This window comes from Homo sapiens, chromosome 2, assembly GCF_000001405.40.
Source record: "Homo sapiens chromosome 2, GRCh38.p14 Primary Assembly".
In the NCBI taxonomy this organism is placed as follows: domain Eukaryota; kingdom Metazoa; phylum Chordata; class Mammalia; order Primates; family Hominidae; genus Homo; species Homo sapiens.
The window spans coordinates 22961162-23249519 of NC_000002.12; the positions used below are offsets into that span (position 1 = coordinate 22961162).

Genomic DNA, 288358 nt, shown 5'->3' on the forward strand with positions numbered 1-288358 from the left:
AAAAACTAGAATGTGATATATAGCTACTAAAAATAACAAAGAAGAATTATAATTATTGATATAAAAAGTCAATGGCATCAAATTAAAATGAAACTTGCACAGTATTTATGGGGTGCTTTTTGTCAAAAGAATGAAAGAAAAGAAAAATCAAAAAATATCTTAAATATATATTCCAATGTATTTTTAGTTATTATCTTTAATTATGGGAAAGGGGGTAATCTTTACTTTCTTTTCTGAATGTTCTGAATTATACACATGCATACATATATACATTTCATAATCAGAATGAAGTTATACAGTTATTTAAAAATAACTCTTAGCTCAGATCCCAGCTCCTCTGAGAGGCGCTCCTTGGCTCTCCAGGCAGTGTTCAGTGATACAGCTCTTCTGTGCTCTAATTCCCTGTGCATATAACTTCTCTTGCATTTATCTCTCTGCATTATAGTTTTCCTTTTATATATCAGTCTCATCAACAAAAACATGTGAATTTGAGGGCAGAATCTTTGTCTCATTCACCTTTGATTTTCCCTTATATAGCACTTGACTTATAGTTTATGCTCAATAAATGTTTGCTGAATGAATAGCGGAGTAAATAAATGGGCCTCCCAGAGCTTTCATTAAAAGGCTCTTCTGTTGTGAATTAAATAAGTCTGCAGAGTCTAGTAAAATAGTAAGAATAGAGGTGATGCTCAACTAGCTCTTCATGATCTGGTTGTATTACCTGAGACACATAGACTGGGATCCCCTGAACAGGTGCCCCCAAGTACACAGAAAATGCTCAATATTTGTTTTGTTAACAAAAACAGTAAGGATTAAATGGATGACAATGAGCAGAAGAGATTATAAGGAGACCAGCTCCATCCTAAGCAGAGGATTTACTAACGGCTAGTACCAAGGCCTGAGAATTGCTCTGGTATCAGAAAACAGAGATGCAAGGAAGACTTAGAGATCACATAATCTACATTCCTCGTTTCACAGGTGAGAAGTCTATGGCCCAATGAGAGAGATAGTTTACCAAAAACATGGGGCAAGTTAGCAGCAAAATCTAGGTTACAACCCAGAGCTCTTCACTACCCAGCCTGGGGATGCTTTTTGCGAAGATGCCCCTTGCCTGAACCACAGCCTGAGGTTTCCGTTATTTCAGCATGCTCTGGTTTTCTAGTTGGATAAATAGAAGGTGAAATCAGGATGTTCCTATTCATCTCTGTTTGCCTTTTTTTTCCTTATTCCTTCCACTCTATATGCTGTTTGAACTGGACCCCTTCCCAGAGCAACTGCCCCTCTGTCAGCAATCTGCATGTGTCTAGAGACCTCGCTGCCCTGGGTGTTGAATCTCACCTACCAGGGTTTTGTTCTGTTAAATAAAAGCAAATCCTGCATCAGGCAACAAATACTTTCCAATTCTTGAATAATTGAAAGACTGGGCCCCAAGCCGCAGCAGGCTAAGAATTGATTAGAAATGGAGAAGTGGGGAGGCTAGGAATTGATTAGAAATGGAGAAGTGGGGAGCCAGCAGCCTGTATCACCCCTGTGGGTGTGGGGCACTCTACAGGGAAACCTCCTCCCTCAGGGACTGGGCATGGGCTCATGCTTATTTGTGGGACAGCAGCAAGAATTTTGCAAGGATTAGCTGCTCTATACCTTCATAGCAAGCATGTGTTTCTGCTACCAAATTAATCTATATGGTAAAAGCAATGAAAATGCAGATTGCTTATTCTCCATCCCCAAGCCTGTGATAACCGACCAAGGGAACAGAGTGTGACTCAAACAAAGAGCTTCTAATTTTCTCAGATGGAAAATTAGTGAGAAGTAGGCCCATTTCTCACCTTAAACATGAGGACCAAGAAAATACAAAGTTCATTTTGATGCTCTCCTTTTCCAGGTCAGATAAAGAATACAAAATGCATGTCACATTGACAGCATTTCCCATCCTGCTATGGACTCTCCAGTCTCCTTTATTTCTTGTAACAACTCCACGAGGCAGACAGGATAGAGGCCTCCTTCATCGGTGGGAAATTGGGGAGCAGGGCAGGAATTGGACCCAGGACTCTGGCCTCCCAACCAGACTTGTGTGATCCTCTGGGGTCAGCTGCTTCTAGTCAATACTGCAGCCACACCCATCCTTGCAAACTTCAAATAGGGTCATCTCACTTCTCTGTTTAAATCTATCTTTTGTCAGTTATTTCCCATTATCCTTGGCATACAGACCAAAATCCTGACGGGGTTTCTCCACAATCCAGTCTATCCTCTATTTGTCCTGTAGTGGTCTCCCCAGCGATTGTCATGGCCCCAACAACAGCAGCTTAGGTGTTCATTCTTGGTAGAAGTACCAAGTTCTGTAGCTCTGGTCTTTTCATGTGTGTCCACCAGGCCTGGAACATTTCTAGTGAGCACCTTCTCATCACTCAAGGTTCTAGTAGATGCAACTTCCTCTAGGAAGTTCTCTAATCCCCAAGGAGATGAGCACCCCATGATGCACACTGCGATGGCATGCTCTACTCCCCATTTATCTCCCTCATAATCGCTGCTCCAGCAACTCCTTCCCATCAGCCTGTGAGCTCCATTCTAGCCGGATCATGACTGTCAAGTTCATGTCTGTAAACCAGCACCTATTACAGTGTCTGGCTACCAGGAGGGCTTAGTAAAATGAACCATGGAATAAAAACCAAAAACAGAAACAGAATCAAAATTGTGCCACTAAAAGTGCTTACTATTTTTTCATTTGTGTTTTTGTTCCAATAAATATTCATTTCTTTTGTCCACTATGTGCCAGGAACTGCTCTAGGCACAGAAGATACAACGGTGAAAAATACCAGGCAAAAATCTTTGCACTCATAGAGGGCTTATGTTCTAGTTAAAGGAGACAGACAATGAAGAAAATTATCAAACAAAATGTACAGTTAGTTACATGGTGCCTGACATCATCGTAGGGGTGGTATAGGGAGGAACTAGGAGATGTTTAAACATAGGTGCTGACCACAGGTAGCTAGAATTAATTCTCATGCTACCTTAGAGGTCCCTGCTGTCTATATTCCACTAAATTTCTTTTTTACCCAAGTCCCCTAATGGTGTACATTTAATTAGCTTTCTATTTTAATGCTACTTTAGCTCATTCTGGGATGATATATGGGTCAGGCATCATTTTGTTCCCATCAAATTATTTCCTTTGGATAAATTCTCAAATGGAGAATTATTTAATCAAAATGTACCTTTTGTAAGATCTCACAATGTACTTCCATTTTGTTATCCCAACTAATTTTAGGAATTTATAAGGCCATTTAAGCAAAAATGGGTGCACTATTTTTATATATCATCAGCGGGACTGAAAACAAGTGTTGTTTGTTTGCTGTTATTATTTTAGTAGATTTGAAAAAAAGGTACTTCAAGGTTGCTTTCATTTTGACTTCTTTGATTCTCTCATTTTTATTTTTAAAATCTGATTGCCTGAATACAAAACACTGCTTTTTTACCTTCTGGAAGGCATAACTTTATTTATTAAACCTGAGGTTCTTTGTATTTTCAACCAGAGAACAGAGACTGCATCAAAGACCAAGACAGGGAAGTAAATTACACAAAACAACAAGGTTTTTCCATTTGGACAACTGAATCATGAAAGCTACCTACAGTTGAAATATGAAAAAGACTGATGGAGTCTGCAAGGCAAAACTGCCATGTTGGCACCTTATTAAATACTGGATTATAAAATACTTAAGGTAAATAAGCAATATTCACATGCAATACTAAGGCCTAGAGTTGACATGATTCCCAAGGGTTCAGAGAATATCAATAATTTTTGACCAATTGAAGAGTGGCCCTAAGGTAATTTTTTTAATCCTTTATTTGCTTTTGCTGAGTAAAAATTTTGAGGTTTACATTCTGAAGGCTTGATTATTCAGATTATTTCTATATAGCTAAATAAATTTGTAAGTAAAGGCTTTCTCAGTACATTATTTCATGTTAAAAATGATAATAGCTATTTAGACCACTTATGACTCTATTTTATTGCTATGATTAGCTTTAATATATAGCTTTTAAAATTGAATATGGGCTCTATCCCAACCGTCTTCAAATTTTTACTTTCAGAAATAGTGCTTGGAAATTTCAATTACTAATTTAATTCTACTATCAAATATGAGATGCTCTGCACAATTTATGTTTTTCTTATTGTCTGGAAATTTTATATCAATTAGGTATCATGCCTTTTAGTTTCAACTAGATTTTATGTACCTGTATTATTTTTAAAAAATGAAGCACAATTTACATATAACATCAACCATTTTTGAAGTGCATTTCTATGAGTTTGAAAATAAGATCATAAATAATGTACCAGCTTCCAGAATCAAGATGTAGAACAGTTTCATTACCTTCAAACATATTCCCATACTCCTTTATAGTCAACCTCTCCCCATCTTCAGCCCCTATCAACTACTGATCTGTTTTGGCCTTTTCTAGAATATCACAGAAATGAAATTATGCAGTATACAGCCTTTTGAGTCAGCCTCTTTCAATTAGCAGAATGCATTTGAGTTTCATACAGGGTGTTCCTTTATTTTGCTAAATATTGGTAAATAGTATTCCTTTGCATGTATATACCACAATTTGTCTATTTATTTTACTTTAAGTACATTTGCATCATCTTCAGGTCAGACCAATCATGGATAAAGTTGCTATATACATTCATGTACAAGTTTTTATCTCTTGTGGACAAATAAAACTGACAAATTGCTTTCCAAAATGGCTGAACATGTTTTATTTTCATCCTATTGCAATCCATGAGCATTCCAGTTGCTCTACATTCTCATCAGCACTTGGCATTGTCTGCTGTTTTTATTTTAGCCTATTTATTTGGTGTGTATCCCATTGTGATTTTAATCTGCATTTTTTATGACTAATTAAGCTGAGTAAACTTTCATGGGCTTATTGGCCATCCATATTTTTTGATGAAGTGCCTGTTCAAATATTTTTTCATAGTTAATTGGATTAGTTGTTTTCTTATTATTGAGTTTTGAGTTGAGTTTATATATTCCAAATACAAGTCCTTAATATTTTGCCAATGTTTTCTTTCAGTCTGTGGCTTGTCTTTTCATTTTCTTAACAGTACTTTTTTGCAAAACAGAAGTTTTCAATTGTGAAAAATTCTAATTTATAATCATTTTTAACAGTATGCATTTTTGTGTTTTTGTTTTTTGCCCCTATCTTTTTTTTACTCCTAGTGACACCTCAACTGACCATGTTCAGCAGGAATGGTTTGGTCTGTTTCACTAGCACATCCAGTGGCTACTGAATCTCTTTAACATGAAGGAAGCAAATAAGAAGACATGGAAAGAACATCAAACTGAGAGTCAAGATGTCTAGATTCTTGTTTTGCCTTTAACCTTCAGCTAATGATTTAAATTCAGCTAATGATTTAAATTCACTAGACTTCCATTCCTTAACCTACATTTTATTTTTATTTATTTATTTATTTAAAGATAGGGTTTCTCTCTGTTGCCCATGCTGGAGTGCAATAGTGTGATCATAACTCACTGCATCCTTGACCTGAGATCAAGAGATCCTCCTGCCTCAGCCTCTGAAGTAGCTGGGAATGCAGGCATGAGCCACCACACCCAGCTCTTATCTACACTTTATAAATAAAACCTGCTTTACCCATCTCAGGAATAATGAGGATAACATTAAATAAAAGATTCAAAAGTACTTGCAAAGTACTGGAAGGATTATACTTGCATAGAACATCACTAAAGAAACATTTTCTGCTTCTAATAGCCTCCCATCAACTTTGATGAACTTACTTGGACCCCACATTACAAAGGTATTTCTGTAACTACAAACACAAAAACTCTTATATGTTAAGTACTCGGTGCATTCCTATTTTTCTCTAGAATATTCTTTAGCAACTTCAAACTTGCTTTTCATTCTATCAAATTTCTTTTTTAAAATTCCATATATATAACACTGGATAGTACTAGGATTTTATTTCAAAAACTTATATATTTTTTAAATTTTTTCAAAAAGAAATGCCCTAACCAGCAACGTAATTGAGATTCCTTCCTTTGGACATTTGGCAGAAACGTCTTCTTTCATGAAATAGTGGTGTTATTTAATAATGAAGCATGATTTTTCCCCCTCTCTCTCTCAAAAGTGAAAATTGAAGTATAGCAGAAGATTCAACATTCTCGAGGATATACATGTGTGCTTTTTCTAGTAAAACTAGATTTTAAAAAACAATATTTCTGTGAACAGGAATATTTGTGGTTAAGCATTTTATCTATGTGGTTCTAAATATTGAAACTAATAAAGGAATACTTTTAAAGAAAAAAGGTTTAGTCTGTATAAGCACAGAGAGTGGATAATATGCCACTATCACAAAGTTTTTAATACATTTGCTTAATATTTTTAAGTAAACTCTTTTTAATGTTAAAAAGTCTTTTTTCTAAGTTGTGTAGCTAATTATGGCAAAATTGCTATTAGCTTATTTTGGGAAATAGGTAAATCTCACATTGAACTCTTGTGATAATGAGTCAGCACAAACCTACAATAATTATTTTTAAATGAAAATCAAATTGTGTCACCCCTCTAGTCAATGGCTTTGCCATCTCGCTCGGAGTGAAAGCCACAGTCCTCCCAAGGGCCCAATCTCAACGCCCCCTGCCACGTCCTCTCCCATCACTCTGTTCTCTTGCCTGCCCACTCCAGTTGACTGGTCCCCTTCCTCTTTCTTGTTCATTTCAGGCCTTATGCTCTTACTAGTGTCTTCCGCCTGGAATGCTTTTCCCTGGATAACACATTCCTGGCCCAGGACCAGCTACATAATGTTTCATGCTCAGTGTAAAATGAAAAATGCTTTTCACTACAAATTGGTAAGAATCACAAGATGGCAACAGCAGAGCATTAAACCAAGTGTGGGGTCCTGTGCAATTGCATGAGTGGTGTATTAGTCCATTCTCCCTCTGCTATTAGGACATACCTGAGACTGGGTAATTTATAAAGGAAAGAACTTTAATTGACTCACAGTTCCGCATGGCTAGGGAGGCCTCATGGAACTTACAATCATGGTGAAAGGGAAAGCCAATATGTCCTTCTTCACACGGTGGCAGCAAGGAGAAGTGCAGATTGAACATGGGAAAAAACCCCCCGATAAAACTATCAGATCTCATGAGAACTCACTCACTATCACAAGAACAGCATGGAGGTAACCACCCCCATGATGCAATTACTTCCCAGCAGGTTCCTACCACAATACATGGGGATTACGGGAACTACAATTCAAGATGAGATTTGGGCAGGGACACAGCCAACCACATCAGACGGTGTGCTCAGGGAAGCCTAACTGCCTGGCTTCTTACTTCCCTCATCTTTGTTCCAGTGTCACCATATATTAGAGAAGTCATTCTTCTCACCATTCTATGTGGGATAGTTACTCCTGTGGCACTCTTTGTTTCTTTCCCTTGTTTTGCAGTTCTCCTTAGCACTTGCCACCAGCTAATCTACTCTGCACTAAATCATTTACTTCTTTCTTTGGTGTCTATCTCCTCCTGTGGAAATATAAGGGCCATACATGCTTTATCACCCAGGGTATAGAATATGCCCACCACAGAGTAGCCACTCAAATATTTGCTGATTGAATGAACAAATGAATAGATGACCAGTAGTGAAAAGCGAGGCCATATAAATAAAAAGCAAAGTTTGTTGTTGTTTTTTTTTAAGGATTCAAGAGTCACATCAGAATTTAAAACAGAGAATACAGAAACTCTGTTTTGTATGCATATGGGGGGTCCAAATTTAAGAATGCAAATTGGGGAATGAGGAGAATGGATTTTGCTTCAGCTCTAACACTGTCTGGCTCTGCGACTTTGGAGCAGTCTCTTGACCTCCCTGAATCCCATGTTGTCACCAGTGTAGTGAGAGGCCTTCTAGCATTCTGTGACTTTATGGAACAATCTTACACACTTGTAAGTCCAAGCTCAACATTCTAAGTAAACATTGAAGTAATCTTGTCAGTTGAAGCTATTTTCTGTATGTTTGGGTCAAAACCCAAAACTGCAGACACTCTCTTTGTATTACCAGTCTAGTATGTATACAGTCTTTTTCCTTCAATATGATAGTCTAGTTATGGCCTCAGAAAATCATTTCCCCAAGGAAAAAAATTAGTCTACTTTGAGGAAGAGCTAGAATTATTATAAATGGCTTGTGCATCAGTTTGTGGAACTTGAACCCTTAAATGGGGATATATGGATATGCTTATTCAGACCCATAGGATGTTATATGTTGGTTCCTTAGAAAGAGCTAGAAACCTAAATGTAGAGCCTGCTGACCCTCTATTTCCTTACTGCTGGTTGAGACATTATGGGGTGTCTATTGCTGAATCCATTGTAGAAAACAGAATCCTCATTTAATATGTCAAGCTCCTTTTTTGTATTATTAATTCCAAAAATCATGAAGAAATGTTCTGATCATAAATTCTCTTGGCATAGATGATATGAAAACACAAAACATTAAAATGCCTTCTGGCTCTGTATATGTCTGCGTTGAAAAATATTTGTTTTCCAAACCTCAGCCTCTCTCCTTTGTGGTCAATAATTGTGCACAGTATTTGCTTTGTAGTTTGTTTTTCATGTCCATTTTGCTTAAGATAATGTCCTGTGTCCTTTTTTTATACTTCTAATACATTTTTCCTCTGCTCACTGTGTTATTTGCAAAGAAACAAACAGATTTTTCCCCAGAATTCACATTAATCCTTCCCACTGAAATATTTTTCCATGTGCTTTTATCACTATTTTAAAATAATCTTGTTTCATCTGATGGAATGTGAGCAAGATGGACCTCGATTACATAAAAATGGACAGAGGCAAAATGAACCAAAGTGAGACCCAATGCAAATGCTGAGAGCAAGGTTATAGACTTGGTCAATTGAATAGGGAAAGGCTTAAGAGTTCTATAAATCTCAGTACAAGGTCAGAATAGGAATTAAGAAAGCAGAGCAAGATAGCTGAAGAGAAGCCTCCACCCATCATCCTCCCTTACAAAGACACTTTCACACGCGTCCCTGTGAAGAGACCACCAAACAGGCTTTGTGTGAGCAATAAAAGCTTTTAATCACCTGGGTGCAGGCAGGCTGAGTCCAAAAAGAGTCAGCAAAGGGAGATAGGGGTGGGGCCATTTGATAGGATTTGGGTAGGTAAAGGAAAAAGGGGGGTTGTTCTCTGGCAGGCAGGAGGGGGGGTCACAAGGTGCTCAGTAGGGGAGCTTTTAAGCCAGCATGAGCCAGGAGAAGGAATTTCACAAGACAATGCCATCAGTTAAGTCAGGAACGGGCCATTTTCATTTATTTTGTGGTGGAATGCCAACAGTTAAGGCAGGAACCGGCCATCTGGATGTGTAAATGCAGGTCACAGGGGATATGATGGCTTACTTGGGCTCAGAGGCCTGACAGACACCAGTTTAACAACTATCTACATATATTTTTTTAAAAACACGCTCTTAAGAACCAAAAATCAGGTGAGCACTCACAGTACCTGGTTCTAGCAACTTTGTATTCCTGAAAGAGTTACTCAAGAGGTAGGAAAAGCAGTCTTGAATTGCAAACACCACCCCTCCCCGACCCCGGGTAGCCGCTGCCTGGTGCAGAGAGCATCTCTGTGCACTGGGGGAGGGAGAACACAGCGATGGTGAGGCATTTAACTCAGTGCTGTCCCGTTATAGCAGAAAGAAAAACTGGACCAAATTCAGCTGACTCCTGCCCATGGAGGGAACATTTAAATCAGCCCTAGCCAGAAGGGAATCCTGGATCCCAGAGGTCAGAACTTGAGTTCTGGCAAACCTTGCCACTGGGGTCTAAAGTACTCAGGGGCTCTAAATAAACTTGAAATGTAGTTTAGGCCACAGGATCTGTAACTTCTAGAGGAGTTCTACTGTTGAACTGAGCCCAGAGCCAGTAGACTGTGGGGGGGGTGGGGGGGGGGCAGGGGAATGCAACCTGCTGAAGATACCCGCTGGGACAGCTAAAGGAGTGCTGGCATCACCCCTCCCCTAGCCCCAGGGAGCAAAGCTCACTGCTCCAAAAGAGAGCCCTTCTTTCTGCTTGAGAAGAGCAGAGGAAAGAGTGGGGAGGAGTTTGTCTTGTGTCTTGGATACCAGCTCAGCCACAGCAGGGTAGGGCACTGGTCAGAGTGTTGAGACCCCCATTCCTGGCTCTAGCTCCTGGACATTTCTAGACACACCACGGGCCAGAAGGGAACCCGCTGCCTTGAAGGGAAGGACCCAGTCCTGGCAGCATTAATCACCTGCTAACTAAAGAGCCCTTGGGCCCTGAATAACCAGCAATAATATCCAAGGTACTATGATGAGGGTCTTTCGAATGACTCTGAGACTAGGTATAGGAGGAATATACCTCAACATAATAAAAGCCATATATGACATATCTACACCTAGTATCATACTGAATGGGGAAAAACTGAAATCCTTTCCACTGAGATCTGAAAAATGACAAGGATGCCCATTTTTTTCACCACTGTTATTCAACATAATACTAGAAATTCTAGCTAGAGCAATCAAACAAGAGAAAAAAAAAGGCATCCAAATTTGAAAGGAAGAAGTCAAATTATCCTGTTTGCACATGATATGATCTCATATTTGGAAAAATATGAAGACTCCACAGATAAACTTTTAGAACTGATAAATCCAGTAAAGTTGCAGGATACAAAATCAACATACAAAAATCAGTAGCATTTCTATATGCCAGCAGGGAAAAATCTGAAAAAGAAATCAAAAAAGTAATCCCATTTACAATAGCCACACATAAAATTAAATACCTAGAAATTAACCAAAGAAGTGAACAATCTCTGTAATAAAAACTGTAAGACACTGATGAAAAAGAAATTGAAGAGGACACAAAAAAATATTCCATGTTCATGGATTGGAAGAATCAGTATTGTTAAAATGTCTGTACTACCCAAAGTAGCCGTCTACAGGTTCAATACAATCCCTATCAAAGTACCAATGACATTCTTCACAGAAATAGAAACAATCCTAAAACTTATATGAATTCACAAAAGACCCAGGATAGCCAAAGCTATCCTAAGCAAAAAGAACAAAACTGGACGAATCACATTACCTGACTTCAAATTATACTGCAAAGCAATAGTAACCAAAACAGGATGGTACTGACATAAAAACAGACACACATAGATCAGTGGAATAGAATAGAGAACCCAGAGACAAATTTGCACACCTACAGTGAACTTATTTTTGGCAAAAGTGCCAAGAGCATATATTGGGAAAAAGACATTCTCTTCAATAAATGGTGCTGGGAAAACTGGATATCCACATGCAGAAAAATGAAACTAGACCCCTATCTCTTGCCACGTACAAAAATCAAATCAAAATAGATTAAATATTTAAATCTAAGACCTCAAACTCTGAAACTACTGCAAGAGAACTTTGGGGAAAATCCCCATGATATTGGTCACAGCAAAAATTTCTTAACTAATACCCCACAAGCACAGGCAACCAAAGCAAAAATGAACAAAATTAACATTAAGTTTAAAAGGTCCTGCACAGCAAGGGAAAGTAATCAATTGATAAAGTCAAAAGACAACCCACAGAATGGGAGAAAATATTTTCAAACTACCCATCTGACAAGGCATTATTAAACAGAATATATAAGAAGCTCAAACAACTGTACAGGAAAAAAATCTAGTAATTGATCAAAAAATGGGCAAAAGATTTGAATAAACATTTTTCAAAAGAAGACATACAAATGGCAAACAGGCACATTAAAAGGTGCTCAGTATCACTGATCATCAGAGAAATGCAAATCAAAACTACAATGGGATATAGTGTCATCTCACCCAGTTAAAATGGCTTATATCCAAAAGACAGGCAGTAACAAATGCTGGGGACAAGATGGAGAAAAGCAAACCCTCATATGCTGTGGATGGGAATGTGAATTAGTACAACCACTATGGAGAACAGTTTGGAGGTACCTCAAAAAAACTAAAAGTAGAGTGTGATGGTTAATACTAAGTGTCAACTTGATTGAAGGATGCAACGTATTGATCCTGGGTGTGTCTGTGAAAGTGTTGCCAAAGGAAATTAACATAGGAGTCAGTGGGCTGGGAAAGGCAGACCCATCCTTAATCTGGGTGGGCACAATCTAATCAGCTGCCAGCATGGCTAGAATATAAAGCAGGCAGAAAAACGTGAAAAAAATAAACTGGCCTAGCCTCCCAGCCTACATCTTTCTCCCACGTTGGACCCTTCCTGCCCTTGAACATCAGACTCCAAGTTCTTCAGTTTTAGACTCAGTCTGGCTTTCCTTGCCTCTCGGCTTACAGACGGCCTATTGTGGGACCTTGTGATTGTGTGAGTTAATACTTAATAAACTCCCCTTTATATAAATACGTTAGTTCTGTCCCCCTATTAGTTCTGTTCCTCTAGAGAACCCTGACTAATACATAGAGCTGCCATATGATCCAGGAATCCCACTGCTGGGTATATACCCAAAAGAAAGGAAATCAGTATATCAAAGAGATATTCCGTGTTTGTTGAGGCACTGTTCACAACAGCCAAAATTTGGAAGCAACCTAAATATCCATCAACAGATGAATTGATAAAGAAAATTTGGTATTTATACACAATGAGTATTATTCAGCCATAAAAAGAATGAGATACTGTCATTTGCAACAACATGGATGGAAGTGGAGATTATTATGTTAAGTGAAATAAGCCAGACACAGAAAGACAAATGTCACATGTCCTCATTTTTGGGATCTAAAAATAGAAACAGTTGGATTCATGGACATACAGAGTAGAAGGATGGTTACCAGAGGCTGGGAAGTGTGGCAGTAGGGGATGGGGAAAAGGAGCATGATTAAAGGGTACAAAGAAATGTTACAAAGAATAAGACCTGCTATTTGACAGCACAACAGAATGACTATAATCAATAACTTAATTGTACATTTTAAAATAACTAAAATATATAATTGGATTGTAACACAAAGGATAAATGCTTGAGGGGAATGAATGTCCTGTTCTCCATGATGTGATTATTACACACTGCATGCCTATATCAAAACATCTCATATGTGCCATAAATATATACACCTACTATGTACCCACAAAAATTAAAAATTTTTTAAAAAGTAGGACTTAATACTGGACTCCATTCATGTCGATTCCTTGTTATCCCCTCAATTAGAAACTCTATTTCTAGAGACTAGGAATATAGGTCCTTACTGGTTATAGTTAGGAAGATGTGGATGCAGGAGACTTGCTTGTTCATCAGAAAGACAGGTTTGGCAGAGCTTGACTTTAGTGCATTAAAGATAAGTCATAATTGAGCACCTTGTCCCTCAGTGAGGACAAATAAGCAGAAAAAGTGCTATATTTATATAGTATGCCTACGTGTGTTACCAGCATATCAAGAGCATCAGAGAAGCATGCCAACCCAGAACAACTCTTGGGATACACACAACTTACTTAGGGCAGGAAGCCTACTGAGAAAGCTACTCGGCCGCAAACATTGGCTATTTCTTTTGTGAATGAAAAGATGACCCACAGGGTAGAACCAAGAGCCCAAAGAGCAGAGATAGAAACCATGGAGAATCGTTCCCATAGCAGAAGAAGAGGCCTAACTAAGAAGTGACAACATATGCTCAATTGTATTTCAGCACTGGCTGGATTTCTGAATTGGCCTGGACCTGTGACTGCTAAGTGTCTCCTACTATCACCTTTTTAAGTGGGAATGTCTATTATGTTTGTCCCATCCATGCATCACCATTGTATTTTGGCTGTGTAGGAGGAAGATAACATGTCTCTTTATTTTATATATCTTCAGACCAAGAGGAACCATACTCAAAGAATCATACCTGGGGAGCCTCTTTAGCTTACATGCTTAGATTAACAGAAACTGGGGGCCTTAGTTTAAGCTTAATGCTAGAATAGGATTAGAATTTTGAGTCTTGAAAGGCAGTGAATGTATGTGTGTGTGGAAGAAATATAAAGTTTGTGGCCAAAAGGTGGACTGTGATGGGTGAAAGATGGTCACAATTCCTGTGGCACTGCTTCCCTGGAAAGGAGGAGCCCAATATACTCCTCCCCTCTAATCGGAGTTGGCCTTGTGAACTTGTATGACCAATGAAACGCAATGGAATTGACATTCTGGGACTTTTAAGATGCTTTCACCTGGGCCTCTGGAAACATTTTCCAGGAGCGTGAGCCACTATGCAGGAGGACTCCAGTCGACAGTTTCAGCATAGCTCAGCCCTCCAGCTGCCCACATCAAGGGTCAGACACGGTACGAAGCTCTCTTGAACCCTCTCTCTGAACCAGCCCACCCACCTGTCAAATATTAAAAGTGACCTCAACCAATGCCATGTACAGTAGAATTGCCCAGGTAGGCCCTGCCTGAATCTCACCCCCATAAAATTGTGAGAATATTAAAGTAACTTTTTTATGTAAGCCACTAAGTATTTGGGAAAATTTGTGATGCAGCAGTAAATAACCAGAATGAGGTCTCTTCCTCCTTCTGGGTCTCAGTTTCCTCACTGACAAAATGTGAGATTTGAATCAGACCCCTGAGTTTTCTTCCAATTTTAACAAAATTGGCAAAACAACACTTTGCAATTGCCACAATCTTTCTTATAAAATCATCTAAAGGTAGTAAGCATTACAAAATTAAGTCACTTCTAACTTAAACACCTGAACCAGAGTTAAAAAGCTGGGGAACTGTTGCCAGTACATACAAACCACCATTCTGGCTGAAGATAAGCTAACAAGGTTAATGTTTTTATAGAGAGACAAGGTGATTTCTCCTCAATGACTCCAGAAGGGTTAGTGAAATCCACCCAAGTTACCTTAAATCTAAAATATCTCAGTCCTTCAAACAAAAATTTCCATTGAACAAGACATATGAAAATTGGTCTAGAAGATTAATTCCTATCTGCAAACAAGTTGGTGACTATGTATATACAAGAGCAAATGCATGGACTTCTGTCTATTCATTTGGCATAGAAGTTCTTAGCTTGCAGTTTATGTACTCTCAAGGGGTCCATGGATAAAATTCAGGGGTCCATGTACTTTCATGGGAATACAATTATTTATTTTTTAATGTTTAATTGAATTTAGAATTTCAATTATAAATACAGACAAAAAACCCAAAAACTATTAACGGTACCTGTGATTTTTGCCACCACTAGAAATCAACAATGTGTTCGTATAACAGCTGTTGCAAACATCTCAAATTATTATTTATGCTCATCACAATGCTAAAATTAGGTTTATTAATCCCACTGATGCAGCTGCTATATAGTACATTAATAAAAAACATATTTATGTGTACATACACATATATATATCCTACTATAAAACAAATTTGCTTTTCATATGTTGATAACCATATTTTACTATAATTGTTTTGCTTTTTAATGCTATGTGTTTTAGTTTAAATGTTTAAAAACATTATTCTGAGAAAGTATTCATAGGCTGCTTGGACAACCAAGGGGGTCCATGACACCAAAAAAGTGAAAAATCCTTGATGTTCATCCCATTGTACAGCTCTAGCTCACCTGACTTTCCTGCCAGTCAGTACATGTTGAGCACCTGCCATGTGTCCAAGTGGTCTCAGAGGTCAGCTGGCAGATACATTAGTTTTCTCCCATTTTGCTTCCCTTTCCCAATTCCTGTAGTTGCTCTGAATATCAGCCTGTGTCTTCAGACCCTCTTCCCACTCATGGCCCCCTCATTCTTCACAGACGTTTCTGCTCCATACTTCATTATAGAAAAGGTAAAACTTCCTCGTTTTAATCATGCCCAATATTTCTATTGTTACATGTGTGCCACTATCTCTCTAATATATATTTCCAAACCCATCTCTTCTGAGCTTAACAATCTAAATTTCCAGCTGCCTACTAATCTTGAATATCGTTCACATACTTCAAATTAAGTGGGATCATTCATGAAAGGTTCCTGCCATCATAAATGCTGACTCACACTGACCCCTAGGTACATATGGCCACAGCAATTCTGCACGTGAGGCCCTTTGGTGTCACATCTGGATTTAACCTCCTCTCCCTCACCCCCATATATTTCTGAAATCCACTTCTCTTGACTCAGACTCTGCTCAGCTCTTGCACTGACCATTTGACTGGCCTTTTAAAGAATCTCCCAACTTCTAGTATCTCATTTTTTTCCAATCCGACTAGAATTATCTTTCTAGAACTCAAATTTGACCATTTCACTTTTCACCGTAAAAGTTGCACTGCATAAACTGTTAGGTCTCACCTGGGTGATTCATTAAAACACAAACTGCTTGGCCCCAACCCCAGAGTATCTGATTCAGTACATCTGCTGTGGGGCCTGAAATTTTGCATTTCTAACCAGTTTCCAGGTTAGAAACTGATGCTGCTGGTCAGGAAACCACACTTGAGAATTCCTGGCCTAGAACATCGTCCTTAAATCTGTTTGATTTGCAGTTCTTCCAGGAAAAATTGTTTCAGACCTCCGTTATAGGTATGCCTAATTATTTATAAATTACTTACAGGTTCTAATGCATTAACATGGCAGGTACATTATGAAACACATTACAAATAATCATTTTAAAAGATAAAACAAAAAAGGAATAGAAAATTTAAGAATATTCTTTCTGTACCCACATGAATGTTATACACCTCACATCAGAATATTCTGGGAGGGACAGAGATTAAGAATGAGCCTTGGGCTGAGATATTAAGTCCTATACTCTTTGTCATTCTAGTCAATCATAGTCAGTCTGTTTGCTTTCTAATCCTGGCTCCAGGCTATAGAAAGTTACAACCTTAGGGAAGATCCTTCACCTCTGTAAGCCTCTATGTCTTCCTCTGTAAAATGGAGATAATATTCAGTAACAACCTTATAGGATTGTTTTTAAGATTAAATAAATTAATATGCATAAATGGCTTAACAAATTCTTGGCATATAATAAATGCTCGATTAATGCTGACTATTATGATTGCTCCCAGTTAGTACCTTATGCTATAACCATGCCGCTCAGTTCTCTATTTCCTGAGTAAATATCCATAACTCAGTGTCTTTACTTGTGTTGTAGCCTCTGCCTGGAATATCTTTCCTTTATCTCAACTTGGGAATATCCTTCTCGTCTTTCACAATCAAGCTGAAAATGTTACGTCCGTTATGACAGTAACTTACCTGAACATCCTGGCATAATTAATTGCTCTCTCCTCTTTGTTCTCACAGTACTGTTACAAATCTCTAAATATTCCTTCCCACAATGTATTATGTACAGTTGCTTATATGCCATTTCTTCCAATATTGTGAGCTCCTTGATATGGAGTTCATGGTGACCTATATATCCATCACATCACTGGAGAAAATGCTTGGCACGTAGGAGTTGCTAGATATTGATTGTGAAAGAGAGTGAAGACATGAGGGAGCTGGAGATAGAGGAAAAAGATGTAGGAAAAGAAAGAAAAAGAGAGAGAAGGAAGAAAAATGAAGGGGAAAGAAAGGAAAGGTTGGTCACCAGCTCTTCTCAAGTTCATGCTAGTATTTGGAAAAGCGTGACAATTTAGTCCCAGCCCTATAGCCTAACCCCAATGCAGATAATGTCTTTCCCATGTGACTCCCCTCTTCAGCCTCACTTTCTCTGGTCCCTTGGACAAGAAGCCTGAGATATGATTTAAAAAAAAATTGTGTGTGCTCCTGGATTCTAAAACCCTTGGAATCTTCAGAATGATGAGTATCTTTTGTATACCAGTAGGATGATTGGTGACTGGGGGCACCTATATAGCTTCAGGATGGGAATTGGACCCCCAAAAAACCAAGTCTTGACTAGAATCTTAGAACTTCCTGCTCTACACCCCAGCTTTTGGGAAGGGGAGAGGGACTGGAAATTGAGTTCAATCACCAATGGCCAATAATTTAACCAATCATGTCTATGTAATAAACCTTCACAAAAATCCCTAAACAATGGGGTGAAGAGAGCTTCCAGATTGATGAACACATCCACGCGTTGGGAGTGCAGTACATCCCAACTTCACCTGACAGAAGCTCTTACACCCAGGACCCTTCCAGCCTTCACCCTAAGTATCTCTTCATTTGCCTGTTCATTGGTATCTCCATAACTGAAGTGTTTCCCTGAGTTCTGTGAGCTATTTTGGCAAATTAGAAGGGTGCTATGGGAACTCCTAATTCATGATTGGTCAGAAGTACAGATGGCAATCTGAGACTTGCAACTGGCATGTGAAGTGGGAGCAGTCTCATGGGACTGAGCCCGTGGGCTCTGCCTGAACTCTGCGTAGTCTAGAATTGAATTGAATTGTGGGACACCCAGTTGGTGTCCAGAAAGTTGGAGAATTGGTTAGTGCAGATAAAAACCACACACACATTTGGTGTCAGAAGTGTCTGGAGTAAAAACAGTTCAGAGAGGCCAATCAGGGTACCAATGGAGTCTGCAGCTGTCTTATAAAAATATGCTAGCTAAACCAACAGGCACCACACCCTGAACTATTCTCTCATGGCCCCACATCCCGTTCACCTCAATGGAAAGTCCATGCAAGGGTGACACAGCCACTAGAACTGATACCTCAGTTCTCCTCTCTGGTTTCTATAATTTCATGGCCTTAGGATATCAAAAATAAATGCCTGTTCTCAGTCTGAAAATTCTCCCAAACCCCATTAATAACATTGCTTAAGCTCACAGGCCCTGAAGGCCTCTAATTATGTTTCCTTGAGTCAATCTTTAAGTCCTTTGTTATAGTACGTTCCAGTACACATCCACATCCATTTGAACCCTGAGTACAATGTCTCAGAGTTCACACTCCCTGCACTATCAACAAGATTCCTGGCTGGGTATGGTGGCTCACGCCTGTAATTCCAGCACTTTGGGAGGCCAAGGCAGGTGGATCACGAGGTCAGGAGATTGAGACCATCCTGGCTAACACAGTGAAACTCCGTCTCTACTAAAAATACAAAAAATTAGCCGGGTGTGGTCGTGGGTGCCTGTAGTCCCAGCTACTCAGGAGGCTGAGGCAGGAAAATGGCGTGAACCTAGGAGGTGGAGCTTGCAGTGAGCCAAGATAGCACCACTGCACTCCAGCCTGGGCAAAGGAGCAAGACTCCATCTCAAAAAATAAAAATAAAAATAAATAAAAAATATTCCTGTGTTGTCTTCAGGACTCGACAGTTCTTGCAGAGTTACTACTCGATTGTCTGAGTAGGCCTGCTCTGTAAATCCTTATTGCTTGCTTACTGTGTGAAAGGAAAAGTAGAATCAAATTACACTGCCATTTAATAAGCCCATCAAGGCCCTCTACCACCTGCTAACAAGGTTCACATTGTCCCCCTACCTCTGCCCAGATTCCCCCTTCAATGGAGCTCTGTTTGCATGTGCTCATGATTACTAGGCTATATTACTTTGAAAGAAAAGCTGGCTTCATGTTATATAAAGTACATTCCTAATCTGTGGCACACAGCATAAGGGAGCTGGATATACCCTTGTCAGCCCTAATGAAAGAAGAATATTAGACCCATTAAAAGGCTAAAGTCCAATCACCCTTCAGTGATTTTTCTTCTCATCAGCAAAAATGCTCATTAATTCTAATATCTTTGCTTTCAGGCATGAACTATGAGATCTGAACAAAAATTTCATTTGTAATGAATACATTCTGTCAGAAGTAGAATTATGATGATTCTACTCGTGATAATAATAAGCCATATCAAGAGAACAAGAGGATTCTGTGTTCTCAGCTAGCAGGGGGTCTGTGAGACCCTCTGTCCATGACATGGTCTTGTGATGCTCCATAGCATCTATATAAATAATGAGACTACGCAAACAGGAAGTTGATCTTCTAACCAACAGACCATAATGCAGACATCCATAACTGACTGCATCTGATGATAAGGATATGGTCTCTTCTTCTGAATAACCCTGACAGCCTATTTATGAGCCTACATTTACAGGGATGTGTTTTCTGGAATGAAAGTTTACTGTAAGGATACTTCAACAACTAGGTCGATGGCTACAGAGTCACCTTGGAACCCAGAGCTTCTAAGCCTGGGTCATTCTAAACAAAGAGATCATAGCTTTCTATGGTTTAGGAATTGACTCTCATAACCTGGGTCTTCTTGTTTGACTTAGCATGTATATTTTCCATTACAGGAAATCTTGGAGCTCTGTATACATGTACTTAGAAAAACTTATTTGATGAGTAAGTGAAGACGTTCAGCCTTGCCACAATCCAACACTATCCAGTTGCTTTCCTGGTCCTTAAGGAATAAGGCTGTTTATAAGTCTGGACAATTCTGTCATTCTCCCCCAAACCGATCCTAATCCCACCAACATGCTGAAGGCAGGGGAAGACCTCATGGAACTGCCCTATCAGTCCTGGCCTCTTCACCTCCAAAACTATTTAACATGAAAGCATAGCCTACTACATTTTTTAAGCCACTATATTTGAATCTCTGTACTAATGGTCAAGTACAGTTTCTAATTGATAGTGACGTATATTAATGTTCTCATTTAAAAAAAAGCAAACTGGTTAAGCACGCTTAAGACACAGGCACCAAATCACACATCTAGATAGCATGAAGTCAGGCTTTTAAACCTTGGTCCCTGATAGCAAAGCCCTGTTCTTCCTAATGTGCCCATGACTATGGTAGCCATGAATCAATAGAGCAATTAGAATTGTTATGTCTATTGTAATATTGAGTTAGAAAAAGGATTTGGTTTCAATAGATCAAAGAGAAAAGAAATTAGAAAGAGAGCCTGTGGGGAAATGTGTATGTGGAGAGTTGCCAGAAGAGAGGCCAGCCAAAAAGGGATTTAACACAATTGCTTATCAAATGGGCAAAGGACAGGACATGCAATTCACAAGCGAGGACACATAATTAGAAGACAAATGGGGAAAACATATTATGTTTCTAGATATCAAGGAAAGGCAAATTAAAACAACAGTTTTATGCTCTCTAAGACAACAAAGAAAGGAATATCAGCACCCAATGTTTCCAAGGGTGTCATGAAACCCTGCACACAAATGTACCCTGGTGAAAATATAATTTGGAAATCCCATTTAACACAAATTTACCTATAATTATCAAGAGTCATGCAGATGTTTATGCTTTTTATCTTAAAGAAAATATCTGAAATATTTTATACATATAAAGATGCAAACCATGACAATATTCAGAACAGCAAAAGTTTAAAGTTAAGTGTCCCTGAACAAGATGTTTAGGTTATATGGAACGTTAACATGGTAGAATATTATCTAGAGTTAGCTCAGGCACTACCCTCTCTGGTGCGGACCACTGCAATGGACTTGTTTCTTGTCTTCAGCTTTCTCCTCCCAAGTCTAGGCTTCACCCTACCACCAGAGGGGTTTTATGAACATGGTATTCCTCCTACCTGCATGAGAGCGTTCTGGCTCCTAATGCCTCTGTGGGCTCTTCCCTACCTTCCTCTCCAACCTCATTTTTTGCTGTGGCCCCACCTGGAGACCTCTGTTCCTACTGCACTAAACAAATCATAAACACACCCATTTCCTGCATACACATCCATAATTCAATGTCTTCATTTGTCTTGCAGCTTCTATCTAGAATAGTCTTTCTTCATCTCCTCTTGGTAAAATCCTTCTTGTCTTTAAAACTCAGCTAAAAATATTAGCTTGGCTTTGCACATACATCTTCAGAATTAGTGGGGCCTTATCTGTGCAAGAAGTGCCAGTTTGCCTTCAAAATTGAGCCTAATTGTTGCCTATTTGTAAATATTTTCTTGATTTTTTACACGTCTATTTCCAGGTGAAATCTAACAAGCTTTACTCGGGGCCTCCAATGAACCCTGTACAGATATTTATAACAGCTCCTGTCATTTCTTCTTGTGTGTATGTATTGATGTGTATGTATATACATCACCCTTTATTAAACTTCAAGGTCACGGATATGTCATCAAGTCCAGTAATAGCATCTTATTCACCAGAACTACTTAATGATTATCATATGCCAAGCACTATGTTACGCGTTTTGCATTTTATCTCCATAGCGCAATAAAATTTTATAATTCTAATAATGTATGTTATTGTTATTCTCAATTTAACAGATGAGAAAACTGAGGTTCAAATAAGTAACTTGCTCAAAGCCCAAAGTAAGTAAATGGCATAGCCAAGAATTGAAGACTGGTCTATTGATTCCAGCTGTCTGGCCACCATACTGTCTCATTCCCTTTTCTAACACAGTAGCTTGACACATACTAGGTGTTCAATACTTGTTAGAAAAATTAAATATGTGGCAGTAAGAATAAGTATTTATAACAGATGGAACGTTAAGTTGAAAAATCAGAATGTAAAAATGTATCTACATGTTGACTACAACCCGATTGCAATGATAGGCGCATATTTAGCAAAGACTGGATGGGAACCTGGCAACAGCAAAAGTCAATTTGTTAGAGAAAGAGAATTATGGCAATTTTAAAATGTATTTGTCCCTTGCACAGTATTTTTTAGTTGCGTACCAAGACTTTGTTCATGAGAGACTGGCTCAGCACTGTTCCACCATCAGAGCTCCTAAGAACATCAAAATATTGACTGATTAGAGAAACTCAGAAGCCAGAGGTCCTAACTGGCCAGGTATCAGAATGTTTCTGTTAGAAACTCTATACACATCAGCAGGCCAGGCAAATGGATATGCAGAAAGGAATAAAAATGTCAACTGTCTTTTATATTGAATTATCATATATAAAGAGGATTTGCACAAAAAATTCTATATGAAAAAGAAAAACCAGACTCTTTCAGTACCATTTCATAGAAATAAATCCCAGAGATGAATATCTAAGTGAACTCCCCACCTGTTGAAAAGAATGTGTTGAAAGAGCATAAGAGAAAGGAGAAAGAGAAGAGGAAAAAAAGGAAAGAAAAAAAGGGAAAAAAATTTAGATTTGACAACAAAAAAAAAGAGACAAATTAAAACTGAAATAAATCCATCCATTGGTTTTTCTTAAGAATCATTCCCGGGAGGAGCCAAGATGGCCAAATAGGAACAGCTCCGGTCTACAGCTCCCAGCGTGAGCGACGCAGAAGACGGGTGATTTCTGCATTTCCATCTGAGGTACCGGGTTCATCTCCCTAGGGAGTGCCAGACAGTGGGCGCAAGTCAGTGGGTGCACGCACCGTGCGTGAGCCAAAGCAGGGCGAGGCACTGCCTCACTTGGGAAGTGCAAGGGGTCAGGGAGTTCCCTTTCCGAGTCAAAGAAAGAGGTGACGGACGCACCTGGAAAATCGGGTCACTCCCACCCGAATATTGCGCTTTTTGGACCAGCTTAAAAAACGGCGCACCACGAGATTATATCCTGCACCTGGCTCGGAGGGTCCTACGCCCACGGAGTCTCGCTGATTGCTAGCACAGCAGTCTGAGATCAAACTGCAAGGCGGCAGCGAGGCTGGGGGAGGGGCGCCCGCCATTGCCCAGGCTTGCTTAGGTAAACAAAGCAGCCAGGAAGCTCAAACTGGGTGGAGCCCACCACAGCTCAAGGAGGCCTGCCTGCCTCTATAGGCTCCACCTCTGGGGGCAAGGCACAGACAAACAAAAAGACAGCAGTAACCTCTGCAGACTTACATGTCCCTGTCTGACAGCTTTGAAGAGAGCAGTGGTTCTCCCAGCACGCAGCTGGAGATCTGAGAACAGGCAGACTGCCTCCTCAAGTGGGTCCCTGACCCCTGACCCCTGACCCCCGAGCAGCCTATCTGGGAGGCACCCCCCAGCAGGAGCACACTGACACCTCACACGGCAGGGTATTCCAACAGACCTGCAGCTGAGGGTCCTGTCTGTTAGAAGGAAAACTAACAAACAGAAAGGACATCCACACCAAAAACCCATCTGTACATCACCATCAGCAAAGACCAAAAGTAGATAAAACCACAAAGATGGGGAAAAAACAAAACAGAAAAACTGGAAACTCTAAAACGCAGAGCGCCTCTCCTCCTCCAAAGGAACGCAGTTCCTCACCAGCAACGGAACAAAGCTGGATGGAGAATGACTTTGACGAGCTGAGAGAAGAAGGCTTCAGACGATCAAATTACTCTGAGCTACGGGAGGACATTCAAACCAAAGGCAAAGAAGTTGAAAACTTTGAAAAAAATTTAGAAGAATGTATAACTAGAATAAACAATACAGAGAAGTGCTTAAAGGAGCTGATGGAGCTGAAAACCAAGGCTCGAGAACTACGTGAAGAATGCAGAAGCCTCAGGAGACGATGCGATCAACTGGAAGAAAGGGTATCAGCAATGGAAGATGAAATGAATGAAATGAAGCGAGAAGGGAAGTTTAGAGAAAAAAGAATAAAAAGAAATGAGCAAAGCCTCCAAGAAATATGGGACTATGTGAAAAGACCAAATCTACGTCTGATTGGTGTACCTGAAAGTGATGGGGAGAATGGAACCAAGTTGGAAAACACTCTGCAGGATATTATCCAGGAGAACTTCCCCAATCTAGCAAGGCAGGCCAACGTTCAGATACAGGAAATACAGAGAAAGCCACAAAGATACTCCTCGAGAAGAGCAACTCCAAGACACATAATTGTCAGATTCACCAAAGTTGAAATGAAGGAACAAATGTTAAGGGCAGCCAGAGAGAAAGGTTGGGTTACCCTCAAAAGGAAGCCCATCAGACTAACAGCTTATCTCTTGGCAGAAACTCTACAAGCCAGAAGAGAGTGGGGGCCAATATTCAACATTCTTAAAGAAAAGAATTTTCAACCCAGAATTTCATATCCAGCCAAACGAAGCTTCATAAGTGAAGGAGAAATAAAATACTTTACAGACAAGCAAATGCTGAGAGATTTTGTCACCACCAGGCCTGCCCTAAAAGAGCTCCTGAAGGAAGCGCTAAACATGGAAAGGAACAACTGGTACCAGCCACTGCAAAATCATGCCAAAATGTAAAGACCATCGAGACTAGGAAGAAACTGCATCAACTAATGAGCAAAATCACCAGCTAACATCATAATGACAGGATCAAATTCACACATAACAATATTAACTTTAAATGTAAATGGACTAAATTCTCCAATTAAAAGACACAGACTGGCAAGTTGGATAAAGAGTCAAGACCCATCGTTGTGCTGTATTCAGGAAACCCATCTCACATGCAGAGACACATATAGGCTCAGAATAAAAGGATGGAGGAAGATCTACCAAGCAAATGGAAAACAAAAGAAGGCAGGGGTTGCAATCCTAGTCTCTGATAAAACAGACTTTAAACCAACAAAGATCAAAAGAGACAAAGAAGGCCATTACATAATGGTAAAGGGATCAATTCAACAAGAAGAGCTAACTCTCCTAAATATACATGCACCCAATACAGGAGCACCCAGATTCATAAAGCAAGTCCTGAGTGACCTACAAACAGACTTAGACTCCCACACATTAATAATGGGAGACTTTAACACCCCACTGTCAACATTAGACAGATCAACGAGACAGACAGTTAACAAGGATACCCAGGAATTGAACTCAGCTCTGCACCAAGCGGACCTAATAGACATCTACAGAACTCTCCACCCCAAATCAACAGAATATACATTTTTTTCAGCACCACACCACACCTATTCCAAAATTGACCACATAGTTGGAAGTAAAGCACTCCTCAGCAAATGTAAAAGAACAGAAATTATAACAAACTATCTCTCAGACCACAGTGCAATCAAACTAGAACTCAGGATTAAGAATCTCACTCAAAACCACTCAACTACATGGAAACTGAACAACCTGCTCCTGAATGACTACTGGATACATAACGAAATGAAGGCAGAAATAAAGATGTTCTTTGAAACCAATGAGAACAAAGACACAACATACCAGAATCTCTGGGACACATTCAAAGCAGTGTGTAGAGGGAAATTTATAGCACTAAATGCCCACAAGAGAAAGCAGGAAAGATCCAAAATTGACACCCTAACATCACAATTAAAAGAACTAGAAAAGCAAGAGCAAACACATTCAAAAGCTAGCAGAAGGCAAGAAATAACTAAAATCAGAGCAGAACTGAAGGAAATAGAGACACAAAAAACCCTTCAAAAAATTAATGAATCCAGGAGCTGGTTTTTTGAAAGGATCAACAAAATTGATAGACCCCTAGCAAGACTAATAAAGAAAAAAAGAGAGAAGAATCAAATACACACAATAAAAAATGATAAAGGGGATAACACCACCAATCCCACAGAAATACAAACTACCATCAGAGAATACTACAAACACCTCTACACAAATAAACTAGAAAATCTAGAAGAAATGGATACATTCCTCGACACATACACTCTCCCAAGACTAAACCAGGAAGAAGTTGAATCTCTGAATAGACCAATAACAGGAGCTGAAATTGTGGCAATAATCAGTAGTTTACCAACCAAAAAGAGTCCAGGACCAGATTGATTCACAGCCGAATTCTACCACAGATACAAGGAGGAACTGGTACCATTCCTTCTGAAACTATTCCAATCAATAGAAAAAGAGGGAATCCTCCCTAACTCATTTTATGAGGCCAGCATCATTCTGATACCAAAGCCAGGCAGAGACACAACCAAAAAAGAGAATTTTAGACCAATATCCTTGATGAACATTGATGCAAAAATCCTCAATAAAATACTGGCAAAACGAATACAGCAGCACATCAAAAAGCTTATCCACCACAATCAAGTGGGCTTCATCCCTGGGATGCAAGGCGGGTTCAATATACGCAAATCAATAAATGTAATCCAGCATATAAACAGAGCCAAAGACAAAAACCACATGATTATCTCAATAGATGCAGAAAAAGCCTTTGACAAAATTCAACAACCCTTCATGCTAAAAACTCTCAATAAATTAGGTATTGATGGGACGTATCTCAAAATAATAAGAGCTATCTATGACAAACCCACAGCCAATATCATACTGAATGGGCAAAAACTGGAAGCATTCCCTTTGAAAACTGGCACAAGACAGGGATGCCCTCTCTCACCACTCCTATTCAACATAGTGTTGGAAGTTCTGGCCAGGGCAATTAGGCAGGAGAAGGAAATAAAGGGTATTCAATTAGGAAAAGAGGAAGTCAAATTGTCCCTGTTTGCAGACCACATGATTGTACATCTAGAAAACCCCATTGTCTCAGTCCAAAATCTCCTTAAGCTGATAAGCAACTTCAGCAAAGTCTCAGGATACAAAATCAATGTACACAAATCACAAGCATTCTTATACACCAACAACAGACAAACAGAGAGCCAAATCATGAGTGAACTCCCATTCACAATTGCTTCAAAGAGAACAAAATACCTAGGAATCCAACTTACAAGGGATGTGAAGGACCTCTTCAAGGAGAACTACAAACCACTGCTCAAGGAAATAAAAGAGGATACAAACAAATGGAAGAACATTCCATGCTCATGGGTAGGAAGAAGCAATATCATGAAAATGGCCATACTGCCCAAGGTAATTTATAGATTCAATGCCATCCCCATCAAGCTACCAATGACTTTCTTCACAGAATTGGAAAAAACTACTTTAAAGTTCATATGGAACCAAAAAAGAGCCTGCATTGCCAAGGCAATCCTAAGCCAAAAGAACAAAGCTGGAGGCATCACACTACCTGACTTCAAACTATACTACAAGGCCACAGTAACCAAAACAGCATGGTACTGGTACCAAAACAGAGATATAGATCAATGGAACAGAACAGAGCCCTCAGAAATAAGGCCGCATATCTACAACTATCTGATCTTTGACAAACCTGAGAAAAAACAAGCAATGGGGAAAGGATTCCCTGTTTAATAAATGGTGCTGGGAAAACTGGCTAGCCATATGCAGAAAGCTGAAACTGGATCCCTTCCTTACACCTTATACAAAAATCAATTCAAGATGGATTAAAGACTTAAACGTTAGACCTAAAACCATAAAAACCCTAGAAGAAAATCTAGGCATTACCATTCAGGACATAGGCGTGGGCAAGGACTTCATGTCTAAAACACCAAAAGCAATGGCAACAAAAGCCAAAATTGACAAATGGGATCTAATTAAACTAAAGAGCTTCTGCACAGCAAAAGAAACTACCATCAGAGTGAAATTTTCACAACCTACTCATCTGACAAAGGGCTAATATCCAGAATCTACAATGAACTCAAACAAATTTACAAGAAAAAAACAAACAACCCCATCAAAAAGTGGGCAAAGGACATGGACAGACACTTCTCAAAAGAAGACATTTATGCAGCCAAAAAACACATGAAAAAATGCTCATCATCACTGGCCATCAGAGAAATGCAAATCAAAACCACAATGAGATACCATCTCACACCAGTTAGAATGGCAATCATTAAAAAGTCAGGAAACAACAGGTGCTGGAGAGGATGTGGAGAAATAGGAACAGTTTTACACTGTTGATGGGACTGTAAACTAGTTCAACAATTGTGGAAGTCAGTGTGGCGATTCCTCAGGGACCTAGACCTAGAAATACCATTTGACCCAGCCATCCCATTACTGGGTATATACCCAAAGGACTATAAATCATGCTGCTATAAAGACACATGCACACGTATGTTTATTGCGGCATTATTCACAATAGCAAAGACTTGGAACCAACCCAAATGTCCAACAATGATAGACTGGATTAAGAAAATGTGGCACATATACACCATGGAATACTACGCAGCCATAAAAAATGATGAGTTCATGTCCTTTGTAGGGACATGGATGAAATTGGAAATCATCATTCTCAGTAAACCATCGCAAGAACAAAAAACCGAACACCGCATATTCTCACTCATAGGTGGGAATTGAACAATGAGATCACATGGACACAGGAAGGGGAATATCACACTCTGGGGACTGTGGTGGGGTGGGGGGAGTGGGGAGGGATAGCACTGGGAGATATACCTAACGCTAGATGACGAGTTAGTGGGTGCAGTGCACCAGCATGGCACATGTATACATATGTAACTAACCTGCACAATGTGCACATGTACCCTAAAACTTAAAGTATAATTTAAAAAAAAAACAAAACAAAAAAGAAATAAATTTGCCTTGCTGAGGAAAAAAAAAAAAAAAGAATCATTCCCTGAAATTTTGCATTTCAGAGGTTGCTGTTGCTTAAGTTCACCCTAGGAGCAGGAAAAATGAGGGTGCATTTAACAGAAACAGGAAATTAAGGGGAGGAGATTTTTGGCGAAGGAATACAAGCCAGGAAAGGAGACTCAATAAATGCTTACGGATAGACCATTAAATGAAAGAGTCTTATTTGTTGAGTTTCAGTTTCCAACAGGACATTTTTCATGGCCTGCCAAAGTTAGGCACACCTCCTCTCAAGGGGCAAGACTGCATTTCAGTTACTTCCCTAATTCAATGAGATAGAAATTTCAAGTCTGCAAGAAACAGAGACAGGCTATGCAATTTCTTTAGCTTTTTTATTCCCAATCAAATGCAGGGCCAGACAATACCAGGATTTACCTGTGCTGATCTTGCCGTCTGCCTAAGAGTGGCTGATGAGGGTGATTCCTCAATTGTCCAGGTAAACCTGGACTCTCTACTAGTTCAAAACATGTTGGGTTCAGATGAGGAGTTTCCTTGCAACAGAGCTGAGCCAGTCTGAGCAAATTCATGCTACTACCTTATATGAAGGGAGTGTCTGACCACTCCAATTGTTTCCCTCAGAGTAGAAAGGTGAGTGCATTGTGGCACCCAGTGATTGCTTGGGACCCCAAGGTTTAAAATTCTTTATATGTTAAATGAAAAAATATAAACTAAGCATGCATGATTTCTAAACAAAGAAAATTCTTAAGCAGGAAATTTGGAATTGTATAATCCTTGTAGCAAAGGTTCAACTTTGTGAAAGGTATCTCTTATCTCTGGGGAAGGGCACACAGAGCTCTGCATTATTGTTTAGAAACAATAGATGATATTCACATACTATAATCCCATTTGCTTCCATGAGCAGGAAAAACTTGTTTTATGGGAGTATCAGGGTCTCAGCTCATTAGTGCGTTTTTCTCAAAGTAAACGGAAAGACTGAGGAGGCCAGAGCTTGAGAGGTTAGATTGGGTGGGGGTAGATTAAGGATACGTTGAGGATACCCTGTCATTGAAGCCCTGTTGAAAGATGACCATATATGCCCCTCTCCAAGTCTAACCTTTTCTTACAGAGGCTGACTCCCTCCTCCCATTTGCCAGCACAACCACCTAATCTTTTCTCTACTTTTATAAGTCAACAAGAAAAATAACATTCCCTAAATAAGAGATTTCATTTTTCATCAAAACAGAACCTTCTTTTATGTAGCTACACATAAGCTTCCTTACTGAAGCACCAAATTCAAAAGCAGCTGTAAGTAAAAAGAATTTGCTCTTATCATAAATAAAAGATTGTATATGTGAACTTATTTGCAGTAAAGCCTTACAATAAAAATATAATTTATAACCTAGTTTCTCCTGTGTATTTTATGTAATATCCTAGTAAAATATTTCCATTTTACAACATGTACCTATTAAAACCATTCCTTATAAAACTGTCGGCATAAAATAAAATACAAAAATTTGGAAGAAAAAGCAGAGGAAAAGAAAATATATCAAGAAGAGGTGATGAAAGGCCACTGAAATATCCTTGTGGAAATCCTCCCAGTGAGATATAAATAACAGTAATAAAGAGGCAGTGGATGATGCTGATAATTAACAAGGATATTTTAAGGTGAGAAATACTTAAATCCTTCTTAGAATGTCATTTTCCTCTATGCTAAAAAGGAATTCTATCGCAATAAAAATTGGAGACAGGACCCTACTACTGAGGTGGAATGACTTTACAAAGTCAGTCAATTAAAATGTCCTGGAAATGGCAAATATTGTCTGTGAAAATGCTGCCTGACATTTGATTGGCATTTGCTCTCTGGTGTACAGATGCTCCTCCCACCTGTAGGTGGAGTTGTAGCCTGTTAGCCAAGGACCTCTTAAAACCCCTAATTAGATCTGTCATTCTTTATTATGGTCGTAACTATTTTTAAGTGATTTCAAATTTACAGAAAAAAAAAAAAGAATACAAGAAGAACCAAAGGAACTTCAGATACCCTTCTTTCAGATTCGACAACTGTTAATGTTTTACCACATTCCCTCTTTCTCTCTCTCATGTAAGTGTGTGTATGTGTGTGTAAGATAGATAGAATAGATATAGTTATAGATGTATAGGTAGTTTGATCATTTGGGAAGAAGTTGCAAATTTATATAACCCTAAAACTTCAGTGTATATTTTGGGTACTCTTTTTCACAATTAGAATAAAATTATCAAAATCAATATGTATCTAATCTATAGATCTTATCCAAAGGTTGCCAATTGTCCCAATAACAACTTTCATATTAAAAAAAAAAAAAAAAACTAAAGAAAAAAGAAAAAGGAAATTCTTGTCCCAGATCCAATCCAGGATCACACACTGCATTCCATTGTCATGCCTCTTTGACTTCTCATCTGAAACATTACCTGCGTCTCTTTGTTTAGTCTAACCTTTACACTTATTAAAGAGCACAAGTCGGTTATTTTATAGAATGACTTGGTTTTGTCTGATGTTTCTTCAGAATTGCACTCAGATTACACATTCTTGGCAGGAATACACAGAATCAATCTTTCTCAGTGTATTGTATCAGGAAGCACATACTAATTTGTCCTAAAAATCTATTGGTTAAGGTGAGGTGATATTCATCATAAAATTGCTCTTTCCCCTTTTTAATAAGTGGACATATTTTGAGATTAAGCAAATATCCTGTTTCTCGTCAAATTTTTGCCCAAGAGTTTCAACATCTGTTGATGACTCTTACCTACATCAAGTTACTGTGGTGGTAGCTGAATGAGAAGCAACACCTTGCTACATGGAAGGGGTGTACCAGTATCTCTGGGGAATGGGATAGTGTAATTCTGTACTTGAAAAATAAAGCAGTATCTATTTTTACTACAATCTACAGAAAGTAAAGGTCAACAAAATTGTCCTAGTTAATGGGAGTAGCTAGAACATAAATCTATTTCCTGTGCATCAGTAATTCTCAATGGAAGAGTGAGGTTTGTATTGCTATCAACAAGTTCAGAGGTTTAGACTGAGAAACAGTCTACCAGAGACATTTCTTTCAAGAAAAATGAACCTCCAGTTTAGAAAATGAAATGGCTGTTTTTATCCTAGGTAATTGTTCTGTTTTTATGGAAAGACACTTCGAATTATGTAACAACCAAGTATTTTTTTTCTTTTGAGAACACATGCTAGGAAATTTAGAGCCTCCACTGTGTCCAATTCACTGTGGTAGGTCTTCAGAATCTGTGTTCTTGGTCTCATTCCTGGACCATGCTATGTTTCCAGCTAGTTTTTCTTTCTTCTTTTACTCTGACTTACTTATGTATCTTATTTCTGTAGCTAGACTGAAACCTTGTGGAGTAAGGTGGGCATATGAATGAATTAACAAAATGTGCTTTCTTTGTTTCATAATTTGCTCTATCTCAAATCTTCAGATATCTAATTTCTCATCAACTAGAGCTGTCTTATGTTGTCCCACTTGATACGACATTTTGGAGGATGAGAGTGGTAAAAGAACTCACAGGAAGCTTTAAGTCAGTGTTATTGGTAGATTCAGCAACTTCCTGGTTTCTAGGACTCTAAAATGATGATTGAGTTTGGTTATTGTATGTCACATGGAATGGGCTTTCCCAGTACAGGTAAAAGAACACTGGGCCAGGGGTCAGAAGGCTCATGAATGGGACAGTTCTACCTCTGCCATTAACCAGGTATGTGACCTTGAATAAGTTGGTTCAGCTCGCTGGGCTGCAAAATCTTTGTCAGAAAGTGGACATAAAAGCACCTAAGCTGTCCATTTCCCTAAACTGTTGGAAAGTTTAATATCACAGTGCTTCAAGAACTGCAAGATCCAAGGATTCTTTATCTTGCCTTCTGGTAAAAGAATCAAGGAGACATTTAACAAGAGAACAAATGTACAAATAATTTAATTTCAGATAATGGTAATTTCTACAAAAACTGGATAGAATAAAATATTCAAAAATGATTGAGGGGAGTGCCTTATTTTAGATAGGCTGGCCAGTGGAGGCCTCTGTAAGGAGTAGATATTTCATCAGAGACCTGAATAATGGGAAAGAGAAAGCTATGCAATGAGATGAGAGCCTGTGAAGCTGCGACACAAGCCCTGGGGCACGAACCAACTCAAGTAGGAGCCAGAGGTTGTGTGGCTGTCTGCACCTGTGCAGGGTAGAGGTGAGTAGGGAGAGGGCAGGTGTAGCTTTCCGAAGCCAATCCCTCTGTAGCCTGAGTATAGAGAGCACAGACTCTGAACATCTACAAACCTCAGTGCACTTCCTGGTTCTGCTTCTTGCCCACCTTGGTGCAGGTACTTAACCTCTCTGGGTTGCAGTTTTCTAATACATAAAACAGGAGTAATAGTAATGGCAGCTACTTCAAAAAATGGTTGTGAGAATTAAGTGGAATATTGCATAGCACTGTGCCTGGCACAGGTAAGCTCTCAAGAAGCATTAGCTATTATTTTCTGTTCTACTCTGATTTCTCCATCAGTTGAACATCCGTGGCCCTCACAGAATAAACTGCACAACTCAGGGTTCAGGAGTATGCTCTAAAACTTTTCTATGAGGATAAGCAGGAAACTCCCCAAAGGTAGGGACCATGTCTACTTTGGTCCCATGGCACCTGGCACAAAGATGCACATAGTAAGTGTCCAATAAGATACCTAACCTGAGTAATTATTTGTGAAAGGTGGTTTCTGATAGTTGTAACAAGCCAGCCACAAAATGCAGGCAGTAAATCATACTCCCTATGCCTGGCTGTCTATAAAATTCACAATGAGCACAATTTGTTTTTAAACTGAAGCTATGTGAAATGTTTTTAGATCACACTAACATATTCAGATGCATGCTCACCTTAAGTAATGTGTTGTCTCAGGAGTGAGTCCCTGGATCTGCCATAGTAGCTGATTTTTATCAACAATTAGGAAAAGAGGCATTTGTTTGATTATGCGCCCAATTTCTGAACAAGCGGCTCCTCAGCCAACCATTGCAAATACCTCCCCACCACCACCAGCGTTTCCAAGTTCAGACTTCTCATTCTGATCATGTTAGGAATGTAATCAAGGCCCTCTGTGGAGATAAGTTAATTATCTCCTCAGGCAATGAACAAACACACGGGTTTGGTTTCTGACCATGTTGCCTGAAGAGAGGACACCACAGAGGAGCTTAGAGCTTGTCAGCTACCACCCCAAGGCCCTTCGTGGCATCTGGGAGCCATGGCCCAAAGTGATTCTGGCCCCTCTGTCCCAGGTTCTGCACTGCACCTGCTTTTGGTGATACAGAACTTGGCTGGCCCTGTCCTCGTTCTCCCCGAGCCAGCCCAGCCATGCCCTATGTTACTGGGGTTGGGCTCCTGGAGCTCACCTGGCACCTCCTGCAGCCCAGGACATCTCCCAGCACAGGATGCCCCTCTGCAAAGCTGATCTGGCTCCGCTGAGCCTCCCAAGAGAGATAAGGAAAGAAATCAGCTTGTCTGTCCTCCATCACTGGGCTGCCAGGGACAGTGGGACCCAAAGACTCTAACAGAAATCACCTGCCTATCTCCATGTTTTAAACTTCTGCTTTAATCCAGCTCAGAGTGGGATTAGCTGCCTCAGAGACTGCTAATTGCCAGATGGCCGCTGATAGCCAACTGCAGAAGCGTGTGTGTCAGAGCCTGTCATGGGGCCTTAAGAAGTCAGATCTGAAAGGGATGTTAGACAGCCCAGCAAACCCTTCATTTTCTCATTATGACAATGGGTAAACTGAGGCCCAGAGGGGCAAGGTGGCTTGCTCTTGGATACACAGCGAGTTTACAGCATGTGCCTGTGGGTTGCATTTGCATTAGGAAGAGCAAGAAAAGAGCATTGAAAGACCTCAATATACCCCTAGCTGATTATGCCCTGCTGCCCCTATGGAGAGGCAGAAGCAAGAGGAAGGAGAGCTAATTTATTGAGTATCTCTTATATTCCAGACTTGACGGCAGCTGCTTTCATGGGTGATACCCGGGTTCTAGCCCTCAATCTGACAGGGCATGCGATCTTGGGTAAATCACTTCCCCTCTGGGCAGGGGGCTGGGGGGTTCTTAATACCTTATATGCAGATTGAGAAAAGTAAACTGAATCATCTTCAAAACAGTGGCTCTCATTCTTTAATGTGCACCGTAATCTTTTGGAGGACTTGTTAAAATACAGATTGCTGGGGCCCAACCTGTTTCTGATTCAGTAGGTGTAGATTAGGACCTGAGAATTTACATTTCAAATAAGCTTCCAAGAGATGCTGATGCTATCCAGCCATGGGCCCCACTTAAAGCTGTATTGCTGTAAGATGTAGCCCCCAACTCTAAAGTTAAACAGCATGAGTGGGTCCGTGAACAAGAAACACACACAAACATACACAAACAAATACCTTTTTTAAAAGAGTAATCAAAAGAACCCAAACTAGTGAATTAATTCCAATGGATCCAGGCTTTTATGTTTTCTTAAATTCTTCAAAAAAACGCCAACATTAACTTATGGCAACCCAAATATGAACTCAATTTTTTGTCCTGTCCCTCAAGTTTTTTCCTTGGAGAAGAATCAAGTACCATCTTACACTCAAGGAGCCTACAACCCTGAATGAGAGGAGTTCACCCACACAGACCCACTCAGAATGAGACCCTAATGGCATCCCAAGAAAGCATCTGAAGTGCCTTTAGCACCTGGTACATCCAGACATGTGCTATATCCCCCATGAGGACCATAACTAGTGAGTGTACCACTGAGATAAAGGCAGGCCAGAAGCATTTACCGTCATTCCTGCAGTGAGTCCAGAGGTACACACACTGAAATCCCCACCTGGAACATGGCCATCCTGCCAGGACATCTGCAGATTGTTTCCAGGAAACTTCTCAAACATGCATCAACCCAAATAAAGATGGGAGAAAATACATAAATACTGAAAAATCCTGGGAAAATACCTGGAGTTCTTCCAGGAGAGTTTGACTCTTAATAAACTGTACTTGTCTTGCTCCGATTTGAGTGAAATTTTACATACTAGAAATTTCATCCCCAAGTTCATATGTTGATTGGAGATGGAGCCTTTAGGAGATAATTAGGATTAGACAAGGTCATCAGGGTAGGGCCCCCATGATGGGACTGGTGGCTTTATAAGAAGAGGAAGAGAGAACTGAGCTGACATAGGCTCTTACTCTGTGGCCTGGTGATGTCTTTGCTACGTTACAACACAGTAAGAAGTCCCTCAGCAGATGTAGCCCCTTGACCTTGGACTTCCCAGCCTCCAAAACTGTAAACAATATATTTCTTTTTAAAATAAATTAACCAGTCTGTGGTATTCTGTTATAGCAACAGAAAATGGACTAAGACAGTACTTGTGAGACAAATATCCAAGACCAAAACTACCTTGGAAGGGTCTTATGGATCTTGCAAAGAAAAAATGGGCAGTAATGAAGCTAGAGAGATTTGACAGGGCTCTGCCTCTCTGTTAGGATGTGTGGTGACTCAAGCTTAGGAATGGTTGACATTGGTGTCATTTTTAGCCTCTGGCCCTATCAGCAGGTCTGCTATCATTGTAGACAGAGTAAGTCATGTGGCCAAGGATACCACATGTGGGGAGATGAGATAAAAGATAAAAAGACACCTTTCCCAAATCCCTATGAGGCACCCAAGGTGCTTAATCTAGGGCTAGAGCCAAGGTCTCTTGGCTAGAATGTGAACTAATGTTTGTCTGTCTCTCCAGCTCTCTCCTTCCTACCTTTCTAGGTAAGCACTGAAATAATTTACACTAAAAAGTAGTTCTATGTAATTGTTATAAATGTAGTCACAAAACAGAATACAAATGTCATAGATAATCCGTCTGGTAGAATATACATAATGTAAAAAACTCAATTTAACAACATGAAACTTAGTAAAAAGTAATAATTTATCAACATGCACTGCAGAACAGAGATGGGGGATCAAGTGCAGGGAAACAGTGAGAAAGAAAATAACAGGCATCTGAGATGGCAGAGAGTTCATGGATTCTTGGCATTGATAATAAATGATATGTAAGATTTTACTGTAATATAACCATTAATAGAATTTAAAAGGGTTTATATTCCATAGAAATTTTCAGAAATAAAGCCAGAAAATATGGATCACAAAGAAAAATACAGCAAAAGAACCCCCCAAAAAAGGAGCCATAAATAAGATAAAACCAAAAAATAAGACAGAATTAAGACAAAGCATGCTTTCCCTAAAGACAAACCAAAGCCAAGAAAAACAAAATCAAAAGCATTACACAATGCTATGAATATATTTAATACCTCTGAAATGTATGCTTAAAAATTGTTAAGATGACAAAGAGGCAAGACATTTCACCCTGGAGTGATGGGAATGTTTTGCACTTACGTAGAGATGAGATTGCACAACATCGTGGATGTGCTAAATGCCACTAAATTGTTCACTTTAAAATGATCGATTTTATGTTCTGTGAATTTCATCTCAATAAATTATTTTTAAAGAAAACACACACACACACATACACACACATACACACCCAAAAACCACTGCTCTTTTGGTGATGGCACAATGTGGCTTTATAACCTTTCCCTCCTTTTCACCTCCATTCGCCTTCTTATCTTTCTCCTCCACTTTCTCATTCAGGCACACACAGGACTTTTCCTCTGAGTCCTTCCATCATTCTGGGTGGACACAAGATCCTGATCCAATACAGGGACCTTGGTTCCTTCACCTCAACTTCATCTTCATTGACCTTCTCTCTGCCCCAGCCACCCATGGCCATTGTCACTGATTGGACGTGTCATCACTAAAAGTGCCACACCTCCGAGAGTCACTAAGTCAAACTGCACGCCACAGCTCTTGACATTTCAACTGTGAAAGGAGACAGTGCAGATCCAGGAAAAGGCTTTTGTTTGTTTGGGGTTTTTAATAGGAGAGAATGAGATTTTGAAAAAAAAAAAAATCCAGTGGAAAGAATTACAATCAAAAGAAGAGGATGAACACACAGGAAAGAAAAGGGAAATCAATAGTGGCGACTTTTGAAGATGGCAGGAAGAGATGGGGTCAGAAGAAAGGGTGGAGACACTGGCCTTTTGAGTTCATTAAGCCTGCAGTTTATAACTACACATCAGACTTAGAGAATGAGACCAAAGCAGTACTCAGAAAAATTTGGAGACTCGATTTTATTGCTTCAACAAGGGATGAAATACATAAGCTAAGCATCTAGCTCAGGAAATCAGAAAAAGAGCACAGTATTATCAGGAATTTTTTTTTTAAAAAGAAAGATATTACAAATGAATTATTCTTAATAAAATCTCCCCCAGAAATAATTTTAAGAGTTGACTTTTTAACAATATATAGTTGATATAATTAAGAAAAAGTGATTAAATCACATTTAAATCATGTATATTTAAAGTAAATATGAAGCTTATATTTTAGAAATTAAATGAGTATTATTTCTACTCTACGAATAAATTTGATAATTGCCATGAAAGTTTCTAGAAAATCTATAAATTACCACAAATGACTCAAGAATTAACCCAAGTAGCTCATTAATCAGACAACCTGAAAGAGTTGCCACAGAATATACGCCTGTACATACATTTGCATGTGTGTATATATTATATTATGTATACACATATTAGGGTTCTCCAATGAAACACCAATTATATATATTTATAAACATATATATAAGCCTTATTTTATGTAATGACAAATCTTTCTATATATATGTATGTATATAGAATTTAAAAGGATTTATATTCCATAGAAATTTTGGAATGCGTAAAAATGTATATTCCATGTACATACAGATACATAGAAAGATTATGAGGGATTGGCTCATGTGATTATGTAGGCTGAGAAGTCCCATGATCTCTTGTTTCTAAGCTAGAGGCCCAGGAAATCTGGTGGTGTAGTTCCAGTCCAAGCTCAAAGGCCTGAGAACCAGGGAAGCCAATGGTATAAGTCACAGTATGAGTCAGAAGCCCGGATAACTGGGGGACTGATGATGTCCATCCCAGAGCAAATCCAAAGGCCCAAGAGCACCAATATCTGAGGGCAGGAGAAGACGGATGGTCCAGCTCAAGCAGCTCATCCTCTTCTGCCTTTTTTTTCTGTTCAATTCCTCAATGGATTACACGATGCCCACCCACATTGGTGAGGACAATCTGCTGTACTCAGTCTACCTATTCAAATGCTAGTCTCTTCTGGAAACACCTTCACAGATACCTCCAGAAATAAGATTTTACCAGCTATCTGAGCATCCTTAGCTCAGTCAAGTTGATACATAAAATCAACCATCCCAATATGTATTTTATATGTATATGTGTGTATCTATATCTATATATATATATAGATATATATATCTTTTTTTGAGACAGAGTCTCACTCCATCACCCAGGCTGCAGTGCAGTGGCACAATCACAGCTCACTGCAGCCTTGACCTCCCAAGCTCAAGCAATACTCCTACCTTAGCCTCCCAAGTAGTTGGAACCACAGGCAAGTGCCCCCACACCCGATTATGTTTTTTGTTTTTATTGTTGTTGTAGAGATGGGGTCTCCCTATGTTGCTCAGGCCAAATATATCTGTTTTTAAGCAAGCTATACCCAGGTAAAACTTTCATGTTCTCAGGGGAAAGAGAATCCCACTGCCACCCAGACTTGCAGTTCCTTATTTACAATTCTAAAATTTCAAACATTATTTTTTCATAAAACATTTAAAGGCAAAATCTGACTAGAACTCATTTAACAGCAAAATTTGACCTGAATTTATATGAAGCTATGTATATGGTCTTTATTCTATTATTGTTACATATTATACTTTGAAATATTAATGTGCTTTATTACGCACTCTTGTCACAGACCCCACTGGGCAAGATATGTGTTCTATAGTGTGTGTGTGTGTGTGTGTGTGTGTGTGTGTGTGTGTGTGTGTAGTATATGTTTAGTACATGCTATTACCTTCCTGAAAACCCAAATGTTCTGATTTTGGAAACATATCTCAACCCAACGGTTGCAGGACAGGCCTTGTCAGCCTGCATAAACTGTTACAGAGCATAGAAAAGGATGAAAAGTTTGTCAACTACTTTTAAGAAGCTAGCATGACCTTGATCTAAAATTTGGCAAAAGAGTTTATTCCAAAATGAAAACTGCAGTGTGATTTCATTTGACTGTAGAAGCAAAAAGCTTAAATAAGTGGTACTTTTCACTTTCCATCCTGGCAACAAAAAATATGATCACTGTATGGGCTTGTTTCTCCTTAAAATTTCAACAGTGCTAATGCCCAGTACCTCAGGACATGAGTGTATTTGGAGATTGAGTCTTTAAAGAAGTAATTCAGTCATAATGAGGTCATTAGGGTGAGTCCTAATGCAATATGACTGGTGTCCTTATAACAAAAGGAAATGTGGACCTAGGCACAGAGAAAAGGACATGTGACGACATAGCGAGAAGGCAGTTGTATTAGTCCGTTTTCACACTGCTATGAAGAACTGCCAGAGACGGGGTAATTTACAAAGGAAAGAGGTTTCATTGACTTACAGTTCAGCATGGCTGGGGAGGCCTCAGGAAACTTACAATCATGGCGGAAGGCAAAGGGGAAGCAAAGCACCAACTCCGCAAGGCAGCAGGGAGAAATGGCGAGCAAAAGAGGAAGAGCCCCTTATAAAACCATCAGATCTCATGAGAACTCACTCACTATCACGAGAACTGCCCCTATGATTCAATGACCTCCACCTGGTCTCTCCCTGTCACGAGAACTGCCCCTACGATTCAATGACCTCCACCTGGTCTCTCCCTTCACACCTGGGGATTGTGGGGATTACAATTCAAGATGAGCTCGGGGTAGGGACACAGCCTAACCATATTAGCAGTTATCTACAAACCAAAGAGAGAGGGCTCAGAAGAAGCCAATCCTGTCAAAATTTTGATCTCAGACTTCGAGCCTCCAGAGCCATAAGAAAATGCATTTCTGTTGTTTAAGCCACCTGGTCTGCCACTTTGTTACGGCAGCCCCTAGAAAACTAATACAATCACACTTTAACCTTCAAAATTAAAAAAAAAAAAAAGACTATTAGTACCCACCCCATTATCACAAAAACATCTCTTTTCCTTCTCTCTGGGCACTATCTTCATGAAAACTCCAAAAATCCCAAGGACACTCGCTGAGTACAAATAGTGCTGATTACTAGTTTTACAAGAAGAAAAAAGCTAGAAAATCTGATCAGTCCACCAGAGGGCCAAGTGTACTGCTGCTGTTATTCATGGTACACACACAGTGTCTCCACTGAAAGCATGTGACCCAGTATCAGGGGTCATCCTTGTCCTTGGATCAAACCTCATTGGCCCAGACAACAGCACCAGGTAGCCCAGTGTGCAAGCATGGAGTGCTTGAGGCCAGTGCTATACAAGTTATCAGGACACATTATTCAATATCTGAGCCCCCAGTGCTGCTGTTTGACTATTCACCCCTTTCTCCATACACCTGGGCATTTTCCTTAAAACACTTGCATTGTGCCAAAGTGACTGAGCCCAGGAGGTTCCAGCCTCAGGCACACACTCTGACCTAATAACTTGTCCCATTATCTATTTCCTGGCTCCCAGAAGAAAAAGTCCTTCCTTCACTCAGCCCAAAGCCTGCCTATCCTGTCTAGAATTCTTTGCATTATTTTTAGGGAGAAATTTGACCTTGCAGTAGCAAAGTAAAACCTTACCACATAGGATCATGCAAAGCAAAAACAGTATTTATTGCTCCGTAAGTAAGTAAGGATTGTTCTAGGAATGCAAAGAAAGTTCAATATTAGTGGAAAACTTAAAACCTCAACCTTATATCACTAAGTCAAAGGAGACAGTGTAATAAGTTTAAAAAAAAAAAGAAAAGGATGTTCTACCACAAGAAATAAGAAGGTGCAATTATTACCACTTAAGGATGAGACAACTCTAGATAAAAGAATCAATTGATAAATGATTAAAAATATAATATTTTTTAAATAATTAAAATGATTATTTAGAAATTAACGACTTCTTTCTATGCTAGTGTTAGCCAGTTAGAAAGTTGTAATGGGCAAAATGAATGCCATTTACATGTTCACAAAATATGTAATATACATAAGAATGAATTGCACATAAAAAGTAAGACACCTACACAAACAAATGCTTTTAAGTGGCTTCAGCTGTGCCTTTGCCCACAATTTAGAAACGAACCTAAGATGTTCTCTGCAATGAACACTGACCTGCACTCAGGTACATCTTTCACCCACGACTGGGCAGGTCACTACTCTCATCAGACTAACAGTTTTTAGTTTTTAGTGGCTGTTGCCCTAATATCCAGCCTGAGTGACCATTTTCTGAAAGTAACATGTAACCTATAATAAAAGAACGTCAAATTCACTGTTGCTCGGTGTTGAAAATAACACTATTGATGAGGGGAATAGAACAGCATCTTTCCTCCAGAGACCAAAATCTTCCTTTGGGTCAAACCAGACGGTCAGATAATCACGAGGCTGCATTGCATCATTTGTTTCTCCTTGGCGACTGCTTTAAGGGGCTTCACTTTGGTGCTGCAGTGGCCTATGCTGAGGAACATTATAAGGAATGACTTTATACTTGCAGCAGCGTGTACCATTAAATGTCATAGCACACACCGTTCACTGTATCACACTGTCGCCTTTTTTTTTTTTTTTTTGAGATGGAGTTTTGCTCTTGTTGCCCAGGCTGGAGTGCAGGGACACAGTCTCAGCTCACCGCAACCTCCACCTCCTGGGTTCAAGCGATTCTCCTGCCTCAGCCTCCCTAGTAGCTGGGATTACAGGCATGTGCCACCTCGCCCAGCTAATTTTGTATTTTTAGTAGAGACGGGGTTTCTCCATGTTGGTCAGGCAGGCTGGTCTCCAACTCCCGACCTCAGGTGATCCGCCCACCTCAGCCTCCCAAAGTGCTGGGATTACAGGCGTGAGCCCCCGCGCCTGGCCTGTCTCCTTTTCACTTGCCTTCATGAAGAACTTTTGTCTCTGGACTCAAAAGCAGAACTTCATTTGTTCTTCTGAGTAACTTTTGCTTTTGTTGGTTTGGGGGCGGTGCAATTCATGCAATGGAATCTCTTTCCTTCATCATTGGCTGCTACAAAACTTAGGACCAAATACGCCTCACATTTCTGCCAAATATAGTAGAATTTACAGCACAGAAGTTGAGTAAAGACCTTGTCTCTGGACCCATCTTACATTTCGTATCCTTATATTTCTTTCATTTCAATCTTTACTTACTTGTGAAGCATGCTACATCCATCATATTATGCACCGACTTCATGGTTTGTCTTTTCCCCTATCCCTTTAATTTTTGTATGTGGGGCCAGTTCCTCCTCTTTTCCCAGAAGACATTTCTCACTGAGCTTGTAACACTTTTTCAGAGACAAGCACCGTCTCTGCTTCTACACTTCTGCTTTGTCATCTGAACAGACACCACTTCCTTTTAATTACACTTATTTGAAAAATGCAACTCTTATGGCTTTCAATTATGGCCAATAATGCAGATACTGAGAGATATTTTGCCCTATGATTTATCAAGGGCAGTCATGCCTATGCTGAAGTTCAGTAAGGATGTGAAGACATTCCTTAGTCAATAAACCTTGGCTGGCTTTATCTGGATGCTAACGTAATGTCATATAATATAGGAGGGTGTTTGTATATGGTTTCTCTGAGTCCTTAATAGTGCAGTTTTGAGAGACTGGAAAGGCAAGGTAAGGAGACCTGGGTCCATGGTGGAAGTCCACCTCCCTTCTGTTGTGTTTAGAACAGACCTGAGACTTGGGGGCGCTTCCAGGACCCAGTGCCTTTGTGATTTTTTCTTGTCTGCTATTCTGGTCTGAGGTTTGGGACTTTCTTATCTTTCAGATGAAAGAGTGCCTTTGGCCCTTGGGAAAAAAAACACAAAGACCCCATAGAAACCCAGTGGGACAATTTACAAAGGCCCCAACTCTTGGGAACTTTGTGGTGTTTTTCTACTCTAGACATGAAGACAGGAATCACCCAGAACCATTTTTTTCTGGGCAAGGGCCCAGGGAACAGTTGGCTATGGGAAGTTGGGGAGACTGGGGATTCAAGTTCAGAGAGGAGGGGTGTCATTTCCTAAAGCTTAAAGTGATGAAGAAGCATCAGATTTGAATGATGAGAAGTTCTGTTTGGGATCTTTTTCATTTGAGGTGGAACCACCATGTAAAGATGCATTCACAGGCATTCAGACCTGGAATTCTGAAGGGACATGGCAGCCTATAGACACAGGCATTAACAACTATAAACCTCAAATCCAGCAGTATTTGTTGTTTTCCTCTAGCAAGTTACCTAGTTTTCATTTTCAAGAGCACACAGAGAATAAGCTTCAGATGACACACAGGAGGATTTCAGAGTAACAGCACTGAGCCGGTCATACAATGCACGTGACCAGGAACTCCTGAGTGTTACGTATCTTTTCCGTTATTGCACAACAAATTATCTTAAATTCAGTGGCTTTACCCAGCACACATTTATCATCTCAAAATGTCTGTGGGTCTGCTCAGCTGGGTTCTCTTCTCAGGGTCTCATAAGGTGCAATTGAGGTATCTGTCAGGCTGAGATCTCATCTGGAAGCTTAGCTGGGGAAGATTCTGCCTCCAAGCTTGTTCTGGTTGATGGCAGAATCATTTTCCCTAGTGTTTTTGGACTGAGGGCCCCAGATTCTTGTTGGCTAATGGTTTGAGTCTGCCCTCAGTAACTAGAGGCCCTCACCATTCACAGAGCCCTTTGTGGGCTTTTCCAACGTGGCCACTTATTCCATCAAGCCAGCAAGGAGAGTTTCTAGTTAAATCTGCTAGCAAGAGGAGGTCTCCTAAAATCCAATGTAATCCTGGGAGTGACAGCTCAACCCTCTGCCATATTCTGTTGGTTAGAGGCAAGTCACAGGTCCTGCCCACGCTCAAGGGAAGGGACTGTACAGGATGTGAACAGGAGCTGGGGATCATGGAGGGTCACCTCATTGTTTGCCACTTTGTCCATGGATGGGAGAGACATGGAAAAATAGTTGAAAAGCCATCTCCAAGGGACAAGCATGGCAATATGAGGTAAAAGTATATTCAACATATATTCTAGCATGGAAAGCCAGATAAGACATGTAAAAGATTAGGAGTTTTGGCAATGTGATGGGGAAAATAAGTTTTCCAAATGCACCCATTAATCACTTCACTAGTGTTGCTTCTTGGTAAATAATTTCATTGGTATAACTCTGTTGGGATAGTCCCTATCATCTATTTTAGACGTCTTAGGGTGAAATAGGGAGACTCAAATAAGCCAGCCTGACAATAATCCTCAACATGTATTATCTGGGGTATTCTTGAAAGATTTTATTGGCTTTGGATCTGAACATCGAGTGGGCACAGTGATTGGCCAAAGAATATTTTAGTTGATTGATGTCTCCACTTTCAAAAAGAATGGAGTTGGTGAAATTCTGGAAAGGGGAAAGATCTAAAATTACTTACAATTTAATAATCAAAGACCTATATGAAATATCAAATACATGCTAGGTGCTAAAAATCAGATCACAGATATCCAATTCATCAATAGCCTCCACAATAAGATGTCTATCCACTAAACACATAGAGCTTTGGCCTCAGTTGTTCCTCCTGTGGCCTAACTAACCTCCCATCCCAGCATTTCCCCTGCGAGAGCTGCTGGAGACTCTTCAGAGCTGCCCATGCAAGGGGGTTATGCATCTTCATCTCAGTCTTGTCTCCCCACAACACAACCATCTGCTCTGCAACACACACCTTGGGCGCCAGGGACAGGACACTGATTGGGATGTGAAATTGAGTCTGGGGACATTTTCTCTTGACATCTCAGAATTCATCACGCTTCCAAAACAATAAAGACAAACATGCCTATTTATCAGGAGCCCAACTAGCATGGCTGCAAATATTTGTTTCCTTAATTCTGAGACTTCCAATATGTTTGATAGTGACTGAAGCCAGTCTACTTGAGTGACAGCTTCTGCAAAGCCAGATCCCACAAGGTAGGTGATGGTGAGAAGGCCCTGTTGCCCCACCATAGACCAGCAGAGGACATGCTGATTTCTATCTGTCCATAGAAACAAACATGTAAGAAAGCAGGCAGATCCCCTGTCACAAACAAAGGGGACCGAAGCTGCAAGAAAAATCTGTCAAGCCAGCCAGGGTAGAAGAGGTGGAATGTGGAGGACAGATAGATAAACATTTCATTTCAGGCTTTGAAGATGGACCTTTTAGACGTCCTTGACCCTTTTTGGTTTGTTTGTTTGTTAGTTTGTTTTCTGAATGCAGGGGTGTTTGGGGAAACATGGTACCATTTTGCAAAAAGTAAGTATGAGATTTGTGTTAAAAGACAGCCCCAGGTCTAAACGCTAGCTTTGCCAATTATTTGCTGCCCGCCTTTCAAAAAAACCCACTCTTATCCTTTTAAATCTGTTTTCTCATCTGCTTAGAAGGGAAATTTTTAAAAAGTACTTAATCTCCCAGGGTTATTGCAATAGGAGCATGTTGGGATCAGCACAGTGCAGAAGTGTCCTACACTTTGCAGAACTGCAGGACTAAAGCCAGCCTTGGTCCGTCACACACACTTTAACTCTCCCTGTGCCTGGAAATTGAAGTCTGTGATGAGAAAGGGACTGGGCCAAATTCTCTCTACCAGGAAGACTCAGTATGGGTAATGCCTCCTGTCCATACCTGACAGGCAGGGAAGACAGAGCTGAAAAGCACAAATGCCCACAGCCTTGCCTGTGGTTGAGGAGCCTGATAGCTGTGGGTGGGGCTGAAGGGGAGAGGGTCAGGCCTAGAGCAGGTACAGGACTGGCTGGGGCAACTTCACCCTCATTCCCTGAAAGGACCCCCCAGACCCAGCCATTGACAGCTCCAATTTAACCTACAGCCACCCCTAGATGTGTGTGCCACCTCTTGTCCTCTGCTGCTGGGCAGCAGAATGGCCTACTATCTCAGGTGCTCAAACATGTTGCAGAGGAGAGAGATGGCAGTGGAGATGGCCATGGGGCTGGCCAAGGGTGCTCAGCCATTCCCATGCATATCGGGAGGTCTGTGCCTGTGTATTGGTACAGCCCCTCTCTCTGTGCATCCAGAAACTTCATGGACATATTTGTTTACTCCATTTGCCGATATGCAGTTTGCATAATATTGAATCTGGAAAGGACACTGCATCCACTGACAGGAGTTTTCCCAGCTGGAAAAAAGAAAAAAAAGAATGAAAGAATCCAGCTTTACATTTGGGGGTAAAAATAAAGACACCAACAGTATGTGCCAGGCTGTCTGACGGATGGTTCATGGCATGGGGAAGGCCACGTCTACGGTCAGGTCATGCTCCCACATCCAAAGTACTGTTGGATGGCTTTCTCGAAAACACTCTTGGCAGCTCCAGGGATGGCTCTTTTGGTAAAAAGGATGTGCTGGGACAAAACATGGGCCTTCAGCCAAGACGCATTTCTTCCTTTAAAATGGAAAACACGCACATGTCAGGATGCAAAGAGCCAAGCCTCTCCAAGAGTGGAGGTATCCCCCTCCTTAGCATCCCTGGAGGAGGAGAGGACAAGAATGAGCTGGGCTTTGACCTGAGATGCCCATCAGGGAGCAAACAATGCATAGCAGCCCCTCTGCCCCGGGGCAGGCTTTTCCATCAGGTGCCTTTTGCCAGCTTGCTTATATTCTCAGATAGCTTAAATACCTAGCTCAATCACAGGGTACAATGAGGCCCTTCCAAACTTGTAAAAGCAAAGGCACAAAAGCACAATGCCAAGGTCAGTGGAAGGAAGCCCACCAGGGTTATGCTCCACAGGCCCCAGACAGCCATTCTCTTGGATGCTCTCTTCCCACTTAGACCAACAGCGGCCCCTTCTCGTCACAGACCCCTCCTCCTCCCACTGCAGTCGCTGGTGAGCAGTGGGGACTTACGCCTTGTCAAAACATCACTCTATGCATGATCCCCTGGGCCCTTCTTATGCAGTTTGTAGTCCCTGGAGCAACATCAGCATCCCCTGACAGTTGGTTAGACATGCGGTCCCAGGCCTCGCCCCAGACCTGTTGACTCGGGAAGGAACTGCTGGTTCAAAGATGCCTGGGTGACTTGTGTGCTTACTAATGAGATAATAGTGCATGCTCATAATTGGACATGGATGCCTTCTTCAGGGTCCTGCACCTGAGGAGAATGGATAATCAGCAAGGCAAGAAAGAGGAAAGTACCCCCACCCCAGGTCACAGCCCTGAGCTTAGGTAAAATGTACTTTGGACTATAGGCCCCATGAACCCCGGATCCCAGTTATCCCAGCCATCCAATCTCTATAGTAAGGAAGCATCCGCTCACAATCCCGCCCCATCTTAAAACCTTCCCAGAAGAGGGCAGACTGTGGAAGAAAAATCCAGGATGATTTATGACCATGTTTGAAAGTTCAAATGAGGGGGAAAAAATCATATCTGGGATTCTTTATTGTGAATTTCTCAATCTTTAGCCAGAGTTTGGCTTTACCTCCTCCAAGGACAAAAGTTCAGGTCCTGTGCACTCAGGGTTAAGTTTGAAATTAAAGATAGCTGTGTCCATTGGTGGGGACATCCACTGCCCAGGCCACACTGCAGGAGGGCTGGCCCAGAATCAGAGACTCTAGCCGGTACCTTCGCTTGGTTCTTTCAATGCTGTTGCTCTTGTCTGTTCCCTGGAATCTGCAGAATGTATGAGCTCATTCCTGGGCAGATCACCAAGCTCTGCAGATGCCTCAGAGACAAGCGCTCATCAGAAGCAAAGTAGCCCTGCACACTAGCAAGGCTCACAAACCGGAAGCCTCCCTTAACATGTATTGTGATGATGACAGAAGGGCCCATCACGACCCATCAGTGGTCATTAAGCACAACTGTGTGCCCACAGTGTTATTCTGGGAGAAGCATTTCTCCACAGGCTCCCCACCAGGACCTCAGCCATAAATATTACAGCCATCTCACTTTGTATAGTGGGCGTGGCACCTGGAAACGCCTGTTCTGTGATTTTACCTGGTGCTCTTGTGCTTATAACCTTGCAAGAGCAATGGGAACAGAATTGTGTTTACTATAGACATGACATACTTTAGAGTTTGTTTGGCATCGTTCACATAGATTGTAGAATTGCAATTCTGGCCCATCACATGCATTTAACATTCATCATGCTTAGAAACTAAAGCCCAGGATGAGAATTGGACTTGAATAAATACCCAGAAATGGTATTGCTGGATCACATGGTGATTCTATTTTTAATGTTGAGGAACCTCTGTACTGTTTTCCATAATGGCCATACCAATTTGCATTCCCATCGACAGTGTACCAGGTTCCCTTTTCTACACATCCTTGCCAATGCTTATCTTCTTGTTTGTTTTTTTATAACAGCCATCTTCATAGGCATGAGGAGATATCCATTGTGGTTTTTATTTATATTTCCCTGATCACTGATGCATGTCTTTTTTGGAGAAATGGCTGTTGAGGTCCTTTGCCCATTTTTTATTGACTTAACTTATTTTGTTTGGTTGGTTTTTTGCTATTGAGTTGTATGAGTTCCTTATACATTTTGGATATTAACCCCTTATCAGATATATAGTTTGCAAATATTTTCTGCCACTCTGTAGTTTTTTTTCATTTTGCCAATTGTTTCCTTTGCTGTACAGAAGCTTCCTAGTTTGACACAACTCTGCTTATTTTGGCTTTTGTTGCCTGTGTTCATGCTGTTATATCCAAAAATGTATTTCCAAGACCACTGTCACAGAGCTTTTCTCCTGTGTTTTCTTCTAGAGGTTTTATGTTTTCAGGTGTTACATTTAAGTCTTGAGTCCATTTTGAGTTCATTTTTGTGTATGTTATAAGGATCCAATTTCACTCTTTTGCATGTGGAGATCCAGTTTTCCCAACACCATTTATTGAAGAAACTATTCTTTCACCAGTTTGTACTCTTGGTGCTCTTGTTGAAAATCAGTTAACCTTACATGCATAGATTTATTTCTTGGCTCTTTATTTTGTCCCATTGGTCTGTGTGTCTATATTTATACCAGCACTATACAGTTTTGATTACTTTAGCTTTGTAATGTAATTTGAAATCTGGAAATATGAGGCCTCAGCTTTGTTCTTGGTATTTATTCAGAGGAATTTAAATCAGCATTAGAATCTCAAAGACATAACCACGCTCCCATGTTCATTGCAGCATTATTCACAATAGTCAAGAAAGGGACACCATCTGAGTGTCCATTGACGGATAAATGAATACATAAAATGCAGTATATGTATACAATAAAATATTATTCAGCCTTAAAAAAGAAGAAAATCCTGCCATGTGTAATAACATGGAGGGACCTGTAGTACATTGTGTGAAGTGAAATAAGCCAGGCACAGAAAGACAAATAGTGCATGATCTCACTTATATATGGAATCTAAATTAGTCAAACATATAGCAGTAGTAGAAGGGTGGTTGCCAGGAGGTCAGGGGAGAGGAAATGGGAAATGGGGATAGGATGGTCAAAGGGTACAGTTTCTGGAGATCTACTATACCATATACAGCTTATAGCTCACGACACTGTATTGTATTCTTAAAACTTGCTAAGAGGGTAGATCTTATGTTAAGTGTTCTTACCACAAATAATAATAATAATAGCAAAGGGGGCATGGAAGCCTTGGGAGGTGATGGGTATGTCTGTGGCCTTGAGGAGGGAGATGGTTTTATGGATGGACACTTATTCCCAAACTCATCAAGTTGTATACATTAAATATACATATAGTTCCTTACATGTCAACCATGCCTCAATAAAGTAGTTTTGCTGTTGTTGTTGTTGTTGTTGTTGTTGTTTTTTGAGATGGAGTCTTGCTCTGTTGCCCAGGTTGGAGTGCAGTGGCACAATCTCGGCTCACTGCAAGCTCCATCTCCCAGGTTCATGTCATTCTCCTGCCTCAGCCTCCCAAGTAGCTGGGACTACAGGCACCCGCCACCACGCCCGGCTAGGTATTTTTAGTGGAAACGGGGTTTCACTGTGTTAGCCAGGATGGTCTCGATCTCCTGACCTCGTGATCTGCCCGCCTCAGCCTCCCAAAGTGCTGGGATTACAGATATGAGCCACCACACCTGGCCAATAAAGTAGTTTTAAAATAAAAAAGAAGGGGACTTGGACAGGTAAACTGTGCAAGTTTTGTTTTGTTCTTAAGGGCACAACAGTCATAAGGTTACAGCTGTTTTACATTTTCTTTCAGGCAAAAATTATTAGAGCAGATTTCACCGTATAAAGCTGTGTGGCCTTGGTTATCATTGTCCCATGTGTTCAGGTAGATCCAAAATGACTTTCTGAAGAGAATCTTGGCCTTACCCACAGGTACATCCTGGCTTATCTCCAAAAGGAGATAAAAGAGCTTTCTATTCAGGCAGGAGTTCTTGTAAGGTGACACAATTTTGACAAGAGTATGTTAATCTTACTCCCACCTTGGGTGACTGTTAAAACATGAGGTTCTACACCTCCCCACTTCCCTGCAACAGAGAATATTTGCACTCCTGCTAGCTGTCAGGGAACATAACCTTGAACTTGGTGCCACTCAAACCGTTCAATTCCCCTTGATTGAGAGGAATTGTGTTTAGGGAGTATTTCCCAACAGGGAATTGTATTCGTTAAGGTAATGCTAGCTGTTCTAACAGATAAATACTGAATTCCCAGTTGCTTAACATAATGGAAGTTAGTTTCTCATGTACATCACAGTCCAATTAAGGTTTTCCGGCTCCGTATCCTTCCCCCAGGCCTCCAGGAGCCCAGGCTTCTTCTTTCCTGCGACTCCACCCTCCTGTGGGTCCTGATATCCTTTTCCTTCCAGACAGCAGATAGGGAAAAAGGGGTTTTAGAGGGAACACATTTACTTTCCAAACACTTCTGCCCACATTCAGTCTCGAGGCCACACCCAGTTGCAATGAAGGCTGGGAAAAGCACTCATGGTAAGTGTTGAGGAGGGAAAGGAGACAGGCTTTGGTGAACTCACAGTAGTTCTGCACAAAAATGCATTGATCTAAATCATTTAAACTGACCCCAGACTAAGCCAGTTTATCTGAGTGCTGAGTATCTGGGAAGCATTGCATGCTTCACAATAGCTATAGAATAGCTAGAGATAAGCCCTCAGTCTAAACAGGGGCAGGAAAGGAAACTCTGGGTGCATGGAAGGGTAGGGAGGATTTTACATCAGTGTCCTGCTGAGGATAGCATCGAGACTGGATGATGTCTCTTTTCAAGAAGTTCAGATAGCCTTCTCTCAGGCCTCTGAATCTAAAACAGTAGTGTCCCCCACCCCGCTTCTAGCTCCTGCTTGTTTTTGTTTAATTACACTGTGATTCCTGTAACCACTGTGCTTCCCTCTTGGCCTAGGCTGTTGGGAAGCTTAGACTGCAATCAATACAGCCCATCTCTAGCAATTAAGCAAGACCCTAAGGGATGCACTTTTTGAACCCACTTCATACCTGATTCCATTCATCTTTCCTATTCTTACTTCCCCTCTGCCTCATGTTTTGGAGTCTTTTATGTCATCTTGCCATCATCCAACTATCTTTGTAAACTACATCTCATCCATTCAAGGAATAAAATGGAAAACAACAAAATAAATAAATAAATAACAAAAGACTGATACACAGAATATGGGACAGTTAAGATGCAGGAGCCACTAGAGAAAATTGGAGACACTTTCCATTTTCCTTCTCTTCTTGCCACAGTGTTGGCCTTATGGGTGTGGCTTCTTCATTGTGGTGACTCTTAGTGAGCAAGGCTCTTCCTTGGGCTCCAGGCATCTGCTGCACACACAGGGTTGGGGCAGTCTTCAAGAAGACACTTTCCCAGCTCGCAGAATACCCACAAACTGTAGGAGAAGCCTTCTCCAATTTCTCAAGGGGATGGGAATCTTTGGGTTGCTCCCTGATGTACGGGGGTGGTAGTGTCACTGGTATGTTTCCCACTGTGTTTCTCCCTGTGTCTGTGCATCATGGCCACACCTCTGCTACCCAGCAGCTCTTTTAAAAGCCCTACCTTCGAGGTCCTTCTGAGCTCCATGGGCAGTTTAGCCAAGGGGCAGCATAGCCCACTGGTGAAGAGCAAGACTTAAAGAAGCGTTGCTCAGCATGGTGGCTACTAAGCACTTGAAATGACACTAGTCTGAACTGACATGTGCTGTAAGTATGAAATACACACAATTTTGAAGAGTTAATAGGAACGAATATATCACATTAATACTTTTCAATATTGATTACATGTCAAAATGGTAACATTTTAGATTGGTTAAGGAAAATAAGTTATTACAGTTAATTTCCCTGTTTATTTTTAAAATGTTTTTAATGTGACTACTACAAAATTGTAAATTATGTACTGGGCTTGTCATCGGTGCCTTACATCTTATTTGTATTGTGCAGTGTTGTTCTAGAGTCAGACTAACTGGATCTGAATCTTACCTCAGCTATTTGATAGCTGTGTGACTTTGGCCATGTTATGCAATCTCTCTGGGTCTTAGTTTCTTCATTTCTGTTTTTTTAAAAATGGGGAGTATAGTGGTTGTAAGGATTAAATAATTAAATTTGTAAAACAATTGCAACAATGACTAGTGCACATTAAATGCTAGATAAGTGTCAAATAAAATACAAATTAGGAAGTGTCCTTCTTTCAGTCCCCCTTCCCTGGGGCATTCCAGGGCCTGAGATGCTCTCTCCTCCCTGTGTGAGTGCTGAGTGCATCCAGGAGAAAGTGCCTCTGTGGGCTGAGAAGACAGGAAACAGAACTGTGAAAATAAGAGTACACCCATCCCTGGATTGATTACCTGTAGATGCAGAAGTGATCACCCACGGCAATTCCAATCAGAAGCAGGAAATTAATTAACAAGGAGAAGAGGCAGGTCAGGAATGGATAACCAAGTGCCAATACGGTGGAAATTGTGAGTGTGGAAAGTTACCAGAGTTGACCAAGGAAGAAGTCACCTGTGGAAACTTGCCCCTGAATGCTATGGCCCCACACCCCTCACCCTGCCCTTGGCTGAGCTGACCATGGGCCTCATCTGAGTTCCTTCTAGTTCTGTCTCTAGGGCCTGAATTACCAGCCATTCGTCTAGATAAACTTTCCCTCAACTGCCCAAGTTTTACTCACCTGTACACTTATCATGTGGTCGGTGGGAAATAATTACTTTCTCACTGGAGGACACTTACTTATCTGAGGTCACATTTTTTTCAGTGTTTTACAAACAGGTGAAAATGTTGCTGCCCCATCATGCCATGGCCCATTTTCCATCATTATCACTTTTTGGCTTTAAGATGGGTGCTTTATTCTGATCAGACATCCAAAGTGAAAGATAAATAATCACCAGGAGTCACTGCTTCAGACATGATCACCTAACACCTGGGTAGGAATTAAAAAGACTAGAATTAGAGGGGAAGGGACCAGATACCAACAGGCACCAAAGATCATTTTGCATTCATCTTCCTTCTTAGGAGAAGGCCTTCACAGGTTTCCCCCACCGTCTTCAGTTCCACCTTGACCCTCTTCATCAGACATTCAGTGAACACGATGTGCTAGAGATGGACACACTCCAATCCATTTGAAGCAGGCTCTCTTCCCACTCTTACAGAACAAAGGCAGACAAGAGCTCACAGCCTGAGAAATTGGGATCTAAACTCTTATATCAAGATCCCCAGGCACCCACGTGTGATACCTTTTCCATCTTCCTGCCCAAGTTATCGTTTGGCAATGACAATCCTCAGGCAGAGTACAAAGGCATTCGTGTGTCTGGCCTTGTACTCCTTTTGCTCTCAGATGGGAATAATAATTCATGCTATGTCATAGTTTTATCACAAAGTGCTAATAAAACAACACGCATGAAAGTGCTTTGACATAGTGCTTTGACATCAATGAGGTTCAAAGGACAAAGAATAAACCCGCATGTGTCCCTTATGTTTTGAGACTCTGTGTAATTAGCATTTAAGAAAACCCTGCCTGACCTGCTTTTCCATTTCTCCCAGTGAGGCACTGCAATATTCTCTTCATCGTTGGTAATTTTAAATTGTCAACTGGGCCACAGTTCTCAAGGTCACCTTGGTGGCCTTCTTCTGGCACCTCTCATATGGAATTTTCTCAGCCCCCTCCTCTTGCAGTAACCCAGACACTCTCATCTTACCTCCCACATACACTTTGCTTCTTAGTGGTAGCACCTGAATCTGATTTACTCTAACATCTGCCTTCCCTCCTGACCAACAGTGCCTAGTACAGTGCTGTGAATAGAAAACACCAACAAATATTTCCCAGAGAAAAGAGCAATACAGTCTCCAAAGAAAAAATAAGCTCTTCTGCATCTTTGGCTATGGTTTAAAAAGTACAAGGTCAGCTCTTACACACATGCACACACACACACAGACACACTTCATTAGGAAAAACAGGGGCTGTGGGCTCCAGTTTACCTGGAATTGTATCTAATCTCTCACCACAAAGCTTCTGATGGGCACTTGGTCATTAAGGTGTGGCCTGATGTCTTGGAAAAGCCTGAGCTTCGTGTTAAAAGGGAGAAAGTGAGGATTCCATGCCTCTGCCTGCACTCAGCTCTAAGTCTTTGTTAGAGAACAAAGACTTTAGGGAACTGTCTGCCTGTATTGTGTGGGTTCTGTTTTCAAGGACAAAAAAATATTAAGGGGAAAAAGTCATTTTGAGAATTTTCTTTAGTAAAATTAAATCTTACCTAGAGCAACTTTTCTTTCTCAAGCAGAGAAGTTCAATCACCCACCCCCAGCCCTCTGAATAGCAACTAAGAAAGATAAAACCATTTTTCTGCTCTGAGATTATTAGCGATCAAGGGCACTAACGAGGGGGCATATGAGCAGCTGGCTTACAGATGTGTATTTAAGATGCTTGAATCTGCTGCTTAGGAGAAACTGGGAGGGGCTGTCTGGGAAGGAAATGGGCAGTGGGTGAAAATGTTCTGAGTACACATGACGACACCAACACCTCGCTCATGGAGAACACGTGAAAGAGCAAGAACGCACAGTGTCTGACCAGGTGTACCTGACAATCCATATACTTGCAACATCAATCATGGTGTAGCATCCTGGTGAGCTTGAAAGAGGCCCTACCCTGTCCCTACAGCCCAAAGGGGCTCAAGTTCAGGTCTGGTGGTTTTTCTGTTCCAGTAGCCCACCTTCCACCACCTCCTTTACCTTCCAATATGCCCCGCCCCACACGCCTGCACCCTGCCTGTCCCCTAAGGTTCCTCCCTCTCACCATGTGACTTGGCCAATTTATGTCGTAAGCAGCCACACTTTCCCTTCTGGGAGGCATGGGGCATTCAGCGCTCCTGTATCATTCCTTGGCCCCACGCGCAAGCTCTCAGCCTTCTTTCCACACAGCACAGCCCAACAACCTAGTACTTTTTGTCTTGCACCTGCTATACTGGGGGTTCTCACTCCATTCCTATCCTCTTCATCCTCTTTCAATCCCTTAACAACACAGGCCTCAATGACTTCAAGAAACCAACAAAGAGTGGCAAAGACTCCCCAAGTAAATTATAGAAGAATTCAGTAGAAGACACAAAGGTTCAGTTACATTCATAAGGAACCCATTTATTCATCAGCAAAAACTCACCAAAAGATCCATGAAAAGAATTCAGAGGTCCAAGGAACCTTGATGAGAAAAAAAGGCTCTCTTTATTTTCACAACCTTCTCACTGAACTCTAGCATTTCCTTCAATTATGAATGCAGGCAATAAACCACAGTTTCAGCAATATCTATGATTTGCCAAAGTAGAAATCAGATTTTTTAATATATTATGATTGTTAAGGATTTTTTCAAGCATATGACAGTTATTAGACCTCCAAATAGATCTTGCTTTGTAATGACTTAATAAAGAAGCACACATATGACTGTACCACATACTTGTTTTATTTATATTTTTGATAACTGTATTTCAATATAATTAACTTCCTTTGCAATTCTATGTATTTTATTATGTGCATTTAAAAATGTGATTCTGAGAATGAATCCACAGGCCTCACCAGATGCCAAAGGAGTCTGTGGAAAAAAGGAAAGCATTGGTTGAGAACTCATCCTTCCCCAACTCTCTATAACTCCCGTGCATGCCCCCACCCCGAAGATTCCTGTGACAGGGTCTTAAGCTGCACTGTAGGTCTCTGAGCACTTGGACTTGAGTTCTCCTAATGCCTCTAGAAGTGATAAATATCCATGCTCATGTCAAAAGCAGGAAACTCAAAAAGTTTATATGCAGGCCAAGTGCAGTGGCTCATGCCTGTAATCCCAGCATTTTGGGAGGCCAAGGCGTGTGATCACCTGAGGTCAGGAGCTCGAGACCAGCCTGGCCAACATGGTGAGACCCTGTCTCTACTAAAAATACAAAAATTAGCCGAGCATAATGGCATACACCTGTGGTCCTGTAGTCCCTGCTACTGGGGAAGCTGAGGCAGGAGAATCACTTGAACCCGGGAGGCGGAGGTTGCAGTAAGCTGAGATCGCACCACTGCACTCCAGCCTGAGTGACAGAGTGAGACTCCATCTGAAAAAAAAAGAAAAGTTTATATGCAGCACGGGAGTAGGAAGAGAGGAGTGGGAAGGACTGAGGAGCCAGGAGCCCTGGTTTCTGGAAGCCCTCAGAGCTCTGTTTCTCTGGAGCAGGGCTAAGCAGCCTCTGCCCTGGCAGCCAGGTCACCTGTGTCATGCCCACAGGTGGGGAGTCAGAGGGGTCCATAGGAAAAGCCACCTCTTCAAAGTCCCAACCCACCTGAAAATACACCTCCAGCCATGAGGTACCTGCTGATTCCAGACCAATGAGGGCAACGTTCTCTTCCCTTTCAGGAAAAGAAGAAGAAATTCTTTTGTGAACATAATTCTAAACTGGGTGAGAGATATTGTTAGCTACTCAATTCCCTACCCCTCACACTAATTAAACAAGTACTTTGGGTTAATTAATTTGTAGGAAAGGACTATATTGCGGAGTGTACATTTTTTTTCTGGGTTTAAACTGCTCTACTTCTCAAGTTAAAATTACTTTGCTTCAATTTTTCTTTCTTTCTCTCACCTTTAACTTGAAGTCTGTTTGCATGTTTTCTTTTTGCAGTTTGGAAAAAAATTTAGGGGGAATAGAAAGAAGGTTATTTGGTCCTTTGAAGAGAGAAATCCTGCTCATGGATTTTCTGCATTTAATTCATTGGAGAGAAAAGAGTGATTGAGTGAACAGAGTGGGAAAGGGAGGGACGAAGAAAGGCAAAGGGGGCTTTAATCTTCTCCCAGTGGAGGCAGGGCAGCTGCCTTCAAAATCCAGGGCACCTGGGACCCATGAGCCTTTGGAGACCCTTCCACAGCCAGGCCATGCTTGTCTGACCAGAGAACACTGGGCCACAGCTTCCTAAAACGGCCCAGAAGAGGTGAGCATTGGGCTCAGCCAGAAATGCTCCTGCCCTCCCAGTGCTCACTGCCTCAGGCACTTTGATCAGAGGAAGAAAAGCTGAGAACTAAGAAATCATTCAGAGCTCAAGCTGAGAGGGGGAGAGCTGATAAACCCAGGAAATACTCTTTGTAACATGAGCTTGTATTTCTTCCTTCATCTTTAGGCATAAAGAGAGGAGGCAAAATACATGGTCATCAATACTGGGTGATAAATGCTCAGAACTTCTGGGTCAGCTCAAGGGCTCACTCCAGCCTGCAAAAGGGAAAACACCTAACATAGGGCATGCATCGAGCTGAATACACACAGACTCCCACCACTATTTCCCACTGCAGAGCCCTCTGGAAATGTACTCCTGACTTTGGGCAGGACCAAGATGTCAAAGGGCTGGGAGTCCCACAGGTCAGTAATTGGGATTCATTTCAGTTCCGTTTATAAAAATCAGAAACTTTAGTACTTAATAAGTGATAAGCGTTGTGCTATAGAAATCTAGGACCAAAAGATCTATAGCAGACGGGGTGCCCACACACCTGTAAACTGCCTGAACTGGGCCTGGTTAATATCCTTTACAACTCTCCAATTATAACAAATTGATAAATATATTATAACTAATTGATAAATGGTATAAAGACTGTACTCACCAGGTCAAGGATGGCAAAGATAAGTGAGTGATTAACTGGGACCAGTGATGTCCAGGATGACTTCAGGGTAGAGGTGATAAGCTCAGTTTTGATGTATGAAAAGGAGTTCCTTGGTAAAACACAGGGGGAAATGATCCTCTATACAGGAGAAAGAACCAATGCTAACACACGGAGGTGTGAAACATCTTGGTGTGTTCAGTAGTTAGGGTTGACTCAAGTATGATGTCTGGGGAGGTGGGAAGATGAGAGATGAGTCTGGGGTCAGGTCAATAAAGGCCTGTGCCACACCAAGCCTTGTTTTCTGGGGATTTTATCCTGGTGGAGTGGTTTTAAACAGAAAGTCACATGATCAGAAGTGTATGAATGTGAGTGTGCTATGCACACGCATGCTGGCAACAGAATCAGAATGGTATGCAATATAATGATTTTCTTTTTGGACATGCTGATTTTAAAGCACCTCCTAGGGACATGGAGGGAGCAGTGGGATATATGGTCCCACGGCTCAGGAAGGGAATCTGTGCTAGGGATGCAGATTTGGGAGCTGCCGGACTGATGGTGGTGGTGGAAGTCACAACAAGGAAGAAACAGCCATGAAACCGCACCTCTGGACTCTGACTCAGCTGGGTAGCTCACTGCTCTGGAAATTCCTAGAACATCGGGCTTTAAAGAGTCCGTAGAGATTAGCCCTTAACCCTCATTTTGCAGATGCAGGAGCTGAAGACTAGGGGCAGCTCTGGCCCTAGCTTTCTGGTCCCTGACTCCCACCCTGGTCTGAGACCTGACCTGCTGCCCCACTCTATCTAAAATAGGACAAGGGAAGGAAGAGAAAGGGGAGATAAGAAGGACGAGGTGGCAAAGGTTTGATTTAGAGGGAGTCAGTCACAGCCAAAAAGATGAGGTGAAGACAAAGGATATTAACCAGGCCCAGTTCAGGCAGTAGGAGGAAGAGAAGGAAGCTGTAGTCCCCCACTAAATGGAGGAAAGCCTCAACCCCTTTCCTGCACTTAAGAAATCTCACTCAGCTCTGATAAGGGAGCTGCCATCTCTTCCAAGAAGCCTTTCCAACAAGCAGAGACAGAGCCACCTTTCCCTTCCCTAACCTGCATTGGTATTTCTTGCATGGCGGTTTCCATATTTGGTCATGAATTGAAATTATTCATGAGCACGTCTCACGTTGCTCTTGACTGTGGATTGATGGATATCATTGTCTGAGCCCCTAGAACTGAGCGTGGGCAGCCCTGCTACAGAGCGGGGGCTCAGTAGATGAAGCTGGAGGAGTCGAGGCTCACTGGGAAGACACGAGAGGGCAAGGCCGGCAGAACCAGATCCACGGATGAAAAATGTGAGTAGACAGACAAGGAAAACCAGAGCAGAGTTTGAGAAAAACATGGGGTTGCCATCTCCCTGGAGGCCTATCCCAGCTCCCCCTGTTTGAGTCACAGGCTGAAGAAAGCCCAGGTGATTTGACACCCGTCATACCAGCTCTGGCAGAGGCAGGACGGGATGATCTAATAGATATTTTCCAGCCTTCATGTCTATTATCCCCAAACAAAATGACATGTGCTTCTGAGTAGCTCCTCTCTGGTTATGTGCACTATAATTAAGCACATAGTACACACCCACCTAAGTCTGCACAGAGAGGGTGGGAAAGCCAACCCTGGCACAGCAAAACTGCCTCACTGAATCAATGCGAAGTTTCTACATTAGACTGCTGGCTGTCAAACTCATCTGTCCCACGATGGCCTCTGAGAACTCTCAGTTAAGCTCCATTCAAGACCCCAGGGAGTTGGGGAGGGGCACTGGGCTAGGAGGAGTGGTACCAGGACTCCAGCCTCTGTTCTGTCACTAAATGGGGCCCCTTTTCTCATCTTGGAATCTCCATTTGTTCATCTGGTCTACCCACCTGGCTACTCTCCCTACTCATGAGCCCTGGTTGTTCATGGTTGCTGCCCCTGCATGGCTCTGAGATTGGACCCTTAGGCCTCCAGCAGTCCCCAGAGACCCATGACAGCCCCACCCAGGTGTCCAGAGGTTGCTTTGTGGATCCCAGCAGAGGCATTCAGTAGGGCCTGGAATCACAGCATGATTCCTCTCCCAGACCCAGTCCTAGCCCAGGCTGGAATCTATGTCTTTTATCAGGGGCACTAGGTACTGTATTGATTCAGTCTTGTCCACCCAGAAAACCCAAGGGCCTCTGCCAGGCTGCAACAAGCTGAAGAACACTTATTGCAGACCCTCAAAGAGGTCCCTGGTGACCAACCTCCCAAAACAGTCTCTGCTGATTTCAGGCACCCAGACGTGCCCTGGGGCTTCTTCACCAGTGTAACTGGACTCGGGACACCTAATGCCTTCAAAGCTCCTTCCCTGCTAGGTCTTTCAGGAACAGATCATGTGCATCTCCTTTAGCCCTAGGCTGACCCCAACATCTCATGCCAACTGTTCCCCAGAGTCTGTGTGATTTTGACTGGCCAAGTGCAGGCCAGACTTAGGGAAGGAAGATTGTGGAAGGAGAGATTGAGTGGCATCCAGCAGTGGTAGGAAGAGATTTGACATCTGCAGAGTGTCCCTAAGCAATCAGGCCTCCTGTCCCCATCCTGGAAAGTTGTCATATGTGCAAGAGTGAAACAGGAGACCATGGCCCTGCCAAAACCCAGAGAAACACCTTCAGACTGGGGAGCAAAGCTCAATATGGCTGCATAGTGTACCCTAAAACTATAATAATAATAAAACTAAAAAAAAAAAGCTCAATGTTAAGTCCTGTGATTCTTCCTCCCTCTCTGACATCCATCCCCTCTCTCCACCCCTTAGTCACAGCCCTCCAGGCATGAGGATTTCAGGCTCCTTCTTACTCCAGCACAACCCTACTGCAGCAGCCAGAATGACCTTTAAAAAGTGGCCTCTTCACAATGTCAACTAGCTATAAATCACAGGAGCTCCCCATCTTCCCTGGGAGATAAGATCCATGAGCCTCTTCTCCACATCCCCATGGCCACTCCAACACAGCACTTCTACTGTCATCCCTTACTCCTCCCCTCCTGTATTCTGCTCCCAGGCCAGCCCACGAGTTCTACTTGTATCCTTCTTTTGCCATCCCTAAATACCCCATGATGCCACTTCCTCCATGCCCAGCCACACCTTGCCTCCCCCTAGGAAGCCCACCCTGACCTTGCCAGCTCATTCCTCTGCCCAGGACTCTCCCTGGGCCTCTGGGGGACAGTACCTCTTGGCCATCTCTTACATGGTCTTATGAATTACAGCATCCAGCTCTGTCCTCCAACTCTACCTCCTACCCCTTCTCCAGGCTGGAGAGATTGTTCAGCACCCCTCATGTTGCCAGAGTGGGATCACTCATTCTTCCACTGCCCTTACTATCTTGTGAGCATCCCTGCTGGTCTCTGACCAGAGACCTGCCACAGCGGGAACCCTACACAGTCCAGTCTGTTTTTCTCCATTGTCTTTTCTGCCTTCTGACATAGTATTTATTTATTTATTGTGTGTTTAATTTATGTCTCTCTCTTCTTCTCAAAAACATAGCTGCATGAGGAGAAGAATGTTTGTCTGTTTTTGTTCACAGCTGTATCCCATATCTGGCCCAGTACTTGACCCATGGCAGGCACTCTATAAATATCTTTAAACAGGGCCAGGCATGGTGTCTCCTGCCTATAATACCAGCACTTTGGGAGGCAAGGTCACAGATCACTTGACGCCAAGAGTTCAAGATCAGCCTGGGAACATAGCAACAGTGTGTCTTAACAAAAGATACAAAAATTAATCAGGTGGTGGCACGCACCTACGGTGCCAGCTACTTAGGGGGCAAAGGCAGGAAGATCCCTTGAGCCCAGGAGTTTAAGGCTATAATGAGCTATGATTGTGCCACCACACTATCCTGGGTGACAGAGTGACACTTTGTCTCTAAAAAATAAAAAGTCTTTGAACAAATGAATGAATGACTGGATGAATGTAAGTTATCATAAGCAGCAGCCATGCAACATCCCAGTGTAGGTAGATTCTTTCCACGTGAGACCCTGGGAGAAGCTGAGCTGAAAGATTCTTGGCCTAGGTGTCAGGTTCCCTGAGATCTGGGTGAGCAACTTTTTCTGTCTGTGCCCTCAGTTTACCTACCTAAAAAAATCAGGAGCTGACAGGTGCACCACTGCTGAGTCTGTCAAGAGCAACTCCTCATCAGCAGCCCACTCCTGCCCACTCGCTGAGATCCCAAGGCCTCCCCTGTAAACTACCCACAGGCCTTCGCCTAAGTCTCTAATTAGTAGCTAGTCTTATAATCATTCTCTCTGGTCAATACCACATTCATTATGGGCTTTCAGTCATTTTATTTCCCAGACCAAGGCATACACCGAACAGGATACTCAAAGAGAGGAGGCAGCCAGCTGATGAGGCCCAGTGCTTGGGCTGCAAGGCCGCCTGGCTGCCAGAGGGCTGAGGGGCCTTGGGGTCACACCCCCCACCCCTCCTTCCACAGCGACAGTGGATGTCTTGCTCTGGAATGCAGTGGGTGTTCCCTGGTGGTGGTGGTGGTTTCCTGCCCCAGCCCCTCGCACCTTCCACACACACCTCTATACTCATTGGTTTTCCTTCTTGCCTAGACCAGAGTTGCTCTTCCCTTCTTTCTGTGCCCTGTAGGAAGAATTCAAACAAGGCCCAGACTCCAGGGGTGGGCTACCCCTTGCAAAGTTTCAAGGGAAGTGTCAAGAAGGGCACTACTAATGTGTCTGTCCGTCCATGTCTTCCCATGGGACAGAGAGAGCCCACCTATGTGATTCGATTTTTTTTTTTTACATCTAGACTTGAGGTTTATATTGTTATTTCTACTGTGGGGATCCAGTTAACCCACCAGATCAAATTGAAGCTTTTTCCCAGAGAGCACTGCTTTGGGGGTAGCCCTACCCGAAGTCTCCATGAGTGGGTGGAATGGGAGCTGAGGCCTTAAAGGGTGGGAGGCAGGATTTGAGTGCACAAGAGGAGAGAGGTTGGAGGGAATTTCAGCAGGGTAGGGTGAGAGGTTTGAACACGGACATGTAGCAGGCTTTGGGAGGCTCTTTTTGAGTTGGAAGTTTCTTGACACAGACTACAGCTGCCTCCATGAAGCCCATACTGCTGTCTAAAGGGCTACCTACGGGGCCTGGCCCACACATCAGGCATGATGTCAAGGCCAAGAGACAGCTTAGGGAGAAAGTTAGTATGTGCAGAGGTTAGGAACACAGGCTGTAAGCCAGACCACTTAGGTTCAAACCTGGGTGTACCACCACCTACTGGCTAGATAACTAGTCAAGTTTCTTAACCTCTCTCCCCATCTGAGAATGAAAATAATTGAGCACCACCTCACAGGCTTGCTGGGGCAATTAGATAACAAAGTATGAGCAAACCCTTAGGCCCACACCTGGGACAGAAGAAGCGTTCAACAAATGCTAGCTATTAGTATTATTATAATTACATATTCCTTCCCATCACTATTGCCCTTCACCACCACCACCACCAAACATAGCCCAAATGATCACACGTGGAGCCTCAAGACACACCTTGGGCCTCCTCTTCAGCCAGTACACCTCCTGCCACTCCTCTATCGAAATTCTGCAACTCCTCTGAGGGGCCAGGTTCTGGTTCCAAGGCAGCCAAGTCCCCAGGCTCTGGCTGGGGTCCCCACTGTCCTGTCAGTGAGAAATTACAAGGTAGCCTCCTATCAGAAGAAACCAGCCACACGGACGAGGAGATGCTCCCTGAAGGACACTGGGAAAGTTACCAGGCAGCCGCTCTAGGAGGAGACCTGAGGATCTGACTCCCCATTGGGGTTGCAAAGTCCTTCTCTGAACCCCAGGCCTTCCTCTTTGCCATCTCTTCCTTCTCTGGAGAAGCTGCACCCAGAGCAGTCAGCTCTGCTGACCAGCTCTGCTGGTCAGAGCCTTGCACCCAGGAGCTCCAGCAGTCTTTCCAGACCAATCAAGAATCCGCTTCAGATGGGGAAAACCCACTACTACCCATCTCCGGCCTCTAGTCTCAATGATTTCAACTGCCAGAAAAAAAAAATTTATGCAAATCAGGGCCAAATTGAAAATCTGTTCATCACTTCTTCTGGTGCCTGGGGTCCCTTGTTGGGGAATTTTTAAATGGCTCAGCTCATCTGAAGCCAAAGAAGAGAGAGGAGACAGATGGAGTCATGCGTTTTTACAGAGATTCTTAAGAATTGTCCTTGTGGAAACCCCTCTGCCCATCTATGCTGTGGTGGGGAAGTCTCATTACATGACCGGCTCTTACTAAAGATATTTCTCCCTGCACCTGACAGCTCGGGCATGCTTCTGTGGGGACTCGCTTGCGTGGTGGCCTTCAGGAGAGGCATTTCTCATACCACTGGCTCAGAAAAACCCAAGGCTTGCTTATTGAAAAAGCAATCTTTCTGCTGCCCAACAGAATGCAAAGCATCGGTTTTAACTACTCCCCTCCACCACCAAAAAAAAAGTCCACCTGTAAAGGCACTTCTTGTCAATTAAAACTGACTCCACCCAAAAAGTGGAAAATGTGGTGTGAGCCAGGCTGTACCCAAAACATTTATCACGTGTCTGCACAAACAGAAGATCTAATTTAAAGAGCCCTGGGGATTCCCTTTGCATGACGTCTTCTGAGCAGAAAGTCTTATGGGCATTGAATTTGGCTGCAGAATTTGACTCAAGGTCTGGTCTTCAAATATCCTGCAAAAGGAGCGGGCTCTCAGAGGCTGCCCTTGGGACCATGATCACTTAGCAAAGCCCTCCCTTCACTCAGTGTAGTAGTCAGGGCTCTCCAGAGAACCAAAATCAATAGGACATAAATATATACAGAGGGAAAAAGAGAGATTTATTTTAAGGAATTGGCTCATGGGATTGTGAGGGGCTGGCAAGTCCAAAATCTGCAGGGTAAGTCAGCAGCCTGAGAATTCAGGTAAGAGTTATGTTGTAGGCTTGACTCTAAATTCTGCAGGGCAGCAGGCTAGAAATTCAGGCAGAGTTTCTATGTCACAGTCTTGAGGAGAGTCTTCTTTTTCTCTTTGAAAAACCTTTGTCTTTGCTCTTAAAGCCTTCAGTTGATTGGACGAGACCCACTCACATTACGTAAGGTGATCAGCTTTACTCAAAGTCTATGATTTAAATTACACATTTAATAAATACCTTTGAAGCAACATCTAGGCTGATGTTTCACCAAACAACTGAGCACCATAGCCTAGCCAGGATGACACATAAATTAACTGTCACACTTAGCATGTTCCTTCCACACCCTGGCCACACACCTAGCCAGTCTGCCCCACCTGCACCCTGGCAGTGCCTGGCTCCCTCTCCTTGGGCACGCATGCTCACTCACAGCTCTATGCTTTTTCAAGCAGCCTCTCCCTCTCCCACTGTAAGGCACTCCTCCCCCATCCCTTGCCTGTTCAAACCCTCCCTTTACCCTCTAACACCCAACTCCAGCTCCACTTCTCTGATGGAGTCTCCCTCCTGGAATGTCCATAGCCTGCAGCCAGACTTGGATCACACACCTCCGGAACTCCTTTTTCCTCCTCTTGTCTCATTTCTGAATTAAGAGATTGGTACACACACCTCCACCTCCCATCTAGAGGAGGGCTGGGAAGATGAAATGGATGCAATTACTTGACTGGAGAGGATTTTCTCTGCAAGGAAGGAAAGCATAATGATGGTAAATGTTGGATTAAAAAACAAATGAACAAAATCAAAACAGAAAAAGGGAAAGCCATGAAAACCCGGAGGTTGTTCTGACTGAATTGAGCTATAAACACAAGTTGAAGAGAGGTCGGTTAAAGAAGGTGAGTTCGTTGTAGATAAATACATTAAATAGCTCCTATTCAAGCTAATCTGTGAAAATGCAAATTATTCTCTGGCCCTGCAATAGGAGTCACCTCAGAACTGCAGATGGGGCTTCCGGCAGACATGGGGACAACATTAAGGGAGGACAGAGTGAGTCACTCCATGAAGACCTCTCCAAGCAAATGAGTTCAAAGTTCTGCTTTTAATCAATTCAGTGTGGGATATCACTGGGCAGCATTTCCTCTGAAGATAAGGACAGCATTGATTATCAGACAGGGAACCCTGAGGAGCAAGGGGCCTGCGCCAGATCAAAGGGCCAAAACCAGCTTCAAGAGGGGCGTGCTGGCTGCTTTACCAGAATGAGTACAACTCCCACCTCAAACCCCAATCCCTGACAGGCAGGAGAGCCTAGAGCCAGCCCACTGGGAGCCAGTCACCAGCTTGCAGGAAGGAGTGGAAGAGGAGGGAGATCCACAAAGACTAGGGGCATTTCTGAATGACAGAGTATGGCAAGTCTCAATGTTTGCTGTATTCTCAATTAATTATTAATATTGTTGAGCATGAAAAAGTGTTACACGCCCTATGCTAAATGCTGAGGAAATAGCAGACAGCCTGGGATCATGCCTGTAGGAGATGCATTCTATAGCAGGGAATAAAGACATTGGGCAAGTCCAGGTTGAGAATCCCTTATCCAAAATGCTTGGGACCAGAAGTGTTTCAGATTTCAAACTTTTTCAGATTTTGAAATATGTGCATACACGTAGTGAAATATCTTGAGTATTAGATCAAGTTTACACTCAAAATTCATTTATGTTTCATATACCCCTTGTACACAGAGCCTGAAGGCAATTTTTTAATAACTTTGTGCATGAAAGTTTGTGTCAAGTACTTACATGTGGAATTCTCCACTTGCGATGTCATGTTGGCACTCAGAAAATTTCAAATTTTGGAATGTTTTGGATTTCAGATCTTTGGATTAGGTATGCTCAATCTATACTACACATAATTGCCAAGATAAATCAGGTGGAACCACACACAACTTTGTTATTTGTTTCTTGCATTTTGCTTTTTGAGACAGGGTCTCACTTTGTTTCTCAGGCTGGAGCGCAGTGGCGCAGTCACAGCTCACTGCAGTCTCAACCTCCTGGGCTGAAATAATCCTTCTGACTCAGCCTCCCAAAGTGCTGCTGGGATTACAGGCGTGAGCCACCGTGCCCAGCCCGTACACAATTTTTAAAGGGCAAAGTGACATCATGGGAGCAGCAGGCTTGTCCTTGCTGAGGATGTGGAGGGAATTGCAGGAATGGTTACTTCTCTACAAACAGGAGGCTCCCAGCACTGCCTTTGCTCCTTATCCCTCCCTGCTCCCAGTCAGCTTTCAGAGCCTCAGTCCAGCCTGGGGAGGGATGGTGGCAGATCTTAGACTGGATTAGATATCCCTCCTACGTGTTCCTTTTGTGATCTGTGATGTCCCCCACCACCACCATCCTTCCATAGAACTTCCTGTGCTATATTTTAATTGTTTCATTGCCAGTCTCATCCATTGAATAACAAGCTCCTTGCAGGCAGAGGCATGAGAGTCTCATTCAAATTTTACCCCCAGGACCAACAGAGAATGTGAGACTTTGTTAGCCACGACTTCAAGTGCTGCCTGCTTAATGCATGTTTAGAAAAACTTCACTAATAATGATAGCTGCCAGTGTTTGAACAGGCATTGTGTGCCACATGCTGTTAAACACTTGGCAAATATTGGCTCCTCTAGCCTTTGCAATAACCTTTTGAGTCTGGCATTATTATCCCTATCAAGCAATTAAGGGATGCCCCGAAGTTCAGAGAAACTAAGTAATCTGCCCAAGGTCACACAGTGTGAGACTAGATTCAAACTCAGAACTGTCCCTGGACCCCACAAATGCTAGTGTGAGGTCTCCTGGAATGACAGCACAATCTCTGCAGATGCACAAGGAGAGAAAATTCCTTCTTGCCAGATGCAAAAGGAATCCAAGGAGCTTCGAGTGCTCAACAAATGCATCCACATGGAAGGCAGAAGGATTTGCAGTTGTCAAAATTGAAAGCTCCCAGAAATGGGGCTCCTAAGCCTGCAAGATCCTCCGTAAGGAGGTAAAAGCAGGAGCCAGACTCCACTCGTCTTCTCCAGGAGAAAAAGAAAAAACCTAAGCCGGGACATAGGGAGGCAGCCAGCCAAATAAAGTGGAAGGAGGCACAGGTATACGTCATCAATGTCCCTCCAGGTTATCAGCATCCCTCTTAGTCTTATCAGGGCTTCTCTCCAAAACTCAGGGCCAGCAACATGCAGCAAATCCCAGAGCTACTTCCAGACTCAATTGGGTCTGGGGAAGGAAGCAGAGAGAGAAACAGAGCATGTCACAGGTGAGGGTCAGGCACAAACTGACAGGCTAGACGCATGGGCACAAAAGTGGCAAGTGATTTACCTGCTGTCACACTGCAATCCTTAAGTGGAATGTGCTAAAACAATCTAGACTGCTCTTCCTGTGGAGGTATGTGTCTCCCTAAAGAGCCACTTCAGCCTGCTGCTTCTCCCTGTGGAAAACTAAGAGAGGAGTTTGTCATCACGGAAAGAAAGAAAAGAAGCCTGCTCATTTCATCACAAAAACTTCAGCGAGCCTATGGCAAATGGTCTCAATTCTTCCTTCCACCTGATTTATACCAAAGCCACTGTTCACCCTGATGGTGTTCAATATATCACTAGAATGAACACTGTGCATCCTGGCATTTCACCCTCCAAAGCCTTATAGAAAAATGGATGCTAATGAAGAGAACTTCCATGTTTTCCTAAGAAGACTATCAACTCTGATAATATAGAGTGCTTCAGCAGATCAATAAAAGCAATAAATCAATGCAATTTATTAAATACAACAAGCACTTTCCTAGAAAAGTGCTCAGAAATACTCCAGAATAGCATGTCACCAGCACTCAGCATGAGAACAGGTCCCAGTGGCCACTTACTTAGTATGAACAAAAGTTCAACAAATAGTTCATGAACAGATTTATAGCCAGGAACAGTGACCTTTCCAATCACCCCACCCCACCCCAATCCCAAAAGGGGTCTCCCTAGGCAGATTCTCATTGTTGCTCTTCAGACAGAGCCCCACTTACCATCCTTTCCACAGAAACACTCAGGTTGGCCCTTGAGACAGAGCTAGCCAGTGTTAGAGTGAAACAGGGTAAGTTCTATCAGGCAAAGAAAAGCATGGATGAGGTGAGGTCAAACATAGTGAGTCTGGAGAATGTAGGGATTAACCCTCCAGTCTGCCCATTCTCTGCTCAGAGAAGAAGCAGAGAAGGGGTCTTCATCCAGGGGTCTGAAAGCCATTCCAAAGGCAAGCCTGCATCTCAGCCCTGCTCTGGACATTTAGACAGAGCTGCTTTAACAACTCACTGGAGTGTGCCGGCCACTACTTTTCACTTCCTCCGCAAGCAAGAGTTCCTAAAACAGCTGCTAAGCTGAGGAAGATGAGAGGGCACCTCTCTCCCCAGCAATGGCAAACTGGAATTGCCATTTCCTCCCCAGATCCCTTCTGATCTTTCTCTCCAGTAAGGCCACTGAAAAGAGAAGGGTCATGGCAAGGCTCCTGTGAGGTCATGGTGCAGGTTTAGACACCCAGGGCATGACCTGAGAGCAAGCTCCTCCCCAGGCAAAGAGCCTTTGTGAAAACACTTACCTTCCTGTGTCATTCATTCCCACCACCTCCTTCCCTTCCTCCCTCCTTCCATCCATCCATCCATCAATCCATCCACCCATATCTCCCTCCATTCATCTTTCCACTCACCAATCCACCCATCCATCTATCCACCAATCCATACATTCATCTATCCACTCATCTATTCACCAACTCACTTATCCAACAATCCATCCACCCTGCAAACGCTGGGGGCTCCACTACATACAAGGCTCTGTGGGGATGCAGAGTCTCTCAAGGATCTAGGGTGTAAAGCAAGTGATAAAACAGCCTGTTGACCAGCCATATGATGGAATAGGCTGAGCTTGGCAGGCAGTTACCCCTGTGTCCTCATCTCAGCTGTGAGTCCTTGGGTAAGTTATCAAACCTCTCAGTGCCTCCAATGCCATATGTGGAAAAAAGGAATAACAATATACCTACCAAATAGGTTATTTGTGAAGATTACATGAGATAATGAAGTGTTTCCCAAAGGGTGAGAAAACACACCATCAGTGGTACAGGAACATTTTAGTTGGCACAGGGCAAACTGTTATTTAAAATAGGTAGCTATTTTAGAAAAAAAATAACCAAACATCAAACTTATAACTTCACAGATATTACTACTTAAGATAAATCTAAAGTTTAAATTTAGTTTACACAGACTGAGAGTTAATTGCAACACACGTTACCAAGAAAAGGCTTATATCCAGAATATATAAGAATTTCTGCAAATCAACAAAAATATTTTTTTAAAAAAAGAAAGATAAAAGACTTGAACAGACACTCACAAAAGAAAGTATCCAAATGGTCACTGTGAAAATATAACTAATCTCATTAGTAATCGGGGAATGCAAATTAAGAACACAATAGGGTATCACATTCCCAGGATGGCTACATGAAAACAAAGATAAAACTAAGTCTTGGTAAGGATGGAGGGCAATAGAAGCTTGCATACTTGCCTAACACTTGCATAGAACAGGACTGTAAATTGGTACAATAATTGGAAAACCTATTTGGCACTATCTACTAAAGCTAAACATACCCATGTTATAACCCAGCCAATATACTCCTAAGTACATGCTCAGCATAAATGTGCTTTAATAAATATGGAGATGATGCTAATACTACTATTATTTCTAATAGCCAAAACTAGAAATAACTAAAAAGTCCATAAACAGTAGAATAAATAAATAATGTGCTGATACACACAATGGAATACCACACAGCAATGAAAATAAATGAACCACAGCTGTATGCAACAACAGAGGTAGATTTCTCAACTATATTACTGAATTATAGGAGCCAGACTGTCTTAGTCCACCGATGCTGCTATAACAGAATACCAGAAACTGGGTAATTTATCAGAAATTTATTTCTTACAGTTCTGGAGGCTGGGAAGTCCAAGACCAAAGTACCAACAGATTTGGTGTCTGGTGAGGGTTGCTCCCTGTTCCCGAGATTCACCTCCTTGCTATGTCTTCACATGGCAGAAGGGATGAACACTGTGTCCTTACATGGGGGAAGGCAGAAGGGCCAAATGCCTAGCTAGTCCCCTAAAGGCCCCACCTCTTATTACTGCCACAGTGGGCATTAAGTTTCAAAGTGAATTTTGGAAGGGATACAAACATTCAAACCATAGCACAGACACACACAAAAGTAAATAGACTATATGATCCCATATGTACAATGAGCAAACACAGGGCAAAATAAACAATAGTTTGAAGGTTAGGATAGAGTTACCTCTGGAGAAGCAGGAAGAGGACCTCAGAAGTGTTTCCAAGGTCCTGGCCCTGTTTCTTGACTCGAGTATTCATTTCATGATAATTTCTTGATTTCTACATTTATGCTTTTTGTACTTTTTAATATATCTCTTTTATTCATAATTTTGAAAATATTTTACAAGGTATTTAAATATTAACACATGGGTACACGATTATAGCAAAATTGCGAGCATAATAATGATCAAAGACATGTTAGAAAGAAGTAACCTTCACAAGATACAGATCCTGTTCTGTACACTTTACATAAATTGTCTCACTTAATTGTCACAACAATCCTATGAGATACATAATACTATTAGTCCCATTTTATAGATGGGAACGCTAAGGCATGGAGAAGTTATATGACTAAGGACACTCAAGTCATCAGCAGAAAGCCAAGATTCAAACCCAGGCAATTAAGCACTGAAGTCTGTGATCTTGGCCATCACGCCACGCTGCCCTCACATAAAGGACAAGCATATTAACTGGCACAGAAGAGGTCACACTCATCCTGTGATGACTCTTGTTGTTACAAATAATACTCTTTCCTTTTGATTCACTGCGTTCTGCTCAAGAACCTGCCTGTCATTCATCACTCCTCTCTCAATTTGTTTTTTGCTTTGGTTTTGACACTCTTTCCTTCCCCTCAAATGTTGTGTCCCAATTTCAAGAAGTCTAATAAAGCACTGTCCACTTGGGATCTAGAGGATATCAAAGGCATAATAACACAGCACTTTGAAGCATAAAATAGCCAGACTGATATCCATGAGCTATTAACCACAAGCTCAAAAGGTGGGATTTGGCTTCACCTGACAATGGCTGTCTCAGGGAGACCACCAGAAGGTTCTGGCTTAGGAGTGGGGTGCAAGCATGGACTCTGGCTCCTCTGGATCCTGCAGGAATCTGGTGCTAAAGGTAGCAGGATCACAGGGAGAGCCTGCTGTAAACAGTGGGCACCTTCCCTCCTAGGAGAAAGCTGGAGGTGGGTGATGCAAGTGCATTTAGCATGAAGCAGGAAAAAAATGGTTCACAAATATTAGGAAAAGTAAGAAGATGCAGCCGGCATCCCAGGCCTTGAGGATGTTACCTGAACTAAACTCAAGCTGCATCTGCTCCAGGAAAGCGATGCCCTTTAAGACTGTGCGGTCATCCACCAGGGAGACGAACCCCTCCCCTCAGCACCTCCACAACCTGTTGGAAAGCCGGTTGATTTGTCATCAGAAGACCACTATTATGGCTCCGAATATCTGCACAATCCTTTTGGTGCTAAATTTATTTGTAATCATTGCAGTGGCCTGTTTAATATAACTAATGGGCATATTCATACTAAGCAGTATGCCATTGGAAATCCCCTTCCCCCAGCTGAGAATATCCACAAAGATGCAACAAAGATGCTGAGCCAGGAAGCAACTATATCTAAAGAGACCAGGCTTTTGCACTTGAGCCCCTACCTTGGATGGAGAAATTTTACCAAAGAAATGTCCCCACCGGACACCTGTGTGGACAGCTCCTGTACCTTCAGGCTGTGGGGACGGGGTGTCCTATTTGTGAGCTGCCATTTCTGAAAGCTTGATGACAGGGGCAGAGCCCCCCTCTGCAGGCCTCCTGCAGCGGATGTGATTTACCATGCACATTATTAATGAGCTTCATCCTAAAGTTATTCTGGCTGCATGTGGAGCTTAGAGGACTTGGGAGCACAACTTGGCAGGCAAGATAGGCTTTAAAATGCAGAACTTCTCTAGCTTGTTTAAAAAAAAGACCACAATATCAAAGAGAAAATCAGAGTGGGGGGCAGTAGCAAACAAGGGTTGGGAAGAGTAAATGAGGAAACAAAAAACTAAATATACAAATACACACACTATATGGATATCTATATCTATACACACACACACACACACACACACACACACGCACGCACACACAGCTCCATTTCTGTTCTGCTCCATTCCTTCCAGCCTTGGGGCCACTCTCTTGCCAGGACCTCTCATTCTTCTCTATCTTGTCAAAAACTCAAAAACTGCAGGTCCTTCCAGACTACCTGAGTCATCTACAAAATTCTCCCTTGAATTTCCCAGATCTCAGCACTTTTCCTCTTAGACATTCCTTCCTAATAGCCATTTGGCACTTCATTCATTTAATTATTCATCAAAACAGATATGGATGCCTTGCTGTGCAAGTAATTGTGGCAGACGCTAATCCCTGGGTCTTAGATAAGTCAGCTTTCCCAGTGGGTATCTTGTCTTTTTCAAGCAGCTGAGTTCCCAAAAGTAGGAAGCACCACAGGTTCATAGTCATGCTGCTCAAGGCCTGACACAATCCTTGGCACACATCAGACCCTCAGTAATACCTGCAGGATGACCACAGTGGACTCAGCGTGATGGACGGTGACCTTGCTTGCTTTTCCACACTGACCCCTGACCGGATGTTGTCAACAGCATCATTGCCCATCTTCCAGAGGTCAGCTGGAGGCAGAGGACTGGTCCCTCAGGAGGAAGGTTCTCAGATGCTAATTCAGCTTTGCTTGTCTAAGGATCTAACCTCTGAAGAATCAAAGCCCCAAACATCATCCTGTCTCTTTAGGTCTCCTGTCTGGGGACTCTGCCTCCAAAGAACCAGGCCAGAGACACTGACAGTGATGGAGGTGAGGAGGTCAGCCACCGATGGCTAACAACAGGCTGGCTGCTTCCAAAGATGAATGGACATTCATTCAGTGAACAAGTAAGGGCTACAAATGAGTTTGATGAATGGGGACTTCAAGAGATGATGGGAAGGGGCAGAGATTGAGACCTGGGCCCTGCCCTGTCCTCTAAAAGAAAAGACATTAAAGGTATGACATTGGAAGAATAACCAATCCTGACATGACATGAAGTGACATAGCTATCTCAGCCCAAATCCAGGGAAGAGCTCTGAGAGGAGGCACCACCCCACTCCCCGATGGTCACAAAGGAGTCTGGTCACACGAAGGACTTATGCAAAGTGTCCAGATACAGCCTAAATTTTTCACCATCCCAAGGGCCGGTCCAGGCTGTGAGATTCTGAATGATGAAAAATACTGTTTCCTCCAAGCTCTCTGCTACACCCAGATTTCTATCGTAGATCACTTCTGCATTTCAGAAGGAATGGAAATTTCACAGCCAGACACACTGTTCCTATCATAAGAGGTGACAAAACAGCAGTTTGCTGGCCAAGGTAGAAAGAACTGGGGGCCCTTGGACCTTGGGCTTCATTCCTTCCTAGATCACTTCAGGGAACTGTGAGGGAAGTTTTCTTCCACTGGCAGACATCCTACTCCAAATCCCAACAGGAGTTGCTTTCTCCAAAAGAAAACTTTGGCAAACGCATCACTGTATCAGCAAGTGCATCAAAATCAGAGATGACCCAGGGTACATCTGTTTTGAGAGAATCTCCTAGTTACATCTGACAAACATCAACAACTCTGAACCTTTCCCTGCATAAGGCTTAAGTCTAGATTCCTGAATCCGGCAATAACCACGAATCTCCCTTTCCTTTTATGAAAATCTTGATGTGTGCCCAGGACTATGCTTGGTGATAGGAGGGGTCCCCTACCCACTCTGGCCCTGAATGGAGAGACAGCACAACAGCTCATCTTAGAGCGTGCATGGATCTGTCAACTTGTCCTCTTCTTTTCTGGGAAGGTTGCAGCTGGGGTTAAATAACAAATGATTACAAAACCCCTTTCTCTTTGAGATGAGAATTAATATTAATGCAATTATATGCTGATGGCTTCAGTGCTCTGCTGAAATGGATCAACATTTAAACTGTCATTTAACAAAAATAAAACCATCCTGCAATGACTATAACAATATGACAAAAGGCAAAAATGCACAAAGGACTCTACTGGGTGCCATTTTTTGCAAGACTATTCTAAGAATTAGAGTAGAGGAGAAAAAAAATGCAACTCTCCCAGTTGAAAATGTTTATTCCCATAAAAGGTAAAAGTTGGCTTATTTTTGTGAAATATTACAAATATGTTCTTAAAGTCACTGAATTCCTCAACTACCTTACCCGAAATCATTGCTTTATGGAGCTTTTAAGTCCATAAAAATACCACACTGTAGCTAAAATAGGGCCATTCACCAAGCAACAGGATTGTAAACAGGATGGCAGAGAAAGAAAGGACTCTTTCAGAACAGTGGAAAGCCACTGTCCATTTCTTACAATGCAGTTGGTGTGGTCTGGGGACAAGTGAACTGCATAAGACTCCCCACTCACAAACATCTGTGTTCCCACTCTCCAAGCTCCATATTGAGAATCGTCCCTTTGAATCTCCATCAGTTCATTGTCAAAACAAATGGATCACTCAATCCTTAGACCTGTAGTGCTAGAAGGGACCCGGGTTGTCATCCAATTTAATCTGTCCAATGCACAGCTGCAAAATGCAGATCTGGAGACTCAGCCAGAGTCACACAACCAGTCATTAATAGAACTGGGATCCATTCCAAGGCCTCTAGATGCCAAGCCTGGTACGTTGTCCATTACCCAATATTATGGGTTGAATTGTATCCCCTCTAGAAAAAGATATGTTGGAATACTAACTCCTAGTACCACAGAATGTGCCCTTATTTGGAGATGGGGTCTTTACAGAGGTAATCAGTTAAAATGAGATCATTAGGGTAGGCCCTAATCCAGTATGACTGCTGTACTTTTAAAAAAGGAAATTCTGGATACAGAAACAGACACAGAGGGAAGATGTGAGGAGACAGGGAGAAAACAGCCATCTACAAGCCAAGAAGGAAGGCCTTGAACCAGTCCTTCTTTTACAGCCTCAGGAGGAACCAACCCTGCTGAGACAATAAATTTCTATTGTTTAAGGCTCCCGGCTGCAGTACTCTGCTATGGCAGCCCAAGCAAACTTACACACAAATATCAACTGTCCGGAGTGCAATATGTGTCTGTATAGATGTCTACATAGACATGTTGGCTTTATTCCACAGTTCAGATATCTATTAACCTTGACTTCCTTAAAAAATGAAAGAACAAAATTTTTCTAAAAGTATATTTTATAAAGCCTAGCCTTTAAAAGACACAACCTTGGTCCAAACCAAGGATAGGCCAACAGCCCTATGAAGTAGAGATTATTATTAACTCCATTTTTGAGATGAAGACACTTAGACACAAAGAGGTGGCAAAAACTGCCGAAGAAAAACCAATTAGTAAGGGGCAGAGCTGACTGCAAACCTAACTGTGTTTGGTTCCAGAGTAGGAGTTCCTAAGCAGTACGCTACACAAGAGGTCATGAATTGCCCATTGCTAGCAGTATTCAAACAGAAGTTGGAGGCCCACAGTGAGAGATACTTTCTAAGGAATTTCTTCCTTGAAGAACAGGGAAACTAGAGTGACTTTTTTTTGTTTTTTTTTTTTTTTTTGAGATGCAGTTTCACTCTTGTCACCCAGGCTGGCATGAAATGGCACAATCTTGGCTTACTGCAACCTCCACCTCATGGGTTCAAGTGATTCTCCTGCCTCAGCCTCCTGAGTAGCTGGAACTACAGGCACCCACCACTACGCCCAGCTAATTTTTGCATTTTTAATAGAGACAGAGTTTCACCATGTTGACCAGGCTGGTCTCAAACTCCTGACCTCAGGTGATCCACCCGCCTCAGCCTCCCAAAGTGCTGGGATTACGGGCGTGAGCCACTGCGCCCAGCCTGGAGTGATTTTTAAGACCCTTCTAGCCTTGAACTTCCCTGAGTTTGTGATCCTATAATTACTGCTGGTTTGAGTAGTCAAGGGAAATTTCAAAGAGGAAATAAGACAGGAATGAAAGTCAGAATTGGTGTGGACAAAAAGGAAATTAACAATGGGGGTGGCAGATTTCAGTAGACAGGAGGAATAGCAAGGAAAGTGTTAGTAGTTTTGAGTTCTCCAACTTTCCTAGTTAAAAGATGCCCATAGCTTCAGATCCTCCCAGATTTATGCTGAGTGTGGAGTCACTTGAGCCTCACAGTTGAGCCTCCATCCTTTGTGCAGCCTGATTATATTGTGCTGAACACTTTCAACTTCTGAAAGTTACATGTTATTATGGATGAATGTAGGGGCCAATGCTCTGAGCTCTTAATTTAGCATTTTTTGCAGCCCTAAGTTAAACACAGGCACACACATAATGCCTCTACCATGCTATGAGTTAAATTCTGCTAGCATCTGAGTGCCCACGTATCTTATATTATCCTTAATGTGAGCTACTAGCACATGCCGTGGAAAGAAAGTAGGTTTCAGAGCCCTCGGTTCCCAGAGCACCCCCCAAATTTATGCAGAGTCAGAATCATAGTTATTGGAAGGATGGCTTTCTGTCTCTGACACAGTTCAGGCAGCAGACGTGTGTTTCTGATGAGGTAGCTGCAGAACATGAAACTTGCTCATTTTCAAGCTAAGTTTTTATTTTCTCTGGTTTCAACAAGTTGCTGTGCAGAATATCTACTCAGCATGTGGCATTTTCTTAGCATGCTTTAGAATAAGAAAGGTAGACTCCCAAACACCCCAAAAGGGTGTCTAGATCAGCGGGAGAGAAGAGCTACTCAGAAGCCTGGTGCTGGATCCCTAGAGAGGTTCTATGAGGTGGCTGCTTAGGGGACAGGAGGGGATTCCATTCCAGCTGCTTGGCAGTGGGCGGGAGAGCAGGGGATGGGGGAAGGCTCGGTTTCCACATGCACTGGGGGAGAACAGGTGCTCACCAGGGTCTGGGGAGAGGAGCCTGGGAAGGGAGGCTCAGGCTTCACAGCCATCCCTGAAAGAGCCCTCTCCCACTTTCTAAAAAATGCTCTAAGCAAACCTTAAATTTGTCACCCTTCATCAGTTTCTGAGACACATTTGCTCATTTCTGCCAAGGAAAATAGGAATTGCTAAAAGAGAAAACAAACAAAAGCTGGGTGATGAAATTTTGCATCTTTATGGAAGTGCTGTTGATGAGTGGTGTCTTCTAGTACTCTCTGTACCTCTTTCCAAGGTGCCAGCAAGGCCCGGCTCTCCCATTACACAGGGTTCCCTCTGAGCAGCGGATGGGACCCAACCCCCACTGACAGCCAGGAAGGTCAGAGCTCTCCTTTAGTGCTTACTTGGAAAAGCCCTCTTCATCCAAGGTTGGGTATATGTTGTACACCCACCACCACCACTACCACCACCACCACCACCACCACCACCTACCAAATGACATTTGATCATTAATTGCCTTGTTAATGATTCCATTGTGACCACATCTCTTATGGTAACCTGACTCCAAGCCTCTTTGGAAATAAGTCTGTTATAAATAATAAACACCATCAAAAATTGCTTAAGATAAAACACGAGGAGGTAGGCAAACTTGGGGGAAGAACATTCCCAGTGACTATACGAAGAAACTTGGAGCCAGAAGAGAATGTCGAGTTCGGTGGCTCGTTTTTCAGATGGGAAGGCGGATGTCCAGAAAGAGAATGAAACTTGCCCAGGGTCACATAGCCAGTCTGTGGACAAATGGACAGACATGGAGGGCACCCGACCCCAACACCATGCTCTTCCCTCACAACCACTGCATTAGGATCCATTCTGATCCATGGGGCTCCAGCCACCTCCACAGATTCAGTGACAGCCCCACTGCCTGTATCCAAAATAGAGAAAAAAGAGGACTTCTTTTCTCCCTTTTATTCTATCTGCTTTTTCTAAAGCCCTCACGCAGATTGCAATGGGTTTACTTTCTGTTGAAGATTAACATTGAGGAAAGGGGATAGCATCATCAGCCATTGCTGGAGATGTACCTGCCACAAACAAGCTATGACCACAGCATTTTCTACAAAACCATGCAGGATGTAATTAAGCATCCACAAGACCTCCCAATGCCCTGCAGTGACGTGCAAAATATACTGTTTGTCCCCAAAGTCCCACATATCTTGTGTCAAGTTTCCCTTCCTCCCAGTCTGCCAACAGCACTTCAGGGAAAGCACAGATTTCTCTTGAGAATTTGTTGCTCTGCTTGTTCTCAACTTGAAGTGACAACTCCTTGAGTGAAGAGCCTGAGGCTGCCATGAAAACAAAGAGACAGAGACAGTGTGCTCCTAAGGACAAGGAGCAGGGATGGTGAACTCTCAGTGAACTTCAGCATGTCCCTGCCCAGTGCCCTTCGAGCCTCCTCATCCCACACCCTCACAGGGTCAAGTTCAAACACCCTGCCTTGCCCACAAGGTCATTCCTGGCCTGCCCCTGCCTAGCCTGCAGCCACAGCTGGCTGCCCCCTGCCCTTCACCTGGCATTCCAAAGACAATGAACTGCTTGGAGCTACCCAAACACACCAAGCCTGCTCTGCCTCTGGACCTCTGCCCCTGTGGCCTCTGCTGCCTGCCTGCCACCATCCTGATTTCTCCCTTCTCCCGACACTGGGGCCTCGTGAGACCACTTCCCCTTGTCCAGGTAGCTTCAAGTTTTTCTTCTGACAGTATAATATTATTCCAACTACAGCTATTAGAAAGATCTGTTACATTCCAGAACTCTTCAGCTTTCCTTCAAAGTTCAGGGGTCCCAGAAAGCATTCAAAGTGTTGACACTCCTGGCCTCAGCACTCCATCCTCTGTGGTCTCAAGGGAGGTCCCAGGTGGGAAGGGATTAAAAGTCCTACTTCAGCATCAGGGAATTCCACTTCTGGTCCTCTTTTCCCACGGCCACAAAGGCCAAGAAAACACCTTTATTTCTTTGTTCCTGGGAAAATATTTCAGCACCATCAGTGTACACTTCTCTCTTCTACACCCCAGGATGTTTGGAGCCTCTTAAAGTCCCAAGGGTCAGCTGGTTCTGGCAAAACTGAGGCGTGGCTAAAGGGCAGAACTCCAGAGATCTGACGGCTTCTCGAAGCGTTGCCGATGAGTAAACACAAGTGGGCAGGGTAAGACCTAAATGTTTCCATGGACTGAGTCAAAATCTAAGAATTGCACTTTGTTCATAAGACCTCAAACTGAATCATCAGAGACAAATTTATTTTAAAATTATTTGGAATAACTCTTTATACAGTTATAGAATCATAAGCTGCTAGGACTTGTGCAAAATCTTTAATCCACCCACCTTATTCAGATTGGTTGACCAAGGCCAAGCAAGGCAAATTAACTAAATCAAGTTTCCTCACTAAAGCCAGACTCTCTGTCCCCCCAACCCCACCCACCACCTCCTCATGCAGGGATCTGGCCTCCGTTCACACTCCTCTATGTTACACACAGGGAAGGAATCTCTGCTCTTGCCATGAGATCTGGAAACAGCTGCACAAATCCTAACTGGGGATGCTACAGTGAACACGACTAGAAAGACTGCCTGACAACAGCAATAGCAAAATCTTACCTTCTCCCCACTCTCCCAAAGTGATTAAATGACTACAGAAGGGTGTCAGGTCATCTGAAGGCTCTTGTCTCCCTTCCCTCTTCATCCTCCTTCCCATCACCTTGAGCAAGACAAAATAAGGGGCATCTACGGACACATCTTCCAGGCAGATTTTTCTGCCTAGTAGAACCTCTCTTGTAACCAGCATCTTCTGCAGGATTAAAAGTCCCCTAGGGACAGCAACCAGAGGCTTTCAGAGTTCAGCACAACTTCCAAATTGACTTTGCTACTCAGCCTTGGATTCTTGAGCCTCAGTGTGTCTTCCCAAAGACCCAGAATTTTTTTTTTTTTTTTTTTTTTTTTTTGGAGACAGAGTCTTACTGTGTCATCCAGGCTGGAAGGCTGGAGTGCAGTGGCACAATCCTGGCTCACTGCAACCTCCACCTCCTGGGTTCAAGCAATTCTCCTGCCTCAGCCTCGCAAGTAGCTGGGATTATAGTCACCTGCCACCATGCCTGGCTAATTTTTGTATTTTTAGTAGAGATGGGGCCTCACCATGTTGGCCAGGCTGGTCTCAAACTCCTGACCTCAAGTGATCTGCCCACCTCAGCCTCCCAAAGTGCTGGGATTACAGTCATGAGCCACCGTGCCCCGCCCCAGAACTTCTGATTCTATAATTCAGAGACAAAAGAAATACACAAGAGCTCTGTGATACATCAGAGCTTCAGGGTTCAGATTCATTATACCCCAAAGAGAAAGATCTAACTAAGTAGAACCCCAGAGATGACTCTGACATGGGAAGTTTGATAAGTGACTCTGTCCTTATTGAGAAAAAGGCAGCTCATTCCTAAGAAGCAACAGCACTGAGACTTTGGAGGTCCCTACATTCCTACAGGGCAGTCTATATATTCAAGGCATTAGGAAAGACAAAGGTGACTTACTAAATCTAACAGCATTTAAAAAGAAGTAGCCATAGGTCCAGCAGCAGTAGTGTCTAACATTTTTAAGTACCTGTGCTTTGTCTGAGATATCTCATTTTATCTTCAAAATAATCTTATGTAGTCATACAATTGTGGGAGGTAGAATAATGTCCCCCAGCAAAAAAAAAAAAAAAAAATGTCCACAGCCTAATCCCTGGAACCTTTAACAATGTTACCTTATATTGGCAAAAGGGACTTTGCAGATGTGGTTACGTTAATGACCTGAAGATGGGTGGCTGTAATGGATTAGATGGGTGGACCCAATGTCTTTATAAGAGTCTATAAGAGGGAGACAGGAGATTCAGAGTCAGAGAAGGAGAGGGGATGACAGAAGCAGAGGTCATAGTGATGTGGTTGCTGGCTTGAACATGGAAAGGGACCATGAGACACAGAAGGCAGGTGCCCTCTAGAAACTGGAAAACGTAAGGAAACAAATTCTTCCCTAGAGCCCCCAGAAGGAGTGTGGCCTTGTCACATGAGATTTTAACCCAGTAGATCCATTTTGGACTTCTGGCCTCTATAACTGTAAGTAAACCTTTGTTTTGTTTGGTTTTGTTTAACTTTTATTTTAAGTTCAGGGGTACATGTGCAGGTTTGTCATATATGTAAGTTTGTGTCCTGGGGGTTTGTTGTACAGATTATTTCATCACCCAGGTATTAAGCCTAGTACTCATTAGTTATTTTTCCTGATCCTCTCCCTCCTCCCACCCTTCACCTCCCGATAGGCCCCAATGTGTGTTGTTCCCCTTTATGTGTTCATGTGTTCTTGTCATTTTAGCTCCCACTTATACGTGAAGACATGCGGTATTTGGTTTTCTATTCCTGCGTTAGTTTGCTAAGGATGATGCCTCCAGCTCCATGCATGTCCCTGCAAAGGACATGATCTCATTCTTTTTTAGGGCAGCATAGTATTCCGTGGTGTATATGTACCACATTTTCTTTATCCAGCCTATCACTGATGGACACTTAGGTTGATTCCATGTCTTCACTGTTGTGAATAGTGCTGCAATGAACATACATGTGCATGTCTCTTTAGAACAGAATAAATCCGTGTTATTTTAAGCCACTAATACCAAGTTTGTGGTAATGTGTTATAACAGAGATGAGAAACTAATACAACTATCATTATCCTCATTTTACAGATGAAGAGACTAAGGCACAAAGTGGTGAAACAGCTTGTCCCAAATCACACGCCCAGCAAGGCAGATTTAATTCTTGAGCCCAGGTAGTTCCACTCCAGAGCCAGGATTCTTAGCTGCTAAACTACACTGCCAACTACTAATTGAATCCACAAATTAATAAACGAACCAATGATGAAGAAGATGCTGTCTTAGAGGTTGCAGAGCTTAGAGTCGAGCTAAAAGATGATGTGTAAACAATGATAGAAATCCCACAAGGCATATAACATGGGAAAAAATACAATAATTGCCTTTGTAAAAGATTTATGATGAAAGAAAATAATCAAGGTTTGCTGCCGGTTATGTGCAATGGTATAGTCGCTGTGGGAAACATTTTGATGGTTCCTAAAAAGGTACCCAGAAGTTCCACTCCTTAGTACCTACCTACCAGAACTGAAGGAAAAGTACTGAAACAAGTATTTGTACACAATGTTTATAGAAGCAATATTCACAATAGCCAAAAGGTGGAAACAGCCCAAATGTCCATCAACAGATGAATGAATAAATGTATTTTGATATACACAAACAATGGAATATTATTCAGACATAAAAAGGGATGAAGTGCAATACTGATACATGCAACAGGGCAGATGAACCTTGAAAATATCAAGCTAAGTGAAAGAAACCAAGCACAAAAAGACACATATTGCATTATTCTTTTCATGTGAAATATCCAGAATTAGTAAATCCATACTGACAGACATAAATTTTTTGTTGTTGTTGCCAGAGGCTGGGGGAGAGGGGAGAGTGGGGAGCAACTCTTCAGTAGATATGGGTTTTAATCTGGGCAGTGATAAAAATGTTTTTGAATAGGATGAAGGTGGTGGTTACACAACAGTGTCACTAAATTTTTCACTTTAAAATGATTAATTTTGGGTATATACCCAAAGGATTATAAATCATTCTACTATAAAGACACATGCACACATATGTTTATTGCAGCACTATTCACAATAGCAAAGACTTGGAACCAACCCAAATGCCCATCAATGATAGACTGGATAAAGAAAATGTGCCACATATACACCATGGAATACTATGCAGCCATAAGAAAGAATGATTTCATGTCCTTTGCAGGGACATGGATGAAGCTGGAAGCCATCATCCTCAGCAAACTAACATAAGAACAGAAAACCAAACACTGCATGTTCTCACTTATAAGTGGGAGTTGAACAATAAGAAGACATGGATATAGGGAGGGGAACATCACACACCAGGGCCTGTAGGGTGGTGGGGGGCAAGGGGAGGGAGAGCATTAGGACAAATACCTAATTCATGTGGGGCTTAAACCTAGATGATGGATTGATAGGTGCAGCAAATCACCATGGCACATGTATACCGATGTAACAAACCTGCACGTTCTGCACATGTATACCAGAAGTTAGAGTAAAATTTTAAAAAATGATTAATTTTATGGTAGGTGAATTTTGCCTACCTCTCCCCCTTCCCCCAGCCTCTGGCAACAACAACGAAAAATCTATGTCTGTCAGTATGGATTTACTAATTCTGGATATTTCACATAAAAAGAATAATGCAGTATGTGTCTTTTTGTGCTTGGTTTCTTTCACTTAGCTTGATATTTTCAAGGTTCATCTGCCCTATTGCATGTATCAGTATTGCACTTCATCCCTTTTTATGTCTGAATAATATTCCATTGTTGGTATATATCAAAATATGTTTATTCATTCATCTGTTGATGGACATTTGGGCTGTTTCCACCTTTTGGCTATTGTGAATATTGCTTCTATAAACATTGTGTACAAATACTTGTTTCAGTACTTTTCCTTCAGTTCTGGTAGGTAGGTACTAAGGAGTGGAACTTCTGGGTAACTTGGTTATTCTATGTTTACCTTTTTAGGAACCATCAAAATGTTTCCCACAGCGACTATACCATTGCGCATAACTGGCAGCAAACCTTGATTATTTTGCACGTTCTGCACATGTATCCCAGAACTTAAAGTAAAATTTTAAAAAAATGATTAATTTTATGGTAGGTGAATTTATTTTTATAAAAAATAAAGGAATATTGCAAATAAAAACTATCAAGGAGGGCTTTCTAGAAGATGTAGAACTTAATCAGAGCCTCGGATGATGACTAGGATTAGGCAGGCTAGGAAGAAGTGAAATAGTAAGCAAAAATACAGAATAATTCTCCATTAATCCCATACAATAGATATTCTTGCATATCAGCAAGTTCCTGCATAGCCTGCCCCAAGTTCACCTGGCTTTGCCTTCTCCATAACTCTACCCAGCACCCAGTGACTCTATAGGAATTAACAAGAACCGCATTTACAGAAGGTTTTATATAAATGGTGTGAAACAGAGTACTTGCTGGAGAGCAACGTACTAATATCAGAAAAACTGGAGCAAGTTCCAAATAACTGAGAAAGCCCCACAGCTCCCCAAATGTATCTAGGGCTTGCAGGCAGAAAACACGGGTGCTTGTGCACCAGGTGACCCTGCCCAGTCCCTAGAGGCACCCACAGTTCTGCCTTGCTGCCCACCATGACCTGCCTGGCCCTTTTCCTCCCCACCAAGTCACCAAGGATTCCGATCAAAAGCACAGGTCAGAGGTCCCAGCAAAGTGGAAAGGGCCTGGGGAAGGCTATCCCTGGAGAAGATAAAGCTGTTCCGCCTTTCTCTGGGCCACCACCCACACAGCCTTGGGGGCAAAGGAGATGTCAGTGGCCTCTCTGAAGGTAGAAACCCCCGACTATGGTGCTGAGCTAGACTCACCTTTCTTCAGCGAGCAGAAACACGGGAGGGACCCAGGAATAAGCGAGGCCTGCCTTCAGTGCAGCCCCACTAGGGAAGGATCTGATGAGCAGCTCTGAGGAACCCTGAGAACAACCCATGTCTCAACCCAGTTCTCTGACTCTGGGCTCCAAGTCACTTCTGTGGGAGTTTCCCCATGCTGCCATCAGTCACACCAGGGGTCTCTGGCTCCTTCCCACAAGCCTGAGCCATCACTCACAGTGGGATGGAAGGCTGGAGGTGGGGGAAGTCATGAGATAGACTCTGTTCTGTTTACAAATTGCTTTTAGCCCTGCGGAGAGAAGTACTTCCAAATGTGAAGGTGTATGTGACTGATAGCTTTGCCTGAAACCTACCAAGGTTAGTGACAAAGCCATTGCCCCTGCCTGAGTCCCTCATTCCTTAGGCAGAAACAGGGATCCTGGCAATATAGTCCATCTTTTCTCCAGGAAAATGCATCACGCATCCAGGCCTCAGATCTCTCCTCTGAACTCCTTCCACCTTCCATATTTGCCTACTCACTGGGGCTGGTATGTCACAGAGAGCCTTGTTACCTTTTCCCACGTATGTCTTTCCTCTAGCTCCAGCCTGTCAATTCATCCAGGGCTAGAGCTTGTCTTATTCATCCTGAAGTCTCTCATTGAACTTGTCACAGTGCCTGCACACCTACATGCTGGTCGAACAAATGTTGTGCATTTATATTCTTGCTCCTGTGTCAACTGCTGGCTTTTATGACCTCAAGATTTATGTAGACATGCTTTTAAAATATAAGCATTTATTGCATGCCTATTGTGTGCTAGGCACAATGCTGTGTGCTTTATATACACTTTCTCCAACCCTTCTAACTACCCTGCAAAGTGAGTATTCTATCCTCAAGGGAAAAGTTAAGGGCCATGGCCATCTCTACATCCTCTGCTCATTTTCTCTCCAAGCCACACCAACTGATTTCCACTTCCTCCTACCACTCCACAAAAATGGCTTTTTCTGCTGTTGCCTATAACCTCTATGTTATATCTGACCATGCGGACCACCCCCTCCATCTTGAAGATTCTTCTCTTTGTTTTCTTGACATCACACTCCTGGCTTCCTCTGGCTGCTCTCTCTCTCTCTACCTTCTGACTCTCCTGGCTACTCCCCTCCAGGCTCCACAGGGATTAAGGGAAAAAGTTTTGTAGCCAGATTGCTGAGTTCATACCCTGAGCTCCCCCATCTACTAACAGTGACTTCAGCAAATATTTAATCTCTCATGACTCAGTTTACTTCATAGGGTTGCGGTAAAAATAAAAGGATACATGCAGCACAACTAGAACAACGCCCAACACATAGTGAGCCCTCTATTAGAGCTAGCTCCTTTTATTATCACTATTACTACAGTAACCTATTATTACTCTTTCTCTAAGTGGAGAAGTTCCTCGGAGCCTTCTGATCCTCTTCTCATCTTGCTCTCGCCTAAGGCAACCTCATTCATCTCCATGACTTTCAATGTCATCTATATGTTGGCATCTCCAAATTCATATCTCAGACTCAGATCTCATTTAAGCTCCAGACTCATTTATCCAATCGCCTACTTGACACATCCATTTGGATGTCTCACAGGCATCTCAATTGACGTGTCTAAAACAGAACTTCCTTCCCCTGGCCGCTCCTCGGTCTTCTTTATCACAGACAATGGCACCATCATCCGCTGGTGACATAAGTAAGAAGCCAAGGAATCATCCTTGACACTTCTCTTTCTCTTACCGCCCATATCGAATCCATTACCACAAACTTCCCATTTCACCTCCAGGATATCTCTCTTACTTCCATTCTCTTTTCTACATTTCTATCACCATCATGCCAGTCCAGGTTGTAGGTGTCTCTGTGTCATCTCTAAACCCTCCATTCCTTTCCTCACATGCAATCATGAAGAGGTGGTGGTGCTTTTAGTTTTTAAGATAAGTCAAACTATAAAGTCGATCTCTGCTGAAAACCCTCCCATTGCTTCCCATTGTCTATACAAGAAAATCAAATTTTTGCAGTGGCCCTCAAGGCTGTTCAACACCCGGACCTTCCCACGGCTCCAGCCTCACCTTGCCACCTTCTTCCTGGCTGAAGCTACCCCACAATCCCAGGACTGCCATCCTTCCTTTCCTTCAGGGATTCAGCAGGTTGCTCTTCCTACATCCTGCTATCTTAACCCTTTGCATGCTCTGGACTTCTTTGGCCGCCTGGTGAAACCTATGGAACCCTGCTCAGAGTGTTTTTTAATGTGTAAAATAAAATGCATAGGATTATAAAAAATATATCAAAATACAGCTGCATCTGTGAGGTACCACTTTGGTGGAGGATTTTGATAGGAGAGGAAGCCATGCATCTGTAGAGGGCAGGAGATATTTGGGAAATCTCTGTATCTTCTGCTCAATTTTGCGGTGGACCTAAAACTGCTCTAAAAATAGTCTATTAAAAATATATTTGCCATATAGTAACAATATATGTGCTTCTTTATCAGTGCATTTGCTGACAAGATCTTGCAAAGGTGCCAGTAACTACCATAATTTCAGCGAACATGATATGAAAACAGCTGTGATCTCTATTGGTGACCAGCTCACAGCCACCACTAACACTACACTGTGAAATAAAGTGGAATTCCCCTGCAGTTGAGAGCCTTGTTTGTACAAAGAAAACTCTCCTCCAACATTCTTCCCCTGAATAGCTCCTATTCATCCTGCAGCACCAGAATGAGCTTCTTTGACACCCACCCCCTACCCCGCAATTAAGTGAGGAACCTCTTCCCTGTTATCCTCTCTCATCAAATCTAATTTTTACAACTCAATTTGTCTCCAGTTGTAATTACATATGCTTTTGTTTGCATGATTAGGATCTTTCAGTGTCACAAGATTGAAAGCTTCCATGAGGGCTGGAACCATGGTCACCCTGTTTAGTGCAGGAAATGATTTAATGAATGAGTGAATAAATGACTTTGCCTATCACTGGTAAGCAGTGGAGCATGGCTACAAGAAACCCATCTGTCTAACGCCATAGCTTTAATTCTTTTGCTGTGTCATATTGAATGAAACTTATTAAGAGATGATTTCTGCTGCACACGTGTACCTTCTAGTACCATCTTCCACCGATGTCTCTACTTAACAGAAAAGTTGTCTACATAATTTTGTTCGTCTTGGCCCTCAGGAAGGCTACTTTTACAAAAAATGTTTATATTTACAATGGTAGCTTTTGCTGAAAACTGACAGTGAAAAATTGGGTTCACATTTTTAACTTACTTCATTTTTGGAAAATTTTAAATGACTTTAGATATATTCAGGGTTTAAGAAATAGAAAGACAATGATGATGATGGTGATGATGATGAGCAATTATTGAGTGTTCTAAGCACTTTTCATACATTATCTCATTTAATCTTAAATGTGAAGTGTTCCTACTTCATAATTTAGAAAAGTGAGGCATAGATAGATGATGATCTCAAGCAGAAATCTATGCCTTCCACCACCACACATAATGATTTTAAGATTTTCTTCCCCTGCCCCAAGACCCTGGGATTAGATAACTATTTGAAAACTAAGAATTCTTTATGCAAATAGATTCTTAAGGGGTAACACCTTAATCTATTCCCCTCAACTAATACACTACCCAAAATTAGTTGATCATCAAATCAACTAGTCTTCCACCTTAGAAATCACAAAGAAATTATATCAGTTCAAAGTTCAAGACTCAAAACCCTTCCTGGGAGACAGGGGTTATCACATTAAGGAGCCCAGAGTAGCAGACATGGGAGTGGAAGGACAAGTAGAGAAAGAATCATAGATCAAGGTACCAGATCCCAGCTCAGAAGAGCCAGACCTTAAAAATCATTTCTGGGTTGGGTTAGTTTTAAGGCTAGGTCAATATTAGAGTTTGAATCTGTATTGGCAAAACTTAGTAATACTTAATGTAGGGTCAAGGTTAGGGTTAGAATTAGACTGCAGGTTAGGGTGAGAATCTTATTCACAATAAAGCATGGTGCCTAAGTTCCAGTTAGGGCCTGGACTTCTAGATCGACCTTAGGGTTAGGTTATGTTTTAGAAGCTGTTGACATTTGTTTTAGAGCTATTATCAGAGTCCAGGTCAGCATCAGGAAAATGGGTTGGAGATTCAATCGAAAGAACTATTTAGGTCTAAATTCAGATTGTGAGGAATAGAATACTTTCCAGTTGCTGACAAAACCCTGGGTAAGGATCTGTGCTCTGCCTATGGTCTTGGTAGAGATATGACACAGGTCTGAGTGTGTTGGCAAGATGTAGCTGGGAGTCTGGGAGTGTATCTGATAGAGATGTTTCCATCCACCTAGAGAGTAACTGTGGACACAGCGACCACCCAGAGCAGCTTTCGCCCCTGCATCCCTGGTACTGCCTGTGGCTATGAACATGCCAGGGTTTCACACCCTCTACTACCTTGGAGTCCTGTGAACCCAGCCCTTCCACCCTGGCTTACTCACGCTTCCTACACTCCCATCAGCAGCCTTGATCCCTCAGAGAAAGTGAGGGGATGCCCTGCCCTCTAATGAAACCAGCTTATCAGGCCTTAGTCAAAGTCTTAAGAGAAAGGCTTGCTTATTCCACTGATAAAAAAAAAAAAAAAAAAAAAAAAAAAAAAAAAAAAAAAAACAAGAAATTGCTCTGATTCCTTCAAACCCAATGCAAGGAACAGGTCCAGGCCTGGATGGAATCTGTGAGCTCTCTCCTCTATGCCCCAAGACACCACCTCCTCTACACTTCAGTCCCTGCCCCAAACAGCCCCAGTCATCCATCATTCTAGCTAATGGAAAATGCTCAGGACAGTGCTGGCCTCAACCCAGATACCACAGCTCTCGCTCCTCCAGTGGTGGTGGGTGGACATTGTCTAGAGCAAACAGCAAAGGAAGCTCTTGAGTGGAATTCTCAGCAAAGGTGAGATTATAGGGATCTGATATGGTTTGCATTTGTGTCCCCACCCAAATCTCATGTCATATTGGAGGAGGGGCCTGGCTGGGGGTGATTGGATCGTAAGGGCAGATTTCCCCCTTGATGGTCTCATGATAGTGAGTGGGTTCTCACAAGATCTGATGGTTTAAAGTGGGTGGCACTTCCCAATTCGTGCTTTCTCTTTATTTCTCTCTCTGTCTCTCTTTCTCCTGCTCCATCATGGTAAGATGTGCTTCCTTCCCTGTCACCTTCTGCCATGATTATAAGTTTCCTGAGACCTCCCAGTCATGCTTCCAGTCAAGCCTACAGAACTGTGAGTCAATTAAACCTCTTTTCTTCATAAATTACCCAGTCTCAGGTAGTTCTTTATAGCAGTGTGAAAATGGACTTAATACAGAATCCTTGGTCTCTCTTAGGAGACCTCAAGTTTGCATAGGGTCTTATCCTGCTGAGGGAAAACAGGACGTGATTTGCACAAGAAGTACCCACATTTTTTTTCATGAAATTCTCCCAAAACCCAAAATCAAATTATAAATGGAATCACCCTATTCCACTGGGCAAACATTATTACTGGAGATACGTTCCTCACCAAAGCCAGTGCAAAATAAGGGAAAGGGTACAGGGGACCTAGGTTCTAACCTAGAAAATCCCACTAACTGTGCCACCGTGAAAAATCCATTCCTTTAGGACTCATATCAGTATCTGTAAAATGGGAATCACTGGGCTAAGTACACCTCAGAGGAGTACCTGGGCAAAAACGAAAGGGAACGATCACTATGAAAGCCAAAGAGCTGAAACAAACACATCTGCTACCCTCCGAGATCTCACTTGTGAGGTTCTTATGGTGCAGTCACCTAGGGGAAATAGCAGTGTGCAAGCACATCTCCAGTTCACCCCTTACCCTGCAGGCCTGGCTCTGAGGGGTGGTCCTCCCCAGAGGTAAGCTCCTGTGTCTAATTGACTTGCAGTCATAAAATGCGCTCCCCACATGGCCTGCATTTGTCCTTTCCTAATTTGGGGTCATTTCTCCTTGTTGTTCCTACACTGATGACTAAAATTAATCTCTGGCATTTCCCAGCAGCTAAATCATCATAATCAAACTCTGCAGCTGCCAGATTTGCTGACTCAAACCCCCTATGTATTCATATGATATTTGCCGGGTAATTACAGAATAGAGGTAATTATATTCATGACTCCATTACTTTCATAATTCCAGAGACCCAGAAATCACTTAAAATAAAAAAAAACCTCACAAAGCCCAGAGAAGAAATTCCTTCAATAGCTACCCTAAACTACCTCTTATCCTGTTTGCCTTTTCACATCATTCTTGCCTCAAAACTTTCCCATTCAACAGTGGCAGCTCCTGAGCTCCTCAGTGAAGGGGCAAAAGGAGAGAGATGAAACACAGACTAAGATGGGGCCACTCATCTTGGTTAGGACCAAAAAGGCATTGGGTGATTTAAATCAATATGCAGTGGCTACAGTAACACCAGTTACTACTGTAACAATTAAGCCTTAAGTGGACTTAAGGCGCTTACCTCAATGGACTGTCAGGCGCTTACTACAATGAAGATTTGTTTCCTATTCATGCCACAGTACAGTTCAGGTACTTCTTATGACGCACCTGTCATATGCCCATTCAGGAACCCAGGCTCCTTCTGTATTGTGACTGTGCCCACTCTAAGTCCTCAACAGTTTCTCCAATCAGCTAACAAATAGGAAAAGACTTTGGTAACTACCTAGACCCAGACATGACACTCATCAATTCCTCTCATCAATTCCTATTAGCAACAGCTTGGCCCAGGGCCCCGCCTACATGCAAGGTAGCCCTTGCCAGAAAGCAACTTCCTGGCAGCAGCTCTATGCAATGATACAGAACACAAACACACACCTTTGGTGGCTACCTGGCCACTTCTGCCAACAGTGTGATACTAACAGGGCATAGGGAAGCATCCCAGGGCATTTGGGAAATGATAGATCATCATAAGCTGTGTGGCCTGCAGTACAAATTAAAGTGGTAAAACAAATGCAGTTGTCCCTTGGGACAATCCAGTATTGGCTCCAGGACCCCCTGAGAATACCATAATTAGTAGAAGATTGAGTCCTGTAATTGGCCCTGTGGAACCCAAGAAATAACAAAAGAAATTCACCATCTCTATTAAATTACCTTCTATTAATTTAACATCCAAAAAGGATCCCATCACAGTGGCATCCTAGTGTGATCCCTGAGTCATGCCTGGGCAGACTATTTAGTCTCCCTTCCCATCTCTTACTCCCACCCAGCCTTTTTTGTGTGCTGCCCTCAAAATTCTCCCCTTATAACTCCTCCCTAGAGATCTGTTGACTCCTCACTGCCCATAATTTGTGCCATTGCTGTCCCTCTCTGCAGCTCAGCCTGCTGGGGCACTCACAGAGAGAAGGTCATGTATGTCCAGCAATGGTGAGAGATGCCAGCAAAGACTCTGGTCACCAATCAAAGGGGCAGGCAGGGTGACTGCTAAGCCTGATTAAGCAGAGAAGGAGGCCAGTTGTGAAGGCAGAACTCAGGAGTCAGGATGCAGCCAAGTCCCACACCTTGAGGGCTGCCCCTGGGGATGCTTGTCCCAAGATTGGTGGCAGCAGAGGAGACCCAGTAGCAGAGACACTGGAGAGTTTAGCAGGATGACTGGGTCCCTGGGCTTTGGATCCTGCCAAGTCTGAGGAGTGGCACAGAAGCTGCTTGTAGACTTGGAAGGGTTAAGCTGGGACTGAGCCTGAGGCTGAGTGGCATCAGCAGGTGTGCCATGAGGAGTTTAGAGCTGCGGGGAGGGGAGATGCAGAGACGAACTGGGGACTGACAATGAAGCCAAACAAAAGAGAAACTCACATAGTGGTCCTCGTGAAGCATCTCACCCACATCAGAAGAGCCCTGAAGACCGGAGTCCACTGACCATCACCCAACAGATGGGTGGCCCTCACCCATGCAAACATGTGGAGTACACAGGCATTCTTTTCCATTTTTAAAACTCCAACCTAATGGCTCTCCTGTATTTTCCATTCTGAATTTTCCACTTCAGCAGTTTTCTTTTTGTTTGTTCCAGAAAAAGGATAGCATTAAGTTTTACTGTGTGTTTCACACTTGAAAACCTCTACAACAAGATACAGCTTTTCCCCAGAACTGCTTTTGTGGTGGATCATGGCAACCCATGAGCGGGGAAACAAGGGGCAGACTCCCGGCACAGCAATCAAAAGCCCAGGGTGAGCACTTCTCCAAGGCTGAGCTCCCTCCATGGGAATGTGAGGAAGGCAGGTCACAACCTCTTAGGCAAGAATAAGAATTCCCCAGTAGATATGCCATCCTCCAAAGCATGATTCTACCTCGTCCACTTTCTCATCTGGGAAGACCTTGGGATTTCCAAATACTGGTAGAAAAATATTTTTTGTAGTATCACAATTTTTTTCAAAATGCAGTGTTTAGAAACATATATTAATAAACAACAATAAGAGGAAAAGGTCTAGTTTCATTTTTCATTCCCCTTCAAGTAGAAAATAGACCTCTGCCATCCCCTACCCCCTTTTTGGAGCCTCATCATTTGCGTCCTCTTTCTGCAGTTCCATTATATCCCATCTATCCAGAACTCAAGCATCCTCAACCATCCAGAGCAGAGTGGAGAACAAAAAAGGTGCTGCAAGGCAGCTGAGCACCCAGGCTAAAGGTCCCCCTGTCCACCCAGAGACATTGGCAGCCACAAGGAAGCTTCATAGCCTTCTTGTTCCTACATTTTTTTTTTTTTTAGGGAGATACATTTTATTCACGAAAAGCTGCATAACTTCAGCATACGGCTTAGTCATTGGTCAGTTTTCATCAATATTAAAAAATTATCTGGTATATTTGTTAGAAATAGGTGGGCTTAACATGCACACATGCATGCACACACACATACAATCCTGGCTTAAACCCAGAAGAGTTTATTCTCTAACATAAAATAAGTTCAAAAGTAGAAAGTCCAGATCTGATGTCATCAGAGACCCTCTAAGCTTTTGCATTTTCATTTTAATATGTGACTTTGCTCTTCAAAGTCCAAGGACCCTCCCCAGCAAGAGAGAGAAAAGGGAAAAAAACCAGCGGGGCACATTCCCTGGGTAAGTCAGTCACCTTTAAAGAATTTTCCCTGAAGTTCCACACAACAATATCCTTCTCGTTGGCCACTCACGTAGCCATATTGAGCTGCAAGGAAGCTGGGAATCATAATCTTTAGTTGGACACATGCTGCTCCTATTCAAAAGCAGTGCTCTATTAACACATAAGAAAAGGAAAACGATGATTGTGTAGTGTGGGGAAACTAGGCTTAATCTAACCTCACTGAGGAATGTTGAAGAATGTGACTCATGATATGTGATATGTGCTAGGTACACTGTCAGGGATAGCCACAGGAGACACTCAAGAAGTACTGACTACGCTAAAAATTCCCACACAGAAGACACACTATCCCTGGAATTCTGGGTATCAATCTATGAATTTCAGAACTAACACCAAATGTTTGGCCACATGGCCCATGTCTGGGCAGTGTTTGAGCACTTTTAGCTCTGAGAAAAGATATTATCTCACAGACCCATTGACAGTGGTGTAACCCTAGAGTCAGAATTGAGATATTTTCTGTCTGAATATATTAACCAGTCTAGAGACCAGCTCCATCTGTTCAATATCACTTATGGCACAAGTTGTGAGTTGCCTACCATTAGGAAAGAAAGTGAGAGAGAGAAAGAAAGGAGGGCGGGGTTAAGGAAGAAAGGAAGGAAGGAAGGGAGGGAGGGACAGAGAGAGGGAGGGAGGGAGGGAGATACTGAGACCCAACAGCATATGCCAATTCATAAATATAGAACTGGATAATTTTATTTTTAAACCTACATTTTAAACACTAGTGAGTTTGGTTCTCAACCCATGGCATACCTAGGACAGTGCATTGGAACAGGGAGAGGGACCACCGGCAGGTGACAAAGGCTCTGAAAGCACAGTAGGTGAGGCTGCCCATGCCTGAACAAACAATCCAAGGTTTTGCAAGAGACTAGGAGGATTTTGGAGGAAGGGGTCTGACTCAAATGAACCAAAGGGGGCAATCCAGTCTGGCAAAACTCCACAATGAGCTGGCGTTTCTGCTTAGAGGAAAGGCAGAGGAGAGCAAGAATGGAAGGCAAGGTTTGGAAGGCAGGCCAAGCTGGTAGTGGATGATTTGAACAGAGAGGCCATCTGTTGTGTGCGGAATTTGGGTGTGGAAGGTGTTGTGTGCGGAATTTGGATGTGGAAGCCCGTGCACTATGAATACAGTAGCAATGGAGGATGCAGGTGATGTGGGGAGCTTCTGGGAGAGGGGAGGCATGAGCATCCCACAGCAACCAGGAGCACCATGGCTTCTGAGTGAGGATATCATCAAGGGATGAGACCCCGCCTGCCTGAGAATTCCAAGGCTACCAGGCAACTCAGAATGGCAGGGCTGGGAGGAATCTGAGACATCAAAATCCACTTCTAATTTTTCACACACTGCTCTGAGACCTGGCTAAGAGTAGTGGCTGTAGTAGCGGCAGGTCCACACTTTGACAACAGGTGAGCGGGACAGCCACGGCTGCTCCCAGACCCTCGCCTCCCAGCCCAGAAATCTCCCCTGCATTGGGCTGCCTCTCATTCCCTCCCCACCCTCATCCTGTGAAGTGTCCAGCCACTGTCCTGGCCCTGTGTGGGGGTCAGCAGGATTTCTTATGACCCTGTGCCCACCCAGGGAGCTGGCCTCAACCATTTAGCTTTGACTGAAGTGGGTAGCGGGACGCCTGCTGGGCTGGGGAGTTGGGAAGCTTCGTTAATCATGCTTTCAGAGCACTTTGCGATGCAGAGATGAAAGAAGTCTGAGGAGAGCAAAGTACAGCCATTACAATCTCCATCTTCCTAATTGAGGAAAATGAGGTTATTTCCAAATCCTCTGTGATGCGATGGGAAATGTGCTTGATAGGCCCTCACTTACAGCTCTCCCCTACCACGGCTGCTCAGAGCTGAGGTAGCCAGGGTGCTATGTGTGCAGAGCACCCAGGTTACAGCCCCGCCACCCAGACATGCCCCAGCTGCCCTGCGTCACTCCTGATGCATCAGCCCCAAGAAGGGCAACCTCGACAAAACATCAAAGTTGGGCACCTTTGAGCGGCATGGAAGTTCTCCTCCTCTGCACTGAGTAATTGGAACAAAACGACCCAGGCAGTCTTGCTGTAACATCAAAGCTGCATATAATAACCTCACAGATGAATTTAAGAGTGAATACATTCACAGCCACTGCTCAAGTTTGAAGTATGCTGCAATGTTTTTCAGCTTCAGAACCAAGCAAGAAGAAGAAGAAGAAAAAACTCACCTGCTATTGCTTCCTCTATTGACCCTTCTGGGCTGCAGTGGAAGGTGTGCGTTTATCGTCTTCACATAAGAAGTCAGTCTAAGAACAATGACGAGGATAGGAACAACCAAGAATAGGACTGGGGGGGCAGGAGAGAAATCCCAAAGGTAACATATACGTTCATAGAAAGCCCAGGCCACCCACAGGCTCTGTGAGGCACAGGGTGACGCTGACCAAAACACCTGCCAGGGTTCCACCATCAAGGTCAGTAGGGGGGTGCTGGTCACTGACCTTGAATGAATGGCTCCCTTTATTTAGGTTAGAAGACTAAAGGTGAGTATATATTTATGAACATTAGTGCTACCAAAGAAAGGAATTCAGAAATGGTTCACGAGATAGTAGGTTGGTGTGAAAGTATTGTGGTTTTTGCCAAAGTAGTAGAAATTACCTTCGCACCAACCTAATATAGATGGCCCTTCACTGTGGGGCAGCTGAAGTCCTGGGACCTTCTAGGAGCAAGTCACAGGCTCCCGTTTCTAGGAGGGAACTCAGAGTTCACAGCTAAGGGGACCCAGGACAGGACTGTGACATGCACTGTGGCCAGGAAGTGTCTGTAAAATAGCATCCTTTGGAACAACTGAAGGCAAAGATTCAGGACATGTCATTTCTCAGTGCTGACCCGCACAGTAACTGCTCTCCTCCCTACCTGAGCACATCTAGTCAGGTCCACTTCTCTTGTCTTCATAGCCTAATGAAACTCCCTGGGTCTTCTATTTCTAGTTGATCTTAACTCCCTGGCCCCTAGATCTAGACATGCCCTGTGGTCAGTAGATACATTGCTACCCTTTTGTATAGCCACCACGCTGTGGGACTGCATGCCAGGTTAATGCACTATTTAATCAACCCACTTCACAGCTGAGAAAACAAGAGAATAAGGATATAACTTCTCCCTTCAGTGAGAGAACATGTAGGCAGCACATTATTGCTATAACAACTGATATGTGCGTCCCCTTCAAAAATCAAGGGGCCTGTAAATATCACCCTCATACTAACTCTGTGAAGCAGCATTCACCCTGAAACCCTGAAACCATGTTGCAGGGCTACACCCCAGCCTGTTCCTAAAACCCATGCCCTTCCTCATTCACCTATGACCCAGTGGCATCATTGTCCTTCATTATGGGTCAAATTGTGTCCCCCAAAAAGACGTTGGAGTTCTAACCCCCAGTACCTGTGAATGTGACCTAATTTGGAATGATCAAGTTCAGATGTCATTGGGGTGAACCTCTAATCCATTATGACTAGCGTCTTTACAAAAGGGAAGAATTCAAACACAGAGGCTGACATGCTCCAGGGAGAACGCCACATGCAGATGAAGTTGGAGACGCAGGGTGGTTGCATCTACAAGCCAAGGAACACCAAAGACCACCGGCAAAACACCAGAAGCCGGGGGTGCCGGGGAGGCCTGGAATAGATACCTCCTTGGAGCCCTCAGCAGGAGCCAACCCTGGCACAGACAGCTTGATCTCAGACTCCTGGCCTCCAGAACTAAGACCAAACATTTCTTCTGTTTTTTGTAGTTCCACCACTCAGGTTCTGGTATTTTGTTAGGGCAGCCCTAGAAAAGTGAGATACCTCCTTATACTCACTCCAATCTTTTTGTCCTCATTGCTCATACTAAGGCAGCAGGTCTTTCCTTAGACCTCCAACCCACCTCTCCAGCTGGCCTCCCTTGCACTGAAAAAGGTAAGGGTGGGCCGGTTTCTGGGGAGGCTTGCATATGCCCTTTTATTCCAGGTCCTGCCCACCCTACACACACACACACACACACACACACACACACACACACACACACACACATATACACATCACTCCCCTAGAATGGAGAGGCAGGGACCAATGGGACCAGAGGGCCTGGGCCAACCTTGGCACATTGGGTAGAAGTTGGAAAGTCAGGGGAAGACTTCACTGTTTTTGTTTTGAGACAGGATCTCGCTCTGTCACCTAGACTGGAGTGCAGTGACACGATCACAGCTCATTGCAGCCTCGACCTCTGGGATTTAAGCAATCTTCCCACCTCAGCCTCCCAAGTTGCTGAGACTACAGGCACACAGCACCACTCCCAGCTAATTTTTGTATTTTTTGTAGAGACAGGGTTTCATCATGTTGCCCAGGCTGGTCTCGAAATCCTGGACTCAAGTGATTCTCTCACCTCAGCCTCCCAAAGTGCTGAGACTAAGGTGTGAGCCGCCGCGCCCAGCCCCCCTTGTTTCTTGAGGCTTCCCCCTGCCAATATCAGCACCTCCCTTTGTCTCTGGGGTCAGCAGCCAGGCTCCTGAGCCAGCACACTTTTCCATCCCATACACCACATGTCACCCTGGGTAAACCTTTCTCGTCCCATACCTACCTTATCAAGAGGACAAATTGCTCTAGGCTGCTGAGGCTGATCATCTCTCCCTGCCACCTCCCAGCAAGGAGCTTTGGTTTGAGTGTTTGCTATTAGGTGACTCTGGAAGGCACAGACCTCCTTGTCCCTGTGTTCCTCAAACAGCCCAACAGAGCATTTCCTGATGCACTGTCTTCCCCTGGGAACTTTCACTACTTCACATCCCACTGCCGTCACAGAAATTCACTGCTACTTTTCACGGCAACTTTGCCTGGTCCTCATGCCCAAATTTGGAGGCTGTGTGGGAGTGCCTGCCTCTCTCGCTATTGCCCTCTGCTCCAGTTTGGGCATCTTCACTAAGCAAAATAGATGTCCTGTGACATCCTTATAAAGCTCCAAATGAGGCCAACGCTGCCAGTTCACTAGATAAAGAAGGAGTCAGGACAGGAATAGGACAGTCTGCACAGGCACAAGCTTGTAACCCACCAGTCCTTTTCTGCTAACTGGGCCCCTGCGCCTTGAGCTCTTCTCCTCCCCATCCGAGGAGTCCTCTGACATCGTCTGCAGGTCCTCAGGGCCTCAGAGATGGGGAGTTGACTGGCAAGTTCAAACAATGAGAAAAAAAGCATTCCCTTGGATGCAAACAATCAGGCTGAAGAGCTTCTACAAAAGCCCTTGCCATAACATGATTTTTGACCTAGACATTCAGTTTTAAAGTTTTTCTTTTCCCTTAAATTTGGTGCTTTATTGTGACTAGCAAAGCCTTGTTGATTTAACTTTGTGCATTATTTTTCTTACAAAGGGATGATTTTTTAAAAGCTTGTCAGTTAAGTATGATTACATCCTATATAAACCAGAGTTACTTTTCTTCCTACAAATAGATATCTTATTTTAAAATGTGCTTCATAGAAATTCCTGTATAGCCCACTTCTCTCCCATGAAGTGAGGCCTGGAGTTTGATTTACTTTGTGTTCCGTCAGTACCTGGCTCCTGCACATGGGACACCACCACTCACATACACACTGGAATTAAATGAATTAAATGCAGGGGTGGATGATGAAAAAGCTTCTCCAGCAAATGAAGTATTTGGAGATTTATCAACATCTCTAGGGCATTCTGAAACTCTCCAGATTACCTCTGAAATGCACAGGATTTACGAGGGATTAAGAGAAACTTGAAAATCTTGAAAAATGCAAGAAAACAGTGAATGACTTGAAAACAGGACTCCTAAAAAAAAAAAAAGAAAAGAAAATAGGACTCCTTAAGGTGAGTTAGGAATGTGGTCACGTAACAGGAGTCAGTAGAAGAGACAAGAATACTTTAAGGGGCCTTTGAGTCCAGAATAACATCATCTACATCTTATCTTTTCCCACTTTCATCATTAAAACAAAGCAACTACGTCTTCCCCATCAGCCTCTTGCCCCTTGATTTCTACTCAATGGCTCCCATCCCATCTATGTCAACTTAGTGTTCATCACCTCAGTGATGTATGTCTTTGGTAGCTTTTCAGTGGTTCACTGTCTTAATTGTCATGGCACTGTAGAGATGGAAGCATAGGGAGTTCAGTGGAGCAAGATCAGATAACCAAGTAATAACAAACCAGCCATCTACCAGTCACCCCCATTTCTGCCTAATGCCCCCAAAGCACCCAGCATTGTGGCATTGCCTACATCATCCCCAGTGCAGTCAGGCTTTATGTACCACTACCTTATCCCACACCCCATAATATACACCACATCTGTCCCCCTTGTGCTCACTTATACCAAGAAGACCTTTTCCCTTTCCCCAGCCACATAACAACCTCATCCTGTCAGGTCTAGCTCAAGCTTCTAACTATCTGTGGGTCCAACTTCCTTCCAGCCCTCAGGGAGCAATCCTTCCTCTAAGTGCCTGCACCAGGTATGCAACAAATTGTTCCCAAAGCACTTGGACTTGGGTGAAAATTGATATTTTCGTGTGGATGTACTTTATCCTGACAACTCAAGTGTAGCTTCCTGGAAGTCAATGTGCTGAGCACATAATATTCAGTAAGTATTTACTGATGTGAAGGATTGTGGTCAATCAGTCCCTATCAAGAATACAGTAGGGGGAATTGAAATAGGCTGCATGTGGATGAAACATAAGAAAACAATTCTGTGCATTAGTAGTTGTACTACTTCTGCTTGATCATACTTTTCGAGCATTTTGGCAGATATTCCAACACAAGTATCCAGAGAAGCAGTGCAGAAATTATGCTGGCCTCCATACTAAGCTCTTTACCAGGTGCTAGGAGTAGAAAAGTAGTCCAGATCTCACTCTCACTAACGCATTGTGGCTGACCTTCATCTAGTACCTGTAAAGCAGTAAGGCAGGCCCATCTCACCCACTCTTTCTCAATCACGCGTCTCCCAGAGTTGTCCTAGGTCTTAGGCCTTCCCTGTCTGGAGCTACAGGACTTCCACCCATCTGTATCACAGGCTGTCAGCCCTTGCTGTTTGGTTCCCCACTCCTGGAAGCAGTTGTAACTAGTCCAGGTTGGGCCCAGACACTAGTGTTTTTTAAAAGCCCCCACTTGTTTCTAAAGTGCATCCCGACAGAATTCCTGCACCATACGCCGGCCCCACCACCACCACCACAGTCAGGGCAGGGGAGGGCAAGAGCAGCCACATGCCCCTCCCTCTCTGGCCCTTCCCTTTGTTCTACAAAGGCTGGAATTATGGACAGAATCTATGAAATGTTTGTGTGCAACTCTGAGGAATAATAGAGAGGTGGTAAAATGTAAATGAGACACAACACGATTGTACAAAAATACGAAAGAACTAATAAGCTCTTTACAGGAGTTATTCTCACCACCACACCCCAGTTCCTAGCATTGCTTCCCAGAGCTGAGGTCAGCTAACCCCTTCTTCTGAAAGAGAGTCCCTCTTCTGTCCTTCCATTTTTAACATGCCACACACTTTATCCCTGGAGACTGGGCTCAGCCTTTCATCCAACCCTTCTGCTCAACGACAATCCTTGAGACTCCACTCTTCCCATGATTTAACTTATTCTGTCTGGAATAACCTCACTGGTGCCTTGAATCAGCCCAGGACTCCCCATGATCATTTCCCTTTATAAAGTCCTGGGACTCTCCTTTCCTATGAGACACTTGGGCCAAATCTACAAATACTCTTCCCTGACCACCATGAGGATCCTCCATACATCATCACACAAAACAGCTAGAGGGCTTCTCTCCTGCTTCCAGACCACTCCCAGGGGTCTACCAATGCATCCGAAATGACTTGCCAAACAAGTCACCTGCCCTCGAGGGTCACCCTTTTGCACCCAGAAATCCTGAGAACTGTGGTTTATCAGTCCTGGCAGCACATTAGAATCACTTGAGGAGCTTTAAAAAAAATCCACGTCTGACCCATGAGCTAGTAAAGTAGATGAGAAGCCCTGGAGGTGGAGCTCAGGCATGGTTGAGAATCACACTTGCAGATACTTTGAAAGTAAGTTTTCTTACCTTGCAACAGAAATTCATATACAGGACACCTTCCCTTCCATTCTCCATAAACAGAATGGGGGACGGCCGGGCACAGTGGCTCACACCTATAATCCCAGCATTTTGGGAGGCTGAGGCAGGCAGATCACCTGAGGTTGGGAGTTCGAGACCAGCCTGACCAACATGGAGAAACCCCCGTCTCTACTAGAAATACAAAATTAGCCAGGTGTGGCGGCGCATGCCTGTAATCCCAGCTACTCGGGAGGCTGAGGCAAGAGAATCGCTTAAACCAGGGAGGCAGAGGTTGTGGTGAGCCGAGATCACGCCATTGCACTCCAGTCTGGACAACAAGCGCGAAACTCCATCTCAAAAAAAAAACCAGAATGGGGGACAACATGAGCTTTACTTTTTGCCCCTCATGTATTGAGCAAATAACTGGAGGCAGAATAAGTAGATGTGGTATATTTACATTCCCAGTTATACAAACAGGGTTAAGATGCAATCCTGTTATGGGCTGAATTGCCTCTCCCCAAAATTCCTATGTTGAAGTTCTAATCTCAAGTACATCATAATGGGACTGGTTTGGAGATAGGGCCTTTAAAGAGGTGATTAAGGTTAAATGATGTCATTGCACTGAGCCCTAACACTTATAAGAATCAGATATCCTTATAAGAAGAGGAGATGAGGACAGACACACAAAAAGTGAGGACCGTGTGAAGACACGGCAATAAGACAGCCATCTACCAGCCAAGGAGAGAGATCTCAGGAGAAACCAGTCCTGACACACTTGATCTTGGACTTTGGCCCCCAGAACTGTGAGAAAATAAATTTCCATTGTTTAAGCCACCCAGTCTGTTGTACTTCATTTTGGAAGCCCTAGCCAACTACTACAAGCTCCTTCCTATCTTCAAGGAGCTGGCAGCAAGAGTGTAAAGCCCCAAGAAGACTCACAATGAATGAAAGACAAGACTCAAATCTAGCTCCTGACTCCAGGAGGTTGTGGAGTGTCTTTTCCAGAGCTAAGAGCACATAAGTATCTCTTTCTGTCAGGAACACTTTAGTTGGAGTCGCACTAGAGGCATAAAAGAACAAGTCATGTTTCTGAGTCCACAGGTCACCTACATCCCCAGGGGCCTAAGAACGCTAACTCGGTCCCCAAAAGGTCTTCCCATTCCCGCCTAAGCCCTGGCTGTTCCTGGACCTTGATGTGATGGAGGGCTGCATTCTCCGCCCATGGGAGCCGCCCCTCTCACTCTGCAGAGTCTGTTTCCCATTCAGACTGTATTCAGAAGCTCCCCGTGTGGGGTGTGACATGCTTGAATGCTCTCAATGGAGCAGCTTTATCCCAGAGCCTGAAACCGTGACAAAGAGGACATCTTCACCTGTGAATTAGCTTGATTTTTCCAGCTGCTGCTGCTAACTTCTCCATCAGAAGGCTGGCCTCTGTACAAACCACATCTCTGAAAGCTGGAGCAACATTCTCCAGCTAATAGCAGGCTTTTTTTAATTTTAATTTTTATTTTTTTTAACCGTGAAATGTCCTCTTTTAGCGGGTAACTTGAAAAATGCCCTTCCAAAGAATTGAGTTGTCAGTATAAACGTCTAAATGGACCTTTATTAGAACCGTTAAAAAAGGCTACTTAACATGTAATTGGCCCATTCTTCATGCTTAAATACACTGTTAAAATCGTGCCAATAGCTAACTTTGAAACCCATGGTAAAAGGCAAACGTTTTATCTACAGGCTCCATTTTATAGCCTGGTAAGATGAGATCACATCAATCTTTGAGTCTTTCAAAAGATGATAGATAGAAATTGCCAGATACCTTTACACCGTTCACTTTTTCCTCTTGGATTTACTGAAATTAGCTAGTGGACAAGTCACTCTAACAAGATCATCCCATAAATGCTCGCACCAAGCAGACTGGAGATATGAACTCAAGTCCCCCTTACCCCAATGTGGCTCTGCTTCCTTTTCCTTCCTTAATCCTAATGCTCATCATACTGTTTATAATCAACCAGTTTATAGATCTCTAGTTAATATTTGCTCAGGGCTTATGCTGATTTCTCAATACATGCAATTTTCTGGTTTCATCTTTATCTTCAAGGATTAGATTGGATCGAGCTGCCTTGTAGTAATTTAGTTTTTATCTTATGCCTTACAGTTTTATGTTCTTGTAATAGCACTTGCTTTTCCTTTTTTATTTAATTAAATATATCTTATTTCACAACTACAGCATTTTTTTCGAGTTTATTTATTTAACAGCTGGCAGGGTGCTGGTGTTTTGTAGAGGGAACCACGCTGGGTATTTTTAGACATTCAGAAGTTAGGGAATGCTCCAGCTGAGAAGCGGGAAGAAAAATCTGAACTTGAGAGATGAATGCTCAGAGATTAAACTTGGATTGCTTTGGTTGCATGATGGAGCTCCATAGATTAAGTCCTTAAAACAAAAACAGAAACAAAAACAAACAACAACCAAAACAGTATATTTAAAAGTATGTTCAAGAAAGAAGCTGCAAGACTTGATCCTTGGTCTTCTGAAGAACAGCTGGCTCTTCCCATTGGCTCAGCCAGTACAGAAATACCAGGTGTTGCTAACACCTTAGGAACATGCGTGCACATTCTCCACAGAAGGCTCTAGACCTGAAAGACTTTCCAGCCATCTCTGTGCTCAGCTCCATTCAGCAACCCTGTGCATTACAAGGTTTGGATCAATACAAGTTGTGTGCGGGAGTATGGTAGCCTCTGGCTAAACGATGATCTCATCGTTGGTTCTAATAAGGACTGAAATGCCAATGATGGGATTCAATACCAATGCTGGGCTCTGCAGCCCTCCTTTCACCATGCTGACCTCACTAGGCTCCTTCCAGGCTTGAAACAACAGCAACAGCATCACAAAACCTTATAGCCAGGGCGAGTCAAGTGAGGCACCTAGGTGGTAAAATTTAATGAGGAGTTCATACTCAGAGTCAGGCAAAGTTTGCACGACCCTGACAGTGGGTGTCTCTCTCAATTTTATACATTAGACACCCTGCTTAACTCACCCCAGTGCTAGCCCTATGGTACCTTCCTGGAAATATTCCCTCTTCAGGCCACTACCGCACCAAAAAGGCCCAGCTAGAATGCAGCCACTCACCCTAGGTTTCTTGCACCTGCACTTGGGATCATTTGGAACCATCAGCCAGACAACTTTCCTCCATCCTGACCAGGATACCTCTATCCCATGCCCTTCCCTATGAGAAGCACTATCATGCTTCTCATGTTACCAGTGGGAAAAACCTTGCAAGAGTCTCCAATATTTCCCACTCATCCAGCTGGACCATCAAATGTTACTGATCCTTCTTCTGTGGTATCTCCCCTTCTTTCTAGAGTCACAGCTTTAAATCAAGCTGGCATCATCTCACAACTGGATTATTGTACCAATTTCCTAAAGGGCTCCATGTCTCCAGGCCTACCCACCCCCAGGGCATCCTCTACAGAAGAGCAAAGTGTAGTCCTTGAACCAGCAGCATCAACATTACTTGGACGCATCATAGCAATGTAAATTCTCAGGCCCCATCCCAGAACTACTAAATCAGAAATTCTAGAGGTAGAGTTCAGTACCCATGTTTCAGCCTGCCTTCCAGATAATCCTGATGCTCAATAAAGTTTAAGAACCACTGCTCTATGGTATACAATTTAAGCCAAAGTCCATGCTACCTTCTAGCTTAAAAATTCTTCATTGTCCCCCTTACGGTGATTCTCAAACTTGCTAGCCTAGCTCTCCACGTACTTTGCAATATATCCTCATTCTACATCTCTGGTCACATTGCTTACTGCGCCCTGACCCATATCTCAAGCCCAGCCATGCTGCTCTCCAGACTGAACCCCAGAGTGGGGCAGCTTCCTCCTTAGCTACCTCCAGGAATAACATCCATGTGTCCAAGAACTGTATTATTATCCTGTTGAAAGCACACCCACGGCAGAGTTGACCATCCTGAGGATGGATTCACCATGCAGAGGCAGTAGACAAGGCTGGCAGTGGAAGGAGAATTGCCACGTGCTGAGTGCCTGCTACTGGCTGACCCCATAGTGGATCAACTTCCCTACAATGTCTCACTGAATATCTACAAAAAATTTTTAAAAACCTGTGAAGGACTGATGGAAATAAGGAGGTAAGTATACCCAAGCCCAAAAGCAAATGTGAGCAGGAAGACCTTCCTGGAATCAAAAGTAGAATAAGAACAGGTGTAAAAAGACAAAAAAAGCCACTGCCTTTCTTCAGGGCCCCTCTAGGGTCCTGGAGCCCAACAACCAGCCCAGGGTCCATCCTCTGAAAGCCTCAATGCATTTTCTCCCTTTGCTGAAGCAAGGGAGAAAGACAACAAAGAGCTTCTCTCTTTGTTGAAGCAAGAAATCCAAAGGGCACTTGTTGCAAGCCCTCGATCCAAAGACCCAGCAGTTCTGTTTTTGCTGAGTCAGGATAACACAGAACCAGTCACAGAAAGAACATGGGGACATCAGGGCCTGTAAGTGAGCACAGAGTTCAATGCTGGGAGTCCAGGTCTCCCAGCCACAGATCTGTCATTCACCAGGTTGGAGACAACATCCAGCCCCAACGCATGCCCAGATCCCAGGGTCTGGACTTCTTTTGCTGAGTTTACGCATAATGAGGTCACCAAATCAACCTCTCTCTAAAGGCCCATCTGATATATGTGAGCACAGCATACTGGAGAGGCAAATCCCTTCTGTCCCCAGGCATGATAAAGTGGTCACCTGAAGTTTCAGTATCTACAGAGAAATTGCTATTAAACCAATTTCCAAGTCCCAGACGGGGTCCCTGCTAGGGACCACCATCCTTCCCTGCTGGGGTTCAGCATCAACTCCTGCTCTTGGGGCGGTGAGGGGAGAGGGCCGCTTTTGAACTTTTTTTCTGATAGTCTGAGGTTTTCAAGGGTGTTCTGCCTTTCAGATTTATTTCAGCAAGTTGCTGTTAATTGTGTTTTCAATTAGTTATGTTTAAAACATCTTGAGATTTGGGCAACTGAAACTGCAGTGCATCAATAATTATTAAACAGAGGTTCTAATCCATTATTTATTGAATAAATTTTTAATACTAATGCAGAATCCATTGTCACTGACACCATGAGTTTGGCCATTAAGAAAAAAAGCTGACGAAAGGAAACTGAAGCTCCAGGATTCTTAAATGAAGGCCCGTGGAGCAGAGCTTCCTGGAGAACAGATTGGCAGCTGTTTCTCTTTCATGTCTGTTTAATCAAGGCTTTGTTGCCTAGGGGAAGGGAGGGGAGTTCCCACATAGTAGGTACTCAGTAAATGTTTGTACAGGGAGCGAATGAATGCATGAATAAATAAATGAATTTAAGAATAATTAAACCAGGAGAGATTTTTTTTTAAAGATCTAAGCTCCTTTCTATTTTAACCATTAACAAATACTTACAGAGCATTCAGCTTGGTACTGAAGTGTCCGTGATGGATAAGACAGTAATCCCTTCCCTCTCAGTCTGACAGATCATCATAATACACGTTTAAATATAATTATGATAAAATGTGGTAATCCAAGGTGGCACGGAAGCCCACGTGAGGGGGTGACCCTGGCTGGAGCAGTCAGAAAAGACTTTGCTGAGGAAATAATACCAGGTCTCAGAGGCCAAATTTTCCAGATGTAGAAATGAGGAAAGGGTAAGACAGCATATTTGGGGGCACAGGAAAAGACAGCATGACACATAGGCGGCACTTTCAAGATCATCCAGAATTTGCTCGGGGCATGAGGAAGCGAGGCTGGAAAGGCAGATGGGAGCAAGAAGGTGAGGACTTCGTGAGCCATGGTTAGAAGCTTGGTTCTCATTCTATGGACAAATCCACCAGCAGGGGTTAAAGCAAGGGACTGATGAGTGAGATTTTCCTTTCAGGCCAGCACGTCAACTTATATTCTACCTCAGCAACATGCTGGCTAAGCTTCGCCAAAGTGGCAGCAAAGCAGGGGAAGAAAGGGCAGGATTAAGTAATTTCATAGCTAAAAGCGTGAGACAGACCCAAACTCTAGGCAGAGGGTAAGCAAAGTGAAAGAAAGAGCCAGAGATGCCCTAGTGTTTTGGCTATGCTGGTTTTGAGGAAGGAGGGTTAGGCTGATTACATGTGGTGAGGTGGGTGGCAGGGGCGACAGAGATGAAGAAAAGTTTTAGAACAATAAATTTGAAGTGCCTATGGGCTACACAGGTAAATGTCTGGCAAATAATTAGATATACCAGTCCAGAGATCCACAAAAAATACAGATTGAGTTATAGATGGGGAGTAATTCATACAAGGTAGTCACTTCAAGCATTTGTTCAGAATATACTATGCCCAACACTTGGCTAAATAAACCTTACGCTATGGAGAGCCGTTAAAAATGATTTCCAATAGAATTTTAAAAAATAAAATCTAATTAAACACGGGGAGCATCCACTATCTCTATTTAGGGCAAGGAAATGAACACAATGAGAAAGTAAAGCAGTGGAATGTACAAAAGAGACCTTTGGGATTCTCTCCAGTCTTGAACTCAACCCAAAACTCATGCGTTGATCAATCAATATTACAAAGCACCACCTCTAAACCTGGAGGAATCCAGAGACACAAAAGTGACATCATGCAACCCCTCTTAGCCTCAACAACCCTCAGAAGCTTTGAGCTCCAACCTTAACTCTCTGTCCCGCCCTCTTTCCAAAATCTTCTCTAGCCACTGCAGACTGAAGAGTCTCTACTCCTCTGAGCACCTTTAACCTTGCCAAGCTCTTGCCTACATGTGGCCTGGGGATTTTTAACTTGTCCTGTTCACCCAGATATTCCCACACACTACCCCTATGCAGCTTGGACTTCTGGAAGGCCACAGCCCATCCCCACCCCACTCACAGACTCCAGCAAGGCTCAGCACAGAATTAAGCATGTAGCATTTTGCTCTGCTCATTTCTGGTTCCCTGGGAGCCTCCACTCCACCACTGCTGCCCCACCTCCAGCGTGCTCAGCTTGGCCAATACAAAAATGAGTACACATTAGGTGCTCAGTGAAGACCTAGGTATAATGGCCCATTTGATCTATGTCCTAACACTTCCTCTTTCAAGTTCACAACAGTCCTGGGATTCAGAAAGTCTCAAGCATCCCTCCATCACCAGCAGGACTCTGAGCCCTTGGTTCATGCCGCCTTGCCAGCTGGAGAGAGGAGGGGTCAGTGAAATGGGTTAGATCCAGCCTCCCTCTGCCTACGCTCCCAGAGGCCTTCCTGGAAATACTATGGAATCCCTAAGAACAGATACCCAAAGCCTATAAGTCACAGCCTATAAGTCACAGTCTCCGTGCTGGGGAAGGCGTAAATGAGAGCTATAGCATCCAAGACGGGAGGTGGCCACATCCACCTGTAGTTGAGAGGCCTCTGGGCCAGTGGACTCCGAAGTGAGGTCTGTAGGAGTGAGCAAAGCAGGGACACAAAGAAGGATGTGGAGTGGTAAGAAGTGAACCACACCAGGAGGCCGTCTCTGTCCTTCCAGGCAAAACCCACCACTCCCTTTATCTTCTCACACATTTTCTAGCCATCTGCTTGTTTTTCTATCTGCTTCCTAGATGTAAGTTCCTTGAGGCTAAGAACCTGAATTTTTCACCTTTTCATTTTCCATAATGCCTAGCAAAGGGCATGGCACATGGTAAACGCTCAGCGAATTGTTGTTGAATAAACAAATAGATGAACCCTACTTTTGAAGACACTATAACTGCATGATTTTTAAATTGTGCCTGCTCTTTGGGTCAGTGTCTTTCAGGAGAGATCAATAATCCATTAATAACATTTGGATTTTAGGAAAAAATCTGTTTAAAGGAAAATGTTGTACCTTGTAAATATTCTGTGTTCTCAGGGAAAAGAAAGTCAGTGGGGAAAAACTGCAAACAGCCTACTCCAGAACAATTGAATTGAGGCCAGGAAATTAAAATTAGAATGAATTTAGAATTGGTGTTGTTATAACCAATTATCAGGAAGATTCTTTTTACAATTTTTTATGAGATGGAGGGAGGAAGGAGTGGTAGGCTTCATTGAAATTATACCAGCCAATGAATGGCAGGATTAGAATATTCTTTTTTTAGCTGGTGGATGTAGTAACGTCATCCTACAGAGAGGCAGACCATGCCATGTTTGATGTATAAATCTAATGACTTTTTAAATAATAATGACAACAACATAAACAATAAAATATGTAATGTTCTTAAAGATTACATTATCTAATTTGACTTACACACAATCCTGCAAGTACCACTACTATTGTCCCTTTCTAAAGATGACAAGTTGAAGGTCCAAAAGTTAACCAGTATTAGATCTGGGACTCACACATGTGCCTTTGGACTTTGATCCTGTGATTTTCTTCTCTGTGATAACTTTCTGGATAACTTTCTGATAGAAAATTCCCTGGAGGTCTAGGAAATGGTAAAGGTTCTTCCTGCTAGATAAAAGCTTAGAGGACTGAAGTCCCAGCTCACACAGAAAAGCAGAGTTATGGAGGCACTTGGGTCTCATCTATCCACTTGGAATTTGAATCCCATAATTAGCAGACTGAAACACCCGCCTTTTCCCAGGCATGGACTCATGGTGAAGCTGGCCCTACTTAGGAGCCACAGAGGGGTTCAGTCTGGAACAGGGCTTCCAGATGGAGCCATCAGAGTGTGGTTCATAGCCAGGACTCAAGTATCAGAGAGGGAACCTCGCTTCTGAAAGTATGAAACCTACAAGGGGCAATGCCAATGGCTTATCCCTGGATCGCATCTGCAGCCCTGTGACCCCCTGCTCTCCTAGCCTGTGGCTGTACCAGCTTCCTCACTGTAAAGTGGGGAAGGAAAACTGTCACAGCACAGGCTTGTTGTGAGCCCATGCTGGAAAAAAGCAGCATGAACAAGCACTTGTTAGTGCAAGTCACACTGTCCTGGGAAGGCAAGTCTGAAGACTGTCACACCCCTGCCTGTTTCCTCCTTACAGTTGACCTTGAACCCCAGTGACAGCGTGGGAGGGAAGGCAACGATCAGGGACTTGGGATGCTCTCCAGCCTCACATCCAACTTCCATCCTTGCTCTGTTCAACCTGCAAGTGGTTCCTAAGCAGGAAGCAGATCCACCTGCTTGTGCTGCTTGCATTTATGTTGTTCCACTTCTAATTAGGCCCATCCTGCCCTATTACAGACAATAGAAGTGTGTTTTAAATGAAAGCCCATCTCTTTCCCCCTGACTATACTAAGGCTCTTCATTTCTCTTTGCCTCCTCTGCATTTAGTAACTTAAGTCTGCTTGGAGCTAAATGACCCAGTTAATACAGCCTAGATGGCTGACTGTCCTGTGCTCACTTAGGAGTGGCCCTCACAACACAGAGGCTATTACACATTGCATCGTTTTTTATTCTGTTTGTAGTTTACATCACTAGACTGGGAACCCAAGAGGCTGGTGGGTCTGGATCCCCAAGGGGAGCCAGCATCACCTTAAATATGACCTCACTTGTCAAACGATCCACTTCCCCACAGGCTGGGATGGATGAGCAAGAGGTTTATCTTGTTTATTAAAGGAGCAATACTTTATCTTTTGGAAAAACACACTGAAATATTTATAGGTGAAATTACTTGATTTATGGGATTTCCTTTAAAATAATAGGAAAGGAAGGAAGTGTGCACAGGGCGTCGGTGCGTGGATGGGGCAGGCTTGTCTTAGGTAAATCACCATTGAGACTGGGTGATGAGAACAAAGGTGTTCAGTTAAAGATTCTGTCTACCTGCGCATCTGCTTACAATTTCCCACAAGAAAAGGCCACTTTTTAAACAGCAAGGTTTAAATCTGAAAAGCTGAAGTAAATAGTTCTTTAAAAGCACATTTTTAATTAAATAAAATTTCAAGATGTGCTCGGTGTCGCTCTCTATCTTGGACGGTTCTATATTCATTGTTTAACCTGGTTTTTATTTCCAGTCTTAATCAGAGGACTTTCTTCTAATTTATCCTAAATCTTTATTTCAAAAACATTCCCTCCAGAGCAGCCCCCAAATTGCAAGCCAGATTCACATCCAAAGCTGTTTTGGCAGCTTGTCTGCCCCCTTTGTCTAGCCTCACCACGAGCGGATTGTTTTCCTCAAAGGCCAATTTAGATCATGAGTGACCCCACCATTTTCTCTAGTTCATTTTCACCGGGTTGTCCTGCACCTCCCTGCTCAGGAAAAAGCAGAAAAAGAGAAAAGCAGTGATCACAGTCATGCTTGTGACTTTAGTCTCCTCTGGAAAAGGTTTTAATTGACTGGAAAAACATAAGAATCTTCTTCTCCACTGACCCACACCTGTATATAAACTGCTGTTTGGACCCTGGGGCCATTTCTCTGGTACTTCTGTTTACCAGCCCACAATATACCCAAATTATAGGGCTACATCTAAGAGAAAGGAGCATCCTCACAAGCCAAGTATGGCAAACCTGATTCTATTAAATCACAGACAAGGGCTCGCCACCTCTCTCTGCCTTTTTCTTTCTAAACCTAGCTAACTGCTTAATCCCATTCAATCTCTACCCACAGCTACAGTTTTGATATCTTCCTCTTCTGACTCTAGCACTTTCCAGCCATGAGAGTGTCACCTTTCAGATAGCCCATGCCTTTCCAACAAGAATAATCTTTCTAAAACCAATTTGTATACAAATTAACTGAAACTTTGGCCAAAGAAATGCATGCATGTGTAGGCATACAAACTGCATTGCCTTGGAAGACTGTGCCTAGTTTCCACCCACTCACGCTCAGTATCAGCACTGATAACCTTCAGCCCAGCCACTTGGAGCACCATGCCTGATGCCACCCTGAGCATCATGAGCTGGCACAACTCAGGAGCAACTACCATGAAAACAGGCTTCGTTTCTTTGCCCTCTTTCTTCATGTCTCACTGAAGATGACAATTGACTCTCAGAGGTGTTTAATGGGGGAAATCACCCACCCTGTGCCCAGTGTGCTCCAAACCAGGCAAAGCAACGGTGGAGAAGGAATATTTTTGGAACAGAGAAAGCAAGACACAGAGGGCTGTACCCCTCCAGGAATAGTTTCTCCCCTGATAGATCTCTTCTCCTTCTTCTCCCTTGCAAGGTGCCTATTACCTGGTTAGTTGATCAAAGTATCAAGTGGAGAAGCCAGAAATAATTGACAGAAATATGGGGAACCCCTGGCCTTTATTACATCCTCATCCAGGAAAGAAAAACTTCCTGTCCACAGCAGCACCTGAGTGGATCATGGTCAGTACGTCTGTGTGGGAGTACATTCACACATGCTGATTTTCTGAACAGGAAACAGCTTCCTGATATTTCTTCCAAACATATTCTCTATACTACATTCTATATCCACCTGGCACAATGACAGTTTCAGGCAAACAAGAAGAAACATGGCCAATCATGCCTCCATTTGGTCTCTCCCTCAGCCCCCAAGATTCACTCACTCTAACTTAGTAAGAGCCCCTGTCATAGATTCCACGAAACAAATCTTTAGGACGTAAGCCTTGATGTCAGTAAGCAGGGGACAATTAGACTTCTAGTAAATCTAGGTTTCTGCCCAAAAAGTGAATGCATGCTGTTGGCAATATGCTTTGGCAGCTTCAAAGTCCTTCATCCTCACTGAAGGAGTCCGGCCACTTTTCCCAAGCTAAGCTGCAACAGACAAGGTGAGCATTCCCATACCTTTCACTTTTATACTAAACCAACCTCATTTGCAGGACTCACTCCCCTCCAAACAACTGAAGCCACTTCAGTCTGCTGGTCTTTGGGGACAGGGACATGTAAGCAATCTAGTAAGCAAGGCTTCTTACAGAAAGGGAAAGCAAGATGACTACAAAGAACTGCCAACCAGTGTATCCGGGACATAACTTCAGTGACAAATCCCCTGCTCCTAAGAGGGCCCTACCTGGTGAAGGAAGTTGGACTTTTTTTTCATATATATATTTAAAGATGAGGCAACTGAGATTCAAAAAAGTAAATAATTGTAAAGTTTTAAAAATAGATCTCAGCAGAGGGCTTGCAACATAGTAGGCATTCAATAAATGTTTAATTAATTAGCTAATGAAAATAAGACAATCAGAAAGTTCTATCAGCCCTTGCCCTCTTCTTTGCATCTCCTCTTTTTGAAGGGCGCTAACCTCTAAATGTAGGATATGGTCACAGTGAAATTCTTTTTATCATGACTTTATCTGATTTCAAAAGAGATCCTACTTGTTTTGAAAAACCATCTGAAGTATGTTCAGATTCTATCCCAGAAAAGGCTTCTCTATTCTCAACTCTGCTGGTTACAGCCTAGTCCTAACCAGAGCCTTGCACAGGGCCTTTTTAAAATAAGGATCCTAAGTTTCTGGTAGGGATGTGTCCTTTGATGTTCACTTTCTTCCAGCTAAGCACCCAGCCAGCTACAAAGGCAAATTTGCTACATGTTTCTCCCACCTAATGAAAGTGAGCTTAACAGAGAACAGACTGCCAGTACCTGCCATCACTATTGCATTCAGAGAGAGAATCAGATACAGTACCTCATAGGTGTATGCCTAAATTGGAGATTAAAGACAGGTCCCCAAGCTACCGAAATTATTATTAAGTTTGGCACTGATTCCAGTTTAGCCCCAGCCCCCAGCACCACCAAAGCCCTCACTTTTGGGGAGTGTCTCAAGAGAGATGGGAAACCTGGCTGTTTCTGATGTTCAGAACCTGAATGTCACTATTCATATTGAGTGTCTTGGTAAGATAGCTGAAATGTCACCTCATTGCTACATGGTGGCTTTATTTTTTTCAAGGAATACTCCCATTATGTTATCAGACCCTTGTGACCCGCCGTGAGGAGGGTGGGATGGGGATTAGTGGCATCCTAACCGTGTATGTGGCAATCCTGAATCATTCAGCATCATTCTGCAAGTCACCTGCAGTCAAACATGAGTCACTCACAGAGGCATTTCCAAATCCCAGCGTTGCCTCCACCTCTTCCTGCTGAGACCACTCTGTCACTCACTGCCACTGATTCATTCCTCCAGGCCCCCTGTAAACTGAGAGATAAGTAAAATTTGCCTTTATTTCCCTACTTTTCTCTTTTCATTGTGCTCCCAGAAATGGTGTGGAACCCACAGCAATGAGGGCCAGTTCTGCAGCCTGCCACCTGAGCTGCCTGGGGAGAGTACCCTGTAATGCATTCATAGATTAATTTGGGGCAGAATTATGTTCATAATGAGTGACTCACTCATATATACAGTGTGCTTTTTTTAAAGTCTTTTTATATGTCCTTTGATAGAATTTTTCAGTTGTCTTTTATGCATTCTTCATCTGATTTTTATGTATGTTATGCTTTTGTTGATATTGCAAATGACATTTTATATTCTATTAGATCTTCAAGTACATTACATCTAATGTAGAGGGATATTACATGTTTTATGTCTATCTTTTTTCTGGAAATATAAACTGGAATCTTATTGGTTGTTATAGTTTGTTGGTTCAGATACTTTTTCTAAGAAAATGATAGCAATTTTGTGTTTTTCCTTTTGACTTGTGTGTATGTGTGTGTGTGTGTGTACCTTTGTGTGTATGTGCTAATGTATCAGCCAGGACCTCCCTAACTATGTAAACTGTAATGTTGATAGTGGGCATTTTGTCTTATTTGCAATCTTAAAGGGAGTGAGTATAAAAGGAGGCAAATATTGGATGTTTGTTGTAAGTGTTTAGTATAAGACTTTTACCAAATTGAAGAAATTTCTATTTTTTCTACTTTTCCAACAGAGTTGTTATCATAAACAAGTACTGGATTTTAACAAAATGCTTTTTCCTGCATTTTTAAAATAATAATGTGATTCCTTTTTAAAAAAATAATGGGGAAAAATACAGATTTTCTGATGTAATATCTGCTTTTAAATATGCAAGTTAAATATCAGGGGTCCTAGGACATCTGCTTCCAGCTAGGATGCTAGGATAGAGTTGTGTAAGCAGACCAATGTTTCTGCTGAACAGCTAGAAAAGTTAGGAAAAAATACCAAGAAATAAATCAATTTAGGACTTGAGGAGCCAAAATCTCTGAGCAAAGAGAAGCAGACAGAGGTTAGCTGGCCACGTTTCCACTAGGAGAAATAGCCAATTCTTGACACACATACCTGGCAGAGAACCACTGATAAAAAGCACAGAAAACAGCAGACGTTTTGGCAATCTCGCAGGGCTGAGTGGATAAAAATTGAAGAAAGGTAGAAAGTAAATGGGTTGAAAAAGATAAACCCGGAAAATACCAACTAAGAGAAGGCTGATATCCTCTATATCAGATATCAACATCTACTATAAAGCTACAGTAATTAAGACAGACAGTGTAGTATCAGCACAAGGGTAGACAGACCAATGGAACAAAATAGAAAATCCAGAAGCTGACTCACATAGAGTCACTTGGCTTATGACAAAAATACCACTGCAGTGCAGAAGAAAAATACTGATCTTTTAACAAATTGTACTGGATCAATTGTATATCCATATAGAAAAAAGTGAATCCTAAACCCTACCTCATACTACATGCAAAAAAAAAATCAGATGGATTGTAGAACTCGATATGAATTATGAAACAACACTCTTAGAAGAAAACAGGAGAATATATTCATGACCTTGAAACAGACAAAGCTTTTCTAAACAGGACATTTATTTAAGGCTTCTTTAATTTCTTTCAAAATATTTTGTAACCTGCAGAGTATACATTGTGCATTTCATTTGTTAATTTATAATTATTTTCTTTTTGATGCCACTGCAATAAATTGTATATTTCACTTTTGGAGGGTTCATCACTGGAGTATGAAAATACAATTGCTTTTCATATGTATCTTATACTCTGTAAGCTTGCTGAACTCATTTATGGCTTCCAAGAGTTTTTTAGTGGATTCCTTAGGATTTTATATATACAGGATTATGTTGGCTGCTAATAGAGACAGTTTTACTTTTTCCTCTACAATCTGGATGTCTTTTCACTTTCTTGAATAATTGTCCAATCCAGAATTCAACAACGTTGAGTAGAAGTGATCAGAGTGGACATCCTCATTTTGTTCCCGATTTTAGGTAGAAAGCATTTAGTCTTTCACCATTAATTATGATAAGTGCCTATGGATTTTTAATAAATGACCTCTATCAGATTGAGGAATTTCCTTCTATTCCTAGATTATTGAATATTTTATGAAATTGTGCTAATTTTGTCAAATGCTTTTCCTGAAATTATTAAGATAACTACATGGTTTGTCTTTTATTCTATTGATATGGTGTATTATATTAATTGGTTTTCATATGTTGAGCCAACCTTGCATTCTTAGATAAAATCCCATTTGGTCATGGTATATAATCCATTATATATGTTGCCGGACCAGGTCTTTCAGTATTTCAGTGAGGATTTTGCCTCTATATTCATAAGGAATGTTCATTGGTAGTTTTTTTTTTTTTGTGATGTCTTTGTCTGGTTTTGATATCAAGATAATACTGGCCTAATAGGATGACTTGAGAAATGTTCCCTTACCTTTTCTGGAAAAGTTTGTAAAGAATTAGTATGACTTCTTCCTCACCAGTGAAGCAATTTGGGCCAGGACTTTTCTTTGTAGTTTTTTATGTACTATTTCAATCTCTTTACTTGTTAGAAGTCTGTTCACATTTTCTATTTCTTGTTGAGTCAATTTGATAATATGTGTCTAAGAATTTGTCCATTTTATTAAAATTATTTAATATCTAAATTGCTATGCAAACGTGCATAGTGTTCTAATTCTTTTGATTTTTGTAACGTCAGTAGCAATGTCCCCTCCTTCATGCTTGATTTTAATAATTTGAGTCTTTTCTTTTTCTTGGTCAGTTTAGCTAAAGATTTGTCAATTTTCTTGATATTTTCAAAGAAATAGCTTTTGCTTTTGCTTACGTTCTCTATTGTTTTTCTATTCTCTATTTCATTAATTTCTGTTATTTTTATTTTCTTCCTTCTGTCTGCTTTAGGTTTAGTGTGCTCCTTTTTTTCACTGTTTTAAGATGAAAGGTTAGGTTATTGATTTGAGATCTTCTTCTTTAATACAATTTTTTAAAGCTACACATTTTCCTCTAAACACTGCTTTGAGATTTTTTATGTGTGTTTTCCCTTTCCTTCATCTCAAAATATTTTCTAATTTCTCTTTTGATTTCTTTGACCCATTGTTTATTTAGAAGTGGATTGTTCAATTTCTCTATATTTATGATATTTTGCTATTATTATTTCATTCTATTGTGATCACAGATCACACTTTCTATAATTCTAATTCTTTTAAATGTAACAAGTCTTATTCATGGCTTACCATATGGTCTATCCTAGAGAACGTTCTATGTTCATCTGAGAATAATTTGTATTTGCCTCTTTTGAGGTGGAGTGTTCTATAGATCTCTGTTAGGACTACTTGATTTTTAGTATTGTTCAAGTCTTTTCTTGTTAATCTTCTGCCTAGTTGTTCTATCCATTATTGAAAGTAGAATATTAAATCCTCCAACTACTATTTTTTGTATTGCCTATCTTCGCTGCAATTCTGACAGTTTTTGCTTCAAGTACTTGGAGGCACTGTTAGTTGTACATATGGTAATTGTTATATCATCATAATAGATAAACACTCCTCTTATCATTATAAAATGTTCCTGTTTATGTCTATTAACTTGATTTCTGCTTTTTGTCTATTTTGTCTGAAGTTAGTACTGCCACTCCTGGTTTCTTATGTTGATGTTCACGTGATATATCCTTTCCTATCCTTTTCCATTCAGCCTATTTGTATCTTTGAATTTAAAATATTTACTCTGTAGACATCATTTGGTTGAATCATGGTTTTTGTTTTTAGCCCAATTTGACAATCTCTGCCTTTTGACTGGGTTGTTTAATCTGTTTACATTTAATGCTATTATTGTTATACTTGAATTCATGGCTGCCATTATAACTTTTGTTTTCTATATGTCTCTAACTTTTTGTTTCTCTATTCCTCCTTTACTGCTTTCTTTTGCATTAATCAAATACTTTCCACTGTAACATTTTAATTCCTTTAATAATTTTTTACCATATTTTGGAAGTTATTTTCTTTCCTTAAATTGTGTATTTTTAATTTTTGTGGATACATAGGAGCTGTATATATTTATGGGGCACCTGACATATTTTGATACAGTCATGCAATGTGTAATATTCACATCAGGATAAATGGAGTATCCATCACTGCAAGCATTTATCCTTTGTGTTACAAATAATCCAATTATACTCTTTTCGTTATTTTTAAATGCGCCATTAAATTATTATTGACTATTGTCACCCTTTTGTGCTATCAACTACTAGATCTTACTCATTCTTTCTACTTTTTTGTATCCTGGAGTTATTTTCTTAGTGGTTGCTTTAGAGCTTACCATATTCATATCAATTTATCAGAATATACTTCAGACTTATACTAATTTAGTTCCAGTGAGACAAAGCAATATTACTCTACTTCAGACTTACACTAATTTAGTTCCAGTGAGATAAAGCAATATTACTCCTATATAGCCCTATTCATTCATTCCTCCCCCTTTTGTGGTATTCCTGATGTGCATATTACATCCAGATATATAATATACAGTTATTGTATTACATCATTATACAAAAATACATAGTTATAATTACCTTATGTAACTTCGTCTTTTAAAGAAGAGAACAAAGGATAACAAGTATTTATTTATGGAGTGTGTTGTATTAGCCTTCTTTTTTTTTTTTTTTTTTGAGACGGAGTCTCGCTCTGTCGCCCGTATTTGCCATTTCTGGTCCTTTTTTCCTGTGGACTCAAGTTACTCTCTAGTGCCATTTCCTTTTTCCAATACAGCTTTGCTCCCACATATCTGTTTTGTACTTGTATTGTCAAATACATTACCTTTCTATATGTAATAGATCTGATAATACAATTATATGCATAGTTTAACACAACTGCTTCCTAAATCTGTTGAAATATGCTTTTATACTTTACTTTATAGTTGCATAATTATCTTTACTCTTTGTTGTTGTTGTTTCCATGTACATTCAAATTACTGTTTGGGATCACCTGCTTTTACCTGAAGAACTTCCTCAGTATTTCTTGTAAAGCAGGTCTGTTAGCAGCAAATTCTCTCAGCTTTTGTTTATCAGGAAATGTTTTTCTTTTATCTTCATTTTCAAAAGACTGTTGTGTTGGCTATAAGATTGTTGGTTGACAGGTTTATTTCTCTAGCACTTTAACTATGTCATTCCATTCATTGTCTTTGATGGAAGAAAGTTAATTGATAATCTCATCGAGGTCCCCTTGTATGTGATGAGTACTTTTCTCTTGTTGCTGTCAAGATTTTTTTGTGTGTTGTTTGTCTTTCAGTATTTTTACTATGATATGTCTAAGTGTGGATTTCTTTGTGTTTATTATATTTGGAATTTATTGAGGCTCTTAGGTGTATAGATGAATGGCTTTCATCAAATTTCAGAGGTTTTCAGCCATGATTTTTCAAATATTTCTTCTGCTCTCTTTTTTCTCTTTTCTTCCTGGTACTCCAGTTACACATATGTGTCCACTATTTCTCTGAGGCTCTGTTTATTCTTCTTCATTTTTTTCTCTTAATTCTTCAGACTGCGTAATCTTTGTTGATCTTTCTTCAAGTTCTCTGATTCTTTCTTCTGTCAGCTCAAATATACAATTAAGCCCTTCTGGTAAATTTTTAATTTTAGTTACCATACTTTCACCTTCACAATATCTATTTTCTATCATTTCTATCTCTTTGTCATTATTCTCTATTTTATGAAACATCATTATGCCTTCCTTCCTTTGCCACTCTAAGGACAGTTTCCTACAGTTCTTTGAACATGCTTATAATAGTTGCTTTGAAGTATTTGTCTGCTAAGTCTGACATCTAGGCCCTTCACAGTTTCTATGACCTGCCTTTTTTCCATGTATCAGTCACACTCTTCTATTTCTTCTCATCTCATAATTTTTTATTGAAAACTGGACATTTTAGATGATATATTGTAACAATTCTGCATGCTGATCCCTTGCTCTGCAGCTTGATGTTGATGATGTTATTGTTTGCCTGTTTATTTTAGTGACTTGACTAGGTTATTTTAGTGGTCTGTTTCCCCCAAGGATGCAGCCTCTGATGTCACCACTCAGAGGAGGCATCCTTGGGCATGTACACTGTCACCCTGAGATGGCAGTGGTTTTATTAGTGCTGTCTTTGACTGTCTCTTTCCCTTTTATCTCTGTTGTCTGGCTCCATTTATATCATGCCCAGCTATTAGCCCCCACTAATTGCTGGCTAATTGTTCTATTATGTTTTATAGTACCCTGAGGCGTAAATTGCTCCAGAGTCTGATGCAATTAAATTTAGGTCCCTTTGCAGGGGTAATCTTTGAGGCCAGTCTCTGAAGAAACTATCTCTTAGCTGTCTCTTTCCATAATTCCCTCCAGTAAATTTCTAGATGGTCTGAGGTTAAGCTTGTTGCTTTCATGGAGCAACCAGTCCCCTCTTAATTGCATGTCACCAAAATCCCTATTGTTTCTAAGAGCACTCTTAGGTTTGTACTATCTTACATGGTGGTAAAAATAAAGCCCCTAAGCCTTGGGAGAGCTTCAGTGCTTTTTGATCTTGTGCCCTGCCTCTCCCCTTGGGTAATAAATCTGCAGCACTGCTCTAGAACTGAGGGTCAGGGACAGAGAACTACTTCTCTCAGTCACACCTGCTTTGTGAGCTTTATGTGTGTCACCTTGGGGTGGTTTGGCAGCCTCCAGGCTTTGTGGTTTACCTCTCCTTGCATAGAGACTTTTACCCAAGCTAGGGTGAGGTGATGGGGCCCTCTATTCCTGGCTGCCATGCCTGGGGTAGATCTTCTGCCCTATTAGTATGTCATAAGTGGAGGAAGACAGCCCCAGATCTCTCAGCCATTCTTGCCTGGAATAGACCCTCTGATACACAGAGATGTGGTGAGGATGTAAAATGCTGGTGGCCTGTCCCTACCCCTTGGAGACACTGGAGCCCTCAACTGGAAGTTGAGTGAAGAGGGAGTCCTTTATTCTTGGTTGTACCTGCCCAGTGTGGAAATTCCCTCATTGTGAGCTGAGAGAGTAGGAAGGGAGGAAGCAAATTGCGGATCAAATGCCATGTACTCCCGTCCTTACCAAGATGCAGTAAACTTTCTTGAATAAATATTTCTTCATCTGCTGTATGGCCCAAAGACAATGCTCAGCGACTTTAAAAAATTTTAATGTATATAATTTTCACCAGTTGTGGTTGTTTCACTGGGGAGAGGGCCTGTGAACACCTCCATTCCAAAAATGATGTCCCATAAGTCATTCTTAGCTTCCTAGAAATGCATGGCTGACAGGCACTGAGGGCTACTGGTTGCAACCTGAATCCTGGGCCATTGAGAACAGAAACAAGATAAGGAAATGGAGAGGTAAATAGAGGATGTGTGGGAAAGAGAAGAGAGGGTAATGAGGTCTGTCTCACCATGCCTCTGACAATAGAGCAACAATAAATAAAAATTAATCTTGTTTCATCTAAGACAACATTGGACACAATCTTGAGGTGTGCAAACTTAGTCTTTGGCAACCCTGCCTTCCATCTGTGAATGTCTCATACCTGGTATCCTCCAGGTGAGGGTAGTCTCACTCAGGACTTTTATCTCTCTCACCTGTTCCTTTTTCAGCTCTTTGTTTAATTTCTAGAGGAAGTTACCAGCCCTTAATTCACACCAAAATACATGTCATTGGCTGGGAGCTGCTTAATATGAGATCTTGCTAGAGGAATTTGCTTTTCAAAAGGGAAAACCCTATTCATCCTAAAGGCATGATCCCCTAACTGAGGAACTTGAGGCTACATCACTAGGTCAGCCCAGGCTATATGAAGCCAGAGAGAAGGGGGATCTTTTAGAACCTTAACTAAGGCTGCTTCACATATTTCTGAGGCCTCTAGAGCCAAATATTCTGGCTAAAAAAAAATTCTGACATGTCCACAGATCTGAGGAGGCACACTGTCTCAGTAAGCACAGCTGCTCTCCATTTGGTTAATGATAGCCCATCTCAAATTTGGTGTGTGCAAACAAAAGAGCCAGCAGGCCCAGCTCCACCGAGCTTGCCCACAGAGGCCTCTGAGCCGCAGGCTGCCACAGGATCTCTGGTAGAAACAGAACGATCTGTGTTGCATCTGGTGTGATAAGGCTGGTCTGTGTCAGGTGAAGGCCAGGTATAGACTTTGGCTTATACAGTCATGCACTGCACAATGACATTTCAATGTCTGACGGCATGTATGACAGTGGTTCCATGATCTTATAAGACCATGTTTTAACTGTACCTTTTCTACGTGCAGATATGAAAATACCTACCATTGTGTTACAGTTGCCTACAGTATTAAATACAATCACATGCAAGTACAGGTGTTCAGTCTAGGAGCAATGAGCTCTACCGTAAAGCCTAGGTGTGTGGCAGGCTATTCCATCTAGGTCTATGTAAGAACATTCTATGATGTTTCCACAGTGACAAAATTACTCAGTGACGCATTTCTCAGAACATATCCATGTCATTTAGTGACACATGACTGTGGTACAATGTGGCAGGATTTGGTAGCAGACAGGCCAGTGAAGGGATCCTACAAAGATACCAAAGGCTGTGCCAGTAACAATGCAAATGCAGGAGTAAAAAGGAGGAAAAAAGCATTGGAGGAAGATGCAGGCTACAGACCTTCAAGCCTAGGGCAAATCTGTTCAATCTTTGTCATTCTATGTGGTTTTCTTAGGCACCTCTCTGTTATCTCAAAAGTCAGCCCAATTTTCAGTCAATCCAATATTGACTTACTGTTTAATCCCTTATTTGAAAGAAAACTTTTTCTCTCTGAAAGTCCATTAAGTCACTGACCCTGAGAAGCCTTCCTGAATCTTTTTGGCATTTGGTCTTCTCTGTCTTCTTGGCTCCCATTGCCCTCCATATAAACTCAAATGGTCAAGAGCCAACTGAAAAAGCCATCCCACCAGAGATCCACCCCACAGTAGATGCTTCCATCCCTGTCCTCCTGCTTGAATCTGGTCAGCTGGCTATGATCTGGTACTTCAAATCCCTCCCATGAATGGGGTCCGATACACTCCCATCTCTGATCCAAAGCATTTCACTAAAATCTATTTAGAGCGATAAGTAGGGAGCAACCTCTGGAGACCAAGCCACTGAAATGACCATTCTATCTGTTTCACAAGTGACCTCCATGACTGCGGAGGTTTTCATCTACCTTGTTTACTGCTGTCTCCCTAAGGCCCAGCACAATCCTGGTTCACAGTAGGTGCTCAAATAGGAATTGATTGAATAAACAAGGCTGTTCTTGCACAAAGAGGGATGAGTTCTGGGCTGCCACATTTCATACAAAGGACAACTCACATCTGTCTTCAATAGACTCAGCTGCTTAGAGGTACCTGGAGCTGGTTTAATTCCTTGCCAAAGCTCCTCTCCAAATTCAACCACTCTCTGAAGGTGCTTTATACTTACACATTCTAATCATTTCTATACAGTCTGAATATGCCCAGGTCAATGAGACAGCTGAGCTGCCATGATCTATTTTAGGGTCTACCTCACAATCACTACCACCACTCAACTAAACCAGCATGGAAACTACTTTTTATGGTTGAAAGCATAGAAGGGGCTATTGTGTCAGTTATAGGACCAGGGGCTGACAAAGCCAAACACCCAACTGCAGGTCTGTATTAGTCCATTTTCACACTCTTGATAAAGACATACCCAAGACTGTGCAATTTACAAAAGAGAGGAGTTTAATGGACCTATACTTCCACATGGTTGTGGAGGCCTCAAAAACATGACAGAGGGCAAGCAGGAGAAAGTCACATCTTATATGGGTGGCAGCAGGCAAAAAGAGAGAGAGAGAGAGCTTGTGCAGGGAAACTCCCATTTTTAAAACCATCAGATCTCGTGAGACTTATTCACTATCATGAGAACAGCATAGGGAAGACCCACCCTCATGATTTAATTATCTCCCACCGGGTCCCTCCTGCAACACATGAGAATTATGGGAGCTACAAGATTAGATTTGGGTGAGGACTCAGAGCCAAATCATATCATTCCACCCTGACCCTTCCCAAATCTCACGTCTCCACATTTCAAAACCAATCATGCCTTCCCAACAGTCCCCCTAAGCCTTAACTCATTTCAGCATTAACTCAAAAGTCCACAGTCCAAAGTCTCATCTGAAACAAGGCAAGTCCCTTCCATCTATAAGCCTGTAAAATCAAAAGCAAATAAAGTTACTTCCTACATACAATGGGGATAACAGGAATTGCGTAAATACAGCCATTCTGAATGGGAGAAATTGGCTAAAACAGAAGGGCTACAGGCCCCATGCAAGTTCAAAATCCAGTGGGGCAGTCAAATCTTAAAGCTCCAAAATGATCTCCTTTGACTCTATGTCTCGTATCTGGGTCATGCTGATGCAAGAAGTGGGTTCCCATCATCTTGGGCAGCTCTGCCCCTGTGGCTTTGCAGGGCATAGCCTCCCTCCTGGCTGCTTTCACAGGCTAGCATTGAGTGTCTGCAGCTTTTCCAGGCACACGGTGCAAGCTGTCAGTGGATCTACCATTTTGGGGTCTGGAAGATGGTGATGGCCCTCTTCTCATAGCTCTACTAGGCAGTACCCCAGTAGGGACTCTGTGTGGGGGCTCTGATCCCATTGCCCTAGCAGAAGTTCTCCATGAGGGTCCCACCCCTGTGGCAAACTTCTGCCTGGGCATCCAGGAATTTCCATACATCCTCCAAAATCTAGATGGAAGTTCCCAAACCTCAATTCTTGACTTCTGTGCACCTGTGGGCTCAACACCACATGGAAGCTGCCAAGGCTTTGGGCTTACACTCTCCGAAGCCACAGCCCAAGCTGTACCTTGGCCCCTTTTAGTCACAGCCAGAGCAGCTGAGACGCAGGACACCAAGTCCCTAGACTGGACACAGCAGCCCTGGGCCCAGCCCACAAAACCATTTTTTTCTCCTAGGCCTCCAGGTCTGTGATGGGAAGGGCTGCCACAGAGGTCTCTGACATGCCCTGGAGACATTTTTCCCATTGTCTTAATGATTAACATTTGGGTCCTTGTTATACTTATGCAAAGTTCTGCAGCTGGCTTCAATTTCTACTCAGAAAATGTGATTTTCTTTTTTATTGTATTGTCAGGCTGCAAATTTTCTGAACTTTTATGCTCGTTTCCCTTTTAAAACTGAATGCCTTTAATAACATCCAAGTCACCTCTCGAATGCTTTGCTGTCTAGAAATTTCTTACGCCAGATACCTTAAATCATCTCTCTCAAGTTCTAAGTTCCTCAAATCTCTAGGGCAGGGGCAAAATGCTGCCAGTCTTTTTGCTAAAACATAACAAGAGTTCTACTTTTCAACAAGTTCCTCATTTCCATCTGAGTCCACCTCAGCCTGGACCTTATTGTCCATATCATTATCAGCATTTTGGTCAAAACCATTCAACAAGTCTCTAGGAAGTTCAAAACTTTTCTGCATTTTCCTGCCTTCTTCTGAGCTCTCCAAACTGTTCCAGCCTCTGCCTGTTACCCAGTTCCAAAGTCACTTCCACATTTTGGGGTACCTTTTCAGTAGCACTCCACTCCCAGTACCAATTTACTGTATTAGTCCATTTTCACACTGCTGATAAAGACACCCAAGACTGGGCAATTTACAAAAGAGAGGGGTTTAATGGACTTACAGTTCCACATGGTTGGGGAGACCTCACAATCAAGGCAGAAGGCAAGGAGGAGCAAGTCACATCTTACATGGATGGCAGCAGGCAAAGAGAGAGAGAGCTTGTGAAGGGAAACCAGTTTTTAAAACTATCAGATCTCATGAGTCTATTCACTATCACGAGAATAGCAGAGGAAAGACCTGCCCCCATGATTCAGTTATCTCCCTCTGGGTTTCTCCCACAACATGTGGTAATTATGGGAGTTACAAGATGAGATTTGGGTGGGGACACAGAGCCAAACCATATCAAGGTTGAAGCTGACTTTCATATAATCTTGCCTGAGGCTCCATATGATGTGCATATATGCGTCTTGTGTGCAAGTGCATATGCATGTTGAGAGAGGGAGAAGAGTGGAGGGGAAAGAAGAGGAGGAGAGAGGAGGGGAGACATTATGGTTAATATTGAGTGTCAACTTGATTGGATTGAAGGATTCAAACTATTGTTCCTGGGTGTGTCTGTGAGAGTGATGCCAAAGGAGATTAACATTTGAGTCAGTGTACTAGGAGAGGCAGACCCACCCTCAGTCTGGTTGGGCACCATCTAATCAGCTGCCAGTGTGACTAGAATAAAGCATACAGGAGAAGATGGAAGAGCAGACTTGCTGAGTCTTCTGGGCTTCATCTTTCTCCCACACTGAATGCTTTCAGCCCTAAAACATCAGACTCCAAGTTCTTCAGCTTTTGGATTCTTGGACTTATGCCAGTGGTTTGCCAGGGGCTCTCAGGCCTTTGGCCACAAACTGAAGGCTGCATTGTCAGCTTCCGTACTTTTGAGACTTGGACTGGCTTCCTTGCTCCTCAGCTTGCAGGTGGCCTACTGTGGGACTTCACCTTGTGATCCTGTGAGTCAGTACTCCTTAATAAACTCCTTTTCATATATACATCTATCTTATTAGTTCTGTCCCTCTAGAGAACCCTGACTAACACAAAAAGGCAGAGGAGAGGAGAGCAAAGGGGAGGGGAGGAGGAGAGGGGAGGGGAGAAGAGGGGAGGGGAGAGGAAAGAGGAGGAGAGAAAGAGGAAAGAGGAGGGAAAACAGGAAATGGAGTAAAGGATCCCCTCATATCCCACAGAACTTCCCTTAACCTCGTGGCTCCTCAGCCCACTCACCTGCATAGAATCCTGTTTCATCAGCATCAGAAGGTGAAGATTGAAATCATATAGGCTCAATTTCTTTATGTATTCAGTGATAGCAGCTCCCAGAAAAGAAACCTAAACAGAAGTGAAATATTAATTCTCCCACAAGTACAGGTGTCTCTTGGCACAAATTTAGCATGAACACCATCACCAGATGCACCCCCATTGCTGAGGATCCGAGGACTTTGGTCCAGGTTTGGATGCTGGATCCTAGGAAGACATGGCTGAATCTGTAAATAGAAAATCACAAATCAAGAGATTATTATCCAAAATTTGGATGACTAGGTGGGTTCATTTTGTATACCTGGAATTCTCACAGGACAATTTCATTAAAAAGAATAGCAACTATGGTGTTACTGTTGACTACTGTCAATTTTTTTTTATTATAAAAACACATCAAGACCTGATTATTCATCTGGAGTGATAAATAAATAAATAAATAAATAAATAAATAATTAAATAAATAAATAAAACTTTGAATGATACCCCTTCAGTCACACCACAAGGCCCAAAGTCTGCAGCCTGGCACTCAAAGCTACCAAGATAAATCTCTAACCTACCTTCCCAGTCTCATCTCTCAATACTTGTACATAATGTTTCTTCTACTTCAAAGTACTTGGTATTTTTTCATGATCAATCTCCTGTGATTTCCTACTGCCTTGTGGTTCACACCATACCTTTCAGCTAGAGACCCACTTCCTTTCCATTTGTCCATGACCAAGTTATACCCCTGCCTCAAGGCCCATCTCAAATGCAACCTCCTTTCTGAAGATATCTCCTTTCAGCCCCCAACAGAGCAATATCTCACTCCTCCTGTAAACCCCATATGTAGACAGTAATTCATCAAACTTGATAGTATAAATAATAAAAACTTACAGTAAACTCATCTAACAAATATTAAATCCCAATTATTTGCCAGACACAATATTAAATACTTAATATTTATTGATTCACTTAATTAATGATTTTCATATATGTTTTGTGTTCCCCAATGCCTGATGGCAGCCTTTAGTCTAAATCATATTTCTCTGCTATAATCCTTAACATTATGCCTAGATACAGTAAATTATCAATAAATGCTTATTGAGTATAAATTAATTAATGTACAATATGTGAATATATAAATGAATGAATGAAGCAAAAGGATGCCTGTTTAGAGGCACAATTTCCAAGACCATTAGGCAGAGCTTCTGGATTTCTATGCATATTATATGAGTTCTTTTCCATTCTCAATAAGATTCTAGAGTCTCATATAGCAAATCACAACAAGCCTGCAGCTACGATGTGTGGATGGTGAGCCTTTTGCATAGGATCATGAAGAGGACTCCTAGCGTTTAATTCTCTAAATTACACTCACCCCTTCAACAAACCAGAAAACAGTATAGCAATCTTTTATCCTTTCTTTCCTGGCCCACTCTCCCTAGCTCTAGCACCCAGAACTTTTACGTTTTTCTGTCCCACAGTAAGTGACGAACTAATTCAAACATACACAGGTGTACAAGAAAATAAATCCTCTTCCAAGGGTGCTATAAGTCTTTGAGGTCAATGCTTAATGCAAAGGAATGGAGTGATTTCAAACATCAATGAGGAGAAAAGAAAGTATAACCAGAATTATTGCATGGCTAGTCCCTGTCCAACTTTCTACATATATTATCTCATGTAATTTTTACAGTAATTTTATTAATTATAGTGATGATAATGTAGCACTTACTGTATGCCATATACTCTCCTAAGAATTTTTCATGTAATATCCCACTTAAGTCTCCCATCAACATTTTGAATAAAGTACCCCTTTCACCTTCTTAAGAGATGAGAAAACAGCCATAGAAAATTTAAGTAACTTGTCCAAGATCCCAAAGTAAAGAGTAGACCCAGAATGTAAACCCAACTTAGAAGTACACTCTACATCTTCTCAGGGTAGTAGTTTCCCAAACATATCTGTACAGCAGAAGTTGGTTCTCAGAAAGTTTACCAGGCACAAAGTCATGTACCTAGGAAACATAAATACTGGAATTCAAATCTTAATATTTTTATTTCGATGTGAATGCTTTTTAGTAAAACTTATTTCAGCTCAGGTGTTCATTCAGGGCAGCAAAGGTGTCCTGTATAGGGCTTCTCAACTCATAAGACCATTCCTGAGAATAAAAGTAATCATTTTGTGTGCTACTAAAACTTCCCCAGGCAGGGTTTTGCTTCATGCATCCCTGCCCCTAATCTCCTCTATCCATGGTGCTGAATTTAAAGACAGCATAGCTGGCCTAAAGAAAGAACTGACAAAATAATCTGAATCTCTATGGTAAAGGATCTTAAATACGGCTCTGCACCTGGCCATTGAGAACCAGTGAAATCTTTTCCAAACCTCCCGCTTTAAGCCCAGAATCTCTTTTCTGTCTTCCAAGATCATTAAGTTGAAAAGGGTAAAATAAGTGAGGCTTACGATTAACAAGGATTGTTCAAACCAATATCTTTTCAACTTCATAATTACAAAGATTATGTTATCTGAAAATAAATCAATGAAAGGAGAGCAAGAGAAAGTCTATCTCATAAACATCAATGCAGATCTAACAAAAGTTCAAACAAAAAAAGGAATCAGAGACTAGAGACCCTGAAGCAGGTTCGAAGCTACAGCACTGGGCCAATGGAGGGTGTGAGGCTAGTGCTGAGAACAAAGGCTTGAGACAGAGAATGTCTTTATATCTGGTGCTGAATTGATTTTCAAGCCATAAAAATGTTAGTTAAGGTAACACTGACATGAACTAGGGCAGGGTGGGGGGAAAAGAAGTTGGAAAAAGCAACTGCAATTTCAGGCTTATGAGAAATGGAATTAAAGTTAAGAGAAGGAAGGAAATCTATTGTTTGTCCAGTAACTGGCAAACAGAACAGCCACTGCATCATTATAGTGGCAACGACCTGCTGTGTTCATTTGTCTCTGAGCTGTCTGACCTAGGAGCTGGATGATTTATCTACTTTCCACAGCTTCAGCTGGGCCAGGCCAAGAGGATAACTTGGAGAAAAGGGTGGAGGTGTGGGGGTGGTGACACTCAAGCACCAAGCCAATGAACTCCATATGTCTTGTATTAGAGGGCATGCTCATAAATCAGCCAATATCACACATTTATTTCACACCTACTATAAACAAATCTCTGTGCTAGAAGGCCTCTGGTCATACAAAGATTGAAAAGGGCAGAGCCATTGGCCTTGAAGAGCTTACAATCTAGTGGAAAATATTAAGCATGAAGAAAACTAATTAAAAGCGTATGCTAGATGATGGCTAGAGACAGCAAGAACTATCAGAATACAGAGGAGGACTGTTGACTTTCTTTGTCAGGTAAGGCTTCTGAGAGCAGGCAACACCTTAATTGAGCTTAAATAATAGGATATGCAGTCAGAAAAAAATGGGAGTAAGTGTTGCAGGATGATAATTCAATTAACAAAGCCTCAGAGGCAGGAGTGGGTCAATTATGTTTTGGTGGGAGCAATATTGCCTATCCTTCCCAAATTCCTAGATACAAGGTAGATAGTCTCCAGGCTCTCCATATTCAGGGAGAGAGTTGAGGCAGCAGGGAATGCTCAAGGATCTGTACATCACTTTTTCAAAAACTTGAATGACTTCCAATATAAAAAAATAGATTTCTAGATTTCTGGCCACAGTGGTACATGCTTCTAAGGTAAAGAGAAACATCCAGATCAAGCATTCTTTTGCCCTATGAGGCCCTGAAAAAGTTGTCTATCTATACACTTAACCAGGATAGCATTTCTCCATCAAGTGAGCCTACTCCCATCCTGGTAAATAAGAAAATGTGGTAATGAGGATCAACTCTGGCAAGAAAAATTGAGCATTTGTAAGGATTTTTTGAAGTTAGACAAATAACATGTTGTTTACCTGTCCTGGATTCAGTGACCTCATTGCAGAACCTGCCATTCCAACTACACATCACATCCTTATTACAAGTTAGACTACCTCATAGAGCAGCCACTACAACACAACAATTTACAAAGTCAGAAAACAGATAAGAGAGAGGAAAGAAGGCTGAGGAATGCTCAAAGTACAAGGAAGAGAACACCTTATTTCTAATTCTAAACATATTTCCAAAACATATCTAATTTTTAATTCTAGCTTATAGAAGGACTGCAGGGAAGAAAGTCAAGATGAAAATTAAGATGACACATCTCAGAGCCAGTGGTTTTAAAATAACAGTCTTGTTTGCTTTACAACAAAAAGGACTTGGATGTAGGGAGGAGAAGGCAGGAGGGAACAAGTACGTTGGTGTTGCAGACTTGTCTGCTACAGAGGACCCATCCCAAGGAAAGACCAAAGAGTAGTATGTCTTCAGGCAGATAGAACTAAAACAAACAAAAGCAAATAAAAAGATCTCTAGCAATCTGATATTATTCGACTAACAGAAATTCTAGAGAAAAAATACAAACTTCACTCAGAAAAGAGCACATCTGGACATAGACTAAGACCTATCTGATGTGCACCACTGAGAACATGTTCTGGAATCTGCTCAGTGGTCACGCAATTCCAATGGCTGAAGCAGTCACATGTGTGGAGCATTCAGGTAAGTCATCACACCTGAGGACTTCAACTCTAAGATTCCCTGGTCCCTTGACTTCAGCTGGCTGAAGCTCAGATAAGCCAGCAGCTGGGATAACTGCAAACCCCACTGTTGCTCCCAAGAAATGTTTCAGTATGCTGTTTAAGCATGAAGGCTCTGAAGTCATACTTCCTGAGTTCAAATCCCACCTTAGCCAGTATTACTTGCTCTCTGTCCTTAGGCAAATTGCCTCCAATTTCTCAACTATAAAACAGAGAGGTTAATAACATCAACATCATGAGGCTCTTGTGATTTTTACGTAAAACAAGACATAGTTTATCTCAGACCTAAAAAATATGGAAAAAATATTTGGTTTTATTTCACACAGTTATAGGTGGTAACAATAACTCAATTATTCAACAAATATTTAAGAATTGGGAATCCAGTTGCTCCATGAACGCAAATGCAGAGAAACCAAAGCAAAGATCTCAGATTTACTAGAGTCTGGGGTAGAACATAGATAAGTAAATAATAGTAAACTAATACATGCAGTGTGGCAATGAAACATTTCAGAGGCACAATGATGCATCTGAGACTGAAGTACGAGAGGAGAGACTGGGTGAGGGCAGAAGGCAGGGACCAAAAGAGAAGTGTCAATGCCCCTACTCAAAGGACCCATGTAAGGTCTTTGGGAGCTCATTCATGTATATTAACTTCTTTTGTCCTCACAACAGCCTTGAGGTGTTTGGACCCATCTGCTTCATAACTATCCCTGTTTTATAGATATCAAAATTAGGTCCCAGAGAGATATGTGAAAAAGACTGTCACAGAGCTGAACTTGTCCTAATCAAACTATATTAGTGCAAGGGTGAAGATCTTGGTGAAGGAACAACAAAGCTATATCTTTGTATTGGTACTGAATATAGTTTAGCTTTATTGATGCCATGAAGAAGAAAAAATAAATTCCCACTGTAACCTTAAAACATAAAGAAACAGCTAAGCCATATCCCTAAAAAGACAGTTTGGAGGCAAAGAAAAAAATGTATAATTAGAAAAACACAATAAGGATGGTTAAATATGGGCCTACATTGAGTTATGCCAGCAGATAAAAATGAAAACTTGATATGATAAATGCATTGAAGGGGTTGTGGATGTGTGGGTGAATTTAGTGAAATCTGTGTATTCTTCAAAGAAGGAGAAAGGTGAATAGTGAGTCAAAACTACTCCCTTAGTCCTCAAATGTTTTCGGTGGTGATTTAAGCAGCCTCCATACCCCACACATTCTCCTTAAGGATAGCAGGCCTGAGATGAGCTCTTTGAAATGAATCTGCACTAAAGGAAGGCTTCCAAAAAGTCACCAAGTTAGATCAACATCTCACATGGGGACAGGATAGGTGTTTTTACTGTTCTGATACACTCTAGTGATGGGACACTGGGTAAGTTAACTAAATCTGTGTATTTTCAGCTTCACCTCATTTTCCTCCTTATAAGATGGGGCCTTATTTAATGCAAGACTTAAGAGGGCTGCTTCTGACTTGGAGGCTGCAGAATCCTTCAGATACCATCAAGCTCTGTGACCACTCTGAACTTTGCACTGTGCAAATGTACAATAACAGATCAACACTTCCAGGTCTATGCACTCCCCAGAGCAGACAAAGACAGCTGGCAGCACCCAGCACCACCCTCCTTCTTTCCGAAATAAGCAAGCTAAAGTCAGAAGAACCAAGTGATGTCAAGTAAATATATTTAAGCCTGCCACTGGACAGTTCCTACTAAGTTTTCCAGTGATTCATCTGGTGACGGGAGGCATCTGACTCACCCAGCTTGCCCTTGCACACATCCACAGATTTGACAGACAACTTGTCTCAGATCACACTATTTCAGGACAATCTAAGGTATTCTTTCAAGGCATTGGAAACACAACAATTACTCTGCTAAGAAATGATGTGAAACAACAATAACAATTATATTATCTTCTCCAAGACAAGAGCACTGGAAAGATGAAAACCAGTAAAGGGAAGATATGCCAGGAAGAGACATGCTGTTTTTCAAGCCTACTGGGGTAAACACCAAAGCCACCAGACTCCCCCTGGAGTTACTGTCAGTGGGTTGCACATGCCTGTATAGACAGGGAGTGCCCCATTACAGGAAATGTCACTAAGCCAAAGTATCTCAGACAGGACATCAAGTTTTGAGCTAATTCTGAGCAAAGCTAGTGGCCATATCTGGCTGGACTCCAAAAGAGAACATCTGGGAACATGATCTTGCTCCATGGAGCCTCGAGATAGTGAATTGAGGACAGCTTGCCAATCACAATTGAAAAGTTACCATGGATAACCCTATGCCTTGTGATATCTTCCGGTAACATCCCCAATGCTTCTCTTTACTCCCACACAGACTCTGGCACTGTTCAAAGTACTCCGGGCTATTGCATTATTTGATTTCCACTAAGATAATGCTTGTAAGATTATACAAATGTTCTGTGTCCCTTCCTAAATTTTAAGCCTTCAAGGGCAGCAGGAAGCCATTCTCCAATTTCTCTCCTTCTCCAAATCCTTGTCCCAGGCCTAGCTTCAGCCCTAGCCTCAGTCCAGGGCACCACACCCAAGGGCCCCACACTGATGCTGGTGGTGTGACCCAGAGGAGAGGTTCATGTTCGCTTCAACCTCAGAGCACGTGGAACCCCCAGGAGAAAGGCCTCATTTACAACACCGATCAAAGCAACTTTCATGCAACAGTGTTATCACGGTGCTTATTCTTGCACATCAAGCTCCTGCTTATTCAACTGATTTGTTATGTTCATTAGCATGGTATGCAATTTGCCTACTAAAATCTGCAATATCTGTGATGGTTTGCAAGAAATTAGAAACATGGAAAATAGGGAGATGGAATTGGTTTTAGTCAGTGCCAGGTATCAGCGGTGAAAATAATGAGCATAAGAGTGTGATAGATTTCTCTGCACATTTCCCTTCTCACTTCACACTAGTGTTGCTGAATGAAGGAGACTAAGAGACTTTGAGTGGAGAGGCAGAGAGAACTTTTTAAAAATGCAGAACTTCCGCATCCACAATCATACCATAGACAATTACACAGGTTCAGGTTCCAAACTGCAGTCCTAGGTTTTAAAGGCTTAGGAACTTATATGAGTCTAACTGCTGCTACTAATAGGCTTCCAAAATAGTGATATCCACAGGGTAGATGTTAAGGCCTGGGAACACCCCTTTGCACACCACTAAGCAGTCCTGAAAAAGCAACAGACAGACAAGGAGAGAAACAGTACTTTCCTCTCTCCTGTTTTCTCTCTTTTCCAGATATTTTCTCCTTTCCAAACTCCACATAAACATTGATACTCAATGCATACTCAAAAAGAAGAGGTCAAATCTCACCAACCCTGACCTCACTCTTGGATTATTTGCACAAAAGCAATAGAGGGCAAATGAAACCAGAAACTTTGCATGTTAACTACAAAATTCATCCTTTTAGTGAACTATAAAAATTAGTATTATTTTAAAAATTAAAACCAATGCAAAGAAGAAAGTAAAAGCTCACAAGTATGTATGGTATATCAAGATCTCACAAATGGAACAGTCAACATTCTCTCTAACTTCTTTAGCCACAGATTCTGACTTACCATCTGAAAGACTGTGTACGATAGAACATTTCTGGAAACACAGCCAAGACACTGATAACTGTAGTTTCTTCTTAGAATGGAGAAAAACTTTTCATCACCTTTTAAACTATTTGAATTTTTTGCTCTGAGCAATGCATTGCATTTTAATAGCAATGATATAAACAAATTAGACAGTTAATCAATTGATGAATTGTTTAAAATTGTTCCTATTAATAAGGCATCAAAATAAAGTTCCTCAAATTAAAATTCTTTTCTGGTTTAAAAATCTGAAAACAGAGTTTAGTCCCAGCCCTCTCTTTAATTTGTCCCCTGATTTGTGTTTTCAACTCATAAACACAGAGTATCTTTCCAATTATTAATTTTCCTTGATTTTGTTCATCAATATTATAGTTTTCCACATATAGGTCTTGTATGTATTCAGTTACATTTATACATAAGCATTTGACTTCACGTAAATTGATTTTTAAAATTTCAAACTTCAATTGTTCACTGCTGGTGTACAGGACAGCATATGACTTTTGTATATTAGCCTTATGTCCTACGACCTTGCTATACTCACATATTAGTTCCAGGAGTTTTTGTTTTGTTTTCAATTCTTTAGGAATTTCTATATAAACAATCTTGTCATCTGGGAGCAAAGACAGTTGTATTTCTTCCTGCCCAGTATGTATAACTTTATCTTCTTTTCTTCTCTTATTTCATTAGGTAGGACTCTAGTACAAAGATGAATAGAAGTGATGAGGGAAGATATCTTCGACTTGTTTCTGATTTTAGGTAGAAAGCATTCAGTCTCTCACCATTAAATGTCAGCTGTAGGGTTTTTGTAGATATTGTTTATCAAATTGAAGAAGTTCCCCTCTAATCCTAGTTTGCTGAGAGTTTTTATCCTAAATCGTTGTCAGATTTTTCCAAATGCTTTTGCGGCACCAATTTATATTATCATATGACTTTGCTTTTTTATCCGTTAAGATGGTTGATTATATTGATTAATTTTCTAATGTTGAGACAGCCTTGGAATAAATTCTATTTGGTTGTGGTATATAATTCTTTTTATACAATGCTGGATTTAATTTACTAATATCTTGTTCAGGATTGTTGCTTTCATATTAATGTGAACTATTGATCTGCACTTTCACTTTCTTATAATGTCTTTATCTGGTTTTAGTATTAGGATAATCCTGGCCTAATAGAATGATTCAGAAAGTAATCCCTTTGCTCTTATTTTTATGGATGAGATTATGAAAAATTAGCATCATTTCTTCCTTGAATGCTTGGTAGAATCCACAAGTGAAACTATCTGGGCCTGTTGCCTCTTTTTGAGAGGCTATTAACTATTTAATTGTTTAATAGCTATAGGATTGTTCATATTATCTATTTGCCTACCCAACCAACATTATAGTCACATCTTTAAGAAAAAACACTCCCCCAACCGAAGCAAATTCAAAAATGAGAAGTGATTATTGCTCCATATGTGCCTATATCAACATAAAGAAACAAAAAACATGAAAATGCAAGGTAATATGACACCCTCAAAGGCATAGTCATTCATCAGTAGATCCTAGCCAAAAAGAAATCCTCAAAATGTCAGATAAAGAATTCAAAACAGGCCTGGCACAGTGGCTTATGACTGTAATCATAACACTTTGGGAGGCTGAGGCAGGCAGATGGCTTGAGCTCAAGAGTTCAAGATCAGCCTGGGAAACATGCCAAAGCCCTGTCTCTACGAAAAAAATACAAAAACTAGCTCTGTGTGGTGGTGCATGCCTGTATTCCCAGCTACTCAGGAGGCTGAAATGAGAGGATCGCTTGAGCCCAGGAGGTAAATGTTGCAGTGAGCTGTGATCACACCACTGCACTCCAGACTGGGCAACAGGGTGAGACCTTGTCTCAAGAAAAAAAAATAAAAAAAAAAACAAGAATTCCAAATATTTATTTTTAAAACATGTAATAAGATGCAAGAGAAATCCAAAAACCAACACAAAGAAATTAGACAAATCAATTCAGCATATAAATGAGAAATTTACCAAGGAGATATATATCTTACACACACAACAGAAATTTTTGAAAAATTCATTGAAGGAATTACAAAATACATTTGAAAACTTCAGCAATAGACAGGAAGCAGCAGAAGAAAGAATTTCAGACCTTCAAGACGGGTCTTGAAATAATCCAGCCAGACAAAAATAAAAAAGAATGAAAACAGCCTTAGAGACATTTGGGACTGCATAAAGCAAATAAACTCATAACTTATCAGTATTTCTGAGGGGGAATAAAAATTTAAAAAGTTTAGAAAGCCTATTTAATAAAATAAATGATACCAATTTCCCAGGTATAGCAAGAAAGTTAGACATCCAGGTGTAGAATACCCTAAAAGCCCTGACTTCACCGCTATGTGATTAATGCATGTGACCAGATTAAACTTGTTCTCCATAAATTTATACAAATAATACCTAGGCGATGGGTTGACAGGTGCAGCAAACCACCATGGCATACGTTTACCTATGTAACAAACCTGCACATCCTGCATGTGTACCCCGGAACTTAAAAAAATAATAAAAAAACAAAAAGTAAAAATAAAATTAGTCTTCATTTTTGGTATAGTACTTTTGATTTATAGTATTGCCTTTTGATTCTTTCTCAGAGTTTTTATCTCTCTGTTTATAATACCAATCTGTTCTTGCACGATGTTTACTTTTCATATTAGGACCGTTAATATATTAATCATAGGTATTTTAAACTCCCTATCTGATTATTCCAACATATGTTTTATGTCTGAGTCTGGTTAATGCTTACGTTGTTTCTTCAGACTCTTTCTTCTTCCTTTTCAACATACTTTGTGGTGTTTAGGTGAAAGCCAGACATGAGGTATGGGGCAATAGGAACTGAGGTAAATGGGTAAATGTGAAGTTTTATGTTAATCTGGCTTAGAGGTGGGTTGTGTTTAATATGTGCTGTAGCTGTAGATAGCAGAGACTTTAAATTTTTCCAGTGCCCTTGTTTTTGTCTCCTCTGCTGTCTTTGGGCTTCCCTAATAACTCCACCTTAGATGAAGTTTGCATCTTGTAGTTTTTTCAGCTGTAATCCACTGTGATTATACTGGAGCCCTGTTGGTATAATAATAAGATGTGAGGGAAGGGAAGCATTCCATAATCTTGTGATTAAATCTCAGTCTTTCAGTGGTTCTGTGTCCCTGGGTTGTGACTTTCACAAGTGTTTTTAGCTACTCCCCCCTACTTAGGTGAGACAGAAAGTCTAGAGGGGGCTGAAGCCAAGTAAATGTCCTCCCTCCAGGTGAGATAAGTCACTGCTAAAGTCTTTTTCCCTGGAAAGCAGGCTCTTTTTTTGTGGAGGCGCTTTGAATTTATTTCATAATGGTGACTTTTCATCTCTGCCTGCCAGAGCCAAAGAGAGATCTTTCTTGGCTCTTTACTGTGAGACTCTAGTAGGGTTCACAGAGGCAAAACCCAGAAAAGCTTAGGATCCCCGCTAAGACTGTGGACCCCAGGAGTTTTTCATTTTGATACTAGTCCACACTCAGCCTCAAGCAATTCATCACAATTACCATTTAACTGACTTCTCCTCCAGGTAAGCAGATTTCAGCTGTGATTTTGTTTGATATTCACTTGTTTCTCTAGATTTCAAAGTGCTGGTTTGTTCCATGACCTAATTCTCTGATGGGCCCAAGAAAAAGTCATTGATTTTCAGTTTGTTCAGCTTTTTTTCATGTAGGAATGAGAGTGATGACTTCCAAACTGTTTACATGTAAGAGCTGAAACCAGAAGTCCCTTGACTTGTGTTTCAATATTCTCATCTGCAAAATGGAAAATAAATTTGCCCTGGGAGCTTCCAGGGCAATGGCGTCATACAGGGAGAGGGCTTTCAGGAGAATTATGAGTCAGAACATTTTATGTCATCTATCAGCCTCTTTCATTTTATCAATTCTGATCACTTTGTCATCCTACCCATTCAGAATACTACAGACTTATGTAGCTTTGTCAACAAGGTTTTCTAAATCACGCCATTAAAGTACTAGATTATGTATTCCTTTTGGTCTCTATATAACTTTTTAATTTACCCTGCACTCTCATAGGGAAGATTCTACCTAAAATGAAGTAAAGCTCAAGTTGGGAATAACAATGGAGGATGCATGAATCAGATGGGTTATGGGTTATGGTATTAAAAGTACAAAGCTTCAAGATGGCAGGGGCAATAGAAACAGCATATTTAGTCTTGGAACTGAAGTGCAGCATAAGATGAAGAAAGAAGAGCATCAAACGGTCTGCATTCCTCAGTACCCCAGAAATTCTTCTCTTCCCTTGGGATTCCAACTTACCCTCTGGTTAGCCTGCCTTCTTCCCACTCTTTGAAAATTATGACAACCACTATTCCTAGCACTATAAAATATCAAATATGTAAGGAACATAAGAATTCATACAATCCAGTCATCCATCAAAGGTAAGAATCTTCTCAAGCACAGTGACGTTACTAAGACAGCACCTAGTTTTACCCTAAGCCAAATATCATCTTACAATTTCCTAAGCTCATGGTGTAGGACTTCACATTATCAGAGACTCTTTCAGAATCCTCTATTTGAGAATCATCTGAAGCTTTCGTTCACCAGGATAATTTATTCCCCATCCAGCCATGAGCAGGATAAACTGCCACTGCCTTGTCTTTTGCTGCAGTTTTCCAGACACTCCAGATCCATGTGGCAAGGGCCCATATAGCCAAGCTACCTCAGCTTTGAAATAAATGATGTGAACCCTGGTGCCAACTGTGTGAGTAAAGTTCAAAGATTTATGCTATCTTTTAAAATTCAGCCAACTCCTGTGCACAAGAAAAAAAAATCAATTGTTGGACCTCCTTTGTTCTCCAAAAAAATCAATCATGGTTCTTGCCAATGACCCCATTACCCTCTGGATGCCAGGGTCCCTCCTTCACATCCCCATTGCATGTTGACATCAGCCGTATTGCACTGCATTTCCATAAGCCTTCTGTCGTGGTTCAAGATTGAAACCACCTTTTATAGTCTCTTCTCTTGTTAGCATCCTTAGATCCCTATTACTTTTCCCCAAAATAACTGTAAATGTGTGAACTAATTAGCTTAAGAGCACAAGCTCCCTTAATGCCTTCGGAATCCTGCCATCCAACACTGATTTCTCTATGTTCCGAGCTGCAAAATAGCCCCTCACTTGGTTTTGGTTTAATTATTCTTCAAGGTCATCCCTGTGCCACTTCCGTTCATGATTCTTTTCTTCTCTGCTTCTGTTTTTAAGAGGATTTTTAAATAGGTTCGGCAGCTCAGCCGTTTTTGAGTCATTACTAGCTTCAATCCCCTCTCGCACTTATTACTTGGCCTATTTTTTTCTCCAGCCTCGCCTCTTTCTCTGCTATATTTGCAAGAGTGTTTCTGATTCTCTCTAAGCCCTTTGTCAGGTTGGAATTGTTCTGTGTTTAGGAGGCCTGTATCTTTTCCCTTCAGTTTGAACTGATGGTACGTGGCCTGGATTTGATAATTGGTCTTCCCCTCTTTGGTTTACAGCACAGATGGGTTTCTTCCTTCAGCTTCTGATTGCTCCATCAGGACTGAACTGATTGTTCCCTGGATCTTCAGGATGTTCACTGGATAGGCAGGAGCCCCAGGAAGACAAGCTTCCCTGCCTGTGGGTTGTTCAACAGCACCTGGCCTTCAGGAATTCCATGCCATCTACTGATTTATTTCCATGTTCAACTTTGGCAGAAACCAGAATCCTAAGGTGAGGATAATAAAACAAATGCAACAATTATCATAATAATGTTACCTCCCACTGGAGAGCATTGTAGGCCTTTCGAGCACTTTCCTATAAATTATCCAATTTAGAAGACATTGCATAACACACTTTATTTTTTGCTTTCTTCTAATTATTATTCTAATTATTTTCTATTTTCTTCCCAATTATAATTTCTCTTTCCCACTCATTTTGCATTTTTAAGCATTACCTTAAGGAACTATAGGATGCACTTCAGCGATGGATCCACATCAGAGGCTTTTGATCTTTTTGAAGTAACAGCACACAAAGCTCATACTCTAGCCAAGGTCTACATCTTACCAGGCATGTGGAGGGATCCTCAGAATGTCTCCCAAATGAGCACACCCAACGGAAACTGGGGAAATGCTACAACTCAGAGGCATCCAGGAGACCCAAACATTGTGTGGTAATTCCAACACCAGGCTCTGAACAGCACCGCTTCCCAGACATCCCAGTTGGAATGGAAATGGGCTCTTAATTGAGGATAAGGCCTAGACAGGGTTTCAGTTGGAATTGCGTCTGCCGAATATGGGCTCCTGTGGATAAGGGGTCTGAGCAACCAATCAAAATAAAATACCATGCAGAGAGGGAGGAGAAAAAGGACACTCAAGGACACAGCAAGGCAGAAGGCCGAAAGGCCAAGAAAACAGGAGGTCTTCAGAAGTTTACCCCCAGGATAAACCAAGCAGAAGACTCTCCCCTCAAGACTTCCTGGGTTTAAATCTCATCTTCACCATTCACTAGCTATGTGGCCTTGGACAAATTACGTAACAAATCTGTGCAAACCCATTTCTTCATCTATGTCAAATGGGGAGAATAATGGTACCTGCCTCACAGAGTGTCACAAGGATTAAATGACTTAATCCTTGCAATATGCTTAGAAGAGTGTCTGGCACATGATAAAGTGCTATGTAAGTGTTCACTGCTGCTATTATTACTATTATCTAAAGTATCAGGATTTTTCAAGGGTTTCTGGAGAAGGAGAAGAAAATCAATGAGACTATGGCAGACATGTAGAGAGAAACAGATTTTTGGGGCAGAGAGTTTGTGACCTAAAGCTTCTACCAGGCAAATATCGATAGCTAGTTCTAGGAAATAAAGACAGTCCCGGAAGATGGAGTCTTTTTCTTCTCTTTAAGTTACACACATTGTCTGACGTATGAGCTTCCAGGAATTTACAAACATTCCAGCAATAAACATCAAGCACTAGCATCTTCAATAGCAGGAATAAAAAGAACAATAAAGATAAATATCATCAGTGCTTATAAACTGTGGGGCAGATTTTCTACTATCATCATGGTTCAAAACTAGGAGACAGAAAAATTCTGGAGTCCTTTTTTTTATTTCAAATGTTTGATATGAAATTTCTTTATGTTCTTATCTAGTTGCATATAACAAACTATGGATGCCTTTTCTCTTGTGAAGAAGGGCCCCAGGACAGACATGAAATGGGCGGGAGTTAGAGTTCAAGTTGCTGGACAGAGGTGGAGTGAAACTTGTTTTTTAAGCAACGATATCTGTTTTAGACATAAAGTATTTTGGTGTAAAAGAAGTAGATATAAAAATTGCTTGTCTTAGAAAAAAAAAGTAAGCACAGCTTCTGTGATGTGGTAATAACATAGAGGACTAAATATTTGGCCCTTCAAATTCCCTAGTCTTCATTTCAGCCTGGCTAGAAGGGGAGATTGAAGCCACATTCCCAGAACTGTCATATTTATCGGCAGTGATAAATTTGGCAGAGTCTGAAGAATGCTTCTGCACTTACTTTAGCAGCAAAGACTCAGAAAATGGGCAATTGCTTTCCCAACATGAAAAAAGCATCCTGGAGCTGAGCAATTGATTGAAAAAGATGAGACTAGCCTACCAAAGATGAGAACTCTGGGAGATCATTCACGTTCAGAGAAAGAATTCCAGCGTGGCTAAGAAAGGCAAGCTGACTAGTACAATGAAAGGAACTGAGTAGCCTGCATACTGCAAATAGAGGGAGTATGGCTCATGGTGAATTTTTTTTATTTTTTCCATTACTTAGAAGACTGGAATCAAACTGTGTATCTTGGAATTCTACTGGTCTACAAATCCATCTCAGAATCTCTGGGTTTGGTTTTGCTTTTCTAAGGTCCAAGAAAGACCACTCTTGGTTTGAAAAAAGAGATTGTGTCAAACTATTTTAGTCCAATCCACTGAGAAATCAGATTTTCCAAAAATATTTCAATTAGATTTGTATCCCTGTAACCCTTTGACCCTAACAACAAAGTCTAGGAGCTGTAAATTATGAGTCTGCCAAACAGATTAAGGAAGGATCTCTAATAAGAGCAAGAAGGACTGATGGCTTGGTAAGGCAGGTGAGGAAGGAAATGCATATGCTATTCAGTGGGTCAATGAGTTTTTGAGGATGTTTGCCTTCTACAGATGTAAACCACACTGTGAGTGGCTCCATTCCACATCCTGATTGATAGACTACCTGAGCCATCATCCATTTCGACTCTACGCAAACTTGGCTAGGCCACATAGCTAACCCGAGCTCTACAAATGTGAAGTCCTGTTGGCAATACTTTTCTCCCCCTTGTTTATTATTATGTGTTGACATCCAGAGAGATTCTCAGTCAGGTCCTGAAGACTTCAGATTTTCACAATATTACAATTTCAGCAAGCTGAATGTTCAAAAATGGAAATTGGACAGACTTATCAACTTTAATCGACCATTAGAGCATCGGAGCCTGAAGGCACAGTGTTTAACAGTTGGAATGGGGTGGTCAAGTAAAATGCTGTCTCTTTCATTTGGAATCTGGGAATAAAGCCAACCCAGATAAAAAGGGAAAAAAAAGCCATTACTTTGACAGCTGTGGCAGAGCACGAGGATCAGTGTTACAAAGGAGGCCGAGATGCAAATAGTGCAATGCATTTGGGCAAGGTTTGTCTCCTGAATTCTGGCTTTGCAGATTTTGTGCATAATGGAGATAAATAAGCAAAGGAATAAGATACTGACCTACCAGAATGAAGGCTATTATCTGATAACAAAATTGGGGCCTGTGACATCATATTGTATTGCCAGACTTGGCCTCAATATGTCATCACCTTTCTGTGTAGCAATTGCTGCCTTCTCAAAGAGGCAAATAATTTGCTACCTTGGTTCTGCTTCTCTGCTTCAGCCCCTGGGCATGGTACACTGTGAATGCTTTAGAGGAGGATTCTGGAATTAAGGTTTTTAATTACACCTGACATTAGTGAGCTTTCACCTCTTGGCAGCCATCTTGTTAAAATCACCCATGGGAGCAGAAGTTGTTTTACTGGAAGTTAAGGCTCCTTTCCCCTTGATGCCTCTGTTGGCCATGCCACAGATTCCTTCCCGACACCATTTACTCTGCTAATGTGATTTCGTACATTATGAACTTTCAGAATGTTAAACTGAACACAGTTTTTTCCTTTTAAACAAAATATATTGTTTATGTAAAAAGTCTAATGGCCCATAGCAATCCAATTTACATGTAAAGTACAAGATTTCCTATCAAATCAGTTTTATTACTTCACATATGAAAGATATTGAGCAGTGGTAGGTATATTGTATTTGTATCAGGAAAATACAAGAACAGATTTATTGGGCCTGTGCTTAATAATATTAGAATCGATTATCCCAATGAGAGACAGACATCTATTCACTGTGGGGGGAAACATTATTTCCACCACACTACTGATGCCCAGTAAACCTTTTCCCTCTTCACTTGATGAAATCACCATAGTTAAAGGGTTAATAAGGTTTCCTAAAGTGGCAACATTAACTCTCTGTCAGCCACAAGGGAATATTGTTGATACCACTTAAAATTTATTAAGCATGTTTGGTTTGCTGGGCATTATACCAAACCCATAAAACATAAGATATTTTATCATCGGTTGCTTTGTATGCTAATATTTATATGCACTCAGAAACTAGATTTAATCTTTCTTGTATTTTCTACATTATGGAAACCCCAAACCTATTTTTCTTTATATTTCAATTTATCTTTCCTGTTATTCCAATCATTAGATGATCTCTTTGTGAAGTAACCTGTACTCTCATAAATGATCATCTATCTGTAATATTTTAGGAAAGAGCAAATAACTTTTTTATTAACCTGGAAAGCTATTCTATAAGCACTCCTATTAAGAAAGAAGAGCCAACTCTTTTGAATGTTCCTAATAGATTATCTTGATGGCCCCTTTCCTTTTACAATAAATTTCCATTTAATATGATTGAAAACACCAATTTACTTATTTATTTTTATTTTAAGTTCCAGGGTACATGTGTAGGATGTGCAGGTTTGTTATATAGGTAAAGGTGTGCCATGGTGATTTTCTGCACAGATCAACACATCACCAAGGAATTAAGCCCAGTATGCATTAGCTATTTTTCCTGATGCTCTCCCTCCTCTTGCCCCCCTTGACAGGCCTTAGTGTGCATTGTTCCCCTCCCTGGGTCTATGTGTTCACATTGTTCAGCTCCCACTTATAAGTGAGAACATGCTGTGTTTGGTTTTCTGTTCCTATGTTAATTTGCTGAGGATCATGGCTTCCAGCTCCTTCCATGTGCCTGAATAGGACATGATCTCTTTTTATGGCTGCATAGTATTCCATGGTGTATATGTAGCACATTTTCTTTATCCAGTCTATCAATGATGGGCATTTGGGTTGATTCCATGTCTTTGCTATTGCAAATAGTGCTGCAGTGAACATACACATGCATGTATCTTTACAGTAGAATGATTTCTATTCCTTTGGACAGAAGTAGAATGATTTATATACCCAGTAGTGGGATTGCTGGGTCAAATGGTATTTCTTGTTCTAGATCCTTGAGGAATCACCACACTGTCTGCCACAATGGTTAAACTAATTTATATTCCCACCAACAGTATAAAAGTGTTCCTATTTTTCTGCAGCCTCACCAGCATCTGTTGTTTCTTGACTTTTTAATAATCACCGTTCTAACTGGTGTGAGATGATATCTCAATGTGGTTTTCATTTGCATTTCTCTAATGACCAGTGATGTTGAGCTTTTTTCATATGCTTGTTGGTCGCATAAATGTCTTCTTTTGAGAAGTGTCTGTTCATTTCCTTTGCCCACTTTTTAATGGGGTTGTTTGTTTCTTGTAAATTTCTTTAAGTTCCTTGTAGACTCTGAATATTAGACCTTTGTCAGATAGATGGACTGCAAAAATTTTCTCTGATTCGTAGGTTGTCTGTTTGCTCTGTTGATAGTTTCTATTTCTGCGTAGTAGCTCTTTAATTTAGTTAGATCCCATTTGTCAATTTTTGCTTCTGTTGCAATTGCTTTTGATGTTTTTGTCATGAAATCTTTGCCTGTGCCTAGGTCCTGAATGGTAATGCTTAGATTTTCTTCTGGGGTTTTTATAGTTTTGGGTTTTACATTTAAGTCATTAATCCATCTTGAGTTAATATTTGTATAAGGTGTAAGGAAGGGGTCCAGTTTCAATTTTCTGCATATGGCTAGCCAGTTCTCCTCACACCATTTATTAAATAGGGAATACTTTCCCCATTGCTTTTTTCAGGTTTGTTGAAGATCAGATGGCTGTAGATGTGCGGTCTTATTTCTGGCTTCTCTACTCTGTTCCATTGGTCTATATGTCTGTTTTTGTACCAGTACCATGCTGTTTTGGTTACTGTAGCTTTGTAGTATAGTTTGAAGTCAGGTAGCATGATGCCTCCAGCTTTGTTCTTTTTGCTTAGGATTGTCTTGGCTACTCAGACTCTCTTTTGGTTCCATATGAATTTTCAAATAGTTTTTTCTAATTCTGTGAAGAATGTCAATGGTAGTTTAATGGGAATAGCATTGAATCTATAAATTACTTTGGGTAGTATGGCCATTTTCATTCTTCCTATCCATGAGCATGGAATGTTTTTTCCATTTGTTTGTGTCCTCTCAGATTTCCTTGAGCAGTGGTTTGTAGTTCTCCTTGAAGAGGTCCTTCACTTCCCTTGTTAGCTGTATTCCTAGGTATTTTATTCTTTTTGTAGCAATTGTGAGTGGGAACTCATTCATGATTTGGCTCTCTCTTGTCTGTTGTTAGTGTATAGGAATGCTTGTGATTTTTGCACATTGATTTTGTAACCTGAGACTTTGCTGAAGTTTCTTATCAACTTAAGAAGCTTTTGGGCTGAGATGATGGGGTTTTCTAAACATAGGATCATGTCATCTGCAAACAGAGACAATTTGAGTTCCTTTCTTCATATTTGAATACCCTTTATTTCTTTCTCTTGCCTGATTGCCCTGGCCAGAACTTCCGATACTATATTGAATAGGAGTGGTGAGAGAGGGCATCCTTGTCTTGTGCCAAAAACCCTAATTTACATCACATACATGAGATGGGAATAAAGCATAGTCTTTATTTAACAAAAACTAAAAGTAGGAGTCAATGCTATGAGGGATACACAATAATATGAAATGGAACTAATACAAAAGTAAATTTTCTTATAATATCCTGCTAGAATTTTTCTCATACTTTTGGATACAAGATTTTTGCCTTATTAGTTTTCACTTGTAAACATTTTTTCCCATTTTTTCAAGGTTGGAAAGAGCTTTCCTTTCCACCCTAACTTGCTTCTTGGAGTGAAAGGTGGCCCCTAGCTGTCCAGGGCCTAGTTGATACGATTTTGCTTTTGGATTTAGTTAGAAGGCACACGTTTTCCACAGCCTTCCACCCTCTGGGCATGCAAGCAAAGTTCAAACACAACATTGCAAGTAAGCAAAAGTAAATTGAACAGCTAAAACCTTCTTTCAGGGAAAGGCAAACAGATTAGTGAAGGCCAAACCACAGTATGATTCTTGCCTATGCCCCAAAGATAAGTCAGCCATACTCACTCTAGAGAGAAAGTGTGCATGTGTTGTGGGAGGATGTGAGTGTGTGGTATAGCCCACACATAATTTGCCCTTCATGGGCCCTGCAAAATATGGCCTGTGATATGGATTAGTTCTAAAATCATTGATACTAGTCCTGTCTCCCTTCAGCAGGAAAAGAATATTTAGCCAAAATAGTTAGTTTATGTTTTAAAAAAATATTTCCTACACAAGAAATCTTTCCCCTTCCCAATCCCTTCCCCTCTCCCAGATTCCCAAGTCTAGACTTAGCTATCAAATCCAACTTTTGCCACCATGGGTACGCACCAGGCAGTGAGGGAAAAGGAGCAACTGAACCTCTCCCCACACAGCAAGTGAGCCACCTGGGTCATAACTGCATGATGACTGGTCTCCAAAAATGGCAATATGCCTCCATCAAATAAAGGAGCACTCAGGTGGCCCTTTCTCTTCAGACTTCAGAGACTAGCATTCACAGGGGAGGGAGGCACACATCTAATCAGCTAATAGACTCACTTTCAGAGGCTCTCCTTATGCCTTGACAAGGAATTTACATTTTTAATGTGTTGCCATTTCTACTTTTTTAATTTTTAAGTTCTGGAATACCTGTACAGGATGTGCAGGTTAGTTACATAGGTAAACATGTGCCATGGTGGTTTGCTGCACCTATTAATCCATTACCTAGATATTAAGCCCAGTATGCATTAGCTACTCTTCCTGGTGTTCCCCTTCCCCCAACCCCACCCCCTGAGAGGCCCCAGTGTGTGTTGTTCCCCTCCCTGTGTCCATGTGTTCTCATTGCTCACCTCCCACTTATAAGTGAGAACACGCGGTGTTTGGTTTTCTGTTTCTGCATTGGTTTGCTGAGGATAATAGCCTCCAGCTCCATTAGCTCCAGTCTCTTTTCTTGATCACCAACCCTTATGAGGCAAGCATCCATGGCACCTCACTTATCAGAAAATTAAAACAGCCCAAGAATTTGTGTTCCTCGGCCATTCTAGTCTGGTTCACGGTTCTTTATAGATCACTGCTAATGTCCAAGCCAATGGGCTAGGCTTTGTAGGGGAGGCCAAGATGTAGGAAATACATTCTGCTTCCCTAAGAGTTCACAGACTCCTTGGGGAGGTAAGTTTCATATATGACGTAATTAGTAAATAACAAAAAGACCCGTGTGATTAAAACATTAAAACGTGAAGCCATTGAGGTTCAGGGAAACAAATATTTCACTATCTCCACTATACTCCATTACCAAGGCATAAAAGTAGATTAGAATTTCTTGAAATATTTTCAGCGACAAATGAAATAATAAAAATTCTCTTTTCCTAGCCTATAAGCAGAAAAGTCAAATAATCATATCATGTTGGTACCTCATCATTCTGTTTACTTGATGGAGCAAAAAAAATATCAACAAAGCCACAATTTCTCTATGAATCCGAGTATGTTTGGTTCCCACTTTGCTTTCTTTATTAACTCAGAATGCTTTTTTTAAAAGAAAGAATGTTATACACCTGTTGTATTTTAGCCCTTTAAATGTATCTGACAAGTCCATGTCAGCTGTTAGGCAGTTAGGAGAAACCATAAAAAAGCAACCCTCCCAGGACATCTCCGGGCTCCCTTTAGCCTGCCAGTGACAGTCATCCCACTCACTGGTTCACCAGTTCTGCTCCTCTTCCAGTCTCTTTGATGCCAAATCTTGGTGCTGCATCTATCAGGTTCCTTGGATTGGCCATATCACCCTTTCAGAGCACACCATCCCAGGAAAGACCCTTGCTTGCCTTGCTCCACCCAATACTCGCCCAGAAAACACAGCACTGCAAGACCCAAGGGTGATGGTTAGGGTCTAAGGGTCATCATAAGGGCCAAAGGTGTGAAAGTAAAAGACAACATTTGGAACTTTTTGATGCCAGGGTAGTATATATTGTAAAACATCTGTTTACCTGCATACAGCCCTCTCCCCCAACCCCAGTGACTGAGCTCTTCATGGTATGAGGCAAGGACTTTCTTAGCTCCTCATTCTAGCACAATGCTGGGAAAAATAACACACAAGTGGTTGCCTAATTAATTAATTAATCCATGCTCCAAGGTTAATTTACTCCCCCAAACAAAACTTTCATTTATTCCATGGTCTCGACTAGAGTTGAGAAGGAAAACAATCTAATTGAATTAATTCACTCAAAGGCATAAATTATTTAAAAAAAATACATCGTCCTGAAGTAGGACAATGGTATTTTTAAAAATCTCCCCAGGAGGTTTGCATGAGTAGACTGGGTTGAGAACTACTGGCATAGAAAGTCCTGTGTGTTCTCGCCCTGCTTCTCTCTTCTGTTGCTTCTGCCGTCATCCACTCCATGCCTGCATGTGTCTGACTGTGCTACAATAGATGCACAGCTTGCCCTCCCACACCCCCACACCTCTCCACCATACTTGGAGAAATCAGAAGTAAGGGACCATATTACTGTCTCCCCAAGATTTTCCCATCACTATTCATATTTGCCTCCTGAATTATTTTTTCCTTAGAAATAGATGTCAGAAATTATGTTTCATTTGGAACAAGAGTTAAATCATCAGAGGAAAATACCATCTCTCCATAAGGAAACTACATCAGTAATACCTGGCAATCATGGGAAATTTGATTAGACTAAATGAGAAGAAAATACAAAGATGTAGCAGCTCATCTCAGTGGTAAATAGATTTTGTTGGTGTTGATTTTCTTTATCTTTGGGGTGAAACCCATTTTCTAACTACAGAAAAAGATTTATCCTAGTTGCCAGAGCTGTGAAAGGGCGTCATAATATCCAACACCTTTCCCCATTGCATCCTCAACCTATAGCATGAAATAGCCACACAATTTGGTAATGACTTAGGAGGTGCTGATGGTAGAGCTTAGAGTTCCATTCTGATGGATTCAAGTCTGACTCATCCTGCTGGATTTCAGTAATAGCAGAGGAGGTCTCAGTGACCAAATAGAGTGAGCTCAGGCAGTTTTCAAGTACATAAAAATGGATCTTGATCATGAAATCATCATAATTGTATTTTCTGATGATGGAGCTGCTGTACCCATGACTCCATCTGAAATATTTAGGGCTTATTCATTTCAGATGATCCTGAAGCAGCCCCTCCACATACATGCATTTTCCAAGCAATATTGATGTGGTAGGGGAAAAAGAGTTAGGGGTATTTATTAGGATTAATTAATACACGAGAGGAAAGAGATAGATGTGATTAAACTAACTTCCCAGGTTCATCATAAATATTTTATTCATTTATGTGACTCTGCAATTCTATTTTTGTCCCTTAGAAAATAGCCCTAGATGTGAGGACTTGAAACTTCCTATGAGTGAAAACAGGGTACAAGGATTCTTACAGCCAGGGCTGCGGCTGGAGACATGCAAAGAGGGGGCTATCTTTAGTCAGAAGATATGACACTTCCAAGGAAGGTAAGAAGGTCACACCATCACTGCATGCCTTGGGCCAACTCTGGCTCTCTGAAGACAACATAAGGTAAGAAAGGGGCATCAAAATGTTTCTATGTATCAAATGCATAGTTTACAGTAATATTTATGAAAACTCTCTTTTCAACTTCCTTCCAATCCCAAATATACTCCAGCAGCACACTCTTTAACTCCTCCCTAGAAAACTCTTCATCACCCAGCCGGAGCCTTGCTTTCTTCCTTTACTTCAGGGGCAGGGTGGGGGATTCTGGTAGAGACCATATCACTGTGCCCATTGAGGTAGAGATCCTCTTGAGTTCTGGGGAAAGGGGAATGTCTGTGAACATGCAGGTCTCATGAATTTTATCCCATCATACACTCATAATGTACCCTTGTATTTTAGATATTTTCCTGTTTTCTTAAATAAATTATAGATTACTTAAGGCAAGAACTATGTTGTATTAACCTTTAGTGCAATGTAGGTTTTCAATAATGGTTTGTGAAATGAAAGAATTAAAATATGTACAAATAAAAGTCAAAGATTAAAATTTGTATTTCATTAATTCTGCCTGCAAATACACACACTACACCCTCAATTCATATTTTCTGATGATGATAAAATAGGAAGGCAAACCAATCCGAGTGAGGAGGCAAAGACCTGTGCGCTGTTCACAGAGGACTCACTGGTATTTTCTGCCTCTGCCACCCTTGCTTTCCCGTGCTGCCTTCAGTCCAAGCCAGTGGTGTCCTTCAGGGCAAGCCAATGGTGCTGATGCAAGGTCATGGAATTTATGACAGGCAACTAGCTTCCTAGAGCATCTTCAGCTGAAACCAATGGTCCAGAAGGGTGTCTCTCAGCTGATGAATTTCCAAACAGTAGGAATTTCATCAATTTTCAAAACAGCATAACACTAAGGGTCTCAGGGGTTATTTATTTCACTCTAAGTCACCAAACATTCCTTTCTAAAGGATCTCCAGCAAGTACTGATGAGTTCTCACTACCCACAAAACATCCCAAGATTCTGCCACACAACTCTACATATTGTATAGTATTCCCTTGAGTTCTACCAAATCATTCACCATGAAATTTCTATCCAATAGTTCTAGTGCTGTTCTCTGGGGTTACACAGAAGCCTAACAGTCCCGACTGTTCTGTGACTCTTTTCTCATCGCTTCCATCAATTCATCATGGCATATTCTGATGCTTCTCATTGTCAAGAATTGCGAACATCTAAGATTTCACCCTGTTTTCAAGCTAACAAGTCAGCCTTTTCATTTCATAGATGCTGGCCAAAGACACGAGACTCCTGGGTCAAAGAAAAAGGTCTTTGTTACTCATGGCACAGAAAGAAGCATGAGCTTCATGTTTGCATCAGTTCTTCTTGCTCTCCAAATCCCAAAGTAGGCAAGGTGGAGGTAGGCCAAGGTAAATTCTGTGAATCCAGTGAGTTTATGACACAGCTGAGGAAACCTGAGCTCAAGAGACCCCCAATATTATAAGGGAGCTGCTAGAAAGCTTGCCCATCATTTTCCAAGAGGGAGACATCATCTTTATTATCCTGGTCATGAAACAAATCTGCCATTTTCTCCTAGAGTGATACTCTGTCCCCATCTTCAAAAGCTGTTGCAGATATATTATATCTTTGAAAAGCTGGTCCACAACAAAGCAATGCCTCTTGTTCAAAAGATGAGCACAAATGCAGGAGACGCCTGGAGAATTGTCTCCCAACATGTGTCTTCTTGATTTCCTTGACTCCTTTTCATACACCCAAGTTGAACAATGTATTTCTGTGCCACCCAGAGCTGAGTGTCACTTTCTAGATGGGCTTGACCAGTGCAGAGGACAGAAGGACTGTCCCTTCCAAGGTCTGAACATGCACCTTTACTAATGCAGTCAACAATTACATTGTTGATTTTGGGACTCCATGGCTTTCACTGGGACTGAAAATGTTTCATTAGAGATGTATTACTTTGGAACTGCGGGCACAAAACCATTTCTCTGTCAAGGGAAAATGATCTAGGAAGGAAAGCACCATGTCAGGAATTATATAACTTCAGCATTGCTGTATTGGCCTGCGTGGAGGAAGCCCAGGAGGAAGGGGAGGAGACAAAAGTTCGCCCCAACCCTACAGTCTTTCAGTCAGATTGAGATTGCAGACAGCGAAACTTCTTGAGCTTCTTCCCCCTAACAGTAATTCAGCCTCTTCTCTTCTAGACTTGCACAATTGGTTATATGTGTGTGTGTGTGTGTGTGTGTGTGTGTGTGTGTGTGTGTAGTTTTTATATCTGATCTGTTCTTGTTTGTTTTTTTTTTTTTTTTTTTTTTGGAGACAGAGTCTTGCTCTGTCACCCAGGCTGGATTACAGTGGTGCGATCTCAGCTCACTGCAACCTCCGCCTCCCAGGTTTAAGCAATTCTTCTGTCTCAGCCTCCTGAGTAACTGGGACTACAGGTGCACACTACTGCACCTGGCTAATTTTTTGAATTTTTAGTAGAGACAGGGTTTCACCATATTGGTCAGGCTGCTCTCGAACTCCTGACCTCAGGTGATCCACCCACCTCAGCCTCCCAAAGTGCTGGGATTACAGGCGTGAGCCACCGCACCCGACCAGCTGTTCTTTTAGTTATTTACAACCCATTTGGCTCCTGGGTTTGTTAAACATCATGATCCCTACACTCCAAAGAATTAATCAACTTGGTTCCACAGTTGCCTTTTTATTTTTCATTATCAACAACATCTTACAAGAAACTCATTTCAGCCACTGAAGTTTGTCATTTGAGTGCTACATACATATATATAAAGGCGTATATACACATATAAATTCACATCAGCAGACACACCAGAAATGTGCTCGCTTCTACACAACGGCACATGGTATGGACTCTTCTCCCAACACACACTCAGACGCACACCTCAGGACAACACAAAAATGGGCTCAAAGCACACAGCAGGCAGGGAGTAGTGTGTGCTAAGTACTGCCTGGTTGGAGCTGAGAACACTTGCTGGGGTCAGGCGGGGAGGGGCGCATAGCACACAGTGAAACAGGAGGAGGTGTAGCATCTCCAGGCATGTCTTAAATATCCTGGACCAGATATTGTTCTCATGGAGCCCCATGGGCAAAAGCTTCTCGAATAAGAGAGCGGGGCCAATTTGCTGAGCTTCCGTGGCAGGGCAGCACTTCAGATTAATTTGCTCTGATTGCTAACACAACACTGCAGCATAGGGCATCATCTTCTCATTTTGTAAATAAGAAAATCAAGGCCCAAATAAGGCCATATGACCATGTCATAAGGTTAGAAAGTGCCAAACCAGAGCCTGATCTGAAGGCTGTTGATCCCAGCTCACACTACCACAGGAGGCTGCTCTGATCCCAGAGAACCTCTGAGGGAACCCCCAACCTGCAACCCACACCTCAGCCTGCCCTTGCCCTACCACAGGCTGCAGCACATGTCCAGAGGAAAGCCCAGCTGTAGAGTAACACCCAGGCAAGCCCTGTAGGCTAACCGGGACACAGAGGAAGGCCGCCACCTGCTGCAGACACTCCACGCCCTTTCCCACAGTGACACCGCCGGGTTTCCGTTATCCTACCTTAGCCGGCTGGCTCCCTTTCCTACTAGGTCAGGAACACAATGTCTAATTTACTTGGCTCACTTTTCGCCAGCGACTTATCAAGAGTCAAAATTGTGTCACAAAGAGTCACTCAGGAGAGCCAGACTGAGTACAAGTCTCAGTCCCTCCATTTTCCAGTTGTGTAATTTCAAGTCTTTCTCAGCCTCTGCTTCCTCATCTGTAAAGTGGGAATAAGGGCAGAATCCACCTACTGGAGATCCTGGGCAGTTTGAATGGATTGATAATAAAACACACTTAGAGTAATACCTGGCCCACAGGGAGTACAAGATACATGCTAGTTCCTATTCATGTTAGCTCTGGGAATCCTCCACGACAAGACATGCATGGCCCCTGCCTCGCCACCACCACTGGAGCTGACGCTAAACACATAATTGGACAAATAATTCATTAGAGTGAGATGAGTGCGAAGAAAAAGGACAAAGTGCAAAGTGCAACAGAAGCGCGCACCAGAGGGTCAGAAGGAGCAGAAACCGGCCAGACCAGGGTCGGCAAACTTCATACGGCCAAGCTAGTTCTAATAAAGTCTATTGCAACACAGCCTCACCTTTTCATTCACAGATTGTCTGTGGCTGCTTTCACTCTACAACAGCAGAGTTGAGTGGGCAGGACAAAGACCTTCCAGCCCACGAAGCCAAAAATACGTTCCACCTGGCCCTTTAAGAAAGTTTGCTGACCCTTGAGCTAGAGGAAGAAGAAAGGGAGGCTGTCCACACAGATGGTGGAGGGAGGCTGGGCTGGGGTGGAAGGAACTTGGAAAATGTGAGTCCTTTGGGCATGCACTCCCTAAGAACCCGTGTCTCAAAATGCATTGACAAAGACACCTTGCTTCATCTTCTTCTCTCTGGCCTCTGAGGAAAAGGCCAACCCTCCCCTCTGCTTTCAGATCCCCTCTCCGCTAAGAACATTCCCTTCCAGGCATTCTGTCACCTGCATCTTCAGTCTCACTCTCTACTAGACCCCTTTCCTCACTGCCTCTCTCAATGACAGCCATCATCACCCTCCCCATCCACCCAGGCCAGAAACCTTGGGGACATTCCTGCCAGCTTCTCCTTCACAAGTCCCATGGCTTCCTCCCCATGACCACCCTCCTACTGCCCCATCCCCTCCACCTCCATTGCCGCTGCCTACTTCAGGCCCTCATCAGCTCATACTAGAACCATCTCCTTCTGTTCCCTCTTCCCCAACAGCCAGTCATCCTGCCTCCAGCCCCAGGCCTTCGCACCCAGCCTCCTCACTCTGCCTTCAGGGTCATCACTCTAAAATGCAAATCTAATCAAGTCACTCCCCTGCCCAAAACCCATAGGTGGCTCCCAAATGTTTATGGTTAAGAATCTGAACCTTTCAGCTCTGCATGATCTGCCCCCACCATGTCTCCAACTTTACCTCCTGCCAACTAGAATCATCTATCCTATTGTGACAATTATTTCTCTTTCTCTTCGGCCACCTAACAGCTTTGGATGCCACTCCATTTTTCACAAGTTCTTCACCTCACAAGATTTTTGGCAAGAGAACAACCACCAGATATTCATGATCCCAGCCTCTGTTGCAAGGTGCATGTTGCCTAAAGTGACCTAAGTTTCTCCAGTCAGATAAACCCAAGTCAGATTCTGAATCTGAGGCTAGAAGCATGGAGAAAGAAGCACAGCCCAGAACCCATTCTGGTGTGTGCGGAGGCGGTGATGTCAAACTCTAGGGGTATTTCCAGGGCCCAGCACTGTGGTTTCAGTGGTGAAAGCCCTGATTGCTGTGTCCAGCAAAGGCAACACTACCTCCTCTAGACTGCACAGTCTGAGGTGCAATTTTCAACATGGTTCATGCATCCATAGCACCGAGCCTGGGGCTTCTGCACTCCTAGAGATTCTGTGATCTCTCGGTATTTTAATAAATTCATATTTTTCTTCTTAATCTAGCCAAGTTAATTTCTGTTGTTTGATACTAAGAATCCTGCCTGCTATGCCTCTGAAGTCTTTTTTCATATCCTATTTCCACTTGAGAAGGAAAAACTAAGCTCTCTCTATGCCCCCACTGTGTGCACATGCACGCACGCACGCGCACACACACACACACACACACACACACACAGAGAGAGAACTGCAATACATGTATGACATTTATTTTCCTGTCTACCTTCCCCTGGATTATGAACTCGTTCATTCATTCATTTATCAAACAACATTATGTTTCTACTAAATACTAGATACTGCCCTAAGTCCTGGAAATATAGTGGAGAATAAAATAGAAAAAGTCTCTATCTTTATTGGGCTTATATTTTAGAAGGAAGAAGCTGCATTAACTTATTAATCTTCAAGCACCCACTAGAATGCTGGACACAGAGAACATACTCCACACATGTTTACTGAATGAATGGATGAATGAATGAATGATGACTTTTGTGGCCTAAGCCATTCCCTTGCCCCTCTTCAATGCAGACTAAAGGCTAAGATCCTATGATGCCCATGACTTCCACTCTGAGCTTTGCTTCCCCACCAGCACATGATTATGAAAGGGGATTGACTCCATGACATGCCCTGATCCCATTTGCCTTGTATTAAATCCCTGTAGTAAGAATAACTACCTTATCGCTTTTAAGCAGTGTGAAGTGAACACTGGCTGGTTGTGTGTTCTGGTTATTGGAGTTATCAATGACCAAGGGTTTTGATCTATTTCCTTGTGTTCTCTTTAGCCTAACTCATCCCAGGACTGGGAACATAGTAGATGTTGAATAAATTGAGATTGAACTTGACTTAGTTGTTGGATCTATGTACATATATACTCACAAACAGAGCACGTGAAGAGAGCCACAGGGTCTAATTTTTGCAGAAAAATTCAGAACAGCCTCTGATTAGTGAGTTTGTTCCATTTCCCAAGAAATCATTTTAACCTTTAAACACAGAAGGTCAGCGTCTCCTCTCTCTGCTCATGCATAATTCCCCTTGCCCTCTGCTCTTCAGTGCTGCAGCTACCTGCTGGAGAGAGAGCACTGGAGTCACCCAGAGGAAGAACACGGGTGCTCAGAGGCCCAGACCGCCTCCTTGGGATTGACGAAACCCTCAGAATATGTTGTCTCATTTGCTACATTATTAATAAAATTGCAAGAAGTTTGGGAGAAAAATTTCTCCCACCTAGAAAAATTAGCATTTATGCCACACACTGTGCAAAGTTAAGAAGATGAACAAAAGTAAAACAGAAAATGTTCCCTTTGAATCTTATTTGCAGTCAATGCCAGCAGAGGACCTGAAAGAAAGGAAAGAGTGGGATAGATCCGGTTGGGTGAGTGAGGGTTGCCAGGTGGGCACTGCGGGTGGGCCTCACATGGGGGCTGGAGGAAACCCAGCCAGCCCCAAGCATTCGAGGGTGATCACAGTTGGTGAGTGGTGGCGGTGTTGGGTGTGGTCAGTGATGGGGGTCCTACGATGGACAACAGCTCACAAGAGACAGAAAAATGCACACTGACTGACCTAAAGCCAAGGTCAGAGAGGCTGGCTTGGTAATTTCCTGAAAGCCTCAACTGGCCTGTGGGGCTGGGCCTGCTGCCAGAGGAAGTCAGGTAGGTAGAGACATCTAAGCAGGTTGTTCTAATAAATGAGACTAATTAGTCATAGGACCTAGGATCTCAGTCCTTTTGAGCAGCCATGTCAAACAGCTAATGGTATAAACACTTGCTCCTAGAAGTCTTCCCTGACTCCCCCATCTCTCACAGCACCTCATCATCCCAGTTCCCATTGCCCTGCTTTATCTTCTCCTCTCACCTCTTACTGCCAGCTCATACAGCTACTGATTTGTATGGCGTATTGTGGACTGTGGATTGGATCACATCATGATAGTAGAATACAAGCAGTATGAGGATGATGTCATGTTATTCACTGCTGTGTTCCTAGCCCCTAGCTTCTGGATCAGTGCCTGAGACCCCACACATATTTATTAAACTTGTAAGTAACTATATTCTGAACTAAAACTCCTAACTCTTTTCACTTAAACTGTTCATAGGCTAAGTAGTTTACTTGTCCCATATTTGTGCAATTATTAGCTTTTTTTTTTTTTTTTGAGAAGGAGTCTTGCTCTGCTACCAAGGCTGGAATGCAGGGATGCCATCTTGGCTCACTGCAACCTACACACCACCATGCCCAGCTAATTTTTGTGTTTTTAGTAGAGACAGGGTTTCACCATGTTGGCCAGGCTGGCCTTAAACTCCTGACCTCAAGTGATCTGCCAGCCTCGGCCTCCCAAAGTGCCGGGATTATAGGCATGAGTCACTCTACCCAGCCAATTATTAACTTTTAGCTAAGAATGCAGCATTTTATCTTTCAGGTTTTAGACCTTTTTCCAGCCTTTTGTGGTTCATACGTCTTGATTCCAACACAGTTTCAGTTTCTCTCAACATTGGTCAGTTCCCCCAAAACCAAGGCCGCATACAGTCACCCCTCTATCCAACGGGTTGACAAAGACTGAAAATGCAGAAGGAGCTTCCTGACAGGCCAGCAGATAGGTCCCTGCAGGCCTTGATTAATTGTTCCAAATCATTTGAGTTGGGAGTCCTGAAGACAGAGGCTCTCCACCCTGGAAAGCAGCTTAAAGATCAAGTGACTAGATGCCTCGATTTTACAGATGGGGTAGTGACATCTGCCATCATCCAAAGTGCAGTGATGAGTTTAGAAGCCGTGCCCAAGTGAAACAATGATTTCCAAATCCTGAAAACAGCCTGTTTGCGTTGAGTGGGAGCTTCCATAGTAACAAGCTTCCAGGGTGGTCTGGACTTCGATGGGCCAATCCAGAGCCTGAATTTGCCATCACCCACGCTGGATGGGTGGGATCCATTCACAAAGTTCGTCTCCTCTCTTTTCTCCTCCTGAATGTGGTCCATGAACAGCAGTGGGAAGCTTGGGAAGCCTGCACAGAGATTTTGTTCTCTTACTTTTTCACCCTTTCCTTTCTTCTCCCCCTTCCTGAGGTGGCCAACGCTCTCCTGATCTCTTTGTTTTCCACCCTGCTAATATTCGTAAACTTATTTCAATGGGGTGCATATGTCTGGAGGCACTGACGAGCTAGGGCCAGTGGATACTCAAAAATAAAACAGAGGTTTCTTGGCACTCAGGAAGCACAAAAACCTTTGGCTTTCAGTCACTAGTTGAGAATTTACAGAAAATGTCTCTTCAAATACCCAGAAATACAAAGGTCATGGGAAGATCCAATCATAATATGTATTGTTGAATAAATGAATGAATGAATGAATGAATGAATGAATGACTTCAGTAAATGATAAATAGTAAGTGCACATAGTACTGGAAGCTGTTGGTTTTCTCTTGGGAGACTTACTTTGGTCCAAGTGGAGACATCAGGGGAAATTCCAAACAGTGTCTCTAAGAAAAGCCAGGCGGGGAGAGTCCAACGCTGGGATGCAATTTGTACTCCAGGGCTCATGGTGGAACCAGGGAATGCTGGTGTGTGGCTGAGATCACATCCTTCCCTAGCTTTCTTCCCCCGCCCTATCCTCTCTCCCTCACTCCCCGAGAGTACTCCCTCAGTAAGTCACTTTCCTAAGAACCTCCTCCTCAAGCTCTGCTTCTAGGGACCTAAGACAACATACTTCTGCCATGTGTAGTGGAGTGTTTTGTATTTGATCTGGCCCTTTACCATCCTTTTACTTTCCTCCCACCCTACCGGTCATCTCCTGCCCCAGATTCCACATCAGCAGACTTTCCTTCTGCACACTGCTGAGGGTTAACAGCTGAGACATTCCTGGTGGCCACAATCACTCATGTATCCTAATTTGAAGATGCGCAGATGTGAACGGTCTGGAGCCACACTTGTAGACACAAGGGGAGCAGCTTTGCTTGTGAAGCCAAGAACGACACGAGAGTTTCAAAGCTGCCAAGAGGTGTCTTCAATTACATGAACAGAACCCGCTGTTGCAGTCATTAATTATGTATGGAACAGATTTGGGGAGGAGGACTAGGCAGGTGGTAAGACAAGTAACACCATGAGGCGGACAGAAAGAGGGAATTGCACATGCTTATTTTACAAGCTCATGGGGTGGTCTCCTTCCCAGAGCAGCTGGCCACTTCCCTTTCCCTTCTAGGAGGCCTGGAAGAAAGAAGGTGCTCTAGAGGCCAAGGCTTTAACGGTCTTGGCCTGCTTGGTTCTAGACTCGGAAGGACTGTGGTCTGAAATTGCTCCTGCAGCTCTGTGGCCCATGTGCAGACACCTGCTCAGTGCTACCAGAAAGTCCCCTGGCCAGCTCGTTCCTTCCTGCTCCACAAGGCGACAGCAAGCATTCTCCACTCACCAATCTCTTTTTCCCACCACCTGCTTCTTCATTCCCAGGAGATCCGTACCTCCAATGTCACATACATGTAGCAGGCAGCAAACGCAAACTCCTGAGTCCCTTGCTTACACATACACACAACACACGCAGACAACACACAACATATACACACAATACACATATAACACACATGCATGCACCACCTGAATCTCTACCCACCCTCTCCTCTGAAAAGATGGCTGAGATGGCCTCCTCTTCCCACAGCCCACTCCACTGCTTCACCTCCTCTCCCACATGTGCAACCCCTCTAGCGTGGCAGCCTCCTTCCTGGGAGTATTTTATTGTGCTAGAGTTTCACTTCTTAAAAAAAAATGAGAAGAGTCGTAATGAACAGATTACCTCACCTCCTACCTACAGAGAAAATAGAAAGCGTCAGATGGGCATTTCTCCTCTTCCCTCCCGCATGTAAACAAACCTACCTGGGCCACTCTGAGGGAAGCCATGTCCTCCTGCTTTACCTGAACAGCATCACCTGCGTTCCAGATCCACGTGTCCCCCTGCCCAAGGCAATTCACTTTTCCCTTAACTATTTCCTCTCCTGAACATTGTACTTTTTGCTCTGCCATCTCCTTTCTTTTTCCCATCTTTAAATGTGGTTTTCAGTGGTAAATCCTCAGCTCTCCTTTCTACTCATTCACTTTCCTGCCTTACTGTGTCTATGTGTCACAGCCTCTTCACTGGCATCTCCAGCCCCGATCTTGTTCCTAAGCACATCACAGGTGTTAACAAACTTCCTAATGCACAAGAGCCTGCAGCAAAACAAAACCGACCCAAAACTAAAATTCTCACAATGCTCCCCTACCCATTTGCTTTTTTTTTTTTTTTTTTGAGACAGAGTCACATTCTGTCACCCAGGCTGCAGTGCAGTGACGCAATCTTGGCTCACGGTAGCCTCAGCATCCCTGGGCTCAGGCAATCCTCCCATCTCAGCCTCCTGAGTTGCTGGAACTACAGATCACACCACCACACCCAGCTAAGTTTTGTATTTTTGTAGAAATGGGTCTTGCCATGTTGTCCAGGCTGGTCTTGAGCTCCTGGGCTCAAGTGAACTGCCTGCCTCAGCCTTTTAAAGTGCTGACATTACAGGCTTGAGCCACTGCAAACGGCCCTTAGCTCTTTATCCTTAATGTCTCATAGTAAATTAGCATTTCCAGCCAGCCAGATGCCCAAATCAGAGAGACCTAGAAAAGGTTCTTGACCCTTGACCTTTAGCTTCCTTCTTCCTTAACCAGCAAACCTCCATGCCCTATGTCTCCTAAATGTCCTTCAAATCCATCTTTTTCTCCCTCACATTCTAACACTGGAATAGTCTCTGTCCTAATATGCAGCCCACCCCACCCCCACTGCAGCCAGGTGTCTCTAAAATGCAAACTGGAAATTGCTACCCTCTCCTTAAACCCCTTCCTTGAATATCTGCCCACACTCACAGTCCTCTTCCCAGGAGAAATAGACTCAGAGAAGAGAAATTGAGCACAATACAGCAAATCCAGGGGAAAGGAAATTATCAATTCGTACATTTGTTTGTTTATTAAATTATACCTTCAAAACTTGGAGTTAGTCCTTCTGGGAGTCTCCAGGTCCAAGCACTTAGTTTCCTTGTTTATTTCCTTTATGTTTACCTCCATTTGTTATTGTTTTCTTGGATTCACTGTTTCTGTGCTTTCTTTAAAATCTGTCTTCCCTTTAAGAATACATTCCTCAAAATACTAGACACTGGGGATTCTAAAAGGGGGCAGGTGGGAGGGAGATGAGGGTTGAAAAATTACCTATTGGGCGCAATGTTTAATATTCAGGTGGTGGGTACACTAGAAGCCCAATGCCTACTACTAAGCAATATATCCATGTAACAAGCCTGCACTATGCAATATATCCATATAACAAGCCTGCACTATGCAATATATCCATATAACAAGCCTGCACTATGCAATATATCCATGTAACAAGCCTGCACATGGACCCCCTGAATCTATAAAAATAGTTTTTAAAAAGTTTTCAAAACTTTTTAAAAAGAATGCATGTTCCTCAAAGAAAAGATCCACCATTAGACTGATACGGTGTCTCAGTCAGCTAGGGCTGCTTATGTAAGATACCATGGACTGGGTGACTTAAACAACAGACATTTATCTGTTATAGTTTTAGAGCCGAGAAGTCCAAAATCAGGGTGCTGGCAGGTCCAGTGTCTGGGGAGGGCCTGCTTCTGGGTTTGCAGATGGCCATCTTCTCATTGTGTCCTCACATGGCAAAGAGCAGACAGAGAGGAGGCAAGCACTCTCATCTCTTATAAGAGCACTAATGCCATTCATGAGGTCTCCACCCTCATGACCTAACTACCTCCCAAAGGCTCCATCTCCTAATACTGTCCAGTTGAGGGTAAGGGTTTCAACATATGAATTTAGATGGGGAAGACACAAACATTTGGTCCGTAGCATAGGGTAAGCACAGCCTCTAGTACAAAGTGGGGCACATAGTCGACACCAAAGAAATATTTATGGAGTAAGAATTGAATAATTGAAGGGACAGATGAATGGCAAATTGGCACATGGTAGTTGGCATATGGCATTCTGGCCAGAGTCAGCGCTATCAACACTAGATTTTGCCATTATCTATTGTCAAACATTTACCAAGTACCTCCCATGTTCAAAGTACAGGCGGAATGGGCCGGGCACCAGGTAGACAGATGCAGAAGTTTCAATTCCTATACTCAAGTCCCTCTGGGGAGGCCTAACACTGAGGTACAAAGGACAAACTCCCAGCAGAGTATGAACAGATCTCCCCATGCCCAGGGCCTGACTAAGCCTGGGCTGTGCCCCACAGAGCTGCCCACAGGAACCAGGCGCTGAGGAAAGTTCTCACTCCTCTGCCCTATGTTTTTCCAGATCCCATACACCCATTCCATCTGCTCAGCCTTGAGCCCGTGGGAGAATGTACCATGACTAGGGTCAGAGGCTGTCCTATGCCCTTAAAGGAAAACATGAGGGTGTGCAAATGTATAAGGAGAAAAGCAGGGGAGAACAGAATTGGGTTACAAAAAAGAAATAAAGAGAAGAAAGGGGAAAGGGAAAACCACTTAAGTCAACATTGCTCATCTCTCCTCCACCTTCCCAGCCCCAGAGCCCAGCAGGGCTCACTTGGACAATGCAATGTCCTTCTCATCAAATTCCCTGCTCCCACACTCCCCAGCTGCAACCCAAGCTCCAGCCAGGGTCTGCAGGAATCTTTTAAAGCATACATCAGGTTGTGCAGATGTGTCCCTCCCCTGCTTACCATCCTCCTTGGCTTCCTCTACATTGAAAATAAATCCAAAATTCATGCTCACTCTAAAAAAATCCCTATCTGACTTGGTTTCTGCCTCTCTAGACACTCCAGCCATGCTATTCTGCTTTTTGTACCCGGAAAACACCAGGCTTGGGGCAGCTTCAGGGCCTGGACTGCTCTTTCCCCTGATCATCGCCAGGCTGGGTCCTTCCTGACACCTCCCCAATGCCTCACATGACCACCCCTTCTAAAGAAGTCACAGTGCCCACTCTATCTTACATTCCTGGGTTTAAATCCTCTGCAAAATTCTTACCACTGTTCTAATCTTTCATGACTACTTTTTTCTATATTCCCCATGTATTAATTTTCTATTGCTGCAAAACAAGTGACCACACACTCAGCAACTTAGAACAATACCCATTTACCAGGTCACAGTTCTCTAGGTTAGAGTCTGGACACAGAGTGGCTGAGTTCTTGGCTCAGGATTTCACAAGGCTGCAATCAGGGCATCAAGTGGCTATATTCTCATCTACCACTTGGGCTTCTCTTCCAAGCTCACATGGCTGTGGCAGAATTCAGTTCCTTGTGGTGGTGGGATTAAGGCTCCCATTTCCTTGGAGGCAGTCAGCCTGGGTCTGCCCTCAGCTCCTGGAGGCCACCCACATTCCCTGCCACACGGCCCCTCCAACTTCAAGGTTGGAAATGGAAGACTCTTCTCCACATCAAATCCCTCTCACACTCTGAATATCTCTCACCCAGAAAAGCTCACGCCCTCTGAAGGGATCACCTGATTATGTCAGGCACACCCAGCAGAATCACCTTTAAAGTCAACCGTGGCATGTAACATAACCTAAACATGGCAGTGACTGTCCGATCATATTCACAGCTCACCTCCACACCCAAGGGATGGGAGGGTTACACAAGGCATGCTCACCAGCGGGTGGGAATCTTGGGGGCTATCTTAGAATTCTGCCTACCGTACCCCCACTGGAGTATTTGCCTGTCTTGTTATCTCTGCATCCCGAGACCTGGTATACTACCTGCAACCACATACAGTACATGCAGAAAATGATTGTACTACAGAGTGCAGTGTGGTCAACCAATGTGACTGCTCAGCAACTAAAGATGATCAAAGCCCAGGAGCCCCACCAACCCAAGCAGATTCTGCTCTTCCAGCCCAGGAACTGAGAGAACCAAAGTCCTGCATACCTGAATCCAGTCACAGTCCCCCTAGTGTGCCACAGCACATTTCAGGAAGCCTCTGGACTGGGATACTTCTAGCACTTAGAAGATGCTTATTAGGCCAGGCGCAGTGGCTCACGCCTGTAATCCCAGCACTTTGGGAGGCCGAGGCGGGTGGATCACGAGGTCAGGAGATCGAGCCCATCCTGGCTAACATGGTGAAACCCCGTCTCTACTAAAAATACAAAAAATTAGCCAGGCGTGGTGGTGGGCACCTGTAGTCCCAGCTACTCGGGAGGCTGAAGCAGGAGAATGGCGTGAAGCCAGGAGGCGGAGCTTGCAGGGAGCCAAGATCACGCCACTGCACTACAGCCTGGGTGACAGAGCAAGACTCCGTCTCAAAAAAAAAAAAAAAAGAAGATGCTTATTAAATATTTTTATTTATTAATGGAATGAAAAGGAAGAGAATTCCTTCCAGAAACTAGAGATGGAGAGAGTTGGAAAGATCGAGGTGCTGGAGGAGCACAAAAGGAACCCTGAGCCAATCAAGAGCCTCTGTCTCTTCCACTGAAGGCCCACCCTATACCCAACTGTGCCCAAGGCCCAGCTTGCACCCAAGCCAATCTCCTCCAGGAAGCTCCCTCTGATACCCAGCCTGTAGTCCACTGCACTGAATGCCTGCCTAACTCATTTAGCCTTTGTGGGTGGACTGCCTTTGGACATCTATTTTCTTCTATGGCAAAGTAGATCAAATTATATTTGCTGCTTAGAATTTGCCATGCCTGAGTCTTCAGTCCCTGTCTCAACTACATTCCCCTTGAGGAGGTTGGCCATCTCACCTGTCTTTGTCGCCACCTAGTACAGAGGGAGCACATTCTGGCTGTGCATGTCACTCAGGACTTGCTTGGTGGTTTGGAATTGAGATCCGCAGAAAGCAGCAAATGGGAGTTAGTCTGGGTTGGGGTAGGCATGGGGCAAAGTGTGCTCGGGGAGGGGCATATAGGACTCACCAGTGCTGTTGAGGTAGGAGGGGCACAGTATGAGGGCTCTGGCACCCCCAAAAAGAGCACAGAAAGATCAGAAGGTCAGAGAGGACAGAGAAGAGGAAACAAAGAAAAAGCAACCAGACCAAGAAGGTGATTCTGCCTAAATCAGATGTGGCACCAGGCTGCTGGCTCTGTAAATGCAGGTTGCTTGCTTTTGTCCAAACCTTCTAAAAGAGCCACAGGCATTCAGAACTGTCATCATTCTGCCTCATCCTTATTTCTGGTGGTGACAGTGGTCAGTATTTGGTGGACATTAAAGGATGCAGTGACATTTGTGGGGAAGATGATACAATTTGCCCTGAACATCTAAGAAGAGTAAAGAAAAACAATTTAGTATTCTGGTGGGGTAAAGGGTGACCACGGCCCATGAATAGGACCGTCACTAACACACAAACCCCTTTCAAGTGCATGAACAGGAAGATGCTGTCCACACCATGGGCTCCAAGAAGATTCTCAATATACCTAAGATGGGCCAGAAATGTACTAGACTCCTGTGCTTGGTCTAGGCTCCCCACCAGGGGAATTCACACTTAGAGGGAATCTGAGGGCGGCCTCACAGGTAACAAGCAGGCTGGGCTGCAGGGCCTGGGAGAAAAGGAAGCTGGGATTATTCATCAGGGAAGACAGGCAGGCAGGATTTCATGCAATCTTCAGGTATCAGAAGAGTTCTTAGGCAGTGCAGGCTAAGTCTTGGCAGTGGCTACTGAGGATAGAATAAGAAAAGGAGCTTAATCCCCAGTATAAGGGATTTAGGATAGCTATGGGGGAGAAATTCCTGATGGTGAAAGTTGTTAAAAGTTGCAATGAATGGTCTCTAGAGAGATTCCGGTCTGCTCTGGAAGCTTTTACAAGTAGAAGAGATTATCTTCTGGCAGAGGCAGCTTATCTCTAATCCTGCCTGAAGGCAGGGGAATGGACACAATGACCTCGGGGTCTCCTTCAGACTTGTAAAGCAGGCCTTCCCATCAGCAGGCCAGCCAGCACCGGGATGCGCTTTGAGGAAGGCTCAGGGTGTTCCCAGAAATAAGAAGAGGCCAAAGCATGTGAGATTTCCTTTCCTTTTTCTATTTTTTAGCCACATCTGCCTTGCAGCAGTGGCCAAGGTCCTCTATAATCTCAGGTCTAATCAAGGGCACCTTAGACAAGAAAGCCAAGAGCAGCTGCAGACCACAGCAGAGATAGATTATGCCCTACTCTGCAAATCACCCAGACAACAAGGGCACAACCGCAGTCCTCTCCAAGGAGAGCTCTGCATTTAACAAGCCATGTGAAAATCTTGATGCCCCACCCAGGCAGAAGCAACAGAAAACCTGAGGGCATTCTCAACCTGCCACTGCCCACTAGGATGGCCAGAAGGGCTGTGTTGGCTCCAGCTTTCCCAATATCATGCTTCCACTTCCTGTCAGGCATGTGACAGGCCTCCTAGGACGCCAGCCTGTGCCCAGCTGTTCACCCTTGAGGACCAGAGAAGAAAAGAAAAGGATATGTTTTTAGACATGATGTGGCCAGACAGTGTGGATGACGTGGTGCAGAATGACAGTGTTAGGCGCGCAGAGCACTGGCTGCCACATCCCAGAAAGCTTCTCTGCTTGTGCAGGGCTGGAAGGAAGGGGACGATTTGGGTAGACAGAAGACTGGAGAGCTTCTAGAGTGCCTTTCCAAAGTGCTTCCCAAGTATATGAAATATTTAAGGGCCACAGATGATGCAAGGTTTTCTGCAAACCAAAAAGCCAAAGAATGAAAGACCTTTGGCCTTCCGGAAACTAGAGTTGACTCTGTGCAGTGTTCAAAGCTACAGATAAAGTTGGAAATGGGTACAGCTTTTACTTTCAGGTCTATTCCTCCAATGAAGAAAAACCTTCTTAACTCAACCCTAATACCTTCACAGAGCTTGATCTAGAAAGGTTCTTTATTCCTGCTATTGCTTTCTTAAAACACAGCTGATGTCTTTCAGTGCCCTCTTCTTGTCCTCCACATCTGTTTTCACTCTTCTGAGTGATTTTTCTCCAGGACCATCCCTGATTCCTACCATTCAGAACTTGATAAAGTGTGTTAGTCCATTCTCATACTGCTATAAAAAAAAAAAAAAAAACTCCCTGAGACTGGGTAATTTATGAAGAAAAGAGGTTTAAATGACTCACAGTTCCACAGGCTGCACAGGAAGCATGGCTGGGAGGCCTCAGGAAACTTACAGTCATGGTGAAAGGGCAAAAGGAAAGCAAACACGTCTACCATAGTGGCAGGAGACAGAGAGCAAAGGGGGAAGTGCTACACGCTTTTAAACAACCAAATCTCGTGAGAACTCACTATCATGAGAGCAGCAAGGGGAAAATCTGCCTCCATGATCCAGTCACCTCTCATCAGGTCCCTCCCTCAACACTAGCAATTATAATTCAACATGAGATTTGGATGGGGACACAGATCCAAACCATATTAATAAGTCATAACCTTATATCCTCCCCCACAAAAAATGGCCCTGGGGCCAGTTCCCTTCACTTCAAGGATGGCCTTCCTTCTGGAGCGTTAAAACACCAGCCCTCTGTACATTCCTACCTAGACTGCACCACCCTCAGCATGGGATGGAGCTGGAGCAAATGACCATGAATATGTAGGAAAAAAAAAAAAGCATGGAAATGTATTATTCTGTCCATTGCATTATACTAGAAACAGAAACTTGTTGCAAAAGCACATTAAGCATGCAATCAGCTGCATTCTCATGCCCAAATAAAGCTATTTTCATTTCATAAAACAAAAGAGCAAGTCAAGTCATTAGGGAAATAGAAATGGGGAACTTAAATGCCTAATTGGAAGCTCTACTGCGCTTGCAAAGTACCTTTGGTTTGTCTAAAAATTCAAGGGAAACACATTGAGCTTATAATTGCAGATAGATCGATGCCATGTTCCTTCCTGCATTAGCACCAAAGGAAAGTCCCTTCCTGTGGGTTCATCTCAGTCCCAGCTACACTGTGTAAACAGCAGTGACAGCCCAGAAGGAAGTGAGTGGGCTCCTGGAAGCAGGGAAAATTGAGAGGAGACCAAAAATCCCTTTCCTTTCCACTGAAGGCAAAAACCTAGGTTCACAGCACATTTCTGGCTCTTTTAGTGTAACTCTTCACCTCACAGTTAAAAAAATGGATGTGTTTGATTTATTTGTTGATCATTTCCTATGTGTACCGTGCAATGCAAGCTAAAGTAGTTCTCGGAGCCTCAGTGACTTCATCTGTGAAGTGCAAGGGTAAAGCGTGGCAAGTGTGTTTAGCCCTAGGATTCCACAGAAATGCCCTGGGAGCAGCTGCAGGGAGAAGATCATGTGGGGATGGACAGGCAAGGGAGGGCCACATGGTGAGACTTTAGTTCTCTACCCCCTGCTCCACTTCAGTGAGATGGCCCTACTTTTATCTGTTTAATATGTAGGCATTCCACATAAGATAAATGGGCAGGGAAAGGTTTCTGTTGCTTAAATACATACATGTGTGCATACACACAAATCCACTGAGCTAACTAATCTCTAGATCTAGTCCCCTAACCTTACGTAGCAACGAGAGAAGCCCTTATTCAACAGCTCCATAGTTTTGTTCAAGAGCTCAGTTACTGGTAGGTTCTCTGGAGTACGTATCCCAGGAGTTCAGAGTGAAACACGTCAATCATTGTTCTTCCTGGGAACGTCAGCCTTGACCTGTCCCTGGATCCTGCACATGTGGTCGTTCTGAGGTTGGGCAGGAGCAATTCCTGCATCACCTATTTTTTTCATCGGGAACTCATCTAAACTCAACTTTTCTCAATTTGTCTAAATCATCAACTCAACTCGTATAAGTTGGAGAAATGAGAAAATTCAGGTTTACTTGGATTTTTATTTGGGTCATAGGTCCTCTTATAGATAAAGTCTATATTCAGAAGTCTCTGTCTGAAGAGGGTTGGAGGGGCATTTTTCAACATACGACTGTCCAATGAGAGGAGCCCGAAGGATCCACACAAACCCCAGGAGAATCTTTTTCTCAGAGCCGAAGTGAAAATTCCCAAAGATCCCCACACCTGAAGGAATGAATCTCTAATGGCTGAATACTGGGGTCTCTGAGTGCAGATAAGAGTCACATCTAAAGCCTTCATTCACAACTGGATCCCTTTCAGCAGCCAGTCCTGCAGATCACACAAGGGCTTAGCCTTGAATTTGCTCATCCCTAGGATGGGTTCACACTGCACTCTGGGTAGCATTTTCCTCAGGCCATGGAAAGTCTGTGCACTCCCACCCCTTTATCTTCATAGAAAAGGAGATACGAAGATAAAGTTAGAAAGCATGCTCTACCCTGTTCTTCAGGAATGACACTCCAGTCTCAGGCCTGAGGTTCATGAAATGAAGAGTGATTGTGAGTAAAGCACTGACATGCACAAGTGGACATCCCTAAGTATGATTAGGTCCCTAGTTGTATTGGAAACAAAACCTCAGGCATATCATGGAGAACACGAGTCCAGTCCCACACTTCATCTGTGCAACACCACTGAGCTTGGCATTTAGGTCTCCATCCTTAAGTGCTGTCTGTTGGAGGCATTACAGGACATGAAACTCACTTGCTCCTGCAGCTTAAATATGTTTGGATTTGCAGGGGCAGCAGGGACTGGTCTGTAACTAACAAAATTCTAGCTTATCCCCAAAGACTGAAACCCCAAATGGAGACAGCATGTCCCCGAAGAAATGGGGAGGAGAAATGTCCTCTCCCCAAAGGGAGAGGAAGAGGAGAAAATGGAAGTAGCAGAGAGTGATACATGGCTAGTCTGGTTCCCTGAACTAGTTATTACTGAGCTGTTTGCCACCTGATCCCATGTATTTTTAAAGCATGCAGTTAAGGAGCATTTATTAAAATGTTTTCAAGCTGTCCTTCTAAAGAAGAAACCCTGACAGGCCACTCAGTATACTGCAAAGGTGGGTTAAATACTATTATCCCTGCTTCAAAGATAGGGAGACAACAGTATAATGGATTACCTTAATTTCCCAGAGACATGCCGTGAATTCATTACTGGGGTGAAAAAAAAAGAAAAAGGAGAAGAAAATTAGACTAAAGAATCCTGAAGCCTAGGCGGTCTTGCCAAAAAAGCCAACCAGTTTGAGGGAAGGAGAAACAAGCACCAAACCTCCGAGGGAGCAGCTCCAAAAACACAGTCCTTACAAACACAGACACCTTCAGGAGCTCCGAATTAAAATGTGCAGTGGAAACAAATTCACCACACACAAAACCGTGATGGCTCACCACTCTGCCTTGCACTGCAGATCGAGAGAGGAGGGAAAAATAATCCAGATCCTAATTTAGTTCAGGAGCTTGTTTTCTTACACTGACAAATCTTTCTAAAAATGATTTCCTGATTAGAGTCAAACGGCTGAGGCCAAAACTCTCTGAGATTGTTGTGCTGTCAGCATGTTAATGGTGTTCCTTAGCAACTCCCTCCCCTCCACTTTTAGGAAGAAACAACACCTCTGCCAGGAATGCAAAGCTGGAGAAGCGACAGCACCTCTGATGATTCATGGCTTGGAAGGGAGGCACAGACGACTGAGGCTGACAGGAGGCTGGCACACTGGCCAGCAGCAGCAAATGCAAAGGCAGGCGCTGGCCTGGGTGGGGAAACTGGGGAAGAGGAGAGGAGAATGAGCTGCCACCATGTCTCTGTATCTCTTAGCTACTTGCAGCTATCACCTGCAATTGAATCAGTTGAAATGTAAAAGGCACAGTAGTGATCTAGGATTAACTCAGCATTTCAGTTTGCAGGACTCTTTCCTTTACGACAGAGGGACCCCAATATTTGCTCAGAACCAATCTTCTTTTCACCACACTTAAGGATGCAAGAAATCGTCAAGAGAGATCAAGTCAGCGAAGAATAAGAAAAAGGGTTTTCTGAACTCATGTTGTTTTCTTTATCATAAACTTGGAGCATCTCCAACTTGGAGAATTGGTTGGAAATAAATGAACATCATAATTTTATTCAGCGAATGATGTATCGATTTATTACACATTGACAGGATGCCAGGTCTTGCCCTTTGTAATTTCAGATCACTTCTTTTAGCAATGAGTACTATTGAACAACCTTAAAGCTGGAAGGAACATAAACTCCAATAATCTCATTGTCCAGATGAGAAAACTGAGGCCTTGGGAAGCTGACTTCGCTGAGGTCATGAGTGATTTATTGGCAGATCTAGATCATGAATCCAAGTATTTCCATCATGGCTACTAATTCTCAGACCAGATGCTTCAAACCTGGGCTTAGACAGTCTCAGTTTGAGAAGGGGAGAAGCGAGATTCAATTTGCCAATATTCCCATCCTTGGAGGAAGTGATATTTATCCTAAGCCAAGACATATTGGTAAATTCTCTAATTTAGTCGGATGATGTCTCACTTTACATGATAAATGTTTCTAAAAAGTTGTATGCAAATCAAATTTTTGTAAATTGAATTACTTTTTTTAAAAGCACAAGACAGATTGCTTTGTAAAGGAACCCTGGGCTGAAAATGAGAAATATTTCTGCAATTTAAATAATAACTACCTCTATAATTTATCTCTTCTGTAAATGTATAATTTAATATTTCTTGGTTTTGTTTAGCATCTCTTGTTTAAAACAAGAAGGATCTATATGCATGCAGCTAGTGTCATCAAGTAGTTTAAAATACATTAATAATAACTAATACTTCCTTCTGCATATCCTTAAGAACTGATAAAGAATTGGTATTCCCATTTGGCAGATGACAACAGTGAAGGCATAGAATAAAGACAGATTCAAGACCATGGAGAAAGTCAATGATGTAGATAGGATACTCACATGGTTTTGCTTATAAATCCTGCATTTTATCTATTGTGATATGTTACTTCCTGCTTAGGAAACTGTGGGCAGCTAGTATCTCCCAGGGAGACATTCCTCACATCACAGATGCAGGGACTCCAAGGAAATTCATGAGCCCTCTCAAAGGCCTAGGCTTTAGGAATCCAGGAAGAGCCTCATACCCTCTGTCCAATCACTTGACTCACCTAGGAAACACGAAAGCCAAAAAAGAGTTTGCTTGATGACATATTCCCAAATCAATCCAGGACAATGTGTCTTTACTAAGTCCCCATCATGCATTCAAACGCTCCTACTGTAGGGAAGAAAATGGGAGAATCTGGAGGCTCTGCCCACAAAGACTCATAGTCCACTTAAAGAGGCAAGGCTCACACACAAAACTGAGTCCAAGTTTACCTGGGTCTCCCTCACTCAATTGTAGATGGTTTTTGTTTCATATTTTTTAAAATGTTATTTCATTTTAAGTTCTGGATACATGTGCAGGACGTGCAGGTTTGTTACAAAGGTAAATGTATGCTCTGGTGGTTTGCTGCTCCTATCAACCCATCACCTAGGTATTAACCCCCAAATGCATTAGTTATTTATCCTGATGCTCTCTGTCCCCCCTGCCCCCCAATTGTAGATTGTTAAAAAGGGGGATCTCCTTCATCTCTGCAAAGTTAGCATCCTGCCTTGGAAAAAATCAGCAACTGGTGAATTTTTGGTCATAGTGAATTATTGCTACTTCATTTTATCAGCCAGAGAGATTGGGAAGGATGTTACCTGCAAACATCTGAAGAGCTTATAGAGACTAGATGAAAGAAACACACATCATTTGTATCTCCAGGATGAAATGATCTCATCTGCAAAATACGAATGATGATAATACCAACCTCAGAGAGTTGCTGAGGCACTTGAGTGGTAAAATAGAGCTAAAGTATTTAGCACGAGTCTGCACACAGTGAGTGCACAATCAGTAGTGCCTATGATTTGCATTATAAGAATCACATACTATGGTTACAGAGAAACTGGTGATAGGTCAATGTGAGAAAGAATTTTCCAAAATTATTAAGGGCTGCCCACTACTGGAAGCTACAACATAGGCTGTGCTCCTTACCCCGGAAGCAAGATGAACATCTCTCATGAAGGTGTCGAGAAAAGTGTTGCTCTAGATAATAGTTGGCTTATTGCACTGGTTCACTCACCTGGTTGAGAATCAGAATAACATAGGCAATGTTTTAAAACTAAAAGTTCTGGCTGGGCGTGGTGGCTCACGCCTGTAATCCCAGCACTTTGGGAGGCCAAGGCAGGTGGATCACGAGGTCAAGAGATCGAGACCATCCTGGCCAACACTGTGAAACCCTATCTCCACTAAAAATACAAAAATTAGCTGGGCATGGTGGCGCATGCCTGTAGTCCCAACTACATGGGTGGCTGAGGCAGGAGAATCTCTTGAACCCGGGAGACAGAGGTTGCAGTGAGCTGAGATTGCGCCACTGCACTCCATCCTGGCAACAGAGCAAGAATCCATCTCAAAAAAAAAAAGTTCTGGGCCAAACCAGACTTAACAATTGTGGAAAGGCCCAGGAATCTCTATTTTAATGAGCATTCCTTGTGATTATTATGTAGTTGATCAAGCATGCATCTAATTACCAGTTTGAGAACCACCCTTGTAGAGAAAGTTTATGGTTTCTTCCAAATTCTGAGGCTCTAGGAGTTCCTTCATCCATCCCTGGTCACCTTCAGAACGGTGTCATGGAAAACAATGCAAATTGCTAACACCAGACCGACTGAGCTCAAATCCCTGCTCTACTATTTCCTACTAGTATGAATTAAAACATATTGATTACCCTCCCAGAGCCTCACTTCCCTTGCCTATAAAATGGAGATTAACATGACTACCTTGTGCAAAGGTTCTTGGGGTTTTCCCGCCTCATAATAGGTCCTCAATAAATATTTATAACCTTAATAGAAAAGTACCTCTCATTGTGTGAGGCAAATAAGGACTTAACAAATAAAAGTATCTTTTCTCACCACCATCCCATGCTTATGCATTATGTAGAGGAATGTGAGTTCACCTAATTCAGAGAGACAACAGGAGATAAGAAAGTAAGAAAGGAAAACTATGCCTAGGAGAAGACGCCAGAGGAGCAGGAAAATAGCTTAGAGGATTCCCGAAAGGGAAGTGGATTCCCCAAATCTAAAGTAGAACAGATAGAGAAAAAACACAATGTATTGAACTTCAGTGTAAAAGTAAAGAAGTATGAAAGTGTCATAGATCTTTCTGGATTTTGTTGTATACTCCAGTCATTAAGTCTGCATTTAGAAATATTTATATTTGCTGAAAACCAAGAGCCTTGGCACACAGGGAGAATAAAAAGGGCAAGGGACAGGGTCTAATTCATCATCAGGGGGCTGTCACCTTGACAACTAGAAGAATTGGAAAGTTACAAAGTACCAGCACAAAACAACATCAATCACCCAACAATGGTAAATAAATTAATCAAAAATCATTGGGTACCAAAAGGTCTGGGGGAAAAATAAAAGGCAGAAGAGAAAAATGATCAAGAGCGACAAGCAAGCAAAATTGCAGAGCCTAACCCTGTTAGAGCCTAAGCCACGTACACTGGCTGATTGCCAGCCACTCTGCCTTCAAGGCCTCACTCCCAAGCAGGGTGCCAAGCATGACAGGGTGCAAAAGTAATCATGGAGGCTGTTGTCACCACATCTATGACCCCTTCTGTATTTGGACGGCAGATCCACCCAGAACCCACCGCCTACCCCTAGCAAAAGAAGAAGGTATCATCTTTGACATACAGCTCATCCTAAACATCACAATGCTCAAAACCATGCCCTGGCTCATTCCTAAGCTGTCATATTGTGTGCTTGAGTTAAACTCCCCAAATCCCCAGTTGGTCTGCTGAGAACCACTTATCACCAGCCCCAGGCCTTGGCTGAATATATGACTTTCCCCTCTGTGATATCAAGGACCCTTACCCACCCAGAATTATGAACACCTGGGCTTACTCTCCCCAATCTGGCCTCTACTTCCCCAATTAGTTAGCTTTTTGTTTACTTGGCAAAAAAAAAAAAAAAAAAAAAAAGTGGCTGTAGAGGGTATTAGCCAGTTTACCAACTTTCCCACTTTTTTTCCAATCAAGATGTACGCAGCTGGCCCTCTAATTTCACAAAAGACAATGATTCATGGGGCTCAGCAATGAATTAAAAGAATTTACACACCTGAATTTTCTATGGATTCACACAGGTCATGAAATACCCCAGCAGAGTTTAACACATATGAGGGTTCAAGTCCCACCTTTATATTAATTTGTGTGTGTGTGTGTGTGTATATATATATATATATATATATATATATATATATATAGAGAGAGAGAGAGAGAGAGAGAGAGAGACATGCTAGATCACACATCCTTTAAAATTCACCTACGAGTGATAATTCACAATTTAATTCCATTTAACAGATATTCACTGAGTGCCCACAGGGATAACAGAAATGAATGAAGCTGTATCTCTGCATTCTGAGAGCTCATAGACCAGTAAGAGAGACAGGCACCATCACAGATGACATGATCCAAGCAGATGCTGACCATGGAGAACCCACAGAGAACATCAACAATGTGTTGCAGGAAAAAGGACAGAATCAACCCTCATGTGAGCTTCAGGAAAGGCTTCTGGGTTGGGGAAGGAGCACAGGAATTTGATGTGACTTGGGAGAAAGGACTTGGAAAATGAACGTAAGAGAAGGATATTTAAGGCACAGAGATGAGTTTGAACAAAGCCTCAGAAGTGGGTAAATGCAGGACATACCCAGGGAATCATGAGAAGGCTGGCTTTGCTGCACATAGAAAGCAGGTCACAAGGGGGGGACATTGAGGATAAGCACTAGGGAGAGTCCTGTAAGCACAAAAGAGTCCCTCTATCCTGAAAAATTCTGAATGCCTTGGTGCACCATATTCTCCCTTCTCTAGACATCCAGGAAGGTCAATAGGGTGAGCTTCCAGAGCACCAGGAAACCTTCCCAGCTGTCTCCTCTATCTGCTGGTGGGCTGGATTCTCCAAATATGAGGGCGGCAGCAGTAATGACCAGTGGGTCCTCAGAGCTAGTCCCAGGTGGCAATGGCCACATCTGAAGTCCAGCAGGAGAATGAACAAAAAAAATTACTTTGGTCTCAAACAGGTTATGCACAGATAACATGTGTCCAATCAGGTGATGGGTAGGTAGGTAGCAAACAGATAATGCATATGAACAAATTTTGAAAAGTGAGGCACTGTATGAATGTAACTGGTTAACTGAATGAATCCGCCTCAACAGAGTACAAACAAAAAGCACTAAATTCTTTGTCACAGAGGCCCCTTCCAGCCCATTCTATGAAGCAATTCCTCCCTGCTCCTGAATGAGTACCCAATACGTCTCATAACATTTTTTGTGAACGCTCAGGTTAAAAGCAAATAATCTCTTTGGAGCGGGACATTGAAAAGTCCAGTTCTATGTAATATTGAAATTCTAAAATCTCCTCCAATGTACTACTGGTCAGGCCCACCACTGGACCAGTCTCAGAAGCCCAAGGGGAGAAGCCGGCAACCTCACTGTTTCCTTTTGCTCCCTCCTCCCCAGCTCTGCAGTTCTGAATGGGGGCCCTATGAGTGAGTGCAGGTGGGAGAATGGGGAAGAAGGGGGCAGGCAAGATCCTCCTGGAATGAGGAGCACTGATGCTCTCAGAATACAAGGAATGTCCAAAGCTCACCCTTTCCTTCATGAGGGGTTGGATAGGAACCCTAACCTTGCATTCTCTTGCAAGAGCAATGCTTCCTATAGCCTGTTGCACTCCCTCATTCTCTGTCATCTTGCAATCTACCCCTCTCTTTGGGTCCCCTCATCCTCTCACCTCTCCAGCAGGTCCCCTTGGACAGCTAGACTCCATGCAGACCTCATCCTTGAAACTTCCTTTGCTCTATTAGAAACACACACCCTAGACTAGTTACACCCTGGAAGGACAGGCAATTTCCCCAGCCTCATTCTTCCCTCTTTGCTGCCTCCACCCAAGCTGACCAACGGAGTCCAGACCCTGTATCCAGCAAAGGCCAGAGAATACATGTCAAGCTTCCTGGGCCTCTACCTCTCTTCCCACAGGGCCTGTGGGGGAAACAACTCACTAGATGTTCACAACTTTCCCCAGATGGATCCTTATAGTGACCTCCTCTTTCCCTCCTTTTTTTCTTTATACACTGGAGGTGGGTGATGAGCCAATGTGGCAGAATAGTTTGGGGTCACTTATTTTTAAGGTGCTTTGTAGATGGACTAGCATATTTCTTTAAAGTGTGAGGGTACTTGGCACATATCTTTCTTAGCCATCAGAAAAATTCTAAATATTTAACATCCCAGAACATGCCTTTAAATCACAGATTTATAGAGGTTCAAAAGCCCTTAGAGATCAAACAATGCTACCCCTTCATTTTAAATATTAGAAAACTAAGATCCTCTCCCACATTTCACCTTATACTTCTCTTATGTCCCCCATGGAGCCTACTAAAGGCTAAAAAAAGACTGAACAAGACTTGCAGGAAATGGTTCCTCCCTAGCTTTTCAGATAGTGTCTCTCTTTGTAAGACTTAAACAGTCCTCCTTCTCCCAAGATAAAGGGCCTTTGAACAGACAGGGCTACAAGGAATCTGGGAGATTCAAGCCCATGTATTAATCAGGCAGGTTTGTTTTTGCTGTGGTAACAAATAAACCCTGAAAATATCAGTGGATTAAGATAATGCAAGTGTATTTTTCGTTCATTCTGTCTTAGTCTGCTTACACTACCATAACAAAATACCATAACACAATAACAAATGGGTGGCTTAAACATCAGAAATTTATTTTTTCACTGTTTTTGATGCTAGAAGTCCTAGATCAAGGCCCCAGCAGGGCCAGTTTCTGATGAGGTCTCTCTTCCTGGCTTACAGATGGCCACCTTCTTGCTATGTCTTCACAGGGCCCTTACTCAGGGTGTGCGCTTGGGGGAGTGGGTGGAGAGAGACAAAAAGCTCTCCAGTGCCTGTTTTTACTAATCCTGTCAGGTAAGGGCACTAACCTTATGGCCTTATTTCACCTTAACTATCTCCACATAGACCCTGTCTCCAAAAACAGTAGTCAGTAGCTGGAGATCAGGGCTTCAACACATGAATATAGAAGACATAACTAAGTCTACAGCATACTCCAAGTTCTATGTGGGCTCATAGATCTCCTAGGCAACTTTCTTCCAAGCAGCAATTCAGGGATCCAAGCTGCTCTTCTCTTATGGTTCCACTTTATTGTGGTCTTATGGTCTTGAGGTTATCCTTCAAGGTTGTCAAGGATTCAGAGATGGTGCTGAAAAAGAAACTTGGTAATGACCATCATGGTTCATATTACTTCTGTACACATTTCATTGGCCAGAACAGGTCACATGGTGGACCTAAATCAAGGGAGGCTGGGAAAAGCAGAGAAGCTCACAGAAGCCCCAAGGACCAAGTCTGTGCCGTTTTCTAAGCACCCATTTCATTCTGTGAACAAAGGGATTTCTTCTCTTTGCTCCAGTATTGAAATCTACCCTTTCCTTGCCTAAATGCTCACTTCTCCCCACACTGTGATTTGATAAAGAAGAGGAATTTTATACTCTTAGTTATGGACAGCATGGCATTGAGTTTAAGAGCACAGACTCTGGAGTCAGAATGTCAGGATTTGAATCACAGTTTTCCCACTTCTTCGCTCTCATCTGTAACATAGGGAGAGTAATAGTACCTGCCTCAAAGAGTCGTTGCAAAGCTTCAATAAGAAAATATACCTAAAGGACTTAGGACTGGCTCTTGAAAATCCCTATAACAGTGTTCACTGGTGATATCTTTGGTATTATTGTCCTCCATACAAACCCTTTGTCCCATTAATTCCAGTTGCTCTTGGCTATAGAAAATTCCCTATTAGCAGACAGCACCTCACGGAAAGATAGCAGAGCACTGTAACCCATTGCTTTGGGGAAGAGGATGGCCCCGTTGCCTACTCAGCTTCCAGGTCATTTTTTCAAATCACTTTTCTAAGACCCAGCCTGATCATCACAAAGTCTTCACAGTTATATTCTAGGCTCCATGCTTCCCTGGCTCAATGCCCTCACACCAGCTTTCAGTGGCCTGCAGCTCTCTGAAGAAGGAATTATGTCCTAAGGTGAAAAGTTATTTAGTTTCCCTGCCTGACATTCTAGATTCTGGCCTTCCAGAAACAGAGAGGCTGTTGTCAGCATGCCAGGACATGACAAATGATGTGAGGGGGCTGTTAAGATACAGCCATCTATCCTCTGTCAGAGGCCAGGACCACAAGGCAATGGAAAATGAACAGGGAAATTGTTAATTGTGTAGCTCTAAAGCCTGCCCAGAGAAACTTCAGAGGGGAGCATGTTTTTCTCTCACCTGGAGAGGCAGAACACTGAAAGCCTTTAGGAGGCATGCTGCCTAGCAAGCGGACAGGCAGTGCTAGGGGCAGGAAACTACCCCAGAGATAGTACAGGGAGCAAGAGGAGGAATACTGCAGACAATCACTGAAAAAGCCAGTAATATACTTGGAGAGAGAACTATGGTTCTGTTTCCATCACACACTTATGGGACCCTATATAAGCCCCTTAACACCTGGAGTTGCCAGTAGATGTAAAATGAAGAAAAGAGTGTCTGACTTTCCTAAAGGCAGAGGGCTATTCTTGAGGACCTTCCAGCATTTAAGACTAAGCAATTCTTGAAGCATTTGATGACCTTTCTTTTCTCCAATTCTCTTTGCCTTTGACATAGAGTTGTTTATTTGATAAATGTGAAAAGTGGGATTTCATAGTCCTGGATTTAGTCTCATTCACAAACAGTTATAAGTGAAATCGAGGCTAAATACATGTATAACCAAATTTCCTTGTGCAAACCACCTGCTGTTTCTGGAGCGGGCTCTACCGTCACACATGAACATCTGCCATGCAGTGAGGTACCAGTGCATGGGCTGGATCTTTCTAAAGGGAAAGACCTAACACATGTCATGTAGCCTTGATGCTTTCATTCTCTCTGGACCACAACAGAGATGCCCTTGAAAGGATTAGCAGTTTGACTCTGACGTGAAGCCTACAGAATCCACATCAAAACAACAGTGCAAGATTTCTGCTTCTGCCCAAGAAGGAATAAGAGGAAACTTTATTCTCTTACCTAAAACAAAACAAAACAACAAGACAAAGAGCACAGATGAAGGAATAGCTTTCAAGGCACAGTGCATGAGGCAATGAAGGTTGGTGATCTCTGAGAGTGGAGGAGCAAATGAGAAGAGTTTTATGATTGCCCTGGTCCACTGCCTTGAGAGAGTCTCTAGGCCATGACTCAAGGATAGGGAACTTAGGCATGGCCCAGCAGATACCTCTAGGTACAGCAGGTGGAGCTGAAAGTCCAGGGAGACCTAGATTTTACCATTACAAGGATTTTTTTCCATACTTGAAGTGGTATAATATACTTGAAGGTATGCTATAATAACTAAAAAGTGTTCTGTAAACCTTAAAGAAACCACTAAAATAACTCAACAAAGAGTTATAGCTGTAAGTCAAAAAAGGAGATAAAACAGAATAATTTTAAAATACTAAACGATCCAAAATAAGGTGAGAAAAGAAGAAATGGAGACATAAAAATAGATAGAACAAATAGAAAACAAAAGGCAAGATGATAGATTTAAACTTAACCATATCAATAATCATAATCAATAAGGTAAATTATCTAAATACTCCTTTTAAGGACACAGATTACCAAAACTGACAAAGACAGTACAAAAAAGAGAAAACTACAGACAAATGTCTCCCATGAACTTAGAAACAAAGATCCTCAACAAAACATGAGCAAATCAAATCCAATGATGTGTAAAAATAATTATGTAGCATGGCCAAGTGGGATTTAGTCCAGGTATGCAAGGCTGACTCAACATTCAAAAACTCAAGCAATGTAACCCATAACACTAACATGCTAAAGAAGAAAAACCATATGATAATATCAAATGATGCAGAAAAGGCATTTGACAAAATCCAATAACCATTCGTCGCAACTCTCAGCAAGTTAGACATTAAAGAGAATTCAACTTGATAAAGAATACCTACAAAAACCCCACAGCTAACATCATGCTTAATGGTGAAAGATGAATGTCAGAAAAGGAGAACAAATTAGTGGTTGCCAGGCATTAAAGATGAGGGTGGAGTGGAGAGGGAGGGGCAAGACAAAGGATCTTTGTGTTAGTGGCACTATTCTACATCTTGATTTCAATAGCAAATACGTGAAACTATACATTTGACCAAATTGGGCTGAACTATAAACACACACACAAATAAGCCCAAGTAAAACTTGGGAAATCTGAACAAATTTGATGGATTGTAGTGATGTCAACATCCTGGTTGTCATATTGTAATGTGGTTTTGCAAGATGATACTGAGGGAAATTGAACAAGTGGAACACAAGATTTCTCTATTATCTCTTACAACTACGTATGATCTATCACAAAATAAAAGTTCTTTTAAAGGCAGAGATTGTCAGATTGGATTAAAAATACATAAGATCAAAATTTGCTACCTATAAGAAACATATTTTAAATATAAAGACATAAAGGGCTTAAATGTAGAAGAATGAAAATACACACAAATGAAAATTCAAAATCCAAAGTGCTCCAAAATCTGAAATTTTTGAGTGCTAACATGACACTAAAAGGAAATGTTCATTGGAGCTTTTCAGATTTTGAATTTTTGGATTAGGAATACTCAACTTACATGTATACACAAATATATGTATATACATATATATACACACATTACATATGTATATATTATGCTCATATTAAAATGAAACTGGAATGGCTATATTAATATGAGAAAAAGTAGATTTCAGAGCAAAGAATATTATCAAGGATAAAGGAGGTGATGTCACAATGATAAAAGGGTCAATTCACCAGAGTCACATAACAATTTTAAATGTTGATGCAATTTATAACAGAGCTTCAAAATTATTTTGTGCAAATAATTTTGCACCTGAAGCAAAAACTGATAGAACTTCAAGAGGAAATAGACAGATCCCCAATTATAGTCAGATAGATTAACATTCATCTCCCAATAACTGACAGAACAAGTACAAAGAAAATCAGGAAAATGAGGAATCCAATACTAGAACAACACGGTCATAGGCACCTGTAAAGACAAACTTTTATAAGAGCTTTACTTGTATGAATAAAAACTGGAAATGTCCCTCAACTTGTAAACAGATAAACAAATGTTGGTTATAACCATACAATGGAATATTACTCCGCAACAAAGAGAATGAACTTCTTATACACATAAAACATGGATAAATATCAAAATAACTATGCCCATGGAAAAGGCCAGTCAAAACAGTTTCTACTGTTAGATTCCATTTATAGAAAATACTCAAAAATGCAAACGAATCTATAGCAACAGCAGATCACTGGGCTGCCTGGGGATGAGGAGCAGTGAGTGGCAGGAGGGAGGGAATTACAAACGGACTCCAAGAGCCCTTTGTGGGTGGCAGATTGTTCATTATCTTGATGGTTGTGACCGTCTCATGGGTGTATGTATTAGTCAAGCCTGATCATACTGTGTAATTTAAGTATGTGAAGTTTATTGTATGTCAGTAAAGCTGTTAAACATATAAATAGAGATGCATACACAGTATGACCAGCACTCATCAAGGGGCATCAACCATGGTCTCCAGCTGATCTCTTCTGCCCTAGCCAGACCTGTGTCTTCACTGTTTCAGACATCTTGAGCCTCTCCTTCCTTCTGTCTGCTGCTTAAACTCTATTTGTCCTTCAAAACTCAAAATGAGTCCAGCTTCCTGCAGAAAATCTTTCATGACCTCTCAGTCCTGACTCTCTCTGCACATACAGACTACAACAGTCTGATGTGAGAGTGTCTTCATCACCCAAACGGAAACTGAGCTCCCTGAGACCAGGATTCCTGACATCGGGATCCCTCCTCTACCTGCATAAGCCTGAGCCCAAGAAGTTTCAATCAATACCTGTTGATTGTGTTGTTGATGAATCTCCCACTGAGAGATCTCCCTCTGTGATAACTCTTTGATAACACAGCATTAATTTAAAAAAAAAAAAAAAAAAAAGAACATCTCATGCACCTTTGGCCTTTGCCTCTGCCAGGGACCTCTGTATTTCTAATCAGAGGTTGCCTTAGGAAAGGTCCTGTGTGCTTGCTCATGTAAGAGTTCCCTGCAGCTGGCTTCAGTGCAGAGCTCTCTGCAGCAAACCAGAGACTAAGGACTGCTTCAGTCTCCTCTACGCTTCCCATACCCCATGGGTTCAGCAGCCTTTGCAGAGAAACCATGCAGTGCCCTGTTGTTCCCACAGCCTCAGAACATAGGACGACATCTGGTGTCAACTAACTCCTTGCCCGCATGAGTAAACCAAGGCCAGGGAGGTCATGTGGCCAGTTCTGGGTCATTCACTGAACCTTGCTTTCTTCATTTGTGCTTTCTTTGTGTTAGGCTTTATCAAGAGAAGAGATCATAAGATAAACAGTGGATAGCCCTCAACCCCCTGCCCGTTCACTAGGCAGAGAAGAGCCATCACAAGTTCTCCATGCTCTTCTACAGATGTGTCATGATCAAATTATCCATTGTTTGGTTAAAAATCATTTCTTCTGCACCTCACACTCCAATCAACTGTTTAAAAAAAAAAAAAGTCAATAGGCTGACAGCCTTAGAAGTGGATAAAGATATTAGAAGGAGGCCTGCTGTTTGCAACGAGCATCAGACAAATAATGATCAATAGTTTCTATCTCCTAATGACTGGATGGTGATTGCGTAGCCTCCAGATAAGAACTTCATTGACAACCCCAGTGCTGTGTCTAGGACAAAAGGGAAGCCAATTTTTGCGAGGCCTGAACAGAAGTGTACCCTTCAGAAACACCTGGATCCCAGTCACTATGATGCTAGGAATTGAATTGAGCTGGATTCTTCTCTCTATACCTTGTGACTGCCTAGTGTGTGTCTCTCTGCACCTTGTAATCACCAAGTTCTTCTCCCCAGTTGGCCCCACCCTCCCTCCCTGCAGCTGCCACTCAGGCCAGGAATTACCTCGAGTACATCTGACAGTAGAAAAAGGGGCCATGGTCCATGAAGACTATTTGCTCTCCTTCATGGCCTCCCTGGGGATCTGTACTGAGGTCCCTAACACCATTCATGACTCTTTCATACTCTGCAGTGAGGACTGAGTCTCCTTCCCCAGATGTCCATTGAATCTCTCCCTCCACAATAATCTTCTTTCTTCCTTAACAACACACTTCCCTGGCACATCAGCCAGGATGCAGAACCTACTCATTCCCCACCACCTTCTATTCATTCCTTGCTTCTTCTTTGCCTTTGCTGAACTGGCTATCTCCAGTTCACATTCTCTTTCCCTAGAAAATCACATCAGTCATTTTCATAAATTTTCACTTACAAGCTCTACCAGATAGCCTCATGGTTCACTCCACCTCATTTTAATGACACCTTCCCCTGTGCTCTTTCCTGTTTCCTGACACAAACTGCTGGTTGTCTTCTTTCTCCAGGACCACACTGTTAGGAGGTTGGTGATGTACCTTGTAAGATGAATTCTCAAATTAATTACCCAATGAGAGAAAGCAGCTGTCTCCCAGACTCGAGGCACACAATGGGCATTTGGCATGATTGTGAGTAAATGCATAGAGCATAAACATTCATATGTATGCCACGTGGCTCAGCAAAGCACTTTCCAGAGCATGCAAAATGGAGTACTAATTTTCCAGGATGCTAATGGGTATTACAGTCTTCTTTTCAACAAGTTCCATGACCAAATATGGATGATAAATGTTAAAGAAGAAAGTTAAAAAAAGATTGTTTTACTGCTGGAAGTCTCACAGCCTTCCATATGATCCGATATAAAGTTTTCTCCAAGAAGGAGGCACACTATATGGTACTTCTAAATTATATGGTCATAGAGTACTTTATTCACAGACTATCTCAGAAGGTTACAACCTTCCATGAAGCACTATTTGGGAAACATTTTCCTGAAATATTCAGTACAAAGCTGGGTCTCTGGGATGAGAACCTCTCCTATGCTTCTCAGTTTAGCAAATCACAATCCCATCACTGTTTTTCTTTGCCTAGCCCTCACATAGCCTCAATGCACCATGTCAATCTGTGCAAACACACACACACACACACACACACACACACACACACAAAGAGTCAAACTACTCACAAGCATTGAAATCAAAATTATCCCACAATGAAATTACAGCATAAAACACCTTTCAGCAATAAGCCAAAAGGCAGAAAACAGAATTATATCTAAAAATCAAACTGCTCTCCTGCCACCTGTTCAGCAATCAATTCACCATGTAACCCATCTACAGAAGTGGTTTGCAAGTAACCCTTCCCAGGTTGCAACAGGGGCAAAGGAAGGCTTGAAGAATTACACTGAATTCTTTGATACCATGAGACCAGCCATACAGCCAAATGAATCCTTTCCACAGCTGAGGGAAGCTGGAGCAAGGTACCAAACTGGACCCTCGTCTCTGACACTTTCGAATTTATAGAATTGCCCATACCTTTGCATAAACACTCTATGCCAAATGGCTAAAACACACACACACACACACACACACACACATCTGAGTTATAGAAGACGGTTCTGAAAAAAATAGAAGAATTTAGCACAAAGAAGAGAAAACTCAAAAGTACAACTGAACATCTTCCCATGTCTGAGCAGTTCTCATTTCAGAATATCATTTGTGTCATTACAGTGGCAGCTACAAGGAGGCAAAATTGGACTTCATCATTAAAAAAAACCCCTAACTTTGTGCTGAGCAAGGGTCATATTACCCTTTAGGACCTAAAAATATTGCCCTGGTTTTGAAAAATCTAATTGCTTTCCTAAGGAGCACTAATGTTATGCTCTTGTAGGAAGGGATGCTGGATTTTTACATATTTGAGCTTTTTCTAAAACTAAGCATACGTGTGTTGACTATGCCCTTTGTGCTCCACCAAGAGAGAAAAATATACTGGAGAAGGTTTTTGCACACATGAACCATACTGAAAGGCATCCTTTGCATCAAACTTGCCATGAAAAATTTCCTGGACTGAGAGATAAGCAAGGTCCAACTTAGTGATGTGTGTCGGGATTCTGCTATTCTGTGAGAGATGGAGATAAATTCTCCCATAGCTCTAACTTGAGAATATGTGCTAGCAACTTCTGCAAGTTAAAAAGTATCTTCTTCCCTACTGGAATGTTACCTTTGCTTAATGGAAATAAGAAACGTTCTATCAAAATAGCTCTGTAAATTTACACTTTGACACTAACACCCTGGCTCCAAACAGGTAGCAATAATACATCCAAAACAAAACAAAAAAATGTAGCCAGGCTTAGAAATAAGTGAATGTCTTAATGGATCAGAAACAGAACTGCAAGTCTAAAACATAAACTACTCTGAAATCATAGACTGCTGAACACCTTGACCCAAACCAAGGTATTCAATTCCTCTGGGATAACAGGGGACTAGAAATAGGAGCTAAGGAAGGGATTTTCCACTCTCCCCTCTCCAAACACACATATTACTTGAGAAAGGAGGCAGAAAAGACATGCCCTGAAGGGCTCCCAGGGGCTCTGACCTATAACAGATTACACGTCTGGAGAGGCACAGAAATATGAATCCAGCCCCAAGATCAGGAACCAACTAAGGTATGCACTAGCTCAGAGACAGGGTCAATAATTTCCCTGATTATACAATTGGGCAGGAAACCAAAATCACTATTACAGGATCTATTCAGAATTAAGGATTATGTGATGTCAACTGCATAACCACTCAGATATGAGTAAACATTCACAAGAGAAAAGAGCAAAAAAGAAAGTAACACATAACTAATAAAATCTCCCCTGAAAATGAAGCCATAATCAGAATTACAAACCATGTGAAGAAATATAAGATTAAGAATGAAAGCAAATAAAATGAGCAATTGAAACAGAAATCAATCCAGATCCCTTTATAGAAGTGTGGAAGTATGTCTAGGTGGATTAATGAAAGAATAACATCCTTTACATGAGCAAAAATCTATGTGGAAGAGACAAAAATGACACACAAAAATGTTATGAAAACGAACCAGTGAGAAATCTTAGAAATGGAAATTACAGTAACAGATATAAAAGACTTTCTAAATCAATAATGGGATAAACTCTAGCCTGAAAACAGAGGTGGAAGCAAATTAGTAAAACAAAGGATAGTATCGAAAAGTTCACCCAGAGGCTGTGCAGAGAGAAAAACATAATATGAAAGACCTGCTAAGAAAGAAGGAGGGATAGACTGAGGTGCACAGCATAGCTTGAATAAGAATTCCAGAGGAAGAGAATGGAAGGAATGTCATGGAAATAATATCTGGAGAAGGATTTTCCAGAATTTGAGAATCTTGAGAACAATGTGCCCTCCACTTATATTCAGACGGAGAAAACAAAAATAATCTGCACCTAGATATATTATAGTGAAACTACACAACATTAAAGGTCATGAGAAAAATCTTAAAATCTACCTTAAAAAGAGGGCTATCAAATTTAGATTGAAAGCAACCTTCCCACAGTCAACATTAGATGCCAGAAGAGAAGGAAGTAACATACTCAAAATGCTGAAGGAGAAAATACTTTCCAGTGTTTACAGCCAGCAAAACTATTATTCTAGAGAAAAGGCAAAAATAAAGTCACTTTTCAGACATATAAAATTGAAAACGGATGGATGATAAGATATATAAGAAGCATTCAGGAGGTGGACACAGAAAAAAGTTGGTAAGATATAGCATTAAAAATACATATATATATATATATGTTATTATAAAAATACATATATATATGTTATTATAAAAATACTGCCCCATTACCCTGCAATGAACTTTATCGATAATACAATATTCCCTTTATGCATAATTTCAAAAATATCAATGTAGAGCAAACTCTCAGGGCTCAAAGAGGGAGGAATTTCTCAGCAGGAAAGGAGCAGCATGAGTTGACAATGCTTTGGCAAGGAGATAGCTCCTGGGCTCAGGAGGTTAGTTACAAACAACATGATTGAGAAAACAAGTGAACTGATCCTATGAGAGCCAGGTTCCTCACCAGCGAGAATGGAAGTCAAATATGGAAAGAAGGAGGCTATAGAATAAACCATATAATGTTAGACTATGTTTAGGGATATTGATCTGCACTGTGACTTCTAATAGTCAGATAAATATGCATGTACATAGATGTAGATATTCTAGCTCTGTCTGCTGCAACGGCCTAGAAGCCAGACAAAACAGGAGCGATTAATGCATTCAGCACCAGATATTGATTCCTGAAAGGAGTCAGGCATTCGTGGAGAAATGGCTGACTGGCTGACTGCAGGGCTGGAGCTGGAAACATACAAGCCCTGGCCATCTTGTGCTGCAATGACAGAAGCATGGCCAAAAGACACAGAATCCATCTTGACAAGGGTCCTATAGCCAAGTTGGGGGCAATGTGAGCATCAAAATAAATGATGATGGTAAGAGTTATAGCCCACTAGGTAACACAGGAACCCATGAGTCCATACTGAAATACATACACATATCGTACATACATAGGAGTTCTACCTTACAGTAGAATGCCAACTCATCAATGTAGAGAAAGATGGAATCAGAAAATTGCCATTTGACAACCATCATAGTAATAACTGATTCAGGCAAGAATCATTCATCCCTGCTAATGCTGGAGGGTGAGTGTTGATAAGAAGAGTCTACATACTTATTCTCAAAGTATCTCTTCTTAAAAATACTCACTAATTAACTTTACAGTGGATGAACCTGGCAGTCACCACCTTAACTAAGTGACTAAAGTTAACTTTTTTATTTTAACCAGGAATGGGAAAACCCACATCATATCTCTTCCAAAATGATGCACTAAGAAGAACGCAGCATCACTTCTGTGACATTCCTGCCAGAAATGTGTGACCTGAACCTATTGACAAGGAAACATTAGAAAAATCCCAAACAATGGGATGGTCTCCCAAGTAACAGGCCCATGCTTAAAAATCATGATGGTCATAAAAGACCTGGAAAACTGTGGAACTGCTACAGGTTGAAAGAGGCTAAAAAGACAAGACAACTAAATGTAATGTGTGACCTTCGATTGGTTCCTGCACCTATAAAGAGCATGGCTGGCACAGGCAGGATCTGTGAGTGGGATCTGTGGAAGTATGTGTGTGGCGGGAGTGTGATAACCAATGCTAATTTCCTGATCAGTGAGGTGTACTGTGGCTTTTTTTTTTTTTTTTTTTTTTGAGATAGAATCTCACCTGTCACCCAGGCTGGAGTGCAGTGGTGCCATCTCGGCTCACCGCAAGCTCCACCTCCTGGGTTCACGCCATTCTCCTGACTCAGCCTCCCAAGTAGCTGGGACTACAGGTGCCCACCACCACGCCCAGCTAATTTTTTTTTTTTTTTTGTATTTTTAGTAGAGATGGGGTTTCACCGTGTTAGCCAGGATGGTCTCGATCTCCTGACCTCATGATCTGCCCACCTCGGCCTCCCAAAGTGCTGGGATTACAAGCGTGAGCCACTGTGCCAAGCCTGTACCATGGCTTTGTAGGGTAATGTCTTTGTTTTTAGGAAACACAAACTAAAGTACTTAGGGACAATGGGGTATTGTTGTGTATTTAGTCGCAAATGAACTGGAAAAAAAAGAAAATGTGTGAGTGTGTGTGTTTACATATATTTATATACAGAAAGAGAGAAGACACAGAGGATAGTAAGGCAAAAGTGGCAGTGTGTTTTGGGGAAAAAAGGTGAAAAGCATACAGGTCACCTCAATAGAAGAGAAAACTCTTGGAAGGAAGTTGAATCTAATCAACTGATCTGTTGACAAATTGCTGACTTGTATTTGGCAAATTGACCTTCAGCCAAGTCATGTGGCTGTGTAGAGAAAGAACCTGATACAGAAAGCTGGATACCCACGTCGCCCCACAAAGGGCGTGAGGTAAATGGGTGTGTTTTCTTCATGCCAGGCTTGGTCTGCACAGGGTGTCCCCTCAATGCCTCTCATCAAAGCCCGGTTAGAGCCAATGCTCCCCTTCTATAACAAGCTTTTAGTAATGCCCCTCTCCTATCCTCATATGAAAGTCACAGATAATATATCCTAGCCATATAATTTTTTAAATACAAATATAATGTCCTAACTATAAGTTAAAGGAGAGATGAAAGGAAATAATATGTAATATTAAAAAAATCTCAATATGTAAATGAGAATGATTACACTAGCAAACAATAAAATCATCAGATGTTTACACCTGTATTTGGAAGAATCACCATGAATGAGGCATCTAAAACTGCAAGCTGACTCAAGTGTCTTATATTTATGATTCAATTATCACGAGCACTGTTTCCATCAGAAAGCTGATTTTACAAAATGGTGAACAACACTTGGTAAAGTTCTGGGCAAAACATAGTACAAGTTTACCTCATTTAACAACATAATTGCATTCTTAGGCAAAAGAAGCATCAAAAATGTGCAAAAATGAACATGAATATAATGCCCTAAATATAATATCATGGAGAAATACACAGAAAAGAATAAAATAACACACTTTTCAATCTGTAAATGGTCAAGAGGATGACTAACCTAGAAGACACAATGAAGTGGCCAGATGCTCTGTGTGTCTTTACACAGACTCACTAGGAATGAGATAGCTATAAACGCATAATGTTACGGGTATATTGTAGGACAGCTCCGATACCAGGTGAGGCATTGCCATTGGTGATCATGATTTTCCATGATCAGAAAGATGAACACAATTCTTGGTCAATTCCTGAACATAATGAAACACAATCTTCTCTCAATTTACACAGTAGTTACTTCCTCTGGGAAAGTCAGTGCAAACTGCAATTGCACACAAAATGCTTTGTGCTACATGCAGAACAGTTAGAAGCTAGGCTCTGCCAGTCAAAAGATTTTTCAACTACATCAATGTCCATTGAAACATTTGAGATTCCTGTAGGATTAGAGACAATTCTCCAGGCACAGGACCCATCCCTATCCCTCCTCCCCATATCATTGTGTCAACCAAAGGCCTCTCTCACACATTTCCAAATTCCCCTACAGATGGAACTTCTCCAGGCATCAAGTGGACTCTGCAATCAACCAGTTGGGTGGGGAACAGAATAATGTATATGGCTGATGAACAGCATTCTATCCCTGTCCCAGCAGACATCAATCCTAAAGAAAGTTGAGCATTTCAGCTCAGAGCACTTGCTTTAAGCTCTTCTACAATGATGTACCCACCACAGGCTACTGATACATCTCTATAAATGAATGAGCAGGTCACTTTTTTGATTTGCTGTAACAAACTGATGTTTTCTGGAAAGAGGTCAGAAAGTTCAAGAAATGGGAAGTATAAACAAGAAAGAAAACATGCCCTCAGATGCGCAGTTAGAAATGGTCAGGCTTCACAGCTGGGGAACTGAGCCAGTTTCAAAGGCCTCCTTGCTGTAGCTGCTGTGGTCATTTCTCTGCTGTTTGGCAACTCCAACTTTCTCAGGTCTGATGGTCAGTGACAGTTCTGCTGGCTTGCTGGACAGGCAGTCCCCAAACCTCTCTGGTTCAGCTTCCTCCTCAAGTGTGGTCATGAATAACTTAAAAACCTTACAAGATTATCCTCAAAACAGGAGGGCAGGGGGAGGAATCTTTCTAGAACCTGCTCTGACTTGGTGGGATGGGCATCACTGAGCACCACGAGGGGCCATTCAGGATCAAGACCTTGGAGTGACAGAGTCCCCACAAGTAGAATCACAGATTTTTCCATCTCTGTCTGTTCAAATTGATGTAAAATTCTGAGTGCTTACTGACATGTTATAGGTGTTCAAACATTCATACCTATAATTGTTATTATTTCTATTACTTTCTGTCCATGGAATAATGAGAAAATCAACAGCCCCTCAACTATTTCCTGGGCCTCCAAAATCAGTATTTATAAGATGAACCTGGGTCTGTGAATCTGTGAAGGTTACTTTCACCTGATAAACATTTTACTGTCAATCTTTCTGTGTCTTTTACTGAATTTTTTTAAATGCAACAAATCCACAACAATCTCAGCAATTAAGTGCACCAAATAGAAGTAATTTCCCAAATATAGAGCCAAACAGATGATATGCATGAATAGAAGATCACAAACTGGATACCCTCAAGGGACCCATTTCCCAGTGGGAGAGGGAGAGACTCTCCTCTTTCTTTTCCAGAAAACTTGAATTCATCAAAAACACAGCCCAAGAAACTGGCCTCCTCCTTCCTATTTTCCCAGTTGGCTTCTATGCTCTGGGAGAGCCTAAAGACCAGTTGGTAAGGCCACTGAGCAAAGTCTCTTTTGCCTGATGCCCAAGTCTAGCTTAACCTCAGCTTTGGTTCAGGCGAGACCTCTGCCCTTCATACCAGAAGAAATGTTTCTATGAATCAATAATTCTTCTAAATCTCAGTTGGCTAAGTGAGTCCCTCTTTCTTCGTGTCTCCCTGCCTATTAGTATCACTGCTAGGAACAATTTTGGATGGAGTTAAGGCCTTTTCCAGATTCCTCAAAGGGCTGGATCACATAGCATTGGGTAAATGAATCTATTGTTTATATTTCAAAAAGGAATGTTTATTTGCAGCAAATGCATCTTCTTCTGGGCCAGAGCCCCAGAAACTGTAGAATACATTCAAAAGACATTCAATAAAGATATGCCTGAGTCTTACAACACTGATGCAAAACAGATGGACCCCTGTTCTCTCCATTCCTGGATCCTGGTATTCAACATAAACATGAATATTCCTTTTCTTTCTTTGTGCTGATTTCTGCTCACAGCTAGACTAGTTAGGCTCAGCCTGAGAATGAATATAGGGCTGAAGACTCAATTATGGCAAGATCCAGGAGGAGGTCACCTCTCCAGACTGACAGCCCCTCTCACCCAGCCTCACGTGCATCGAACAACTGGTGCTGCTTTCTTCTCACTCATGTCGTGTGTGTGGAGTCTGTGTTTTGGGGCGGGGGGGGCTGTGAGGTGTGTGTTGTCTCCTCAGTTTTGATGGAAGAGATGTTTTATAAAACTGTCTTTCCTACCCCCCATAGCTCTCAAAACAAGTAAAGACACACATTAGCAACCTAAATCATGTTGAACAAAGAAATGAATGAAATAAAGTACTTCTGGCTCTGTTCCCAACTATGGAAAAATAATTCCAAGCATATGTCTTCCCAGCAGACTTGCTGAAACCTCTCCATGAGATTCTGATGCTCGCTGCTGAGCCCACAGACCCTCATGCCTCTCTCTCTGTGCTGAACAGGAAGAAATCAGGTATCCTTGACAATCTCCAGTTCCAGGAAACAAGGGGTGCAGTCTCCACAGATGTGCTAACTGACCCTCAGAGAAGGAGGAGAAATTATTGAAATAAATGCTAATTTTGAAAAGCATCCCATACATGCAAAAATGTTCTCATGCTACCCAGCATGCTTCTGGGATGCAGCAGGTGGCATATGCTATAATTACTGCAGACCATACATGTACACACACGTGCATAATACCAGGGCAAATGAAGAGTGTTGACCCAAGTGCCACACCAGCCTAAAATCTTGGAGTCACAAAAAGACTGGGAGAGGATATGCTCACTCAACCAAGAAGTATATTTGTGTGGCTGCCCCACCAGTCTACCAACCACACATGATACATGTGAATTTCATTGGTGAACACAGATTAGACTCAGCTGTGACCATACTCCATAACACAGTGCCAGATTCACTGTTGGACAATGATCTCTAGTCCTCAAAAATCAAGCATTCCATTGACATAGAGTAGTCCAGGTGTGAGGCAAAGCAAGACATTTGCAATAGGCCCTACTGACATTATAAGCTGCCTTAGTCAGATAACAATGAGCTTGTCAAGCCAAGTCTACTATTGAGTTTATGCCACTGACTGATTAGAAGTGAGATTTAGAGAGTGATAGTTAAGGGTGGATATGAAGTACAATGGACAGTCTGAGACTTTTGCATCTGTGAGATACAAAACTAAATGTTCAGCAGTTGAGTTAGTGTTTTTCCATAAACCAGAGTAAGTCTTCTCAGGAAACAGGCACCAAGGAGTAAATGTGTCCTGAAGCAAAATTGCAAAATCTCTAAGTATAGCCTGGGGAGAAACTAAGTGCAACAGAGAGAAACTAAGTGCAACAGATATGCAAGAAGACACCGGGAGAGCAGAAAACCTGGAACATAGTGCCTGGAATGATGTGCAAAAAAGAACAAAAGAAATGAAATGGGAGCATTCTATTAATCCAAAACTGCAACCAACCTGAAACTGTCCGGAGTTGGTCAGGCTGGAAGAATTATCATAGCTAGAACAACCTCCATGTAGAAAGGCATGCTGAGTGGGTATATAATCACTTAACATGCACGGTGTCTCTCTATGTGCACATGTGAATGGTGTTAGAAATAAATGTAATCGTGAATGTGTCTGTTGAAAATAGAAACTTCATTCTTGAGCTCTAAGAATTCTTGAGCCCTTCCACAATTAGAACCATCAAATTCCCAGAAAGATTTGAGAAACCCCCACATGGCTTCCTGTTGGCAAAGAGAGGAACAGTGGGCTGGAGCATGAGGGAAGGTCAGTGACCAGCGTTTAATAAAGTGTGAGCTGCAGTGACATTGTTAAAAGACACTTGTCTCAGCCTCCCAGCTCCTGAATGTATGTAATCATCAGAGAATTTTTCTGCATGGAAATGTTTCTTCATTGCCTCCTAATGTTGGTTCTGGATGTTTGATTCTAAATATTTGCTTCTGTTGTTTCCTGACTCCCACCACCGAAAAAAAGAAAAATGAATTCTCTTCCAAGAAAGAAACTGATGGGTCCCTCAAACAAAGAGACTCCTTGTTGATGCCACTTACGAGTCCACCAAACACACATGAATATATTTGAATTCCACATAGCAGCACAGGAGGGACTCACGCTATGACCCACCACACAGTTTTGAGTAATGCTCACTGAGTTCAGACTTGGGGGCAGGAGAAAGGGCAGATGAATGTGTTCTGAAGCAAATTCACTAACTACAACCCATAGAAACCAGATGTGTTCTGGAGGGACAAAAAGCACAAGGGAAAGAAGGAGGAAGAGCTGAGGCAGGGCTTCTGTCCTAGGGAAAATTCAGAGTAATTAGGGAGAAAAGATGGACTCACACAACAAAACAATTCAGTGCTAAGTGTCAGGTATCGACCAGGGACTTTCTACCCTGGCTGTCCATTAGAGTCATTGGAGAGCTTTGAGAAAACACAGCCACCCTGGCCCCACACCAAGATATTTTAATGCAATTGAAATTAGATGCGGTGCAGGCAACACTATTATTTCAAAGCTCTCTGGATATTTCTAATGTGCAGCCATGCTTGAGAACAATTTATTCCAACTACAGTGCCTTTAAGAGCTCAGATGAGAGGGAGATTCCTGAGGGTAGGAGCAGTCAGGCAAGACTTCCCAGAGGGACAGGTAAGGAAGAAAAAGAGAACCACGATTGTAAGGAAACAGGGAAAGAGGAGGTCCAGCGTGTGCCTGCTTGCAGTGGCTCTGGACACAAGCCCAACAGTGCATCCTTGATCTGATAGACCATAGGAAGTAAGAGGGCCCCCAAGATTGGTGCACTCCCATACACACAACATGTTTCAGTCATCAGGATGCTTTTCCATCCATGGTCTTTGATGTGAGGTAGGCAAGCAGGGAAAACATAAACATACCCACTGCGCAATGATAAAATGGAGACTCAGAGAGTTGGAGTGACTCAGTAAGAGCAGTGTTTTCAGAAAATTAGTCCAGTGATAGCATGCAGTGTGAATTACAGTGTGGGAGAGAGAATTCCAGGAGGGCCCTTAGAAGACTGATACCTTCCTATAAATGGGAGGTAATATCAGGCCAAGGTATGGCAGAAGCCTTGGGAAACTCAGCAGAGTAAGAGCCACCTTTCTGCCATGTATCCCTCTATTTATGTTTGGTGCATGGGCACCAATGTTTAACACAGTAGGTTAAAGTTGGAGCAGCTCTGTCTGCATTAAGAATTGGGGAAGCTGAAGAACAGAGAGGATGGAGTTCACAGAGTGGAGTGGGGATAGCTGAGAACTTGATCGTCCTGCAAGGAGTGGCTTCCTACGCATGGTAATTTTAGGGATGGAGGAAGCTTTTTGTCCATTCCTGATGTTTCTGTCCAAGTAGAGGGAACTCCCTTGTTGAAACGCTTTGGTTTCTGCCCATCTCCCACCACTCCTTTGATTAGGAAATTTGAGAAAAATAACTCAGGATGCTCAGCTGAACTCAGATTTCATTAATTGTGGGAACTAGCTAGTCCATGGAAAGCAGGATTTCTCCCAAAACTCTGATCTGGATAGCCCTTTCCCTGTACCAGGCCTTGCCCATTCAGTGCTACCAGGCCTAGGGAGATGGGACTGCCTCATTCTGAGCTTCAAATAACAAGCCTACTTGGTTAACAGAATGGGACTCATGGCCTCCAACTTACTTGTTATCGGTGGTATATTTGAAACCCATTCTTGCTCTTCAGTTCATAACTTATTCAGAGCCCAGCAGAAAAGAGGAGTTCTATTCATAGGGGACTTCCTCAGAAATCCCAATAATTGACAACATTATTCTAGCAGGAAAACAAAGAGATTCTTGGCATGAATCCCATGACACTGGCTGTCTCAGGTGGGTTTTTGCCATTCTATAGCTCTGCAAGGGAAAAGACTGGTGACCATCTCCACGGACAATGTCCAATGCCAGGAAACAAGGGTGGTCCACCCATGTGCCTAGTGGAACAAGCTGCCTCTGATTCAGCTCTTGGATCCACTCTGAGAAATACTATCAGGCCATGCTATGGTTGAGTATTTGTCCCATCTAAAACTCATGTTAAAATTTAATCCTCAGTATGGCAGTATTGAGAGATGAGACCTTTAAGAGGTGATTGGGGCCAGGCATGGTGGCTCATGCCTGTAATTCCAGCACTTTGGGAGGCTGAGGTGGGTGGATCACCTGAAGTCAGGAGTTTGAGACCAGCCTGGCCAACATAGTGAAACCCCATCTCTACTAAAAATACAAAAACTAGCCGGACGTGGTGGCACGCACCTGTAGTCCCAGCTACTCAGGAGGCTGAGACAGAAGAATCACTTGAACCTAGGAGGCAGAGGTTGCAATGAGCCAAGACGACACCACTGCACTCCAGCCTAGTGAAAGAGTGAGACTCCATCCCCCCCTCCGCAAAAAAAAAGAGGTGATTGGGTCATGGGGACTTTGCCCTCATGAATTAATGAATTAATGAGTTAATGGATTAATGGAATATCATGGGAGTGGGATCAGAGGCTTTATGAGAAAAGGAAGTGGGACCTGAGCTGACACGTTAGCACGCTCACCCCCCCTTACCATATGACATCCTGTGCTGCCTCTAGACTCTGCCGCATCCCCACCAGCAAGAAGGCCCTCACCAATGGCCCCTCGACCTTGGACTTCTCAGCCTCCAGAACTTAAGAAATAAATTCCTTTTGTTTATACGTTACCAAGTTTCAGGTATTCTCTTATAAGCAACAGAAAACTAAGTTGGGCCACAACAGAGTCAAAATTTTGCAGGCATCTTGTTTGGTTACAGACTGTTGCCTCCATCAAACGCTTTCATCCACGCAGCCAGTAAATGATTGGCAGGCTCTGTTCTGTGATGTTTACAGCACTGAGAAAGTGCAGAAACCAAGGCAAATATTTTAATATTCTTTACCTGTTAAACAGCCTAACAAGCCAACTGATTACACAGTGTATCTTTAAAAGGCAAAGACAGTGTAAAAGATCATTTTTTTTCTTTAGATGAGATGATTTTGCAATTCAAGTTCCTTCAATAAAGCTAAAGTCTATGGCTTTTATAGAGCAAGGGCCAATATTTGTTCTCTATTTTTCACAGGTCTTGAGATTAAATGAGTAAATATATGTATTCATATATATTTAATATATATTAAATGAGTAAATATATATTCATATATATTTGATATATTTGAATATCTATACACTATATTTGAATATATATACACTATATATTCATATATATAGTGTATATATGAGTAATATATATATTTATATTTTTATATATTATATATATTATATATCTTTTATATATTTATATATTATATATATTATGTATCTCTTATATATAATATATATATTATATATATATTTTCTTTGAGGGCTAAGCTTTTCACAAGGTCTTGGACTAAGCGACCTGGTCATCCAGAGGCTGCAGCTACTTGCTGATGCCAGAACATATGTCCCCTTGACATTTGGTCATAAGCTCATTTGTCAATATAACTTCCTCGTACCTGAGACTCCTAGGTCACTTTCTGCCCTAAGAGGATGTGGAATAAGTGCATATATTCAGCCCAAAATACAGTTAAGTCATGTGATGTGTAGAGAAAACAGAAATTCAATATATTTTTTTTTTGCTATTGGGACTTGTTTTTTAACAATGTCTACTTTTAACATTTGTTTTAGTGATTTGCTCCCAATTTACACCAGTTACATTGCCGAGTCCCATCCCCCCTTTATTAGCCCACTTCTGTTGCATATCTAAATAAACTTGGCTGTGGCTCAGACTTATACCAATTTGCCAGTTTTGTGCCCCCCTCTTCCTACTCCTCAGGGCATGGGGGAAGCCAGGTGTGCTAGGTGGAGGCGGGGCTTTGGCAACTCAGGAGATGTGAATTTTGGCAGGCATTAGTTCTCACTGGAAATGTGCCCCCAAAAGTGTGGCACAAGAACCTAAGTGACTACACCTGCAAAGAGAGCAATTCCTCGAGAAGCTCAGTGCTAAGGAATGGGGAGACGGCTGTGTCCTATTTCCCACTACCCTCCACATGAGGCCCTAGAGAAAAAATTTTCTGTCCTAGCCAGAGAGGTAGGAGAGAGCTGTTGCCACTTCTGGGGTTCTGAGCCTTTTGCCGGCAATGTTGTCCTTATCTTTCCTCCCTTCTCCTATTTCTTTCTGGTTTATCTATCTCTCAATGTCCAGTTCAAGTTTTGCCTCCTCCAGGAAGTCTTCCCTGACTGCTCCTGCCAGAAGCAACTGCCTCTTCAAAGATAAGAAGCATCTACCGCCTGTCCAGCCCTGTAGATGCTACCAACATCTGATTTTACTGTTTGAAGAACTTTTTCCAGACACAAAGAATACAAGAGAGAACAAAAAACAATACAATTTTTTAAAAAGTATCCAGGAGCAACATAAAGTTCAAACTATGATGCTTTCAGGTGAAAACAAGGGACCAGAAAGGGCTGAGAGTCACGGAGGGACATCAGGGTTCATCTAGTTCTGACTCTATTTGAAGTCTTCTCTTAAAAAATCATCTCTAAAAAGCTCTGCATACAGATACTACTCAAAACCTTCTAGAGGCAGGGAATGTAGTTTTTCTCCCTCACTCACTTTTGGAGCATCTCTGAAAGTCAAAAATAGTTCCTTAGATTGGCTCATAGTGTATTTCCTTGTGTGATAATTGGAAAAATATTACAGCATTAAGATGAACTCTTCCATTCATTCTTTCATACCATCTATTTCTGTATAATATCACTGAGTATCAGATTCCATCTATCTGTCTATCTCTCTATCTAGTGCAACTGCTCAACCAGCCCAATGAAACATCAACAACCAAGTCCTCCCAAGCACAGGTAGCCTGCAGCCTTACAACCAGACACTAAAGCTATTTGTTCATTCATTCATTCAATCCTCTATTTAGAGAATAAACCAGATACCAGACATTGTTCTTGAGACTGGCTGTGCAGCAGAGAGCAAAATAAGCAAAGAACCTACCTTCAGGGAGCCTGTGCTCTAATAAGGGAGACAGGTTAACAAGAAATCATAAGCATATACACAGGATCAGGCAGTGAAATATGCTCTGCAGGAAAATAAAGCCATATTGATGGATAGACAGTGATTGAGAGTCGGAGGAGGTGACATTGGGGTGGCGACCTGAGTGAATTGCAGAAACAAGCCATGTCACTATCTGAAAGACGAAGCTTCCAGGGGGAAGAAGATCTAGTGCCAATGCCAAGGCAGGGGTTTTCTTGGTGTATTAAATGAGAAAAACCAAGGCCTGTGCAGTTGGAAAACAGTGATCCAGGAAGGATGCAGGGGAGAAATGAGGTCGGGGGCTAGACAGAGCTTGATGGAGGCCTGTGGACCATGGTGAGCGTGGTGGCTTCATTCTTAGCGTGATAAGAAGCTGTTGCAGGGTTTTGAGGAGAGCCATAGCCTGGTGTAAGTTTCACAATGCCACACTGTCTGTTCTGCAGGAAAGAGAATAGATTGCGCAGGGCCCAGAGTGGAGGCTGGGAGCCCAGGCAAGAGTCTCTCTTGCTTATTCCTGCTGTTTCCTGTGTACCATCTTCCCACCTCAGTTGCAATCTGTTCCAGGGCAGACTGTTCTGGTCTGTGTGGAAACCCCGCTGCTTGGCTCCAGGGAACCTTCCAGAGCCTGAAACAGCTCCCTACATTCCACCCACCATGTTCCCCTTTCCTTTGTAACCCAACCTAATATGCCTGCACCACAATTTCCCTGTTTTTGTGCCCTTCCCCAAACACTCAGCCTGCCCACTTTCAGGGTCAAATCCTGTTCAGATAGTGCTAGGGGACTAGCAAACTAATCTCACACAGTGGTTCTCACTAAGTTGTAAATGGCAGGTGTAATGCTATGAAGAAATGTCCAGGAGGCATTTCTTCAGTGCCTATTCCAAAAGAATAGAGCTTTAGCAATATCATTTCAGAACCCATAACAGACTTCACACAAAGTATTGGCAGGATGTTAGGCCCTCCATAAAATTACAAGAAAAAGAAATAAGACCATAGATTTCAACATTGACATTATTGCAAATTAGATCATGAACATAGAATTCATCCAACGCCTGGTATGGCAAGGCTATAAAAAGCTGTCTAATCAAGCCAACCCATTTTAGAGATGAAGGAACTGAGGCTCCCAAATTAGAAGGCTTTGGCAGAGAAATCACGGGATTGGTTTGCTCTAAATTGTGAAAATTGTACAATAGGAATGGCTAGCATGATGCTGACAACTTTTATCATCATTATTATTTTGCTAATTATGCTCCATTTCTCCTTCAATCTCTTCCTCTCTATGGAATCCACCACTTATGACTCAGAACTCACTTGGCATCTAGAGTCAGGTCCCCGGGGCATGAGTAGATACAACCCTACTGATCCACATTTTGACTCACCTATCCAATGGACTCAGCCCCAAAAGTAGAGGTGATCTGGCTTGGGAAAGCATCAACAGTATGAGCACTGATCCCTAACACCTGTCATTGTGCAGGCCATCCACAGTGTGTTACCTGGGGACATTTAAGAAAGCATACATTTGTTCAAAAGCAGGAACTGAAGGAAGGAAAGCTTCTTACTTGCCGTTCACTGGACTCAGGTACCACTTGGGCGCTGGCTTCTCAGAGGACCCTGGCCACCTCCGAGAATGCTGGCCCTCCAGTGCATCCAGACAGAGAAGGAAGGATCCTATGGTCTGCAGCCTCAAGGACGGCTGCACCACTGAAGCTTCAGATTAAATATTTTTGTGATTCCATAAGCAGAAAACAAACTGTTCTCAATGAATGACAGGCACAGCACAGATGCCACCTATTAAATAATTAAAATAAAGTAGAAATTAAAAATAAACAGTGGGAAATGATTTGAAACACACACAACCAAAGGATGCAGAAAAATATCTTGGGAATGAAGAAGTGAGTAAAATTAGATTTGAGTGATTTCTAAATTCAATTGCATCTAGATTAACTGGCTGTCTTTCTCCCAGAGTCAGCACGAAATAAGCAATACCTACACTGAGAAATCCTAGAAGCAAGTGCACTGCTAATGCAGCCACGGTGCCACTTCTGATGGTCCCAGCATTTGCCCATGAAGACAAGATGGGAAGGTATAAAGTGAGATACGAAGAAAGGAAAATGAAAATAGAATTTGTAGTGGTCGGCAAATGTTGTGTAATGAACAATCACAGAATCTTAGTAACACACAACAATAAACACTTGTCTCTCTCAAATTTGTGGGTCAGTTATAAATTTGCTGATTTACACTGGGCTTGGCTAAATGCCTCTGCTTCAAGCTGCAGATCAGGTTGTGCTTGACATATCTCAACTGAAGTTTGGGCTCTGGTCAATTTTATGCGTGCCTATTCTAGGACTTAGGCCAAAATGGTAAAAGCAATCCAGAGGCAACTTGCATCCTGGTAAAGACAGAAATTTCAAGGTGGATGGAAACACGCAATTCCTCTGAAGCCTCAACTGGGAACTGGCATACTGCCACTTCTACCTACATTCCACTAGCCAGTATAAGTCCCATAGTCAAGCCAATTTTGATGAGATGGGAAAATACACTCCACCTACTCTGATAACTGGTACTGCAAAGCCACATGGGAAAGAAAGTGGGTATGTAATTCTAATGTAGAAGATCATAAAGAACTGCAAACAATGATTCATTCCACTTCAGGTTTTATTTCACATGACGCTTTCCAAAGAAAATTGTTAAATTGTTTCTGGGGTCCTTCAAGATGATGGTCCAGACCATGGTTCAGCAAACAGTAGCCCACAGACCAAATCCAGCTCACCACCTGTTTTTGTATGTACTGCAAACCAAAATGAGTTTTTATATTTTTAAATCATTGGGAGAAAAAAATCAAAAGAATGGTGGTTGGTAACACATGAAAATTACATGAAGTTCAAAAATCAGCATCTATAAATAAAGTTTCATTGTACCATAGCCATACTCATTTGCTTTTGTATTAACTATGCTTCTTTTATATGACATTGCCAGAGTTGAGTAGTTACAGCAGAGACCATATGGCCTACAAAGTCTGAAATAGCAACTCTGACCCTTCAAAGAAAAAGTTTGCTGACTTCTGGTCTAGACCACCATTGTCCAATAGAAAAATAATGTGAGCCACATATGGATTTTAAATAATCTAGTAGGCACATTAAAAAGGTAAAAAGAAATCAGTGACATTAATTGTAATAATATATATATTTAATCAAATATGTCCAAAATAGTACATTTCAAAAAAGTAAAAATGAGATTTTTTTTATACTAAGTCTTTAAAATCTGGCACATATAAAATACTTTATTCTGTGGTGTATAAAATCTGGGGTGTATAAAATATTATATACTTACAGCACAGATCATTTCAGACTACACACATTTCAAGTGCTCAATAGCCATATGTATGTATCTGGTGGGGACCCTGTAGGAAAGTAAAAACGTACACACTTTTTATGCCCTCAGAAGATGCCTAATCCTGGTTTACTAGGGTTTTTTTTTTCCAAACCCCCTCTGAAGTCAATTTGTTCCAAATGATCTTTTAGTTTGAATGACCACAGAATGTCTATCTATACTCAACATTATGTTACCTTGTGCCTTGAGAAGAGCCCTACCTGCAGCAGAGGCTCAAAGTGTTTGTTGGATAAATAAATGCATGAATGAATCATGCCTTTGTTCATATTATGCTTCTGAAGTCATTCTTTGGCTTCTCCCTATATTTGACTCCTGTCCCTGCAACTAAACTGTTTGCTGCTTAAGTATGACAATCAAGTATCTCTTATTGGACTAATTCTCCTGCAGATAAAACTATAAACCATGGGAAATACTTTTTAAAATAACTACATGAAGTCACCGAAGAACAATCAAAAATAAGAACTTAAGGCCAGACACGGTGGCTCAGGCCTGTAATCCCAGCACTTTGGGAGGCTGAGGTAGGCAGATCCCTTGAGCCCAGGAGCTTCCGACCAGCCTGAGCAACATGGTGAAACTCCATCTCTACAAAAAAATACAAAAAAATTAGCCATGTGTGGTGGCCGATGCCTTAGTGCCAGCTACTCAGGAGGCTGAGATGGGAGGATGGCTTGAGATGGGGAGGTCAAGGCTGCAGTGAGCCATGATCCATGCCACAGAACACAAGCCTTGAGGGGAGACTGGACTTATCTTGGAAGAAGGGAATGGCACCTGATTCACCTGATTTATTTCCCATTTTTACATTGTTTTTAACCTGAAGGCAGGCTTCATTCGGCAGCAAGTGGTGCGGCTGACACTTGAAAGGCATTCCACAGTCCTATGGCTTAACGAACCAGAGGATACAGTTCAGGGTACCCACAGCAGCTGGATGCAGGGTCGAGAGGGTGGGGTTTGGGGTGGTGGTGAGGGCTAACGCAAATAGAAATGAGCCAAGGATAGGGAGCTGATATGGTTTGAGTCTATGTCCCTGCCCAAATCTCATGACAAATTGTAATCCCCAATGGTTGGAGGTGGGGGCTGGTGGGAGGTGATTGGATCAGGGGGCAGACTTCCCCCTTGCTGTTCTCATGATACTGAGTGAGTTATCAGAGATCTGGTTGTTTAAAAGCATGTAGCACCTCCCCCTCTCTCTCTTCCTCCTATTTCAGCCATGTAGGAGAAGCCTGCTTCTCCTTCGCCTTGCACCATGATTGTAAGTTTCCTGAGACCTCCTTAGCCATGCTTCTTGTGCAGCCTGAAGAACTGTGAGCCAATTAAACCTCTTTTCTTTATAAATTTCCCAGTTTCAGGCATTTCTTTACAGCAGTGAGAGAACAGGCTAACACAGGAGCCCTACATTCTGCACATAAATTCTGTCCTAATATCTGGCCGTCTCCTGAACTGTGCATGTATGAGACAGACATGAAGAAACCCAGCTGAGGGTAAAAGAAGAGAATTTTTCCACTGCCTGCAATATTGGAGCCAGTTTAGAATTTTAGTCCAGCAAGCTAAACTTCCTGCTTTAAAAAACAAACAAACCAAGTTTTCTGAGGACCATAACAGAATAAGCCAGAGTGTCTACAACATATAATTTAGAATGTCCTGGATACAATCTGAAATTACTAGACATACTTAAAAGCAGCAAAATGAAGTCTGACCCTGAGATAACCCAGATGTTGGCATTAGGGAAAAAAAGGATTTTAAATCAGCTGTTATAACTGTTACAACTATGCTCAAGGACATAAAGAAAAATGTTCGCCAAGTAAATAAAAACAGAAAATCTCAGCAGAGAAATAGACTGTTTAAAAAAGAACCAAATGAAATTGTAGAATTGAAAACTAAAATTACCTGAAATGAAATATTCACTGGATGGAGATAACATAATGTGCTGTGTAGAAAATTCCATAGACCCTACCAGAAAAAAAAACCTACTAGAACTAATATATTCCAGGATACAAGCTCAATATTTTAAAAATCAATTCTATTTTATTTCCTAGCAATAAGTACTCAGGACTTAAAATTTTAAAAAAGACATAATTTACAATAGCAACCCAAACTATGAAACACTTAGAGATAAGTCTAATAAAACATGTGACATGTGTAACTGAAAACCATAAAACATGGCTGAGAGAAACTGAAGAGCACCTCAAAAAATGAAGGAGGTTCATGGGTTTCTGTTTCATGGGTAGAAAGACTCAATATTGCTAAGATGTCAATTCTCTCCAAACTGTTCTATACATCCAACACAATCCCAATGAAAATTGCAGCAGGCTTTAAGTTGAGAAGTTTATTCTAAAATTTGACTGAAATAGCTCAGTTGGCAGAGCATTAAAGTGAAGATCTAAAATTCATATGGAAACTTAAAGGACATAGAATACCAAAATAAGTTAGAGAGGAACAAAGTTGAATGACATACTACCAAGCTTCAAGATTTATTACAAGGTTACAGTAATCAAGACATTTAGTACTGGCATCAAGATAGACAAATAGACATGGAACAAAATATAGAATCCAGAATTAGACCCAAAAAATTGAAAACAAATCAATTTTCAATTGATTTTTTTACAAAAGTGTTAGGCAATTCAGTGAAGAAAGGATGGTATTCCCAACAAATGGCACTGGAAAAATTAAGCATCCATATGCATGCATCAATTAGTTAATTAATGAATTTCAATCCATAAATTATGTGAACTGAAATCATATGGATTGCATCATATATACAAATTTACTCAAAATAGGTCATGGGAATAAACATAAAATCTAAAATTATAATGCCTCTAGAAAATTAAAGCACAGGATGAAATCCCTTTTTACCTAGATTAAGCAAAGATTCTTCAAATATGATGCCAAAACAAGAATTCATGAAAGAAAAAAATTTATAAATGGGACTTTATCAAAATTTAGAACTTCTGCTTTTCAAAGGCACTGTTAAGAAAATATAAAGAAAGAGGTTCCGAGATGGCCAAATAGGAACAGCTCCAGTCTACAGCTCCCAGCGTGAGTGATGCAGAAGATGGGTGACTTCTGCATTTCCAACTGAGGTACCGGGTTCACCTCACTGGGACTGGTCAGACAGTGGGTGCAGCCCAGGGAGCATGAGCCAAAGAAGGGTGGGGCATCGCCCCCCCCAGGAAGTGCAAGGGGTCAGGGAATTCCCTTTCCTAGCCAAGGGAAGCCATGACAGATTGTACCTGGAAAGTCGGGTACCCTCATACTCCCACCCTCATACTGCGCTTTTCCAATAGTCTTAGCAAACAGCACACCAGGAAATTATATCCCGTGCCTGGCTCAGAGGGTCCCATGCCCACGGAGCCTCACTCACTGCTAGCACAGCAGTCTGAGATCAAACTGCAAGGCAGCAGTGAGGCTGGGGGAGGGGCATCCACCATTGCTGAGGCTTGAGTAGGGAAACAAAGCATCCAAGAAGCTTGAACTGAGTGTAGCCCACCACAGCTCAAGGAGGCCTGCCTGCTTCTGTAGACTCCACCTCTAGGGGTAGGGCATAGCTGAACAAAAGGCAGCAGAAACTTCTGCAGACTTAAACGTCTCTGTCTGACAGCTTTGAAGAGAGTAGTGGTTCTCCCAGCACGGAGTTGGAGATCTGAGAATGGACAGATTGCCTCCTCAAGTGAGTCTCTGACCCCCAAGTAGCCTAACTGGGAGACACCTCCCAGAATGGGCCGACTGACACCTCAAACGGCCAGGTGCCCTTCTGAGACGAAGCTTCCAGAGGAATGATCAGGCAGCAACATTTGCCATTCTGCAATATTTGCTGTTCTGCAGCCTCTGCTGGTGATACCCAGACAAACAGGGTCTGGAGTGGACCTCCAGCAAATTCCAACAGACCTGCAGCTGAGGGTCCTGACTGTTAGAAGGAAAACTAACAAACAGAAAAGACATCCACACCAAAACCCCATCTGTACATCACCATCATCAAAGACCAAAGGTAGATAAAACCACAAAGACGGGGAGAAACCAGAGCAGAAAAGCTGAAAATTCTAAAAATCAAAGTGCCTCTTCTCCTCCAAAGGAATGCAGCTCCTCACCAGCAATGGAACAAAGCCGGACAGAGAATGACTTTGACAAGTTGAGAGAAGAAGGCTTCAGAAGATCGGTAATAAAAACTTCTCTGAGCTAAAGGAGGATGTTCGAACCCATCGCAAAGAAGCTAAAAACCTTGAAAAAAGATTAGACGAATGGCTAACTAGAATAAAAAGCATAGAGAAGACCTTAAATGACCTGATGTAGCTGAAAACCATGGCATGAGAACTACGTGACGCATGCACAAGCTTCAGTAGCCAATTCGATCAAGTGGAAGAAAGAGTATCAGTGACTGAAGATCAAATGAATGAAATGAAGTGAAAAGAGAAGTTTAGAGAAAAAAAGAGTAAAAAGAAACAAACAAAGCCTCCAAGAAATACAGGACTATGAGAAAAGATCAAATCTACATCTGATTGGCGTACCACAAAGTGATGGGGAGAATGGAACCAACTTGGAAAACACTCTTCAGGATATTATCCAGGAGAACTTCCCCAACCTACTGAGGCAGGCCAACATTCAAATTCAGGAAATATAGAGAATGCCACAAAGATACTCCTTGAGAAGAGCAACTCCAAGACACATAATTGTCAGATTCACCAAAGTTGAAATGAAGGAAAAAATGTCAAGGGCAGCCAGAGAGAAAGCTCGGGTTACCCACAAAGGGAAGCCCATCAGACTAACAGAAGATCTCTTGGCAGAAACTCTACAAGCCAGAAGAGAGTGGGGGTCAAAATTCTTAAAAGAATTTTCAACCTAGAATTTCATATCCAGCCAAACTGAGCTTCATAAGCAAAGAAGAAATAAAATCCTTTACAGACAAGCAAATGCTGACAGATTTTGTCACCACCAGGCCTGCCTTACAAGAGCTCCTGAAGGAAGCACTAAACATTGAAAGGAACAACTGGTACCAGCCACTGCAAAAACATGCCAAATTGTAAAGACCATCGAGGCTAGGAAGAAACTGCATCAACTAACGTACAAAATAACCAGCTAACATCATAATGACAGGATCAAATTCACACATAACAATATTAACCTTAAATGTAAATGGGCTAAATGCTCCAGTTAAAAGACATAGACTGGCAAATTGGATAAGGAGTCAAGATCCATCAGTGTGCTGTATTCAGGAAACCCATCTTACATGTAGAGACACACATAGGCTCAAAATAAAGGGATGGAGGAAGATCTACCAAGCAAATGGAAAAAAAAAAGCAGGGGTAGCAGTCCTAGTCTCTGATAAAACAGACTTTAAACCAACAAAGATCCAAAGAGACAAGGAAGGCCATTACATAATGGTAAATGGATCAATTCAACAAGAAGAGCTAACTATCCTAAATATGTATGCACCAAATACAGGAGCACCCAGATTCATAAAGCAAATCCTTAGAGACCTAGAAAGAGACTTAGACTCCCACACAATAATAATGGGAGACCTTAACACCTCACTGTCAACATTAGACAGATCAACGAGACAGAAAGTTAACAAGGATATCCAGGAATTAAACTCAGCTCTGCACCAAGCAGACTTAATCGACATCTACAGAACTCTCCATGCCAAATCAACAGAACATACATTCTTCTCAGCACCACATCGCACTTATTCCAAAATTGACCACATAGTTGGAAGTAAAGCACTCCTCAGCAAATGCAAAAGAACAGAAATTATAACAAACTGTCTCTCAGACCACAGTGCAATCAAACTAGAATTCAGGATTAAGAAACTCACTCAAAACTGCACAACTACATGGAAACTGAACAAACTGCTCCTGAACGACTGCTGGGTACATAATGAAATGAAGGCAGAAATAAAGATGTTCTTTGAAACCAATGAGAAGAAAGACACAACATACTAGAATCTCTGGGACACATTTAAAGAAGTGTGTAGAGGGAAATTTATAGCACTAAATGCCCACAAGAGAAAGCAGGAAAGATCTAAAATTGACACCCTAACATCACAATTAAAAGAACTAGAGAAGCAAGAGCAAACACATTCAAAAGCTAGCAGAAGGCAAGAAATAACTAAGATCAGAGCAGAACTGAAGAAGATATACAAAAAACCCTTCAAAAAATCAACAAATCTAGGAGCTGGTTTTTTGAAAAGATCAACAAAATTGATAGACCACTCGCAAGACTAATAAAGAAAAAAAGAGAGAAGAATCAAATAGACATAATAAAAAATGATAAACGGGATATCACCACCAATCCCACAGAAATACGAGCTACCATCAGAGAATACTATAAACACCTCTACGCAAATAAACTAGAAAATCTAGAAGAAATGGATAAATTCCTGGACACATACACCCTCCCAAGACTAAACCAGGAAGAAGTTGAATCCCTGAATAGACCAATAACAGGCTCTGAAATTGAGGCAATAATTAATAGCCTGCCAACCAAAAAAAGTCCAGGACCAGATGGATTCACAGCCGAATTCAACCAGAGGTACAAAGAGGAGCTGGTACTATTCCTTCTGAAACTATTCCAATCAATAGAAAAAGAGGGAATCCTCCCTAACCCATTTTATGAGGCCAGCATCATCCTGATACGAAAGCCTGGCAGAGACACAACAAAAAAATAGAATTTTATACCAATATCCCTGATGAACCAATTGATGCAAAAATCCTCAATAAAATACTGGCAAACCGAATCCAGCAGCACATACAAAAGCTTATCCACTACGATCAAGTTGGCTTCATCCCTGCGATGCAAGGCTGGTTCAACACACGCAAATCAATAAATGTAATACATCATATAAACAGAACCAAAGACAAAAACCTCGTGATTATCTCAATAGATGCAGAAAAGGCCTTGGACAAAATTCAACAGCACTTCATGCTAAAAACTCTCAATAAACTAGGTATTGATGGGACGTCTCTCAAAATAATAAGAGTTATTTATGACAAACCCACAGCCAATATAATACTGAATGGGCAAAAACTGGAAGCATTCCCTTTGAAAACTGGCACAAGACAGGGATGCCCTCTCTCACCACTCCTATTCAACATAGTGTTGGAAGTTCTGGCCAGAGCAATCAGGCAGGAGAAAGAAATAAAGGGTATTCAATTAGGAAAAGAGGAAGTCAAATTGTCCCTGTTTGCAGATGACATGATTGTATATTTAGAAAACCCCATCGTCTCAGCCCAAAATCTCCTTAAGCTGGTAAGCAATTTCAGCAATGTCTCAGGATACAAAATCAACGTGCAAAAATCACAAGCATTCCTATACACCAATAACAGACAAACAGAGAGCCAAATCATGAGTGAACTCCCATTCACAATTGCTTCAAAGAGAATAAAATACCTAGGAATCCAACTCAAAAGGGATGCAAAGGACCTCTTCAAGGAGGACTACAAACCACTGCTCAATGAAATAAAGGAGGAAACAAATAAATGGAAGAACATTCCATGTTCATGGATAGGAAGAATCAATATTGTGAAAATGGCCATACTGCCCAAGGTAATTTATAGATTCAATGCCATCCTTATCAAGCTACCAATGACTTTCTTCACAGATTGGAAAAAACTGCTTTAAAGTTCATATGGAACCAAAAAAGAGCCCGCATCGCCAAGACAATCCTAAGCCAAAAGAACAAAGCTGGAGGCATCATGCTAACTGACTTCAAACTATACTATAAGGCTACAGTAACCAAAACAGAATGGTACTGGTACCAAAACAGAGATATAGACAAATGGAACAGAACAGAGCCCTCAGAAATAATACCACACATCTACAACCATCTGATCTTTGACAAACCTGACAAAAACAAGAAATGGGGAAAGGATTCCCTGTTTAATAAATGGTACTGGGAAAACTGGCTAGCCATATGTAGAAAGCTGAAACTGGATCCCTTCCTTACACCTTTATACAAAAATTAATTCAAGATGGATTAAAGACTTAAATGTTAGACCTAAAACCATAAAAACCCTAGAAGAAAACCTAGGCAATACCATGCAGGACATAGGCATGGGCAAGGACTTCATGTCTAAAACACCAAAAGCAGTGGCAACAAAGCCAAAACTGACAAATGGGATCTAATTAAACTAAAGAGCTTCTGCACAGCAAAAGAAACCACCATCAGAGTGAATAGGCAACCTACAGAACGGGAGAAAATTTTTGCAATCTACCCATCTGACAAAGGGCTAATATCCAGAATCTACAAAGAACTTAAACAAATTTACAAGAAAAAATCAAACAACCCCATCAAAAAGTGGGTGAAGGATATGAACAGACACTTCTCAAAGAAATGTCTTCAAAAGAAGACATTTATGCAGCCCACAGACACATGAAAAAATGCTCATCATCACTGGCCATCAGAGAAATGCAAATCAAAACCACAATGAGATACCATCTCACACCAGTTAGAATGGTGATCATTAAAAAGTCAGGAAACAACAGGTGCTGGAGAAGATGTGGAGAAATAGGAACACTTTTGCACCATTGGTGGGACTGCAAACTAGTTCAACCATTGCGGAAGACAGTGTAGCGATTCTTCAAGGATCTAGAACTAGAAATACCATTTGACCCAGCCATCCCATTACTGGGTATATACCCAAAGGATTATAAATCATGCTGCTATAAAGACACATGCACATGTACGTTTATTGCGGCACTATTCACAATAGCAAAGACTTGGAACCAACCCAAATGTCCATCAATGATAGACTGGATTAAGAAAATATGGCACATATACACCATGGAATACTATGCAGCCATTAAAAAGGATGAGTTCATGTCCCTTGTAGGGACATGGATGAAGCTGGAAACCATCATTCTGTGCAAACTATCACAAGGACAGAAAACCAAACACTGCATATTCTCACTCATAGGTGGGAATTGAACAATGAGAACACTTGGACACAGGGTAGGGAACATCACACCCCGGGGCCTGTCATGGAGTTGGCGGGGGCGGGAGGGATAGCATTAGGAGATATATCTACCGTAAATGACAAGTTAATGGGTACAGCACACCAACATGGTCCTATATACATATGTAACAAACCTGCACATCATGCACATGTACCCTAGAACTTAAAGTATAATTTTAAAAAAAGAAAATATAAAGACAAACTACAAGCTATGAGAAAATATTTTCAATATTAATTTTGATAAAGGCTTTATATCAGTATATACAAAGAACCCAAAAGTCAATAATAAGAAATCAACAACCAAATGAAAAATGGCAGAAGATTTGAGCAAATAATCAGAAAAAAAGATTTGTGGATATCACCTTGCACATGAAAAGTTGCTCCAACATCATTAGTTCCTGGAGAAATGCAAATTAAAAACCACAATGAGATACAACTACATACCCACTAGAGTGGCTAAAATTAAAAACTGGCCATCCCATACCAAACATTGGCATCAATCTAGAGCAACTGGAACTCTTTTTGTTCTTTTTTTTTTTTTTCTTTGAGACGGAGTCTCACTCTTGTTGCTCAGGCTGGAGTGCAATGGCACGATCTCAGCTTACTGCAACCTCCACCTCCTGAGTTCAAGTGATTCTCCTGCCTCAGCCTTCCAAGTAGCTGAGATTACAGGCACCCACCACCATGCCCACTTAATTTGTTTTAACTATTTTTAGTAGAGACAGGGTTTCACAATGTTGGCCAGGCTGGTCTCAAACTCCTGACCTCAGGTGATCCACCTGCCTCAGCCTCCCAAAGTCCTGGGATTACAGGCATTAGCCACCACACCTGGCCTGGAACTCTTATAGACTGCTGATTGGTTGTGTAAAATGGCACAACCACTTTGGAAAACAGTTTGTTATTTTTTAAAAAGTTAAACATCCATCTACTAGATATTTATTCATGAGAAATGAAAGCATACTTCCATTCAAGGACTTGTACATGAATATTCATAGCAATTTTACGTAGAATAACCAAAAACTGGAAACAACAATGCATAAACAAACTCTGATATATTCTTGCAATAGAATACTATTGTGCAATGAAAGTGAATGAGGTGTTGAAACATGCAACAACATAGTTGAAAAGTATAATAATTATGTAAGTGAAAGATGCAGACAACAAAAGAAACAACTGTCCTATTTCATTTATATAGAATTCTAGAAAATGCAAACTAATCTATAGTGACAGAAAGTAGATCATGCTTTCCTGGGAGCAAGGGAGCGACAAGAGAGGTATTACAAAGGAGCATGAGGAAGTTTTTGGGATTGGTGAATATGTTCATTATATTGATTGTGGTGATTGTCTCATGGGTGTATATGGATGTAAACCTCATCAAATTATACACTTTAAATATACACATTTTATATTTCAATTATACCTCAATAACTCTATTAAAAACAAACAAAAATGCACTGATGCACTTAATAGTATCTTAAAGACAATAGAACAAAGTCAGTGGAGAGAGCAATAGAAATTATCCAATCTAAAGAACAGGGACAAAACATCATTACAATAATGAAAAGAGCCTCACCAATCTATGGGACGATCTCAAAAGATGATTCTCATAATTGAAGTGCCAGAAGGAAGAGAAAGTAAAAAAAAAAAGTGAACAATTTGAAGAAATAATTGCTGAAAATCTCGCCTGTTTGGTCAAAAACAAATTTATCAAACTCAAAATATCTGTACAGCAAGGGAAACAATCAATAGAGTGAAAATGCCACTTTTGGAACGGGAGAACATATTTGCAAACCATGTATCTGATAAGGTGTCAATTTCCAAAATATATAAGGAAAATCCACAACTTAATAGCAAAAAATAATAATAATTTAAAAATCCAATTTAAAAATGAGCAAGGGACAAAGATAGACATTTCTCCAGAGAAGACGTACATGTGGCCAACAGATATATGAAAATGTGCCCAACATCGCCAACCATCAGGGAAATGCAAGTCAAAACCACAATAAAATATCACCTCATACCTGTCAGGATGGCTACTATCAAAAAAAAACAAAAGACAACAAGTGTTGGCAAGGTTATGGGGAAATTAGAATTCTGTACACTCTTGGTAGGAATGTAAAATGATACAGCCACAATGTAAAACAGTTGGCAATTTCTCATAAAACTAAAAATAGAGCTACCATGTATCTATTTTGGGGAATAGAGCCAAAAGAATTCAAATTAGGATTTTTTTTTTTTTTTTAGACAGGGTCTCACTTTGTCATTTAGGCTGGAGTACAGTGGTGCAATCATTGCTTATTGCAGCCTCAAACTCCTGGGCTCAGCCAATCCTCCCACCTCAGACTCCCAAGTAGCTGAGACTATAAGCACAAACCACCATGCCAGGAAACTTTTTAATTTTTTGTAGAGATAGGGTCTCACTTTGTTGCCTGGGCTGGTCTTGAATTCCTGGCTTCAAGCAATCCTCCCTCCTCAGCCTCCTAAAGTGGCGAGATTACTGGTGTGAGCCACCACATCCAGCTAAAATCAGGATCTTGAAGAGATACCTATATTCCCATGTTCACTGTAGCATTATTCACAATAGTCAAGATATGAAAACAGCCCAAATGTCCATGGACAGATGAATGGATAAAGAAAATGTGTTATATAGGTACAGTGGACTATTATTCGATCTTAAAAAAAGGAGAAAAAAATTACCATTTACAACAACATGGATGGACCTGGAAGATATTATGCTAAGTGGAATGAGTCAGTCACAGAATGACAAATACTGCATGATCCTACTTACACGAAGCATCTAAAATAGTCAAACTCATAGAGTAAGAAAATTAAATGGTGGCTGCCAGGGGATGAAGGGGGTGGGGAATGAAGCATTGTTCAGCGGGTATAAAGTTACACCTACACAGGATGATTAAGCTTTAGAGATCTGCTGTACAGCATTGCATAACAAGAGGGTAGATCTCACGTTAAGTGTTTTGACCACTAAAAGGGGGCATGGGGACACGAGGAAACTTGCTCTACAGTTTCAATGTTCTTTATACGAAGTAAATAGAAACTTCTAAGTAGTTTGTGAAAATTACAGTTGTATATTGTCATCCACAGAGCAAGATTTTTCAACCTCAGAACTATCGATATTTGGGGCCAGATAATTCTTTGCTGTGTTTCCTGTGCACTGTTGGATATTTAGTGGTATCTCTGGCCTCCACTCACCAGATGCCAGTAGTACTTCTCTAGTTGTGACAACCAAAAATGTCTCCAGACATTGCCAAATTCCCCTGAGAAATAAAATCACCCCTGTGTGAGAACCACTACCACCACACACACACACACACACACACACACACATAAAAACACTAACAAATGATGTAAAGAGGTATAGCTAAAAAGCCAATGAAATGAATTAAAATTGAATTCTATAAAATATTCTGTTAACCCAAAATAATTCAGGAAAGAAGCGACAGAGGAACAAAAAGAAAAATGAGAAAAACATTGATATGGTTGAGGATATTTGTCCCCTCCAAATCTCATGTTGAAACGTCATCCTCAATGTTGGAGGTGGAGCCTAGAGGGCAGTGTTTAGGTCATGGGGGCAGATCACTCATGAAGTGCCCTTCCATGGTAATGAGTTCTGACATTATTAGTTCACCCAAGAGCTAGTTGTTTAAAAAGGGCCTGGCACCTTCACTTCTCTCTCTCACTCCCTCTCTCACCATGTGACATGCCTGCTCCTCCTTTGCCTTCTGCCACAATTGAAAGCTGCTGGAGGCCCTCACCAAGAGCAGATGCCAGCACCATGCTTCCTGTACAGCCTGCAGAACCAAATAAACCTCTTCATAAATTACCTAGGCTCAAGTATTCCTTTATAACATTACAAATGGACTAATACAAATATAAAACAAATAGAATAAGTAGTAAAATATTATGTAGAAACTCAACCATATCAAAATTACATTAAATTTAATTGGACTAAACACTTTAGTTAAAAGGCAGAGATTTTCAGAATGGTTAAAAAAGCAAAACCCCTTGGCCGGGCACGGTGGCTCACGCCTGTAATCCCAGCACTTTGGGAGGCCGAGGCAGGCAAATCACAAGGTCAGGAGATCAAGACCATCCTGGCTAATACAGTGAAACCCCGTCTCTACTAAAAAAGCAAAACCCAACTATATGATGTCTATAAGAGATAGACTTTAGAGGCCGGGCACGGTGGTTCACGCCTATAATCCCAGCACTTTGGGAGGCCGAGGTGGGCGGATCACAAGGTCATGAGATCGAGACCATCCTAGCTAACACAGTGAAACCCCGTCTCTACTAAAAATACAAAAAATTAGCCGGGCGTGGTGGCGGGTGCCTGTAGTCTCAGCTATTCGGGAGGCTGAGGCAGGAGAATGGTGTGAACCCAAGAGGCAGAGCTTGCAGTGAGCCGAGATCGCGCCACTGCACTCTAGCCTGGGCAACAGAGCGAGACTCCATCTCAAAAAAAAACGAAAAAAAAAAAGAGATGGACTTTAAAGATAAAGCCACAGATGGGTTGAAAATAAATGATTAATGAAATATTTACTATGCAATCACTGAGCATAAGAACGCTGGACTGATTGTACTGGTATCTGACATATTTCAAGACTAAGGGTATTACCACAGATAGAGACATTTCATGAAAGCAAAAAGGTCAATCTATCAGAAAGGTGTAACATTGTTAATTCATATCAGCCTAATAACAGAGCCTCAAAATACACTAGGCACAAATTGTCAGAATTAAAGGGAGAAATAGACAAATCCACAATTATATTGGGAGATTTGAAATATACTCTTAGCAATTGACAGGAAGTTCCACCTGTCCATCTGATGAGGCAGTTGCCATAAGAAAGCAGCCCACACAGTCTAACCAGTAGGGATTAAGGAAAGCAGTCAATGCTTCTTTCTGGGCAGTGACATATTGGTCACGGGAGAGTTACCAGTTTTGAACGTCTGTGGGGAGGCAGTTTTGTTAGTCACTTCAGTTTATTACAATGATTCTCCACCATAGCTGCACTTCTAAATCATGTAGGAGGATTTTGAACAAGACCTGGAGTTGGGCCTCACCACTAAAAACTTTGATCTGATTGATACGGGGATGGCTGTAAGTATCCATATTTTTCTTAAAGCTGCCCACATGATATTAATGTGCATTTATTGCTATGTCATCTCATGTAATGACTTCTGTGGGCCAATTAGAATTTTAGGTCACATTATCCCGTTGGGTATATGTATTGAATTTTTCAGTACATACCTCAGCTTGGCACTGTCTCCTCCACCCTATTCACAGGCAGTTTAGGTTTTGAATACAAGTACAGAAGTTTATATTCTTCTGTATTGAATGCCATTTTTTATGATCAACACTTCTCACTGTCAAGATTCTGTAAGATCCCACTTCTATCTCCAATCCTCTCATCCTTTTTATCCTGTTTTATGTGAAGAATACAAGTGTCCAATAGTCTTTCCTAGCTCAGAGTCACTAAAATTACTATAAATCTGCTCCTTCTCTAGGGCTAAAATCACAATCAAGCTCCTCCGTTTGTGTGTTTTCTCATTATCTGAACCAAGCTCTATTGTCTTTTCTACCAGAAAGGCCCTTCATACCTCCATATCTTCCTGGACAATTCCTTCAAGACACAGTGCAAGTATTAGCTTTACAAAGAAGCCCTTCCTGCCTCTACTTAATCATTCCCTGCCCTTCCCAATCTCTAAACCCAGGACATTCCTCTATCACAGTACACATCACAATTTAGAATAATCTATTTCTTTATCAGTCTGTCTTCCTCGCTAGACTACGAGGTATACGAAGGCAAAGACCTGGTCTTGTTCCTCTTAGTATCCCAGTGCCAAGTCCTCATAGTGAGTGTCCAATAAATGTGCCTCGCATGAAGGGAGGGAAAGAAGGAGAGGTACATTTTTTTCTTAGAAATTGGGGTTCAAAACATCAAATAAAATCCTTTGACTCAGATGTTAGCTTTCCATAATTCTCCTAAGCCCAGAGTTTTAGGTAGCAGTAATAACTCTTCATACTTCTATAATATTTATTATTTACACAGCACTGAACATAATCTTACCCAACCCCTTTGAAAACCCAATTATGTACTGTTACCCCAATATTACAGATGAGAAATCTGATGATCGAAAACATTGATTTGTCCAAGATCTCTGACTAAAAAGGAACCAAACTTAGGTCTTCAGACTTAAGAATTGATCTGTTTTGTTTGATTTTAAAACATACAACCCTGGAGGATTAAATTAAGCTCTCTCCCACCTGGCATGGGCGAAGCCTTATTGTGTCTCTCCCATAGATATGCAGATTATCACTGGTGATGTACAGGCTACCAAGGCCTGCTAGGTACACTGGGTGTGAAGGCTTCAGGAGCCCCAGGCACCACTGGCTCCCAGCCTAAGTCCAAGGTCCCCATCTAGGACCTGGCTCCCATCTCATGATGCCAGTGCTGTTCTCAGGCTCTGCCATGCAGAGGTGACTGCTAATTACATTATGAGGGCTTCATGGAAAATGGGATGTGTGGTGAGTCTTAGTGGACGCGTAAGCGGATACATGGAGAGGAATGTGCAGTGTGCTTTAACCAAAAAGAAAGATTTTTGTAAAACAAAATTTTCAATGCAGGAAAGCCCATAGTTTACTCCCAGGGTTTACAGAGGTTGGCACAAGTGCGGCTATCATGGCTTAAAGAAGACTCCACCACCCACCTCCACCACTTCCACCCCGGCCTCTTTCTTTCCACCCAAACATGTGTTTTTCTTTTGTTTTGTCTTTTCATTTTGGAGACAGGGTCTTTCTCTGTCACTCAGGCTTGAGTGCAGTGGCACAATCATAGCTCTTTGCAGCCTCAAACTCCTGGTCTCAAGCAATCCTCCCACCTCAGCCTCCCAAGTAGCTAGGACTATAGGCACACATCACCACACCTGGCTAATTTTTACTTTTTTTATTTTTCTGTAGAAACAGGATCTCACAATGGTGCCCAAGCTGGTCTTGAACATGGTAAGCATCTTCCCACATGGGCCTCCCACAGTGCTGGGATTACAGGCAGGAGCCACTGCACCAGGCCCGTCTTCTGTTCACCTTGGGCATAAACCTGAACATGGCTTTACATCAGACAGAACAGCTTTGTGGGACAAGGATGACATCTCCAGCTGTTGATGCAAAGTCAGAGGACATCTGTGAGATCACTGGCAGCCCCACCCTTGAGTAAGGAGCTCCCTGCAGCACCTGTACAAGTGCCTGCTTGAGTGCTCTAGCAAGTGACAGGGTGCTGTACCACAAAAGGGAGCCCCAAAACTTTGTGGAGCAACTTGAAATAGCCATTAGTTTTTAGAAAATGCCAGTCTGTGCACCAGGACCTGGCTGCCTCAGAATCACTGTGGGCCATTTTGTTTGTTTGTTTGTTTGTTTGTTTGAGACGGAGTCTTGCTCTGTTGCCCAGACTGGATGTAATGGCGTAATCTTGGCTCACTGCAACCTGCATCTCCCAGTTTCAAGCAATTCTCCTGCCTCAGCCTCCCAAGTAGCTAGGATTACAGGCACACGCCACTGTGCCCAGCTAATTTTTGTATTTTTAGTAGAGACAGTGTTTCACCATGTTGCCCAGGCTGGTCTTGAACTCCTGACCTCAGGTGATCCACCCCCCCACCCCTTGGCTTCCCAAAGTGCTGGGGTTACAGGTGTGAACCACCGTGCCTAGCCAGCCATTTTTTTAAAATATAGTTCCCACACTTCTCCTGTAATAATTCTGATTTCCTAGGTAGAGAATGGGTCTTTCAAATATGCAGATTCCCAGGCCCTGTGCCAGACAAGCTAAATCAGTATTACCTAGGGAGGGGAGCGGGAATTGGTTCTTTTTAAAACATCCCCAAGTGGCTCTACTGTACAGCCTGGTTGGGAACTGCTGAACTGGAGTATTCTATTTTCCAGTCCAAATCTCCACTTGCCCCCTCTACCTGTCTCCCCCTGTTCTACCCACCGCAGCCACCAAGGCACCCAGGGCTTCTTCCTCAAGGCACCTGCTCAATGTTTGAAAAATAAAAGACAGCTTCTTCCCTTAAGTCTTTTCTTTTTAAGACTAAAAAGAACATCACCGCAAGAGAAAGAGTGATTTGCCTGCTAGGAGCCTCCAGAAATTAGGCTCAAAATAGTATTTGCTTCAGGAACTCTTTTATTATTATTCAGAAACAAAGTGTTGAAAGTATAGGGAAAATGCAAACTGATTTGTTTCACCTGTGTATCAATGGATTCAAAATACTGAAGACTTTCTTTTCCCAGAGTCAGTTTTGTTCTGCAAGTGACCCTGTGGAAAATCAAAGAAGGAAGTGGTTCAGGCAGATCCCTGAACTACCCCCAAGTGGGGTCACCTTGTGATAGGTCTGGGTTCCTGGCACCTCTTGAGAGGGAAGGGGTTCCATCCTGCAGAGACGGCCTCCCCACAGAACTGCACCACCGTGAGGTGAGATGTGTGGCTTCATCAGGGCTCAGCTCTGGATCTGGGAAAATGGATCATCTGTAGATTCATGTCTTGGGAACCTAATTGGAGTGGAAAGCCGAGAAGGAAAGCCGGGGGCTGCAAATGTGTAAATCTCATCCCTCAATTACAGGTCTGGCCTGTGAGAATTAACTAGTACAAGGAAGGAAAGACTTGAAGAGCGATAGTTACCTGTGAGCAGCAGCTAAAATCACAATGGCATCATGTTAAAAGCAGGTGCTTGCACCTTACACTGGATTTATCTTTTCACTGGTCAAGAATTGGTCCAGTTAGCTCCAAATGGAGTGCTGAGTTTCTCCAAGGGGCATTCCCTTTGTGTGCTGACCTCATTTCTTCATGACAAGCTTGATGTTTAGCAGGGGCTTAATATCAAATGCTGGAGAAATAAAGATGGATGTGAAAGTCAATCACCAGATGTAAATAATGTTTATTTATCCTTGGTGGAGACAGTCCACCTAAAACTGCCAGGTCTCAAAACCTCATTGCTGCCTGAGAGAAAGAGAAGGGGACAGGTTAAAAATTCCAGCCATGTATATGGCATCTTCCACCTAATATAGGTGGCACAGGTAGAAAATATCAGAGGCAGGGCTCGAACTCCAACTCTCTAGATTCTAGCTAAAGTTTCCTTCAAAAAGATGAGCTTCTTGTTGAAGGCAAAAGGCACTATACATCAGGGCACACCAGGATCCAAGAGCCTCATATCCTCAGGCCTCAGAGTGCCCATTCTAAAAGTAGTACCCCTCCTGTGTGGGGTTAATGTGGTTGGTGGTTACTCTGGCTTTGTTTCTAAGAGTTTCTTGGGTCATATCCTCCATGGAGGAGCGAATTTCTAGGGAGATAGAGCCTGGTGCCTCCTCTTTCCATCAGCAAATCTCATCCCAGACTTCTATATTCATAGGCCTGGCATTAAGACTTAACACTTAAGATTCTGGAGTCAGGGCAAGAGGTATAGCAATGCATACTGAGGATAAGGCATTTCTTTTGGAAGGAAGAGGAGACTAAGGCTCTTTGACCCCAGGAATATTGGACAAGAGAGAATGGATGGGGAAGGAGAAGTGCAGCTTAAGAATGCAGAAAGAGGAGAGGTCATACATGAAAACTACCAGGGATGTGACTCCGCACATCATGTTCCAAAACACTCAGGGCAAAACTGAGACACGAAGCCCTCTACAGCTTGTAGCTGTGTGCCTTCTCCTGCGGCTCTTCATTTTACCTCTCAGATTCCTTCAATTACTAAGGGAAAATCTCAGAGGCACACCAAGCATAGGGGTGAGGGAGAAGGAAGGATGATGTGGCAAGGGACCTGGAAGGAGGAGGCTCAGGGAAGGCTAAAGAGCAGACAGGGGAAGAGGCCTGGCCTGTAGGGTGGCAGCAAAAGGAGATGCGGTCTCACGGACCCCTTGCTAGCCAATATGGTGACCTTGTGCAAGTTGCAAAAGAAGAAATGGGCATTGCTTTCTCAAGACACTTTATGGCCATCTGCTGGAAAATTCTTATAATGGTGATATAAACTTAGGATGACAATGAATGTGAATCTTGCTCCCTGGGGTTGTGTAGGCACATTGCACAAGCAGGGGTGGAGCCCTGCCTCTCAGGGCTCAGAGCAGAACCACTCAGGGGTGTGCCCACCAAGGTCAAAGCAAGACCCCAGTATTAATCATTATTAATAATTAGAGCAACAGCACCTGGAACCTGGGAAAGTTCAGACTTTCCCTTTAGGGTTCCCTTCAGCTCTTGCTCAGATAAAGTTACCTTGTTCCACAAGGAGGAAGGGAAAGGGGTATTAGGGCAGGGAACCAGGACTGGAATTCTGAGGTCGTTGTCTCTGATTCTACTTACATTGCTTCTTGCCAGCCTCTCCCTGTCCCAGTCAGTTCTGCTGTTTCAGACACTTCTTTCTACGTTCACACCGACATTTACAATCTTCCTTGCAAAGATGCAGCAAAAAGATGCTCAGAGGACAGGACACACTTCATCTGGATGTAAGATTTTGCTGTGGGGGACAGGGGATATGGGATTTGTCTGCCCCAGCCCTCTGTTTACAGATGGTGAAACTAAGGCACATTGAGAAAAAGGTCCTTGCGCTATTCCTCATTTTCCACTGATGGGGAGCCAGGATTAACTTGAACCTCTTAACTCCCTGATCAAGAGCCCCCCAAACTGCATTTAGGGGCTTCAAAGTACACAAAGCTGCTCAGTTCCAGGAGAGAGAGAAGTTGTGCTTGAAGGTTGACAGGAGCCACAAGCAGGACTTGACCCATTAAGGCCCAGGCCTGTAGCCCACAGGCACCTGCCACAGGAAGAAGGGAAAGAGGTATTAGGGCAATGAACCAGGACTGGAATTCTGAGGTCCTTGTCTCTGATTCTGCTTACATTCCTTCTTGCCAGCCTCTCCCTGTCCCAGTCTGTTCTGCTGTTTCAGACACTTGCTTCTAGGTTCTATGTTCAACACACACCAGCAGAAACTGACCACCCAAACTCAATGACACACAGGCACGCACAGGTACACATAACATGTGTTTGCATGGGCTATTCTGAAGAGTGACAGCTCCCATGTATCGAACTGCTCTAATGTGCAGGCTCTGTACTGGGTAATTTATAGCATTAGCCCCACCTCACAGTTAGGAAACTGAGGCTTGAAAAGAGAAGTAACACACCAAAAATCACACAAATACTGTGTGATTTGAGTGTCAGGGTGAGGTCTCAAACTGCCTGTCCACAAAGTCCATGTTCTCTCAATTATGCCATGATGTCTCATACGGAGGTACATTGTAATACTGATAATATGTAATGTTAATAGAAAATGGTTCTAATATAGATATATGATGATGATGATGATGACCATGATGATGATGAAAATCATAGCTAAGTTTTAAGGTATTATTCTAAGCCACTCATTGTTCTGAGATCTTTCCATGACCAACCCATTTAATCTTCACCAGTAACACTATGAATACAGCTGGGCAAATGTCTGGAGGCCCCACAGCTTGTAAGTAAAGGAGCCTGGATGTGCTCTCAGTCATACAACCTCTTGTGGATCCAGATCAGGAGGAGACTTGTGTTCAGCACACCTTGGGCTCTGGATTCAGCCCTGAGGAATGACCCTTCCATCCTTCCAGGTAGGCTGTCTTGGGACAGCTGGCTCTCCTGGGAGGGCTGTCTCTCATAAGGCCACGGTTCTCAACCCCTGCTCACCTTTGCTGAATTTGCAGCTCGTCAGTCAGCTCAAAGGCAGAGCTTTGGGTCTCCTGGGAGGGGACCACCAGCAACGCCAGCCCTAGACGTTCAGCATCCCCAGGGAAGGGAGAAAAGGCAGTCAGCGCTGCTTGCTTGTTCAACACCTGAGAGCTTTGGCTGTCCAGAGCACAAAGGCACAAGGCCATTTTCCAGGCGGCTGAGCTCGAGGCCTAGGGGAGACAAGGCTGCTGACTGCTAACGGGGCTGTCCCCAGCAAGGCACTGAGTCTCTCTCTTCCCTCCCCACCCCATCACTGCACCTGGCCTCCCCGGCTTTTGTCTTCACACCCTCCCCTTTCCTCCCGAGACAGCCTCTCTCCAGCCCCTCTCTTTCAGCAGATCAATCCATTTTGTATGAGCAGAAGAGTGAGGAAGAGATCAAGCTACAGAGACTGAATGCACGGCCCGATAAGAGAAGCAAGAAGAACCATCTGTGGCACAAGGGGCTGTGGAGGGGATAATAGCCCAGACCCTGTGTTCTGTTCGGCCACACAATGGGCCGAATCCAGCAGGCGCCCTCCTGGTCTCTAATCTAGTGGGAAGGGCATATGTGCAGTCTATTAGCATTTATTTTCCCTTTCTGCATTGTACTGATAACCTAGTTTCCGACCCAACCTCTCGCTTTTCTTTTCACTCCACATTACAATTCTGCTTTCTTAAAATCCTATTCAGCTATATTAAAAAAAAAAAAAAAAAAAAAAAAAAAAAAAAAAAACTTGAACTCTAGGTTTTCAAAGCGCATCAGTAATTTTTTTCCCAACTGAACCAAGGTGACTCCTACAAAGAATTTACCATTCTGGATCATAATGATGGTTCAAGAGCTGCGGGATGGGTAGCATTCCTCAGGCTGTATTTATAAATTCACTAATAGAAATCAATATAAAGGATGAGCTCAACAGTGAAAGATACAGCTGTCGCAGAAACCAGGTACCCAGGACAGGCGAATGCTCCCAATCAGCTCTCCTCTCCAAAGAGCCTGAAACTGAGCACATCATGCACTGACTCAGGCTGTGCCGCCCCGTGATCGCACGGTGGTCAGCACTGTTATTCACCCTGTTATTTCTTTTTAACAGAATTTGTGCAAAGTAAAATGGGGAGTTTAATCAATAGTTAATGATTCTGAAAGCAGACATTTCATGAACTCCTCTTAAGCTCTTCTTCTGAGAAAACTAGCAAATTGCTTGTAATCATAGAAAGTGGCGTTCTCCACAGCCAATGCCTTTTGTTCATTACTGGAGCCTCCCAGACAGGAGTGAAACATATTGATCATTGGATGTTCTAAAACAACAATTGGATAAATGAGAAGACATCTGAGATGTGACCACTGTGTGGAATGTGGAGGTTGCATCTGAGTCTGAGCTTTATGCCATGCATGTGCTGCTTTCGTGTTGTCTATTTGTATTCCTTCTGTGACTCAGAATAACCCACCAACATAACAAAATGAATAGGCATTTCTAACCCAAGGGAAATCTCCTAGACTCCACAGCTATGCAGTATGGTTGTGTAAACATTAAGAGAAATTCGGATTCACCACTTCATCTTAGGGAGTAATTTCTCATAGAAGTCTGACCTCCTGCCACCCTTGATGGATACAGAAATCTCCAGGAAATTGGCCACATATTTGAGAGGACAAGAACATGGGATGAGGGACACCCCAACTCTGACCCAGGTACACTTTTTCTTTTCCTGGAAGGGTCCCAGCTTCCCAAGCATACAAGTGTGAAGGGGATGAAAGATTGATTGCAAAGACCCCCGTGCCTGACACTAGTGTTATGTTGACCCAGGGAAGTGGAGGAGGAAATGTCCTGGCTGGGGGTGACAAAGAAGGGCATAGCACTTGAGCCATGACTCCTTCCAGTCAAAATAGTCCTTGGCAGATGACCCTAAAAACCAAATTAGCAGGTCTTAATTTTGAGTCATGTCTCCAAGAGTGGTGGCTGTGGTTAACACTAGCTGGGCACCCTCTCTTCACCATATTTTTTTTAAAACATCTGGGACATAACCAGAGAATAAGGAAGATGCTGGGTTGTGGTATGATGTGACCAGGCCTACGTGGGGACCAGGTACTGGCTCTGAAATCTCCATGTGCCCATTTAGAACTGGAGACTGATCCCAGGCTGATTATAAAAGAAGGGCACTAGGGAAGTGCTTGCTACCTGCCTGTTCATAGGAGGGTCTGTAGAAATCCAGATTGACCAGGGTCTCAGGTTCAGAGACCCACGGAAACCAGGCAGGTCATGCAAATTAGTGAAATGGGCTGGGACAGAATCTTCCTTGGCCACCTGGAGAATAGCACCTTGACTCAAGGGCAGCCACTTCTCAACTCTAGCATCAGAATGTTGTTAGACAGGAATGCACATCCTGTGTTGCCAGACAACCCACACTTTCAAGAGATACAGAAAATCCACTTTGTTTTATGTTTTCAAGTAACTCAACAATTTTATAACACTGTACAGGCCAGATCAGAACCTTAGACTGTCAGTAGGCAAACCTGGCCCAAAGAACATTAAATTCATGTTCTTTATCATTGCCAGGCATCTTTCCAGTATCTGTTTGGACCAATAAATTATTTCTCCAGTAAAATTAAGTAAATAATTCTGCCTCTCTGGAGCTTGGTGTCTCCAGTGTAGAACATATTCAATCCCTGACTACAATTCCAGATGTTTCTTTGGAGATTCATTCAGTTATTCAAAGTGTCCTAAACACTAGAGAGACAAAGCTGATAGTCAAGATCTTTGCTCATATTCTACAGAAACAGTGAGGAGAGAGGGATAAAATATATATCCATATGTACATATGTATATAAACACACTTACACATATATGCACACATACACATGCACATTGCACACACATGTGCATTCACAATGTGGATGGATTGGGGTATACATCGTAGGTAAAGCCAACAGGATTTGCACATGGTTTGGATATGGAGAATAAAACAAATTGTAAAAAAGTAAAGGTGGTGCTTAGAGCTGTGGCTTTGAAACAGGTGAATGAGGGCTAAGGAATTGGGGCTAAGGAAGTCTGAGGAAGAATCAAGAGTTCTGAATTGAACTTGTCCAGTCTTAGTTGGGTATTAGACATCCAACTGGCAATATCAAGTAGGGCTCTGAAGACCATACTCAAAAAAATAGAAACAAGTTTGATGGCTTCCTCAAGACTACATAAGAAGTCAGTGGAAGTAGATTAAAAAATCTATGAAGATGCTTGTAACGTTAGTTGACAATCACCAAAGCTAGTAGCAAAATTGACCTGGGGTCAGAGTTTATGTTCTATATCACCAGTATCTCAATCGTGTTATACTAGTAGTTCCAGATGATTTTTTTTTCTGATTGTATGATAAAGTTGTTGGAAATATGCCTCTTTTAACTTTTATGGATCTGTCTAGACATACTACTAAAGAAAGTGTTTCTATTCTTCTCTAGAAATAGGCCTGAAGTTTGCTCTTCCTGCTTCTTCATTATACACCAAACCCAAGTCCCAGAGAGTGGCTTTGATACCAGGAGCGTAGAACAGGAGCGTGGAGCGGAATGGCCTCTCCAGCCTGCATGCGTGCAGACACACACCCTCCTAAGTACATTCTAGGTGAATGCTCACATCTGTGAGTGTCAAGAACTATGCAGTGATCTTTATTAATTAAAATTATTACTACACTATGAAAAATGGCTCATTACCTCTGGCATTGTAACCATGCCTACCTACCAGGTTTTTTTTTTTTTCCTCCTAATAGAGCTCAAGGGTTTACAGGAACAGTAGTACTCCTTGCAGTAGCTGTGATTTTTGACAGGGTGCACACTTGCCACCTCCTCCTAATTAACCGAGCCCTTTTGCCCCCTACGCTACCTTGTCAGTGTCTAGTGGTCCCTCAGCACTCCTCCCAAAGGACACTGTGGGATGTCAAGTTACCATGAGGAGTAGAGCCTCAAACCCAAACAAAGGCAGATTGGACTTCCAGAATAAATCAAACCCCACTTAGAGTAGAAGTTGTTCTTATGTCAAATGGGTGGTGAATACTGGGGAACATTTAGACCAGTTGTCACTGACTACAGAAAAAATAAGAATAGAAAAGGACCTAGATACTTCTTCCACTTTACAAAACTATCCCCCTTCTTCCCCAGAGAATGGGCCTTGCCTTCATAGAAAGGGGCAAAAGGAGTGCCTTGGTCTCTGCTGTGCTGAAGAACTGGTTCAAATTACTGCTCAAAGTCAGAGAGAAAATAACTTGCTTTATTAAACCTTCCTAGCCAAAAATCAGCCTATTCAGATTAATATGCCTCTAGGTATTGCTTTCCAAATGTTAGGAGCAATGACCTGGAAAAATGAAAAGCTTTATTTAAGAATGTTGATGTCTGCATCTATATGGCTGGATCTTTAGCTGTCAGAAGAAAGAAACAACTATTGGTTGGAGTTAAATAATCTTTCACCGTCCAGATATGAAACGTGCTATTGCCTCAGTGAACGCTTCTAGAGAGTAGAGCTGTAAAGTATGAATGTCTGTTTAGGATGTAGAGTCACAAGGGGATGTTACTGCCATCCTAACATTGGAAGAAGCCAAATAGGCTATAAAATTATAGTTTTTAAGCTCATTAGAGAGCCAAGGATGTCAATAAACCTAAATGAGTTAAATTCCAGAAAGCAATGAGCCCTTTCTTGGAGAGTACAGACTTACAGCTGCTGTCGTCCCTAGTGGTGTGGTGAAAGAAGGAACACAAACCAAAGAATTTTATAAGCCTCCCATGGCCATGTGTGAGCTGGTAAAGACGAGAGGTCCATGGGATCCCTTTCAGAGAATAACTCGGTATCCAGCCCCCAAACATTTCCCACAGACCTAGAACAAGTGTATGGGAGTAGTGTATTAAAGATTGGGGCAGGCCAGAGACCTGAAAGATATCTCCCCTCCCAAGGCACATGAGGCCCTCTCTAAGTGCAACACACTGAGACGCATTGCAGGTGGGGAGGGGCAGGGAAAGAGAACTGCAAAAATCTCCCTGAGACACCATAGACTTGCATCCAGTGATCAGAACAGCCGACTAAAGCTGGGACCGAGTAGGCAGAGGAAACCCCTTTAAAACTGTGAAGCTCTTCACATAGTGTCCTGCAGTAGCCATCCAAAGGCCAGGAGTGGGGTAGCCTGATGGGAAGAGACTTCCCAAGGAATAGAAAGCCAGGGGTGGGACTGGAAAAAAAATACAAAATTTTTCAGTGACCCAAAAAGTTGGCGATAGGGTTGGAAAATGGAGTTTCTCATTGTTCAGAAACCTATAAGGCTTAAAGAGATCTCCAAATCTCACCTCCTCTCAGATTGCAAGCCCTGCTGGAGGGAGAGTCTTGATGATACCTTCAAAACATTTAAAGCTAGAAGGAAATTAAATCTGACCAAAGCTGCAACAAAGCCAAGGCTCAGCTCAACTCCATATGGGATTAACTCACCCTTCCGCAGTCCCAGCCTTGCAGGAAAAGGGGTGTGCTCTTTTTGGGGATAAAGTTTATTCTACACCTTCAGTCCTTTTATATGTATGTTTTTGCACACAGTAAAAAACTTAGGAGATACACAAAGAACCGAGAAAGTTTTACCATGGTCCAAGAAAAGAGCCATGAAATCAGATCCAGAGAAGGTCCAGTTGTTGGATTTATCATACAGGGAGTTTGGGGGAAAAAATGTATGATAAATACATTAAAGGATCCAAAAAATTGTGGACAATATGTGAAAAGATGGGGAATTTGTCTAGGGAGAGGGAAACTATAAAAGAGAACAAAATAGAAATGCTAAAAACAAATAAAAGAACTACAATCTCAGAAATAGATAGTTCATTTGACAGGGTTACAAACTAGATATAGTACAAAAGAGGATTTGTCAACTAGAAAACAGGAAATTATCCAAATTAAAATAGGTAGAGAGAAGACTGCAGAGAAAAAAAGAAACAGAGCATCTGAGATCTCTGAAATAATATCAGATGGTCTAACATATATGAAGTCAAAGTCCCAGGAAAAAAGATAGAATGAAGCAAAGGGAATATTTGAAAAGATGACAGCCAAGAATTCTACATCAACTGAAAGATTCAGAAAATCTCAATAAACGACAAGCAGGGGCAAAACAAACCAAACCATCATCTTGGCAACCAGTCAAACTGCTGAAAATCAAAGGAAAGACATAGATCCACGACATTCATACATGACAAAGAATGGCTGACTTCGTTAGAAACAGTGGAGTCCAGAAAACAATTTAATGAGATGTTTAATTAGACAAAAGCATTATAAGTCATGCTGGCCTTGAATTCTTTATCCAGCAAAATATCCTTGCAAAAATGAGGGTGGGATACAGACTTTTCCAGATAAACAAAATCTGAATTTTTTGCCAACAGATTTGCACTATAAGAAATATTAAAAGAAGTATTTCAGGCTGCAGGAAATGATACCAGATGGAAACTTGGATCTTTACAGAAGAATAAAGAAGATCATAAAAGCTTTAAAATGTGTGTAAATACTTTTCAGAGTTTTTTTCCTTTATTCTTTCTCTCTCATTTCTTTCTTTTTCTTTCTTCCCCTCTAAATCTATCCATAGACACACACACACACACACACACACTTTTAACAACCTACAGACCATATAAAGCAAAAATTTTAAAAATGTATTATGGAATTAATACCATATGTAGAAGTAAAAAACATAGAAGAACAAAGTGTAGGAAGGGTAAATGGAATTTTACTGTATAAATTTCTTACATTATTCATGAAATAATATTACAGGCTGAGTACCACTTATTTGAAATGTCTAGGACCAGAAATGTTTTGGATTTCAGATTTTTTTGGATTTGGGAATATTTGCATATAAATAATAAGATATCTTGGGGATGGGACCCAAGTCTAAACACAAAAGTTCATTTACATTTCATATACACCTTATGTACATACCCTGAAGGTGATTTTTATGCAATATTTTTAATAACCTTGTGCAGGAAACAAACTTTTGACTCATTTTGACTGAGACCTGTCAAATGAGAGCAGGTGTGTAATTTTCTATTTGTGGCATCAAGTCAGCACTCAAAAAATGTTGGATTTTGAAGCATTTCAGATTTCAGATTTTTGGATCAGGGGTGCTCAACATGTAGTCCATAATTTCCAGAAGAGTTGGGGTTGAGCCATCCATAATTTTTAACGGGCAAAAATGGCACCATGGGAGTGGGAGACTGTGGTAAGTTAAAGATGAATAGTGTCATCACTACAACAATCATTTTAAAAATAGTACAAATAGGTATAACAAAAAGATCAATAGTAAAGGTACAATGGAATACTAAAAATGCTTCATTCACGCAAAACAAGGAAGAATGAATAAAGGAGAAAAAGATAAAAAGATACAAAAGACAGAATGGAAAATACAAAATAATAACATGATGTTAGACTTAAAAGCAATCATATCAGTAAGTATGCATATTAACTAAATGTTCTTTTTAAGAAGCAGAAATTATCAGACTGAATGAAAAGCAAGAAAAGCCTTTATGTTGCTTTCAGTAAACATAATTTTAATATAAAGACACAGATAGATTGAAAGTAAAATATGGAAAACAATATACTATACAAACATTAAGTATAAGAAAAATAGTGTAGCTATATTAAAGTAGACTTCAAGACACAGAATTCTAGTAGAGATATAAAAGGACATTTTATTATTATAAAAGTTTCAGTCCATTAAAGATATATAAACATCTTAAATGTGTATGCACCTTAAAACAGAGCTTCAAAATATCTGAAGCAAAAAGTGGCTGTGCTAAAAAGATAAATAGACAAATCCACAAAGATAAATGGAGACTTTAAATTCTCTTCTCTCAATAGTTGATAGAACAAGTTGAAGAAAAAAAAAGGAGAGAGCAGATAGAAGATCTGCACAACTCAATCAACCAGCTTCATGGAACTGACATTTATAAAACAGACCAAAAACTGTAAAATATACATTTTTTTGCAAGTGCACAGAAAATGTCCCAAAAAACCATATGCTAGGCCATTAGAAAGTCTCAATAAATTTCAAAAGACCAATAACATAAAGAGTATATTCTCTGGTGACAACGGCATTAAATTAGATACTAATCTCAATAGCACACCAAGAAAATCACCCCAATATTTGGAAATTAAACATACTGCTAAATAGTCCAAAGATCAAAGAATAAATTACAAAAGAAAGCACAGAATATTTTCAGTGGAATGTTAACAATTTCAAATTGTGTAGGCTATACCTAAAGCAGTGCTAACAGGGAAATGTATAGCTTCAGAAGCCTATCTCAGGAAACAGGAAACACATTAGAGCAATCATCTAAACCACGACCTTAAGAGGCTAAGAAATGAAGAGTAAATTAAACCCAGAGTAGGTACAAGAAATAAGACAATAAATAGATGACAAATAAATGCAACGGAAAGAGACAACCAATAAAGACAATCAGCAAAGTCAGAGGTTGTTTTTTGGAAAAAGTTAATAATGTTGATAATCTCCTCAGTTTGAATGATCAAGAAGTAAAGGAGAAAGTAAACCACAAATTGCCAGTATCAGAAGTACAATAAGGAAGATCTTCAGAGATCCTATAGACAAATATAATAAAAGGAGCAACTTTATGCCTCCAAATTTGACTTAGATAAAAGAGAAACATTTGTTGAAAGCTCAACCTAAAATGTACACAAGAAGAATTTTAAAATATAAACAGCCCCGTATCTATGAAACAAATTGATTTGTCATCAAAACTATGAATTTTGTTAAACACTAAGGAGGAAGGAGTGCCAAACTTAACACAAACACTTCCAGAAAATAAAGAAGAAGGAACAAATCCCACCTTGCTTGATAAAGCCAGCATGACCCTGATATCAAAATCATTTGGTATCAGTTTTTAACCAGGCGTATTTTTCCAACTGCTTTACCTAAACTAACCCTATCTAATCCTCACAATAGCCCTAAACTGTAAATATTCATTATTATCCCTATTTTACAAATGAGAAAACAGAGGCACAGAGAGGTTAGAAACTTGCCCAAGGCCACACAGTTATTAAGCAGTGGGACCACGAGACTAATACAAGCCAACTGTTTCTCAAGTCTACTTCCTAAGCACCACACTATACTTCCTCCTTAATACTAAATTAGATCAAAACAGTGAGCGTGTGCAGCACAACGCTTGGGACAGCATGAACTTATTAAATAAACTGAACGTCCAGTGGGAAGCTAGAAATACAAAACTGAAGCTCAAACTGGACCAACACATCGCAGCCGAGGACCTGTAAGCATTCCACTTCAGTTCTTGAATATGAATTCATTTGACCCAGCGCATAGCTGTGTGCACACCCATGCACACTCATGTGTGCAAGAGTCCCAGTGAGGCAGTTTACAATTTGAAAGTGCAAGCCTACCACACTGGATAAGGAAACGGAAGACAACTGTCCTTATCTCTCTCTCCAGCCCTCCCTGATCCCTGCAGTCCTTGCCAATGCACTAAGAGACTTGTCACACGATAATGAAAAACTGAAATGTGATGGATTCAATTACAATTTATATTTTCACTTAACAATCAATTACCTTCCCCTTGTTGGTGGAACATCATTAAGCGATGATACCAGCTCTGGAGAGAAATCCTCTTGGGGAGGGGAGCAGCTAGCCCAGAGAGAGTTGAACAGGGTTTTGAGTCTCCCAGGAATCTGGGCAGAGGGAAGAGAGGCACGGAGCAGGAATAGTGGAAGGATTGACTTCCTGGGGCTGCCCAGGGGTGAGAAAAGAGGTGTTCTCTGCCTGTCTGTGCCAAGAAAGAAGGGGTTAGGGAATCCCCACCTTTCTCTGGACCCTCTTCGTCTACCTGTGGGGGCGTCCCTGGGATCTAAAATAAACAAGAAAGTTGAAGCTCCCCCTTGGATGTCACCCAGAGAAGCTGATCCTGAAGTTAAATATTTGCAAAGCGGGGGTGAGCAAGATAGACTTGCTGAGGACCCAGCAAGGGTGCACTAGGGCACAGGCAGCCTCCACTAAGATCCTTCAAGAGGTTGGGGGAGGCTCCATGTTTGCTTGCTCCCCAGGTGGGCTTTGTAGAACTTAAGAGGCTCTCTGGGGCTCGGCCTCTTGGAAACAGCAGCGATAAGCCCTGCACAGATGGAGCAGCCTCCAGACAGCAGCCGCCTGGGAGGATGAAAATTGAAATCCCAGCTTTCCTTCAGAAAGATGGAAAGAAGGGAGGGAATCCCAATGCAGAGTTCTCCATCTCTCTCACTTTCTCTCTCTCTCTCTTCTCCACAAGGGGGCGCACAGCCTGAAGCAGCTTCCCTTCTAACAACCCCCCAATTTTGCATTTTCAAGCATGCAAATCTGACTACGTCATTTATGCTTAAAACCTCTCATTGCTATAAAATAAAGCCTAAATTATTTAGCATGGCATTTGAAGGGGATCAGAATATGCCACCCTGAAATATGTCCCTTTGGCATGTGGATTATTTTGAGCTGAAGGCAATTGAGAATCAACAGATGGAGGAAGAGTTCTCTGACCCCCGAATCTGTCTAAAAGCAGGGACAAATTTCCCTTTGTGAAGGTGACTCTCACCCTGCACTAGGAAGGGAGGGCAGAGTGACTCTTATCACCAGAGATGGGAGTCAATACCAAGATGAGTTGGCATAACAGACCTTACTAAAATAACCATTGTCTTCCACTAGTTCCCCAATATATTTCCTAGTCACTTCCCCATAATTTATCATCCCTTCAAAGCCCGAATTCTCTTTCCTTTGTTAAAATGGTATATAAACCCCTAAGTCTAACTGCCTCTTTGAGTTTCGCTGATTTTTTTCTGTGGACTCATGTTCACATAAATATTAATAAAAATTTTGTGCCTTTTCTCCTGTTATCTGTCTTTTGTCAGGCATGTAGGTTCAGTAACTGAACCTAAGAGGGTAGAAGAAAAGTTTTTCCTCCCTGACACATTCAAAGTCTTCTCAATCTTGCTTCTGTCTCACACACCTTCCAGGCCTCCTAAACTTGACCCCATTCTTTAACCACTAAGTGCCTCCTGGAATTTACAAACATTTTTTGCATTTTCACATCTTCTCCACTTGACCGCACTCTATTAAGCTTTTGAAGTTCCTTTGAATATTTCCCTCTCCTGAAGCCTTCCTTCAATGTCCCCAGGAGATTGATGCCTGCTTTACCTTGTTCTGAAGGCACTTTTATAATCCCACACCATTATAATAATTATGGCATAATGAATGTTCGTTCCTTTATTTATATCCTCTCTTCACAATGTTCACATTCTTTGTTTCATTAATTCCAAGTTGAAAAGCACACAGTAAAGAGAGAAAGCCTGAGAGCAGTAAGTTCTACTTCTATCCAGCTGTTTGCTCAGACAAATTGCTTAACAATTCAGCACCTCAGTTTCATCATCTGTAAAATGGGATTGCTATAACCTATCTCTTCAGTTGTAGCTACATGAAATGAGTTGCTGCATGAAAACCCCTTGGCTCAAATCCTGACTCACAGTAAGTGTTCAATAAATGCTGGTTATTAGCTATTTGATTTTTTGTTTACTTGGAATTTCATGAGCGTGTCCATTAAATCTTAATGATCTTTGTACCCAACGTCAAAAAGGCTATCACAGAGCTTGGTGTTTCATAAGCTCTCGAAAGAAAAACAAGATGTGTACCGAATGAATGAGCAGTCACTATGTACAGATATTGTGAAAACAGTCACTGCTGGTATTCAGAACTGCAAATACATAGTTTTGTGTAATATTTCAACTGCTGATCCTGTCAAATGTGCTTACGTGGAAGTATTGTGAAACATTTTAAGGGCTGATACTGTCAAATGCATTGAGGAACCACTGTGAATGTTGACATTGTCAAATGGGGTGTCAAACATGGTTATATGAAAACAATGTAACAGCAGCGTATGTGACATATAGATTTATATTAAAGATATTGTACCAAAGAGCAAGGTTAAAGCATAGCACAGTCCCAGTAAAATTCAAAGTCCTACCTTTCAGCTCATTGTGTTAAAACTACAATGGATCCAGAAATTAGGCACATATTAATTATTTTCAAAACATTATGTTGTTCTTGTGGTTGGGGGGGGAGGCACGTAAAATTTAGAATTAAGGGCTCCTAACTTAAGATTGCCCTAGGAGGAGTGGCAAAGGTGTCCCTCTTGCCCCACAGTGAGGCTTCTGCACACCTTTTAGTCTAACTTCATGGAGCTGGGGACTGCTGTGTGAGCAATGAGGTAGGGTGGTCTAGGTGTTCAGATGGCAATCTGGGTCTCTGGTCATAAAGGCTGGAGTCTGCCATTACTCAGGCAAGCCCCAGTAAGGGTCAGCAATGAGATGCTCTCTGTCCCTTTGCATAGGGGTTCTGATCTGGCAGTGACAGTGGGGATCCTCTAGGATGGCCTGGATGACATAACCCAACCCATGCCTCACCCAGAGCTCCACTGTGATGACATCCTAATTTCCAAGACCCTGGAATTGGCTTTCACACGTTATATTATTTTCTCTTTCTCAAAGGTAGCCATTGTTTTCCAGCTCAAAATCAAAATAAACACAAAAGACAAAAAAAAATCCTTTCCTTTACATTGCATTAACTTGTCTATTGTATCCAGGAGAGAAAAATTATGGTTCTTTTTTACATCTACTGGTCACATCATATCTGAAATCAAGTGTTCAGGTTAGGAAAGGGAATCATAGAATTACCTAAAATTTTTGGCATCAAGAATCACAAAATGTTTTTCTCCTCTGTTTATATCCTCTGTTTACAATGTTCACATTCTCTGTTTCATTAATTCCAAGCCTGGGAATTAACCCGTAGAAAATTATCCCTGATGTGGCAAAGATTCCAGAGATTTTCATCAGAGCATCATTTAAAATAGGAAAAACGTTATATAAGCTGGACATAATAAATATGTAATAATGATAGATTAGGTAAATTGAGAACAAATGGTGTAATGTGATATGGTGTGCGTCTATTGAAATGGAGTTTGAAAAAAGGTCTTGATATCAGAAAATATTTATAACATCAGAGAAAAACAGCAACACAAATTTTACACAAAATGAGTATGTTCGTGTATTTGTATCAGTGATATAAAACAATACAATGGTCCTACCTGGGTACTGTCATTATGTAAGATTTTTTAGGGTCTCTTCCATGTGTTTTCTATATTTTCTAAGTTTTCTACAACATTTCTTCTTGATGCTAATATGCATCCTTGCAGACTATTTGTGCATTTAATGCAGTGTTTCTTTTTTTTCTCCCTCTCACCCCAATTACTGTTAAATTGATGGTGTGTCTTAAGTCAATTGTATTTGTTTGCTAGGGCAACTGACATAATGAAGTACAACAAACTGGGTGGCTTAGACAACAGAAGTTAGAAGCCGGAGGTTGAAGATCAAGATGTGGGCAGGGCTGTTTTCTCCTGAGGCCTCTCTCCTTGCTTGTCCTCACAAGTCCTTTCCTCTGTGCATGCACATCCCTGGGGTCCCCTCGTCTTATAAAGACACCAGTCCTATTGGATCAGGGCCCCACCCTGATGACCTTGCCTCACCTTAATTACCTCTTTAAAGTCCTGTCTCCAAATACTGTCATGTTAGGGGTTAGGGTTTCAATGTATGAATTGGGGGGAAACACAATTCTGTCCGTAATATCAATGGGGTCTTAGAATCAAGAAAATGCAGCATAACTTTCACAATCCATGAAAAGAATGAGCATTTATTGAAGGAAACAAGAGCCATCACCACGCCTCCTCCTATGGCTGGGATGCTATGGCAGTCAGCTGACCCATCGCTGACCATTGCAGAGTCCAGGACAAACCATCAGGTGAGAGGTTAGACCTGGAATCCCTCTTCATCAACACGCCTCCCCCAATTCCCCAGTTCAAAAATGGCTCCACCATATTCTTCTCTATCGTTTCAACAATAACGTGATCCCCCTTCTGTATGCCCACTCTGACAACTCTCACACGACACTCAGGGCCGATATTTTGACCCAGACCATAATGAGTCTTATATTATAATTTAACCCTTACGGAATAAATCTTTTATCTCCAACCACAGAGTGAAATTCTCCTAGCTCACTCCTATTCCTCCTCAACCAGCTGCTATTTTGGAAAACATTCTTTAATTATTCCCCATCCTGAAGCAAGTCTAAGATAGGTGCTCCCTTCTGAGCTCTCAGGGCCACTGTCAGTTTTGCTTCACCCATTTATTGGTCTATCAACCTTACACATATGCATGTGCACTCACACACAAACACACACACACACAAACACACACACACAAACACAATATACACACAAACACACACAGACACAAACACACACACACAAACACACACACACAAACACAACATACACACAAACACAGACAAACACACACACACAAACACACACATACACACAAACACAACATACACACAAACACACACACACAAACACACACACAAACACACACACAAACACAACATACAAACACAAACACACACACACAAACACAACATACACACAAACACAAACACACAAACACACACACACACACACGGTGTGAGCTCCTCAGTGCTAGAAATTCTGTCTTAGCCAACTGTCCACATTCATGGCCCAATACAGTCACGTATTAGCTATGTGTCCTTGGGCAAATTACTTAATACTTAACCTCTATGCCTCAGTTTCCTTCTCTGTAAATAGGGATGATGCCATTATCTACCTCGTAGGATTGCTGTGAAAGCTAAACGAGATGGTGAAATTGAGAAAGTGCTGGCTCAGAGTCAGTGCTCAAATGTGACTGATGATGATTATGACGACAATGGTGCCATACTCTGAGCATGTCAAGAGGAGGGAAGGAAGCTTCATCTGAGCAAGGGGAAAGTAGTCTCCACCTTTTCCCTCTTCTGTGAGACCTACCACAGATCTGTGTACTGGAGTCATTTCTCAAACCAGGACTTAAAGTAAATGAATGATTTGGGCTTCATCTTACCTGGGGACCTTGGGTTTTGTAATGACAAACAGCAGGTGGGCTCTTAAGAGTTTAACCATCATTGATTGTGGCTGGGAAGAAGAGATGGATAAATGTCCTGTATTCAATATGGAAAGTCAACACTGTTCAACCCCAAATACTTGAACCTAAATAGTTCCTTCACAGCTCCTTGTCCTGATCAATGAGTGGCCTGCAAATATCCCAGCATTTCCTTCTTCTGTGCAGTGCACTCTGCCTGTGACAGGCCATCATGGGGCACCCCATCCACACCTCCAGGAATATCCCTGTCCCACTGTGAACGCCGTAAGTCGGGACCACGGCAGAAAAGCGCTACAAGGGTCAACGAAAGCCACCTAATCTGACTCTGAAACATCACCTCTGAGAATGTATCTTCATAACATTATTGAAAAGGAGGAAGCTCCATGTGTATGAAGATATTCACCACACTAGCATCTATAATTTTGAAGATACTAATAACCATACAAGAAAAGTTCAGTGTGCCCTAGCATTTACAATAGAATATTCTACCATTATGAAGAGAAGTAACTGGAAGTCTGCACTTACAGCTAAAGGAGAGACCAAAATTGTGTCTGCACTATGATTACAGTCATGTGAAAATATGTATTCTGTGGCCAAAACACAAAGTATGCCAAGTATCCAGTTATTCTCTTAGGAAGGAAGGGAATTGGGGGATTAGGAAAGTGTCTTCCAACATTAAAAAAGAAAAAATCCTCAGTGTTTTTATAGGAAGGAGTATAGGCTAAGATCTACTTCACAGGTGGTTCCCAGATGTTTGGGAATGCTTCCTAACACAAGGGGGTTTTGCACGTGGGCAGCCCCTGTTGACTGTCACTGTTCTAAATATTCCATAAAATCCCCAGGCAAAAAGTGCTTCCCAGGAACATTATCCTGCATGGATGGGACTCCTGTCATTGGTGGCTGCCTATTCCTTCTTCAGAGTTTTCCCAATTTTAAGAGACTTCTGAAATCTTTCCTTTTGTTTCCTCCTTGTTTTGTATACTTGAATTATTAATTTAACTAATCAACTGGTGCTCACTAAATGTTTCTGAAGAGCTTCTCCACTTGTTTCTATGACTTGGGTGACATTCAATTCTGCACTCCAATGGACACACTCCAAGGGTTCAATGCCACTCCCTCAAACAAGGCACCCCACGAATCACTGCCAGGGCCTGCCAGTTCACTCACAGTCCAGGTCAGAGCAGGGCTGGCTGGAGCCCTAATATTTTTCAGATTTTGGTTCCATTTCAATAATGTTCTAAAATGTGTCTCAACACAGTGGGATATAAACATGAGTTTTTTTCGATTCACTGCCTTTAATCAAGCCTCATCTAATCACCCATTCCCATCTCTTAATAGCACCTTCATCAAATTTCATAACTTTCTGATCACTTTGGGTTATTAAAAGTCAGATATGTTTAAAACTTCAATCTCAAACTTAATTTAAATCGTTCTGCTCCCTTCCCCCAACCCCCAGCAAGGCTGACAGGGACCCTGACTGCTTGGAGTGAGGAACTCTGGACCCTTAGGCCTCTCAACCCTTAAAGGCTTGGCTTCTCTGGAGCTCAGGGTGGAAAGAGCATGGAACAGGAATGCAAGCTTGGTAGTTAACTCTGCTGTTGGCCTCAACTCTCACCAACAAGCCTCCATCCGGGGCTGCTCCCCTCCCCTGCACACTCCTCTGAGATGGGAGGTCCAACTCCAGCTCTTACCTCTCCGTGTACCTTGGCACACTGCAGTCTCCTGCTGCTGGGGCCCACCACCCACACAGCAGCAGGTGCCAAAACAGGCAGGGCAACTCAAGCCCACCCACCTTCCACATTGTCCACTGGACCCATGGAAAATTCATGTCCTCTTAAAACACTGAAATGCAGACACGCAGGCTTGTCTCTGGTCACACTGTGTTCACGCTGCCCTCTCTCCCTCCTTGTCTCTCCTCCTGCTCTTCCAAGCATAGGGCCAGATCAGAAGGTTGGTGATCTAAGCAGACGTTTAATTCACAAATTAGAATATGAGCTTCTTCTTCTAGTTATAGGCACCCTCAATTCTCTTGAGCCCCTCCCTTGACTTGGGGAATTAGAGGTGAATGGAAGGGCGAGAGGTTTGCCTCTCATAATGAACCCCATGCTGCAATGACTTTAGCTTACACTTTCTCTCCCCTCCAATCCCTTCTCATATACACACTGGGAGGGACCTGGGGCAGAGCTGGTGGCAGCAAGGCTAGTGCTGTATGCGAGTGCTGGCAGTTCCCTCCAGCTTGCACAGGACTTACCATCTCTTTGTCCTCAATTTCAGCCCCAGTGACCAATTCTAGATCAACAGGAAAATCCACTCAAGTTTTTATTTCAGATGTGAGTTTAGATGTGGGTCCATATCAGCCTTCTCTTTCTTTTGAGCTTAGTTCACATTTGAGAAAAGGATAAAATCAGGTTTCACCTGGCTCTGGCTTTAGTTAAAGAGTGAAGATCAAAGACCGACTAAACATGAAACAGGGCTGAGCTGAGCCAGCTGGAGGGCCCAGCTGCAGAGGGTGGGTACTGCATGGGTCGGGTGGGGAGTGAGGGAAGCACCAGAAGAGCTCCTGTCCGTGGACCCACCCGGCATGTGGACACACCAAGAGATCTCCAGGGAGCCATAGCGCCTCCATCCTCAGACACTCCCCACTGACTCACAGCTGATGTCTTTCCATTGTTCACCTCTTTGGACTTCAACATCTGTAAAATGGGAAGAAACATGTCTTCCTCAACCGGATGCCAGAGAACTTAACGAGACGATACTATATGTGAAGCACATAGGACAATGTTTAGCACATAAGGAGCACAATGAATTCCCAACCCACCAAACTCCCTAGAGAGACCACATGAGTAGGAAGTACATGGTCCTTCTGCCTTCATAGCTCTCAATGGTCCAGCCACTTCTCAGCAGTGCCACTGCACCAGGCCCACTGCAACAGTCTCCGCTCTGAATCCCTGCTTCCACCCTTGCTCCCACCATCTATTAGAATGATCCTGATGAAAGGTAAGGTGGATCATGACACTCCTCTGCACAAAACCCTGAAATGGCTACTGTCCTCATCAGAGTGGATGACAAAGTCCTCACAATCACCAGCAAGGCCCACATCTTCTGTCCCCAATTGTTGTCTTGTCCTATGACTCCTCCTTCCCTTTCTCCATCACACAGGCCACTTCAGATAAAGCAGACCTGTTTCTGCCTTAGGGCCTTTGACTGAATCATCCCTCTGCCTGCAATGTTTTTTCTCCCAGTATTTACCCTGCCATCCCTTACTTCTTTCCAGTCTCGCCTCAGATGTCACCTTCTGGTGCAGCCGTCCCTGACCACCCTATTTATAATTGCATCATTCCCCCACCTGCCCCATGACATGCCCCACCCCATTCCCATTTTATCTTCTGCATATCATTTTTTCTTCTAACACACCACATAACTTGCTAATTTATTTTCTTGCCTGTCTTCCCCTTCCCACACACATACATTAGCATGTAAGTTCCATGAGGGCAAGAATTTGTATCAGTGTGATTCACTGCTGTGTCCCTAGCATCTAGGGCAGTACCTGGCACATAGTAGGTGCTCAGTAAACATTTGTTGAATGAAGGGCTGAATGAACACAAGGACATGAGTACTTGTGAGCCGGAAGTGTAAGACCCAGTTAACTGCTCAAAAAGCCAGATCCAGTCTCTCTGCAGCTTAGGATGATGCTGAGAATGAATCAGAGGAAGGATGAAGTCAGTTTGGAAGAGAATCTCTGAGCTGAGTAATTGTTCTCCACCCCTGCCTCATCTCAATTTAGACCCAACACTGAAAATTCATTCTGAAAACATCCTCTTTAGTCGCTCAATCATTTATTTCCTCTGAACGCCAACTTGTCTGGGGACCAAAGTCCACAGCTCTTGCAAGTAGAAGCTGTGCCAAGCAGAAGAAAAAGCTAAATGATTCTTTAACCATTTTGACTTCAAAGAACAAACGTGCTGCCTCAAAGCCTCCCAGCTACTCCCCGGGCTCTCTCAGGTACCTGCCCTCTCAGACACTTTTTGCCCAGAACATTGACTCACCCCTTGGATTGAAGGGACACAATCCTTTCATATAGGTGAGTCTCTTCTCTCATAAACTGCAAGCAAAGCAACAGTTAGGTGCAAGACTATGATTAACTGTCAAGTGCTTGCTCCATCTAAAGGCATTTAAACTAAAATAAATAAGTAAATTGCACCGTTCAAGTCAAACAAAACACTCTACACCTGCAAACTGCCAGTCTTGATTGCAAGCTTAGCCCCTACAGCAATGTGGAAATATAGCAGGCACTACATAAATACCTCCTGACTGTTGACTGACTCTCTTGGTACAAAGTACTCACCCAGGTCATGGAAAGCAGCCTAGACCAGGATTAAAAATACCTAATTCAGGAAGAGATTCTCCCATTTTGTAGACATAGTGTGTGGAATGTTTGTTTCCCGTTCCTCTTTCCCCTGGTTCCTAATCCAGAGGGTCTGTGGGGTATCTGTGAACTCACTAGTCAGCAGACAGAGCATGAGGATGTATCTGCATGTATGCAGGCAATGGTGAACACAGGAATACAGAGGAGATAACTGGGGGTAGGGAAGGAAGAGTCAGCTCTTCCCATTCTAGTGGAACCTCTATCCTAGGTTGAGTTTTTAATTAGTGTTCAAAGCCCTTCCATCAAGTTCATACAGTCCCTGCTTACCAATCACACATATGGGTACTGACCCACACACCCACACACCCCTACATGCCTCTCTGACCAGCCTTCCTTCTTTCCTTTCCTAAATCCACTTTGGCTTAATCTACTCAGTAGCCTTTAGAAATCCTCAGGACATTTGTGGTGTTAAAACAAGTGTATTTCCATTGTATTGCACCTGTATTTCTTGTAAAGAGCAATTTCATTTTGTGTCTCCATTGTATTCAATCTGACTTTTGCACTCTGAAACTTCTTCAAACAAAGCTCTACTTGTGAAGCAGGAAACACGGCTGACAGCCTCATGATCACCCAGTATTTTTTTTTTCAGAATGAGGAAATTCACACAGGGCTCAGCCTAGAGCAGGCCAGCCCAGTAGCAGCTTCATCCCAGTGAAGGGGAGAAACACAGCCTCCATCAGTTGTAAGAAGAGTTTTAAAGGCTGTAGGAGGCATTACCCCTTCTCCAACTCCTCATCTCCCCACAACACAGAGAGGAGACTCAGGAGCTGGAGAGTGAATGAGTGAATACTAAATTATTACAACAACCTCTTCAATCATCTTTTGACTCTAATCTTACCTCCATTCAAATAATTCTCCATTTCAAATCATTCAAATAATTTCCAGAGGGATCTTCCATGTCACTCTTGTCCTTAAAGCTGCTCAGTGTCCTCAGGGTAAGTCCAGTCTTCTCAGCTTGGACTTTCCTCATGTAGGTGCAAAATAATTTCTGTAGTTCATCTCTGGCACTTACTCCCTCCCCCTACCATCCATCCAGCCAGCCAGATCCACCTTCTTTCATTTGAGGCATAGACCATCTTCCCTACCACCTTTGGCCCTGTGGCCCTGTGCCTAGAACATTCTTCCTTCCCCCACTCCATCCCTTTTTTGGTCAATCTTGTCCTTGGTTGAATGAAGACAAAGGTGGAATAAGTGATGGGCTCAAGTGGACGTGTCCAGTCTGGGAGTTCAGGGGAACTATGTCTGTCCCAGGTTGGCCTTGGGGAATCACCATGTAGCCCCTGAGACTTTCAGCTCACCATTGAAAAAGGAGTGCCTGCTGGTGGGCAGAGGAGTCTTGGAGAGACCTCGATGGCCTAAGGGATGTCCCAAGAGAGTACACAGCAACGATGTGCCCAAGAGGAGCAGCACCCCAGAGCTAAGCAGCTGCCCCCATTTCTTCCCTGGCTCCCACTGTTTTCCATGCCAGAAATAGCCAGCATCATTCCTCAAGCAAAGCTTCTCTTCCTTTCTCTAAGTAGCTACACCCCACTGTGTGTGAATGAGTTGGTTCTATCAGCAGGACCACAGTACTTAGGGCGAAGATTCTAACCAGCCCCATTAGCAGCAGCTACTAGCTTGGACAGAACTCACCAAATCATTTCATCTGTGCTGGGTGTTCCACCTGCAGGTCATAGAATATTCAGAACAGTAGACTCAAAATAAAGCCCATCGGAGCAGAACACCCCAGGGTCTGGAGAGAAACAGCTCAGATCACTGGCGAAAGAAAAGCTTCACCCACACATGTGCTTTCACCATGTCCAAGGAACAGAGGCCTGAGGAAGCCCTTGGGGATCTGGAGAAGATATACCCAGATGGCCTGGGGAGTTGCTTTACATGACAGTTAGGAGATGGGAATCAGTTCAGAATAGAGAGAAATGTCTACTTCATTTCATCAGGAGTTGCAGTGCAGAAAATGGTTTGTAACAAGAAATGGAAAGAACAAAGGCATTCCTTAAATAGTTCTTCTCAGTTTAAGAGCTGATATGAACAAAGCTATTATGGGTTGAATTGCACCCCACCTCCCCAAAATTCATATGTTGAAGGCTGAACCCCCCCACCCAGTATCCCAGAAAGTGATCATATTTGGAAATAGAGTCATTGAAGATGTCACAGTTAAGATGGGCTCATTAGGGTGCACCTTAATTCAATATGACTGGTGCCCTCATAAAAAGGAGAAATTTAGACACAAAGCCACAGACAGACAGAGAACTCCATGTGAGGATGAAGGCAGCCATCTGGGTGATGCTTTTACAAGCCAAGTAATGCCAAAGATTGCCAGCAAACAACCAGGACCTAGGGAAGGCATCTGGAACAGATTCTTCTTCACAGCCCTCCAAAGGGACCAACCTTGACACTGGACTCCTGGACTACAGAATTGCAAGACAATAAATTTCTGATGTATAAGCCACCCAGCTTGTGGTAATTTGTTATGACAGCCTCAGGAAACTAATACAAAATGCAAGCAACATATCCAGAAAATATTTTATTCCTCGGTGCCCATCTCAAGCGCAGCGAAACCACCTTTGAAGCCTCTGTGCCAACGCCACTCCATTGGGTACTGAAGGCTTCCCAGACCTGCAGTGCAGATCACAGGCATTGCCTTACCCCGTACCATCTTGGCATCTCCCTGGTAGTCTCTGTGATGGAGAGACAGTGGAATAGAGTTGTCATGAGTGCAGGCTTTGGAACCAAACAGACCTGTCTTTGAATCCCTCTCTGACCACTTAGTGCCCATCTGGCCACTGTTTCTCATCAGTGAAATGGAGCAGACAACAATGCATGTGAGACAATGCATGGAAGGGGCATGTGGTGAGCACGCCCTAAATGGAAGCTAGTGTGATGTTGGCTTACTCAGCAAGGGCCAAAGAAGATGAAGTTAAATTAGGGGCCATCCCTTAAATCAGCTAAGCCCTTAAAGTTAAAGGAAAAGAAGATCCAAAAATGCAAGAAATGTGGGTTACTGCTGCAGCCCAGGGGGCTCCTCAGCAGCGTGTGCTGGCCTAGCAGAAGGTCCGCCCTGAGAGCAAGGAGAAAGTGTGAGCAGATGGCAGCCTTCAGCCACAGAGCCTGGACGGAGGAACCACGTGCGCAGGAAGAAGGAACGGGGGAGCTGGAGGTCAGAGTGGTACAGCGCATGTCTGACAAGCAGTACCACCAGGAATAGCAGCCATCACTTGAAGGTTGATGGGCCTTTCCCCTAAATGAGAGGATACAGAATCCTCACCCTGCAGGGCAGACCACAGCAGCCTGCTGCCCACCTGCCAGAGTAGAGAAAAGAAGAGAATTTAGGTCATGCCAAATCAGGAGTGAGGCTGCCTGGAAGTCACTGATAGGAAGTATGCAAGTCTTAGCAAAATCTGGGGATGTCTAGCATCAAGTTAAGAAAATCCACCTTTGAGACAATTCTATGCAGTGCTATGCTGGTAAATGTTTAAGAACTGGCTCCCGGAACATTGCCAATTATTGTGCAAATATTCTCACCATGACCAATTGGAAGCTATCAAGAACATATCAATGAGTTCGCCAAATTCCTGAGACTTTAATTGGTTCTTGTGAGCTTAGGAGCTGGCTGCAACCCATGCTGAACGCTAAGTGACAATGCTACTCCATTTGCCTTCCACACCTGCCCTCTCTATCCATGTCAGGCTAACAGCAGCATTTCCCTGTGCTCAGGGCTTGGCCTGGTTTGGTACCTGTACATGCTAACAAACAACTGCCCACTGTCCACTCCCAGGTGACTTGGTAGCTTGGGATAAGGGACAGAGCCATTTCAGATATGAAACTTGGTCCCAGTCCTCACCCCGTGGGTGAGGAGCCACTTCCCCGGGCACATGCCTCAGAGAAAGCCTTGCTCAATGTGGGAGTAGGCAGGCCCTCGCAGGACGTGTTATGAGAGTTGGGCAAGAGGACCCCTGCTTCAGTCCCTCTCCTGCATCCTTCCAGCCAGTTCTGAGGATGTGATGTGCTTGCCAGCTCCTTTTCGCACTGGGTTTCCCCAGGAAGCGGTCATGTTTTCCAGCCACTCTTTATTCATTACCAAACCTAGATGTGTGTGAACCTCCACACTGACTACAGCTTGGAAGGTGCTTCTCTCAGGGGTTAATGAAAAACCTGCAGAGCCGGGTTTCTGGACCCAGTAGGTCACACTGCATGGGACCATCCACACTTGATATTTTCCTTCTTGGGTAAAACTCATCCTCAGCTTACCTCTACTTGCAGGCTGCTTAGATGGCACTTCAGTGGATTTACAGTGAAATGTTCTTTTCTTCTCAGGTAATTAGGTCCAGAGGAAAATGTGATCACCTGCCAGCCTGCCCAGACAGCGGGAGAGGTAAGCCTTCAGCTCTGCCAGCCTTGGTGAACTCGTGGCTGCCTGTAGCCCGTCCACCGGTTAGCACTCATCAGCTGTGCGGGGGGCCCTGTCCCAGGATAGGGAAGCTTCTGAGCCCTGCATTAACCAAAGTGCTGAAGACTCCACCAGGCAGGGGCCCAGCACTGGGAGACTGGGATTCTAATCTGTCCCCCAACTAACTCACTAGAACCTAAGGCGAGTCAACTTAGCCCTCTGGGCTTCCGTGTCTTCATCGGTACAAAGATTCCTCCTTGCCTCTCGTGCGAAATTATTAGGAGGCACGCATGGCATGAGGGATGTAAAGGTGCATTGGAGATGATTTACGATCAGCATTCTTTAAGATGTTGTTTACAAAGGCAAAGTAATGCTGGGAATTTGCTGGAGGCAAAAATGGAGTTTTATCTGAAATGCTTTATTGATCATCCAACCATTGCTGACCTCAGTAAATCCCCAGCCTGTTTAGAGTAGCCAAGACACTGAGATAGCAAACACTTCCCCAAGTGCATCTCCCAGCTCAGTAATACTGAGAGGACTACTACAAATACCACTGAGTGCCTGACACATCCAAATGAGAAAATGGTAGTAAATAAAAACAGGCCCTGCTGCAACATCTAAGTGATTCCTCCCTCCCCAGCACCCAGTCCCATCCTCCGCTCAACCACTAAAACAAAAAAGGCCAATCTAAAGTCTCGCTCCAGCACCCAGTCCCATCCTCCACTCAACCACTAAAACAAAAAAGGCCATTCTAAAGCCTCGCAAGTGGAGGAACAGGCTGAACTAAGCACAGTGAGGGTTCTTTAAGGGGAGACAGGGGGTGCTTTACTCTCTTACTCCAGGAGTGAGCTTAGCCAGGACCACAAGCCTGATGCCTCCATGCTAGAAGGAGGAGCAGCCAAGCAAAGGTCACTGCATGGCTCCCACTGACACTTACCAGCACAGAGCCACACTCTCACCCTGCTGAGGCCAGTTGTCCACCCAGTACCCAGGCCTAGCAAGGACATTTGCATAGTGAGGACATCTCCTATGTGCTGAGCCAGAAGCAACTGCCAAGCCTCTGGACAGGTGAGATTGCAGAGAACCATTATCCAACCCCACCCCTGATGTCGGCTTGGATTTTCCTTTAGCTGAATTACACGACAGCTTTGTCTTCTAGCTGAGCCCCCGCTGGATCCCAGAAAGTCTCCATAAATCAGAGAGAAAACTGTTTTGAAGCAAAAAGTCTTTTCTACATAACAGTGCTCAGGCAGATGGCAATAATTTATCCTAATTAATAAGAAGAGTAGGTAACCTTACAGAGCATGTACTATGGGAAGACACTGTTTTCAGTGTTTTATTGGCTTGAACTCATCTATCCATCATTACAACCCTGTGGGGTGACTACCCTTACTATTCCAGTTTATAGATGAAGAAACTGAGGTAAGGCCGGGAGCGGTGGCTCATACTTGTAATCCCAGCACTTTGGGAGGCTGAGGCGGGTGGATCACCTGAGGTTAGGAGTTCAAGACAACTCTGGCCAACATGGCGAAACCCATCTCCAAAAAAAAATACAAAACTTAGCCAGGCATGGTGGCGGGTGCCTGTAATCCCAGTTACTCCAGAGGCTGTGGCAGGAGAATTGCTTGAACCCGGGAGGCGGAGGTTGCAGTGAACTAAGATCATGCCATTGCACTCCAGCCAGGGCGACAGGGCGTCTCAGAAAAAAAAAAAAAAAAAGAAACTGAGATAAAAAAGGTTAAGTAAATTTTCTCAAAGTTATAGAGTGAAAAAGTGATTATATTAGTTAAGTAATACTAGCCGCTGTAACAGATGAACACTGAAATCTTACAGGGTCAACATGATAGAAACCTGTATCTCACTCTTGGAAAGTCTTCATGTTGGCAAGAGCAGTGGACATTCAGGATCTGGCTCACAGAGCCGCTACCTGCTGTCCTCACCATGTGGCCCCTGGTGTGGCTCTCCGGGAAGCTACCTTAAGCCAGCAGATGGGGAAGGGAGCCCATGGAGGGTCCCATAGGAGGGGCTTGTGGGCCATGTCGCCTCACTTCCATCCACAGTCCAGGGGCTGGAGCTCACGCACAGGGACAAACCTGGATGCAAGCAAGGAATGAGAAATGTCAACCCTGGTGACACAGCCACTTCCCAGTCACCATTCTACCTTATGAAAAGGCAATGCAAAGCATGAGTAGTTAGCAAGCCACCTCTGTCACAGTTTGGGAGCTGGGATTCAAACCTAGGCAGCCTGTGTACCATTATGCTACCTGATCTGGGTTCAAAGGCTGCTGGGGAGGCAGTCACTGGGCTCAGGAGGAACTGAGAACCAGGCCAGGGTAGAGATTGGGAGAGGGAGGTGGCAGTTGTCTCTCACATGCCCAGCACTAAGCAGTCTTTCTCAAGAATTTCAGTGAGATCCGAAATCCCACCATTAGCATGGTGACACTCTTGGTCATAGCTCAGCATTATTTAGGAGTTCCTACAGTTGCCCATACTCCTGGGAGAGACAAGACTCCAAATCATTGTTACTTTATAACTTCCCTGAGTGAATTTACAAATGCTTTTCCAGAGGGAACCACCAGATGAGTTCACATTCCAGTGGGAATTGGAGAGTGTCTGGAAGACTCTGAAAGTGCTGTGGGTAGCAGGGATCAGGGGAATACAAACCAAGGAACAAGCCTAGTGTGTCTGGGATTGGTGAGCAGCCCAGTGTACCTAAGCAGAGAAGGCTTCACCCCTGGGGGTGTGATGGTTTTAAAATATGTCTACAAATTCTTCAATACTTCTGCCTTCAAAAAGTGGAGGTCAACTGCCCTTCCCTTGAGTATGAGCTGAGCTTAGTGTCTTCGTCTAGTGAGTATGACGAGGCAGATATGACAGGGTATGACTGCAGAGACTATGTTATAAAGGATGCCGAGGCTTCTTCCTTGTTTTTGCTCACTCTCTTATATTACTTGCTCTCAGGAGATTAGCTGCCATGTTGTAAGGATGCCCAAGCAGCTTATGGAGAAGCCTGCATGGTAAGGACATGAGGGCTCCCCCAGCAGTCATGTCAGGAGCCACCTTAGAAACAAATCCTCCATGCCCAGGCAAGCTTTCAGATTACATAGTTATCCCTGACAACATCCTGACTGCAACCACATGCCTAACCTGGAGCCAGAGACACCCACAAAGCCACTCTTGAATTTCTGACCCACAGGAACTATAAGAATAAATCATTGTTGTTTTAAGCCACTGGGTTTTGGGGTAATACACTTTACCACTACAGATAATTAATATGGGAGTAGGAGGAAATCTGGTAGAAGCAGCACATTCCCACTCATGGAGGGCTTTCAACACCAATAAGCCAGCTTTGGTCTTCATGTCTTATGAGGAGTCAAGGAACATTTCAAGACATGAAATGAAGTAGGGAAAAGAAACAAGAACACATTCCTCTTGGCCACGGAGAAGAGGAAAATGCATATTTCTGATGTCTCAAAAGCTTTCTCTAGCCCAGTGATTCTCAGCTAGGGTTGATTTTTGCCCCCTGAGGGACATTTATCAATGTCTGGAGACATTTCTGATTGTTATAACTGGGGCAGGAGGGGGCACACTACTGTCATCTGGTGGAAAGAGGCCAGGGAGACTGCTAAGCATCCTACAGCACACAGGTCTGTCCTGCAAAAAGAGAACCATTTGGCCCAAAGTATCAGTAGTCCCAACACTGAGAAACCCTGGTCTAGCCTTGCCTTGAACCACTATCTCCCTTGAAATGTCTGAGGATCTGAGCTTCTCCAGAGTTGCAGTCACCATTTTTACTCCTATACTGAAACACTTACCAATTTTGAAAACTCAGAGGAAAATAAATCCATGTTCAAGCAGGTAGACCTTGCCCAGTTTCAAGGAGTCTAAGACATGGCTGTGGGCATAGACTAACCTCTTCCATGGCTTTTCAGAGCCAAGTAGTCAGAATAAGGTAGATTATGCCACGGTAACACATTAATTCTGAAATCTCAGTGCCTTGAAACAAAAGGATTTATTTCTCATTAACATCACAGTCCAGTGAAAACATAGGAGTCTCTCCTCCAAGCAGTGACTCAGTTTCCAAAGGTTGCTTCCATCTGTGGTGCTTTCGTCCTTTCTCATTGGTATCCTCCACTGGCCGATAGTGGAAAGAGAGAGAAAGGAGGACCATGCTAGGGAGATGTTATGGCCAGTCCTGGAAATGCCTACATTCTATTGGCCAGAACAAGGTAACTGCAAGAGAGGTCCCATCTAACTGCAAGAGAGGCTGGGAAATATAGTTCAACTCTGAGCCCATGCAGGCAAAAAAAGTGGACATTGGTCAACACAAGCAAGATCAGCTCCCTGGTATAGTCCCTTCTGGACTTCACCACCAAGGCCCCACACTCAGAACACAGGCCTGGCCTAAGCCCATTGATACAACTCCAAGAGAGTTCATTGATAAAGAAAGAAGCAGAGCCTGTCATCATGGGCACGTTGCCATGAAGGAGGGGAGACAGCAAAGGACTCCTACCCATTCTTTTTGCCTCCACAGTCAGCTATACAGGGGACCTCATTACTCTTTGGTTCAGGAAGATAATGGGAGATAGGCCCCTTAACCACAGACCCAAGTCAGGTAAGCACTGATCTCTGGAAGAACCTCTTTTCAGACATCCTTGACTACAATTTTGTCTCTCAGTTCTCAATTCCACATCAAGGGCTTTTGAACTTCATATGTGCTTCCAAAATGAAAAGCAAATCTGAAAGTTACCTTGGAATACAGCCTTCTCATATCCTCAGCCCAGAACACTGTGCAGTACTTTACCATTCACCTCAAGCAAAGGTACAGCTGAAGCTGTGTGAAGGTCGAAAGCTTAGTCATTTGATAAAAAGGAGAGGCTCAAAAAGGTGAGTGTTGAAGATGAAAATGGAAGTTCATCTATGAATACTGTTTATATATGTTACTTTGAACATATATTTCATTAATGTTTTTTATGATCTAATTCTGTATTCTCAATTTAAAATAGTAAATATAACATTATTGGGATAAAAAAATAAAGGTACACCCATTTGACATGTGTACCCCAAATGGAATCAATTCACCCCAGCCCAGTTCCTCATAGCCACCATTCAAGAAGTTTGGATTTCACTTCTTTTTCTCCTTCCTTCTCAGGCCTGAGAAGCAACACATCTCCCCCGTGCCTACCCCAAACCTCCACTAGCTTTCAGCCATGGGGGTGTGCTCTGCAATCCTATAGCACATGCTGGAATACAGTTTGAATACAAGATGCTACAGGTAATAAAGTTTATCAGAATGGCTTGTCATTACTTTGCATCATTATACAATTACTGCAGCTTTGGAAGGTAATAAATCATTGCACAGGTGACAAATTGAGAAGCTAAGAAAGACAGTTTTTCTCACAGATAAAGCAACCGCTGCCACTAACGAGATGTGGCGATTTGGTGGTCAAACTTTTAAAAAGTGTCCTGTGGTCCTGAGAGTGTCAGTAGGAAGGCCATCCACATCTGAAAGCATGCCAAGCCATTTCCAAGACTACAGAGGAGCGTGAAACTCCAACAGCTCCGAAAATGCGTGTCCTAGTTTTACTCCTTGATTGCCAAGAGGGAGCCTTATACCAATAACTGAATTCCAGATAGTCCAAACTTCATTGGCTCAGAATAATGGCCCAGACAGCCCTTTATTCACTCAACTCAACTCAGAGATGTCTCCAAAGAAGCCTGTTTATGTGTGCATGCACGTGTGTGTGCTTGTGTTTTAAGTAGTCTGAGTGCTAAACTGCCTCTGTGTAATTTTCTAACACACTAAGTTTTCTGTTTTGTTTTGTTTTTTACACTTGGGTAATAAAAAAATAGCACAGCATATTTTCTGCAGACATAAAAAATAGATCTCCAGACTAAAATCAAGCAGGAGATGTTTTAGTCCAAAAAAACAATACTCTAGGAGGGAATGCATGCAGGATATGAGAGGTTTAGAAAAGGATAACTGGTTCCACTCCACTGCGGCATTGATGTCTGTGCTAGATGAGATGCTGCAGACGCTCTCCAAATTAATCAATGGGCTCCTAGAGTATGAGGAAGGAGTCAGCAAGAACCCCTCCCAGAAAGTTCTAGTAAAGCCTTATATTTGATGACTAACCTGTACCACTATATAAGAAAGTATTTTTGCTTTTGATGAACAAGCCAAGTAGCTAGGGCCTGGAAGTGGGACATTCTGGTTTGGGAAACTGGGCTCCAGAGAAAATGTTCTCAAAATGTGGTCCCCAGACCAAGAGCATCAGCATCATTTGGGGACTTCTTAAGAAATTCGAATTCTTGGACTCCACTTTGGATCTACTAAATTAGCAAGGCTCTGTGGTTGGGAGCTAGCAATCTGTGTTTCGACAATCCCTTCAGACAATTGCGATACATGCTCAAGTTTGAGAACCAGTGCTTGAGAAAAATGGGAGATTAGTTTCAGGATCCAAAGGACCCAGGAATAGAGACACCCAGGCCATGCACCCCTCCGATGCACTACTTCAGCCTATTATTGTAAATTGTCCCTTCATGCAGGGCTGCCACATCTGATTGTGCAAGTTGAGCACTGCATAAATTCTCCCTGACCAGGGATTAATTAGAAGACTAAAGTATAGGCCATGCCGGCTTCTAAGTCATGAACTTGATGGGCTACATATCCCCTGAAGGAGTGCTTTTATCTAAAATATGCAAAGATATCATATAGCCTGGCAGCTCATGTACCTTCACCTCTTTATTCAAATAAATCTCGACCTTCAAGATGAAAAGAAGATAAACTGCAGCTGGAAATCAGAGTCTTATCCTTTCAGATAGACAGATAAGCAACTTAACTATGAATGGTGACTTCATTCCTCATAGTGACTTGAGTACATAAAGCCAGGTTCCCACGGCCAATCTCGACTCAAGCCAAAATGAATTACAAAACAAAACTCTGAAGTTCCTGGCCCTACAAGCCATCCTCCAGCCTGCACCCATCCTGCAATCAGGGTTCTTGATTTTAAAGTAATGCTTGGCTCTATTGAATCCTTCTAAGGTCCAGAGCCAGGAAACCACCCTAAATGACAACAGGGCTGTGTGGGGCCCACACAGAGTTCATTCAGAGAGGTCCTTTCTCATCTGGGGAAAGGCATCAGGGTATATTTTATAGGCCTCTGTGACCTCCTACATAAAGCATCAATACTTTCACCCATGAAACTTCCCAAGGTCCTAGCATCTCTAAGGACAGGCAGAGTCTTCTCTCTAAGTTAAACAAGGTGGCTAAGTGTTCTGGAAAAGGTTCTGTTTTTCCTCTAACACCAACCCTTCCAGAAAGAGGCCACCAAGAGGTGGTCCAGTCCACACCTGCTCAGCCCTATGGCTCTATTCCATCACCGAGAAAACCCACTGGGTTGAGGGGATCCGGTAGGGAGGTATTTCAAACCCTCTACTTCATTCCCATTGTTCACCACATGCAGAAAAATGATCATTTTGTGTGTTACACTCTGGGTAATCAATTCCAATCCCCTGGAGATTTCCTGGGCCTGCTAAGCACATTTATTCTCCTGTTTCTAATCTATTCCTTTGATTTTCACAACTTGAACATACTGTCATCATTTTAAAGGAGGGGAGAGAACAGGAAATGAGAAAGCAAGGGCAGAGGGAGCAGAAGAGAGGGAGGGAGAAAGAGCTTGATCCTGCCATTCTCCAGCTTTCAAAGCCCCTTTGTCTGTAAGACAAAATGCCTGTGCCCCCCTCATTCAAGGTCTTAACAGCCTGGCTCCAAAGCTTGTCTGTGCACGTCTATGCTGAGTTTCCAAGGGTGAGTGTAATGACAGTGATAATATAACAATATCATCATTATCATCAGAACTGGGCGGGTCTAGACTAAATACTGGAATGTGGCTGACACTCAGCTTGAAGACTCACAATAACCACACCAGAGTAGTCACTATTATTATCACTATTTCCTGATAAAATTGTAGCCCAAAGAGGTTAAATAAATTGCTGAAGATCAATTAGCTAGTAAGTGAAAAATCTGAAATTTGGGCTCCAGCATTCTGACACCACAACCCCAACCTCCTAATAACTAGTTTAAGCTTTTTCTGACATGGAACTCCTGGGCCCCTCTGGACCCTGGACTTCTTGCACACCTTACAATGGGAGACTAGAGGAAGCTACAGTTCAGGACTGAATTTTCTCCCCCAGGCCGAGACTGTCTGCCCCGGTCCTCAGCCTCAAGTCAGAAGAAGGCTTGTATATATAGCCACTGGATCTAAAATAAGCCAGAAATACAGAAATATTTGGGACTCCCAGAGTCCCAGCACCTAACGCAAGATTTCACAAACTAGTTGCTCAATAAATATTTGTTGAATGAACACGCTCTCAGATTCATATTCCATGAATTGTCAAGCACTTATATGTCAGGCAATGTGCTAGATGATTTCTTGAATGTTACCTCATCTAGGCATTGCAGAAATTCAAAAAAGTATTTATATCCCGTTTTCAGATGAGGGTGCTGGAGTTCAGAAAAGGAGGTGACTTGAATCTTGACTGTGGATTCATAATTGTGGGAAAGGAAGAGTTTGTGAAAAGCAGGAGCTACTTAGGGAAGCCCAACTCTCAGTCAACACTAATGTGACTGCTTTATATTCCCACCCCTCCGCCCCTCTTAAATGTCTTTTCCTGGTTACCTGAATTTTTACTTCACTGCTGAATTCAATTCCTCAAATAGAAATACCTCCAGGAGGTTTATTAAGTGCTCCCATAATATTGCTGCATAACAAATCCCCTCAAAACGTAATGGCTTAAAAGAACCATTTTATTTTACTCACCATCTTGTGGGTCAGGAATGTGGAAAGGGCTTGTGTGGGCAGTTCTCACTTGGGGTCTTTCATGCAGTAGAGGAAAGATGGTAGCCGGAGCTGTGCCATATGAAGGTTCAACCAACTGGACACCCAAGATGGCTCACTCACGTGGGGGCAGCTGGTGCTGGCTGTGGGCTGGGGCTCAGCTGGGCTGCGGAATGGAATCTTCATAGGTAGTCTCTCCAGCATGGTGGCCTCAGGGTGGCCAAACTCTTACATGGCACCTGGCGTCCCCCAGGGTATATGTCCCAAGAGAGCCAGGCAGAAGCTATTTGGCTCTGTTGAGCTAGCCTTGGAAGTCACCCAGAGTCACTTCCACCACATTTGATTAAACAATCACATGACCAGCCAGATTCAAAAAGAGGGAATGACCCCTTTATGGAAAGAATGTCAAAGAATTTGCAGCCATTATTTTAATGCCACATGAAGCTATCCATCATTCACCCCAGTGTACATTTAAGCCTGCCTGATTCCTCTGTGGGAAAGACGGTCTCCAAAGATGGCCACTGTCCACTCCTTCCCTCACTGTCACACACATGCTGCTTTCCTCAGAAGGCGACATCTGTTTCCCTTCTCTTTGAATCTGGGTTAGCCTTAAGACTTGCCTTGATCAATACGGCAGGTAGCAGAGTGACTCTGCAGTTATTGGTCTAGGCTTTAAAAAGACCAGCAGCCTCTACTTCTGCTGGGAGAAGCCAGATACAATGTAGAAATGAATGAAACTGCTCAGACCACCATGCAATGAGGAAGCCCAGGCTGACCTCATGAAGAGGCCATGAGGAGGAGGACCAGGGAGCCCAGAGAGCAGCCAGAACCAGAGACCCAAACATACAACCCCGCTGAGCCTCCCTGGCTGGATTTTGCCACATGAGCCTTTCTAGTCAAGACCAGACACCATGAGCACAATAATGGTTAATTGTGTCCACTTCGCCTTATACAAATTCCTGGCCCACGAGAGCATAAGGAGATAAAATGATGGTTGTTTCAAGCTGATAAATTTTAACATTGTTTATTGAGCATCAACAGATAATGGAAATATTTTCTAACCACTTCCCAAGACTAGCCACATCATACTTTTGAAGGGGAAGAACCTGAAAGCTCTGCATTCAGAAGGCTGACTTGGGGGAGGCAGGGGTCAGAGGGGATGGAGCTGTCACTTGGACGAGGCGGGCAGCATGCGGGGCAGAGCAGGGTGAGGTTGCCAGAGGGAACCTGGGAGAAAGCAAAGGACATGCCTGACCTGTTTCAAAGTTTTGCCCAGAAAAATAATGGAAAAGGGATTCTTTTTCCTTCTCTAACTTCTCCTCCCTCATCTCCACTGACCCTCCTCCCAAGACACAGGGAGATCAGATTATGTATTAAACTAAATTTTTAACTCATTTTATTTCATATGTGAAATATTTCAAACATACAGAAAATAACAGAAAACAATTTAACAAACACTGTTGTACTTACCACCCAGCATCTAAATAGACTTTTGAGGAGTAGTGGAGAATCTTAATCAGTTTTCATAGCACTGCTATTTACAGGAAAATATGTTCTACCTTCTAAAAAAACTGACTTGGGGATGAATTCCTGGAAGACCCCTGGCACTCAACAAATGGGATTGAGTATCTGCTTCTGGCAGGTCCCAAAGTAACGCCACTGAATCCATCTTCCATATCCATAATCCTTCCCCTTCCCCCCACCACTCAGGTGTCCAGAGCAGTTACACAGACACAGTGCGGGGCTGCTTCTCACTGAGCCACTCTGAACCTGCACCTTTGGCACCCCACCATTACTGCCATTTCTACCTTATTCATAAGATGTCCCTGTCCTGTGTTCCACCCCTAAAACAGATGATAGCCAGCCAATTTCATGGACCACTCCAGACCTTGTACTAATAAGGAAGGGTGTCACTTTCCCAAGTTTGGATGTTTGCAAGTTAATGAGTGCCTTCTAGAAGAGATGCAGTACAACTCACAGCAGGGCCCTGATTCTGGGCATGGAACTACAGGAGATATTTATGGGGTGTGTTGGAATCTTCCATTTGCACCTCCAGATCCACTCTCTATTCTTCTTTCCCTGGAAGGCTGACCTACATGGATAAGATCAGGGGCTTCCTTGCTTCTGTCTTTCTAATTGGGTTTAAGCAATGGAGGTGGGGTGGTACCTGCAGGAGATAAGAAAAAGGAAGGAGAGTTCAGCTGGGGTTATTCATCCCCCTGGTTCTCTCCCTGTGGAGTCACCACAGACTGTCCCTGACCCAAGCCTGCACTCCCATTAGGCAGCCAGTCCACACAGCTTTCCTGTTCTGGGTTCCAGGAACTGCTCCCTAACTGTGCTTTCTCAGACCTCGAAAAGGTAAGGAGCCCTGATGCTCTGCATTCTCCCCTGTGGGTTCCCTTTACCCCGTCTGCACTGCTGTACAGAGCCTATTACAGTCCCTTCAAATGACCTGATCTGAGTGTGCCATCCTTTTCCTGCTGGGACACTAACAAGACAGGAGGAAAGTGACACCTTTTAACACCCCTCAAATCTTGCCACCATCCCCCCACTTAGGCAGATGTTTCAGCCAGGAGCCACCAACCACACGGGTGGATAGCCCTGTCCTGTGCCCAACTGAGGAGACACAATCCTAAGGCTCTTCTCAACTACACGTGCCCTAAGCACTTCTGCTCTTGGCCACCCAGGTATGTGGTGAGGGTGGGACTGCAGGTGAGGACACATCTGCACTCCTGCTCCCACAAAATAAAGTCACCCCTAATTCTGAGCAGCTCTCTCAAGCTTTATACTTCATAAAAAGATAGGACATATTATAAGCAAAATAGGATTTGCTAAATATAGTCTATTCAGCCGGGGGAAGGCTAAATTATTCATAACCAGACCAGGATATACAAGGCACGCTAAACACAAATCCATTTTTGATTTTTTTTTTTTTTTACTTTTCTTTTTTTTTATTATACTTTAAGTTTTAGGGTACATGTGCACATTGTGCAGGTTAGTTACATATGTATACATGTGCCATGCTGGTGCGCTGCACCCACTAACTCGTCATCTAGCATTAGGTATATCTCCCAATGCTATCCCTCCCCCCTCCCCCCACCCCACCACAGTCCCCAGAGTGTGATATTCCCCTTCCTGTGTCCATGTGATCTCATTGTTCAATTCCCACCTATGAGTGAGAATATGCGGTGTTTGGTTTTTTGTTCTTGCGATAGTTTACTGAGAATGATGGTTTCCAGTTTCATCCATGTCCCTACAAAGGACATGAACTCATCATTTTTTATGGCTGCATAGTATTCCATGGTGTATATGTGCCACATTTTCTTAATCCAGTCTATCATTGTTGGACATTTGGGTTGGTTCCAAGTCTTTGCTATTATGAATAATGCCGCAATAAACATACGTGTGCATGTGTCTTTATAGCAGCATGATTTATAGTCATTTGGGTATATACCCAGTAATGGGATGGCTGGGTCAAATGGTATTTCTAGTTCTAGAACCCTGAGGAATCGCCACACTGACTTCCACAATGGTTGAACTAGTTTACAGTCCCACCAACAGTGTAAAAGTGTTCCTATTTCTCCACATCCTCTCCAGCACCTGTTGTTTCCTGACTTTTTAATGATTGCCATTCTAACTGGTGTGAGATGATATCTCATAGTGGTTTTGATTTGCATTTCTCTGATGGCCAGTGATGATGAGCATTTTTTCATGTGTTTTTTGGCTGCATAAATGTCTTCTTTTGAGAAGTGTCTGTTCATGTCCTTTGCCCACTTTTTGATGGGGTTGTTTGTTTTTTTCTTGTAAATTTGTTTGAGTTCATTGTAGATTCTGGATATTAGCCCTTTGTCAGATGAGTAGGTTGCGAAAATTTTCTCCCATGTTGTAGGTTGCCTGTTCACTCTGATGGTAGTTTCTTTTGCTGTGCAGAAGCTCTTTAGTTTAATTAGATCCCATTTGTCAATTTTGGCTTTTGTTGCCATTGCTTTTGGTGTTTTGGACATGAAGTCCTTGCCCACGCCTATGTCCTGAATGGTAATGCCTAGGTTTTCTTCTAGGGTTTTTATGGTTTTAGGTCTAACGTTTAAATCTTTAATCCATCTTGAATTGATTTTTGTATAAGGTGTAAGGAAGGGATCCAGTTTCAGCTTTCTACATATGGCTAGCCAGTTTTCCCAGCACCATTTATTAAATAGGGAATCCTTTCCCCATTGCTTGTTTTTCTCAGGTTTGTCAAAGATCAGATAGTTGTAGGTATGCGGCATTATTTCTGAGGGCTCTGTTCTGTTCCATTGATCTATATCTCTGTTTTGGTACCAGTACCATGCTGTTTTGGTTACTGTAGCCTTGTAGTATAGTTTGAAGTCAGGTAGTGTGATGCCTCCAGCTTTGTTCTTTTGGCTTAGGATTGACTTGGCAATGCGGGCTCTTTTTTGGTTCCATATGAACTTTAAAGTAGTTTTTTCCAATTCTGTGAAGAAAGTCATTGGTAGCTTGATGGGGATGGCATTGAATCTGTAAATTACCTTGGGCAGTATGGCCATTTTCACGATGTTGATTCTTCCTACCCATGAGCATGGAATGTTCTTCCATTTGTTTGTATCCTCTTTTATTTCATTGAGCAGTGGTTTGTAGTTCTCCTTGAAGAGGTCCTTCACATCCCTTGTAAGTTGGATTCCTAGGTATTTTATTCTCTTTGAAGCAATTGTGAATGGGAGTTCACTCATGATTTGGCTCTCTGTTTGTCTGTTGTTGGTGTATAAGAATGCTTGTGATTTTTGTACATTGATTTTTTATCCTGAGACTTTGCTGAAGTTGCTTATCAGCTTAAGGAGATTTTGGGCTGAGACAATGGGGTTTTCTAGATAAACAATCATGTCATCTGCAAACAGGGACAATTTGACTTCCTCTTTTCCTAATTGAATACCTTTTATTTCCTTCTCCTGCCTGATTGCCCTGGCCAGAACTTCCAACACTATGTTGAATAGGAGCGGTGAGAGAGGGCATCCCTGTCTTGTGCCAGTTTTCAAAGGGAATGCTTCCAGTTTTTGCCCATTCAGTATGATATTGGCTGTGGGTTTGTCATAGATAGCTCTTATTATTTTGAGATACGTCCCATCAATACCTAATTTATTGAGAGTTTTTAGCATGAAGGGTTGTTGAATTTTGTCAAAGGCTTTTTCTGCATCTATTGAGATAATCATGTGGTTTTTGTCTTTGGCTCTGTTTATATGCTGGATTACATTTATTGATTTGCGTATATTGAACCAGCCTTGCATCCCAGGGATGAAGCCCACTTGATCATGGTGGATAAGCTTTTTGATGTGCTGCTGGATTCGGTTTGCCAGTATTTTATTGAGGATTTTTGCATCAATGTTCATCAAGGATATTGGTCTAAAATTCTCTTTTTTGGTTGTGTCTCTGCCTGGCTTTGGTATCAGAATGATGCTGGCCTCATAAAATGAGTTAGGGAGGATTCCTTCTTTTTCTATTGATTGGAATAGTTTCAGAAGGAATGGTACCAGTTCCTCCTTGTACCTCTGGTAGAATTCGGCTGTGAATCCATCTGGTCCTGGACTCTTTTTTGTTGGTAAACTATTGATTATTGCCACAATTTCAGAGCCTGTTATTGGTCTATTCAGAGATTCAACTTCTTCCTGGTTTAGTCTTGGGAGAGTGTATGTGTCGAGGAATGTATCCATTTCTTCTAGATTTTCTAGTTTATTTGTGTAGAGGTGTTTGTAGTATTCTCTGATGGTAGTTTGTATTTCTGTGGGATTGGTGGTGATATCCCCTTTATCATTTTTTATCGTGTCTATTTGATTCTTCTCTCTTTTTTTCTTTATTAGTCTTGCGAGTGGTCTATCAATTTTGTTGATCCTTTCAAAAAACCAGCTCCTGGATTCATTGATTTTTTGAAGGGTTTTTTGTGTCTCTATTTCCTTCAGTTCTGCTCTGATTTTAGTTATTTCTTGCCTTCTGCTAGCTTTTGAATGTGTTTGCTCTTGCTTTTCTAGTTCTTTTAATTGTGATGTTAGGGTGTCAATTTTGGATCTTTCCTGCTTTCTCTTGTGGGCATTTAGTGCTATAAATTTCCCTCTACACACTGCTTTGAATGTGTCCCAGAGATTCTGGTATGTTGTGTCTTTGTTCTCATTGGTTTCAAAGAACATCTTTATTTCTGCCTTCATTTCGTTATGTACCCAGTAGTCATTCAGGAGCAGGTTGTTCAGTTTCCATGTAGTTGAGCGGCTTTGAGTGAGATTATTAATCCTGAGTTCTAGTTTGATTGCACTGTGGTCTGAGAGATAGTTTGTTATAATTTCTGTTCTTTTACATTTGCTGAGGAGAGTTTTACTTCCAACTATGTGGTCAATTTTGGAATAGGTGTGGTGTGGTGCTGAGAAGAATGTATGTTCTGTTGATTTGGCATGGAGAGTTCTGTAGATGTCTATTAGGTCCGCTTGGTGCAGAGCTGAGTTCAATTCCTGGGTATCCTTGTTGACTTTCTGTCTCGTTGATCTGTCTAATGTTGACAGTGGGGTGTTAAAGTCTCCCATTATTATTGTGTGGGAGTCTAAGTCTCTTTGTAGGTCACTCAGGACTTGCTTTATGAATCTGGGTGCTCCTGTATTGGGTGCATATATATTTAGGATAGTTAGCTCCTCTTGTTGAATTGATCCCTTTACCATTATGTAATGGCCTTCTTTGTCTCTTTTGATATTTGTTGGTTTAAAGTCTGTTTTATCAGAGACTAGGATTGCAACCCCTGCCTTTTTTTGTTTTCCATTGGCTTGGTAGATCTTCCTCCATCCTTTTATTTTGAGCCTATGTGTGTCTCTGCACGTGAGATGGGTTTCCTGAATACAGCACACTGATGGGTCTTGACTCTTTATCCAACTTGCCAGTCTGTGTCTTTTAATTGGAGAATTTAGTCCATTTACATTTAAAGTTAATATTGTTATGTGTGAATTTGATCCTGTCATTATGATGTTAGCTGGTGATTTTGCTCGTTAGTTGATGCAGTTTCTTCCTAGTCTCGATGGTCTTTACATTTTGGCATGATTTTGCAGTGGCTGGTACCGGTTGTTCCTTTCCATGTTTAGCGCTTCCTTCAGGAGCTCTTTTAGGGCAGGCCTGGTGGTGACAAAATCTCTCAGCATTTGCTTCTCTGTAAAGTATTTTATTTCTCCTTCACTTATGAAGCTTAGTTTGGCTGGATATGAAATTCTGGGTTGAAAATTCTTTTCTTTAAGAATGTTGAATATTGGCCCCCACTCTCTTCTGGCTTGTAGGGTTTCTGCCAAGAGATCCGCTGTTAGTCTGATGGGCTTCCCTTTGAGGGTAACCCGACCTTTCTCTCTGGCTGCCCTTAACATTTTTTCCTTCATTTCAACTTTGGTGAATCTGACAATTATGTGTCTTGGAGTTGCTCTTCTCGAGGAGTATCTTTGTGGCGTTCTCTGTATTTCCTGAATCTGAACGTTGGCCTGCCTTGCTAGATTGGGGAAGTTCTCCTGGATAATATCCTGCAGAGTGTTTTCCAACTTGGTTCCATTCTCCCCATCACTTTCAGGTACACCAATCAGACGTAGATTTGGTCTTTTCACATAGTCCCATATTTCTTGGAGGCTTTGCTCATTTCTTTTTATTCTTTTTTCTCTAAACTTCCCTTCTCGCTTCATTTCATTCATTTCATCTTCCATTGCTGATACCCTTTCTTCCAGTTGATCGCATCGGCTCCTGAGGCTTCTGCATTCTTCACGTAGTTCTCAAGCCTTGGTTTTCAGCTCCATCAACTCCTTTAAGCACTTCTCTGTATTGGTTATTCTAGTTATACATTCTTCTAAATTTTTTTCAAAGTTTTCAACTTCTTTGACTTTGGTTTGAATGTCCTCCCGTAGCTCAGAGTAATTTGATCGTCTGAAGCCTTCTTCTCTCAGCTCGTCAAAATCATTCTCCATCCAGCTTTGTTCCATTGCTGGTGAGGAACTGCGTTCCTTTGGAGGAGGAGAGGCGCTCTGCGTTTTAGAGTTTCCAGTTTTTCTGTTCTGTTTTTTCCCCATCTTTGTGGTTTTATCTACTTTTGGTCTTTGATGATGGTGATGTACAGATGGGTTTTCGGTGTGGATGTCCTTTCTGTTTGTTAGTTTTCCTTCTAACAGACAGGACCCTCAGCTGCAGGTCTGTTGGAATACCCTGCAGTGTGAGGTGTCAGTGTGCCCCTGCTGGGGGGTGCCTCCCAGATAGGCTGCTCGGGGGTCAGGGGTCAGGGACCCACTTGAGGAGGCAGTCTGCCCGTTCTCAGATCTCCAGCTGCGTGCTGGGAGAACCACTGCTCTCTTCAAAGCTGTCAGACAGGGACACTTAAGTCTGCAGAGGTTACTGCTGTCTTTTTGTTTGTCTGTGCCCTGCCCCCAGAGGTGGAGCCTACAGAGGCAGGCAGGCCTCCTTGAGCTGTGGTGGGCTCCACCCAGTTCGAGCTTCCTGGCTGCTTTGTTTACCTAGGCAAGCCTGGGCAATGGCGGGCGCCCCTCCCCCAGCCTCGCTGCCGCCTTGCAGTTTGATCTCAGACTGCTGTGCTAGCAATCAGCGAGACTCCGTGGGCGGGCGTAGGACCCTCCGAGCCAGGTGTGGGATATAGTCTCGTGGTGCGCCGTTTTTTAAGCCGGTCTGAAAAGCGCAATATTCGGGTGGGAGTGACCCGATTTTCCAGGTGCGTCTGTCACCCCTTTCTTTGACTCGGAAAGGGAACTCCCTGACCCCTTGCGCTTCCCAGGTGAGGCAGTGCCTCGCCCTGCTTCGGCTTGCGCACGGTGTGCGCACCCACTGGCCTGCGCCCACTGTCTGGCACTCCCTAGTGAGATGAACCCGGTACCTCAGATGGAAATGCAGAAATCACCTGTCTTCTGCGTCGCTCACGCTGGGAGCTGTAGACCGGAGCTGTTCCTATTCGGCCATCTTGGCTCCTCCCCGCCATTTTTGATTTTGGTATTTTTTTTCTGGGGTCTGTGTATTCAGTGCCCCTGCATTGATCTGTAACTGCCCCCCCGATGCCTGCATTTGCTCAGGATGAAGATCTCAGGATCTGGGCCAATTACCAAGCTGTGAATAACCCCAGTCTCGCCCTCTGCAGGCCAGCAGCCCCCACAAGGTCATCAATTGTCCATCCTGTGTACCCTGGTGCTAGAGGCATTTGCATCCCGTGAAAGGATCATCAGCTCCCTGCAGAGCTCCAAGGATAAGCAACCCTTAAAAAAGACACCATCGAAGCCAGCACAGCACCGCATCCATTGCACCATGAAAGGCAAGATGGGACAGTGTGACGGTGACAAGCAAAGCCAGCTCTGAGTCCTCAGTATGATCAACGCCAAGGAAACAATGCACCAGTCCCCTCCAAAATGAAGTCTCAGGCTGGGTAGTGCATTTCAAATTATTTTCAGCCCAAGCTCTCTTCACACAGAAGCTGCTGATTAGATATTTTTCTGTAGTATGAGAATCATTGCTGAAAATACAGATGACTCTGAGACACTCACTACTGGTATTTTCCAAATAAGACAAAATAGAACCATGAAATAAAACATAGGTCTCAGCTGTTTTCTTCCTGAAGATTGCTCCAGGATCTGATGACTTAGGCAACTGACCATGACGTAGCAGCTTCACGAGAACCTCAGAATGTTCCGTGAAAAAGTTGGGGAGGGTACAATAGAATGAGCTATAATAGAGGGATCCCTAAGCAGTAATCTGCCAAATATGGTGTTTCTGTTCAAATAGTACAGAGAAATCTGTCAAAAACAGATTATCTCACTACAAAATGGTTACAGATTTCAGTGAACAGTAGTTAGAAAGAAGGGATTTTATCCGAAGACAGATTGTGATGTTCATACTGAAATGGACAACGAGGTTGTTATGCATCTGCTCTAGGTATGCCGTCATTACGTAAGGCCCATAGAGATTGGGATAATTTCCACTTCCTGGACCTGGGCACAGGCTGTTCAGATTTAGAGGACAAATCTGCTGCTTGACTCCTGTGAGTGATTTGAGTGGTAGCCCTGGGCCTGCCCGAACCCAAAGTCAGAAAGACATCACTGGATAGATCCTCTAAATGAGGGCAAGTGAGCCATAGCAAAACTCAGCGTGCCTGGTGTCTCCTGGCATCGAAGCTGCTGCTAACAGCCCCGGAGATGGGCCCAGAGTTCAGGGTGCTTCATCTTGCAAACTATTGCCTGGTTTCCTTTCCAGTGGGAGAAGAGTGCGCTTTATTGATCAAAGCAAAGAGTCTATCATGATGGATTCTGAGGGGCCCGTGGAGCAATCAACCCTCCCGGAAGCTAGCAAACATTCTGTTCCATTGCTTGCATCACTGCATGAAGAGCTGCCGGAAAACTGAATCCAACAGAACAAGTCCCATCCAAAGAGAAAGAAGTGATGGACCGGTGCTGGGAGGCACCAGCATGGTAGAGGGGGCCTGGCCTTGAACCCCATCTCCCCTGCTTGTCATCTAGGAGGACTTCAGCAAGTCACTCAACCTCTTCATAATTAGACAAGACTTTTGTACACAGCATTAGACAGGCATTTGGTAAAGCACTATACAACTACAGGAGATAACAATAATTTTCATGTTGGAAACCATCGCAGTCTTGAAACTACAACAGGCTCTTAGGATTTTTCTTTAAACCAGTGGTGCTTAAAGTGTGGTCCTCTCACCAGCCTTACGTAGAAATTGGTTAATAATGCAAATTGTCAAACCCTGAACCCACTGAATCAGAAATCGTGGTGGGGAAAAGAGGGCAGGTGGAGAAATCAGTGTTTAACCAGCCCTGCACTAGCGATATGTCTGAAGTAGGTGTGATTCCATCCCAAGATGACCTCCACTGCCTTCTTTAGCCCACCAGACCCTCCTCAGCCAGGGACAAACAGAGGGGTGACTGAGAATCAGAGAAGAAGGGCCATCCCCTGTACCTGCCTTTGGAGGAGTTCAGGCTAAATGGAAGTAAGAACAGCATGCGTAGAAAATTGGCAAATGATCAGAGGTCACCAGAAAGTGTGCTGATGTACCCTGCAGGGACTGTCACTGCCACAGAGCATGATGGGTAGGGAAGGCGAGCGTGGGTCACCGGGGAAGTTTGTTGGATGTGAAAAGGCAGAGAAGAGGAAGGAGCTCCTGGTGTGTGTTTGGTTGAGGGGCAGGAGGGGTGGGGAGGAGTAGGCATGAAGGCCAAGTAGGAAGCAGGGCAGGTGGGATGAGACACAAGAAAAACCAGCTTACAGGGTCCAAGTAATTCTCGTAAGGGCACCTCTGAGCCTGAAGCTGGTTTTTCTTATTCAGTTCAGATACAGATTCTCTTAAATTAGTAAACTGCACAGGCCCTTCCAAGTTACATACTGTGCTTAATCCTCAAGCCCCCCGAATCTATCTTCTCCCCAATGCCAACCATGTCAGGCCTATAAATAGACAAGCTTCAGGGGAAGGAGTGGCTGAAATTACACGGTTTATTAGGATGATTATATATTATTTATGTAATAATTACATACATGATTATATAACATTATAATCATGTCTGTATTCTAGCTTTATTAACCATAAAATATCATTTTTGTTTTTAAGGCTTTTACAGTTTCTTAAAAGATTTTAATTATCTGTAATTTTATTCAAATACACCCTGAGGTTTTAGGATGAAGGATGCTGCTCTAAAAATCTAAAAAATAAATAAATATTTGGCATCTACTATTATTTCAAGAAATGTAGTCTAATATTAAAAGGTCTGGTTGTCCCAATGCATGGTTGAGAAGGATGCTATCTGGTTTGAAATCATCATGGATGAAATCATTTATTTATTCATTCATTCAACCCTCAAAAATGTGCTGAGTGCCTGCTATATGCCAGGCAATGCACAGGAACACCTTGGGATAGATTTTCTCTGCCACTAGGAGAGACTGAAGGGGACCCCTGGGTTCTAGAGAAGAGCCTGTCGCCAGCTCTCAGCAGGCTTTTGTTTTGTTTTTTTGGTTTTTGGTTTTTTTGTTGCTGTTGAGACAGAGTCTCCAGCTCAGGCTGGAGTGCAATGGCACTATCTCAGTTCACTGCTATCTCCGCCTCCCAGGTTCAAACTATTCTCCTGCCTCAGCCTCCTGAGTAGCTGGGGTTACAGGTACCCGCCACCATGCCCAGCTAATTTTTGTATTTTTAATAGAGATGGGGTAGCGCCATGTTGGCCAGGCTGGTCTCTAATTCCTGTCCTCAAGTGATCTGCCCACCTCAGCCCCTCAAAGCACTGGGGTTACAGGCATGAGACACCATGCCTGGCTTCTGCAGACTTTTTTAAATGTTGCTCTAAACTAAAGGTGTTGGTCAAGGCAGACTGACGCTCTGCTCTCTCTGTGAGCACTGTGTCCATAACAGGTATTCCGATGCGGGTCACTAAAAAGAACATTGAAGGAGAAAAACAGACCAAGAGATTTCCCTCCAGGAACTGTGCAGGGACTGGAGCATAGCCCAGGAGTTCTGAAATGCAGAAGCCAGTGACCTCACACCAGGGACCAGCAATGAAGTCCCCAATGCCTCCTTGGAGTGCTCTTCTCCCTCCGTCACCCCTCACCCATGCACGCCTTACAGCTCTGATGGGCCACTCATCAGCCCATCTAAGCCATAATCCAGACACTGACAAAATAGAAGCACCAAAATACATGTTAGAAAGACTTTGCTGTTTGGAATACTTCAAAAACCATCCACAATTATCTGATAAAGACTATTAAAAACTCCTCTCTTTTAAGCACATGTGTGAGGCCAGATTTTCTTCACATAATTCAAGCAGATATGAGAATCCAGTTTCTTCCATTAAGGCACACATTAAGAGACTTGAAGCAATGCCACTCTTTGCATTACATTTTTGGGTACATATATTTTCATGAAAATATGTAATTTATGTTAATATGCAATGGATTCATTAATGTTTTGAAATAACTTAACAAATATCTTCATGTCTGAAAAAAAAATCATCCAAGTAATCATCATGGGGGAAATGAGAATTTTGCTGGACCTTCTTATACTTGTTTGATGGTTTCATATTGTTTTTTTTTGTTTTGTCTTGTTTTGTTTGAGATGGAGTCTCGCTCTGTCACCCAGGCTGGAGTGCAGTGGCGTGATCTCGGCTCACTGCAAGCTCCGCCTCCTAGCTTCAAGTGATTCTCCTGCCTCAGCATCCCAAGTAGCTGGGACCACAGGCACATGCAACCACACCCAGCTAATTGCTTTTGTATTTTTAGTAGAGACGGGTTTCACTGAGTTAGCCAGGTTGGTCTCGATCTCCTGACCTCGTGATCTGCCTGCTTCGGCCTCCCAAAGTGCTGGAATTACAGGTGGGAGCTATACGCCCAGCCTCATGTTATTTTTAAATTTTGATTACATATCCAGAGCTCCTTTAACTGTTTAGTTTCCTAAAGACTGCGTTAGCAGGAGAAAAAGAACATAATAACCTAATTCACACTTGGATGTTCATGACTATTCCAGCTTAGACCTCTGCCAAGCACAGTTCTACTGAAAAGCAAAGCCTATGCGGTTAGACTTGGGATAGTTGCAGATGACTCATGGCACAGACAGTTTAAATAGGATGGTTCTCAGAACTTCCCTCAAACCATATCTTGGGTGGCAATTGCCTGTTTCATGCACTTGCCAGGGAGAGTGGGAAGGATAGTTGCTCTCATGATTTCTGTGCAGTGGAGGAAGGTTTTTCATATCTACTCAACATAGAAGTTACCCTCCTTCCATCAGAATTCAGGGCCAACTGCAGAGCTCCTGGTTCTTCTGCAGCAAAACAAGAGACCCCGCAAAATAGTAGGGACAAAAGCCATTTTAAAATTCTGCATCAGAGAGCCATGGTAAAGACTTTGAGGGTCACTTCCTGGAGAAAAGGAAACTCGTTTAGTTCTGCCTGAGTAGGAACTGGTGGCGTTGGAGCCAGCCAAATGCAGCTGATAGCAACACAACATAAATATGACCCCGAGAAACCACGTTTGGGACTCAGAATGACTTTTCTGGCACAGACTAGCACAGAACATGGAGCAGCATGAAACACAAAAGAAAATGTGTTCATGATGTAGAAATAAAACCATAGCAGTAAAAGGCGAAGAATAAAGTAAGGCCCTGAGGGAGAGATTTCCCTGGGTCAGGTGTTTCTAAGAGATGCATAAATTTCACTCTAAAAAGAGATTGGAAATTAAAGCAGACCCTAAAATGTGTAGTGAATAGAGTGACCTGTATGTCCTCATGCTTAGGTTAACTGGCCAGCAAACACCACCCAGCTCTTCTTTCGTAGTATGGATATCCTTAATTAATCATTCCATGCCTACCATACCCAGCATGCATTGAAGAGCGAGTTTGGGAATTTTTGCAGATGCAGATCTCAGTGAGGAAAACCCATCTGGTGAAAACAGTCAAGATAATAAAGCCCCACATAGACAGATCAACTCACTTAGTTTTCTCCCAGAATAGGGTCTGAAGAAAGCCTAACTCTGTCTGAAAATGTGTTTCATATTCATACCAGTCCCAGATCTGGAAAGAGGATTGATATTCCAAGGGAAGCCTTACCTTACAAGTTGCCAAAAGATGTTTATCCTAAGAAGACACACAGCACATCCTTCCAGGTCTCTGGCCCCCTCAGGTTTCAAAGATTTGATGCCAGCCCAAGTTCAGCCCATCATCCTCCAGGCCTTCATCTCCCCTCCCCTTCTCTGTGCATCAGATCAGCACCATCTTGTAGAAACTATCTGACAGAAAACAAATGCAAGCCAAGCCACGTATCATTTTAAATTTTCTACTAACTACCCTTAAGATAAGCAAAATAAAATAGGCAAAATTAATTTTAATGGAATATTTTGTTTAACCAAATATACTCAAAATGCTATTATTTCAGCATGTAATCAACATGAAAAATTATTAATCAGATGCTTCACTTTTTCTTTTCTCCTCTTCATTTTTTTTGAGAGAGAGTCTTACTCTGTCACCCAGGCTGGAGTGCAGTGGCATGATCTCAGTTCTCTGCAACCTCCATCTCCTGAGTTCAAGTGATTCTCCTGCCTCAGCCTCCTGAGTAGCTGTGATTACAGGTGCGCACCACCACATCCAGCTAATTTTTGTATTTTTAGTAGAGATGGGGTTTCACCATGTTGGCCAGGCTGGTCTTGAACTCCTGACTTCAAGTGATCCGCCTGCCTCAGTTTCCCAAAGCGCTGAGATTACAGGTGTAAGCCACCACGCCCGGCCTGAGATACTTCACATTTTATTCTTTCTTTTGTACTAAGTCTTTGAGACCCAGTGTGTATATTTTACGGCACTGCACACCTCAGTTGGGACTAGCCACCTTCCATGTGCACAGTAGTTTCGTGCCTACGTGCTCACCATTGGCATTTGCCAGTGCATTTTCCCTGTCAGTCCGAAATGGCCCAGAGAAAGCCAGGCCTCTGTGCCCACAAGACCTGGCCTGGCAGTCAATGTCAGCTCCCCTCCTCGGCCCAGGAGAGGACCTCTCTTCTCATCTTGGCTTTGCTATCTGAGCCACTAGTCTGAGCTCCAGCAAAACAGTTAAATACTTATTTAAAATTTCTGAGAGGCTGTCTTATTTCTTCATGTGAATTAGAAAAGACTATTTTTAAAACCTAGGGGAAAGCAGGTCCTCACCAGTGACCTGTGTGTGCACTTTACACTTAAGAAGCTCTGGCCTCCGGAAGGAGCCCGCATCCCGTCTGGGGAAGGTGGATGTCGAGCCCTCTTTGGGCCAGGCAGCCAGCCACAGGTCAGTGGAGCAGCCCGCTGGAGGGCCAGGAGATAAGAGTGGGTTCCTAGAGGGCTAAGTGGGAAAATGTGCCTGAGACGCTTCTTCAAAAATCGAACCCAGGGTGTGTAGGAAGATCAGAACCTCTTGTACCTGGAAGCAGTGACTAGATAATTCACGAAATGATTTAGTGGCCCCATAACCTCCTCAAAGGGCTCGGAGATTTCACCATTAGCACTTCTGCCTGAAATTGAAGACAGTGCTACCCAGGAGGACTCAGCCCTTACCACCACAGGGTGAAGCAGGAACCGAGTGACAGGTTCTGAAAGAGGAAAATCCGGGAAAGAATGCAAAGTGGCAGACAGGGTGTGGTGGGCCATACTGCCTGGGTCTCTGTTGGTGCCAGACATGGTGCACAGGTCTAGGCAGGCAAGAAAGGAGCCAGGGACTATGGCAGCAATTCAGGCAATGATTAAAGCCATTCTTTGGGATTCTTCAGGCTGTTTCAGGGCAGGTTTAGAACAAATACCCACTTCCACAAGGCCAGCAGTTAATGCCAAATGGCAAAGTCCTAGGGTTATCAATCCATGTATTCACGTGTTCAATAAATGCATATTGAATAGCAAGGTCCCAATTTAACTCCTTAGAAAGCTCATCCATCTCCCCCACGTAACTGTAACTGTGTTTCCTTTTATCTGGAATCCTGAATCTGTGACCCCCTCCCTCTCCCTTCCTTGCTCTTTCTTATCTGGGTTGCTTGAGTGCTCATTGTATGAACAAAGTTCTGTAGGAGGACAGGGCATAGGGCAACAGACTCTTCCAGAGCCGTTGGCCAAGGCTTCTGAGCAATGACATAAAAAGGCAGGTCTTAAAGGTTGAATGGAAATTTGCCATGCAGAAAAATGAGAGAAGAGCATCCCAGGCAAAAGACACAATGGTTGTAAACAACAGAGCAGAGAGAAAGGTCAGCTAGGTGGGATCCAACTGTAAGACCTCACATGCTGCCCCAGGCCAACTCAGAGAACAGACTTGCACAAAGGGTCTCCAGGCTTGTATAGGTTTCTTTCGGCACATGCTGAGCTGGAATGTGTTTGGTCTCTTCTGTAATTTCACTTGCAAACATCTGATTTCACATTTCTTTTTTTCTAAACAGACACAAAAATAATCCCCAAATTTGACATGCCCAGAACTTCCAAACATCCTCAAGTCTGTGAGCTATTCTTACAAACAACATAAGTGACTTCCACATTTTCCACCAACGCAGCTGTAGCACTTTTAATGTTTACAATCCTGTGTCACCCTGGGTCTGAGATGTTCTTCCAATTAAACTCTGGTTACACTTCTCTTTCCAAGTGCGAAAGAATCCAATTAAAGTTAATGAAAGCAATCAGTCTGCAAGTCTCGGGGTGTTCTGCCCCATTTGTGAATACAGGTAATAACACCACTGACCTCATGGAGAGAGGAGGCACCATCGTTCTCTGCAAATGAGCCAGACCTGAGCCATCCAGGGAAACCTGGAATTTAGGAGGTCACCCTATTTGGGTTCCCCCACAATGCTCAGGATCCCATTAAGCATTAGCTGTGGGAGCCTGTCCTCTAAGGAGCTTCAGACTCATTTGGCTGCCATATGGCTTGAGCTTAGCAGTGCTTCTTTTCCCATAAGCCTGAAATCCTGGGTCACTCTATGCTTATTTTCAGGAAGTCATTCATTGCACTATCCTAGATTTCCTAACTGGCTTCAATGAGGCAGCTCTTATCCCCCAAAGAATAACACCATTAGCGCACCACCAGGCCCTGAGGTTGAATGAGCTCAAGTTCTCTGAGTTCACCTGACCTCTCCAGCCCTCGATGTTAAATCTCAAGGAACCAGGGGAACCTCGTGGGGCTCTGCTCAGAGGTTCAACCTAGGACCCTTCAGGAAGCATCCGCGAGGCTCACATCCCCATCATATTGGTAGCTCCCCGGACACATCCCTCAGATGTATGCATAAGTCAGGAGCGAGACTCACCATCATTCATTCCCAAGAGGGCCTGTTTTCCCCGAGCCTCTCTTCCTGCCCTGTTGAGTTGAATAACCTCACACTCCTCTAAGTAGCGTTGGCTCTTCACTATTCTGCACCTATGTGAAGGCTGACTCTTGACAGTCGTTTCTTGGCAGAATCGTGCCATTTTGACCTTAAGAAAATTGTCCCATCATTTCTGTTTCCTTGTAACACTGCCCTTAGACGTGAGAATCTGACACCAGTGAATGAGCCCAGCCCTGTTCTCGGGGAGCTTCCGCTCTGGCTGGGGAAACAGAGCTGACACTGAGAGCAGCTGGAACTGAACGAGGCAGTAAATAATTAAGTGCTACTCAATTACATAAATGATTAATTATAACTAATTGCTACTTAAATGAACTGCTCTAGTCCACATTGATCTCCTCGGCTCTGCCCTCCTCGAGCAGTAGCCACGGTCTGAGCCACTCACTGGGGCTTTCACACGTTGTCTGGAACCCTGTCTATCCTCTCATGTGTGAGCCTCCCCTCTCCTGACTGCCAGTGCCCCCAAGGGCAGTGCCAGGTCTTTTCCAGCTAATGACAGGCCCTGGTCTCTTGCTCCTCTAGCTCTCACAGCAGAATCAGCCCATTCAAAGCATAAGACTCCTTCCATAATGAATACTTGCCTAGTAAGGTCAAAAACATGGACCAGTGTTCACGTAGACTATGTGCCCCAGCTTCTTGTGCCTATGAGTATAAACTAGCGTCTCGCAATTATAATCGATTTTGCTTCAGGAGCTCCCGTAGTATGTCACTAGATATCTCTAGGAGCCTCTGGGAATGGCACCATGTGTGCTCTTCCATTCCTCAACCCTGTACTGTTGAGCCACCAAGATGGCGCTTCTACAGTCCATGTCACTGGCCACACTGCCCTACTGGGTCTGTCCTATGGCCTCCACTCTGACGGCTCCTGCAAGATCCTCCCTTCCCTCGTGCTTTGTTTGACAGATGATAGAAGGAAGAGCAAGCCAGGGAGTTGCCCACCTCCCTAAGCCTGCCTGTATTTCTTTAGGGTTCGAATCCCCCACTAGGCGCTAAGCAACTTGAGAAGTCTTCACTCATCACCAGGTCACCAGATGCTGGAAGAGACCACTGCATTCACTTGCTGTGGCTGCCATAACAAAATCCCACTGACTGGGTGGCTTAAACAACAGAAATGTATTTTCTCCCAATTCCGGGAGGGAGAAGTTCAAGGTCAAGATGTCAGGAGGTTTGATTTCATTCTGAAGCCCCTTCTGGACTTGTACATGGCCACTTTCCTGCTGTGTCTTCCCATGGTCTTTTCTCTGTGTTTGTCTCTGTCCTAATCTCTTCTTCTTATAAAGATGCCTGTCATACTGGATTAGGGCCTACCTAGATTATGTAATTTTACATTAATTACCTCTTTAAAAGCCTTATCTCCAAATACAGTCACATTCTGAGGTGCTGGGGGTTAGTCAGGACTTCAACATATGAGTTTTAGGAGGAGCACTACAGCCCACTCCAACCACTAGTAGTCTACATGCTTAATAAATGTGTGGGCTTGGTGGAATGGTGGGATGGGCAGGCAGCCAGATGGTTGGACTCAAAAACAGAACAGCTGCTAAACAGGTGTTGGCTGGAGACAGAGCAGAAGGTGGGATGAGAGGCTTGGGAGAGCCTCGCCCAGTCTGGGTCTTTCATACTCAGCCACACCCTCTCCTTTCTCCCTGAAAGGGGCCTGCTTTTTAGGATGACAATTCCCTTTGTTTCCTTCACAGCCCAAGAACAGAAACACAGTGCTGGTAAGGCCTGGAGAGCAATGATAAGGAATGTGCCACCTGAGACTTGCCGTCCCCGCACGAGCCACCCTCTGGGGACGGCCCTGCTCTCTTTGGAGGAGAGAGAAGACAGGTAAGCACTGAATGCTGCCCAGGCCGGTTTCCCAGTGACTCCAGGAAATTCTCTCTAACCCAACACTGAGAAGCAGACTTTGTGAATAACAAACATCTGCAAGGGACACAAAGCCCCCCAAACCAGAGCCTGTTTCTCTCCCTGTGCAGCGGACTCACTGCTGTCATAGAACAGGCACCGCACTCCCAGTGGCAGGAGAGGCCCATAATTATGGTGGGACTGAGAGATCGCTCAGGGTCAGCAAAACAGAGGGGAGGAAATTGCTGCACAGATTGGCTCAAATATCAGACTCAACGAAAAAGAAAACACAATTTGTTCATTTGGAAAATGACTCTAGAGACGTGAATGCCCCAGGCATTGTCGCAATACCAGGGAAACAGCGACAGCCTGCAGAGCTAGGGGGTTCCCTGGGGGAGCAAAGGCCACATGCTCCTTTGAGACAGGAGAGCGGCTTGATGGGCCAATAGCAGAGGTAACCTTCTCTTGTGTTCGTGAGTGCAGGCATTCATGAGCCATGAGTCAGCTGGGCTCGCCAGCATCTTTGAGGGTACAAGACTCTGGCCTGAGCTCCCAGAACAATGGACACTGCAGGGCACAGCACAACACTTCCAGGGCGCAGGGCCCTTGGAAGGACAGCAGGTGGGACATTGGGGGTGTGTACAATGGCCACTTCTGCATCTGTCAACTCCAGAACCCATCTTGCAAGCCTCTTTCCCACCATTTCCTCCTCTGTTGTAGTGACCCAGGACAGAGGACAGGGGCAGCATTGGCCGTGGGTAGACAGAGGCCTGAATGCTGTGGGCCAGCATCATACTAGGTGGCTTCTGGGTCAGGTGACCACCCACCTGGTTTGCCCAGGATGGCCCAGGTTCACACCTATGGTCCCAGCATGATCATCAACATCCAAAGTATCCCCATTTGAATACTAAATTAAACAGATGTCCTAATTCTCTTGAATATTACAGTACACGATCCCCACCCTCCCACGCCTTTTAGTCATGACATTTATGATGGGTCCAAGCTCTGCCTGGAAAAGGGACAGTGGGTCGGGGCCTCTACACAGGGCAGGTGGGTTCTCCCCTTAGGAATTATGAACATAGGGCTGACTAGAGGATCGGTGTGTGCCTGGAGACATCACTCAGCCCAGGTGGCTGCTCCAACCAAGCCCACACTGAGCACACTGTGCTGTTGTCTCAGTGGTCTGGGAGCCCACTGACCATTGCAGCCCCCCGAGGTAAGGCCTGGCTGAATTCCTGCAGATGAGCTGCCCCCAACCTTCTCCTGCTCCTGTATCTTTGCCTGAAAGCCCCATCTTGAAATGTCCTGCAGACAGGGCTCTACCTTCACATCCTGCCTAGGGTGATGCTAGATCCATCCTCAGACAGAGACAAATAGCTATTTCCCAACTATAGCTGGGAGGTTTGTCATCATTAGGGGCTGGCAAAAAGCAGGGAACAGGGGATGGCTCTGTGATTGAGTGACAGAAGTTGGAACTTGAAGAGTAGGGAAGTTTTAGGTCTTTGAGGGGGTGTGCAGCAGGAAGAAAGACATGAGAGCATTGTGGCCCCAATGTGGGAAAGTCACCTGGACAGGCACTGTGGGTCAGGCCCTGAACCCATTCTGAGAGGCCCAGGATGCCTGGCACTCACTGTCACCCTGCCTCGGATCCTGCTAGCCACACCATTTCATCTAATGACACTGCCTGGGATTTAATGGACTCTTAAACATAATGCTGCTATTGTGGACAAAGTTTAGTTTTAGCTAATGAAGTCATTGTAAGTTGAAATAAAGAGCAGAGATTGAAATGCTCACAATCATTCAGTGAAATGGAATGACTTCATAGTCGGCACAAAACATGGGACGCTCTCTCCTGGTCTCCCCCCAGGGGTTTCTGGCCAGGCTGTTGGTGAGGGTGGGTGGGTTTGGCAGATCCGGGGAGGCACAGGCCTTCTGTGCTCATTCACATGATCTCATGGTTTCCACTGCTTTCTGTTTGCACAGGAGCCGTCTCTGTGTTTATGGCCTTTAAAATTCCAATTTTTATTCTCATTATTCTAGTTTTGTTTGTGAAAGTTCGCTTAGCAGCTCTAAGCATGAAGTTACGTAAAGAGAGGAGTATTTCCTTTGACCACCTGGAGAAAGCACTAGAAAGTAGGTAATACCTACCACTTTAGAAATAGAAAGCAAATATGAAGGATTTTTTTTAATCCCAGCAGTTATTTAAAAGATAAACAGTAAATACAAGTGGAATTATACCAACTAACCATACTACCAGCAGTCAATTGCTGTAGAATAAACATCCTTATTTCCAGGGTGTTCTAATATATTCGAAGACATGGAGAATGGCACCAAAAGAATTTATCACTGACAATTGCTAAATTAGATATTCCCGAGGTTTGCCTATATGGATGACAACATTTTTAGCACTTCAAGGTCCTTGGAAGAAAAACTCTGTATAAAAATTCAGGACGATATTGTTATCATCAACATGTTAAAATTGACTGAGATTGTTACAGCAGTTTTAAAATCAAACAGACCTAAAAAGAAGGGGAAAATTACATGTGTACTCTATATTTGGATTTTTATACATGAGATTTAACACATAATGTTGTGATGTTTGTTTCAGATAAATTCCTTTTTACCAAAGGTGTTTCTTCTGAGCCAATCAATGCATAGCTTAGCAGGACCCATCAACCAAATAATATCCATTAACAACACTCCAATTAGCCAGGGCACCATATTTGACAGTTCAGTTCTCAACCTGTTCAACCATTCATTCCATTTTGGCTGCTGTCCTAATTAATGACTAATCTATAAAAAGGAGATAATAATACATACCTTATACATGCCACACACACATAATTATAAGAACAGAACCAGATTACACACACGGTGGCACCTGGTGTGGGAGGTGCTTCGTAAACATTTGGATTTTCTGTTTCTTTTTTTTCCTAATATTCTGTAAACTCTTATTATCTTTACTCTTGCATTTCCAAGGCTATTTAGAAATAAATAATAACAAAATTTAAAAATCCTTTTGTATAGTAAAATCGCCTAATATGGATATTTTCCAAAAACAAGTCAAAGGAATCAGAGGCCTCTGTAGCAATTTGAGGCTCTTTGGCTGGGATCCCTATTCCTCAGTGGCTCAAGACCAAATTTCCACTATCAACACCATCCATCTTTATCCCAGAGCACAATTGGAGACTAAAGTCTAGAAATGGACTGAATTACAAACATTTTTAAACTATGTCACCAGAAATGTATCTGTACTCTTGCATCACTTTTGTTCCTCTCCCTACATTGGATATTCAATAACCCACTTTTAGACTGTTTTCAAAATATACAATGCTCCCAAACCTTCTCCCAGCAACAGTTTGGTCTTTCAGATCATTGGTTTCCCAGTCTTTCTCTCCTCTCCCTTCCCCTCTACCCTCAGCAGGATTTATTGCTCTACTAAGTCTTTACTAAAACTATGTAAAATGTTTTAAAGTCAGCTGCAACCTCCAGAATTCACAAACAATACATTCCTTAGGACAAGGGCCGTGACTTGCATTTGTTTAAAATCTTCTCTATCTGCTGTCATAGCTAGTTCTCAATGATCTTTGAATGAAGCTTAATCTTTTTGAATGCAAAGCTGGCAACAGATATTAACGATGCTGTGATTTGGGCTCTGGACATTATGTGGGTGTCTCAAGTTGAGCCTGCTTTCTGAAAGATGGGCCTTATCCAGACCCTCTCAGCTTTAGACACACTTGGCCCTTCCTGGATGCCATAAGCAAACATGAACCTGGTCAAGGGATATGTAGCTTCAGCCAATGACCCAGCCCTGCAATGGTCAACAATGGCTGTTAAGAGGGGCAACCTGAAATTTGTAAACCTACTATACAGCATAAATAAAAGCTTTAACCTTGTTTCTTGGTGATAAATTTTTCCCACTTTTTATGTGTTTATACTTGCCCTGTATATTTGTGTGTACATATGTGCATACCAACTCATTCACCTAACACTTTATGGATGCATGAAATCAGATTATATGTAATTTTTCACTATTTTATTATACATAATATCAGAAATAAAGCGCAGCCGTGGCCTTATAATGAAATGCAATGAAACATATCAGAATGCAGCTATAATCGGCAAAGCCCATTTCAGTTACCATAGCAGGACACAAGGGGATTTGAATCATGAGTAAATGTTCTGATCTGCGGGTAATTCCTAACCACAGTTTAAGTTTAAGCAACCCCATAACTTTGGCTTTCTTTAGCAGAGGACCTACAATGCATTAAAATAAAGAACCTCATCCTGGTTTTTCTCCTCTAGGGTATCTCTTCATGTGAGGAGACATCATATGTTCAGACCCACGAAAAGTACTTGAATTAGATTCCTGTGATCGTTTTTATGGGTTGAGGCCATACGTGCCTTCTAAGAGGCCAAACTTTCTCCCAGCAGAAACTTGGGCCCTGGCTGGGATCACTAAAGCGTGTTCTTGTCTTTGACCTCTTCCATCTTTCATGTTGGGTTGTTCGTCCCACCTGCATGGAATATAAACTTCTCTGTATGCTGTGAATACCTAATCCAGAGTCTAGCATCTACTTTTGAAACTTTCATTTAGAAAGCAGAACCTTTCAACAGAAAAGAGAACCCACAAATATCAGACACCTCACCACCCAGCACTTCACCTAGACTCCCAATTCTAAGTTGTGCCTATTTTAGTACTAAAGCAACATGTGACTTGCTGTGATGAAAAATTAGAACAGGAGAAATAAATATCTCCATTAAGATTTTGTGAGTCTTAAATATTACAACCTGTAATATTACAATTGCCTTTGGTGATCACTCCAGTCAACTCCTGTCATTTCATAAATGAGGACACTAACGTGTAAGAGTTTATGCCAGTCACAGTGGCTCATGCCTATAATCCCAGCACTTTGGGAGGCCAATGCAGGAGGATTGCTTGAGCCCAGGAGTTCAAGACCAGCCTGGGCAACATGGCAAAACCCCGTATCTCCAAAAAAAAAAAAAATTAGCTGGGCATGGTGGTGCATGCCTATAGTCCCAGCTACTTGGGAGGCTGAGGTAGGAGGATCATTTGAGCCCAGAAGGTTGAGGCTGTAGTGAACTAATATCACAGAACTGCACTCTAGCCTGGGTGACAGAGCCAGATCCTGTCTCAAAAAAAGAAAAAAAAAAAGAGTTTAAAGACGAGCTGAGGGTCCCACTCAGTGAGTACCAAGCAGGAGCCAGGTGTCTGCTCCAGTCCCTGTCTTATGACTTTTCACCATGACGTCTTCCACCCCTACTCCAGCCCCAATGCCAATCACCCACTTAATCAATATATGCTCAAACCTCTAATGTGCCAAAGTGATTGTTCAACACGAGTCTGCTCGCCGCTTTGCTCAATTAACTTCCCACCTCCCTTGATAATCAGACCCATGTTAGAATTCTATGGTGTTAACAGTTTTATAAACTAATGCCTTTGTTAGGTCCTTCAAAATAGGTGCTGGCAAAATAAACATAACCCTCTACATTGTACAGCCCTCTGCATTTTACAAAACACGATCATGGACATTATCTCACTTGATCAAGTAAGTCAATAAAAGGTTTATTTGTTTGGAGAGAGAGCAAGAGGCAGAGAAAGCTAAACAGCAGAAGTGTCCATCAGAAAAAAAGAAAAAGAGATTTAAAATATAGGTGGGGACTCAACGAAAACGTAGTTTTTCCTTCTCAAGCTGGGAGCTGAAAAGCCCCCAGTCACTTCCCCATGGTGATCTCTTTTTCTGAGGAGCTCAAGCCTGAGAATCTGCCTGAAACAGAAATCACTGACCTCTCCTCCAGGCACTGACCTCCGAGTCTGTAGAGTTCCCAGGGCTGGAGTTAGCAAACTGTGCTCCCAGGAATCCTGCAATGCTTCCAGGGAGGGCTGGGCAGGGCAGGGGTGCTGTATTTGTACAAAAAGTAATGACTTTTGATGACAGAGACTGGAATCCTAGGAGAGGTCTCCACTGGCCAGGAGCCAGATCCAGCCTCTTGTAACCCAAGGAACTCATTGCTCTCTTAGGGCTAGTTGGAGCTCATGGATCTGAAGGTCAAGGTATCTTTTGTTCATTATGATAAAAACGTATTTATGATGTCAGGGAAAAATTATGACACCCCAAATCCCACTATCTACTCATGTCAAATTTACATTTCTCCATCATCTCTGGCCCTCTTTATCTTCACATCCACATTTTTTACAGCTATAAGAAGGTTCTATGTAAATTGTATATCCTTTTTTCTATGGTATTACGTTTGGTATTTTTTCCAAGTATTTACTGTTCTGTCATAATGGTCTCTTCATTTTTATAATCTTCTTAGTGTAAGGTGAAAAGGTCAGGTTATCCCTAAATTTGTAAATAAAAGGGACTTGTAGGTATAAAATTAATGAGTCATTTTACCAGGGAAGGGCTAATTCTGCCATGGAAGGAAGCCATGGTCACATTTGTTGAATGGAGCCTGAGATGCTGGAGACCCCAACATAACTGGGTAGCCTCAGGAACTTCAAAGATCCAGAATGCAGATCAGTGCCTGTGGGAGAGAGGCATGGCATCTGGGGACATGGACATCTGGCCACCAGGGAGGGGCCTTCCTCTATGAGCTGGGAACAGTTCAACAGACTCCTCCAGGACCCAGATGAAGTATCCACCTCAGCCCTCATGCACTGCAGTCACCATCTGAGAGTTTGCCACTGCAAATATGTGATCTGGCCTATACTCACACAAAAGTGTCACATGGGCAAAGTCAGTGTCTTCACCCCTGAGGACCTGGCCACCTCTGGGCATTAAGACGTCACTGAGTTTCAGGGCACACAGAGAAGAACAACAGTGACCGCATCAAGTTGTGTGATGTCAAGGGCAGGATGGCCTTCCCTCTAGGGCTTGGCCTTCTCTCCCTGTAACATGTAGCACTCCGTGGAGTAATCTAACCAGAATATGGTTATGGTTTCCCAGGGCTGGGTATCTTGCTCGTTCATTGCTTTATGGTCTTCTAAATAAGACTGTCATCAATACCCTTGTGCCTTTGGCTTTTGTATCTGAGGGATGGTTAGGACAGTGGATGGTGATATCCCCACATCTCAGGGGCTTTTTCCTCACAAGGCTGAAAAAATCCAGGATGGTGATTTACAGTGTGCCAGAGGAATCTAGGAGTGAGTACAGAGCAGTTTCATTTTTGTGGAGGTCATAGGAATTCCATGGGCAGTACCTTTGATACCATGGGCATGGCACCAGCTTCCCTGCCTAGGGTATCATTGATCTGAACTCCTCCCTCCCCTATCCTCAGACAGGCCTGGGCCTAGCCCAGAAGAAAACATAAGCTGCTCTAGACCTACACCCTGGAAACGTCCTTCTCATCATCAAATTCCCATCCCCTATTAAATTTAAATTATGTATTTTTTGCTTTCCCTCCAGATAACATTGTCTTCTTCAATATGAAATTAGATTGAGGTAAGAGAAATGATTGCTGAGTTGTTTGAATTTTAATCATTAGACTCAAAGAAATGGTGACTCAACTAACTCTTCATTAAAAGTCCTATATTTCATCCAAGATAGAACATACCAGAATAAAAAGTTTTGGGGCACTTTTTATGGCGCATGTTCTTAAAACACTGTAAAATCCAATGACATTTATTTTCCTAAGTATATTTCACCTTTTAATAAGATTTAAACTAATCTGGCTGATTGTCTCAAAGAAAAAGCCATCCTTTCATATATCAGAGGCCAGCAGCCCGTGACCAGCCTGCCAAAGTTGACCCGCATGGGGATTCGGAGGGATGCCAGGGAACTCATACTGCATTGATTTTCCTAACTTGACTCTCAGCATTACTAAGGACTTTGGCCTGGACTCACAGCTCTGGCTCTTTCTTCTCCTGGCTCACTCACAGAAGAACC

At 42.5% G+C, this 288358-nt stretch overlaps 4 long non-coding RNA genes across 6 annotated transcripts, besides 6 other annotated features; all 4 read right to left on the reverse strand.

Annotated features, from left to right (window-relative positions):
* Positions 8837 to 9767: an enhancer, noted in NCBI's record as "OCT4-NANOG-H3K27ac hESC enhancer chr2:23192870-23193800 (GRCh37/hg19 assembly coordinates)". NCBI's record gives its function as "activates a minimal SCP1, AML or CMV promoter by ChIP-STARR-seq in naive and primed H9 embryonic stem cells {active_cell/tissue: H9 hESC(naive and primed)}" and the evidence as "EXISTENCE:reporter gene assay evidence [ECO:0000049][PMID:30033119]".
* Positions 23274 to 23892: an enhancer, noted in NCBI's record as "H3K27ac-H3K4me1 hESC enhancer chr2:23207307-23207925 (GRCh37/hg19 assembly coordinates)". NCBI's record gives its function as "activates a minimal SCP1, AML or CMV promoter by ChIP-STARR-seq in naive H9 embryonic stem cells {active_cell/tissue: H9 hESC(naive)}" and the evidence as "EXISTENCE:reporter gene assay evidence [ECO:0000049][PMID:30033119]".
* On the reverse strand, positions 45382 to 49376 carry LOC124908057 (uncharacterized). The gene is made up of 2 exons (XR_007088666.1): positions 47988 to 49376; positions 45382 to 47526 (listed from the first exon to the last, which is right to left on the reverse strand). It is a non-coding gene; the product is annotated as an uncharacterized LOC124908057 (long non-coding RNA).
* A 7567-nt stretch (positions 49377 to 56943) lies between these two features.
* Positions 56944 to 237768, reverse strand: LOC107985792 (uncharacterized). The gene is made up of 9 exons (NR_171639.1): positions 237648 to 237768; positions 129586 to 129687; positions 116659 to 116756; positions 66645 to 66776; positions 64660 to 64788; positions 59123 to 59231; positions 57819 to 57885; positions 57464 to 57593; positions 56944 to 57094 (listed from the first exon to the last, which is right to left on the reverse strand). It is a non-coding gene; the product is annotated as an uncharacterized LOC107985792 (long non-coding RNA).
* Positions 116338 to 117537: an enhancer, noted in NCBI's record as "P300/CBP strongly-dependent group 1 enhancer chr2:23300370-23301569 (GRCh37/hg19 assembly coordinates)". NCBI's record gives its function as "activates an origin of replication core promoter dependent on BRD2, BRD4, P300/CBP, MED14 and CDK7 cofactors, with strong dependence on P300/CBP, by STARR-seq in HCT116 cells {active_cell/tissue: HCT116}" and the evidence as "EXISTENCE:reporter gene assay evidence [ECO:0000049][PMID:35650434]".
* Positions 142831 to 144030: an enhancer, noted in NCBI's record as "BRD4-independent group 4 enhancer chr2:23326863-23328062 (GRCh37/hg19 assembly coordinates)". NCBI's record gives its function as "activates an origin of replication core promoter dependent on BRD2, P300/CBP, MED14 and CDK7 cofactors, and independent of BRD4, by STARR-seq in HCT116 cells {active_cell/tissue: HCT116}" and the evidence as "EXISTENCE:reporter gene assay evidence [ECO:0000049][PMID:35650434]".
* Positions 166297 to 166591: an enhancer, noted in NCBI's record as "tiled region #10936; HepG2 Activating DNase matched - State 8:EnhW". NCBI's record gives its function as "activates a minimal TATA promoter and a strong SV40 promoter by Sharpr-MPRA in HepG2 cells {active_cell/tissue: HepG2}" and the evidence as "EXISTENCE:reporter gene assay evidence [ECO:0000049][PMID:27701403]".
* LOC107985858 (uncharacterized) lies at positions 224045 to 228763 on the reverse strand. Of its 2 annotated transcripts, none has more exons than XR_001739334.1 (3): positions 226699 to 228763; positions 225031 to 225235; positions 224045 to 224900 (listed from the first exon to the last, which is right to left on the reverse strand). It is a non-coding gene; the product is annotated as an uncharacterized LOC107985858 (long non-coding RNA). The 2 variants fall into 2 exon arrangements; XR_001739333.1 differs by having other exon boundaries at positions 224045 to 224667; positions 224759 to 225235.
* Positions 237769 to 242575: 4807 nt separating the features above from the next.
* On the reverse strand, positions 242576 to 248354 carry LOC102723389 (uncharacterized). Of its 2 annotated transcripts, XR_427009.3 has the most exons (4): positions 247144 to 248354; positions 246645 to 246789; positions 245349 to 245790; positions 242576 to 245056 (listed from the first exon to the last, which is right to left on the reverse strand). It is a non-coding gene; the product is annotated as an uncharacterized LOC102723389 (long non-coding RNA). The 2 variants fall into 2 exon arrangements; XR_007088667.1 differs by lacking the exons at positions 242576 to 245056; positions 246645 to 246789 and having other exon boundaries at positions 245404 to 245790.
* Positions 269519 to 270216: an enhancer, noted in NCBI's record as "NANOG-H3K27ac-H3K4me1 hESC enhancer chr2:23453551-23454248 (GRCh37/hg19 assembly coordinates)". NCBI's record gives its function as "activates a minimal SCP1, AML or CMV promoter by ChIP-STARR-seq in naive H9 embryonic stem cells {active_cell/tissue: H9 hESC(naive)}" and the evidence as "EXISTENCE:reporter gene assay evidence [ECO:0000049][PMID:30033119]".